At 51.8% G+C, this 249,233-nt stretch overlaps 2 protein-coding genes across 7 annotated transcripts; both read right to left on the bottom strand.

Annotated features, from left to right (window-relative positions):
- Positions 1-14,498: 14,498 nt before the first annotated feature.
- Positions 14,499-92,600, bottom strand: AP1B1 (adaptor related protein complex 1 subunit beta 1). 4 transcript variants are annotated; one of them, XM_084648945.1, is made up of 23 exons: positions 92,527-92,600; positions 70,446-70,508; positions 65,723-65,828; positions 55,354-55,489; positions 53,916-54,161; positions 53,499-53,689; positions 49,713-49,934; positions 46,196-46,316; positions 44,986-45,081; positions 40,847-40,962; positions 37,496-37,661; positions 35,980-36,078; positions 33,131-33,390; positions 32,312-32,513; positions 31,178-31,198; positions 30,474-30,503; positions 30,223-30,363; positions 29,183-29,328; positions 27,111-27,240; positions 26,179-26,263; positions 24,987-25,073; positions 18,250-18,404; positions 14,499-15,352 (listed from the first exon to the last, which is right to left on the bottom strand). In XM_084648945.1, the coding sequence occupies exons 2-23, from the start codon at positions 70,480-70,482 to the stop codon at positions 15,278-15,280; spliced, it is 2,868 nt and encodes a 955-aa protein (XP_084505071.1). In that variant the 5' UTR covers positions 70,483-70,508; positions 92,527-92,600; the 3' UTR covers positions 14,499-15,277. The 4 variants fall into 4 exon arrangements, with proteins under 4 accessions (XP_084505071.1, XP_084505070.1, XP_084505068.1 ...); XM_084648944.1 differs by lacking the exon at positions 92,527-92,600 and adding an exon at positions 70,892-70,913; XM_084648942.1 differs by lacking the exons at positions 31,178-31,198; positions 92,527-92,600.
- A 20,859-nt stretch (positions 92,601-113,459) lies between these two features.
- LOC311531749 (uncharacterized protein) lies at positions 113,460-219,604 on the bottom strand. Of its 3 annotated transcripts, none has more exons than XM_084649419.1 (8): positions 219,334-219,604; positions 158,494-158,692; positions 138,700-138,890; positions 137,805-138,002; positions 129,626-129,790; positions 119,512-119,646; positions 116,729-116,821; positions 113,460-114,158 (listed from the first exon to the last, which is right to left on the bottom strand). In XM_084649419.1, the coding sequence occupies exons 1-8, from the start codon at positions 219,346-219,348 to the stop codon at positions 113,622-113,624; spliced, it is 1,533 nt and encodes a 510-aa protein (XP_084505545.1). In that variant the 5' UTR covers positions 219,349-219,604; the 3' UTR covers positions 113,460-113,621. The 3 variants fall into 3 exon arrangements, with proteins under 3 accessions (XP_084505545.1, XP_084505544.1, XP_084505546.1); XM_084649418.1 differs by lacking the exon at positions 219,334-219,604 and adding an exon at positions 217,527-218,980; XM_084649420.1 differs by lacking the exons at positions 129,626-129,790; positions 219,334-219,604 and adding an exon at positions 217,527-218,982.
- Between the last annotated feature and the right edge of the window lie 29,629 nt (positions 219,605-249,233).

Genomic DNA, 249,233 nt, shown 5'->3' with positions numbered 1-249,233 from the left:
GAGCTGTACCACATCCCAGTTTAGGGTTTTCCCCATTTGAACTTGTATATGGCCGTGAGGTTAAGGGGCCATTGCAGTTGGTGAAGCAGCAATGGGAGGGATTTACACCTTCTCCAGAAACTAACATTCTGGACTTTGTAACCAACCTACAAAACACCCTCCGAACCTCTTTAGCCCTTGCTAGAGAAAACTTACAGGATGCTCAAAAAGAGCAAAAAGCCTGGTATGATAAACATGCCAGAGAGCGTTCCTTCAAAGTAGGAGACCAGGTCATGGTCTTAAGGGTGCTCCAGGCCCATAAAATGGAAGCATCGTGGGAAGGGCCATTCACGGTCCAGGAGCGCCTGGGAGCTGTTAGTTATCTCATAGCATTCCCCACCTCCAACCGAAAGCCTAAGGTGTACCATATTAATTTTCTAAAGCCCTTTTATTCCAGAGAATTAAAGGTTTGTCAGTTTACAGCCCACGGAGGAGATGACGCTGAGTGGCCCGAAGGTGTCTACTACGAAGGGAAATGTGGTGGTGGTGTGGAAGAGGTGAACCTCTCCATGACCCTTGGGCGTATGCAGCGACAGCAGATCCAGGAGCTGTGCACTAGCTACGCGCCAACATTCTCAGCCACCCCAGGACTGACTGAACGGGCATACCACTCCATTGACACAGGTAATGCTCACCCAATTAGGGTCCAACCTTACCGGGTGTCTCCTCAAGCTAAAACTGCTATAGAACGGGAGATCCAGGATATGTTACAGATGGGTGTAATCCGCCCCTCTGAAAGTGCATGGGCATCTCCAGTGGTTCTAGTTCCCAAACCAGATGGGGAAATACGTTTTTGCGTGGACTACCGTAAGCTAAATGCTGTAACTCGCCCAGACAACTATCCAATGCCACGCACAGATGAACTATTAGAGAAACTGGGACGGGCCCAGTTCATCTCTACCTTGGACTTAACCAAGGGGTACTGGCAGGTACCGCTAGATGAATCTGCCAAGAAAGGTCAGCCTTCATCACACATCTCGGGCTGTATGAATTTAATGTACTCCCTTTCGGGCTGCGAAATGCACCCGCCACTTTCCAAAGACTTGTAGATGGTCTCCTAGCGGGATTAGGAGAATATGCAGTCGCCTACCTTGACGATGTGGCCATATTTTCGGATTCCTGGGCAGACCACCTGGAACATCTACAAAAAGTCCTTGAGCGCATAAGGGAGGCAGGACTAACTGTTAAGGCTAAGAAGTGTCAAATAGGCCTAAACAGAGTGACTTACCTTGGACACCAGGTGGGTCAAGGAACTATCAGCCCCCTACAGGCCAAAGTGGATGCTATCTAAAAGTGGCCTGTCCCAAAGTCAAAGAAACAGGTTCAATCCTTCTTAGGCTTGGCCGGTTATTACAGACGATTTGTACCGCACTACAGCCAAATCGCCGCCCCACTGACAGACCTAACCAAAAAGAAACAGCCAAATGCTGTTCAGTGGACCGAAAAGTGTCAGAAGGCCTTTAACAAGCTTAAAGCGACACTCATGTCTGACCCTGTACTAAGGGCCCCACACTTTGACAAACCGTTCCTAGTAACCACAGATGCGTCTGAGCGTGGTGTGGGAGCAGTTTTAATGTAGAAAGGACCTGATCAAGAATTCCACCCTGCAGTGTTTCTCAGCAAAAAAAACTGTCTGAGAGGGAAAGCAACTGGTCAGTCACTGAAAAAGAATGTTACGCCATTGTCTACGCTCTGGAAAAGCTACGCCCATATGTTTGGGGACGGCGTTTCCACCTGCAAACCGACGATGCTGCACTGAAGTGGCTTCACACCGTCAAGGAAACTAACAAAAAACTTCTTCGGTGGAGTTTAGCTCTCCAAGATTTTGATTTTGACATCCAACACATCTCAGGAGCTTCTAACAAAGTGGCTGATGCACTCTCCCATGAAAGTTTCCCAGAATCAACTGGTTAAAATCGTCCTTGAGATGTGGAAAATATTGTTAGTCTTTATGTACTTGGTAGTATATTTAGAGATGCATGTGTCTTATTAACTCTGTTTTTCCTAGAGCTCCAGGAAGAAATCCCAGCCAGTGTTTCACCCTAGCTGAGATTTGGGGGGCGTGTCATAAATATAAAGGGAAGGGTAAACCCCTTTGAAATCCCTCCTGGCCAGGGGAAAGCTTCTCTCACCTGTAAAGGGTTAAGAAGCTAAAGGTAACCTCGCTGGCACCTGACCAAAATGACCAATGAGGAGACAAGATACTTTCAAAAGCTGGGAAGAGGGAGAGAAACAAAGGGTCTGTGTGTCTGTCTATAGTCTGTCTTTGTCGGGGATAGACCAGGAATGGAGTCTTAGAACTTTTAGTAAGTAATCTAGCTAGGTATGTGTTAGATTATGATTTCTTTAAATGGCTGAGAAAAGAATTGTGCTGAATAGAATAACTATTTCTGTCTGTATCTTTTTTGTAACTTAAGGTTTTGCCTACAGGGGTTCTCTATGTTTTTTGAATCTAATTACCCTGTAAGATATCTACCATCCTGATTTTACAGGGGGGATTTCTTCATTTCTATTTACTTCTATTTTTATTAAAAGTCTTCCTGTAAGAAACTGAATGCTTTTTCATTGTTCTCAGATCCAAGGGTTTGGGTCTATGGTCACCTATGCAAATTGGTGAGGCTTTTTATCCAACATTTCCCAGGAAAGGGGGGGTGCAAGTGTTGGGAGGATTGTTCATTGTTCTTAAGATCCAAGGGTCTGGAGTCACCTAGGCAAATTGGTGAGGCTTTTTACCAAACCTTGTCCAGGAAGTGGGGTGCAAGGTTTTGGGAAGTATTTTGGGGGGGGGGGAGGACGCGTCCAAACAGCTCTTCCCCAGTAACCAGTATTAGTTTGGTGGTGGTAGTGGCCAGTCCAAGGACAACGGGTGGAATATTTTGTACCTTGGGGAAGTTTTGACCTAAGCTGGTAAAGATAAGCTTAGGAGGTTTTTCATGCAGGTCCCCACATCTGTACCCTAGAGTTCAGAGTGGGGGAGGAACCTTGACACAGGTAGTTGAAAGCAGCTATCAAATCCCCCCTCATTCTTCTCTTCTGCAGACTAAACAATCCCACTTCCCTCAGCCTGTCCTCATAAGTCACGTGTTCCAGTCCCCTAATCATTTTTGTTGCCCTCCGCTGGATGGTTTCCAATTTTTCCACATCCTTCTTGTAGTGTGGGGCCCAAAACTGGACACAGTACTCCAGATGAGGCCTCACCAATGTCGAATAGAGGGGAACGATCATGTCCCTCGATCTGCTGGCAATGCCCCTACTTATACATCCCAAAATGCCATTGGCCTTCTTGGCAACAAGGGCACACTGTTGACTATATTTAATTAATATTTCATTATTCTCCCCCCCTCCCCCCAATCTGTTATCACCCGGGAATGCAGGTGGCAATTATCACACGGGAATGCAAGTGGCTTTATTCCTGAATAGCAAGTGCTTTCTTACAGCCTGCTCTTGGAGTTAGGACAGGACTCTGAAAGCGAAGAGCTTCCATCAAGAACAGAGAGGGATGTAAATGAAACCCCTTCATTAAAATGCACTTCTCAGGAATAATCAACTGTGCTTGTTTCATGCACAGAGGCTCTCCAAGCAGCACTGCACGAGACTGTTCCATACAAAGGAAGCCCCTGCCCTGGTTGTCTGTCAGACATCAGGTCTGTGTTGTTGCAAAGCTGTATGGCTGGGAACAGCAGCCCGAAGAGAAACGCCTCACCTGCAGAAAGTAAGGAGGCTGGAGAACTAGCTTGTGGTTATTTGGGGGCCTGAGTGAAATGAGTGTACAGGGGGTGCCAGGTTAGCTCCTGCTGGACAGGTGTCCACAGAATGATCGACACTAAAGGCCCAGTTCTGCAAATCCTTCACATGAGGGTCTTGAAGGATCACAGGGCTAGGGGAAAGCAGGCTCCAGCCAACTCCCTTGCTCTTGGGATCAAATGAGGACATTGTCTGCATGTCCCCAATTCCAGACACGGATGCAGCTGCCCCAATGCAAACCCATAGTGCAGTGAGGGGAAGACATGAATGGCAGCAGTGCATCTTAATTGGGTTTCAAGCAGGAAACACACCCACTACTTTCTGCATTGGCTTTGCCTATTTCCATGAGGCGTTTGTACTGATGCAGCTATGAGCAGTAACATGATTAGATCCTCAGTGTAGCCAATGTCTAACTGGGACCTGAGAGCTTTACATTAATCTACTGTGTCTGAGTAAGGCCAATATGATGCTGCATTCTCCTGTCTGCCACCTTGAGAAATCCAAGAAGCAGGATCATCACTGAGCTGGAGAACTTGCCTGAGGAATGCATCCGTCATGCCACGTGCCACTTCCCTCCTCTTGCCACAGGTCTGAGCGGCTCGATCCCAGCCTAAACTGTATGTTTCAGTTCTGCATACAAGGAAGGCGCCATGGCTGGGAGGCCATAAGCTCAATAACAAAAGCCATTCATGTTTGACAACTAGAGGCCTGTGAGTATTCTCAAGAGCAGGAGGGGGGAAGGGATAAATAGGAGGAGAGCCATAGGGTGACAGTAGAGGGAGCTGGATGAAGCTCAGATATCATGAGGATAAGCTTGATATGAAAACCTGGACAGAGAGAGATCAGGCCAGATCTTGAGATGGAGTGTAAATTGGTATCACTCCACTGAAGTCAATGGAGCTCTACTGCTTTTAGCAATGAGAGATCTGGCACAGTGTTTGCAATAACTGAGGAAGAGGGTAGGTTTTACTGCTTATAACCAAGGCCTGTGGACTCCACCATTTCATAACCCGGGAACCTGCCATGAAATCCACCCTTTCCTGCAGAGCTGCGCTCCAGAATCTAAATGTTTATTTCAAAATAACTTTCTAGCCCTTATGATTGCAGAGGAAACATTCTGAAACTGAACAGAGTGGTTTGATGCAGCGACAGCTGTCAGAGGCTGCAGAGAGCCTGAAACAACAGCTCTGCAAGGGATGTGAATGGCTCCATTCAAGTCAATGAGTCATTGACTCAAACAAAATGATGCAAGTTCCAGCATCAAATTTTTAAAAGTATTTTACTGCTGATCATGAGCTTATGAGCTTAGTCCAGTTCCAAACCGTCTCCCACATCTTCCTGGATTTTAAGGGCTCCAGTTGTCCTCCAGCCAATGGCCAAAACCTCCTGGCTTTTCCCTGGCAACATCTCCAATACAGCTCTACCTTTTCAATGCCCAACGGATTTAGGGGCAAATTAATTGTATTTAATATCAACCTGAATGAGAAGAGCCGCTGTCAGGACCATGTCATTCATTTTTATACTTAATTTAACAGGAACTATTCAAAAAATGACCAGAAGCTGCTGCAAATATTTCTTGTCTGTCACACCAGAGTCACAAAATGTAGGTCAGGTTGGCTTCAGAATACATGGTGGGCCCTTGGCTAGAACAGATGTAGCAGAATTCTTCCAGCGCAATACCACCTACCCTCTTATCTAGCACTTTCACCAGGAGATCTCAAAACTCTTTACAATGGAAGTCAGTGTCATTATCTCCCCTTTACAGATGGAGAAACTGAGGCACAGAGACGTGAAGGGACTTGCCCAAGGTGAGTGGCCAAACTGGGACTAGATCCTGGAGCGCGAGGCCCAGTCCAGTTGTTTATTTACTAGATCACACTATTGCCATTAACAAAAACGGACACTGTCCTATGGAATTGTATAGGCTAGTTCAAAACCCAGTAGTGGAAGGCTAGTGGTAAGGTGATCGAGCCAAAGGGAAGTCTTTTTATGGACTTCACGGAGTTTTGGGAATCATGTCCAAATGCTGTGCGTGGTTTTGGTTTTTACAGTCATTTCTATCTATAGGTAGTTTTTTCCATGTTAAATTCTACAGCATTTCTCCATAAGGAGATGCAGACACGTTCAAGAAGGATTGGTAGATTTGCAGAGTACTGGAACAGATGGTGGAAATCTATAGCATATGACAGCAGAAAGTGGAGGAGGAAGCATGCTATAAACGAGTTGGTCAGTGGAGTGTATTTCTGGAATAAAGCATCAGAAAATAAACTGAAGGGGGAAAAAAAAGCTGGGGGGGAGGAATTAAAAGTTTGAATCATAGAATATCGGGGTGGGAAGGAACCTCAGGAGGTCATCTAGTCCAACCCCCTGCTCAAAGCAGGACCAACCACAACTAAATCATCCCAGACAGGACTTTGTCAAGCCTGACCTTGAAAACCTTTAAGGAAGGAGATTCCACCACTTCCCTAGATAACGCATTCCAGTGTTTCACCACCCTCCTAGTGAAAAAGTTTTTCCTAATATCCAACTTAAATCTCCCCCACTGCAACTTGAGACCATTATTCCTTGTCCTGTCATCTGCTACCACTGAGAATAGTCTAGATCCATCCTCTTTGGATCCACCTTTCAGGTAATTAAAAGCAGCTATCAAATCCCCCCTCATTCTTCTCTTCCGTAGACTAAACAATCCCAATTCCCTCAGCCTCTGCTCATAACTCGTGTGTTCCAGTCCCCTAATCATTTTTGTTGCCCTTCGCTGGACTCCCTCCAATTTCTCCACATCCTTCTTGTAGTGTGGGGCCCAAAACTGGACACAGTACTCCAGATGAGGCCTCACCAATGTCTAATAGAAGGGAACGATCACGTCCCTCGATCTGCTGGCAATGCCCCTACTTATACACCCTCCAAAATGCCATTGGCCTTCTTGGCAACAAGGGCACACTGTTGACTCATATCCAGCTTCTCGTCCACTGTCATCCCTAGGTCCTTCTCTGCAGAACTGCTGCCAAGCCATTCGGTCCCTTGTCTGTAGCGGTGCATTGGATTCTTCTGTCCTAAGTGCAGGACTCTGCACTTGTCCTTTTTGAACCTCATCAGATTTCTTTTGGCCCAATCCCTAATTTGTCTAGGTCCCTCTGTATCCTATCCCTACCCTCCAGCATATCTACCACTCCTCCCAGTTTAGTGTCATCTGCGAACTTGCTGAGGGTGCAATCCACACCATCCTCCAGATCATTTGTGAAGATATTGAACAAAACCGGCCCCAGGACCGACCCTTGGGGCACTCCGCTAGATATCGGCTGCCAACTAGACATGGAGCCATTGATCACTACCCGTTGAGCCCGACAATCTAGCCAACTTTCTACCCACCTTGTAGTGCATCCATCCAGCCCATACTACTTTAACTTGCTGACAAGAATACTGTGGGAGACCGTGTCAAAAGCTTTGGACATATACACTGGGTAGAACAGCCCGAGATAGAGTAAAATGTAAGAGGTTTTAGAATATTAACCTTGTTGCTTAGTGGCTTAACCTGATTTCTAACTGCACTGGCAGGCAGATTTCCCCACACCTTTCTCCATAGCGTCTAGTGCCAGCCATTGTCAGAGACAGGATATTGGACCAGATGGGCCATGAATCTGATCCAGTACAGCACTTCCTGCATTCCTAAGGGAAGTTACAGTCAGGTGAACCGTCCTCTGGGTGCGAAAGGAGAGCAGTGCTGCCATCCAGCCCCACAGTGCACCCGGAGATGCAATCACAGCCAGTGGAATTTAATTAGAGTTTTTCATAAGCAGGATGGAAAGCAGCCAGCTGGTGTTTGACAAACAAAATTAGAGATTTCCATCTCACAGTCCAGTTAGCATCCCACACCACCACCACCGGTGAGTCACGCCTTGAAGTAGAGCATGACCGGGGCAGCCTCACCCCCTTCAGGGCACATCGTGAAGCAATCAGCTAACCTGGGGATGCTGACTCTCGAGAATATCTGCAGCAGCCCTGGCTTCTGAGCATCCCCCAAGGGAAGGGGAATTCTCAGAATACGCTTCCTGTGCTCTAGCCACTGCTCCCCCCACAGCATTTTAAAAGGGCACAAATACCATTTTCAATGTAGCCAACTTCAAATCTGGTTTGATCTATTTCTAGTCGCATGCTAAAAAATAAAATCAATTGGGCAGTAACAGAAAGGAGTCTTTTTAACCCCCAAATCCCAAGAGATCTGGGTTCTATTCCTAGCTCTGCCACTGACTCATTGGCTGACCTCCTTTGTGCCTCAGTTTCCCCATCTATGATCTATAAAATTAGAGGGCAATGCAAGCCCTGCTTAGTGAGGAGAGGGGTTTCCAACATATGACTGACATAACTCTGCATCAAGAGGGTGTCTCTCCGCCATGAGCTAAGAAGCCAGCGTCACCAAGACGAACACCTCTTATAAGTTTCAGAGTAACAGCCGTGTTAGTCTGTATTCGTAAAAAGAAAAGGAGTACTTGTGGCCACAAGTACTCCTTTTCTTTTCACCACTTATAAGTTACTTCAATTACTCAGCAGAAGGGATCAACAGACAAGAGCCATAGCACACTGAAACAGAGGACAGTGGTAGGTAGCACTTTGCTTTAGTACTAAAAGCCTTTGATGGGCTTAATGGGGAGGATACTGCTCCTCTTCTGCAACAGATGGAGGGTTAGGATGGCTGTGAATAGAAAGAGAAGGTGTCATCTGGGACTGCTGGGACCTTCATGCCTTTGGATGAAGGGGACAGGGCTTCCAGCACAGAAAAAGTTGCCTGCAGGATAAAAGGCTCAGCAAGAGTGATTTACAAGTCAGCCTAGGGACAAGTCACGCCTCATGCTCCAGGCCAGGATCAATTATTTGTATTCTAGGAGCATCTGGAGGTCCCAGCTGAGATAAGGTGCTGCGTAGACAATCCCTGCCCTGAGGGCTTTATATTCTAAACAGACATGACAAAGGGAAAACCACCACCCCCCTTTTACAGATGAGGAACTGAGGGACAGAGATTCAGGCCCCAGGCCAGCGCCTTACACACCAGACCAATCTTTCCTCTCCAAGCAGCCAACAGCAGCAGGTCACGCTGAAATGTGTGCAGTGCTCCACAGACAGCTGCCACAGCAAGTCCTAAATCACAGAACTCGAAGCACAGAACTGGCTAGTCCCCTCCGCCTCCCTTCCCTCTACAGAGTTGCCTCTTACAGCCTGCCCCCATCCCCCCTGCTTTGATTCAGACATATTTAGGCTCTAATCCGATGGAACACAAGTTAGCTCATGCAGAGACTTGGAACTCTATACGGCCTTTCAGAGTAACAGCCGTGTTAGTCTGTATTTGCAAAAAGAAAAGGAGTACTTGTGGCACCTTAGAGACTAACCAATTTATTTGAGCATAAGCTTTCGTGAGCTACAGCTCACTTCATCGGATGCATACTGTGGAAAATACAGAAGATGTTTTTATACACACAAAGCATGAAAAAATGGGTGTTTATCACTACAAAAGGTTTTCTCTCCCCCCACCCCACTCTCCTGCTGGTACTAGTTTATCTAAAAGTGATCACTCTCCTTACAATGTGTATGATAATCAAGGTGGGCCATTTCCAGCACAAATCCAGGGTTTAACAAGAACGTCCTGGGGGGGGGGGGGTAGGAAAAAACAAGGGGAAATAGGTTACCTTGCATAATAACTTAGCCACTCCCAGCCTCTATTCAAGCCTAAGTTAATTGTATCCAATTTGCAAATGAATTCCAATTCAACAGTCTCTCGCTGGAGTCTGGATTTGAAGTTTTTTTGTTGTAATATCGCAACTTTCATGTCTGTAATCACGTGACCAGAGAGATTGAAGTGTTCTCCGACTGGTTTATGAATGTTATAATTCTTGACATCTGATTTGTGTCCATTTATTCTTTTACGTAGAGACTGTCCAGTTTGACCAATGTACATGGCAGAGGGGCATTGCTGGCACATGATGGCATATATCACATTGGTGGATGTGCAGGTGAACGAGCCTCTGAAAAGCAAAACAGCTCCTGGTTCTCATCCTGCCCATGACACTGGGCCTGCTACAGCGATGGCAGGGAGCACTTGCAGCCACCTTCCTAGTCCCCTCTTCCTCCCCAGCAGCCAGTTACAAGGGCAGGGGCATTTTGAATCCCTCTGGGCACAAACTACCTCACAGCTGATCGGAGCCGGGGGAAGGACGCTCCTGAGCGGTTTTTTTACATACCTGTTGCCTGGATTGAATTATACAGCGATCCAATACCAAGGAGTTATTAGGCTAAGATACAGCTGTCACCGGGATAAATGATCACCGAGTGCTCAGCCACAAGCAGCTGTGCTGGCTTAAATTCAATCTGTTTAGTTAAACCAGTGCAACTTTTTGTGCAGGCCCTTTCTCACAGCCGTCTAGAACGGCTTCTCTCCGCTTCACTAGTACCTGTGCATTTACTGATACTAGCTAAGCTGATATAAACTAGGTATAAGCCATACAAAAACCCCATTACCCTGTTAGTTTAACCGGGCCAACCATGTGTTCAGACTGGGTCTGAGTAAACTAAGCTTGTGCCGATTGGATAGGAGATAGAAGGTCAGCAGGCAAACACCCACAACAAACACCGTGGCATACTTTCTGCCCCCTGACCCCCCCCCCAGTTCTTCCGTCTCCCTGGCAAAAGGGCTAATGCCTCCTTTTAATTTAATTGGTGTTATCAATGGATTACATGGGGTGAAGGCAGCTCGGTCAGACTGGGCATGGGAGGAGCTGTGAAAGCAGCAGGCCAGGGAGAAGGGATTTGTCCAACTCCATTATGGTTAAGAAGAAATAGGCAGTCATTGCACAGATTGGAGAGCAGTGACCTGTGTGACAGACAGTGCCAGGTCCAGCCCAAGTGCAGAGACCAGCAGAATGCATTCATCTTTGCCGCTGGCAAAGGAAGGGACTGATGAGCCATTAAGCCTCAGCGAGTGCAGCAAACAGGTGTTTTGATAGTTTTACCCTGATAGGAGGCAGTAGCAGGTCTAACAGAGCAGAGGACTAGGAAGGGACTTGGTGTGATCACTGCACGTCACTTCACCTCGGTGTCTCTATTCCAGGGTTGGATGTGCTATGTTTGAGAAGGCAGAGAAAGGGAAAGCAGCACTAACCACCTTTGGGAAGCTCTTGTGTTATTAGGATGAAGGGTGCCGTAAGAGCCAGCTATTACAGAAGGCCTGTCCTTCGGCTCTCCACACAGGCTAGGTGATCAGAGGGCCAGGAGCAGGTTGAACTTTCACACTGGGATCTGAGCAGCACACTTTTGAACTCCGCGTACTTCAAATGATTGCTCCAACGCCCACAAAACTAGTGTACTAAATCAAATCCCCTCTTGCCCTGCTTGTGTGGACAAAGGGGAAGCCAAAGTGCTACGACACAGCGGAAGAGACGTGTCCCACGGCCAGCGACAAACTCCTCTGCTTGGCAGATTCCGTACAGAATGAAATCTTCAGCAACAATCTTGTTGTAACATCTGAGACAGAGGCCACTGGCCCATTAACACACAGTCCTGACCTAAGAGTCTACGCCACTCAACCGTTTTACAGCTTCTTGTTCCTTCCAGGGATGTAAACAGAGCTGGCTTCCATAGGAGCAAGGAAGTTCAAGAGACCTCAGCAATACCCAGCTAATAGCTCAGCGAAGCAGCACATTCCTGCTGCACTGCAGGGCTCTCTTACAAGGCATTACAGCCTTGGCTCTTTCTATTCCACAGGGTTCATCGGCAGCTGATGCTCAGTCTACCAATGCCGAGAGTAAATGACTGTTGCAGACCTTTCCTTACCCACTCTTAAAATACACTGGGACAGGAGACTGCTTATCTGTTGGTAGTCCCATATTAAAATATTGAAGGTAAAATCCTGGCCCCACTGAGGTGAATGGGAAAACTCCCAATTGATTTCAATGAGGCATGGATTTTACCCTTAGCATTTACATATTCTACACGCAGCAGTGAGGGATAGGGAGAGAAAGTGGGCAGGACTATGGGAGTCCAGACCTTCTCCCCATTACCTCCAACCCAACCACTTTGGACCACCTGGAGCGATAAAGTCCGTATCTGTATACAAGCTTTTACTCCCCTGAAGACACAGCAGAGACTGGGAAAGGGATTCCACTTCAACTTGAGTTGAGAACAGGAGTAAATGCAGTACATACCTGAGACTAGGACAGGAGGAATGGAACAGCTTTCCCCAGCTTACTCTCTCCTCTACTCCCACTTCTGAGCTCCCTCTTGTGTTCAGAAGGGTGTGTTGCGTCAGCTCCTGCTCTATTCCGTGAAGGGGAGATTATTGCTGTCTATACTCCTCCACAGGCTTTCAAGCAGAAGGAAGCTCAAAGACAGACTGAAAAGCAATAGTAGCAGGTGTCCAAGGCTGCAGTAATGGAAAGGGGGTTGGATTTTCAGGTCAGTGGCTGACACAGAGAGAGAGGGAGGATGGCATGGATACCAATGACCACCTGAGCTGACGGCCATATGGGCGACACCAGTTGTGGCTAGCCCGTGCGGAGCGATGTGATCAGCTAGTCTTCACACGATTCAGATACATAAAACATCCTGTGGTCTCCGCTCTGAGCGGAAAGTGCTGATCAAGTTTTAATAGCTCCTGCTGGCCAACATCTTAGGCTGGCCCAGACGCCACACTGAGGCTACGTCTACACTACTGCAGTAAGTCAACCTAAGTTTCGCTATTCCAGATACATGAACAACATAGCTGGAGTTGATGTAACTTAGGTCGACTTACTGCGGTGTCTACACCACGCTGGGTCAATGGGAGACACTCTCCAGTCGACTTACCTTGCTCTTCTCGTTCGGGGTGGAGTACCGGAGTTGACCGGAGAGTGATCTGGGGTCGATTTGGCGGGTCTTTAGTAGACCCGCTAAATCGACCCCCGGTGCATCGATCCAGCGGTAGTGTAGACATAGCCTGAGGACGCTCAAGCTGCTGGAATCCTTGGCTGCTACTTCGTAACAAACAACCCTTTTGGGGTCCTGCTGGGGGGAAATGCACCTGTATAAAGCTCTTCTGGAAGGGACAGAACCCTGCTCTGATTTCTCAATAGGACAGTTCCTCCCCTGCAGGCTACATGGCTGATCAGCAGCAATAAACTCAGGGGAAAGGGCTGAACTGATGCCAGAGGTGGAAGAAGTGTGTGTGAGTAGCAAGGCAATTTAGCAACCAAGCAATCAGAGACAGCAGAGACCAGCATAGAAGGAGCATCTCTCACTCGGAGCCGTCTATTTCCCTGACCCTGTCCTCTACACAGAGCAGATTGATGGGAAGATGTCACCTTTATTCAATGTTACTTCTTTTAAAACACAAGTAAAACATACTATACACACACACACACACACACACTATATTTACTGTAGGGATCTGAAAACTCGCACCAAACACTTCTATTTAAGGGCGGTCAATTGCTTTTATTATTTCTGGAGGGGGAAAAACATTAGTGTCACTGATTTCCAAAGGCAGTATCCCCTTCCCCTCCCTCCCCACTACAGCAGCAACAAATAGGAAAAGCCTTAAATGCTCAGCAGAGAAACAGCCGGGCCCCAGGTCTGCTGGGATTGCTGTAGCTGATGAGCACAGGAGAGTTACACGAGCCCTAAGGGCACAAAAATGCAGATGCCACCCACTCCCAACCCACCAAAACCTATACTGAGAACAGTGATGGGGAGTGACTTTGTTCGGATGGCTGATCGCATCTGCTGTTGTGGTTAAGGAATCGGAACGGCACACAGACAGGAGGGGAGCCTCACAGAGACAGCAACAGAAGCCTGATGTGTCCCAGGGCGGTTAGCGAACCAGTCATAAAAATGACGAAACTCCTTCCTGGAAAGCTCAATTCAAGAACCAGCATTCCATGGTGATGGGAGGATTATAATGAATATTAGCATATGGTTTGGTACATCCCTTATTAGTCTTCAGAGCCATCTCCTATGGACTCACTGTGGCCCTAATACTAACAGTGTGTATTTTGTCCTTCCTTGTGTTAATTCTGAGCGTGCATTATGTCCCCCAGAAATGGTAACAGCCCTCTTCACAGCAGTTGTGGGTACAGATTGTGACTTCCAGTGGTACCTAGCCCCCTAGGTTTTTTGACTACCCCAACCAGACTGAGGAAATACATGCTGAATGGGGGGTTGCAGTGCAAGAAAAGGGGCTATTCTGTTCCAAGACAGATTACTCCTGTTAAACCCCTACAGCCTAGGAAGCGATCAAGCCCTCTGCTTAAGGGAACCTCAGTGTTTGGGGGTAAACTCAAACTAGCCTTTTAAAGGAGCAGATGAAATCTACCAAGCTCTCACTGTTTCAGGGTATAAGAGCACCAGGTCTGGAACAGCACCATCCCTTATGGAACCTGAGGGCTTGCAGAGGGAAAGGAATGAAGCTTGTATCCGCAGAACAAAGAAAAGCAAGTTCCTTGGTCAGTTAAATTTCAAAGGGGGAAGGAGAGGTCTAAATGAAGATTTGCTGCCTTGAAAAAATACTCAAGGCAACGATTCATCATTAGCAAGCTGCCTTTGAAGCGGTCCACTCTGCAGACACAAAGCTTTTGGCAAGTTACAAAAAACTCGATCTGCGGAGGCAGAGCCCCAAATCATTTCCTACTCCTGTTACACCACCCCCTGCCCCCAAATTCCCACAATCCCCCCCAGGCTGAGAACTTGTGCCAAGCTTCAGCAAAGAGTCTCTTTTTATTGTCCACTCCTAGAAATAAGGGAGGCTCAGAGGCACATTAAGCACAGATCAGCACAAGTGATGCTTCTGGATTTTTCCCAAGCAGGACTGGAAGCAAATCCACCCCAAACAACAAGTCACCATGGAAGGAGGAGGAAGAAGCAGTGCTTCAGCATAGCTATCCCATCAGAAGAGGGGTTATTAGCAATGAATTCTTCACCAGACAATACATGCGTTCAAATGCAAGAGACTCATCACCACTGACTTCCCAGGGCTGGGCTTGGCGATGTAGCACAAGCCATATTTAAGCACCAAAGTGTCAATTCATTTATTTGTCTGGGAAGGTCAGGGGAGATGGATTTGAAGATAGTAATGAGACTCAGTGGGCACTGCCTTCCCACCCAGAGTCTCACGCACGCTCTTAATTTCAGTAAGAGTACAAGGGCAAAAAACAGGGCTCTTAAAGGGGAAACGTCAGCAAAGAGGACACTGCATTACTTCACATGAAAAAATTCTCCACTGATGCATTGAATTGCAACAAGATCCCTCCCCCTGCCCCCCCTCTTCCCACCCCATCCCCAGAGAGCTGAAGATGGAATGCTAGGCACTGCCGCTCACACCATTTTCAGCGTCGGGGGACGCCAGTTTGAAGTTTCCAGAGTATCTTGATCTTGCATTTGTTCCTTCCAAGGTCAAGAAGAAACATGCCCACAGGTTCTGGTCCCCATTTCCTCATCTGGGATGCGGGGGGAGAGAGAGGAGGAGGAGGTGGGTGCCTCAGTTCTTCAGAATGGTTTCATATGCTTGGTAAACATACTGGGATACCTCGGGCGCTCGGCACTTCAGAGACAGCTGCACGGAAAGAGGGAAACACAACTCAATGGCAGCTTACTCAGCACTGCAAGGGAGCCACTCACCTTCGACTCGCCAGCAGTTAGTAACTGGGGCACTGGATCGGAACCTCTAGCAAAAGGTTTTGGGGTGGGTGAAGAGAAGCATGACCTAGTGGAATGGTCATCCAAAGCCTTTGAAGAAAGCCTCGAAAGCTTTCGGTGCTATGGATGTGCAGCAAAGCCAAGCCTCCAATGCCCTGCCACTCAACCGGGCCTTGGGTTCCATGGGCCAGAATTCACCTCCATCCCACACAGACCAGCCATCTCCCCTCGTTGTTGTAAAACTGACTTCAGAGATACCGAGTCATGAGACTAAGGTTAGAGACAAAGTTATTTAGGCTAAAGAAGTTGATTCCCACATTTTTTATCACCACCCGCTTGCTTCCCTTTCCGATCTGGGTCCCGTCCATCCATTCCCTCACCCAGCATCATTCCCCAGGGCAGGTTGAGAGGCAGAGTCCCTTGCAAGCCATATGCATGTGATCTATAGGCACAAAAGCTGTAGGGAGCACAAATGAGCTAGAGACAGTCACTCGTGCATGCACGCACTCTCCCTACCTCTGCCTGTTCGGGGCTTTGAATTGTTGTCTGTTAATACATTATTCACCTGGGCAGGAACCTGAAGTGTTATGTCTCATCTTTAATTGAAACTAATGCCTTGAAGTTACTTACCAGATAAGATTTAAATGTACACAGTTCTCTTTGGTTTGAGCTCAATTAGTCCCTAACACCAGAAATGAACTGGAAAGGAGAAATCCAGAACACGACTGGCAAGGTCCACTTGGGGGCTGGACACACGGTGCAGTCATTAGGGCAAAGTTTTTCAGAAGTCACTAGTGATTTTGGGTACATCCATTTTGGGGTATTTGTCTGGAGACACTGTAAAATGGGCCTGATATTCAGAGGGTGGGTGCTTGGCACTTAAGATGCAGGCCCCTTTAAGGCTACTCAAGTTAAGCATCCAAAATGGCTAGTCACTTTTGAAAGTCTGGGCCAAGCCATGCTTTGCTAGCATTTTCCAGAAGGGTGTGAGGGTGTGTGTGGGGGGCATTTCACGTTCTCAGAGCTGTGGTTCTCGCTTCCCCCAGCCCCCTTCCCAAACTCTCCTTCTGTGGTTGGATCTACCATGCCTCAGCGGCCCCAGGCCATCCCATGCTACTCAGCATGTGCCAGAGGCAGCAACAAGGGAAAGAAACGAAATGAGGCGGACGGGGGAGGGAACAGCAGGGGTGAAATGATGAGGGCAGCGGTATACAGCGAAAAAAGGGGGGGAAAAAACACTCTGCTAACCTCCAAATCCTGCAACATCGGGGCAGGCCAGCGGTGGGCATGCAGCAACAAAACATACAGAGAAATGTGAGCCCAGATGCAAACTGAGAGCTCATCAGAATACAACAGAACAAAAAAACTGCCAGGGGAACCTCTGCAGCCAGTTTCAGCTGGGGCTGGCTGAAAGAACTCAGGAAATCACATTCTGATGACTGAGCACTCATGTCTCAGACAAGGTACATGCAGGGCTAATTGCAATCATCAGCGTTCGGGTTTATTCTTTGCAGCTGCTGTTGTCTGGCTCTCTCTATTGTCCAGGATGCATGCTCAAGGGAATATTTTTTTTTTTTTAAAGGAATCAGTCTGAATTTAAAGGAACACTATGAAAATAAGCATTTTCTTTACTTGTGTTAGGTTTCAGAGTAACAGCCGTGTTAGTCTGTATTCGCAAAAAGAAAAGGAGTACTTGTGGCACCTTAGAGACTAACCAATTTATTTGAGCATAAGCTTTCGTGACCTACATCCGATGAAGTGAGCTGTAGCTCACGAAAGCTTATGCTCAAATAAATAAGTCCTCCTTTTCTTTTTACTTGTGTTACTAACACAGTAAAAATGATTTAGTCTAATCTAATACGTTTCCCCAGCGTTTATCCTGTGTCCCTATAAACTGTCAAACAACTCAGCTGGTGCAGTCAGTGAAGGGTTCCGCTGTATATACTTATAGCCGGAAATCAAAGAGTTAACACAATAAAAAGGGGAACAGAAAACTTCCAAGCCTGCAGCTCACTCCAGTCCTATGGGCCCAAGTAGGAGTCCTGTCTTCCTGAAGACTTTCTCCCACCAGCCAGCTCACAGCCCATTCCAAAGAGGCACCTGTACAAGGGCCAGGGAAAGCTGAGCTCAAGTTAACTCCTTGCTTATCAGGAGGTGGCTCATGAGGAGCTATAGCTCAGTGGTTTGAGCATTGGCCTGCTAAACCCAGGGTTGTGAGTTCAATCCTTGAGGGGGCCATTCAGGGATCTGGGGCAAAAACTGGGGATTGGCCCTGCTTTGAGCAGCGGGTTGGACGAGATGACCTCCTGAGGTCCTTTCCAGCCCTGAGATTCTATGATTCAATGAAGTGCCACTTCAGATCACCCATCTGAACAACGAGACAGACTGGCCAAGGACACCACCCACACTAACACCAGGCTGCTGTGTCTGGGGCTCCCACCACCACAGAGGAACGTTTACTGAAAGAGAAAGTTTGCCCTGATTCAGATTTCCAAGCAGAGGAGGTGGGGGGACAAGCCTGGTGTCTTGAGGGGTACTAGTAGGGCTGCCAACAGTCCCTAATTACAAGGCACATCCCTTATTTCTTCACCTCTGACCAACAAGATGGGGAGTTGCTGAGTGATGCATAAAGTAGTATGAAATAACACAGGCCAGCGGAGGTGAGTCCTGCTTAGTGTTGTTATTAATACTAATAATACTGGGAGGTGGGGCGGGGCAGGAGTGCTAAGAGAACAGTCCCTTATTTTTGAAATACAATGTTGGCAACCCCACTTGCTAGCCTATTTTGGAACAGGAGGGAGGAGCTGGTCTTACAGCGAAACTGGGACTGCCGGGTTGGATTCGTAGCTCTGCCAGGACCCAGATCCCATTGGTCAGTTTGAGAGATTGGTACAGCATGTCTTGGCCCTCTACGTTCCTCTTGGCAACGGTGAAGATGTTGCTGCCTTGAAGCTTGCTGCTAACAGCATCTGTGTGGACAGACAGACAGACACAGCTGAGTGGATATGGACAGGAGCACTGGAAATACTATGTCAACTGGATATCACCATGCAGTGTGCTGCAGGAATCAGCTGTTTCTGGTTAGAAGGCCTGGAACATACACACCTTGCTTAAAAGAGGTTTGAGATCCCAGATCAGTAAGAGTCTGTGTGAAGTTTTTGAATTTAAAGCCAAGTATGTGACAAGCTGTTCCTCTCGTTTACTCGCCAAAACCCAAATTCAGGGTTCTGTTTCTCTTAGCACATGGCACTAAGCTGCAAAAACAGCTGCTCCGCTCCCCCCGGCTTGTAAGCCAGCCTTCTCCCCCCCACATGTTTGTGGCTCATAGGCAAATATACTGTCCAAGCAAATCCACAGCACTACTACATACATAAAAATATCCTCTGTATCATTCACTGCAGACTTATGGTGGAAGAAGCAGAGACTTTAGCAGGGGTCTGTTAAGGAACTGCTGGTGAAGATGAGCTCCCCTTGAAGCCAGCATCCTTATGCCATATACTGACTCTTAAAGGGAGGAGCTGGGCCTAGCTTAGCTGGGCCTCCCACAGACAGGGTCAATTCACTATTTCCTAGCACCCTGACAAGGGCTCCATTTAAACGCCACCTGGGGTTCGTGGCTTTTGTGACAGAGGCATGAGCCCCTAGGCAAATGCAAGGGCAGCTCATTTCAGGTAACTATTACTGAGCAGCAGTAGCATTTGCTCACTTCTGTCCCAAGCTGGATTGCAATAAACAGCTCAGAGGTGAAATAAAACGGTTACTCACTTCCTCCTAACTGCTGTTCTTGGAGATGTGCTGTTCACGTCCAGCCCACATTAGGTGTGCGCACGCTGTGTGCACGAGTGTCGGAAACTTTTCCCTTAGGGGCTCCCGTTGGGCCGGCGGGGCCCCCCGAGTGGCACCACTGCACCGTGCATACATACCCCCGCCGGCCCGACCCCCTTCAGTTCCTTCTTGCCGGCGACTCCGACAGAAGGGAAGGAGGGTGGGTGGTGGAACGGACGTGAACCCCACATCTCGAAGAACAGTTACGAGAAAGTAAGTAACCGTTTTTAATTCTTCCAGTGCTTGTTCACGGCCCCATTCCACATTAGGTGGAACACAAGCTTACCTCTAGAGGAGGGGAGGAGTCACAGAACAACTGCTCGGAGGACCGCTCTGCCAACTGCTGCGTCCTCTCTGGCCTGCTGGTTGACCGTGTAGTGGGTCGTGAAGGTGTGTACCGAGGACCAGGTGGCTGCTCTGCAGATCTCCTGGATCAGGACCTGTGCCAGGAATGCCGTGGAAGTTGCCTGCGCCCTGGTCGGGTGGGCTGTGACTGCCGGGGCCGGAACACCTGCGAGCTCATAGCACGCCCGGATGCAGCTTGTAATCCAAGACGAAGACTGCTGTGCCAACACTGGGAGGCCTTTTAATGTCTCGGCCACAGCCACAAACAGCTGCGCGGATTTGCGAAAAGGCTCGGTGCGCTCACATCCAGGGTGTACAAGCTGCAGTGACTCGTGTCCTTATGGGGTTTTGGGAAGAACACCGGCAGACAAATGTCCTGGCCCAAATGGAATTGGAAGACCACCTTAGGGAGGAACTTGGGGTGCGGCCGGAGCTGCACCTTGTCCTTGTGAATACCGTATACGGTGGCTCAGAGGTGAGGGCCCTCAGTTCGGACACCCTTCTGGCCGAGGTAACAGCAACCAGAAATGCCGCTTTCCAGGAAAGATCCAGGAGGGAACAGGAAGCGAGGGGCTTGAAAGGGGGTCCCATGAGTTTAGAGAGGACCAGGTTAAGATTCCATGGAGGGACTGGTGGGTGGGAGTACGGGAACACCCTCTCCAACCCTTTAAGGAACCGTCCCACCATTGGGTGGCAAAACACCAAGTCCCCCGAGAACCCCGGATGGAAGGCGGAGATGGCCGCCAGGTGCACTCTGAGTGAGGACGGGGCTAGCCCTTGCTGCTTGAGGTGCAGGAGGTACTCCCGGATGGCCTGCACCGGGACCTGGCACGGCCGCACCTGTCGGGGTTCACACCAAGACGAGAACGTTCTTCACTTGGCCACATAGGCCGTCCTGGTAGAGGGCTTTCTACTGCCAAGCAGAATCTGCTGCACGGGAAGGGAGCGCTGGCTCTCCAGGGTGTTCAGCCACAGAGCCTCCACGTAGCCAGGTGCAGTGACTGTAGGTTGGGATGGAGAAGCCGCCCGCCGTCCTGTGTAACGAGGTCCCGGTATAGGAGTAGGACTACTGGGGCCTCCGCCGACAGCTCTAAGAACGACGTGTACCAGTGCTGGCGGGCCCAGGCTGGGGTGATGAGGATCACCGCCGCCCTATCCCTGTGCACCTCAAGTAGGACCTTGTGCACTTAGGGGAGTAGGGGGAAGGCATACATCAAGCCCCCTCTCCACGAGATCGCAAATGCGTCTGGGAGCGAGCCTGGGCTGTGACCCTGGAATGAGCAGAACCACGGGCACTGGGTGTTGGCCCTGATGGCAAACAGGTCTACCCGGGTTTCAGAGTAACAGCCGTGTTAGTCTGTATTCGCAAAAAGAAAAGGAGTACTTGTGGCACCTTAGAGACTAACCAGAGAGTGAATTTGTGTGGGGGGGTGGAGGGTGAGAAAACCTGGATTTGTGCTGGAAATGGCCCACCTGATGATCACTTTAGATAAGCTATTACCAGCAGGACAGTGGGGTGGGAGGAGGTATTGGTTCATATTCTCTCTGTATATATAAAGTCTGCTGCAGTTTCCACGATATGCATCTGATGAAGTGAGCTGTAGCTCACGAAAGCTTATGCTCTAATAAATTGGTTAGTCTCTAAGGTGCCACAAGTACTCCTTTTCTAGGTCTACCCGGGGAAACCCCCACCTGCAGAAGAGCAAAAGCATAACGTCCACCCTGAGCATCCACTCATGCATGCGGTACGACCTGCTGAGGGAGTCCGCCAGCTCGTTTCGTACCCCTGGGCGATAGGACGCCTCTAGGTGAATTGCATGGGCTATGCAAAGCTCCCAGAGGAGGAGAGCCTCGTGACAGAGTGGCGAGGAATGAGCCCCGCCCTGTTTGTTTATATAAAACATGGCAGGAGTGTTGTCTGTCAGAACTGTCACGCTGTGACCACTCAGAGTGGTGTGAAAGGTCTGGCAGGCGAGACGAACCGCCCTGAGCTCCTTCACATTGATATGGAGCAACCGCTCTGCTCCAGACCACAACCCCTGTGTCATGAGGTCCCCCAGGTGAGCCCCCAATCCGTGGTCTGACGTGTCCATCACCAGCATCAGGTCTGGTTGTGGGGTGGCAAAGGGGATGCCTTCACAAACCACAGGCTTGGACTGCCACCACAGCAGGGAGTCCAGCACGTCCCTTGGGGCTGTCACTACCAAGTCCAGGGGGGCCCTGCCTGGGCGGTACACCCGAGCGAGCCACACCTGCAGAGTCCTGAGTCTCAGTCTGGCCTGCCTGACCACGTGCGTGCATGCTGCCATGTGGCCCAGCAGCCACAGGCAGCACCTGGCCATTGTCTTTGGAAACTGGCGCAGGGAGGTGACCGCTTGCTGGATAGCCCAGAATCGGGACACCGGAAGGCTTGCCCTGGCCTGCACCGCATCCAGGACCGCCCCTCTGAATTCCACTCTCTGCGTGGGGACGAGCATGGACTTAGGGACATTGACCAGGAGCCCCAGCTCGTGGAACAACCTCAGGGCCATCTTCACATGGCCCCGCACTTCCGCCTCAGATCGGCCCACCAGGAGCCAGTCGTCAAGGTACAGGTACACCTGGATTCTTTGCCTCCGTAAGAAGGCTGAAACCACCGCCATGCACTTCGTGAACACCCTTGGGGCCACAGCTAGACCGAACGGGAGAACTGCAAAGTGGTAATGTTCTCGGCCCATGGTGAAGCGTAGGAACCGCCAACGTGCTGCGTGGACGGCGATATGAAAGTATGAGTCCTTCATGTCGAGGGCAGCATACCAGTCTCCCGGATCCAGGGAAGGGATGATGGTGCCCAGAGAGACCATGCAGAACTGGGCCTTGACAAGGAAATTGTTGAGCCCGCGCAGGTCTAGGATGGGGCGAAGGCCCCCTTTGGCCTTGGGGATGAGAAAGTACCGGGAGTAGAACCCCTTCCCCCTTAGGCTGTGTGGCACCGCCTCTACCGGCGAGTGGACTTCCTTCTCTAGAGAGAGGGGGTCCCTGAAGAGGGACAGGGAAGGGGGGTGGGAGGGAGGCGAGTACCCGTTCCGCACCATACATAAGACCCAACGGTCTGATGTAATGGTGGACCACACACGGGAGACGGACAGGCGGTTCAGGAAACAAAGGGATGGATCCAGTGACTGGTCTGGTACGCTGTCCTCAAGCGCACCTTTGAAAGCCTGGCTTAGTGCCCGGCTGGGGTTTGTGCTGGCCTTGGTTCTGGCCTGGCACATTGTTGCGCCGTCGCCTCTTATCCCTGCCTCGCCTACAGTAAGGCTCATGCCTACGGCAAGGCTGGTACTGGCATTGAGTGGGATGCTGCAGCTTAAAGGGCTTCCTCTGGGTCGCCGGGGTGTGCATACCCAGCAACTTAAGCGTAGCTCACAAGTCCTTTAGGCTGTGCAGCCTCGCGTCTATCTGGTCCGAGAAGAGTCCGGACCCTTTGAAGGGGAGGTCCTGGAGTGTATTCTGGACCTTGGGCGGCAGGCCTGACTCCTGGAGCCATGCCGAGCGCCTCATGACCATCCCGATTGTCCTAGCCGCTGCGTCTGCCGAATCCAGGGAGGCCTGGAGAGAGGTCTTGGCTACTGCCTTGCCCTTGTCCACCAGGGCCGTGAACTCCTGTTGGGAACCTTGTGGGAGGCTGTCCTTAAACTTCCCCACCGCCACCCTGGATTTGAAATTGTGCCTGTTGAGGATGGCCGGTTCGCAATCCTCAACTGAAGGCCCCCCAAAGAGTACACCTTTCTACCAAAAAGGTCCAGGCGTTTCGCCTCCTTCGCCTCAGGGGCCGGGGCCTGCTGTCCATGGCGCTCCCTTTCGTTCACCGCCGAGACCAGCAGGGAGCATGGACTAGGGTGACAGAACAGGAACTCATAGCCCTTAGATGGGGCAAAGTATTTACGCTCCACATCTTTGGCTGTTGGAGGCCGGGGTCTGCCATATAATCTTATAGTTAGACTGAATGGTCTTAATGAGCAGGAGCGCTATTCTGGATGGACCTTTGGGGCTCAAAATGTCCACCATGGGGTTCTCCTGCTCAACCGTCTCCTCGGCCTGCAACCCCAAGTTTTGGGCGACCCTGCGCAGCAATTCCTGGTGGGCTCGATGGTCTGTCGGCGGAGGAACAGACACCTCTGTACCCACCACCGCCTCATCGGGGGAAGATGAGGAGGTTAGCTGCTGCTCGACCCGCTCTGGTTGGTCCTCCTGCTCCCCTTCTTCTACGGGAGGGGCCTCTGGCTCAGGCCAGGGAGGGAGTCCCTTTCCCTGGGCTCGGTGCCTCTCTCTGGTTTATGCTGGGGGGATGCTGGAGGCCTGGATACTACCGTCTCTGGCACTGTCTGGCATCGATGCGGGGACCGGGAACGCTGCACCGAGTGACTTGCCCTGGATGGGGCCCCTTGGCACTCCCGATAGGCCCAGGGGGTCCAGAAGGGCCAATGGCCTAGTGGCCCCCATTGGGGTTGCCAGCTCCCCTGAGGGTCCCTGCTGTCCGGGGCCCGGTGCAGGGAGCTACAGTGGCGCACGCCCACCTATGGACGTGAACAAGCAATCGAAGCAGGAGCTCTGTATCTTGTTACCGAGTCTCTCGGCCACTCAGTCTCCTCTACCTTGTTTCTTAAAGGTCAGAACATTGTGCTGCACTGGGACAAGCAGCAGGGACAAACGGATTTGGTCTGCATTGGTTTTCCACCCTCTTGATTCCTACGGTCTCAAACCTGACATCTGACCCCAGGCAGAAAACAAGGACTAACAATTCCAGCCAGTCAAGGCAGCCACAGTTGCTTGGAAACAAGGGGAGAAGGAGGTGTGGGAGGAACTGAAATGAGAGGAGACTTGCTCTCTGATTACACAGCAGGAGTTTATCTGATCCAGAACTCTTCGACAGCACTACGGAGCAATTAATGGGCTCTGCTTTGGCAAGGGAAGGCCATTCAGGCACTAATGGGTCGCTAAGAAAGAGAACCTCTGCGGGCAGCAGGGAGGAACTAAGACGGCAGGGACGTGTTTGCCCACAACCTCTCTGCAGGAAGGGGCGGCACTGAAGCATTCAATGAGCACCCTGGTTGGACAGGGCTCCATAGGCGCATTACAAAGCAGCGATCTACTCCACTGACTCTTAATCAAGTCAAGCCACCTCTGCTTGGCAGGACCTGCTGTCACTCCAGAGGAAATCAGAGCCAGAGGGTCGGGGTATTGGTGCTGCCTTTGAAAAGTGTTGCTTTTGGCGCTGCAGAGGTGGATTATTCCAGCCGAGAGGTTTCTACAGCCTGCAGACACTAGGCACAGCCCAAACCAACTCAACACTAAAATGAGTTCGGGCCCCGTTTTGAAAGAGCTGAACTACAGGAACTCACCTGCACTGAGAGGACAATCTTTGATGTGGAACTGGGCTTCATTCTCATTTGGAATGTCCTTCCAGGTGGCCAGGAACATCTGCCGCTCTGGAGGAGGAGACACAAGTAGGTAACCGGCGTGAACCCTGGGGGATTAGCCACCTCACTTGCACATCAACTCTGGACAAACAACTCTGCCCAAGCCCGTTAAAGACGGGCTCCCCTCCTTCCCACAGACACCCACAGGGAGCAGCCTCCAGCAATCTGTGGAAGGAGGTCAGCATCAGTACTTTATTCCCTTAGGACTTGTCTACATGGGGACACTTGGAAAATTAATCCAGATTAACTAACGGTTGGAATTGAAAGTGGTTTAGCTAAACTGCGTTAAACCCCCGTGTGGGCACCCATTCAGAATAAAGTGGCTTTAATTAAACTAAACCAAATGAACTACCAAAGCATAGTCCAGCCCTGTTTAAAGTATTTAATGAGAAGAAAAATAGCAATGGATACAAGAAAAGCATGACTGTATGATCAAGGCTTTGAACAATGGGGGCAGAACTGTACTGGAAAACAGCTAAATTTTGCACTGTTCTACTACAGACTTGCTGCAACATTAAGCCTGGTGATAGTGTCCTGTGTAGACAGGTGTTCGTGTGCACACGTGTATATTTTTCATATGTACGCACGCTAGCAAAAGTCGCATTCTAGAGGACTCCTAGAAGGGTCAGAATCAGATGAAAGTGGGGCTTGGCTCTAGTTATGCTCAGTAACGGTCTCCAGTCCTTTCCCAAGCCCTGCTGTGGAAAGCGGTGGAAGAGAAAAGCCGTGAGGACTAACAGCTTGATAAGGAGCAATTCAGCCCCCACTCCAGGCTTACTAAGGCAGAGGTTAACCCGGCTTTGATGTCTCCCATCCTGTTCATCAGAGCTCAGCCCTGCGGTGCGACATTCCCAGATTCATTCTCATTTCTCTTAAAAGGAGGTCCAAGAGTCATGAACTACAGGGCTAGAAATACCACACTGTAAGGATTCCATCTGAATAGGACACAGCATCATCCAAGGACCAACGGTGGAATTGCATCTATACATGCAACATTTCTGAACTGCCTATGGGAGTTCTTATACTACCTCCCCTCTTCCATTTACTCACTCACCCACACCCTGTCTGGCTATCTCTGCCACCAACTCCAGGATAGAGAATCCCATCAACTCACCCATCTTCCCATCTTCCACAAAGAGGATGTGCAGTGGGTACAAGGTGCTGAAGTAGAACACATCAATGTTGTTCTTCACTGCAACCTGGTACCAAGGGGACAGAGGGTGTTAGCTTTTCTTCCTGATCTAGCCCAGGAAGGCAGTTCACAGGCGAAATCCGACATGACATGTACTGATGTATCTGATGCAAGGCACAGCGTCTAGTGGTGGAATCAGCACAGGGCTGGGAACCAAGAACTCCTGAGTTCCAATCCCAGCCTTTAATCTCCTAGGCAAAGAGTTAAACTGGTCGCAATGTGCTCACAGTGGCTAAGTACTGCCAGCATTATTTAACTGAAGAGCAGAACAGTGATAAAACGAGAACAGCAGCCAGTCCCGAACCTACAATCTTACGCTCCACTGTAATTATCCTCCTCTTAGACCCCATTCCCACTCACTAGCTGGAGCAGAAAGATCAGTTGCATCTCCTTCCTCAAGCCAAGCATGGGTACTGAGCTAGCACGCTGTGAAGCTGGGAGAGTGTATTCAGTGGCATCTCTTGGCCTAGCCATATGCTGAAAAGGGCTCCCTGTTCTGTAAGCAGAGAAACCAGGCCTGCGTCAGAGCTCGACACTGGACCAGAACGAGGTTTCCCTTTTCCCGGAGAAAGAGAGAAGGCATCAAGGAAATATTGCATCTCTCCATGTCCCATCTCAATATTCTGGCATTATCCATTTCACCTCAGCTTCCCTTCCTGCTCCCCCAACTAAACTCCATCTGTAGAGTCCAGCTCCCTCAGAGGACTGGCCAGTCCCTACATGCACAGCTGCTGGTACGAGTTTCAGATTCTCCACTGTGGCTCTCCTTGCCCTTCCCATCCTCACTGTGCCATTTAGACTGGTCCATTAATGACACTTGTGTGCTTTCAGCTGCCTCCTCCATACAGCCTCACCTGGAGGTTGTTGAGAGGATCCATCTTCATGACAGAGCCAACTGTGTTCAGAGGGAGGGAGATCTCCACAGTCTGGTTGGGAGCAAGAGGGGCGTGGATCTGAAGAGGAGCAGCTGGCGCCAGGCCGAAGCTGTGGGGACACCCAAAGAGAGTAGGTGGGTTAGTGGAAAGAGAGAGGGAGCTGCTAGGATTTCTGTTGCTTGTTGTAAGTTTCCTGCCAGGTGGTGGGAGGATGCTAATGGCAGCACGTGTCAAATCTCCTTCCCTGGATGGTGGATACACCAACTTGTAAGTATTTCCACCTTGCTGATCTGGCAGTGTGGCAGATTGGCCTGCGCAATTCCAGCCTGTGATGTGCTCAGGGACACTAAACCACACCGATAGTCTGTCTGCTCCCACTCCGCAACTCCTTCCTTCCTCTCTCTGCCTATGCTGGGCACTCACGTGGCATCACTACCTCTCACACACGCTTCATTCAAATCCTCCTCCCAAACTATGGAGCAGCACGTTCAACAGCCACACACCAGATCATCCACAGTCAAAGCAGAGCATGGCATGTCTGACCATCACAGGTTGTTGATTCAAACCTGTTACATCTCAACCATGGTGGGTATGGGGCATTGGCAAGTATCCAAGCCTGGAGACCCTGCATCTTTATTTCTAAGCAACCTCATGCTGGGTCTCAAATGGCCTGAGAATCTTACGTTTTAGGCCTTTATGATGCTAGTAGGGACAACTCCACAGCCCTCAGCCACCCCTGTGAGCTGGGGCTGGAGTGCCTTTCGCTCCTTTGAACACACAGGGAGCGCTATTCAGCTTAGCAGGAAGACACACGGTTAACAAGGAGGACCCGTTACCAGCAACGGGGGTGGAGGCCTCATTCAATCTCTGTTCTTAACTGAGGATCAGCCTCTTCAGTCAACTTCTTAGAGGCTCAGGTTTACTCATCACCATGGGCACTCAGGGAGAGAAGGATCATCACGGGAGGCTGTTCCTACCTTGATAGGACTACAGGACGCCCTATCTGCCCTGGCTTTATGTGGCCACCCCTGCCCTCTGGCTCCACAGCCACGTCCTTCTACTGCTTGTCCAGCCTGACCTTCTGCTGAGCACCAAGATGCCTCTGAGGGTTAGCTTCCCTCGAGGGTTGGACTCCCCCAGGCTGTAAGGCAAGAGGAGCAGGGATAGCCCTAGAATGACTGAAGGGAAAACTCAGGCTCTGCTTCCCAGAGGTTGGTGGACACGTGGTCACTGGTTTTCCTTCCTGTCTAAAGGAACACTTCGTTCGTAACAAGCTGGGGCGTAGATCTACTCTGCCCTAGCCTACCGTGCTCTAAGTGTCCACATGGACCCTGTTGCAGCACACTAAAAGTCCCATTTTTCGTTTTGATCTGCTCCCACTTCAAAGTGGGGTAGATCAGAGCTCACCACAGACCTACTCCACTTTGAAACGTGAGTACACACCAAAGTGAACAACGGAGCCGTTAGTGCGCAGCAGCAGGCTAGTGCAGGGTAGATTTACACCCCCCACTCGCAGCGAATTATGTGTGTGTCTAGACAGGCCCACAGTAATTTTAGCGCTATCACTGCCCGTTGCCCGTTCCCTACACACATCCACCATTGCCTCCTACCCCAAGAGGACAGGCTGTAAAGTCACAGGTGCTGGTCAGCAGGAGATATGCCGTGTGCAGTGCATACAGGACAGCATCCAGGGCACATACCAGCATCCGACAGCATCCAGGGCACATACCAGCACTTCTCTTGCCAGAGCTTGCCTAAGGTCTTTTCTGAGCCTAGATCTCATGAGCATATGGTTGGTTCAGCAACACCGATCTTCCAGAACTAGCAACAGACCCACCTGCCAGGCCAGGGGCTTATAGGTTATGCCACTGCCAAGTTCAGCCAACTGTGCTCCCAAATGAATGCGCCAACAGGAGCTCTGGAGACAGCTCACCCCTTGCTTCCAACCATATCCCACACTGCCAAAGACAGCATCCCTCCCCAAGCTGAGCAGACCCCTGAGATCACCTGATGCATAGCATGCTGCACTAGCAGCCCAGCAGGTATTTTACCTGTTACGGTTGAACTGGATGGCAAAGTCAGACATGACCTGCAAGGCCTTGTTAGTTAGTAAGAGATCCATGGAGATGGCGCCCACCTGGCGGCTGAATGTGCCAGAAATCTCCAGGCCCTTGGCCTTCATGGCTGGGAGCCAGACCTACATTATGTGAAGACAGAAGATGATGATTTTGACCTTATCTGAAACACAAGGTGAACTGGCTATCATAGAGGAGCCAAACTGGACTTAGGAGTCCAGGTCTCAAGAGCAGGAGCTCCTGACAGCACAGAGTCAGACAGTCTACCTGTAAGTCTAACATTTTACTGCTACAGGTAGGAAGTTAAGGATTTTAAAATCAAGATTCCCTGGCTTTCCTCCAGCTCACAAAGGCAGGGAACATACCAGACATGCACGTGACCTCACTGTGAAGGAACAGGCGCTTTCTAGCCCATGGGGATGCAGGCCCTTTTCGTCACATCTTCCCAGTACACTGACTGGCTCTTGGAAGGAGTCATTAATGTGGGCCGGGGTGTGAATCCCTGCAAGGGACTGCAGGTGAGAACACAGGCAAGCTCACTAGTGCTGCCTCTATGCACAGATAGGCTCAGGTTTCTAGGGACGAAGGTCTCTCTGGGATCAGCCCTCATTCTCTCCTTCACTCTGAGGCCTAACAAGTGGCAGCCCGTCCTCAAAGGGGGACCATCCCACCACCAGCAGTCCTAGGGCGGGGAGGCGCCCTGTTAATAGACTTACCCACCTGGACACAGAGAGGATATCTAAGACACATTAAACGTATGTGTCACCCTTGAAAATCCTCCATGTGTCACTAGGCAGGACACGACGCTCCAAAATTTCACCTGAGGATTTACACTTCACCACCTTCCTGGGGCATCCCCAAATTCTACCAGCTTGGGGCAGCTTAAAGCTTGCCCATGGATCCCCACCCCATGTTGATCTTTAACAGCAGCAGTCCATACGGCCTGGCAATGTTAGAGCCCAGATAGCTAGAGCCAAAGCCTTGGGTGGGAGGTCAGTACAGGCAGGGCCACTCACAGTTTTGGGTGCCACATGGGATCCTGACAGTGTGCCCACGCCACCGGCCAGATCAAAGAGGTCTCCCAAGCCACTGCTGGGGGGCGGCCCGAGGTTTGCAGGCATCACCGTGCTGGGAGCTGTAAAGGTAGTACCACTCATCTGTATGAAGCAAGGAAGCCAGTTACTCTGGGTGGCATGAAAGAAACGAGAGAACAAAAAGGAAGGTGCAAAATGCGACAGACTGGTAAACATAGAAGATGCACACTCACTGCAGGACTGCCTCCTACATCGCTTCTCAGCTGCAAAGAGACAAGAAACAGGAACATCACTGAGAGCAGTGGCAGGTGAATAAAAAGCAGGCCAGATGGGGGATCTCCAGCACACGCAGCCATGACCCATTTTACCAACGGCTCTTTAAAAAGCACTGGACAAAGGGTGGGGTCAGGAACTGTTCCAAGACCGCTTAGCAGGCCCTGTGGCTTCGAGGCACTGGGACACATCTGTTATTTCACTGTGCTTCAGATCTGCTCTTTTTCCCCAGCATCTAACAAGCTAAGCATCATACACATCAACCAAGAGCAGACAAGGACGGAGACAGCCTGAGAGACTGATAGTTCTATAAGTAGCGTCGGTGAACTCCCCATCTCTTCTAAAGTAAGTTCCTCTCTCCTCTGCTGTCTTGGAGGTGGGGTACTGGGGGCCGGCGCAGGTGGGAGCCCAGTGGGAGCCCCAAAGGGTCTAAGATGGTTGGATACAATTTGAGTGGGACAGCACTATATGAAACATGGGTCTGATGGCCTTGCACCAAACTGATGGCATTTCTTCACACCCCACTGTAGGCACGATAGTAGGTTCACAATCTCCAGCTGTTCCTTCTATGCTAGAGTGACAGGGAGCAGGGATGGGTGAGGGGAGGACACGGGAGGTTGGCTAGCTATATTCCAGAGAGCTAGTAAAAAGGGCTGATCCATACCCCTTCAGACTCGTCCCCCATCTCCAAGCAGAAGCAGGCAAGGTGAAGAGAAGAGCCAGCCACATGCACAGAGACACAAGCCAGGAGAGAAGAGAGACAGACAAACAGGGAGACAAGAGAAGGGGAGGGAGGGAAGGAACAGAAATTAGTCCAACTTCATTGCCACTCAGTACGTCCGACTGGCATTAGTATTCAGAGGGCCACAAACACTGGAGTCAACAGGTGCCCAGAGAGCCCCTACCCCAGGACACGAACAGAGGCAGGGAGGTGCCATGTTGGCTGGTGCTTTTTAGCTTTGGAACCAGCATCTTGGACGACACCACAGGTTCCTGCCAGCTTAGAGCACCTACGAGCAGAGCCCTCCTCTGGTGTGTCTACACAGATACCCTACTTTGCTGACACCAGCCCAGGAACCTGAGCAAACAGTTCTGACTTGTTACTTGGGCCACATCTATACCCCTTTCCAGGACCCCTAGCAGACCACCAGTTATTTCTCTGGTTACTGATTTTTTCAGCTCACAAACAGGCTACTACAAACCTTCTGGGACCTTCCTCCCACGTCAGGGTGGGACTACCATGGCACCTGATTGCTAGTGACAGAACCAAGAGGTGAGCAGCCCCTACGCCAGACCAGTAACAGGCCTACAGTTCAGAGGAAACTCTGGAATCCAGCCGCTTTTCATGACAAGGCAGCATTCCATTTTGACATCAGCCTGGCTCTCCAACAACTCCCAAGCATCTCGTGCTGGGTGCCCTGCCAACATACTGACTGCCTAGATCAGCGATTTCCAGCCTTGCTGGGAAAGTGTGCCCGTAATGGGAAGCCAGACCATGCTGTGTCCACTGCTTCCCATTAAGCTGTGTGTGCTCGAAGTCCAAATCCCAGCCTCAAGATGGTAAGAACCTAGGCTAGAGCACATACAACTGGAATGGAAGGTATGCACTACGTGGGCCTGGATTCACCATTAAGGTTATGATGGGAGCCTAGTGCACCATTAGCAGGATGCTCCATAGCGGTCTAGGTTATTAACACAGCCAGACAACAGATGAGCACAGCTGTCAGCGAGGGACATACCTGGATTCACAACCAACGCACTGTCTATTAGAAATCAAGCATGCAGACCCATGACCTACCAAGCTGTCCAAGCCACCTCCAAGAAGATCCACAGCCCCCATCTGCACAGAGGATGTAGCAACAGGAGGTCCGCTCACTGGAGGGCCCAGGTCAAGGTTCAGAAGGTCACCAAGGAGGTCACCCTGAGTTGGGATGACAGCTGGTTGTTCTGAAGGTGGGGCTCCTGATGGGGCTGCATCAGGGCTCTCTGCACTTTCACTCCTGCAGAGGGAGTTAGAGAAGGTGAAACATGTGACACCATAGGGAGATCTGGGTGACCTAACAGACATCGTGCCTCACTGTAGAAGGAATATATTTCATTCCAACGGGCCAGGGCAAGGAATATTGAGAGACATTCTCTCCTAGCCAGAGTCAACCCAAGCCAGAGGGCCAATATTTCAGCATTATTACACCGATCAGAGAGAGACTTGTCTTCCACTCGCAAGTGTACCCTGAACACTGGATCTAAAGGGGGCCACTTACTTCAATCTATGCTGACTTACTACTGCAAGGGGAATCTCTCCCCAGTGGAGAGACATAAGCCATGCACCAGAAGCCAACACCAGACGGCACCTCAAAGATCTTCAGTTCAATGCTGAGATCATCAGTGGCCTCTGCAGACCCTGCAAGGGGCTCATGTACTGCTGAGAACATGGAGGGGTAACTTGGCCCCATGGCAAAGCCCACCATTGGGAGGAGGGGGACTGAGTGTGGCTCAGCACTGCTCAGCCTAATTGAACAAGTGCTGGCAGTTTCCAGGCAGAGCCTGCAGGGGTCAGATACAGTCAGACGGAACAGAAAGAGGGGGCTAGCTGCAGCTAGAGATGGCAGGTACTCACGACCCTGTCCGCGGAGGCAAGCTCTTGTGCACAATGCCTCTGCTCCCCTCCACGAAGGCACTGGGAGGCTTATGATAGACAGAGGCCAGCGTGCCAATGTAACAGATCAGCTCATCCAGCAGGGTCGGCTCAATCAGATCCGTCTCCTCGGAGATGAGGGGCTTCTCTGCCAGCACCACTTCCTTGGCAGCTACAGGATCAGTGGAGAGCAGACGCCAGTAGATGTAGCCACGGTCCCGCAGGTCCGGATTATCAGAGTCCTTTGGGAAATGCAGCAATTAAAACAATTCATGGGCTGGCCGAATCTAGCCGGGGAAGAGGATACAGACTACTACTCGCTGGCCTAGGAAGCAGCATTAATAATGTCCCTCCAGGGCAGAGGCCAACTGCCCCGACATAAATCCTGCTGCAGGCATTTGGTCAGGGAATGGGGGCAGAATAGAAAATACAATCAACTCTGCTGTGCCTGCCAGTTGTACACATGCTGCAGGGTGTAAGCGTTTTGGTGCGTGTTCTTTAGTGGGGAAACACACGGGATAGAGAAAGACAGGCAGTTCTCCTCCCTGTTCTTAAGTCTGGTCGCAAGCAGTTTTGTGGTAAGGCTGCAGCAGAGAGCAAAATGGGCTCAAGAGGAGATCAAAACTGACAATTACTGGAAAGCTTTGAAAGGTTTAATTAGTGACGTATTTAGCACAAATTATAATCTCCAAAGAATTTAATTGCATGTAGAGAGGTTTCTAAGCTATCCCCATCATACATGTAAGACTAGCCATAAAAACCCTGCGTCTGCTTCCATAAAGCCCTTCCAACTAACATGATTAGGGCCCTACCAAATTCACAGCCATGAAGAACACGGCACAGACCGTGAAATCTGGTCTTTTGTGTGCTTTTACCTTGTACTATACAGATTTCATGGGGGAGACCAGCATTTCGCAAATTGGAGGTCCTGACCCAAAAGGGAGTTGCAGGGGGTCACCAGGTTATTTTAGGGGGAGTCACGGTATTGCCACCCTTACTTCTGCACTGCCGTCAGGACTGGCTGGCCAGAGAGCAGAGGCTGTTGGCCGGGCACCCTCCTCTGGAAGCAATGCACTGCCAGTAGCTGCACAGAAGGAAGGGTGGCAATCCCAGACCAGGCCACGCTTCCTTCTGCCCTGCTGCCTGCAGGGCTGGGCGGCCGGAGAGCGGTGGCTGCTGACTGAGGGCCCAGCTCTGCAGGCAGCAGCGCAGAAGGAAGGGTGGCAATCCCAGACCAGGCCACGCTTCCTTCTGCCCTGCTGCCTGCAGGGCTGGGCGGCCGGAGAGCGGCGGCTGCTGACTGAGGGCCCAGCTCTGCAGGCAGCAGTGCAGAAGGCAGGGTGGCAATCCCAGACCAGGCCACGCTTCCTTCTGCCCTGCTGCTGGCGGCGGCTGTGTCTTCTGAGCGGGGCTCCTGGCCAGCAGCCGCTGCTCCCCGGCTCCGAAGGCAGCGCTGCCGCCTGCAGCAGTAAGGGTAGCAGTACCGCACACACCCCCTTACAATAACCTCGTGACCCCCCCAACTCCTTTTTGGGTCCAGACCCCCGCAATTACAACACCATGAAATTTCAGATTCAAATAACTGAAATCGTGAAATTTATGGTTTTTAAAATCATATGACTGTGAAATTGACCAAAATGGACCCTGAATTTGGTAAGGCCCTAAACATGGATCCATGTTTAAACATTTCTACTGCAGTAGCACCTAAAGGCAACAATCAGACTCTATAACATCTAGCACAGTGGGGTCCAAGCACACAGTAAGTGACAGTCTACGCTGGCAAGCATGCGGCGAGGGACTGAGTGAGCGTCCCGCTCTGGGAGTCAGTGCACTTTACTGCTGCCCCTGGATAGTTGCTGAACATTTCATAGCAGTTATCACACCAGTCTTCCCTTTAATTCCACTGATTCCCTGTGAAGGACAAGCCCTGGCTCTGCCTCTCCTGCTGGAAGGAGCACTTCATCCTCTGAAAAATGGAGAGACTCAACGAGGTGAAAAGGCAAATGTGTGCTGCTCACACTAGCTCTCCTCCAGTAATCCTACCATGATTCAGAACAATGCTCTAGTCTGTGTCTCTCAGAAGGTCATTGAGCATGAAGCTCCTATTGGGGCAGTCTGATCAAAGGGTTTACAGCGTCAGAGCCGACATCAATAGGCTCAACTCGGTGAGAAAATAAGGGATTGATGTTTTCTTTGTGGGGGTATAGAACAGAAGAGGGGTCCTCGGAGGGTAAAAACAACAAATACTGAGGTGCGATTATGATTATTATTATTATTATTAATAAGGTGCAATATTAAGATTCATTATGCTAGCACCACCCCATGTAAATTCATTACCACTACCTCACAGCCATGCCCAGTGGTTCTTCAGTACCGTCCAATCATCCACCCCCCTCAAAGGCCAAGGCCTACTGCTGGAGGGATTTTATAGTCCAGACAGCCCTGGGAAGTAGGACTGTAATTGGCAGCCTAGAGATCTCCCACTATATTGGCACCAGGACAAGTTTGATCAAATGTAGCTGTGTGGTAATCACATGGTTGTTCCATTGCTTTCAAGAGTCCAGAGACCGGTCAGCAGACCTGCTCTCTAGAATAATCTGTACTATCATCATCTGGTTCTGGAGCATAGGTAAATGGCTGGGGATTCCCTCTATCTAGTCATCCCACTATTTGCCCCTCTCTATTCTGTAACAGGATAGCCCAGGCTGTTCCCCATTCTGACACAGCAAGCCCCACAATCTCCATAAACGTGGGTCCGAAAGCATTGCTGGCTTTAGCAAACCCCAGAAAGCGAAGTGCCCCTGTCTCATGGTCAAGAGCTTGTTACACACCTGAGTAGCCAGGCTCAGCACCTGCTGCACCAGCTCCTGGGTCTCAGTGGGCTTCTTTAGGAAGAGCTTCACAATGGCAGTCAGCAGCTGCAGCTGGACCTGCACAGTGCAGGCAAGAGAGAGTTAGGAAGCAGGCAGACCATGGGTGGCACCATGGTTTAGCCCATCTAAATGTCAGCCCATTTAGCCCATCTAAATGTCAAGTACGTGCACCCCACCAGCAAATGCAGCTCCCATCGTGCACGGATACAAGCCTGCACCAGTTGAAAATTCTAACGCAGGGTCATCAGCCAACAGACCAACAAGACCGTCATAGGCCAGACAGGCAGCCTCCTTAAACCACTCACTCCTATTTAAACCTGCTAAGGCTCACAATATCAGAGGGTTCAATCACAGGTTATTAGGTTCAATGGGAGAACGACTGGGGTGAAATTCTAGAATCAGCGTATGCAGGAGGTCAAGTTGGATGAGCTGAACTGTCTCTCCCAGCTTTAAAAAAGAAAACCTATGAGTCACACCCACATGAGGATGGTCAATTTCCCTCTTCCCCTTGATCTAAATGTTATGGAATATAAAGTTTATTTGGATATTTTATGTTTCTTTATAAGCTTTTCTCCAGGCCCCTTCCCCCATGTCAGTTCCAGAGCATTTTATAAACATGAACAGGCTTATCCCACCTTTTGAGAGTGTTGTGGTGAAGTATTACCCCCATTTTACAGACGGGAAACTGAGACACGGGGGAACTAAGTGATTTACCCAAGGTCACACAGGAAGTCAGTGGCAGGAATAGAATCCACATCTCCCAGGCCCAGCTCATTGTCTTAATCCCAAAACAATCCTAGGGCTAGGGCAGCCTCACAAGCTCACTCCCTGCCTCCTCTAGGCTAGGGGCAGAACCTAGAGCTACACCCAGTGGTTTTGCCTTGACCTTAGTTTACCACAGCAGAAGTGACTGTGGGCATGTCCTGATCTGAGAACTGACTGAGATCCCATTGCCTGGGGACAAGGTGCAGAAGCAGTGCTCTCAAGAGCATCCCATGGGGTGAAAGTGTTTAGGGAAATGAAAAAGTAATTACACTGCTCAGCTCAACCGCCCAGCACAGCACACAAGCTAAAAATACATCTTTGCTTATTGGGTAAGTCTCCTGTAAATGAGCAGCACAGACATTCACACAGGAACCCTGCACAGAACTCTGGAGGCAGTTTACAAGTTAATGGATAACTGAAACACCGCACAGTCTCAGGTGACACAGGCATAGCTCTGGAGATCAGAGTCCTCAGTTCATCCAGAGAACAGGAACAGCATGAGCGGCAGCAAGGAAAGCTTCCCCCATGCTGGCCCTGCAAACCTCAACTTGGGGGCATAGATCTTTGGGGAAAGGATAGCTCAAGATCCAGGTCCCTTTGTAAAGTTTAAGCAGTGACCTAGAGAGAAGCTCTGTGACCGATGATCAGTACTTCGAGCCATCCTTCCCCCCAGCCCTGTCCATCTGACTTTCCAGCTCCATCCCATCACCTGGGTGCTCTCGTCATGGAAGCCCTCCAGAAAGCTCTCCAGTAGCTCATCTGCGTTGTCAATTCGCTCAGCATATTCTCCCACAATCCAAATCATGGCAGCCCGGGCCTCGGGCTCATCGAGGGAGTCCAGATTCTCACACAGGGTGGCAATCACGCTCTCGTACCTTCACAACAGTGTAGACAGAGTTAAGCAGCTCATGGGGAACCAGACAAATCCAACCATCCCTGGAGGAGTTTCTTTGTGGTGCGTGAACTGGCATGTTGTGCACAATGGTGGTAAGTAGTGAGGTGATGTCATATACCCCCCACCCCCTGAAAGGCTACTCTCAAGTTCAGGGCGGTTTTCCAGTAGAGATGAGATTACGGGAAGTCTGAGCTACAGTGAACGAATGCCCCATAGCATGATCTTATCTTGATAAGAGTTAAGATTGTTCCTTCTAGCATGACTGTAACACACCCTGCAACTACACACAGTGTCTCAGAGCATGCAGTCCGAGTCTTCCCACTAGGTTCAGCGCAACTGAGACTCAGTCAGGTCTATTCCATTGGGTCACGGCCAGCGGGGGCCTAGGGATTTATTTGGGGGTGGGGGAAGAGGAGAGTTACTACAGGCCCTTGCTGCTGGGTTTTAGATCCTTGAAGCTACTGGTGAGTGAATGAAAAAGAAAGGAAGGGAGGTTGGGACCATGGAGAAGGGGATGGTGGAGTGTGAACAGGAGAGGTTGTGAGGAGAGTCAGATATTGCGAAAGCAACATTTTTGCTTTAGATCAACTGAAACCAAAGAATCCAGGAAGCCCTTTGTAGGACTCACGTTAGCCCATCAGAAGGGAGGTTCCCTTAGCTCAGCTCCCCTTGTCTCCCTTTGTTTGACTGTACTCGGAGACGGTACAGTCAAACAAAAGCCAGGAGATTCCAAGGGCTCCAACACATGCATTCTCCTGCAAATGCTTCTCCAGCTCTTGGCTCTTACCGCTGCCTTTGGGGAGTCTCTGCTATGCTCTGTTCAGAGACAGCATCTAGGGACAGATCCTTCATTATTAGCAGCAGTCTGTGCCCATTGCTCTTGCCTTTGACAAAATCAGAAATTGTATAGTGCGAGTCTGCAGCGTGCACAAGGGCTGGCTCTACTTCAGCCATGTCATCGCTTTTTCAGAGAGTATAGGCCTGGATCCTCTAGCCTCTCTATATAATTAAGTCATAAGCAACTCATCCTGATCACCCTCTGCTATCTTCTCCAGCTCAGTGGCAGCTGTGACATTATGTCCCAAATTCTTCACAGAAATATTATGATATGAATATGGCATAACTAAGATATGTTTTGTGCAAGATGGGCTGGAAACCTATCATTAGAAAGGTTATGATTTACTGAATGTGATTAACTGAATGTGATTATCCAATTTGTACGCATGTATCATTTCTGTATCTGGAATTAGAAATATTGACTAAGTAGTAATTACAACCGTGTTTTCACCTGGGAAGTGCCCAGACAGTATGCAAACAGCCTAGATGGATATTAGGAAGGACAATAAGGCTTTGAAGATACTAATCTCCCTCCTTTCTGAGAAGTTTCCTGGGATGCTGCTTTGATACTGCAGGGTCATGTGATCATATCACCTGGTACAGGATATAATCTTAAATTGCTGATATTTTTCCACAGGATGGGAAACAAAGGATTCCTGCCATATGCAAATCCTATTTAAGGCTGGGGAGTGAGTTAATCTGGACTCTTCTCCACTGTCTCCCCGCCCAAGAAGGAAGACTGCTGAAAACACCTGAAGAAACAAAGGAACTAAGCTGGGGGAGGCAGGGGCTGAGCCCAGGCGAGAAAGGGCAGCCTGTGAAAGGAATCCCTGGAGAGTTAAGCTGCACGCGGTGCAGTTTACCGTCAAGAAACTCTGCAACCTGCTTGAAACAACATTTAGGATGAGAAATTATTCTTTGTAGCCAGTATTCCTTAGTCTATTAAGCTTAGCTTGCATGTTTTGTTTTATTTGCTCAGTAATCTGCTTTGATCTGTTTGCTATCCCTTATAATCACTTTAAATTTACCTTTTGTAGTTAAACTTGTTTGTCTATTCCAAAATCCAGTTTGTATAATTCATGACTGGGGGAGGAGGGGCAAAGAGCTGTGCACATCTTCCTCCACATTGAGGGAGGGGGAGAATTTTATGAGCTTATGTTGTATAAATCTCTGTACCATACAATATAATTTTGGGTTTACAATCCAGAGGGGGTGTGCACCAAAGTGTCCCCTGTCCTCCCACACAGAGCTGATTGCAGACTGTGTGTGAGTCTACAGCTGGGCGTGTCCCTACCTGTGTGTGTGCTGGAAGGGGGCTTCCGAGCCGGTCACAGCAGCACAGAATAAGGGTAACCCAGGCTGGTGGGACAGGCGGGCTCAGTGGGACCCCAGCACATCAGGTGGCACCCCAAACGGGGGGGAGGGGGAGTGTCCAACCCATCACAGCAGCCTTTAGCTGACAATTACTGCCAGAGATGTCATTATTTCCTGTTTGTGACAGTCCCCTCCCTGCTATGCCGAGATACAAGAAGGAAGAGGACTTCAGCACATTACAATGCAACAAGGAGCCTAGCTCTCCCTCCTGCCAAGGGCCCTTCACTAAAGACGCTGCTCATTCGAGAATCCCGTCTCATTCAGCCCTACTGTTCTCTCCATCTATGGATGTTGTCACATACTAGCATACTAGAGAAGCTGAGTCATGAGGAGAGAGGTTAGAGCCAGTTGAATATGCTAATGCATGGATCCAAAAAAATCACTTTAAACTTCTTGCCTGGTTATCTGATCTCTCTTCTGGGGCTTCATCCCATCTTTGGATCTTGAGGCTCAGAGCCGTGGCTGGCCTTCCTGTACCCCAACTTTATTCTCACAAAAGACACCACCCCTGTTTCATGTACAGTCCAGCTCAGACCAGGGATTCAGGCACAAAGACTGTCAGCCTCACAGATAACTGACAGCCTTCCATGTCTTAGTGTGTTGCAAATCCCAGACTTCATGCGGCCTCCCTCACGTCACTGGGAATAACTGTATGGCTGGCACACAAGGGGTTTGCATTGGCTCCAATTTCACAAAGGACTTAAGCACATGCTTAAGTCACATGGAAGTCAATGGAACTTAAGCATCCGCTTAGCTGCTTTCCTAAATAGGGTCTTAAAAAAGGGGGCGGGTGCAGAAAGATTTCCCCAGAACATGACCTCCCTTCAATCAAGCCCTTGAAAGGCTTGCTAGACTGAGCAGCAAAGCAAGCTAGCAAGCCTGGCCCAGTGAGCAGTTGCTCAGGCTCACTGGAGCAGCACGCAGAGGAGCGGTCAGCAGGTGGTGCTCACGTACTTGTTCGGGTACTTGCGGAAGATGTCCTTGATAACCACAATGGCTTCTTGCACCACATAGTTGACTTTGGTCTGGATTAGGTCGAGCAGCGTGCTGACGCAGCGCTCCGCTGATTGCTGTTCAGAGAAGAGAGGGACATGGTCAATCAGCAGCAGCGGAGAACAGAGAGAACTGACAGCCCCACCAGGGAGTCCCACTGCATTTGGTGCATCCCTGGAGATGGAGTGAGAGTGGTACCAGCAGCAAGGCAGAATTTCTGGGCACTGAAAGCAGAGGCACCTGTATCCCCTCCAACAGCTCCTGTACACACTAGAGGGATGCACACCTCAGCTTGTTTCCACGGAGCTCTTCACACATACCAGGAGCTCCTTGTTGCCTCCAGCCACTCTACAAGCTCCCTGGAGGTCACCCCCCCATCCCCCTCTCTCGCAAAAACTCCCTGCAACTCCCCCCACCATGCTCCCGACAGCCAGGGGCTCTTATGCTCCCCATTTCCTCCTCCTTCCCCAAGAGAAGCTGTGTGCTCTCTTAATTACCCTTTTCCCCCATACCATTGCCCCCCATTCACTCCCTCGGCAGGGATTCTGTGTGCCCCCATTTCTCCCCTACACTCATACCAGGGGTCAGCACTGTTCCTCCCATGCCAGAGTCTCCGCTCCCCGCATTTCTCCTCACTTCCAAGTTTCCACTTTTCCCCTCCCACACGGTCCTCATTTCTCCCTCCCCAATTCTCCACTCCAGGTCTCTGCTTCCCTCCCCATACTTCTGTGACACTCAGTACTCCCATATTCACCAGAATGATATAATTATGAGGCAACTGTGATATAATTGTGATGTATCTTATACAAAATATGTCATGTGAGGCATCAGTGGAAAAAGTTATGGTTTGCTCAATAGGATTATCCCATTTGTATGCACATATCATTTTTGTATCTGGAGTAATGAATACTATGCATCTGTATTTCAAAGGTGCTTGCTCCTGGATAACTCCCACAAGTTACTTTACATCTAGTTTAACCAGCACATTGTAAACAGACTATTCAAGGTAACGGCCTATCAACAAAAACAATGGGCCATGCAAAAATGCTGGAATTAAGGGTGTTGGGAGTACTACCACACCCCTTGGCTTGAAGTGGTTTCCATTATATAAAGGGTTTACAGTTTGGTTCAATAGCTCTCAGCACCCTCACTATAAGAAAAGGAGGACTTGTGGCACCTTGGAGACTAACCAATTTGAGCATTAGTCTCTAAGGTGCCACAAGTCCTCCTTCTCTTTTTGCGAATACAGACTAACACGGCTGTTACTCTGAAACCACCCTCACTATAAACACCATGGCCCCTTTGATCAACAAACAACTATAAAAATTGTTCCAGCACCCCCTGAGGGGATCGGGAAAGCTTATCCTCATCTGATGGGTGTTCCTGTGGACACTTCAATGAGTATAGGAGTAATGGCTGCTATGACTAATCGAAGCATACAAGGGCACGTGACTAAATCATGTGATATTGGACTCCATCTTGTGTCTGTACTTTTCCATTAACTGTGCTGGGGATTTTGCTTGGAACAAAGAAGGTCCCTCCACATGGAAGAAGCTATAAAAGGGGGAAGTGACACCACCACTGGGACTTACTCCCTCTACAACTCAACACCTGGAAACACCTTAGAAACAAAAACTGAACTGGGGAAGGTGGTCCCAGGCGGAAAAGTAGGAATCCCAGCCTGTGTATGAAAGATCTGTAAACTGCCTGTGCCATCAGGGTAAGACACTGCTTGATTCAAATACTGTCTAGTGTATAGAACTTAGATTGTGATTTTGTTTATTTCTTAGGTAACCAACTTTGATCTGTATGCTATTACTTATAATCACTTAAAATCTTTCTGTAGTTAATAAATCTGTTTTATACTTTTTACCTAAAATAGTGTGTTGTTTGAAGTGCAAAAGAAAATCTGCTCACTAACAGGAGCTGGTGCATTGTCCTCTCCACACTGAGGGAGGGAGGGGGGACTGGGTAATAAACTTACTCTGGTCAGGGCAAGATGGTACAGCTCTGGGGTCATAGGCTGGAGGCTGAAGCCTCTCTATTGTTGAGTGACTGGCAAAGGCATTAATGTAACTGCAGCTGGGTGTATCCCTGCCTGTGTAAATGCTTGTGTGAGTGTCCGAGTGGGAGAGGTCTGCAACTTGTCATAGTATCACAGTGAATAAGGGAGCCCAGTCTGGTGTGACAGAAGACTCAGCGCTACCCAAGTTCCAGGTTGCACTCCAGGGAAGTCTGTCAACTTCCCAGACTCCCTTGCCACTATTTTCTTGCAGATCCTTGCTCCCCATGCCCCCATCATTAAGTCCATACCCACCCCTCTAAGTCCCTGTTCTGTTAAAAATCCAAAATTTCAAGGAGCATTCTAGGGAAATTGATCAGATACAGGGTTCCAAAGTTATCACACGACAGATACATGCCTACAAGTTAAGTGTAGGGCCTTGCTTTGCTACGGCAGTGACTCCAGCCACATTAGGTAGAGCACTACGCTAATGACACAAACAAGCAGAGCGTGTCCCGAGACTCAAACTCAGTTTAACAGTTGCCCTATCTATGGGGAAAGAACCCACTTGGGTTCTAGCCCACGAAAGCTTATGCCCAAATAAATGTGTTCATCTTTAAGGTGCCACAAGGACTCCTCGTTTTTGCTGATACAGACTAATGCGGCTGCCCCTCTGAAACCTATGGGGAAAGAGAATATTAATCTTTTCTTCATCTCACTTTTAATACAAAATTTAAGCCTGAGCCACATGACATGTTGCCTATATGTGGCACTTCTTAATAAATGATGTAAACTGTTCATTTCTCACATTTCTGTGCCAGCAGAGGCTTCCTGTCCTGACTACCACAATGGCCATGGAAGACTCTAAAGCCTGCCAGATGTCTATGTTAAAGGCAAAGGCTGGGAGTCTATAATTTTATTAACATTGTTCATCTGAGATCACTGAGAGAAGAGTCAACCACAAGGGGAAAAAGTTCAACAGCCAAGCCAAATACTGCACATGGTAAGAAGCCCAGTTCAGAAGAGGATCTCGCAGCTGCAGAATGATTGGATTTGTGTAACAAGAGCTCCAGCCTGGGCTAACTAGGTTCTCACTCAGATTCACACACTCACGGTGGATTTGAGTGAAGGAAGGCCAAGCTAGCTCCAGTTATGCCTTGTTTAACAGTTTATTTCCAACATGGCTGGGTTGCTATCGCCAAGCTATTTCTCTAATTTGCTTTAGAGTATTTGGCATTAATACACATAATTTAACATCTGTCAAATCAAATTCATCCTGAATTTGTCTATAAATAGGTGGCTTGGAGACAACACAAAGCCATGGGGAAGCATCCGGAATTTCAGGAAGGTTCAATAGTCCTTTCCTCCAAATTACTCCTGAGTGGGAACAAAGCCTTCGACACACCCAAGCGAAGGCTTAACTTAATCCCAAGTCTCCTACAGTCTCTCAACAAGTCAAACTGTTAATCACTTGCTTCACTGACGAAGCTTATCAATACGTATTTCCCTGTCCAGTCTGTCACAAGCAATAGCCATCTTAGCTCTGGGTCAAAAGGCCCAAGGATGCAGCAGTACCAGAGCACAAGCCTTAACAATTGAGACCACTGCATGGATGGATTAAATAAATTCCATGCCCCTCTCTAGAGCTAGTGATGGAAATATACCTCCTGGAACAACTGCAGCCCCACCTCTCTCGAGCTCGCAAAAACAAAAAGATTCTTTTAGATCTTGTTCCTCGAGGCTGTAAGTGCTTAGCACTTTGAGCAGAGGAGAGAAGAAGAGAGGACGTATGGAATCAAGCATGGGACGATTAATTCAATCCAAATGTGAAGTTACACCTTTTTGCACCCTACTTCTGAATCTAGCCTCCTGCAGTTAGGACACAATTAAACACAGCACATGAGGAACAGCTGATGCACGAGGGCACATCTAGAGGAACTATGTATGAAGATCACCCTTCCCCTCTCCCCCAGATGGTGTAGCTTTGGTTTGTTACACAGCTCAGGCTTGAATTTCTTTAAGCTAACCCCAGCCCCAGCTTTCCCCACAAGAGAGAGGCTTCTCCTTGTCATGCTGGCCAATACATCCTGCCACTCACCTCAACCTTGATGGCACAGCGGCCGATGGCTCGGACTGCCTTCCTCACAAAGTCCACATCCACTTCTGTTGCATACTCCTTCAGCTCAGCAAGCACCTGCCAGGGAGGGCAGAAAGGTGAACCCTGTCCCACCAGGGAGGAGTCACTGGAGCAGATGCCCCTGCCCTTTGACAGTAGGGGGCCAGGATCCCTCAAAAGGGATGTGACAATGGGCTGCTAAACAGCCAGAGGCTCAGGCTGACAAAACATTCTTGACAGCATCGTGGTCTGCTGGCTTCATGGAGGCACAGTTTACCAATGTTCTGAAGAGCTACACACCCTTAGTATCTCATTAGCCACAATATTCATAGGCTGAGGCTAAGTAAAACCTTCGCAGAATGCTAACCAGATATGGCTGCTTGACAAGGCTCTCCCTTGGTATTTAATGCTGGCTGAAAGCAAGGAAGCTTGCAGTGCTACGCTTAGGTAATGAGGAGGCACTGAGGTAAGGAAGCACATGCTCCTGAGGTGTGCGTGTGCATAGGCAGGGCACAGGCGTGAAGCAGAAATTTCCAGCTCTCCCACTGTAATAGTGAAGGTACAGTGCTGATGCTGGTATGGGAGGGGATGCGAGAGCGAAAGGGGATCAGGATCCTGGATCCTTCTAGAACTTGCTTAGCTCTCTCAGCAGGCATCAGTCTGCAGAGAATGCTGAAGGGCAGCAATGCTAGAGAACTCAGCCCCCGCCCCTGAAACTGGGGCTGGAAAAAACGGACTTTTACCAGGCGGACAGTCCAGCCTTCCTTGGGACGAAGACAGGGTTCTGCCCTTAGTCCAGGCCACTTTAAATATCGCCAGCCCTGGGGTTTCTATCACTGCCCTTGGGAGAAGAGTCCCCAGTCTAAGGCCAAGAGCCAAAGGCTGAACTCAGAAGGGGAGTTGTTCCATAGGCTTCAGTGGGCTTTGGTTCAGACCCTAACAGAGCTCTCCATTATGAAATTCCCATTCCCACTAGTAACATTGTCAACTCCTTGGTTTAGTTTCACACAATCATCACCCCCTTCCCCCATTTCACCAGCCAGAATAGGTTTTCTAGTCACAGTTTACACCTTTCAGGAACTTGCAGATAGTTACATCAGGCCGAAGGGTGACAGTGGGGAACAACCTTCCCACAGCCTGCTCCATCCAGCAGGCACAAAGTGGGCTGGATCACCTGGGGAGGAGGGCTGACCTGAGCAATGTTGGCCTGGGAAGCCAGACGGATCATGATGTCCAGTTTCTCCAGTTTTACGTAGATGGGGTCATTGTACTTCACAAAAAACACTTTCATCTCATGCTTCAGGATTTCAGGCCTGGAGGGGGAGACAGGCAGTGTTAAACGGTACTCTAACTCTTTACATTTTATCATGTGAACCAGCAAAGAGCCATTTTAAAATCCAGTGCTGATCCCCCCAGCCCCATGTGCTGAGGATGTCCAACATGCACCCGTGTCAACACAACTGCTTCCCAAACCTCAGAGCCTCGTGGCAAGGTTGGGAGTGACTCGATGGTTTTAGCCGCATGCTGCTCCTCTTCACCATTCCCTCAACTTTCCAAGTCTGAAGGAGCACACCCAGCTTGGATGGGAACATGGGATTTGCTAGATCAGGTCATTCATCTTTCAGGTCCAATATCCTGCTTCTGGCAGTGGCAGTACCTGAATCTTTTGAGATCAGTGATCCCCCCAATTCTCCCTTCTAATGCAGCTACCTGCATTGTACAATGCTGTACATGTGGGAGGGAGGCAGAAAGAGAGAAATATGCCCTGACCCCTGCAATCATCTGATATCCTGAAACATAAAACTGATTCCCTTGTGAGTTAGCTAGAATCGTTGGTTACATGCTGTAGCTGGTGCGTAGAGAGGGCTGAAGAACTTACCAAGACCTTGTGATAGAGGATCTTAACCACAGATGGCAGCACAATAAAGCTTCCTGAAAGCCTTGAGTAGCACAGTGCCCACCACAAGGAGAGTCCGATCTAGCTGGCCACTAGGCTCCATCTCAATATCAGTGCTCAAGAACAGTACTGAGCAGGGCTGGGAAGAGTATTGCAATTGGGGGGAAAAACAGCTACAAGTTTGGAGATAATTTATACAGTCCTCCTCTCCTTCCCCAACACACACTTTTCTTGAGGACAACAGGGTTATTTCTGCAGCAGCAACTGCTTCTGGGGTTTGCACAAGGCAACATGGAAGGGCTGAGGATAGAAAACTCTTGGGGACTTGTATGGCCACCATTACCATAGCATCTGAGCTCAATCAATCTTTAGGCCTTGTCTACATTAGAGTTTTGTAGACAAAAGTTAAGCCAACATACAGCAACCGCTTTAATTAAACCGCTGTTGCATGTCCACATTATACTCCTTGTGTTGGCAGAGCACATCCACACTAGCAGCTCTTGCATTGACAGAGCAGTGCACTGTGGGTAGCTGTCCCACTAACTAGCTGCACAGTGCTTTGGGAAGGGTTTGCAATGCCTCATGGAGTAGGTACAGCATCACATGATGCAGATTTCTGAACCCATCATTCCATGGACATCCTACTAGATTGCCTTGCCAGCTGCTTTTCAACGGACGTGTGTGGTGGGGAAGTGTGTGTGACAGGAAGCGTGTGTGTATGTGGGGGGAGAGAGAGTACATGTGTGTTGTGGGAGTGTGAGTGTGTCAGCATGCTGTCTCTAAGTTCAGACAGCAGCGGGAACCAACCAATCCTGAGGCAGGGGGAGGGGGACACCCACCCTCACTTCAGCCCCCGCCTCCTTCCCTGGCTCAACACAGCTCTACAGTCTCTCTCTTATCCCTGAGCTGCAGCAGCCTCCTCTGCCTGCCGCTGTGTTCCTAGTGCTGGGGAGAGGAGGATGGTTCTGAGATTCCCTCCCAGTTCTCCTACATCCTCCTCAGCCCACAGACCAAGGTAGCAAAGGCTCTCTGGCCTGGACTGTTTTGCTGCTGGAAGCTGCATGCTCAGCATATGGGCTCTCCATGCTGAGGAATGTCAAAGCTTCCTGGACCTTTGAAAGGGGAGGGGTGCATGCCTGCAGGGCAGCAGAGTTCAGAACAGTGAGCAGGACAGTCACGGTGGGCATTGTGGGATACTGGGGGAGACCAGTTACTGCGACATAACGAACAGCAGCATCTACATTGATGCTTTCTCGCTTTAACTTTGCTGCAAAAAGCTCTATGCCTCTTACGGACGTGGTTTTATTTTGTTGGCACCGCCCCCCGGCAGCTCCCATTGCCCTGGAACGGGGAACCGCAGCCAAAGGGAGCTTCAGGGGATGTACCCACAAGGAAGGGCAGCACACAGAGCCCTCTGCCCCGCCGTCCCCCAGGGGCCGCAGGGACGTGGTGCCGGCTGCTTCTGGGAGTGGCGCAGGGTCAGGACAGGCAGGGAGCCTGCCTTGGCAGCAGTGTGCGCCGCTGTCACCCCGGAGCGGCTCCAGGTAAGCAGCACTGGGCCAGAGTCCGAAGCCCTTCTGCACCCCAACTCCCTACCCTGAGCTCCCTGCTCACTCCGCACCCCTGCCCTGAGCCCCCTCCCACACCCAACCCCCTGCCCTGCATGCAATTTCCCCATCCAGATGTGGCCCTCGGGCCAAAAAGTTTGCGCTCCCCTGCACTAGACCATCAGTCCTCTCCAAACTGAGAATGGGACTGGCTTTTAGATTAACAACCTATTAGCTGACCCACCTTTCTCAGTTCTATTTGCTCTCCACTTCCAGAAGAAGCTTCTAATTTCAACATGCAATAATGGCTAGGAAAGAAATGTAAACATCTGATCTGGACTCTCCCTTAACCACTGGTGGACAGAACTCACCATCTAGTTATGGTTTACAGTGGCTGGTTAGTCTTGTAGAACTTGTAAGGAAGACCTGTAGCCTGTAATGCCCCATTGGACATAGGCAGATTTTAGAAGTTGCATGAAGCAGGAAAGGGCGCTTTCAGATATTCCTTTCTTTGAAAAGGAACAGCTACGTTTTAAAGAGCGACACAAAAATGATTTTTCCCTAAGTCATTAGACATTTGATAACTGAAAAAGAATTTGACAGTTGTATCATGTACAGCATAAAGCATGAGAAGGCAACCAACAGTACACACTTCACTGGGAGAGTGACGCTTGTATCTAAAGATATATCTACACTGCAATCACAGGGTGTCAGAGCTGGTTCAGACCTAGCTTTGATCTGGCTAGTTCAGATACCACCGCAGTGAAGCCATGACAGCCTGTGCTTTAGTGGCTTCCCTGCTCCAGGCCCTGAAATAGCTCAGTCAGAGCTTGGCTCTGCCCCGTGAGCTGCAATGGCATCCTGTGATGGCAGCGTAGACAAACCCTTAGTTTCTAGCCCATTTCATTTCTTGATTCAGAGCGTCTCTGGGATTCCAAAACTGCCGAGGAAAGAGGCAGGATTCTACTGGGATTTAAAGCAAGCCCATGCCAGCGATTGTCAGCCCTGACGGCTCTGAAAGCTCAAGCAGTACATCTGTAACTGAACGATCACAACAGGGGCTGGGCCACATATATTGTGTTCTGCTGTGTAGCTTACAAAGTAATTTATATTCAGGGCATTCGATTCCTGGGTAGTTAAGGCCCCACTGCTGAGGTCTGAGCAGGGAGAAGGGTTTGCCTGAGGCCAGCCAGGCCTGGCATAGAGGAGGAGCCGACTATGCCTCCCTACCCTGCTCCCTGCAGCATTAGACGGCTGCATCTCACCTCTTCTGCACAATGAGGTTGATGTTGCGGAGAGCCACATACTGCAGCTCAGGCTCCGCTGAGAGCAGCGTGACCAGAGGAGGAGCCAACTTCTTCAGCAGGGTGCCATAATAATCCAGGTCCTTTGACAGCATCTCCATGAACTTCATCAGCACTTTCACTGCTGACAGGACCACAGCAGAGTTGGCATGGGACAGCCGGGGCGTCACCCGTTCACAGATGCTGGGAGGGGTGCGGGGAGAAGGGAGAACAAGAAAGGCAAATACAAAGCCACTGGATAGAAAAGAGTTTTAACCCTTAAGACAAAACTTTGCAAGTACCACCAAGGTTACAAGCCTGTGCCAGTATTTGGTTCACATTAGGGACTACTTTCAACCATTTCTTTCATGCTTTGCTGCCCTGAAAGTAATCTGGGCTCACAGTACTGCTGGAGGGGCAAACCCAACAATGGATCAGAGATAGGGTCCCAAACTTGAGCCCTCACTGCCAGTGCTGGTGAACTAACTCAGCCAGCAAAGAAAAGTATCTCATGCCACTTCTGAGCCATCGCCTCGAGGTGACCTAGAAGCCAAAACACACTCAGGAAGAAGCAGAGTCTAGGTCTCCTTGACAGAACAGAACAGCATAACAGTGGATTCTCAGATAAAGAACAGGAAGAGATATGCCCCAGGGAACTAGTGATACTTACTCCTTGCACTGGCCAGGGTATAAAAACCAGGGTTCTGCAGGGAGACCTGGCACTGGAGCGATGTGGTCTATATGGTCTACTCATTTAAAGAAGCGTGTAGGTCCCATATAGCTCAAGAAACTAAGAACATAAGAATGGCCAGACTGGGTCAGACCAAAGGTCCATCCAGTACAGTATCCTGTCTGCCGACAGTGGCCAGTGCCAGGTGCCCCAGAGGGAGTGAACTTAACAGGTAATGATCTAGTGATCTCTCTCCTGCCATCCATCTCCACCCTCTGACAGACAGAGGCTAGGGACACCATTCCTTACCCATCCTGGCTAATAGCCATTAATGGACTTAACCTCCCTGAATTTATCCAGTTCTCTTATAAACTCTGTTATAGTCCTAGCCTTCACAACCTCCTCAGGCAAGGAGTTCCACAGGTTGACTGTGCGCTGAGTAAAGAAGAACTTCCTTTTATTTGTTTTAAACCTGCTACCCATTAATTTCATTTGGTGGCCCCCAGTTCTTATATTATGGGAACAAGTAAATAACTTTTCCTTATTCACTTTCTCCACACCACTCATGATTTTATAGACCTCTATCATATCCCCTCTTTTCCAAGCTGAAAAGTCCTAGCCTCTTTAATCTCTCCTCATATGGGATCAGTTCCAAACCCCTCATCATTTTAGTTGCCCTTTTCTGAACCTTTTCTAATGCCAGTGTATCTTTTTTGAGATGAGGGGACCACATCTGTACGGAGTATTCAAGATGTGGGCATACCATGGATTTATAGAAGGGCAATAAGATATTCTCTGTCTTATTCTCTATCCCTTTTTTTAATGATTCCTAACATCCAGTTTGCTTTTTTGACTGCCGTTGCACACTGCGTGGATGTCTTCAGAGAACTATCCATGATGACTCCAAGATCTTTCTCCTGATTACTTGTAGCTAAATTAGCCCCCATCATATTGTACGTGTAAGTGGGGTTATTTTTTCCCCAACATGCATTACTTTACATTTATCCACATTAAATTTCATTTGCCATTTTGTTGCCCAATCACTTAGTTTTGTGATATCTTCTTGCAGTTCCTCACAGTCTGTTTTGGTCTTAACTATTTTGAGCAGTTTAATATCGTCTACAAACTTTACCACCTCACTGTTTACCCCTTTCTCCAGATCATTTATGAATAAGTTGAATAGGACTGGTCCTAGGACTAACCCTTGGGGAACACCACTAGTTACCCCTCTCCATTCTGAAAATTGACCATTTATTCCTACCCTTTGTTCCCTGTCTTTTAACCAGTTCTCAATCCATGAAAGGATCTTCCCTCTTATTCCGTGACAACTTAATTTACGTAAGAGCCTTTGGTGAGGGACCTTGTCAAAGGCTTTCTGGAAATCTAAGTACACTATGTCCACTGGATCCCCCTTGTCCACATGTTTGTTGACCCCCTCAAAGAACTCTAAGAGATTAGTAAGACATGATCTCCCTTTTCAGAAACCATGTTGACTTTTGTGCAACAATTTATGTTCTTCTATGTGTCTGACAATTTTATTCTTTACTATTGTTTCAACTAATTTGCCTGGTACTGACACGTTAGACTTACTGGTCTGTAATTGCCAGGATCCCCTCTAGAGCCTTTCTTAAATATTGGCATTAGCTATCATTACATTAGCTATCTTCCAGTCACTGGGTACAGTAGCTGATTTAAAGGACAGGTTACAAACCAACCATAGTTAATAGTTCCGCAATTTCACATTTGAGTTCTTTCAGAGCTCTTGGGTGAATGCCATCTGGTCCCGGTGACTTGTTACTGTTAAGTTCCTCAATTAATTCCAAAACCACCTCTCGTGACACTTCAATCTGTGACAATTCCTCAGGATTTGTCACCTACAACATTTTGTTATTCCCTTTTGAGTTTTTGGCTACCTGTTCTTCAAACTCCTTTTTGGCTTTTCTTATTACATTTTTACATTTGAATTTGGCAGTGTTTATACTCCTTTCTATTTACCTCACTAGGATCTGACTTCCACTTTTTAAAAAATACCTTTTTATTTCTCACTGCTTCTTCTACATGGTTGTAGAGCCACGGTGGCTCTTTTTTAGTTCTTTTACTGTGTTTTTAAATTTGGGGTATACATTTAAGTTAAGCCTCTATTATGGTGTCTTTGAAAGTGACCATGCAGCTTGCAGGGATTTTACTCTAGTCACTAAAAAGAAAAGGAGTACTTGTGGCACCTTAGAGACTAACAAATTTATTTGAGCATAAGCTTTTGTGAGCTACAGCTCACTTCATCGGATGCATTCAGTGGAAAATACAGTGGGGAGATTTATATACATAGAGAACATGAAACAATGGGTGTTACCATACACACTGTAACCAGAGTGATCATTTAAAGTGAGCTATTACCAGCAGGAGAGCGGGGTGGGGGTGGGGGACACCTTTTGTAGTGATAATCTAGGTGGACCATTTCCAGCAGTTGACAAGAACATTTGAGGAACCGGGGGGGGGTGGGGGGGATAAACATGGGGAAATAGTTTTACTTTGTGTAATGATCCATCCACTCCCAGTCTCTATTCAAGCCTAAGTTAATTGTATCCAGTTTGCAAATTAATTCCAATTCAGCAGTCTCTCGCTGGAGTCTGTTTTTGAAGTTTTTTTGAAGAATTGCCACTTTTAGGTCTGTAATTAAGTGACCAGAGAGATTGAAGTGTTCTCCGACTGGTTTTTGAATGTTATAATTCTTGACATCTGATTTGTGTCCATTTATTCTTTTAAGCAGAGACTGTCCAGTTTGGCCAATGTACATGGCAGAGGGGCATATTCTTTTACGTAGAGACTCTAGTCACTGTACCTTTTAAATTTCTGTTTAACCTCCTCATTTTTGCATCGTTCCCCTTTCTGAAATTAAATGCCCCAGTGTTGGGCTGTGTGGCGTTCTTCCCACCACAGGGATGTTAAATATGCTAAGTCATTAGCCAATCAGCCTGATTTCTGGATCCCTAATGTCCAGATGCCCCAGCAACTCAACAGCAGGATCCACAGACCTTCCACCCGGTCCCACCTCCGGGCCTCCCAACAGCGGGATCCATAGCTTCCCCCGACCTCCTCACCTCTGTGCCTCCCGGTCATCCTTGGGCATGTAGTTAGCCAGACAGTCCAGGATAAAGATCTGGCCCCACTCAGTGCACTCATTCAGGGCCGTCAGCAGCTTGTTAATAGATTGAGGGTTCAGGTCCAGCAGGTTACTGCTTGGGTGAGACTCTGCTATTTCCGAAAGGGCTGCTACTGCATTAGCCACCACCTGAGAGAGGACAGGCAGGCCATTAACATCCATTTTGCATGTCTAACACCTTCCCATTCATAGTCACATACATGCAAGGAGGCAGTATTGCCCGGGAGATAGCGGATGGGGACCTGGGTGTCAGGAAATCTAGGTTCTATTTCTGGCTCTATCTAGGTTCTATTTCTGGAGAAGAAGAGAGGAAGACAGCATAGAGCAGTGAATGAAAGCCGAAAAGATCAATCACCATAGGGTTGGAATCCGAGATGAGGTCCTTCAGCGTGTCCAGGAAACCTTGGTCCTCCACAAGCTGAGCATTGATGTCATGAAGCTTTGCAACACAGACTGCGGCTGTCTTGCGCACATAGGGGTCCTCATCCTTCAGACACTTCCTCAGGGGCTCACAGAGATACTCCGTTATCTTATCCACCCGGATGCAGCCCATTGTCCGCACAGCCAGAGCCCGGATCAGAGGGTTGGGATCCTCACAGTCCTACAGGGTTAAAAAGGGAAGTTAGATTCCAGTCACTTCTTTGGGCCACAATTTTCAGGCTTGGGGGGCTGACACTCTTAGTACATATTTAGGAACCAAATGAAAGTGATCTGAATTCCAGTGGTGCCATGCATTGAGTGTTAAGATCAAGTCACCCTTAGGTGCTTCAATATGGATTTAGGACTTCAGGAACATGAGTTTGACAGCCTGGGCCACATTGCAGATATTAACCCCTTAATGCTAGCTGTCTGGATGTTGACATTTCTCATTTAGATACCTATTAGGTGTCACTTGAATGCCAACTCTGCCAAGTGCTTACATCCCTTCTGCAAAAGCCATCCAGTGTAACCCTTTTCTTCACCTGTAAGTCACCCCTACACAAAGGGTATTCGGCTTCCAGCATGAACTAGAACTAGCAAATCCAAAACCATTTAAAATTCTGCTTTGGCAGCATCTTTGCTCCCAACACATTCTCATTCTGCAGCTGCAGACTCCTACAGCAAGAACATGAAGACCTTCTCAGCTGCAGCCATCCTTACTGGTGAACTCTGCTGATGGTCCAGGACAGACATTAGCCATGGGAGGCTCGTGGAGGGGACAGAACTTCCTCCATTTAGGAGAGGATAACAGAAGTACAACTGCCATGGAAGTATTTCTTCTGAGCTAAAATAAAGGCCAAGTTTAGTTTCTTCATCCAGTGCTCAAGCCCCAGGGAATCACAGCTGATTTACCCAAGACCAGAGGGGTAAGGCTGAGAAACCCAACCTGCGCCCACTTCTTTGGAGCTGGTTAAGTGGCAATTTAGTCTGCAGGCTTTCCATGCCCCATACTGGTTTCCCATCAAATGCAGTGTGTAGGAATGATGTGAGGGGAACACTCAATGAACATGGAGACTGAACTCCCACTCATAGGGAGATCCTGCCAGGTCAGGATTAAGTTCTTAGGTGGAGTAGTGAAAAGGGAAGCCCAGGACTGAAGGAATACGGTGCACAAGTAAGGGTGGACTGGGCGATGGGTGTCCCGTTTCCTCCTCCCCTAGAAGAGCAATACTAAGCTCATTGAGGAGGAGGAGTGGAAGTTCAGTCAGGGTCTTTGCTAAATGATTTAGGTTCTGGATACACATGGCAAACCAAGCTTGAGCCCTCCACAACACGGGTATACATTGCCACCGTAAGCAGCACTCCCATCTCACCTTTACGAAGGTGTTGACAGCCATAATGGCCATGTCTGGCTGGCTCTTGGCATAATTCATCAGGTACAGGTAGACCAGCTTCTTCAGCTCTAGGTTATCGGTCTGCATACAGTTCACCACATCTGGGAAGAGTGCACTGAAACACAGAGTGTCAGCATAAACTATCCCACTGCGACTCAGACAAGGGAAGGCGAGAGTTAGCTGAGGCATGTTCAACTTTTATTTCTATAATCAGAGGCATGCATGTACCCAGTCACATATCACCTTCTCTGGCCTTCCCAGCTGCCACAGTATTTCCAAAACCTTTTCTGTACCTAAGTGTGAGACTCCATTGATTTCTCTGAAGGAGCTATTCCAACATCTGGATTTCTTCATGGATCTCCACAAACATAAGTTCAACAAAGCAGTCCCTAACGGATAAAGTGTGGGGTCATCTTCCGCACTCCAGAATGCTCTACCCTGGAATTTTGGTTGCAAAGTTGGTTTTCCAATTACTTGAAAGCTGATCCAGTCTTAATAGACCTTCACTAAATTAAAAAGAAAAGGAGTACCTGTGGCACCTTAGAGACTAACCAATTTATTTGAGCATGAGCTTTCGTGAGCTACAGCTCACCTCATCGGATGCATAAAGTGGAAAGTGTAGAAGATCTTTTTATACACACAAAGCATGAAAAAATACCTCCCCCGCCCCACTCACCTGCTGGTAATAGCTTATCTAAAGTGACCACTCTCCTTACAATGTGTATGATAATCAAGGTGGGCCATTTCCAGCACAAATCCAGGGTTTAACAAGAACGTCTGGGGGGTAGGAAAAAACAAGGGGAAATAGGTTACCAGCAGGAGAGTGGGGTGGGGAGAGGTATTTTTTCATGCTCTGTGTATATAAAAAGATCTTCTACACTTTCCACTTTATGCATCCGATGAAGTGAGCTGTAGCTCACGAAAGCTTATGCTGAAATAAATTGGTTAGTCTCTAAGGTGCCACAAGTACTCCTTTTCTTTTTGCGAATACAGACTAACACGGCTGTTACTCTGAACACTAAATTAAAGAAACCTACATCAATTTTACGTAAGATAGCCAAGGAAACTCGTTATTAGTGGCTTTTGGAATCTCCCTCAGATCATCTTCAGACAGCTACACAGCTCTGTAGCACATACAGAAGAGAGTAGATATCAAATACATACTTTGTCCTCTATTTAAAGCCAAACTCCTTGTTCGACCTCTGTGCTTTCTCTACTAGGCTCCAGGCTAACTGCTTAGCAGCTATTCCCTTTAGAGACTTGTTCATTGGCAGTCTCCCTTTTTAAAGTATTTGTTGTTTCATTCTGGGACTTTGTCCTCACTTTTATATTCAGTAGCCATTTCCCCTTCTTTTACCCCCCTTCCCCTAAAAATTTGTTTGATGTTCTGAAATAAAAGAAATCCAGAAAACCATTTATCAGTAACTCCAGCAATTAGAATAAGTCTACACTATGAAACTGACCAGGTTAAATCTGCGTTGTGGACTATGGCCTGGTCTACAGTAAACAGTTATTTTGGAATTAGCAGAGTTAATTCAAAATAAAACGGATTCTGTCCACACGACCAAACTGTTTTTTTCAATGTAAAGGGCTCTTTAATCCGATTTTTGTACTCCACCTCGGCAAGTGGAGTAGTGCTAAAATCAAGATCGCAGTTTCGGGTTAAAGGTACTGGGGACGCAATTCGACATTATTGGTCTCCGGGAGCTATCCCAGAATGCTCCCTTGTGACCGCTCTGGACAACACTCAACTCCGATGCACTAGCCAGGTAGGCAGTAAAAGCCCCGGGAATTTAAATTTCCTGTTTGGTCACCATCAGCACAGTCCACCATCACAGGTGACCGTGCAGAGTCCACCATCGCAGGCGACCACGCAGTCCCGGATTTGCAGACTAGCTCCAGCATGGTCCGAACGGGAGGTACTGGATCTCATCGCACGCTGGGGAGATGAATCTGTTATGGCAGAACTATGTTCCAAAAAAAGAAACGCGAATACGTACGCTAAAGTCTCCAGGGCCATGATGGAAAGAGCCTACTCCAGGGACACAGAATGGTGTTGTACAAAAATCAAGGAGCTCAGGCAAGCGTACCAAAAAGCCAGGGAGGCGAACGGGCGCTCTGGGTTACAGCCCCATACATGCCGCTTCTACCATGAGCTGCATGCAATTATGGGGGGTGACGCCACTACTACCCCACCACTGTCCGTGGACACCTGCAAGGGGGGAGTTGCACGGAGCGAGGAGGATGAGTTATTGGAGGACACGGAGGAGGAGGAGGACGACGATGACAGTGCACAGGCGGCAAGTGGGGAATCTGTTTTCCCCCCTAGCCAGGAACTATTCTTAACGCTGGAGCCAACAGCCTCCCCCACTCCCAAGGCGGGCTCCCGGACCATGAGCCTGGAGAAGGCACTTCTGGTGAGTGAGAGCCTGATCGGAGCCACACAGTGGGGAGTGGGGGAAAACCCAGCCACGCTGGGCTGTTAGTGTTTAGTTTAAAGAGCTCCATCCCTGTTCAGAGCCTCATCACAGCCATGTGGTGGGTGCGGGGGCAGGGGGTGTTGTATGAAGCGATCATCCCAGAGAGCCTGCATGCCCTCCTTTTATATGGCAAATCCACCAGGCTTTGCTTGCTATGGGAAATGGGGCTTGGCAGTTTGAAATCATTGAAATGAATGCGGAAGAAGCAGAACCCCGCATGCCCCTAGGGCTTAGCATGGCTGCCTGCAAGCTGAATTCTGTTGCCCGGCCGCGTGTGGTGGCTTACTCACACCAAAGTGGCAGGCACTTCAGTATAAGAGGCAAGATGCGACCTTGTACAGAAAGAACATGTGCTGCGTACTGTGAATTGCCTGTTTCACTGAGAAAGAGTGTCCCCTTTGCTCTCTAAAATGTATCTTTTAAAATACGACCCTCCCTCTTTCTCCTCCCACAGGTGCAGATGTTTCAACGCGGCCCCATCTACTCCTTCCCAGAGGCTGGTCCAGATTAGAAGGCGGAAAAAATGAACTCGGGACGACATGTTCCTCGAGCTCATGAAGTCCTCGCGCACTGATAGGGCCCAGCTGAATGCATGGAGACAAACAATTGCGGAGTCCCGTAAAGCGTTACATGAACACGAAGAGAGGAGGGACGCGTGCGATGAGAGCAGGCAGGATGCTGTGGTCAAGCTCATGGGGGAGCAAACTGACATGCTCCACTGTATGGTGGATCTAATGCGGGAAAGGCAGCAAGACCACAGACCACCACTGCAGCCCCTGTATGACCGCCCTCCCTCCTCCCCAAGTTCCCTAGCCTCCTCACCCAGGTGCCCAAGAACACGGGCGGGGAGGTTACGGGGACCCTCACACTCAACCCCAGAGGGCTGCACAAGCAGCAGAAATCTGGAATATCCGAAATTTTGATTTGGTTTCTGGACTTGTTCTTCCCTCCTCCTCCATTTCCCTAACCCAATACCCCCGCTCCTCCCGATCTACCTTCTGATTTCTCTCAATGTGTTGTGCAACAAATAATAAAGAATGGTTTTAAGCAATTGTGACTTTAGTTCCTTTCATACATACATATAGAGAGTGGGTAACTTCAAGAGAAAAACTGTCACACCGTACCCTGGCCAGTCATGAAACCAGCTTTCAAAGCTTCTCTGAGGCGCAGCACGCCCTGCTGCGCTCTTCTAATAGCCCTGTTGTCTGGCTGTGTGAAATTGGTTGCCAAGTGAGTTGTTTCAACCTCCCACCCCGCCGTAAACGTCTCCCCCTTACTCTCACAGATATTGTGGAGCACACAACAAGCAGCAATTATAATTGGAATATTGGTTATGCTGAGATATAACCTAGTCAGTAAACTGCGCCAGTGTGCTTTCAAATGTCCAAAAGCGCATTCTACCACCATTCTGCACTTGCTCAGCCTATAGTTGAACTGCTCCTTACTACTGTCCAGGGGGCCTGTGTATGGCTTCATGAGCCATGGCATTAAGGGGTAGGCTGGGTCCCCAAGGATAACTATAGGCATTTCAACATCCCCAACAGTAATTTTCTGGTCTGGGAAGTAAGTCCCTTCCTGCAGCTGTTCAAACAGACCAGAGTTCCGGAAGATGCGATCATGCGCCTTTCCCGGCCATCCCACGTTGAGGTCGGTGAAACATCCCTTGTGATCCACCAGTGCTTGCAGCACCACTGAAAAGTACCCCTTTCAGTTTATGTGCTGGCCGCCCCGCTGTTCCGGGGCCAAGATAGGGATATGCGTTCCGTCTATTGCCCCGCTGCAGTTAGGGAACCCCAGCGCATTAAAACCATTCACAATGATCTGCACATTTCCCAAAGTCACTACCCTTGATAGCAGCTGGTCAATGACTGCATTGGCTACTTGCATCACAGCAGCCCCCACAGTAGATTTGCCCACTCCAAACTGATTCCTGACTGACTGGGCGTTGCAAGTTTCCACAGAGCTATGGCCACTTACTTCTCAACTGTGAGAGCTGCTCTCGTTTTGGTGTCTTTGCGCTTCAGGCCAGGGGACAGCAAGTCAAAGTTCCATGAAAGTGGCCCTACGTATACAAGAGTTTCGCAGCCACTGGAAATCATCCCATACCTGCAACACTATGCTGTCCCACCAGTCTGTGCTTGTTTCCCAGGCCCAGAATCGGCGTTCCACAGCATGAACCTGGCCCAATGCCACCATGATCTCCCAATCGCCACATGCCGTGCTTCTAGGAACGTCTGTGTCCATGTCCTCATCAGTATAGTAATCGCGCTGTCGTCGCTTCCTCGCCCGGTTTTGCAGGTACTGCACACACTGCTGGATAATGTGTGAGGTATTTACAATGGTCAAAACTGCAGCAGAGATCTGAGCGGGCTCCTTGCTTGCCACGCTATGGCGCCTGCATGGGTAATCCTGGAAAATGGACGCGAAACGTAGAAGAGCAGAGTGGCAGCGGAAGAGGTGCTGTTCAGTTCACGATAGCCGAAAAAAGGCAGGAAATGGTTGTCTTCTGTGGCTTTCACGGCGGCGGGAGCCCAGGACAGACAACATGGAGAAGCTCGGTAGCGCGGCAAGAGCAGGAGAGCAGAGCTGGCAGCAGAAGCTGTGCTGCTCAGTTCACGATGACCGAGCAGAGTTGGCAGTGGAAGCAGTCAATGAGGAAGAGAAAGAGTAGATACTTATAGGAATTACATAGAAAGACGAGAGGAAATGCGAGGTGGATTCATATTATCAGGAGAGAAGCAGTGCACCGTACTGCACCATCTGCTGAAAGCAGCATGGCGTCTGCATGCCAAAAAGGCACGAAACGATTGTCTGCCGTAGCTTTCATGGAGGGAGGAGCGACTGACGACACACACCCAGGAACACCCGCGAGAATGTTTCTGCCCCATCATGCACTGGGAGCTTAACCCACAATTCCACTGGGCGGCAGGGACTGTGGGATAGCTACCCACAGTGCACCGCTCTGACATTCAATGCTAGCCTCAGTACTGAGGACACACACCGCCGAATTCACGCGCTTTAGTGGGGACACACAAGACCCAATGTATAAAATCACTTCCAAAAATTCAAATAGAATAATTTTGAAATAATTTTGTACTGTAGACATAACCATGGTTCTTTTAAAAACTGTATGCGACTCCGGGTAAGTGCGGAGACTTGCTTTTCCTCCACCTGCAGCCATGTTGAGCAACCATGCTTCAACACAGCCAATTTCATAGTGAAGAGTAAATTCTTTTAAGAGCTAAACTCTATGAGCTGAACAAAGTACCTGCACCACAAGTAATCATCCAATGGCTGTTCAGACATGACAGGACGCTCAGTCAAAAAGATTGTATAGTCACAGCTTTCCACAGTGTTGAAGGGAAACTTCATTGCATCAAAGACAGAACAGAAAAAGCGAGACAGCAGACACTTCCCTTTACACAGTACCCTTCTTATCAGGAACACAGTTTCACAAGGACAGCACTGAATTCCAGAGCTGTAACAGTTTCCTAGCAGAGTGCAGCCAGAAAAGAAGTCTATTTTTCTAAATCACAGGGCTGATCCTAGTGAATGAGTTAAAATATTCTAGAGCTGCAGTATGCAAGGTAAGTTGTATGGAGTAATAGCCCTGTGTAAGAGCCCATTGACAGCATCAGAGCTGGAAGAATGGACACAAACTCAGCTTTTGCTATTGCTGCAGCAGAGCCCAGATCCACTTGATTGTTAGTGAGTCTTCCCTTGCAACGATGTTACATCTAAAAAAGCTTGTTAGGCCACCAAGTCTATAGCAGAATGAGGCTAGAACAATTCAGGATTGAATCTGGGCAGAGTTTAGAAAAAAAAAAGACTCAGACACCTAACTCTCTCAAAAACCTGTCTACTTGGCCAGTTCTCTCATTGTTTTAAGCTAACATGCATACCCCAGCAAATCCATTGAATGCATTGTCCTGGGGATGGGGGTTCCATGCCCACCACTCCCAAGAGGAGGAGACGGGTGGTGGTGGCCGGGGACTCCCTCCTAAGGGAGACGTCTATCTGCCGACCAGACCGGGAGACTCGAGAAGTGTGCTGCTTGCCTGGAGTTAGAATCCAGGATGTAATGGACTGTTTGCTGAGACTGATCAAGACCTCGGACCTCTACCCCTTCCTCCTTCTCCACGTGGGCACCAATGATACTGCCAAGAATGACCTTGAGTGTATCACTGCAGACTATGTGGCTCTGGGAAGAAGGATAAAGGAGTTTGAGGCACAAGTCATGTTCTCGTCCATACTCCCTGTTGACGGTCCCTACCTGGGCCTTTTCCTTCAAATTGTGGAGGTGAAGGCGTGGTTACATAGGTGGTGTTGGAGAGAGCGCTTTGGATTTTTCGACCATGAGAGGTTGTTCCGGGAAGAAGGATTGCTAGGAATAGATGTAAGAGCATCTTCAAAGTGGATAGAAAGCTGGCTAGATTGTTGGGCTCAATGGGTAGTGATCAATGGCTCCACGTCTAGTTGGCAGCTGCTATCAAGCAGAGTGCTCCAGGGGTCGGTCCTGGGGCTGGTTTTGTTCAACATCTTTATTAATGATCTGGATGATGGGGTTAATTGCACCCTCAGTAAGTTCGCTGATGACACTAAGCTGGGGGGAGAGGTAGATAAGCTAGAGGGTAGGGATAGGGTCCAGAGTGACCTAGACACATTGGAGGATTGGGACAAAAGAAATCTGATGAGATTCAAGAAGTACAAGTGCAGAGTTCTGCACTTAGGAAGGAAGAATCCCATGCACCGCTACAAGCTGGGAATCGACTGGCTAAGCAGCAGTTCTTCAGAAAAGGACCTGGGGATTACAGTGGACAAGAAGCTGAATATGAGTCAGCAGTGTGCCCTTGTTGCCAAGAAGGCCAATGGCACATTGGGCTGTATTAGCAGCATTGCCAGCAGATCGAGGGAAGTGATTATTTCCCTCTATTCGGCACTGGTGAGGCCACATCTGGAGTACTACGTCCAGTTTTGGTCCCCCCCACTACTGAAGGGATGTGGACAAATTGGAAAGAGTCCGGCAGAGGGCAACGAAAATGATTAGGGGGCTGGGGCACATGACTTATGAGGAGAGGCTGAGGGAACTGGGCTTGTTTAGTCTGCAGAAGAGAAGAGTGAGGGGGGATTTGATAGCAGCCTTCAGTTACCTGAAGGGGGGTTCCAAAGAGGCTGGAGCTCGGCTGTTCCCAGTGGTGGCAGATGACAAAACAAGCAGCAAAATGGTCTCAAGTTGCAGTGGGGGAGGTCTAGGTTGGATATTAGGAAACACTATTTCACTAGGAGGGTGGTGAAGCACTGCAATGGGTTACCTAGGGAGGTGGTGGCATCTTCATCCTTAGAGATTTTTAAGGCCCGGCTTGACAAAGCCCTGGCTGGGATGGTTTATTTGGGGTTGGTCCTGTTTTGAGCGGGGGATGGACTAGATGACCTCCTGAGGTCTCTTCCAACCCTATGCTTCTATGATTCTAATAACAATACGATGCAATATGCGGGGGTGGGTGCAGGGGTGAAAGTAAGTTAGAGGACTTATCGGTACGCAGGAGTCCTGAGCAGAGGGCGTGGCCGTAACCGGAAGCAGCAGGGCCTTAAATCCCTGGGCCCTTTAAATCTTGATTTAAAGGGCCAGGGCTCCAGTTGCAGTAGTGGTGGCTAGGAGCCCGGGGCCCTTCAAATCACCCCCGAGCTGCCAGCTGCAGAGGAGGCTGGGAGCCGTGGGGCTCGGGGGCAATTTAAAGGGCCCAGGCTCCAGCTGCCGCTACCACAGTGGAGCCCCGGCGCCACTACTCCAGGGCTTTAAATTGCCGTCTGGGAAAGCTGGGCCTGGTATGTCGCACCAGCCCTTACTGGTACGCCGTACCAGGGCATACCGGCTTACGTTCACCTCTGGGTGGGTGTTACATCAAGGATCAGTCAAGGGGGAACACATACATATGGAATATAGCAGTGATTAATTATCTGCCAGACAGTAAATATTTACTGTGTTTAAAGCCTCTCTTAAATCGCGGTCATGCTGTCCATTGATGGGAATGGACCCTGAAGCTACCATTGTCCTGATACTTCCCAGCCATTTGATGAGGCGCAACAGAGCTGTTAGAAAGCAGAACCCTTCACGAGCATGGGAAAAGGATCTTCAAAGTGCTCAAACATTAAATATTTTTCTTCAGTTGACTTAATCTCTATTAACACTTGACGAAGTTCCAGAATCTATGACTTTGAGGCTCCCAGCCTTCCCCTGAACTCAAATGGATTCTGCTTGAAACCCTACTCTGCATGTGTGTGTCAAGGTTGCTTCCCTTCTGAGGGATCAGTCATTACTTATCTCATACCTCACAGAAACTTCACTCTGGTTAGATGTACGGATCAGACTCTGGCTACAGACACCTGCTCCCTATGCGCCTCACCTTACTTCACACAGACACATCCTTTGCCCCCCTTTCTGTATTTTGTGCCTTCTATCATTGTGCTCCCCCATGCCAGGAACCCTCCATCCTATCCGTACATCCTGCTCCTCCAGATCCACCCTCCTCACTCTCCTAGACTGTCCTCCTGGGTCTTGCACTGACCTATCTTGTTTTACTTTGGGAGCTCTTCATGGCACAGAACAGGTCTATGGGAAGTGCCATGTAAACTAATGGTGCTTGGAGCCCTGACCTGTGTCCTGACCCTTGGGTTCTAGTCACAGCTCTGCTACTGACTCAGTGTGCAAGACTAGACAAGTCACTTAAACATTCTGTGCCTGTTTCCCACATCTGTAAAATGGGAACAGAATTTTAGCCACCTTCGTAAAGCACAGATTTAATAATGAAGGCTGTTAGGCAGTTGTACAGTTACTAGCTAAACCTAGAAGTTGATCTCTCTCAATCTTGAATGCATCCTTTTTAAAAGGTGCATATGGATGTGCGAGAGACTAGGGTCACCACTCTGAATAGAGGAAGGGGCAGAAGCACCATTTGGGGTAAGCACCATAGGGAGGCAGGCCATATTTCTTTAACACAACTACCTGATGGGGTAAAAGGGAGAGGAAAACGGAAGAGCTCAGCTTAATATTTTATTCTTGGATCATCATAACAAGATCTATGAAACAAAGATATCTGTCCTCTGCCAAAAGAGGCTTGTTTGCTTCCCCCCCCCCCCCCCAACAGGTGGAATTTAAGAAAGCAGCAATAATTTCTATAAACTTATCTGGAAACCAGCCCAGTCCTCCGTTAGCTAGACTACTACTAAAAACAAGTTTCAGAATAGCAGCCGTGTTAGTCTGTATCTGCAAAGAGAAAAGGAGGACTTGTGGCACCTTAGAGACTAACATTTATTTGAGCATAAGCTTTCGTGAGCTACAGCTCAGAATGCATCCGATGAAGTGAGCTGTAGCTCACGAAAGCTCATGCTCAAATAAATTGGTTAGTCTCTAAGGTGCCACAAGTCCTCCTTTTCTCTTTACTAAAAAGAAGTCAAGCTTGCCGGCTGATAGGCTACTTGACCTGAATATAACATTCATCTTTCAGAGCAGAGGCTGCAGTGACAGGCAAACTCTCACCCAGCTCTCACACAAGACAAAAGGGTAGCTGACATACAGACCAACCCACAGAGCCAAAAGGAGCCTTCTGTCATGGAAATGGAGGCAGATCTCAAGAAGCCATAGGCTCCATTATGCAACATTTGGTCTCGATCCAAGGAGCTTTGTTGTTGGGACCTGTAGTTTACATGGGCTGCTATAATCTACTAGTTTAACACGCATTAGGTGCAGCTCTCTGGTTCTGGGCACACTGCCAGTGCATCCCTGCAGCTGGGTATAGTTTGGGCACTCCCAATCCTACAGCAATAGATGGCATCCCAAAAGCATCTCCACCCTGTGCATGGCAGCGCACCTGACATCTTTGCCAACGGTCATGGATGCGATCACCTTCTTCACTGCCTCTTTCTTCTTCTCCTTCTTGTCGCTGTTCAACTCTGCCTTCAACTCAAAGATCTCCCCTGGAGAAGAGGGCGAAAGAAATTCAGGAGTTAACATTCCCTGCCCTGGACAGATTGGGGCAAGCAGCAGGTTTTGGTAGAAAGGTACAGTCAGCTACTTAGATGAATGCTCCATTTCAATTACCCACAGGAATTAAAAGCAATTGCTTGCCTGTTTCTATTAAATGAAGGCAAATAGCTCTCTTCGACCCAGGCTGGCAAGGGAGCCCAGTCAGTAGAGTAACATCTCAAGATGCCACATTAGGTAATGGTCTTAGCCAGGAACACATCCATAGCCAAGCTACTCTCTCCCATCAGGTACTCTACACCGCCTGGGCCAACAAGAGTTTACAATAACTTGGCAGAAAGCAGACGGGCCCACTGGAGTGGGAACACAATGCACTAACCAGCTCATGGGATGAGAGTTTAAGGTTTGGGCTCGATAGCTGCCCAGTCTGGGACTGCCTCAGAATCTGTGCGCTCAGAGAGAGCACAGCTTGCATTTGCCAGTTCCCTATTGGCTAGCTCAGAATCAATGTCAATGGGATCCAAAAGGAGAGGCACCTAGCTGGAAGCAAAATCAACACAAAGGAGGAAGGAGTAGAGGGGGGAATATAACAAGATCCTGTTGCAGTTGAAGCGAGACAAATTCAGACTGGAAACAAGGTACACATTTTTAACAGAGAGGGTAATCAACCTGTTGGGAACACTGGGGCATGGCCACTAGGTAACTCGAGGGGATGGAAGACCACAAGTGTCGATGAAGCCCCCTCACACTAGGCCCCGGTGTCCTTGCCCCCCCCCCCCCCGCCTGGAGGCACTCGCAGCAGCTCTGCGTGCTAGGCCCAAGTGTCCTTGGCCCCCCCGCCTGGAGGCACACACAGCAGTTATGCTGAGAATCTGCAACAGTATGTTGCAGAGTCAGACTGCCTGAAACTAAGCAAGGCCAAACAGGGGAGATATGGAAGAACAATGCTGAATAAAGCAGCTTTATGTATAGTTTAACAAATGATACAGAGAATCAGGGAACTAGCTGGGAACTGGATTGGCTGGCTATATGGATACTTGGAGCAGCTTGCTATTGGATAAGTATGCTGGGAAAAAGGATGTATAAAAGCCTGTGTAACTTCCTGCTCTGTTGTGCAGGATTTGAGATTTTATTCTCCCTGTACCTTTTTGCAGCTGCAAATAAACTTTTCTGCTTCTCCACCCCGTTGTGATTATTGGGTGTAGCACACCGGGTAACGAACCACTCAAGCTGTTGTTCAGCCTCTCGGCACTGGGTGCCGGCAACAGCTTTTGGCGTCCCTGGGTGGGCTCGAGGCTGCAATTTAGCCTTGCCCGGACCCCTCCTGGAGGTCGAGGATTGCGGCGAGAACCGACGCCCAGCGCGCACCGGTGAGTTCATCGGGGGCCTCGGAGGAGACGCAATTTGATCGACCCCAGAGGGCACAACGGTGCAACGCACTCATATAGTGGAGAAGCTGTTGTGGACAGCGGTGAAGAACCGGTCCCTTAGACGTGAGGGAGGAGCAGCTACAGGACGGCGGTGAAGAACCGGTCCCTTGGATATCCGGATTATATGCTCTGTTGGAACCTGGGGACGCCCAGAGTTACCCTGTAGGTATGGGACAGGGACAGAGCTCAGAGGTTAGGGCACGGTGTACGCCCCTAGAGTGCATTCTAGCAAACTGGAAGGTATTTGGTGCGGATCCGATGACTAAGAGCCAATTAAAACGATTCTGTACAGTTGACTGGCCTCAATATCAACTAGAGGACCAGGAGTGGTGGCCACCAGGAGGGTCATGGGTGCCGGCAACAAACCCTTGGAACAATTTACCAAAGGTTGTGGTGGATTCTCTATCACTGTCAATTTTTAAATCAAGTTTAGACTTTTGTTTTTAAAGATCTGCTAAACCAGGAATTATTGTGGCGCTGTTCTCTGGCCTGCATTATACAGGAGGTGAGACTAGATTATCACAATGATCCTTTCTGGCCCTCCAATCTATGAATCAGGCCTGGCACTTCTTCTACAAAGAGAGGATCTGCAAGGGGGAACTTGGCAATAGCCAATGGGTAGCTCTTCACTGACCTTCCCCTTCAGCTCACTGAAATACACAACACACAGTAACTCTTTGATCGGTGTTGTTTTGTGTATCCAGAAATGGGAACTGCCAGCACTTTCAGAAGGGAATTGAAAAGGTGTTGAAATTTCACTGTGGCTTCTACAAATCTGTGTGTTTCTTTAGCACCAACTATCTAGGGATCTCAAAGCACATTAGGGAATTAAGCATCAACATCTTTGTGCAAGAGATATTATCCCAGTTATTCAGAAATGGAAACAGAGGTGAGCAGATAAAAATCTAACTGCACGATGGCTACAAACCAGGCAAGGCATGAAAAATCCATTCACCAGTCGAAAGAATCTATGAACAGATGAGGGCTGGTAGGGGAAAGCACTATGCCATCAATTATTGCAGAATTCAAGTTCTCATTATAATAAAAACATTTCTAGGGATCATGTTAAGAACACCTTCTGAACCTGACCTGTCACAGCACTGGCTGCCCGAGTCTGTCTGGCAGACAGCACTGTGGTGTGTATCCCAGAATCTCTCATATCCCAGCAACTATAGGAGGCTGGACTTTCTAACAAGGTGTTATCCCTGAGTGTCAATGCCCATCCAACCTATCCTCAGCTGAATTAGGTCATAGAATCGTAGAATATCAGGGTTGGAAGGGACCTCAAGAGGTCATCTAGTCCAACCCCCTGCTCAAAGCAGGCCTAATCCCCAATTTTTGCCCCAGATCCCTAAATGGCCCCCTCAAGGATTGAACTCACAACCCTGGGTTTAGCAGGCCAATGCTCAAACCACTGAGCTATCCCTCCCCCACAATTACTACTTGTCTGGTAAATTCTGCAAAGCTTGAACCCACTCTTCCTGAGTCAGCCCTAAGTCATAATTATGGCTAAGGCTTTTCTCCAGTAGCAGAAACACCCCCCACATGATCAGAGCACGCCAGTCCTACACAGACACCAAGCGTATTCTGAGAACACAGTCCCCAGACTAAGGCAGGAGATGGTTGCCAATGGTTTGCTGGGTGCCAGCTCACACTCTCCTCCACAGTTTTGAAGGAGTGGAGTTTCCAAGGCAACATGCTCGGTTCTTACATGGATAAGTGCAGTGGTCTGGCTAAGGTTGCTAGACCATTCATTTCTGATTAGCTGTCCATCTCTCATAGAGCCACACACTGGTACTAGCTGACAGGTGGCAAAAGTAGCAAGGATACAAGTCTATATTTTCCCACGCATCCAACCCAGCCTGACAGCACCATGTGCTCTTGGTCCTGTGGTATCTCTGCCAGCTCATTCTTCAGCAAAGAGTGACACGTTTTGCCAAACTCTATAGGATGGAAAGTGGGGACAGGGATTGGATTAGGCGTGTGGAAGAGGGCTCCAGTGGGGTGTGATCTAGAAAATTCATTGTGGCCCCACAGTCCATTGACTCAAAATTCAGAGTCAGAGGACACGGACACACCATTGTCCCCACACCTCCACCGTCACCAAACGGTGCAGTCATATGCACTAGATACGAACATATGCACAGCAACAGAAAGAATATGCTGTTGTCACAGCAATGATGTGACAGGGTAGAGGGCTGTTTTGTTGCCATCAATGTTTTGCTGGGATCACAGCTAACCTCCCAAGCCCTCTTTTTAACTCAACCTTCCCCCCTTTCACTGACAAGGGGTAACTACAGCCTCTGGTGGAGGGGACTGAACAGCAAGACACTATGACTCCACTCATTTACATTATTTCCTTGGTTTGGCAGATACTTAAATTTAGCACCCCGAGAGCCACCTGCACTGCTGCTTCAGTGGTTAGCGAAGGTTTCAGGCCTATTGGGATTTTCCGCCAAACCATTTTAACAAGTGCATTAAAGAAACAGGCCACCTGCAAGGGCCAGTCTGACAGCTGCACTGATGGGTGTCACTAAGCTGCAAAAGCTGATAAAACAGTTAAAAGGCTTGTCTTGGTTCACTGCCAGGCCAATGAGTCTGAGTGACAAACTGTTTTTGCCACCCAGCAGCCTGGGAGCTAGAATATTATCTGGAATCCATCAGGGGTTTGGAAGCCTGAATGATGGGTAATTTTGTCTGCAACTAATGAGCAAGTTACCAACCCCACCTGCATGCACAGTGCTCCTTCGCCTGTTCACAAAATGGAGATCCTGCAGCTCTCGCTCAAAGGATGGGAGAGAACTGCACATATGCTAGTCATCTAGCTTAGCACACTGCATGCAAGCAGGAACAGAGTTATTAAAAGCTTTTAACCATTAACTAGTTTCTTTCCCCCATTTCATACTACACAGTTCCTGTTACTAAAAATTCCTTCTGTGTCAATCTTCAGCTGTCTTTAGGATGGCAAAGAATGCTAAAGTGGGGTGTGGGCAATTGCTAATTATCAGGATTTTGGAGGTTCCCCAATTTGGGCACAGAGTCAGACCCACCCCTCATTGTGGAAGTGATCAGGACTTGTGCTAACAAGCCCATGCAGAGGCATCCTCCTCGGGAACAGCTGAGAGGGCAAGGAGAGATGTTCAGAAGCATGGGTAAAGCAGCCCGCGCATTCACCGTTACCTTTCTTTGTGGTGGTGAAGTACTTGGAGTCTGTCATTTTGGTCCCTGGTTTGTAGTGCGTCTCTGAGGAGAGAGAGAGAGAGAGAGACACATACACACAAAATGCTGACACTTGGATAACCCCCTTCCTTTTCTGCTGAACCAGCAACAGCAGAGGAAGCACTGGGAGGGAAAAAACAAGGGGAAAGAAACTCTGCTCTCCCTCAGGAAAAGCAATGAGGACTTGCACACGCAGGGACAGGGAGACACACACACGGCAGGGTGCCTAGGTACTCCTAACCCCCAGAGGAGGGTCAGTGAGGTAGGTCGCAGTGTATTCCCCCCACCAGCCAAAAGGGCAGTGAAGGAAAGCTAATGTGTCATTATCCCAGCTGGCTCATTTTGGTGGCTCTCCAGCTGGACTGGATGGTAATCACTGCTGCCTCCCTGGTTCAAATCCAATGTACCTCAATAGTGACCAAGCCTCAATACCAGCTTGCAGTTCTGCAGTGACTGGGCAGTGGTGATGGGGAGATGTCCACCACACAGTCCATCCCAACTGGTATTAACTGGCTCTTATCAAAAGCCTCAGAGGTCTGGACTGAAGAGATTCAACTCCCCCTCTCATCTCTAACATGATGATCCCCTCCCCCCAGTTGAGCGTGCGGGCACATCAGCGGGGCATTGTGGAGGGAAGTTTGTACTGCCTTTGCTTTGTTTATTCTGTGAACAAATAAGCATTTCTGCATCCAGTGCTGCCATGTCAGCACTTTTCATGAACAAAACACAACCTGGGGCTCTTAGACAAACTGCTGCATTGCAAAGCTTTATGGGGCACATTAGCCAAACCAGTCTCGGAGCAGAACGTGAAGGGGGGGGAGCAACAGTTTTGCTGGGGACTAACCAAAAGTAGCTTGAGTAGAGCAATACTAACTTCATTCCAGGAAGAAAGTTTTATTCCAGTGAAGACGCACACTGAGCCCTTCTCCTACCCCACATAGGAAGTGGTTCTCAGAAGAGAGGAGGAACAAGGCAAAACTGATGATGAAACTAGTCCCAAGAAACTAGTCCCTCTAGGGTAAATGTAAGGGAATAATTGCAGCTCAGAACATAGTGCAAGTCTTCACCTCCATACTCTATGTATTCACAAGACATGGTCCTTTTCCATGTCACCAACACTAGGCACCAATTCTCAAGCGCTGTTCCTTTAAGTTCAAACATATAGTACTTGTTTGAACCAAGTGCTTTAGTCCATATTATATAATCCCTAGCAGCTGAGGTAAGCTTTACAGTCTGGCACTCCGCAGGAGTCCAATATCTATGCAGTGGATGGCCTTTTTAGAAGGTTGGTTGGGAAGTTCCAGATTTGTGTCTTTTTCTGAGGTATTTTACTAACCCTTCAATTGAGAGTTAACCATGTACCCTCTGATCCCACTGAGGGTTACCAAAAGAAACTACAGCATTTGCTCAAGAAACTCCCGGAAAAAGCACAAGATCAAATCCGCACAGACACACCCCGAGCAGGGGTATTCTATCTGCTACCCAAGATCCATAAACCTGGAAATCCTGGACGCCCCATCATCTCAGGCAGTGGCACCCTGACAGCAGGATTGTCTGGCTATGTAGACTCCCTCCTCAGGCCCTACGCTACCAGCACTCCCAGCTATCTTCGAGACACCACTGACTTCCTGAGGAAATTACAATCTATCGGTGATCTTCCTGAAAACACCATCCTGGCCACTGTGGATGTAGAAGCCCTCTACACCAACATTCCACACAAAGATGGACTACAAACCGTCAAGAACACTATCCCCGATAATGTCACGGCAAACCTGGTGGCTGAACTTTGTGACTTTGTCCTCACCCATAACTACTTCACATTTGGGGACAATGTATACCTTCAAATCAGCGACACTGCTATGGGTACCCGCATGGCCCCACAGCATGCCAACATTTTTATGGCTGACTTAGAACGCTTCCTTAGCTCTCTTCCCCTAATGCCCCTACTCTACCTTGTGCTACATTGATGACATCATCTGGACCCATGGAAAAGAAGCCCTTGAGTAATTCAACCATGATTTCAACAATTTCCATCCCATCAACCTCAGGCTGGACCAGTCCACACAAGAGATCTACTTCCTGGACACAACAGTGCTAATAAGCGACGGTCACGTAAACACCACCCTACACTGGAAGCCTACTGACCACTGTGCCTGCCTACATACCTCCAGCTTTCATCCAGATCACACTACACGATCCATTGTCCACAGCCAAGCTCTACGATACAATCACATTTGCTCCAACCCCTCAGACAGAGACAAACACCTACAAGATCTCTATCAAGTGTTCTTAAGACTGCAATACCCACCTGCTGAAGTGAAGAAACAGACTGACAGAGCCAGAAGAGTACCGAGAAGTCACCTACTACAGGACAGGCCCAACAAAGACAATAACAAGAACGCCACTAGCCATCACCTTCAGCCCCCAACTAAAACCTCTCCAACACATCATCAAGGATCTACAACGTATCCTGAAGGATGACCCATCACTCTCACAGATCTTGGGAGACAGGCCAGTCCTTGCTTACAGACAGCCTCCCAACCTGAAGCAAATACTCACCAGCAACCATACACCACACAACAGAACCACTAACCCAGGAACCTATCCTTGCAACAAAGCCCGTTGCCAACTCTGTCCACATATCTATTCAGGGACACCATCATAGGGCCTAATAACATCAGCCACACTATCAGAGGCTCGTTCACCTGCACATCTACCAATGTGATCTATGCCATCATGTGCCAGCAATGCCCCTCTGCCATGTACATTGGCCAAACTGGACAGTCTCAACGTAAAAGAATAAATGGACACAAATCAGATGTCAAGAATTATAACATTCAAAAACCAGTCGGAGAACACTTCAAGCTCTTTGGTCACTCGACTATAGACCTAAAAGTTGCAATTCTTCAACAAAAAACTTCAAAAACAGACTCCAACGAGAGACTGCTGAATTGGAATTAATTTGCAAACTGGATACAATTAACTTAGGCTTGAATAAAGACTGGGAGTGGATGGGTCATTACACAAAGTATAACTATTTCCTCATGTTTATTCCCCCGCTCCCCCCCATTCCTCACACGTTCTTGTCAACTGCTGGAAATGGCCCACCTTGATCATCACTACAAAAGGGTTTTGGTTTTTTTTCTCCTCTCCTGCTGGTAATAGCTCACCTTACCTGATCACTCTCGTTACAGTGTGTATGGTAACACCCATTGTTTCATGTTCGCTGTGTATATAAATCTCCCCACTGTATTTTCCACTGCATGCATCTGATGAAGTGAGCTGTAGCTCACAAAAGCTTATGCTCAAATAAATTTCAGAGTAGCAGCCATGTTAGTCTGTATCTACAAAAAGAAAAGGAGTACTTGTGGCACCTTAGAGACTAACAAGATTAAGAATGAGCTCTTTGTTAGTCTCGAAGGTGCCACAAGTCCTCCTTATCTTTTTGCGGATACAGACTAACACGGCTGCTACTCTGAAACCATGTAACATGGACATTCAGGAGTCCCTCAATATACTAGATAAGCAGAACTTCAGAAGGCACTGTCAAATTAGGTTGGTTACACACACACACACCCCCAAAAAAAAAGTTTTTATTAATACATTTTCCCCCAGGATTTTCCTTTTTCAAATTTAAACATGACTTCTAAGTGTAACTTCTATTCCTGGGGGAATTCTGCACCAAAAAATTTAAAAAATTCTGCACGCATTTTAAAATTCTGCAATATTTATGCATATTTTATCAAAACACCACAATATAATCACACTGGTCTCATAAGAATGGTAGTATTGGGTCAGACCAAAGGTTCATCTAGCCCAGTATCCTGTCTTCCAACAGCAGCCAATGCCAAGTGCCCTAGAGGGAATGAACAGAACAGGGAATCATCAAGTGATCCATCCCGTCGCCCATTCCCAGAAAGGTCAGTAGCGAACAGTTCATGGAGCACATTTTGATGTCTAAATTTTTGGACTGAAAAAATTTCCTCAGTTCTAATCACTAAAGCACCATAAGCATTTATAAGGCCATACTGTCCTTTACACCACTCTGGCAATGTAAAGGAGCCTTGATTTATGCCTCTACCAGCTGCTATAGGCACCCGAACCGACCTGCCTGCACTACCAGGAAGGGGCACATGACTGCTCTTGCGGCTTCCCTTTGCTTTCCTGCCAGAAGTCATTTTTCTGCAGGGAAGCAAAGAAATCTGTGGGGGGCATGAATTCTGCGCACGCGCAATGACACAAAATTCCCCAAGTAGTAAACTTCAGTGTTGGAAACCCAAGCATCACCAACAGGGAAGAACTGACCGGGTTAGTTTCACTGTCCAAGCTAAGAGGGGAACAAGGAAGAAACAAAGCCAGATGTGACGTATTAGGGGCCTGTTTCTTTTTAAACACAATAAGGGGCTTTACAATAAGAAAGAATCAGGCTCTACATCCCCCCCTCCCCCTGCCCACTTTTAAGAGGCTAATAATCTCTTGAATTTAGACAGCAGCATCCATCTGGAAAAGTGTAAAGAGCTTTACAGACATTAATGAATTAAGGCCCATCCTCCCTGTGAAGTAGGTAAGAAATCACCTGTTTTATAAGTGAGGGGAAAAAAAGGCACACAGCAGGGAAGTGGCAGTGCAAAGTAGCAAAACTGGGAAGAGAACCTAGGTGTCCCAACACACAGTCTTGTATTTCAGCCACAAAAACAACACAGGAAGAGGGTTTTTTTATTATTGTTGTTAGTTATGTCTTTTTAAACTAGTAGGGGGCAAAGCTGTTACAAAGAATATTCAGAGAAGGCTGCCACAATGTAATCCTAATTCATTTGCTTGTACCTGGATGGTGAAGCTCACATGGCCGGCTGCTCAATCCCTTAGACATCCGTACACTGCAGTTAGACAGCCACGGCTGACAAGTGCCAGCTGACTCAGGCTCAAGGGGCTTGAGCTAAGGGGCTATTCACCTGTGGTGCAGATGTTCAGGCTAGGCTCTAGGACTCTGAGGTGGGAAGGTCCCAGAGCTCAGGCTGCAGCCCAAGCACGAACACCTAGCCCCAGTTAAATAGCCCCTTATCTGAAGTTTTAGGAGCCCGAGTCAGCTGGCACAGGCCAGCCATGGGTGTCTAACTGCAGCACAGACATACCTGAATACACCACACAAAGCTATTACTCTGTCTCTTGAAGGGTAAGACTGGACATTTACCTTTCCAGATGTCCTTGCTTTTATGAGTTTAAAGGAAGGAAAAGATTATTTGTACTCCAACTTCTCTTGGATTTAATCAGTGTCTTCTTCTGCAGAAAGAAAAGGAGTACTTGTGGCACCTTAGAGACTAACATGAAGTGAGTTGTAGCTCACGAAAGCTTATGCTCAAATAAATTGGTGCGTCTCTAAGGTGTCAAAGTCCTCCTTTTCTTTTTGCAGATACAGACTAACCCAGCTGCTACTCTGAGACCTGTTCTTCAGCAGAGTTACTCAGTAACTGAGGACAGAATGTCAACCTCACCAATGAATTGCACTTAGCTTCCAGATTATGCTGCAGCATCTTATTGCAGATACCCTATTCTTTGCAGTATGACAATAGGGAGGATTTGCTGCAATGCCTCTGTCAGCATAAGACTACACTGCTCTTATCACACGAGAGCTATATAGTCTTACATTATCATCCTTGCTTCAAAATAAGCTGCAGAGCAACATAACTGCCTTCTCGAGAACTTTTTGTCCCTTCCTGTGAAACAGCTGGTACAATCCCATGTTGGAGACGAGATGGACCACTGATCTGACCCTGTAAGAAACACAGGAAGTGCCAGACACTCCATTAAAGAGCCATAGGCATAGGGACTGTGTGTAATACAAGGGATCAGACACACAAAAGGAGGAGGAATTTTGCCACAACTATGGCTAAGTGGTCCAGGTCAGAGGAATCATGCACTAACAGCCAGTATACCGAAACAGAACAGAGTCGCCAAGAATGATTCCTAGTGTCTCGGGCAAGAACTATTTGGCTAGTAGAGGGGTGGCCAACCTGACCCTGAAGAGGAGCGAGAATTTACCAATGTACATTACCAAAGAGCCACAGTAATATGTCAGCAGCCCCACATCAGCTTCTCCCACCCGCCCCGCTTCCAGTGCCTCCTGCCCACAGGCAGCCCTGCCAATCAGCACCTCCCCCTCCCTCCCCACACCTGCTGATCAGCTGTTTCGAGGAGTGTAGGAGGCTGGGGCAGGGAGGAACGAGGGCATGGCAGGTTCAGGGGAGGGGGCAGAAAGGGGTGGGGTGGGGGCAGGGCCTGTGGCAAAGCACCCCCCGGCACATGGGAAAGTTGGCGCCTGTAGCTTCAGCCCCAGAATCGGTGCCTATACAAGGAGCCGCATAGTAACTTCTGACGAGCCGCATGTGGCTCTGGAGCCAAAGGTTGGCCACCCCTGGGCTAGTACCTGGGGCTGTCATGTCACTAACTAAAGCAGCTAGCTCCCTCCTGCTTCCTGGTCTCCCAGCTCTCAGATATTGCAGTGCATGCTTTCATATCCAACCTTTAATCTGATCTCAAATGGAGAGCAAACCACCATTTTAAGATCCATTGCATCCTTATGGACCCCTTGAACTCCAAGGTGCCAACACTGGGATTTTATCAATAGTTTATTCAATAAGGTTCAAGTGTGAAGAGGAGTTAGCTGGATGGGGGAGTCTCAAACCATATCTCCTAATGTTTTCTTTTTCACTTGAACCTTGGCAGAGGCAAAGAGGGGCAGAAATACTGAAAGGGAAGGAGAGTGCAAGATCCTGAAACAGGCCGTTTTCAGAGCAAGCATGAACAGATTGGAATCAGATGCTGTGATCTTGCTTTTGGCTTCCCAGCTGCAGGCTGGAGAATAGATTGGTTTTACTGCAGCGTGGGATACCAGACCCCTTCCACAGACTCCAAACTCCGTAAGTAGTGGATAGAAATATAAAGCCATTAGCTCAGCATCTGGCAGCGGCTGGGAAAACAAACGGGATGCGGGTCCATATCAAAGGATTTTGTGGCTGTACCTCCAGTCCTGTAAACTCTATCATGGGAAGAGGGGAGGGACCCTGGTAACAAGGCATTCGGTGGAACAATCAGGAAAGATGTTTATATAACCCTAATGAAAGTAAACTCCACAAGACTCTCACTGGGCATGGCCCAAAACTAGGAGCAGGCAATGAGTGTGGGGAAATTTCTTAGTGCAGACGGCAGTGTGTAGAATGTGTTCGCCAAGGCAGTGGAGAAGATTCACTATGTTAACTGAAAAAAGAACAGGAGTACTTGTGGCACCTTAGAGACTAACCAATTTATTTGAGCATAAGCTCTCGTGAGCTACAGCTCACTTCATCAGATGCATGGAATAGGATGTTATATAGAAATCCTATATATAGAAATATGTTATATAGGATGTTTTCATCAGTAGATCTCAAAGTGTTTTACAATCTAATGTATTTATCCTCACACACCCCTGTGAGATAGGGAAGTATCATCTCCATTCTACAAAACTGAGGCACATAGAGGCTAACGGATTTGCCCAAGATCACACAGGAAGTCTGGGTGGAGCAGGGAATTGAACCTGGGTCTTCAAAGCCCTAGTGCTCTAACTGCTGGCCATTCTTCCTAAGATTGCTGTGTTCCCCCATCACTCCTACCCAGATTGAGGAAACCAGCAAGCCAAGGGAGAGATTTTTTTGGTAAAGGAATTCCAATCTACCAAAACCACTGAAGAAGCCTTGGCAATTGGCAGATGTCTTTAGAAAATTCAGGTGTTGATCAAATATTGAGTGAGCGAGCGCGCGCGAGAGCGCGAGCTGAGGAAACAGATAGCATTGATACCAGAATCCTGACCATTCTATGTGTGCAACCTCTTTTGCTTGGCTTTGTTCTATCTACATATCATGACCCATTCTTCCTCCTCTTCTGCCACTTCCAAAAGAGGAAGTCACGTCGGGTCTATTCTGATTTTGGCCATTTCTCCGGACGCATGCTCTGGGTTCTGCAGTTACACTTCTTTTCTTAGACCCACTACACACAGGGCCTTCAGATGGCAACAAAGTGACCCCGAACCCTAAAGCAACTAATTTTTGTGGACCTACAGTCTTTTCTTTCCCAGAAACCTTTAGAAGGTTTTAAGACTCTCAACTCAGCGAGGGAAAAGTGTTTGAAGCGAAGAAGCCAAGCATCAAAACTGACAGCACAACTTTGACCTAAGAATCGGTACAGACTATTTGAACTCGCTAAAATATGAAGTCAGGAATCCCGGGAGTCAATGCACCACACCAAGTTTAACGATGCAGGTAAGCCAGTCCCGAGAAGCCAGAGGTTCCTTCTACCCATTACTGGCTGCCCAGATGCAAATTACAAGTCCTTTCCTATGACAGCAATTGATAAGTCCAGCGCCCTGTTAAAACAGTTTCTTTAATAAACAGGCTGTAATGTCACAAGCTGCAAGAACTCCTGCTGAACCAGATCCCCAGTGGTGGCAACAGCCGCAGTAGGTAACTCAATGCTCTGTTAAATGCTCTGGGACACCCAGAGTATGAGCAATGCTAAACAGAAGCCACAAGTGGGGGGTGGGAACCACGTGATGGTTGCAGCACAAACCACAAGCTCTGGTTTCACTCTATACACTCTGCTGAATAAATGGCTCTAACCTAAATAGCTAGTCCTTTAACAGAGCTTATGGTGGACCATGTCGAGATTTTAATGATTATAGTGCTGACCTTCCAGAGAAGGAGTGGAAAGGAGTTGGAGAAAAGTGAGCATCTGAGGACAATCAAGACGGTGTTTAGTCTCCATCCAAATACAATTATCAGACTGCTTGTAAAGAGGCTTTCCTAGCACACTAGACACAGCAAAAAATTGAAAGTGGAATCCTGGTTCTGCCACTGACCTGCGGCAAGTCACATTAAAGTTCTGTGCCTCAGTTTCCCTTGCAATCCTTTGACTTATCTACATAGACCATAAACATTTTGGGGAAGGAACTGTCTAGTACTATGTGCGTGCGACATCCAAGCTGCTACCACAATACAGATAATATGGCCTACTAGGCCTCACTGACATCTGTGCCTTTAAAGACAAGTTAAAGGGCAGGCACCAAAGGAAAAGCCAACACCCCACAAATATGTAGCGTCTATCTAAGTGTATCTAAAGCACTGCAGTACCAATCAGCCAGAGGCCAAGCCAGGCAAACCCTCAGATCAAGGAACAGCTGCACTAGATCCTGCAGTTATGGAAGTCTTTGGATGGGAGGGAAATAAATTACACTCGCTTGGCCACATCTGACAAGCATCTGACAAGCCATCTGAATCCTAGAAGGTAACCAGGGTAAGAACCCAGCTTCAGCAGAAAGCAAGCTTCTAGTACTCAAATTCCACTAGCAGACAGTGGGATTGTGCCAATTTTCTGCCATCACTAATTCTTTAGTACTGTTATCTGTCACAGAGTAAACACACAGGGTATTTAATCTTCCAAACTAGTGCTCTGCTGTTGGATCCAATCGGCAATTTTCCAGCTCATGTCTCCGCTGCTGGACTGAAGGCAGTCACTGAGTGCAATGTTCCAGTGGCACGTGGAGAAGACCACAACAGCACTCAGAAAGCTGACAATAAGCCAAATTTATGCCTGGAGAAGCTCAGCTGAGGTCAATGGGTCTATACAAGGGACAAGTCCAACTCTGTTTTCCACACGATCATGAGAAGTCTCATTCCTTGCCCAGACACTAATTTTTCCATTGAGTGGTGGAGGTAGAGATGACAAAGTCCTTTCAGTAAGTATCAAGCTCCCCAAATCAACCACCTACTATACCCCCACCTCCGGGAAGCTGTTGAGAAGTAGGTGGCCTGACCCTTCAGAAAAGCAGCACTGGGAGTGGGGAAAGAAGTCCTTGACCTCCTGAGCTCTGCTAAGAGCAACTCTCAGCAGTAGCCTCTTCTCCCACCACCTGGAGACACCTGCAGCGAGGTGAGAACGTGTGTGAAGGTAGGTTTCAGAGTAGCAGCCGTGTTAGTCTGTATTTGCAAAAAGAAAAAGGAGTACTTGTGGCACCTTAGAGACTAACCAATTTATTTGAGCATAAGCTTTCGTGAGCTACAGCTCACTTCATCGGATGCATAAAGTGGACTGTATGAAGTGAGCTGTAACTCACGAAAGCTTATGCTCAAATAAATTGGTTAGTCTCTAAGGTGCCACAAGTACTCCTTTTCTTTTTGTGTGAAGGTAGTATGCTAATACAGCAAGAGAAAGGAGGCAAGGGCAGCTGCCAGCTCCAGGGAAAGAGCTTGAGTCCCTCTGGTCTTAGAATGGTCCATTCTGGCCTTAGAATCTCTGACTCTCAGAGCGGCTGGAAACAGCTGATCACTTATTACTCTCTGAAAGGAAAGCAAATAGCTCTCAAGTATCTCGTTCCTCAGGGATAAAGAGCACAGACTTACATTTGCTGCATAACATATGTGCCTCTAAATGAGCAACATGTGGAGGACTTAATAAATGCTCTCACCCACGATAAGCATGAAGCTTACCCAGACAAGAGTCATCAATTTTCTGCAGAACCTAAGCTTCCTTCTTTAAAAAAATTCTAGCCCATGTGGTCATAAAGAAAGCCTTCAAAACGTCAACTACAGTCACGAATTCAACACTGTCCTTAGGTCTGCCAAACATACAATACCAGTGTCCTCGAGGCTGCTCAGAGCTTTGCCCAGCTGCAGCAAAGTACCTAGACTCTGGTCAGTTTTCACTTGGGCTACCTGGGAACCCTAGAGAGAGCAAGGAAACTGACTAGGCCTCAGCTGGAGTATTGTGTCCAGTTCTGGGCACCACATTTCAGGAAAGATGTGGACAAATTGGACAAAGTCCAGAGAAGAGCAACAAAAATGATTAAAGGTCTAATTAATTGGGTTTGTTTAGTCTGGAAAAGAGAAGACTGAGAGGGGACATGGTAACAGTTATCAAGTACATAAAAGGCCATTGCAAGGAGGAGGGAGAAAAATTATTGGTCTTCATCTGAGGACAGGACAAGACGCAATGAGCTTAAATTGCAGCAAGGGAAGTTAAGGTTGGACATTAGGAAAAACTTCCTGTCAGGGTGGTTAAGCACTAAAATAAATTGCCAAGGGAGGTTGTGGAATCTCCATCCTTGGAGACTTTTAAGAGCAGGTTAGACAAACACATAAGAACGGCCATTCTGGGTCAGACCAAAGGTCCATCTAGCCCAATATCTTGTCTTTCAACAGTGGCCAATGCCAGGTGCCCCACAGGGAAAGAACAGAACAGGTAATCATCAAGTGATCCATTCCCAGCTTCTGGCAAACAGGGGTTAGGGACACCATCCCTGCCCATCCTGGCTAATAGCCATTGATGGACCTACCTTCCATGAATTTATCTAGTTCCTTTTTGAACCCTGTTATAGCCTTGGCCTTCACAACCTCCTCTGGCAAAGAGTTCCAGGTTGATTATGTGTTATGTGAAAAAAAGACTTCATTTGTTTTAAACCTGCTGCCTACTAATTTCATTTGGTGACCCCTAGATCATGAGTTATGAGTAGTAAATAACACTTCCTTATTTACTTTCTCCACACCACTCATGATTTTATAGACCTCAATCATATCCCCCTCCCCCCTTTTCCAACCTGAAAAGTCCCAGTCTTATTAATCTCGCCTCATACAGAAGCCATTCCATACCCCTAATAATTTTTGTTGCCCTTTTCTGAAACTTTTCCAATTCCAGTAAATCTTTTTTGAGATGGGGCAACCACATCTGCACACAGTATTCAAGATATGGGCGTACAATGGATTTATATAGAGGCAGTATGATATTTTCTGTCTTATTATCTATCCCTTTCTTAATGATTCCCAACATTCTGTTCCCTTTTTTGACTGCAGCCGTGCATTGAGTGGATGTTTTCAGAGAACTATCCACGACTTCAAGATCTCTTTCTTGAGTGGTAACAGCTAATTTAGACCCCATCATTTTATATGTATAGTTGGGATTATGTTTTCCAATGTGCATTACTTTGCATTTATCAACATTGAATTTCATCCGCCGTTTTGTTGCCCAGTCACCCAGTTTTGAGAGATCCTTTTTTAGCTCTTCAATGTCTGCCTGGGATTTAACTACCTTGAGTAGTTTTGTATCATCTGCAAATTTTGCCACCTCACTGTTTACGCCTTTTTCCAGATAGTTTATGAATATATTGAATAGGACTGGGCCCAGTACAGACATCTGTCAGGGATGGTCTAGATCAGTGGTTCTTAACCTTTACTGCAGCTTGCACCCCTTTGGTTTTCAAAATATGTTCTCGAACCCCTTATCAAAAATAATATTGAGGTAGGTCAGTTCTTTAAACCTAGATATTTTTTGTTTATAAATTTTTTAACAATTACTGTAATATACAATGTTAGTAAACACATAGGTTTGATGAAACAAAGTAGTTGTGCTTACATGCCTGTGCTTAATGTGTGTTTTCCATGATTTACCTTCTAAAAAAATCTGGCATGTCTTGCACCCCCAGAAAGGGTGTCTCGCACCCCCAGGTGGGGCGTGCACCTCAGGTTAAGAACCACTGGTCTAGATGATACTTAGTCCTGCCATGAGTGCAGAGGACTGGACTAGATGACCTCTCGAGGTCCCTTCCAGTCCTACGATTCTATGAAAAATAAAGTCAATTCCACCCTGTGGCTGCTTGTGAAAGCAAGGAGCAGGAGCAGCAATGGCATCTCAAAAATAGATGGGGTAGGGAGAACAAAGCCTAGTAAAGCCCCCGTCCCTCTGGAGTGCCCAAGAAGCCAGAGATGCTAATTTTCTTTTCCAGCTGCCAGCCCAGATTGGGGTGACACTATCAATTTTTCAGATACCTGCTAATCGCAGACCACCACAAGAGACCACTCCTGTAATGAGAGTCAAGGGACAGGACAGGCACCTTCCCCAACAGCTGGGGGCAAAGAGACGGCAGGCTTCTACTTTGGGAATTTCCCTGAACAGTGGAGTTTCCACATTTTCCTTATCAGTCTTGGGCTCACAGACTAAGTTCTTTGGCTACTAACATTTTGAAACCTTTTAAGCGGTTGTGTGTGTGGAGATGTATGAGAGTGGGTGGAACAGAGATTGTTGGATGCATTTAGAAAAGAAGCGGGAAACAAAAAATGGAGGAAAAATACAGGAGGAGAGGTAAAGAGCAGACTGCAGGAGGAAGAAGGAAATGGACACTGAAGACAACCCAGAAGAGAGACACAAGTATCTGTTCTAGGAAAAGAAAAACTAAGAAAAAGTGGAGGGAAGCCAGGAATGAGAAGAGGGATCCAGAGCTGTAATATGTTATGTTTTTAAACCAGAAAGTTGTTGCACTGCACCCCATATTCTTCATTGTGATACTATTATGCTATGATTATGACATAGTTAGGATGTATTTTATGCAAGATAAGTCATGTGAGATGTCCTTGGAAAGGTTATGATTTGCTGAATATGATTATCCTATTTATATGCACGTATCATTTTTGTATCTGAAGTAATGAATATTGACTATGTACCTGTATTTCAAAATGTAGTTACACCTAGGTAACACCCACTAGACAAGATGCTTTCTGTCTAGATAGCTGGGTGGGGAAGGGCCTATTCAGGGAAATGAGCCATTAGGAACAAGCAATAGGCCTTAGGAGAAGCTTATCTCCTACCTGGAAGGCTTCCTGAGAAGGCTACAGACAGCCTCCGAGTAATGGCTGCTATAACTCTACAAAGACATGTAATGTGACCACAAGTCTCTAGATTCCATCCTGGGATGCCAGTGTTTTTCCACAGACCAGTCTGGGAACCAAGCTTTGAAACAAAGGGTTCCCGCCATATGCAAAAGCTATACAAGGCAGGGAGTAATACCATCTGGTGTTCTTCGCTCCCCACACAAAAAGACTCCTGGAAACACCTGAGGAAGGAAGACTGAACTGGGGGATGTGCTGGACCCAGGCTAAAGGGATTTTTAGCCTGTGAGTGGAACACCTGGCGATTCCAAGCTGTAAGCAACTGCAACTTGCCTTTTAAGAATCTGCAGCCTGCTTGTATTACCTCTTTGGGTATGAATAGCAAATTCTCACCCTATCTATTTAGTATAGTAAGCTTAGTTTGCATTTTTTATTTGCTTTGATTTGTTTGCTATCACTTCTACTCACTTAAAATCTCTCTTTTGTAGTTAATAAACTTGCTTTAGCTTTATCTAAATTAGTGTGTGGGAATCATAACCCAGGGGCAAAAGGCTGTTGCATATTCCACATTGAGGGAGGGGGGCGAATTTTATGCTGTTCAGTTCCCTATGCAGCAGAAGAGGGTATATAACTTTGGGTTTATACTCCAGAGGGGGTGTGCACCTGAGGAACTGGGAGTAGCTTTCCCATGCAGGGACTGGTCACAGAGCCTGCTTTTGACTGCAGCTGGTGGAAGTGCAGGCTGGAGGGCTCTGCAGCTTGTCACAGCGGTACAGTGTGAGTGGGAGCCCAGGCTGGTGGGACAGGAGGCTCAGGGGTACCTCAGTTCTAGGCGGCACCCTGGGAATACCTGGTCACACTGACAAATTACAGTTACATTCAATGCACAACTCCCAAGTTCAAGGGAGTGAGGAGACATGGCAGGACAGGTTTCATACTATTCGTATTACTCCTCTAAAAAGTGTCTAAAAATCAGTTAAATCCTTCAAGTCCTGGACACAGGAGCACGTAATGCTGCTTGGAAAAGAGAGCAGCACTGCAGTGATTTCAGGGCGCACTGCCCCATTAAGTATTGTAACCTGTTTGCATTAGGCACAGGGTCACAGCGATGATGAACAACCTAGCTGGTTACAACGTTACGAGAGCGAACCTCACTGTGTTTATTAATATTTTAGTAATTCTTAAGAGTTTAGTTTTGAAATATACTTAGGGAATGTGACTCCCAGCGAGCTTGGAATGCAAGTTTATTGGCTTACCATAACAGTGTATTGAAATCTGGCAGTACTGGGCCATGCTTTGGAACTGATCTCATGAGAGACTACATGCCTTGACATGGAAGGGGAGAGAAGCAAATGCATGGGGATATACCGTTTCCTCTGACAACTAGGAATCTGGGTGCTGGGCACCAATTATCAGTGTCTAAAGCAAAGGGGAATGCTGAGCATGAGCCTGTAGGAAAGCAGGATAGGGAGATGCACAGCAATGAGGGCCTCATTTAACAAATTCAATAACGAGTCCAAAATGAAGGAAGCTGACAGTACAGGGTCATTACAAGGAAAGGTGAGACAAGCATCACCTCTCTCCTCCCCTTCAGTCTGCACACAAGGGGCTGTGAGCCAGGACCAGCAGCGCTGCTTCATGAGCACAAAGGATGATTACGTAGTGAACCCCTTTGCCTTGTGGAAAACGTACAAAGCTTAAGAGCCATAATTACAGAATACAAAGCCAGAGTCTAAGAAAATCCACACACTAATTAAAAGTTGAGAAGGAATCTCAAAGCCTTCACAGCTTCAGTTTTAACTCAAGGGACCCCCAAAACACTAATCAATATCAATCCAGCAAAAAAGCTAGATCTTGGACTACAGGAAAAAAGTCAACTGTTTTAGGAGGGACGAAAGAGTTCGTGGACATGTGTACACTACACCATATTTCTATTATACTATCCCAAGAAATCCCAGATCCTTCCCAGGACAGGCAAAGAGTAGCTATGCAAAAGCTTTTAGGGGAGATCAGGGCAGCTAAGCAGAGAAACAGAAGGGCTGGGGGGAGGGGGGGCGAGAGGAGATTATCTTATGGTTAGAGAGAGTCACAGTGCACAGCCAGCAGCCTCACCCACACACATGGGAATGGAAGAGAGAGGATACACCAGATAACCCAAACTAGGCCTAGCACATTGTATTAGAGCAACGGTTCCCAAACTTGTTCCGCAACAACCACTGGGAACCACTGTATTAGAGAACAGCATGCACCCTCAGCAGAGCTACATCTAACCCATCAGCCAGCTAGAGAACTTAACGCTCCACATCACCTTCAGCAACCAGCAAAAAGTCAAAGCCATTGGGCACAAGCTCTAAAATAACTACAACATCTCTGTATAGAAGGGCTGGCATAATTCCAGGCAGGGCTTGAAGACTATCATAAGCCTGTCTTTCACATGAGCTGTGAACCTGAAGTCCTGATCACCTGTGGCCATTTCAGATCCTATGGCACTTTCCACAAAGCCAGCTTGTTCATCCCGTTATTTTGGTCAAATTTCAATTTTAGGTAGTTGGCTTCTGCCTTTCTGGTGTTCCTCTGTACTTCAGTTGGATACAGAATTTTCCTCTTCCTATCCCATGCTGCTGTGTAGTGCTGAAGGGTACTGTTGCATGGCCGTCCACCACAGACATGGCTGCATTTCCATGGCAGTAGAAGCAATTCCTCTGTATGTACAGTCTGATCTGAGACGTGCTGTGCCTCTGTAGCTTCCAGCAAAGTTAATGGAGGTTGCTGGAGCTCAACACCTTTCAGAATTGGGCTTATTGTTTGTAAAGCACTTTAAGGTAAGAGGCACTGTAAGATATTATAATGAAGTAAAACAAAATTAAAAAACCCTTTCATATCAGGGCTTAACTATGGACCTGACTGAGAACAGTGGAGCACTCCTTAACTTCACTAGTTCTAGAACTGAACAGACTGTTTCACGTAGGATGCTGAAGAGACTTTCAGCATAAGGAAATGCCCATAACTGTGGCTGCATATTGTTTCGCTACTACTGCTACAACATCTAAGAGGACTGCAATGGCAAGAGAAAAGCCATTTTTTAAAAGAAATAAGAGGGGGTTGTAAAACCACAGAAAGTAGCAAGTGCAGCAGCTGAAAGTATTGTTAACTCAGGGCATGTCTACACTACACACTTAAGTCAATCAGTGTTAGGTCAACCTACAGCCAACCGCAGTAATTACTTTGCCTCCCTGCTCACAGCTGGGAGCAAGGGGCAGCCACCTGGACTTCCTGGGCAGCAGCCAGGCTCCAGCTGCCCAGCTCTCTTGTCAATTTCATGGCTCCAGTATGGAGGCTGAAATTGACGAGACAGCCAATAGGGAAAGTAAGTACAGTAAAACCACAGAGTTACGAACCCAGAATGGAGGCTGTTCGTAACTCTGAACAAAATATTATGGTTGGTCTTTCAAAAGTTTACAACTGAACAGTGACTTAATACTGCTTTGTAACTTTACTACGCAGAAGAAAAATGCTGCCTTCCCTTAATTTTTTTTAGTAGGTTACGTTTAACAGTACTGTAGTTGATTGTTCCCCCCATCTCTGCTGCTGCCCGATTGCATACTTACAGTTCCAAATGAGGTGTGTGGATGACCAGTCATTTTATAATTCTGGGGTTCTACTGTAATGCAGTGTCTGCACAGACACTGTGTCACCCTAACTAAACCAGCGAGAGCTATGCCCCTCGTGGAGGTGGAGTTATTATGTCGGTGCAGTACTGCACTTACACTGGCGGGACAAAGCTGTAGTGTGTACCCTGACATAATCAGGTTGACATAAGCTGCCTTTAGGTTGACCTACTGTTTAGTGTAGACCAGGCCTCAGTTTCAAAAACTAACTAAATTTTGCGTTGGCAGTGTTCCTTTAGTGTTGGCTCTGAAATATTTAGGATACAGAATTTCTTGGATTGACTAGGTTTTGACCAATAGATTTTATTAATAAAGAACACAATATCCCTTGCACCTAATGCTTGGATCTGTCAATAAAGGCACATTTGATTCCATGTTAAACGGACAGGACACCCACACTGAAAAACAAAAATCCTTTTTCATAGCCAACTTCTTGAATATACCATTTGAAAACAAAAGGAAAACAGATTAGCTATAAGAAATGGAGGGGGGAAATGGAGTGGAAATTCTAGCGCAATGAGGCAATAAGCCATGAAAACAACATAAATGTGTACATGGATATAAATTAATTTATGGACTATAATATCCACCAGCAATTGCATAAATGAAGCCAGAAATACTTGCCCAAATGCTTCGCTATATCCAGATCTAGGGGATTGCCTAGAAATTCCATAACTCTGAACCCAGATCCCTAAGCTCTAATGATGTGCTGAGATCGCTCATGCTCTCTTAGGGCGTGGCTACACTAGCCGCTTTTATACACTCACACTCTTTCACCAGTGAGGAAACCTTGAGTGAGTATAGTTAGTACATGGAAGGCTTCTGGCACTTTTAATCACTGTGGTCTGGAACTGCTCTGATCAAGGTTAGATGATACAGTGGTCAAAACACCAGCCAGTCTACACTAGAGCTAACATTGCTCCCACCAGAGGGGCTGCACTGGTAGAAGCAACTGGAAGAATTTTAAAGAGTAAATGTAGAGACAGCCTCAGAGGGAGATAGACACTCACAGCACCCTTTGTTAGTGCCATCACTAGAACACTCATCTTCAACCTCTGGATAACAGACAGACTTTTCAGCCTAGCTGAAAACCCACATCACAACAGAATGTTTTGGTCACACTAAAGGCAGCATTTCCAATAGTTTATGCAACCTCCTTTTTAACTACAAAGCCATACTCCAGATGGACAGTTGACAGCCAGCAACACACAAAGCTCGTACTCACTGGGGATGGATAGATAGGCTTGGAAGGATTAGATTATTAGTAAGTGCTGACTTCACCCTGTACACACTCACAAACCAACATCAAAATATTTCTATCAATAAACTTACATATAGGAAAAGAAAGAAAAATACTGCCTGAGAACTCAGTCTCAAACCAGTGATTTAGACTTTTAAATTAGGCTTCTTGCAAATGAAAAGTAAAAACAGGTATGATTTGTTGATTTTAGAATATTTACAATGTCCACAATGTGCTTTAACTGTTTACGAACTTCAACTTTTTGAATCTTAACATGTCATTAAATAATTGCCTGACCCCCTGCCATAATTTCCCACAACTGTGAGAATTTAAATGCTTAAAAATAAACACTGCTATAATCTGTTGAAATGATAAATAAAAAAAATCAAATTCTGCCAATCCTACTGACAGAAATGAGCAGATGCACACATCAGCACCTCCAAAACAAGATGTTTTATATGTTGAGAAGATGAGAAGAAGGAAGAACACCAGTTTCCTTAAATTTCACCCATATAGGATTACTTTTCCCTGAGAAAATTAAGCATGGGAATAAGGTTTGGAAGAGAATGGCTCCTGCAGTATTAACTGTGGAGTTACGGTTATCTACTGCACAATGACAACGACGGTTCCACAAAGCCTGAAGTCTAGGTCTATAACCCGGAGTCAAGAAGGGGGGAAAAAATCCACATTATATATAAAATAATTCAATATGTAACTTACTGCTGAGTCAAGTTGCATCTGTTTTATTTTGGATTGAAAAATAAAGTTCATATTGCACAAAATATTGTCCTACTCTAACTGCTTGAGGCTGCACTGTAATACTTTGGTGTTGATGGGACAAAGAGCATGAGGCCTCTTCAAGAGCCACTTTGTAATACACTTACCCACACTACTCCAGAGCATATTCAACCACTTACAACAATTAATCCAATTTAAAATTAAGGTATTTGGAAGGCACTGCCTTCCAACGTTATTATGTTTTTAGTTTAGATAGTTACAATTGGGTTAAAAATGCTGGCATCTGATAGATCACTAACCTCCACGTTGAGTGGAAAAAGATTTAAATTGACTGTCAGTCTACACTGACAAGTTATATCAGCAAAGCTACATTGTGTGTAAAGCTACAGGAGTGTGAAAAAACCCACAGCCGACCACCAAAGCTATACCAATCAGTGTAGACAAAGCTATGAAGAGGTTCCATTGACGATGCCAGCTTCATTCAGGGGGGTGTGTGTGTGTGTGTTCCTATACCTACAGAAAAACCCCTTTGGTTAGTACGGCCGTGTCTACACTACAGGGCTATGCCAGCATTGTCTCCACGATGTGGACATACCCATAGCCACTCCAACACAGCAACCAGTCAGAAAAAATGCATTCCCACAGCACCTGCTCCTAGCCTAACTAAGCGCCGTGCGGAATGGAAGCATGAATATTAATGCCAACATAAAATGAACAATTCATGTCATAGGCTTCATTCAATGGTGGAGAAGTGACACACCTCTGTTGCTGCAATAGAGACTCAGCTCCTATGCAGGAAGCAAAGGTGTCAGCTGATTCTAAACACCCACATAAAGCTGGATCCTTACAAAAACCTCAAGGATTTGTTCGTTATCAGAGGAAAAGAGTCAGTACAAAAGGAGTGTCTGAACGCTAAGAGTAGACCCAAGTGTCCATCCAGGCCTTTTTACTGTGCCCATATCAGAGCACCTATGCAAATGTGAATTTAAATAATTTTGTGAAAATACCAAGTGCCGACTTATTTACTTAAAAGATTAGCTTCTGCATCTTCAAAATGTCACTTTCTACAAAATGGAAGCCTCAAGATATTTAGGAGATCAGTTTGCAAAAATCAACTTCTAGCTTGAAGTTTCACATGCAAGTGCCATGTCAATTTGGGCTTGTGGAGAGAAGAGGTGGAAGTAACAGAACAAGACTGTCCCACTGCTTACACACACACAAGAGCAGAATGGGAGGTGGCACATGCATTCTACAGTGTAAGTGAAGAGAGGCCATTTATTACATGGAAATATCCCTACCCTTTTGAAGGATTTCCTTCACAGGCCACAGATGTGTATTAAATATGCAGCAGGCCTTGATTACTTGTCAGTGAGAAACTGCTTTGTGTTTCTTATTTAAGGGAAAAGACAAGTCTTAAACAGAAGCTACTTTGCTGGTTAACTGAACCATATTTATAAACAAGGCACCTAAACCCAACTCACCCCTCTGGCAAGATCCCCTGTGGTCAGTTTTCCCAGGGCAGGGACCATTCACAAACAACATAGGACACCAGAAAAAAAATCAACAGGTGTTTAAAACCACAGATGAGAGCCCTGGCTCCAGTGCCTCTTTGGGGCTGGGGACCCCAGCCGACAAGCCCGCCGGACATGGGAACCCTGGATCCCAGTCACCTAGCCCAGCAGGAGCAGGCGTGAGCCCGCACAGAGCTCCTGGGCTCAGCAGGGCTCTCCTAAAGCAAATCCACCTGGGCCAGGACAGTGGGTAGGAGCAGGGCGGGGCGGCTGTGAGGCCCAGGACGGTTGCAGCACTCAGGCTGGGGGGCTGAGGGGGCAGAGCAGGGCAGGGGCCAGGCCCAAGGCGGTGGCAGCGCTGGGGGGAGAGGGACTGGGGCAGGAGGGGGAGGCACAGAGCCAAGGAGCAGAGCAGGGCAATGCGGGTGCCAGGCCGGGAGGGGGGGCCACAGCGCTGGGGGAAGTGGGGGTCGCAGGGCTGAGGGGGTCACAGCGCTGGGGGGAACCCAGCAGGCCAGCGGGGGGGTCAATACAGAAGCCAAGCCGGGGGGGGTGTCACAGCGCTCAGCAGGAGACCCAGCGTGGGGGGCAGTACGGAAGCCAGGCTCGGGGGGGCCACAGCGCTGGGAAGGGGGGCAGGGGACGAAGCAGGCCGGTGGGGGGGGGCCGTACGGAAGCCGGGCCGGGGGGGGTCACAGCGCTGGGGGGGAGCGGGGGACGCAGCAGGCCGGCGGGGGGGGGGCAGTACGGAAGCCGGGCCGGGGGGGGGGGTCACAGCGCTGGGGGGGGAGCGGGGGACGCAGCAGGCCGGCGGGGGGGGCAGTACGGAAGCCGGGCCGGGGGGGGGTCACAGCGCTGGGGGGGGAGCGGGGGACGCAGCAGGCCGGCGGGGGGGGGGCAGTACGGAAGCCGGGCCGGGGGGGGTCACAGCGCTGGGGGGGGAGCGGGGGACGCAGCAGGCCGGCGGGGGGGGGCAGTACGGAAGCCGGGCCGGGGGGGGTCACAGCGCTGGGGGGGGAGCGGGGGACGCAGCAGGCCGGCGGGGGGGGCAGTACGGAAGCCGGGCCGGGGGGGGTCACAGCGCTGGGGGGGGAGCGGGGGACGCAGCAGGCCGGCGGGGGGGGGCAGTACGGAAGCCGGGCCGGGGGGACCCACAGGGCAATGGCGGGCCGGGGGGCTCTGGGACCCCAGCTCGCTCCCTACCAGTCGCGGGTCTGCTCTCGGGCTCCCTGTGCGCGGCCCGGGCCTCGGTCTCTGCAGCTGCCGCCGGCCCAGCGGAAGTGAGCTGGGGGGGGAGCGCTTCCGGGGCGCGGGGGCGGGGCCGCGGGAGGGGGCCGCGGGGGGGTTGGGGCGGGGGAGAGGCGCAGCAGGAGGGGGCCAGAGGAATCGGAGGCGATCGGGGTTGGCGGGGCCCTCAGGAGCTTCCAGTCCCCCCCCGGCAGGACCAACCCCCACTACGTCATCCCAGCCAGGGCTTGTCAAGCCTCAAACACCTCCGGGGGAGCAGGTTCCACCCCCCAGGGACCCCCTGCCAGGGCTTCTCCCCCCCCCGATACCCAGCCTCAGCCCCCCCCGTACCCAGCCTCAGCCCCCCCCCCGATACCCAGCCTCACCCCCCCCCGTACCCAGCCTCAGCCCCCCCCCCCCGATACCCAGCCTCACCCCCCCCCCGCAACCTGAGCCCCTTGCTCCTCCTTCCTTCGTCACCCACCACTGAGAACAGCCCAGATCCACCCTCTCTGGAACCCCTCGCAGGTAGTTGAAAGCAGCTATCAAATCCCCCCTCATTCTTCTCTTCTGCAGGCTAAACAATCCCAGCTCCCTCAGCCTCTCCTCATAACTCATGTGTTCCAGTCCCCTAATCATTTTTGTTGCCCTTCGCTGGACTCTCTCCAATTTATCCACATCCTTCTTGTAGTGTGGGGCCCAAAACTGGACACAGTACTCCAGATGAGGCCTCACCAATATCGAATAGAGGGGAACTATCACATCCCTCGATCTGCTGGCAATGCCCCTACTTATACATCCCAAAATGCCATTGGCCTTCTTGGCAACAAGGGCACACTGCTGACTCATATCCAGCTTCTCGTCCACTGTCACCCCTAGGTCCTTTTCCACAGAACTGCTGCCTAGCCATTCGGTCCCTAGTCTGTAGCGGTGCATTGGGTTCTTCCGTCCTAAGTGCAGGACCCTGCACTTATCCTTATTGAACCTCATCAGATTTCTTTTGGCCCAATCCTCCAATTTGTCTAGGTCCCTCTGTATCCTATCTCTGCCCTCCAGCGTATCTACCACTCCTCCCAGTTTAGTGTCATCTGTAAACTTGCTGAGGGTGCAATCCACGCCATCCTCCAGATCATTAATAAAGATGCTGAACAAAACCAGCCCCAGAACCAACCTCTGGGGCACTCCACTTGATACTGGCTGCCAACTAGACATCAAACTGTTGATCACTATCCATTGAGCCCAATGATCTAGCCAGCTTTCTATCCACCTTATAGTCTATTCATCCAATCCATACTTCTTTAACTTGCTGGCAAGAGTACTGTGGGAAAAACTTAAAGGTTAAAGTTTAAAGGTTAAAAACTTTCCTAAGGTACAAATTCTGCCTTGTACTTGAACAGTATGCTGCCACCACCAAGTGATTTAGACAACCAGGGAAAGGACCACTTGGGAGTCCTATTCCCCCAAAATATTCTCCCAAGCCCTACACCCCCTTTCCTGGGGAAGGCTTGAGAATAATATCCTCACCAATTGGTACAGGTGAACACAGACCCAAACCCTTGGATCTTAAGAACAATGAAAAATCAATCAGATTCTTAAAAGAAGAATTTTATTTAAAGAAAAGGTAAAAGAATCACCTCTGTAAAATCAGGATTGTAAATACTTTACAGGGTAATCAGATTCAAAACACAGAGGCTTCCCCTCTAGGCAAAACTTTAAAGTTACAAAAAACTGGGATAAACCTCCCTCTAGCAAAGGGAAAATTCACAAGTTGAAAACAAAAGGTAATCTAATGCGCCTTGCCTTATTTACTTACTCTTTGTGTAATATCAGAGACTTGTACAGGATGGTTTATAGGAGAAGGAGTTTTTGACCTGATGCTTCTCTGCTTTCCCCAGAGAACACCCCAACAAAGCCTTCCCCCCCGCCCCAAGATTTGAAAGTATCTTCTTTCCCCATTGGTCTTTTTGGTCAGGTGCCAACCAGGTTATTTGAGCTTCTTAACCCCTTACAGGTAAGGAGGAATTCTAGGCTGCCCTTAGCTGTATGAAGAAAAGGAGTGCTTGTGGCTGGGGTGTCCCCAGCCCTACAGTGATTTGCCAGATGCTGGGTGCCTGAAGTGATGTACCTGCTCTGCTCGGGAGTGGTGCATAACTGCTCTTGCAGCTTCCCTTTGCTTCCCTGTCAGGAAGTCATTTTTCTGCAGGAATCAAAGAAATCTGTGGGGGACCTGAATTTTGTGCACGCCCAGTGGCACAGAATTCCCCCAAGAGTATTCTGTGAAGGGCTGGTCAACACTAACGAGGTAAGTTGATCTAAGTTAGGCCAGTTCAGTTACCTAACGAGTTAGCATGTCTACACCAGACCCGCTAAATTGACACCGCTGCATTGATCACAGTGGTGCCGATTTAGTCCATAGTGTAGACATGTCCAATTTCTAAATCTAGTTTATGGTCACTAAGGGCATGGCTACACTTACAGGTGTAGAGCGCTTTGAGTTAAACCATCCCTCTGAGACTGCAGCAGGGAAAGCGCTGCCGTGTGTTCACACTCTCAGCTGCAAGCGCACTGGCGTGGCCACATTTGCGGCACTTGCAGTGACATTGGGAGCAGTGCATTATGGGCAGCTATCCCACAGAGCACCTCTTCCCATTCTGGTGCTGTGGCTTGTGGGAAAGGGGTGGGAGGGTCCAGGGCATTCTGGGTCCTGTCCCAATGCCCCGTGATGCATTGCTTCGCATCCCAGCAATCCCTGTGCTTCCATCCACATTTGGCGCCATCTTTCAATGTTTTTTGTACTGCGCGCTCTGTCTTCCCTTTCAGTCTGCCAGAATGGAGCCCGAACTGCTGAGGAGTATGCTGATGGGTCTCACCAACACGTCACGAATGGCAGTCGAGTTACTCCTTAAGCTACAAACTGACAGTGAGGAGTCCGATGATGATGTCGACTCGCATAACGCAAACAACACGAGATTGCTTGTGGCATTCATGGACATGCTCACCACAGTGGAACGCCATTGGAAACAAGCATTGAGTGGTGGGATCACATCGTTATGCAAGTCTGGGATGACGAGCAGTGGCTGCAGGACTTTCGCATGAGGAAAGCCACTTTCATGGGACTGTGTGCTGAGCTCGCCCCCACCCTATGGCACAAGGACATGAGATTGAGAGCTGCCCTGCCGGTGGAGAAGCAGGTGGCTACTGCAATCTGGAAGCTGGCAACTCCAGACAGCTACCAATTGGTCACTAACCAGTTTGGAGTGGGAAAGTCAACTGTTGGAATCGTGTTGATGCAAGTTTGCAGGGCCATTAATCGCATCCTGCTCAGAAGAACCGTGACTCAGGGTAACGTGCATGACATTGTGTCTGGCTTTGCACAAATGGGTTTCCCTAACTGTGGAGGGGCGAGAGATGGGATGCATATTCCAATTCTGGCACCAGACCACCTAGCCTCTGAGTACATAAATCAGAAGGGGTATTTCTCTGTGGTTCTCCAAGCACTTGTGGATCACCATGGGCATTTCATGGACATTAACGCAGGCTGGTCCGGAAATGTGCATGATGCACGCATCTTTCGGAACACAGGCCTGTTCAGGAAGCTGCAAGCCGGGACTTTCTTCCCAGGCCAGAAGATCACCATAGGGGAAGTCGAAATGCCCATTGTGATCCTTGGAGATTCTGCTTACCCTTTAATGCTGTGGATCACGGAACCCTACACAGGGAGCCTTGACAGCAGCAAGGAGCCGTTCAACAACAGGTTGAGTCGGTGCAGAATGACTGTTGAGTGTGCTTTTGTCTGTTTAAAGGGCCGCTGGCGCTGTTTGTATGGGAAGCTGGACCTGGCTGATGACAACATCCCCACGGTTATAGCCGCATGATGTACCCTCCATAATATTTGTGAAGGGAAGGGTGAAAGCTTCACTCAGGCATGGACCACAGAGGTTCAACACCAGCATGGACTACAGAGGTTCAACACCCGGAGGTTGAATTTGATCAGCCAGAGAGCAGGGCTATTAGAGGGGCCCAGCGCAGGGCTGCAAGGATTAGGGATGCCTTGAGGGAGCAATTTGAGGCTGAAAGCCACCAGTAATGTTTGGTGCCCTGCACGGGAGTGAAGTGCAGTGGTTCCAATGCTAGTAGACATCTGTGTTTGCTACGTATGATGCACTGACTTGCAGTGCCTGTTGCTTTCCTGGGTTATGGTATCTTTTACTTAATGCAATAAAAATGTTTTTAAAGCCAAAAAATTCATTTATTGAAAAGAAACACAACTGCTGGGGAAACAGAAAGGGCATGACACATCTGTACTGTGTGGGAGGAGGGAAGAGGGGAGGGTGGGGAACGGGACAATCATAGATTTGCGTATGTCCTGTTATCATATTCAGCCTTCCTGTCTGAAGTGCCGCACAATGAGTGCTGCACTTCAGGCTGGCTAAAAGGCATGGTGATGGGGGTTGAGTGCAGTGGGTCAGGGTCATAGTTTGCAGGGCTGGGTGGTGAAGCTACAGGTGTTGGAGGCAGCTGGTGGCGATAGGAAACTCGATGTTGGGGGAAGTGGATTGGCGGTGACATGGGGACACAAGGGAAAGAGTTTTGGGACAAGGGCTGCCTGGGGGGGTGGGGGTGGATCTGCTCTGTCTACAGTGCTATGAGTGCCTGTATCAAGTCCGCTTGGTGCTCCATGATGCTTAGCAGCCGCTCCGTGCTTTGGTGCCGGCGATCCGCATTCTGCTGGTGGAGCTTCCTTTCCCTCTCCCGGCAGTCCTGTACTTTTTGATTTTCAGTTCTTTGGTTATTCGCGGCCGCTTCCTGATTCTTTGCAGTCTTCCGACTGTTGATAAAAAGGACAGCTGGGATCTCAAAGTTGCATCTGTAAAGCCAAAGTGCAACACTTAACAGAGGCAGCATTGTTCACACCAGACAGAGCAAATATTCGGCCGTACTTAAAGACAAGTACAGTGCCCATCCCAAAGTGAGTGCACATAACCCACAGGAGCCCCAGAATGGTGAGTAAGGACAGGGGCAAGGGGGACTGATTGTTTCAGGGCCGTACTGTCCTCTGGGGTTCTGTGCCTTGCGGAGAGCCAACAGCTGCTGGGGTCCCCTATACTGAACACTGTCCCCACATTTTCCAAAGGATGAGTTTGTCCTGGAAGATATCTCGCTGCTGAGGGTGACCTGGGAAGCAAGAGAGGGTCTTCTACTACAATGCAGCTTCCGCCCTGGCCCATACGCAGCTTTGCTGTGTGCAGCAACGGTTCCCCTGCCCCTCACGGCACAGCGGTGCGGACATGTTAACCTTACTGGGACAAGGAGCACAGTTGCTCTGCCAAGGAACCTGCGCAAGCGGATTGCCCAGCTGCTGCATGAGACCTTTGAAGAGATCACTGAGGCCAATTACCATGATGAGAGAGAGCACATCAATGCCCTATTCCGCATCTAGGCATGCACACAGTCCTAACCCTTCTTTCTGCAACCCTCCTCGCCCCAGGAGCCCGCACTGAACAATTACCTTCCCAAAATTAAAGCTACTTACTGGGCACCTCCTCTGGTGCTTGTTCTTCCCCAAGCACCATCCACTGCAACTGGCTACCTTCCTCCTGGCTTGAAAATAGCTCCTGGCTGCATGCATCTAGGGATGCCTGGCTGTCCTCTGGCTCTGGGCTCTCCTCCTCCTCAGCACCCTCGCTCCCGCTTTCCTCCTCCTGGCCTGTTGAACTCTGTGCTGCTACGGCCTCTGAAGTGTCTGTGGTGGTCTTCGGAGTGGAGGTGGGGTCGCCCCCAAGTATTGTGTCCAGCTCTTTGTAGAAACGGCAGGTCGCAGGGGCAGCACCGGAGTGGCTGTTTGCCTCGCAGGCTTTGCGGTAGGCATCCCGCAGCTCCTTCACTTTAACCCTGCACTGCACTGCGTCCCGATCATGGCCCCTTTATATCATGTCCCTTGATATCTGCCCAAAGGTATCATAATTCCTACAGCTGGAGTGCAGCTGGGACTGGACAGCTTCTTCCCCCCAGACACTGATGAGGCCAGCACGTCGCCATTGCTCCATACTGGGGATCGCCTGGCGCGTGGAGACATGGTCACCTGGACAGATGCACTGAGAGCACTCTACGCCTGGCTGAGCAAACAGGAAGGGGAATTTCAAAATTACCAGAGAATTTAAAGGGCGGGTCTGACGGTTGGTCACCTGAGGTCAGGATAGTAGAGCTCGAAGTGATGACCAGAGTGGCTAGAACGGCATTGTGGGACACTTCTGGAGGCCGATCAGAGCGCATTAACAGACCAGGGCGTCCACACTGGCACCGTGGAGCTCCAGCCGGGGAGCTCCGAGCGTTATGCTTCTCGTCGAGGTGGATCACCAGGAGCGGTCCAGCTGTGGAGTGCAAGCGCTCTGCGTGCCTTGCCAGTGTGGACGTGTCAGGAGTTAGGGCTCCCGGGGCTGCCTTAATGCGCTCTAACTCTCAAGTGTAGCCAAGGCCTTAGTCTGTATTTGGTCAGAGAATGCATATTACAGGGTGCGAGGGTCTGTTAAGGCAAAGGGTTTGGTGGGAGTCTGTTGGTGTGAAGTTCATGGGGGTCTTTGGTCTGAAGTTATATAGGAGTGGGCTCTGCTTCTGTCTGGATTTAGTTTTTGATCCTCTGACATACTGCAGTGGGGGGATTGTTGGCTGCTTTGGTTGGAGTTGCACCAGGTTTGATATTCTTTTCTAGTTTCTGCAGATGGTGGGAGAATATCCCAGTTCTGCTTTGCAGCCATTGGTGGAGGAACTTCTGGGTCCACAGAGTATTTCTTTGCAGAACTATAGGTGGAGGGTTTCTTTTGTGGTTTCATTTCAAACAGTGTGGATAGCAGTTAAGCTACAGATTTGCTTGGAAGAGGCCCAGGTATGTACAATATCGTATGTGTTCAGTTTCTCTGCTTCTTAAATGAATGTTAATTTCTTTCAGACCTTGTCTTAGACATCCATGATTGTGATCTTCTCCAGTTTGACCTATTGAGACCATATCTAGTGTGTTTCTAGTGGGAGAAAATTCCTTTGGAGATACTCTTGTGTGGGTCCCAGTCTGACCAGGTAATATAGCCATAGAGTTTAAGGTCAGAAGGGACCACCAGATCATCCAGTCTGACCAGTCTATCACAAGCCAACATCACCACCCAGCACCCACACACCAAACCCAGCAACCAAATTATACCAGAGTATTACAGCCCACAGGAGACTAGACTAGTATGTGCCACAGGGAGACAATAGGAGAGACCGAGGTGTATGAGTGCCCGAGGATCCTGCAGTGGCAGAGAAATGATTAAGTGAGATACACCCAGATAATCCTGGCAAGTGACCCCACATTGCAGCAGAATGCAAACATTTCCTGACTCCATATATGGTCAGTTAGACCTTGAACATGTGGGCAAGAACCAGCCCACCAAGCACCTGAAAGAGAGAATGCTCAGTGCCACCACACAGCCCTCCCGCACCCTATGCTGTGTCCTATTTCCAACGGTGGCTGGCCCTGATACTTCGGAGGACGGAGACAAAAAACCCCCTCAAAAACCAAACTGCCTGTGTGTGGGGGAAACGCTGAAGAATGAGCTTTTAGGAACATGAGACGTAAACCAGAAGTGAGCTCCAAGACTACTGAGTCCTGCTCCCCCACCATCACAAGCAACCCTGCCACACAATCCTACTCATAAATTTGTCCGTCTCTCTCTCAAAACTAATTGTTTGCTCCCACAATTCCTATTGGTAGGCTGTTCCAGACCTTCCTCTGATGATTAGAAACCTTCTCACTTTCAGCCTCAATTTATTCAAGGCCAGTTTATCCCTGTCTGTTCTTATGCCAACATTGTCCTTTAGCTCCAGTAGCTCTTTCCCCTCCTGGTGTTTACCCCCCAGTGTATTAATAGAGAGCAATCAGATCCCCTCACAGCCTTCACTTTGCTAAACAAACCAAAATCTTCCTGTCTCCTCTCATAAAACAGGCCCTCCATACCCCTGCTCACCTAGTAGTTCTTCTGTGGCCCTGTTCCCATTTGAATTCATCTTTCTTGAACATGGGTGATGGCACGGCGTAGGTTCAGATATCCTGGTGACGGATGCTGTGTAAGGGCTTGTCTACGCTGGCACTTTACAACTCTTGCAACTTTCTCGCTCAGGGGTGGGAATAAACACCCCCCTGAGAGCAGCAAGTTTCAGCGCTGTAAAGCACCGGTGTAGACAGGGTACCAGCGCTGGCAGCTGCCCTTCATGGAGGTGGCTTTTTGGAGAGCTCTCTCCCAGCACTCTGCCGCGACGACACAAGCCACTGCCGCAGCAGTGCTTTAATGCTGCCAGTGTAGACTAGCCCTAAGAATCTAAACCGATTGATCTCTGAGCTGACTCCAGGGGGAGGGGGAGGAGCAGGAGAGAGGAGTGAGGACTATCAGTAGGAGAAAAGGTATGGAACATGAGGGCATTCAGACACTGAGAGGAGCAGGTGGGTGCTGGCTCATGGGTGGAGGTGGGCATAGAGGCATGCGGACACATGGCATATGCCACAGTGTAAAAAATATTACTTTTTGAGCCAGATTTGCCTTCTAATGTATTACGATTGTGACGCTGGCAGACCAGGTGTCTCCCACGTCTCAAGTGAACACTGACAGATACATAGCTGAAATCAGTCTGGCTCACCTGTGCGTTAGTATTGTTAAAATAGGTATTAGGATGATAAAAATGTGCTTAGTGTTTAGAATCATAGAATATCCAGGTTGGAAGGGACCTCGGAGGTCATCTAGTCCAACCCCCTGCTCAAAGCAGGACCAACCCCAACTAAATCATCCCAGCCAGGGCTTTGTCAAGCCGGGCCTTAAAAACCTCTCAGGATGGAGATTCCACCACCTCCCTAGGTAACCCATTCCAGTGCTTCACCACCCTCCTGATATCCAACCTAGACCTCCCCCTCTGCAACTTGAGACCATTGCTTCTTGGTCTGTCACCTGCCACCACTGAGAAAAGCCGAGCTCCATCCTCTTTGGAACCCCCCTTCTGGTAGTTGAAGGCTGCTATCAAATCTCCCCTCACTCTTCTCTTCTGTAGACTAAATCATCCCAGTTCCCTCAGCCTCTCCTCATAAGTCATGTGCCCCAGCCCCCTAATCATTTTTGTTTACTCTCCACTGGACTCTCTCCAATTTGTCCCCATCCCTTCTGTAGACTTTGTTGAATGTTTGTAAACTGCTGCATGCATTAATCTCCCTTTTAACATCTGTAACCCATATTGTAAGGTAATATTTAAACATTTGTATTGCAGTATAAGCCTCCATGACTGTGTAAATCACCAGGCAGGAGAGAGACATTAACCAGTGTGAAATACTGGTCTCCAATAGAATGTGTTACACTCTGGCCAACAAGAAAGGCCCATTGACACTAGGTGAACTACTGTGGAACATTAAAGAAGACAAAGGACTTTGATTGCTCTCCCCCACCTCCTCCCCATGAAGATGAGTCATGCAATTGAATTCCTTCCATCAGCTGAGTTTGCAGCTCAGAGTGCAAGGGTGGGGAAGGGAATAAAACCCCCCTAACAAGAAGGATCTGTATCTCTATGCTGCTTGGAATCTGAAGGGCAAGGTTTTCTAGCAATGAGCAAGATGTTCCCAGCTGCTTAGCCTGGATTAGCCCTTAATGACATATAGAGCTTGCTTATTATCGAAGCTTCTGTTACCTTTTGAACCTTAAGATTGTAACTCATTTGTAAGTGTGTGTGTATGTATATCTAATCTAATCTATCTATCTATACCTGCTTTAACCTTGTAAATAACTCACTTATTTCCTTTTTCCTATTAATAAATCTTTCAATAGTTTATTACAGGATTGGCTACAAGCATGGTCTTTGATGTGAGATCTAAGGTGCACTTGACCTGGGGTAAGGGACTGGTCCTTTGGACTGGAAGTAACTTGAATATTACTGTGATTCCTGCTGTGAGGGACCATCTCTCACAATGGTTGGCTTGCCTAGGTGACAAGATAGATGGGAGCACCCCAGGCTGTGACTCCATGGCCCTGTCTACACTGGCAGGTTTCTGCGCAGTAAAGCAGCGTTCTGCGCTGTAACTCCCCAGGGGTCACGCGGCCAAGTCACTGAGTGCGCAGAAACTGCACAGTTGTAGCACTGTAAAGACACCAACCTGACGAGAGACATGCAGCCTTCTGCGCCGGGGGTACAGACACCCTAGTCGATGACAGCCCTGCGATTGGCCTCCGGGAGGTGCCCCACAATGCCTGTTCTTGCCTCTCTGGTCATCAGTTTGAACTCCACTGCCGTGCCCTCAGGTGACCAACCATGAGCCCCACCCAGTAAATTCCTTTTGAAATTTGAAAGTCCCCATCCCGTTGGCTCGGTGGTGAGTGCAGTGGTCGCAACGCATCTTTCCAGATGGCCAGGCCCGCTACACCCACCAGGCGATCCCCCGCTTGGAGCACTGCTGAGCTGCTGGACCTAGTTGCAGTTGCAGCTAGCAAGAGATGTTCAGAGTAACAAGAAGGGTTTCTTCAGGTATGTTAGCAACAAGAAGAAAGTCAAGGAAAGTGTGGGCCCCTTACTGAATGAGGGAGGCAACCTAGTGACAGAGGATGTGGGAAAAGCTAATGTACTCAATGCTTTTTTTGCCTCTGTCTTCACGAACAAGGTCAGCTCCCAGACTACTGCACTGGGCAGCACAGCATGGAGAGGAGGTGACCAGCCCTCTGTGGAGAAAGAAGTGGTTCGGGAATATTTAGAAAAGCTGGACATGCACAAGTCCATGGGGCCGGATGCGCTGCATCCGAGAGCGCTAAATGAGTTGGCGGATGTGATTCCAGAGCCATTGGCCATTATCTTTGAAAATTCATGGCGATCGGGGGAAGTCCCAGACGACTGGAAAAAGGCTAATGTAGGGCCCATCTTTAAAAAAGGGAAGAAGGAGGATCCTGGGAACTACAGGCCAGTCAGCCTCACCTCAGTCCCTGGAAAAATCATGGAGCAGGTCCTCAAGGAATCAATTCTGAAGCACTTCGAGGAGAGGAAAGTGATCAGGAACAGTCAGCATGGATTCAACAAGGGCAAATCATGCCTGACTAATCTAATTGCCTTCTATGACGAGATAACTGGCTCTGTGGATGAGGGGAAAGCAGTGGATGTGTTATTCCTTGACTTTAGCAAAGCTTTTGACATGGTCTCCCACAGTATTCTTGCCAGCAAGTTAAAGAAGTATGGGCTGAATGAATGGACTATAAGGTGGATAGAAAGTTGGCTAGATTGTCGGGCTCAACGGGTAGTGATCAATGGCTCCATGTCTAGTTGGCAGCCGGTATCAAGAGGAGTGCCCCAAGGGTCAGTCCTGGGGCCGGTTTTGTTCAAAATCATAGAATCATAGAATATCAGGGTTGGAAGGGACCTCAGGAGGTCATCTAGTCCAACCCCCTGCTCAAAAGCAGGACCCATACCCAATTAAATCATCCCAGCCAGGGCTTTGTCAAGCCTGACCTTAAAAACTTCTAAGGAAAGAGATTCCACCACCTCCCTAGGCAACGCATTCCAGTGTTTCACCACCCTCCTAGTGAAAAAGTTTTTCCTAATATCCAAACTAAACCTCCCCCACTGCAACTTGAGACCATTACTCCTTGTCCTGTCCTCTTCCACCACTGAGAATAGTCTAGAACCATCCTCTCTGGAACCACCTCTCAGGTAGTTGAAAGCAGCTATCAAATCCCCCCTCATTCTTCTCTTCTGCAGACTAAACAATCCCAGTTCCCTCAGCCTCTCCTCATAACTCATGTGTTCCAGACCCCTAATCATTTTTGTTGCCCTTCGCTGGACTCTCTCCAATTTATCCACATCCTTCTTGTAGTGTGGGGCCCAAAACTGGACACAGTACTCCAGATGAGGCCTCACCAATGTCGAATAGAGGGGGACGATCACGTCCCTCGATCTGCTCGCTATGCCCCTACTTATACATCCCAAAATGCCATTGGCCTTCTTGGCAACAAGGGCACACTGCTGGCTCATATCCAGCTTCTCGTCCACTGTCACCCCTAGGTCCTTTTCCGCAGAACTGCTGCCTAGCCATTCGGTCCCTAGTCTGTAGCTGTGCACTAGGTTCTTCCGTCCTAAGTGCAGGACCCTGCACTTATCCTTATTGAACCTCATCAGATTTCTTTTGGCCCAATCCTCCAATTTGTCTAGGTCCCTCTGAATCCTATCCCTGCCCTCCAGCGTATCTACCACTCCTCCCATTTAGTATCATCCTTAAAATCATCATTAAAATCTAATATCATCATTAAAACCTTCATAAATGATCTGGAGGATGGTGTGGATTGCACCCTCAGCAAGTTTGCAGATGACACTAAACTGGGAGGAGAGGTAGAGATGCTGGAGGGTAGGGATAGGATACAGAGGGCCCTAGACAAATTAGAGGATTGGGCCAAAAGAAATCTGATGAGGTTCAACAAGGACAAGTGCAGAGTCCTGCACTTAGGATGGAAGAATCCTATGCACCGCTACAGACTAGGGACCTAGTGGCACGGCAGCAGTTCTGCAGAAAAGGATCTAGGGGTTACATTGGACGAGAAGCTGGAGATGAGTCAACAGTATGCCCTTGTTGCCAAGAAGGCCAATGGCATTTTGGGATGTATAAGTAAGGGCATTGCCAGCAGATTGAGGGACGTGACTGTTCCCCTCTATTCGACATTGGTGAGGCCTCCTCTGGAGTACTGTGTCCAGTTTTGGGCCCCACACTACAAGAAGGATGTGGAAAAATTGGAAAACGTCCAATGGAGGACAACAAAAATGATTAGGAGACTGGAAAACATGACTTATGAGGAGAGGCTGAGGGAAGTGGGATTGTTTAGTCTGCGGAAGAGAAAAATGGTCTCAAGTTGCAGTGGGGGAGGTTTAGTTTGGATATTAGGAAAAACTTTTTCACTAGGAGGATGGTGAAACACTGGAATACATTACCCTAGGGAGGTGGTGGAATCTCCTTCCTTAGAAGTTTTTAAGGTCAGGCTTGACAAAGCCCTGGCTGGGATGATTTAGTTGGGGATTGGTCCTGCTTTGAGCAGGGGGTTGGACTAGATGACCTCCTGAGGTCCCTTCCAACCCTGATATTCTATGATTCTATGACCTCATTGGTATTTGGGGAGAGGAGCTATCCAGTCCCAGCTGCGCTCCAGCCGTAGGAATTATGACACCTACGGACAGATTTCATGATTCATGACAGAAAGGGGCCATGAGCAGGACACACTGCAGTGCAGGGTCAAAGTGAAGGAGGTGTGGAACACCTACCACAAGGCGCAGGAGGCAAACCGCCAGTCCGGTGCTGCACCCACGAGCTGCCGGTTCTACAAAGAGCTGGACGTGATACTCGGTGGTGACCCGACCTCCACTGCGAAGGCCCCTATGGATACTTTGTTGGCTAACGTGCCAGTTGAGAGTGGACCGAGCCAAGAGGAGGAAATCTTGGACAAGGATGTGGAGGGGGACCCAGAGGTAGAGGATGACTCGGAAGCCAGAGATGCATGCAGCCAGGAGCTCTTCTCTACCCCGGAGGAAGCTAGCCAGTCACAGCAGTTGGATCTTGGCAAAGCACAAACAGGAGAGGAGCCCCCTAGTAAGTGGATTTGATTTTGGGAATCGCTGAAGTGAGTTGTTGGGGGTAGGAGGGCAGAAGGGTTGCAGAAAGCAGGTTTGTCTCCCACTGCATGCCTAGTCTGAGAGGTAGAATAGGCTGTTGATTGACTCCCTCACTTCACGGGAATCTCCCTCAGAGATCTCCAGGAAACTCTCGTGCAGATACTGGGCAATCCAGGTTCTTCGGCGGAGCTGCTTTGATTCTTTCCCCATTAATGGTAACTTTCCCACGCCACTGTGCCGTCACGGGGTGGGACCATTGCTGCACACAGGCAAGCCGCATAGGGGTCAGGGTGGAAGCCGCAGGCTTGGAGAAGACCTTTCCTTGATTCCCTGCTCACCCTCAGCAGCGAAATATCTTCCATAATGATCACCTCCTGTGGAAAGTGTGGGGACAAGAATGATTTTCAGGCCCCCCTACTGTGCCGGCTCTCCCCAAGAGCCACGTGCCCAGTGTACAGCAGGGTCCAGGAAGAGTGATTTACCCTACCCTGTGGCTACTCACCATTTTGGGGGTCTTGTGGCTCATGTGTGCTTGCCTGGGGTCAGCCAGTTAGTGTCAGGTTTGTGAGTACTGGCTGTATTTTCATAGAATCACAGAATAGCAGGGTTGGAAGGGACCTCAGGAGGTCATCTAGTCCAACCCCTGCTCAAAGCAGGACCAATCCCCAATTTTTGCCCCAGATCCCTAAATGGCCCCCTCAAGGATTCTTGAACTCACAACCCTGGATTTAGCAGGCCAATGCTCAAACCACTGAGCTATCCCACCCCGCAAAGCACTGAATCAGTGTTTTCTGTATTGCAAACAATGCTGCTTCTGTAAAATGTTGCATTTAAACTTCACAGATATGACCTTGGGAGCCCAGCCTCCCTCTTTGTTATTGGCGGCTGAACGCCTGCGCAGACTTAGAAAGTGACCAAGAAGACCTAAGGAGGACTTTCTGCATAATGTCATGATGCACTCTGCCACCGAGAAACAGGAATTGAAGGAGTGGTGGGACAGCGAGAAGAGGGACCGAAAGGAGAATGTGGCACACCAGAACGAAGCCACGGAGTGTCTCTTAAAGGTTATGGAGCGCCAAGCAGACATGCTCCAGGTGATATTAGCTCTTCAAACCGAGCAGCTCTGCACCCACCCTCCCCTGCAGCCGCTGCCACAAAACTCTTTCCCATATGCCCCCCAGATACCACCAACACACTCTTATCAACCTCCTGGCTCCAGTCTGTACCTGCAGCATTCCACTCCTGCCCCGTCACAGTCCAGCTCTGCGGACTCCCACTACCCACTGCACTCAACACCCATCCCTCTACAGTTTAGTCCTGCTGAAGTACAGTATCCGCTGCACTGTACTCTAAAGGAGAAGGCTGGATATGATCCCTGGATATACACAAATCTGTAGCCATCCTGGGACTCCTCCTCCCCCTGGGACCTTCCCTTTCCATCCCCCTCCCTCCTGATGTTTTTTTTTTTGTTTGACTCTCTCCTCTGGTTGTTGTCTTTTAATAAAATAATGATGTTGCTTTGAAAGCAATCTTTATTCCATTAATTGAAGCAAAAAGAGCACTGCAAGGCAACACCCAATTATATTAAACCCCCCTTATTGCATCATGTGCACCAGTCACCTCCTAGCATTATAAACACTGCAATCCTGAGCATAGCAACAAATATTAGTGGCTTTCAGCTTCAAATTACTGCCTCAAGGCATCCCTGATCCTTATGGCCCTGCGCTAATAGCCCTGGTCTCTGGTTGTTCAAACTTATCCTCCAGGTGCTGAGTGTCTGTGGTCCAGCCCTGAGGGAAGTGTACAGCATGCAGCTATAACCATAAGAATATTGTCATTGGCCAGGTCCAGCTTCCTATATAGGCATCGCCAGCGGGCCTTTAAATGGCCAAAAGCACACTCAATAGTCATTCTGCACTTGCTCAGCCTGTTGTTGAATTACTCCTTGCAGCTGTCAAGTTGCCCCATCTATGGCTTCATAAGCCACGGCATTAAGGGGTAGGTGGGGTCTCCCAGGATCACAATGGGCATTTCGACTTCCCCTACGGTGATCTTCTGGTCTGGGAATAAAGTCCTGGCTTGCAGCTTCCTGAACAGGCTAGTGTTCTGAAAGATGCGTACATCATGCACCTTTCCGGGCCAGCCTGCGTTAATGTCAGTGAAACGCCCACAGTGATCCACAAGCGCCTGGAGAACCATTGAGAAATACGCCTTGTGATTAATGTACTTGGTGGCTAGGTGGTCTGGTGCCAGAATTGGAATATGCGTCCCATCTATTGCCCCTCTGCAGTTAGGGAAGCCCATTTGTGCCTAGCCATCCATAATGTCATGCATGTTGCCAAGAGTCATGGTTTTTCGGAACAGGATGCGATTAATGGCCCAGAACACTTCCATCAACATGAGTCCAATGGTCGACTTTTCCACTTCGAACTGGTTAGTGACAGATTGGTAGCAGTCTGGAGTAGCCAGCTTGCACAATGCAATCGCCACGCACTTCTCCAGTGACAGGGCAGCTCTCATTCTCATGTTCTTGCACTGCAGAGATGGGGCAAGCACATCACACAGTCCCATGAATGTGGCTTTCCTCATGCGAAAGTTCTGCAGCCACTGCTCATCATCCCAGACGTGCATCATGATGTGATCCCACCACTCAGTGCTTGTTTCCCAAGCCCAAAAGCAGCGTTCCACTGTGGTCAGCACCTCCATGAGTGCCACAAGCAATCTCCTGTTGTAGCTACTACGTGTGGCGAGATCAATGTCACACTCCTCTTGCCTTTGTAGTTTCAGGAGTAACTCCACTGCCACTTGTGACGTGTTAGTCAGAGCGAGTAGGGTATTGGTCAACAGTTCGGTGTCCATTCCTGCAGACTGCAGAGGCAGACTGTGCAGTACACAAACCATTGAAAGATGGCACCGAATGCAGATGGAAGCACAGGGATTGCTGGATGCATTGGGACAGGACCCAGGATGCCCCACGACCCCTTCTGTTTTCCCATAGCAGTCTGCCCTGGGGCTGGTTCTCACACTCTGGGGTAACTGCAGGATAACTTGATACTGATATTTTACAGTCCCAAATGGCACCAGGGTTGTGGCTATTACAGCAGAACACTAACATTTCTTTAAGGGAGGCAAAAGGAGGCCTTTCATTTGGGTGACTGGACCCTTTATTAACTAATCCACTGCTAGGTAACGATCCCCACCTCTTTCAGCTGTGATCATAGGGGGGGCGGCACAGTCCTCTTGGGAGAGGACGGGGATTGCAATGGGTAGGGCAGCACCAGAATAGCCAGCTTGTGTATCCATTTCCAGCTGGGCCTGAAGCTCTTGCTGCTCCTACAGTTGCTGGAGAATAAGACTGGGAGATTTGATATAGTGTGATGGAAGGAAGCGTTGCTGATGCAGCTTCAAGTGTAATTTTGTTAGTGTGTCTCCCCCCCTTTAAATGTTTTGCTGACCTTGTTGCCCTCTGATAAGGCTGTCAAGGGCCTCAGAAAGACAGTTGTGACTGTTAGAAGGTCTTTCAGAGCCTGTTGTTTTCCTCCATTTTTACAGTGCTAGCCAGAGAGCCAGGACTCTTAAAACAACACACTGACAAATACGAGGGAGACTTGGGAGCAGGCATTAGGGGATTGCAGATCTTGAGGATACATAGGAAAAGTCAGCCTAGATAGGCAACAGTAGGTTGTCTCCTTATTATCCTTATCATCCTGACTGTTTTATGATTGATAATAGTTACAACAGCAATGGGTCCACGCTGCAAAATTCACATCCAGGGGCAGATTTCAACCATCTCAAAATTGAGAGATGTTCAGAGCGAGCCAGTTAGAGAAGAGCTGTTGTTGGATTCCAATGCCAACACCTTCCTGCTCCCTTAAACCTCAGGAGTGTTTTGATCCAGGCTTTAGGTTTGGGTTTCCCTCTAAATAGTTTATGCTTCTTCCCGAAAGGAGCCCCAGGCACTTTGTTATAGACTGAGCTGGTAGCGCTACCGACAGGTAAGGGTTCCCAATGCTTTCCACGATAAGATCCTCTTTTCAGTCGTTTTCAACTTGACCAAACTTCAACCATTCAGGCTGAAGTTTCCATGCTGGGTGTCTACCTGGAGCTAATTTTTTTCCTCGTTTTTATTTAACGTTTCAGCTAAAACAGTTCAGCCATTTCTGAGAAGAAGGCTAAGCCCATGTTAAAAAAAAATTCTTACATATGTGTTGTTGAGAGGCTGACACGCCTCCAAGCTGCTTCCCTTGGAATTCCAGCTGTCATCTGGCGTGGAGCATGCATCTCTAACTCGAGTGGTGCTCAAGGATATAGCAGAGACTAAAATCATGTTGCAATGTAAGTGAGAAACTAAAGCATTATCGTCATTAGAATAACATGACTGAGGCCAGGTCTGCACTACAGCCCTACATTGGTTCAACTACATCGCTCAAGGGTGTAAAAAACACCCCTGAGTGACATAGTTACATTGACCTAATCACCCCCGCCCCGTCGTGTAGACAGTGCTATGTCAATGGGAGAACTTCTCCATCCACAGCTCCCGCCTCTCAGGGAGGTGGATTAACTATGCTGCCAGGAAAAGCTCTCCCACCGGCATAGTAGTGTCTTCACCTGAGTGCTACTGGGGTGCAGTACGTGAAGACAAGCCCTTGTGGGCAGTCCCAGCAGAGAGCTCAAGGCCAGTGTGGCCTTTCGCTGCTAAAGGTTGATCTCTCAAGCTCAGGGCTGAGACTCATTGGCAGGGCAGTGTCTGGGAAGTTTCCCTCCTGCTGACAGTGAAGTATCCGACCTATGGATAAACAGGAGAACTTAAATTTCCAGAATTGTCTCTCCAGCCCTTCACCAGCAGGAAGTGCACAGGAAATCAGAAGAATATTTGACAGCACTTGCCATCCAGAATCACACCTCAACTTGGCCTAAGCACACAGCTCTTTCTAGGACCAAGTGTATGCCTGGTGTAAATCTATTAACTCCAACTTTACCCCAGGGAGGAATCAGTCCCATGTGCATCATTCCTACTGCATCCCCAGGTAGCCTGTGCACTTCCTGAAATATATCGCAAAACAGCAAACCTAGGGGGTAGAATTGACAGAGGCAACTGCCATGTATTCAGATGTACCCTGATTGCCACCTCCATCCCTGCAGGGATCAGTTATGGAGATATGGGCCCTTGCTCAGGGAATCAAGACCCATCAAATGCTGTAGCACTTTGTGACTCCAGACCTCAGTGTTGAGCTATCATAGATACTCGTGCCCTTCTGACTGGGCAGATCAGCAAAGCAGGCACCTCCAGTGATGCTGTATCTCAAGGATCTGTGCTGGCTCCTCTGCTAGTTAACATCTACATTAGCAATTTACGTGACATAATTTTGTAGAAATTCATTTATGTTGACAACATCAATCTTGCAGTACAGGGCAAAGATCTTACCACAAGTGATGACACCCTGGCCATCGACCTCAACATAATACTTTTAATACTGGACGCTCCACCTCAACACTTCCAAAATCTCGGTACTAGCCTTTCAACAAACAACAAAACCACAAAGGAACCACTCAGTGTCATGTTTTGAGGTCAATGGGTCAGAAATGAGCCCTGTCGAAAGTACTTGGGTGTCACCTTGACCAGAAGCTTGGCTCCTAAAGCTTGTTTGGAAACAATATGTGAAAAGGTAAACAGCAAGGACTAGCCTCATCCGAAAACTTGCAGGCACAACATGCAGTGTTGGTGCACACACGCTTCGAACAGCGCCTCTGGCACTGGGTATCCTCAACCGCAGAATATTGTGCATGGGCAACTCACATACCAAGTCTTTGGACGTGCAGCTTAATGCTGCAATAAAAATTATAACTGGAACATTAAAATCAATGGTTGCCCACTCTAACACAGACACCCACACCCAAAATCCAGAGTACAATTGTGAATACAATCAAACCATGGCCAACTTGAACTTACCAATACATGAGGAGCTCCTGAACCTTCCAATGATACACCTGAACTTTTGCAAGCCTTTTGGCAATCAGGGTAAACTCTTTCAGCATCCCCATTCAATCCTAGGGCCACTGGAAAGCGTTTTCAGAGAATGCTGATGCCCCAAACACACACCTGCTGGCCGATCCCACAAAAAAACTTTCAGGCTTCAACCTACCCCAGAAACAATGGTCCACATTGAATTATTTCAGAAAATTGCATGGCAGATGCTGTCATCTCTTACACCTCTAGAAGATGAGAGATGATGCACAATGTGACTGTGGATGCCAGTCACAAACTATGAACCTTATTGTAAATCAGTGCCCGTTTCAATCATTTGCTGGCCAATCTCAGATTTACACCAAGCCACTTCTGAAGCTGTTTACTAATCTGGATTTGGTTCTGTGAACACTACTAATTACCGCCTTTACCATACGAAAGAAGAAGGGCTCAGTTCCAATCCTACGGTTGCTGGAAGCTCAGAGATAAATAGAGATGCTCAGAAAGATTCATCAGTCCACTCTTCTCCCCACCAAGGCACCTCTGTGCTGAACTGTCTTTCACATACCTCCTCTACCAGCAGATATTGAGATGTCAGTTGCTCTGCTGGGCTGTTCAGGGTGCAGTGGTGGGAAGAGCCAGGTCCTAGGTGCAACTGCTCTGAGATATTTCTACCTGTCTAAGCAACCACCACCACGGCTCCCCTGGGCAGGGAGTGGATGGCAGGTTCACGGATCCTCAGCACTATTTCTTGTAACTCCTCAGGTCTAGCTTAGCATTTGAAACAAGCACATGGGGACACTCGGGTAGGGACTCCCATGACAGAGTCTTGCTCCTCAGATTGCTGGAGCAATGAGAAGGCAGGGGACTGGCAGCATGTGTGTTAACAGTGTTGCTATAAACATGTGACACTGAGGGGACAGATTTCTGTACTGCCTCTGAACACACCTGCCATTTTCTGGCCCAAATATGGGAATGGTGCAGAACATTTGGAACATAAGAACAGCCATACTGAGTCAGACCAAAGGTTCATATAGCCCAGTCTCCTGTATGTCGCAGTGGCCAGTGCCCAGTGCTTCAGAGGGAATGAAGAGAACACGGAATCATCAAGTGATCCATCCCCTGTCGCCCATTCCATGGAATGACATGATCAATTTATTTTGTGTAATTAACAGGCAATTCAGGGGTTAAATCTATTCTGTTGGAGAAAAGTCAACGGGGCCCAGTAGTGTGTGTAACTCTTTTCTGTCCAGTACTCACCAGACATACACCAGGGAAAGAATTTCATACTTAAATATATGGATAAATGTATAACTTAAGGGCAGTTTAATAACTGACAGCACCATGTATATCTATCAATTTAAAGCACTGGGTACAAAACAGGGAACTGGCAAGTTTGTTTGGCTACTGGCTTAGGAAGAGAGAGGTTTGTCAGGGCTTGTGTGTGTAAGTTCCCCACGTGGGATCAGACTGTCCGCTGCTGTTTGGCTTTGGTTTCTCTTGCCAGCGCATGCTGTGCCAGCCGCTTCTCTCCACCCAGTGAAGGCAGCAGTCCCATGGCTCCCTGGACGTGAGCTGGTGGGGAGCCAGCTTCCTGGTTCGCTATGGTGGGTTTCGTGTCCAGGTGCAACTCCACAATCTCCAGCTTTTCCAGGCTGTTGCTCCCAGTTCCAGGTAAGCTTTCTGGCGGGTCAATGAAGGAGATGACATCCCCAGTGCTAATGTCTAATGGCCTGGGCGTCGCAGTGTTCTGGGGGCCCACCAGACTGTGGGGCAGGGTGAACCGGTCACTGCCGGTGCTGTTTGTGGAGGCCAGGGCAGCGTTGGCCAGAAGAGTGTGCATGGAGGAGGTCACAGCTGGCTCCCTGGTTTCCAGGGCAGCGTCTGCTGGAGGTGTGGATTTGCTGTTTGTCACCTGACTCTCTTTCTGGGCAAACTCCTTCCGCAGGGCTGCCACCTGCATCTGCAGCAGTTCCCGGTGCTGCCACTCCATCTGCTCAACCTGAGTGCAAAGCAAACACTTTCAAATTAGGAGGCAAAGCCCACCACTCCCATAGGATACTGCAGTCCCTGCTGGAGTTGGCAGGAGCCATCACTGGCAGATTACATCATGATAAGGATCTTTTAGCAATATAATCCCTTTCATCCTGATAGAGGCCAAAGAGCTTTACAAACTATTTATAGGAGTGGTCCCCAAATTGTGGGGGGTGCCCCTTTAGGGGGTGTAGAGGAACAACCGGGGGGCATGGCAGGGCCAAAGCCAGCCCCTATGGGGGGATGGGGAAGGAACCATTCAGCCCCGCTCTGTCCCCAGCTCTGCTCCAGCCCTGGCCACAGCCGCAGCCCCAGTTCCACTCCCTGGCCACCGGCTCCTGGCCATGGCTCAGCCACCAGCCTCTGCTCCCAGCCACGGCTCAGCCGCTGGCCCAGCCGCAACTCCACTCCCAGCCCAGGTGTGTGTGTGGGGCCGGGGCGTGGTCCCATTCCATTACTGGCAAGAGGGGGCGCAAGAGGAAAAGTTTGGGCGCCACTGGTTTATAAGAATCAATTCATCCATCACAGATATGCAGCCCCCTCTGGTGTGGAACAGGACAGCTGTTTAACAGCCATAGCAATGCTGCACAAAAGCAGAACTGAAAGCCTCATCCAATTGAAACAGAAAGGGGAACATAGGGAGGTACTTTAGATTGTAATCACCCGAGTTGGAATTTGAGCAAGATTCTGCTTTAGGCATCTAACTCCTGCTGAAATCACCAAAATATCTTTTAGGATCTGGACCTGGGTTAACATTTCTACTATATGAAAAATGTTATGGGGCCTTCGGCAGCACACCGCTGGGGCCCCAGGTTTAGTAGTGACTCAAAGAGAAGAGCATCACCTGCTGAGTCACTGCCATCTCTTCCTATAGCATCTACATTTTCCTTAAACCTCTTCCAAGTACTGACCCCTCCAGCCTTAGCTTGGCATGTGACATCTCAGCCCTGGCCTCAGGTGTCAGGACTGGGGCATAGGCAGTCTGACCTAGTGGTTAGAGCAGGAGTAGGGGCCAGGCCAGGTCAGATAGGAGGAGGTCAGCGTCTGAGGCAAGCCAGAGGGTAAAACCAGCAGTCACATGTCAGGAAGCAGGCTGGGTCAGGTGAGCAGGTATCTCAGAGGAAGCAGTCCTCAGCAGGGAGAACCCAGTTGTGTGGACAACTTCTGGTTTCTGTGCTTGGGTTGAAATAGAAGCTGGGGACCAGTCAGGACCACCAGTGTTCCACCAATCAGATTCCAGGACTGGGGTTCTCTCTCAGAGTTCAGCTGCTATTCCCGCAGCTGTTAGCAGGTTACTGGGTGGCAGGTCAGGACTGCCTAGCCCCTAAGGGCATGTCTCCATGGCAATTAGACTGGCCCAGGGCTGACCCAGGTAAGCTGACTCAGGCTCATGGGGCTCCGGCTAGAGCCTGGGCTCTGGGATCCTCCCCACTCGCAGGGTCAGAGGCCAAACGTCTACACCACAGTTAAACAGTCCCTTAGCGCGAGCTGGAGTCATGTGACCAGGGCCAGCCGCAGGTGTCTAACTGCAGTGTAGACACATCGTAAGAGCCCTGTGGATTCAAGTCCCTGACTTCCGGTGCTGCAAAGCAAAGATGCAGCAGGCACCTTTCCCAGAAAGTTTGGCTTTGCCAAGCAGACATAGACCCTGAGACCTTTTAAAGGTCTAATGCGTTAGGAACAAATGGCAGAAAGCGAATTTTCAAGCTGTGAGTATAGGGAGGAAGAGGAGAATCCCAACCAACCCCTTGAAAAATATATATTGTGGCACCACAGTTGACCTGGAAAGAGTCACACGCTGGCACAGCAGGGTGGTCACATGGTCATGGCTCCTTCTCTCCAGCCAATTCTAATGCATGTCCAGGCTCTTCACTGCACGGCAGAACCTGGAGGGCCCTAAAAGCAGCTGCAAATGAGAAAGGGGAGCTAGCCCTGCTGCTTGTGGTCACGGTTGGTGCTACATATGGGTGGAAAAGGAAAATCTTCAGAGCCTGGAGCTGCAAAAGAGAGGACGGTCCAAAAGTACAGGGGAAGAGGAGGATGAGGTGGACTGGCAGCAGATGCTGGGGAAGAGGAGGAGGATTGCTCATGGGGTTCAGTGGGAGTTAAGTACACTCCAGGAGGTGCTCAGTACCTAAATTACTAACATGAGTGCTCTGGGTTTTACACTAAATAGCTTTTAATCACTAATGCTGCTTGTTTCCTTAGTGGGACAGCAAAACCAGGCTGGGCAGTTTCACTTCCTGATTCAGATGCCCTGGCCCCATGATGCTGAGTTCTCTGACTACAATGGTGCTGCGCTGGTTTTAAATCTGGCACAGTGTTTATATTGTTTAACAGACAAACAATGCATGAAATTCTGTCTGTTCATGTTGTTTTGTGAAAGCATTTACACCCTACAACTGGCATGTTGGGCTCAAAACTACTTGGCACTGCCCCTTTATCAGCACGCCCCAGGGTTTACCCATGAAGCCAGAGTCAAATGGTAACAGCATAAGGTGATCATTCAAGCAGCGAAGGAGAAGGAGGGAGACCTACCATCTTGCTGACTTTCTTCTCCAGGTCATCTGAGGTTTGGTACCGTTTCAGCTCCTCTGCCATGCGGACGTTAGCTTGGACAATGCTGGCAATCTGAAAGAAAGAAAGAAAGAAAGAACCCGCATGGAGGCAGCATGAAAGAGGCACCCTTGAAAGTAAACAGGAGCTAGGGTCATATCTGGCCGTGGCCAGTTCCTTCAGGACAAAACACAAGCAAAGCGGGTCAAACCCAATGCAGCAGGCAGCTTGCTGGACACAGAACTCTTTGTTCCCAATAGCACAAGGCACTATAGCAACCGCTACTCTCCCCCACAATCCCATTGCAGCACCATCCTGCTCTGGACTGTGCGCTAAGCACAGCTCCTGCTTTTCATGGAGCCCTAGGGGTTACCTAGACATCAGCGGAGCATAGGTCAGGTGGCTACAGTTACCCTCACCGTTCATGTCTGGGGACCTGGGTGCAGTCTTGACTCTGGTAAATGGATTTGAAGACCACCGCTTTGTCCCCACATCCCAAAACGCCACATCGTTTGATGGTGTTTGCTAGTCCATGTTCAGGAGAAACCCAGAATTGCAACAGCAGGGAGGGCTGCTGGTCAGGCCTGAGAGACAGTGGCAGAGTGACTGGAAAGAAAAAAAGCCTGAATAAAGTCTACCCTCTCTCTGCCTGGGCTGTAGCCACTGCTAACACCCCACCATCTCCATAAGGGTTATATATGCACCCAGCAAAAATAGTGGGTGAAATCCCAGCGGGACACAACTCCCGCTGATGTCAGCAGGGTCAGGAGTTCACTAGTACGTTTCCAAAGCCTCTAAGCCAGACGCAAATCAGCACTGAGGCTAAAAGAACAGGAGGAGGTGTGGCACCTTAGAGACTAACAGATGTATTAGGGCATAAGCTGTCATGGGCTACAGCTCACTTCATCGGCTGCCTAGAATGGAACACACAGTAAGAAGATATAGATATACATACAGAGAAGGTGGAAGTTGCCATACAAACTGTGAGAGGCTAATTAGTTAAGATGAGCTATTATCAGCAGGAGAAAAAAACTTTTGTAGTGATAATCACGATGGCCCATTTCGACAGTTGACAGGAAGGTGTGAGGATACCTAACATGGGGAAATAGATTCAATATGTGTGACGACATATTGAATGTGAGGCTAAGGCGGTCTCTCTTCATGTCGATAGCAGCAGACTGGGATGGATTACCCCAAGGGCTCTGAGTGCTTTAGCCAGGTGGGAGCTGACTCTGACTCCCAATGCCATTTGGATTCTGATAGTGTCTGGAACTCCCATGTGTCTGCCCCCAAAGTTTCACTGCTGTGGGGACACTAGTTTGTGGGTGACCTGATATTGGGGGAGAAACAGGACACATCTGTGATCCTGCATGCTAGGCCTGATGCAGTCTCCTCTCTCCCTGCAAGCTCAGGAAGGAGCAAGCTGCCTCTGCTTCACATCCCACCTACCATGGGCTAAGCAGGGAGGCTTTTGGGGAGATAGAGGGAGGTAGAAAGTGACCAGGAGGACGATACAAGAGGAAAGGGGATGTACACAAGTAACTCCTTTAAATCTTCCATCTTCTTTCACATTCAGGTGAGATCCTTTCACATTTGGGTCTGAAATGTTACTGGGCAAGAATGAAAGCATGCATTGAAATCAGTGGCATGGACAGGGCTTCTGTTCATCAGGGGTTATTAATTTCAGTTTTCGATTTTTGAGTTCTATGAAGATCTCTAAAAATTAGGAGGGTTCAGACTTTCTCTTTGCCTACACTGTCATGAGTAATGTATACACTGCAATGAGTAATCACTTTGTAACGTTTCCTACTACACTTTACAGTAGTAATGTTTCAACAGCATACCTTAAAGCACACTCAGGAACCTTCAGTGCACACAAGCAGGGTCTATGTGGACTAATTAATGCATAACACATTAATGCCCTTCAGAAATCACAACCTCAGAGAGCACGTTATTACTCCATGTAGACAAGTCCTTAGATACAAGTAACCATTTCCAGTGTTTTTCTGGTGGTTTATTGGATAAATGCCAATTTCAGTTTGCTGGTATTGGGGGTATTTTGTTGGTCTTTAGCAGTTAAAACCAAAAGTCAGAAGCCTGAGATATGGAAGAGGGTGAAGGACGAGCCACATTGCTTCCAGGTGCCCTTTTCTAGAGTAGTCTGGAGAACTCATGCACTGTGACTGCAGGACTCAGCAAGGCAGACTGGATGTTAAATTAACTGGATGTATTCTCCAGCAGCCTTGCTTTCTGCCCCCTTCCTCTACAAGGTTTCCAAAGCTGAGTTCCCCTCTCCTCTCCCCACCCCATGGCAGGAAATCAAAACCATTTGGGCTGAAGGACAAGCAGTCCCCAGTTACTGTTCTCTCAGCCTTGCTGGGCTGCAGATTTCCAAACCTGATGGGATGTCAGAGGCAGCCTCGCACGTCCAGAGTGGTGCGGTGGGAGCATATAGATTGCCATTCCATAGACCAGCCTGCATGGACCACCCAGAATGTTGCCCCCAGCTCACCCAAGCAGAAAGACCTGAAAAGATTGTCCTGGAGTCAGGTCTCCTCCATGAAAGCTCTGCCAAGCTGCTTCTCTCCCAAGTGCAGTTGTTGCTTCCCCAGAGAGATTTCACACCTGAAGAACTGCTGCCACAGCCCTTCAGGGTGCCTGTCATGGAGACCCTTCGCCCTGTATAAACTCTCAGGAGGCCCATCCAGCTGTGCTGCAGACCCTGGTGCATGCTCCGTGAGGCCACACTCCCACTCTGTACCTACCTGTTCCTTTAGCTGCAGGATCTCTGCCCGAAGCTTCTGTTCCATCTCCTTCTTCTCCTCCAGCAGCTGCTGGTTCTGCTGGTGTAGCTCAATCAGCTGTTTCTCCAGCAAGTTCTGATCCAGCCCCTCACAGGGCTGTGGGGAGAAGGAGAGGGAGAAAGAGGACCCTTAAGTGTAGCAGTGAAAGGAGAGGGCAGGGGAACATGCAGTAGAGAATCCTGCTCTAGCACCAGATCCTCAAGTCTGACTTCCTGCTCCTGAAGTGGCATTCAGGGCCCACACTGATTGCTTTGGGTCCTGTCTATGGCAGGTGCCAAGTAAGCAGGCAGCTTGACTGGGTCTGGGAGAAAACAGAAAGGTGGGACTGGGCTAGTGTGGCCAAGCTAAGTTTTAGCAGAAATGTGAATTGGTCATTAACCCCAAGTGCTGCTACTGTGAAGGGATGAGAAAGGAGAAAATCAGAGGGCAACAAAGGGTCATGAAGGGGAGGCAAAACTCTGCTGTTGTGTCGTCTCAAAACCACTGTTGCACCACCAGACTAACGTGCAGTGGTCCCAAGCCAGGTCTAAGGCTTGCAAGCATCATGTGTAATACATTTAGACAATTGTATAAGGCACCTTCTCCCCACCTGGCCTTCAGCAGCAGACATAGGGGTGCTGCAGGGAAACAGAGCGCCCTCTAGTCAAGTCAAAGCCCTTTAATCTCAACATTTTGTCCTCCTTTTATTCTTAGCAAGTCTTGGCAAAACTCACACCCTCCCCGATCAGGGATTTATGTCCAGGCCAAGAAGGAAGCCATTTGAGTGGAATTATCTAAGCACTGAGAAGCAATCAGCATGAACTCCTGGCTGCTGAAACACTCCTTCTGACCCTCCGAAGAAAACCTTCCACAGAAATTTGGTACAGATGGATATTACACGTTTAAAATCCTTCCTTAACATTTCTTCTGGCCACAGTGTCCAGAGCACACCAATGGCCTTGACTGACAGAGGAGGAAGATGGGGAAAGGAAAAACCATCTACTATAGGTCAAAAAGGCTCCTCCCCCAGCCTTGCGGGAGGGACCACTGGATCTGGGATACAAATGAATTTGGGGGACAACTCAAGAATAACAGGGTCTGGAGTGAAGGTCACAGGTTCAGAACTAGGGATCCAGAGAGGGACACTGAGCAGAGAACCCCGGACAGCGCTCACTGCTCCTTGCAGCTGTCTAAGGAGCCAGCAGACACCGCCCATAGGAACTCTGCCTGGGTGCGTGAGACCAGGGAGGAACACAGTCGCAGAGCACCTACCTGTCCAGTATCCTCCTCCTAGTATTGCAGATGGCTACACCTCCCACACTGCAACTTGAGACCATTACTCCATTACTCCTTGTTCTGTCATCTGCTACCACTGAGAACTGTCTCCAGCAAACAGCAGAGAGGCTAACAGAGGGAGTTTGACTGGGGTCTGTCAGAGAGGAGCTACGCTAAGTGCTGCATTGGAGGGCTGTTTGGGAGCTGGGGGGGGGGTGAGTATCTGAGTGTCTGTTGCGGGGACAGTTTGTCAGTTTGACCATGAGCTTGATTGTTTGAAAAGTGTGAACTGGGAGTGCTTTGTTCCAGGTGGGCCTTGAGTGGGCCTGATTGTTATAAAAAGGCAGCCAGTTGCGAATCCGTGGAGCAGCGGAGAGGCTAACAGAGGGAGTTCGCCTGGGGAGAGCCCACTGAGGCTTTCATCTTACCAGCTTCTCTGAGTAGTAACTGCAACAGCTGAGGAAGCTCTTAGAAGGAAGGTAATATGGATGGTGAGCGATCAGCTGTTGTGACCTGCACTGGATGTGCCATGTTTGTCTTTCTTTCACAGGACAGAAGCGACTTTGTCTGTACAAAGTGCACTTTGTCTGTACAAAGTGGTCTCTGCATTGGAAGAGAAAGTTCAATGCCTGGAGAAACAAGTATCAACCCTGCGATGCATAAGAGAAACTGAAGATTTCCTGGACAGATGTCAGGATATGTTTTTGCGGGCACAACATTCTGCAGAATCAGAGCAGGCTGCGCAGTGGGGACAGAAGGACTGTGAAGAAAATCGGCAGCATGTGACCTCCAGAAGAAGAAAGGGGAGCATCCTTGTACCAGCAATGCAGATACAGGTGAGCAACTGTTTTCATGTTCTCTCCACAGGTACTAATGCGAAGAGTGGACTAGATGATACATCTGAGGGAAGGTAATAGAAGGAGACTCCACCGATTGGAAGGCATGAGATGCACTGTCCCTGGGATGGGGTTCCATGACCACCACTCCAAGAAATGTGCTGCTTGCCAGGAGCTAGTATTCACGATGTGACGGACAGACTACCGAGACTCATCAAGCCCTCAGATCGCTACCCCTTCCTGCTTCTCCACGTGGGCACCAATGATACTGCCAAGAATGACCTTGAGTGGATCACTGTGGACTACGTGGCTCTGGGAAGAAGGATAAAGGAGTTTGAGGCACAAGTGGTGTTCTCATCCATCCTCCCTGTGGAAGGAAAAGGCCCAGGTAGAGACCGTCGAATCGTGGAAGTCAACGAATGGCTACGCAGGTGGTGTCAGAGAGAAGGCTTTGGATTCTTTGACCATGGGATGGTGTTCCAAGAAGGAGGAGTGCTAGGCAGAGATGGGCTCCACCTAACGAAGAGAGGGAAGAGCATCTTCGCAAGCAGGCTGGCTAACCTAGTGAGGAGGGCTTTAAACTAGGTACACCGGGGGAAGGAGACCAAAGCCCTGAAGTAAGTGGGGAAATGGGATACCAGGAGGAAGCACAAGCAGGAGAGCGTAAGAAGGGAGGACTCCTGCCTCATACTGAGAAAGTGGGATGATCAGCAAGTTATCTTAAGAGCCTATACACCAGTGGTCCCCAAACTTTCTGTGGCCAAGAGCACACTGATGCCTTCAGAAGAGTGTGGCGGGCGGCAACGTTTCTCGGCGGCATTTTGGTGGCGACGCTTCTCCGGTGGCCGCACTCCTCGAGGCATTTAGGTGGCGGCTTCTCCGCTGGAATCGCTCATCGGTGGCATGTTCTCTGGCGGATTCACTCCTCTCCTCTTCATTCCTTGGCACCAGCGGGGGCACATAAATTTCCTGGCAGGTGCCATGGCGCCCGCAGGCATCGCGTTGGGGACCACTGCTATACACAAATGCAAGAAGCCTGGGAAAAAAGCAGGGAGAACTGGAAGTCCTGGCACAGTCAAGGAATTATGATGTGATTGGAACAACAGAGACTTGGTGGGATAACTCACATGACTGGAGTACTGTCATGGATGGATATAAACTGTTCAGGAAGGACAGGTAGGGCAGAAAAGGTGGGGGACTTGCACTGTATGTAAGGGAGCAGTATGACTGCTCAGAGCTCCGCTATGAAACTGCAGAAAAACCTGAGAGTCTCTGGATTAAGTTTAGAAGCGTGAGCAACAAGGGTGATGTTGTGGTGGGAGTCTGCTACAGACCACCAGACCAGGGGGATGAGGTGGACGAGGCTTTCTTCAGACAACTTACAGAAGTTACTAGATGACAGGCCCTGGTTCTCATGGGGGACTAGACTGTTTTCAGTAGTAGCAGATGACAGAACAAGGAGTAATGGTCTCAAGCTGCAGTGGGGGAGGTTTAGGTTGGATATTAGGAAAAACTTTTTCACTAAGAGGGGAGTGAAGCACTGGAATGAGTTACCTAGGGAGGTGGTAGAATCTCCTCCCTTAGAGGTTTTTAAGATCAGGCTTGACAAAGCCCTGGCTGGGATGATTTAGTTGGGGATTGGTCCTGCTTTGAGCAGGGGGTTGGACTAGATGACCTCCTGAGGTCCCTTCCAACCCTGATATTCTATGATTCTAGTTCCACCCTCTTTGGAACCCCCTTTCAGGTAGTTGAAAGCAGCTATCAAATCCCCCCTCATTCTTCTCTTCTGCAGACTAAATAATCCCAGTTCCCTCAGCCTCTCCTCATAAGTCATGTGCTCCAGCCCCCTAATCATTTTTGTTGCCCTCCGCTGGATGCTTTCCAATTTTTCCACATCCTTGTAGTGTGGGGCCCAAAACTGGACACAGTACTCCAGAGGAGGCCTCACCAATGCCGAATAGAGGGGACTGATCACATCCCTCGATCTGCTGGCAATGCCCCTACTTATACAGCCCAAAATGCTGTTAGCCTTCTTGGCAACAAGGGCACACTGTTGACTCATATCCAGCTTCTCGTCCAATGTAACCCCTAGGTCCTTTTCTGCAGAACTGCTGCTCTAGCCACTCGGTCCCTAATCTGTAGCGGTGCATGGGATTCGTCCGTCCTAAGTGCAGGACTCTGCACTTGTCCTTGTTGAACCTCATCAGATTTTTTTTGGCCCAATCCTCTAATTTGCCTAGGGCCCTCTGTATCCTATCCCTATCCTCCAGCGTATCTACCTCTCCTCCCAGTTTAGTGTCATCTGCAGACTTGCTGAGGATACAATCCACGCCAACCTCCAGATCATTAATGAAGATTTTGAACAAAACCAGTCCCAGGACCGACCCTTGGGGCACTCTGCTTGATACCAACTGCCAACTAGACATGGAGCCATTGATCACTACCCATTGAGCCCGATGATCTAGCCAGCTTTCTATCCACCTTATAGTCCATTCGTTGAGCCCATACTTTAACTGGCTGGCAAGAATACTGTGGGAGACTGTATCAAAAGCTTTGCTAAAGTCAAGAAATAACACATCCACTGCTTTCCCCTCATGCACAGAGCCAGTTATCTCATCATAGAAGGCAATTAGGTTAGTCAGGCATGACCTTCCCTTGGTGAATCCATGCTGACTGTTCCTGATCACTTTCCTCTCCTCGAAGTGCTTCAGAATTGATTCCTTGAGGACCTGCTCCATGATTTTTCCAGGGACTGAGGTGAGACTGACTGGCCTGTAGTTCCCCAAATCCTCCTTCTTCTCTTTTTTAAAGATGGGCACTACATTAGCCTTTTTCCAGTCATCCAGGATCTCCCCCGATCGCCATGAGTTTTCAAAGATAATGGCCAATGGCTCTGCAATCACATCCGCCAACTCCTTTAGCACTCTCGGATGCAGCGCATCCGGCTCCATGGACTTGTGCTCGTCCAGCTTTTCTAAATTGACCTGAACCACTTCTTTCTCCACAGAGGGCTGGTCACCTCCTCCCCATGCTGTGCTGCCCAGTGCAGTAGTCTGGGAGCTGACCTTGTTCGTGAAGACAGAGGCAAAAAAAGCATTGAGTACATTAGCTTTTCCCACATCCTCTGTCACTAGGTTGCCTCTCTCATTCAGTAAGGGGCCCACACTTTCCTTGACTTTCTCCTTGTTGCTAACATACCTGAAGAAACCCTTCTTGTTACTCTTAACATCTCTTGCTAGCTGCACCTCCAAGTATGATTTGGCCTTCCTGATTTCACTCAGGAAAAAAGAGCTGTAACCTTGGGAGTTTACTACAAGCCTGGAGTGGCCAGTATTAATTGTAAGAATCTTTGCGGGCCCCCACCTTCCGCACTCGGAGTGCCAGAGAGGGGAATCAGCCTTGACAGGGGTGAACCGTGCCAGGTACATGCCCATTCTCATGACTTCATGAAGGAGCTGCCAACCGATATCCCCAGGGGGCTGTGGGACTAGGATGGAATAGAGGCTGACCCACTAGGATTCCTCACCCTCTACAGATGGTAGATCGTCCTGCCACTTGGTATCAGGGCGGGACACAAGGATGAGGAAGTGAAACACGTGGAGTACAAGCGTGTAAAGTTGGTCCAGTGGCACGGTTCAGAAGCGAACCGGCTGCAGGGCACGCAGCCAGCTTGGGTTATAGAAGGGAGAGGACTGGGGGTGGGGACTCACAGGACAGGGGCCTAATGAAAATATCCGGAGGGCCGGGGGTGAGGGGTGGGAGGGGAGCACCCTCTCGCAGGACCCACTCAAGGAAAACCCAAGAGGTGAGCGACAAGGCATTCCCCACGTCCTCGTGTACGTGCAGTGGGGTCTGAAGGGTGGAGAGCCTCATGCACCAACCAAGCAGTCGGGGATCCACCCAGTCCCCGCATCATAGTCCAGGAGATCTCAGATTCCGGTGGTTTCTGCCAGGACCAGCCTCCGTCGCACAGAGGGGGACTATGCCACCTGCACACGTAGGTTGGGATTGTGTAGCAGGGGCTCCGTGAGAAGGTCCGCCCCCTCGGTGGCCACAACAGACCTGGTTGCCAAGAACAGCTTACAGGTCCGGAGTAGGTCCTGGTAGAAGGTCGGCGGCTTGGAGAAGTCTCGCAGAAGACCCCTCGAGTGGAGAAAAAAGAGCTGCCAGTTGTATCGGAGCCCTCGAAGGCGGCAGAGGAAGGCGTGCACCAACGTGCTCCTCGCCGGAGTACCTGCACCATAAAGGAGTCTCTGCAGGGCCTGGAGGCAGAAGACATGGACCTGGATGCGGAGGCAGATCAGGCCCTGTCCTCCCTCTTCCAAGGGAAGACTCAGAACCCTGCAGAGACCCAGTGCAGCCCCGGTCAGAAGAACTCCAGAGTTACCCTCTTCAGCCAGGCCAGGATCCCTGGGCCGGGTTCAGGGTGTTGAGCCGGTGCCAGAGCATGGACAGGACTAGTTGGTTCAGCACCAATGCCCTCCCCCGCAGGGAGAGGCACCAGAGGAGTCCTGTCCATCTCCACAGCCACTCACCCACCCTGGCCACCAAATCCTACAGTTCTCTGGCAGAGAAGGATGCATGGCGGAAAGGTAAATGCCGAGATAGAGCAGTGACCTGCGCTTCAACGAATGGCTTGAAGTGCAGGTGGGAAGGAGCTCATCTGCCACCCTGCCCCGACCATCAGGCCAGAGCTCTTGACCTAGTTGACCCGGGTGGAGGAGACCACCCAGTAGATCGCCTGGCAGACCTCCACCTGCATCAGGTTGCCCGGGTCCTGGATCACAGGAAGCACATCATTGGCATATGCTGACAGGACCAGCCGCAACTCTGGCTCTCAAAGCACCAACCCCATCAACCTCCAGAGGAGGAGACAGAGGAAGGGCTTGATTGCCAGACTATACAGCTGGCCTGACTACAGACACCCCTGACGTAACCCTCAGCCGAAGCTGACCGGCTTGGTCAGGGTCCAGTTGAGCTTGACCAAGCACTCCGCAGAGGCATACAGCACCTGGAGAAAACCCACGAATTGGGGCCCGAAGACAAATGCCCGCAGAGTGCACAGAAGATACCCATGGTCCATCCTGTTGAACACCTTCTCCTGGTCCAGGGACAGGAGGGTGAATGACAGACCATCCCTATACATGAGCTCCAAGAGGTCCCGGAACAAGTACAAATTATCGAAGACGGTGTGGCCTGGGATGGCGTAGGTCTGGTCAGGATGGACCACATCCACAAGCATGGACCCCTGCCGCAGCGAGATGGCCTTCACTACGACTTTGTAGTCTGTGCTGAAAAACGAGATGGGACACCAGTTCCAAAGGTCGCGGTGGTCCCCTTCTTGGGTAGGAAGGTGAGCACAGCTCACCTGCACGACAGAGGGAGGACCACACTCCCCAAGGACTCGGCCCAGACGGTGACAAGGTCTGGGCCGAGGACATCCCAGAACACATGGTAGAACTCCATGGTCAGCCCGTCCAGGCCCGGAGATTTATTGGTGGGCATGAGACAGAGGGCTTCCAAGAACTCGGCCAGAGTGAGAGATAGCTCCAGCCGGTCCCAGTCGCCACGTTGACCATTGGAAGTTTGTTCCAGAGCACAGTACAAGTGTTGGTGTTGGTCAGATCCTGGGAGAAGAGGTTAGCGTAGAAGGCCCTGGCCCTTCCACGCATCTCCTCGGGTCTGTGAGTGGGGGTACCATCCTCTGCCAAAAGGCAGGTGACCTGCTTTTTAATCTCCCTCTTTTTCTCTAGGACGTAGAAGAAGCGGGAGCTGCGATCCATCTCCTGAAGGAGATGGATGTGTGATCGAACCAACGCGCTGTGGGCCCAACGGTTCTCCAGGGCCCAGGGCTCTTCCCGCTTCTCCCGGCACGCTTCACAGAGGGAGTGATGGTCGATGAACTCCCTTAGGATGCCTGTGGTGGCCTGGCTGCTCTTGAGCCCAGAGCAAGCCCGGTCCTCAAGGGTGGTATTAAAATCCCCGCCCAGGACCAGGCACTCACGAGGATCCAAGGTGTTGAGGAAGGCAGATGCCTGCCAATAGAAACGCACCTGCTCCGGGCCTGGGTTTGGGGCGTAGACGTTGACCAAGTTCAACGTCAGCCCCTCCATACAGACCCAGAGGTGCAGCAGGCAACCAGGCATGACCTCAGCGACCTTCAGCACTTCGGGCCGTAGGTCAGGGGAGAAAAGGGTGGCCAACCCAGGAAATGAGTGCTGAGGGGCTAAAGTACACCTCATCCCCCAACTCCAGCCACCAACTAGCCTCGGTGGCTGGAGCGGTGTGGGTCTCCTACAAGAAAATCACAGAGTATCCTCCCTCCCAAAGAAAGGAGAGCACCTGGCACCTGTGGAGACCCACCCCACAGCCCCGGGTGTTTAAGGTGGCAAAGATGGTTGGTTTCATAGTGAGGGCTGGGGAGGATCCTTGCAGGCAGGGGTGTCAGCAGGCCTCGCAACAATCCGTGACTGACCCCAAAAGCCAGCAGGGAGTCACAGAAGTTGCGGGCCCGCTGGTAGGCCATGATGTCTTGCCTCTCGGTCCCCCTCCCCTCCTCCAAAATGGCCTTCATGGTCCAGAGGACGAGGTGGAAGTCCCCACAGCCCTGGAGAGCGAGCTGCACCTTACCCTTGAAACCACGGGTTTCCACCAGGAAGCGGAGCGGCTCATCCCACAGTGCAGCGAGGGACGGGGTCACGGACCTGCGATCGTACTCTGGCTGGGCCCCTGTGATGACCCCGCGGCCCACAGAGATGGGCAAACAGGGGGCAGACCCCCGGCACGGAACCTGTAGCGGTGGGGCCATGCAACCCATCCCCATCCCCGGCAAGGGAGAGAGTGGTGGAGGGAAGAGAGCAGCCCCTAAAGGGTCGGGGAAGGGAGACACAAAAACCACCCCCTGAGGGTCGTCCGAAGAAAGGGGAAATGAGACAACACTGGGGTGGCAGCAGTATGGGAGGTAGAGGGGAAGAAGGCGGGCAACGTGTCAGAGGCAGGCGCGGGGCTGGGACCAGCAATGGGATCAGGAGCTGGGGCAGAAGCGGGGTAAGGATCCCCAGCAGCTAAGCTACAGGGGTGCGGCACCTGTCGATTGGAGTCAGGGGCTGAGGGGATGGGAAAGGGGCCCTCAACGATGCCAGGCCCGGGCACTGCAATGAGCTCAGCACCCACAACCAGGGCGTTGGGCATGATGGCATCAGCGGTAGGGCCCCCAACTGGGAGGGGAGGCAACTGCTCCGCCTCAGAGTGGGGGCACCCAAGGGCTCGGACCCCATCCACTCGGCACCGCCCATCACCACCAGGTGTATAAATTATGGGACTCTTTGAGTTGAGAATCTAACCATAGTTGGAAAATTTCTTATCAAGCAGCAGTCAAGCCCTGCCCCAAGGGCCAGAGCCCCTAGACTGCTGATTGCCCTGCCTTGCCCAGAGGGCTCAGGCCCCGAGACTCCTGCTTATTGCTAGGCCCTGCCCAAGGGGACAGGGCTACAGACTGGTACTTTGCTAGTTCCCCAGCTAATTAACTTAGACCACTGTGACATAGTGAGAAAGAGGGGCCTCCCGCTGAGCCTGAGGGGGGAGATGAGCACCAATGCATTACACAGCCACAGCAATAAACACAGTCCTATGCATGCTTGCCTCACCCTTTGACTAAAACTACTGCCCTGTATTTCCAAGCTCCCCATGTACAAGGCATGAAATGTGCATCCAGGCAGGCTCTGACTGCGTAGCAGTGGCACTTATATGGCACTGTGACTTCGTATCTGAGCACTAAACAATCCTTACCTCACAACCCTGCTCAGATCCATTTTTACAGATAGGGAATCAAGGCAGAGAGACTACGTGACTTTCCCTAGGTCACACATGGTGTCTGTGGTGGAGCAGAGACTTGAATCCAGGTCTCCCAAGGCCCAGCCTAGAACCCTAACCACTGGGCCATCCTTCCTCTGACTGTCTTGCTACAATTCCAGCTCCCTTCTTACCTGCCCTGCCACAGAATTGTCTCCTTCTTCAAAGATGATGTTGCCACTGTCTCCATCAGGGTCCATCAGCACCAGGGTCTGATGGGTGGGAAGGGATGAGGAGGAGGTGCTGAGCCTCGCCATCTCCTCTACTCCCAGCACGATCCTGCTGTTGAAACTGCTGTCCTTTGAAAAGAGAAGACAGAGTGAGACGCTGCCCTGGGAGTGTGTTAGGGACAGAATATGCACTCTGGGGACTCAGCACAAGGTGTACTGGCTTAAAGAGGATGTTCAAGAAGGAGGCTGATAAACTGGAGAGGGTTCCAAGAAGAGCTACAAGAATGATTAAAGGATTAGAAAACCTTCCTAATAGAGATAGATGCAAAGATCTCCATCTATTTAGTTTAATAAGGAGAAAGTTAAGGGGTGACTTGATCATAGTCTATAAGTACCTACATGGGGAACAAATATTTAATAACGGGCTCTTACTGAGAAAGGTCAAATGTGATCCAGTGGCTAGAAGTTGAAGCTAGACAAATTCAGATTGGAAATAAGGTGTAACTGTTTAACAGTGAGACTAATTAACCACTGGAACAATTTACCAATGATCATGGTGGATTCTCCATCACTGACCATTTTAAAATCAAGATTAGATGTTTTTCTAAACAATCTGCTTGAGGAATTATGTTGGGAGGTTCTGTGGCCTGTGTGATACAGAAGGTCAGACTAGATGATCACAATAGTCCCTTCTAGCTTGGAATCTATGAAAAAATTATGCACTCCAGGGAGATAGATAAATTGCTCCCTCTCATCCTTGCAGCCAGCAGGAACTCGACATTGCTCATATGCACAAAGATAGCTCTAAAGTTGGTTTTGTCTTGTGTTCTGAAGGCTCCGATAATCATGCCCATTCTGATCTCAGCTGGCAGCGAGTTCCAGATACATGGCCCACCCTCCTGCATTAACTGATCTTGCTCTTGAGACTGACAGTCCCTGCTGTTTCAGCAGCTGTTGTGGGAAGCCAAGATCTCACAAGGTGAGGTGAGTTCCCAGGTAACTCAGGCCAGTCCCATGACAGGCTTTGAAGGGGTCGACCAAGATCTTGAATGTAATCGGGAGCCAGTGCAGAGCAGGGAGCAGCATCCCACTGAGCTCTCTGAGGCCTGTGCTGCTGTATTCTGGAACAACTGCAGCTTTTTAAAAGTTGTCCCCTCCATACCTAGGGATAGAGAATTCCAGTAATCAAACTGGGGACTGGGAGCCTCACCGTCGCTATGTCTGAACCTGATGGGAGAGGGGAATGATTATCTTGCCACCCATAGCTGGAAGAGAGTTTTAATTATCTGTGTCTGTTTGGGTATCCAGGTGGCCACTGACTGTCTAGACAAGCAGAAGGCAGTTGGCCTCAAGGGAGGGTGGTGATAGAAACATGGCAAGTTCTCTGAAATCCTTCCTCTTCCCACCAGCAGCATCTTGGTCTTTCAGGATTCAGTTTGAGACACTTCAGCTAGGTTTGGCTTTGTGTCTGATGGGAAGGTCATGTAGAAGCTGGGTGTTGCCTAGGTGTGGCTGGCACCTCAGTCCATGCCGTTGTAAGATGTACAGAAGTTAAAATATGCCTTGAAAATATGCTGTTGACAACTTTTTGTCTGCCCTTTTAACCATCAGGTGGCAATCACTCTGTTTCCTTTTGGATCTAAAGGCAATGACAGTCAATAGGCCCATCCCAATAGGTGAGACATCTTGTCTGGGGACATGGGCAGCGGATATAGTAGACCAGGAGAGGCTAAGCCTCCCCAAACAACCAGGCCATGGCCCCACCCACACTGCTCCTCTTCCTGCCCTCACTCAACCTCTCCCTCAAAGCCAGCAGGGGTTAGGGACTTGGGGTGGCTGGGGCGGTGGGCTGGGGCTCAGGCTGGCCGGGGCGGAGACGGGTGGGCTTGGGCTGGCTGGGGAGGGCTGGCCACTGGCCTGGGACTCAGAGCGGCTAGGGTGGGCCAGCCAAGGCAGCTGGGATGGGTTGGCCAGTGTCCTGGGACTTGAGGTGGCTGGGGCAGGCAGGCCAGTGCTTGGGCCGACTGGTGGACTGGTGCTTGGGGTGGAAGGGGCAGGGCGGCTGGTGGCCTGGGGCAGCCAGTGGGCTGGGACTCAGGCCAGCCAGTGGACCAGGACTTGGGGCTCCGGTGGAGGAGAGGGGCAGGTAGGGGCAGGGCCTCGGGTGGAAGTGACGGGTCTGGGGGCTAGCCTCCCCAAATTGGGGAGGGGAGAGGGGTTCATGTACCACCCATGTCTGGCCCTGGGGAGCATTAATTAAGCTATAGCAATTCCCAAAAAGGGAAAGCACTGCTGCTTGATAAGAAATTTTTCAACTATGGTTAGGTTCTCAAATCAAAGACTCCCATAATTTATTTATGGAGGAGATTCTTTTCTCTCAGTCTAGCTAAGGAGAGCCCCTGCCAGGTGACAAACAAGAGTAACTGAGCTCTTTTCCTACGCAGAGTGCCCTAAGGCTATTGTCTCCTATATGTTAATTAAGAATCACAGGAGAGAAAAACAAAATGTAGGTTTTAAACCAGTTAGAAATAGCTTGGCTGGTGACCCAAAAACCTGAAAATTCCATAGGTCAAACTTCCTGATTTATATATATATACACATAGATATTGACCCCAACTTATAAATTTGCACATTTGTTTGCCTATGAACCAGGTATACATCTCTCTATGTGTAAGGGGACTGTTGGCCCCTTACTAAAACTCTGTGGAGCTTTTGGTTGCTAGCTCCTGGTACCAAAAGAAAGGGGCAGGGTCGACTGGAAATCAGGACCCTAGGGATTGACAGTCCCAGGGGCAATGGAGAGAGGCCAATGCTCCAGGTCAGCCTGATTGACAGGGCAGGCAGGCTAACGAGGGAGTCAGGAGGCCAGGGGGTCCCATCCTCTGTGTGTGCTGGAACTGGGGCCAGAGTGGGGCCGAGATAAGGGAGCAGGGGCCTGAGCTGAGCTGGGGAGCAGAGCCATGCCAGCCAGAGAGAACCAGAGAAGCAGCCCAGGGAGCAGGTCAGTGCTGGGACCAGAGCTGCAGCAACCAGAGCCAGAGGGGCCAGAGAAGCAGCCCAGGGGGCTGGAGGCAGAGCAGCATCAGTGCTGGGGCTGGAACCAGGTGTGGTGAGCAGCTGGGAAGAGCGAGGGGGACCCTGGGCAGTGGGCCCAGCGCAGGGAGACACCCCAACCAAGAGGTCCTGCAGGCCAGACTTGGAGGGGGATCATAACCCCAAAGTGGAGGCCTACACTGGGAAGAAGGATCCTGCCACCTTGAGCCTGAGGGTGTGTGGCCACCACCAGAGCAAGTGTCCAACTCAGAGCATCCCTGCAGCACAGCCAGGGCCTGGGAGGGAGGCCTGGGACTTGTGAGAAACAGACTGTGAATTGCCCAGACATTCCAGAGACGCTGGTTGTGACGTCCCCGTGCCAAAGAGTGGGGTTACATGTTTTTCTTTAACTTTTCCCATTGTTTCCTTATTTTTTAAATTGGTTGCTGTTTCATAAATTGTATTTGCTTGAATTTTATGCAATGATCAGTGGGTCAGGGAAGCATCCAGAGCGGAAAGACCACCCTGGAATGGGGACACCCTAACCCCTGTCCTAAGTGACCACGACAATGTTGGGGGTCAAGCCCCAAAGGGAATCCTGGGCCCAGCCTTGTCAGGGTTACAAGGGCTCTGCCACACAGAAGAGTGGAAGGGGAGCCCTCAAGGTCAGGAAGGCCTCTGGGTAAAGGAAGTGGGAGCGAGGACTTGGATCCTTTTGCTAGCCCATTCCACCAGGGTAGTGTATAAGCCAGAAAAATTCCCCACAATAGTGGGATCTGTCCCCTACTTACATATGTAAATAATCTCTCTTGTTCCTAATGTATATGACAAGCTTTGAAAGGCATGAAATGAAGAGTATTAGATATAACCAGAGAATGTACAGATCATGTCCATGAGATTTAGAAGACTCTAAGATATTTTGTTTTCCTGGTAAATGATTGCACCCTAGCAGTCATAAGAATTATTGAAAGACATATTCACTTAACTAGGGTAAAACTTTGGAATATTAAAATAAATTGCTTAAAAGGGGGGGATATCAAATCAATACTTGGGGAAAATTATGAAATACAATCCATGAAATGAGCAAACCTTGGACTAAATGAAGCATCAAAGAAATTTCTTATACACTCTCGCTCTCTACTGGATATCAACAGAAGCAGCAGAGAAAGAAACTCAAAGCTGAAAGCTGAGAGCAATATGGCAAATGGCCAATGGAAATCAGAGGGCTGCCCATTCCACCACGCCCTGAAATCAGGATATAGAAAACTGAGGTCACCATGTGGGACCCCAAAGTTGGCTGAACCCACAAAGAAGCTGCAGGATCCCCAATGCGACGGACACCTGGACCAGCTGCGTGGAAAGGACTCTCCCCCATACTAGGGTTAGGAGAATAAGAAGTGGTGAGATTTCATTTCAACGACTGTATTTCCCCTTCTGTTCTGTAACATAAATAATTGTAGGTTATCTTGTTTAAGTCTACACTCTCTAGCGAGACACCATAAGTTTTATTTTAACTATCTGCATTCCCTCATTTATAAGTCCAAACAAATTGGCCTAAGAGAGATTTGAACCATAACTTCAAGCAATTGCTTTCGATAGTCTAAATTTGTTTCTTTTGGACCAATGTGCTCCCATAGCACGGACTGTACTCTTAAAAGTGTCTTAACGACAAGCATATCATTACCCTTTGGAGAAATACTAGCAGGGTGATAAATGTGTTAGGTACAAAAAAATGTTCATAAGTACCTGTAAGAAGAAATCTTGGTGATTTGCATGTTCCTTGGTGCACCTGCTGAGCCTCAACCCTAGGGTTTGACACCTGCTGGCGAGACTGTATTGGTGTCCGTGCAGTAGGTACCTACAGCACCGCTGTGTCTACACTTGGTTGGTAAACAGCTGATTGTATATTGGGGTTCTGGGTGAAATAATAACTTGTTGATTAGTTAAAAGTAACCAAGTGTCCTGATTTGAGAAATACTGTTTAAGTTAAAAGCTGGCCTGAAAAGAACCTAGCATTAAATTAGAAAGCTAACACTCCTTAGCGTCAGTGAAAAGAGGCTATCCTATTAGATTTCATTTAACAATAGGTATAACACTTATGCAGTAGGCAAATCTAGGTTGTTAAATTTCAGCTTTAAAATCTAAGTGGCACCTCGGCAAATTTCCAAAAATGACCCCCTTTCACATAGACACTGTTTCACAATCTCCCCCAGTGGTTCCATACAGATATGGACCAGGTTGGGGAAAAGGTTGGATTCCTTCTGGGACACCACAGTCCAGGGCTCTAGAGTTGGAGGAGCAGGTGTCCAGCAAAACTCTCCGGGTGCAGCTTGAGAATGATTGAAGCCACCGCAGCATGAATCCACAACTCCCTGCCATGTGTTTGAGGATGGACAGAAGGACTCCATTGTCAGCTGTATCAAACACTTGAGAGAGGCCCAGCAAAGGCAATATGGGTGTACTGTCCCATCCATGGTCAAGAGACGTTACTAAGGCTGAAGTCTGAATGGTTCAGGATATTGGCAGTGTCTAGATGCAGGTGGAGATGACCTGTGGTGTGTTTTTCAGTTAGCTTGCTCAGGAATGGGAGGGGAGTTCACAGAGTTGGAAGAGACCTCAGGAGGTCATCTAGTCCAACCCCTGCTCAAAGCAGAACCAATCCCCAATTTTTGACCCAGATCCCTAAATGGCCCCCTCAAGGACTGAACTCACAACCCTGGGTTTAGCAGGCCAATGCTCAAACCACTGAGCTATTCCTCCCCCAGAGTACCAGGCTATCGTTGGAGAAGTTGGTTTTGCTGTGTGCTGGTTTCTCAAGTGTTGCTGACTTATGGGCCACTTTGGGGTGCATGGTAGATTTCCCTCCTCAAGGGACGTGTTGACAGTCTCCTTTGTAGGGATCACGATACTCTTGGATCTTTCATTAGCCAAGCAGGGCCTAGGTCAGAGTTGGCGGCTCAGTTTCCGGCAGTGCTTCTAGGACTTCCTGACTCTGATATCTTGTACTAGTCCCAGGGGACAACTGTCTATGTTACAACCACTGCCACCTCATTTGGCAGAATTGCCTATTGTTCAGGTGTGACCCAGGACTGGAACAGCAAGGGTACTGCAGGTGAGGATCGAGGTGCCCTGGCAGAACTTTGGGGAGTAGTCTTGCATACCTATTATCTGCATTATATCTGGGTTTAGCTAGAGCCTTTAGTCCTCTCAATTTCTTGGGTACTAAAGCTCCGCAAATTCATCCACATTAACAGGCACACCACTTTTTAGGCCACACTGTAACCAGTCTCCCATATACAAAGGCTCCCCGGGGTGCCTCTGGGGCATTCAGTATCTGTGTTCCTGCACTCTTCACCAAGTGTCCCACACACTTGAGCTGCAGAAGCTACCCCCCTGCTGGCGTAAGTGAAGCCAGTCTCAAATCCTCAGATGCTTCGCACAGCCTTGGCAATGCATCGCCCTAACAGGAAGTAAAGCACTGTCAGCTCCTTCCAGCACTGTCAGCTCCTTCTCTGTGGGACTGAGTCCGCTCATGGTGTAATTCATTGCCACACCACCAGAGAAAGAACGGTTTGACATCACAATGCCCTGTCTGCCAAGGGAACTCGGGGACTTAAGCTCCCTGCAGCGGTGCAGAGAGGTTATAAACCAGGTGTATGAGCCACATACTCATAGATATTACGGTCAGAAGGGACCATTATGATCATCTAGTCTGACCTCCTGCACAATGCAGGCCACAGAATCTCACCCACGCACCCCTGCAATAAACCTCTCACCTATGTCTGAGCTACTGAAGTCCTCAAATCATGATTTAAAGACTTCAAGGTGCAGAGAATTCTCCAACAAGTGACCCGTGCCCCACGCTGCAGAGGAAGGCGAAAAAACCCAGGGTCTCTTCCAGTCTTCCCTGGAGGAAAATTCCTTTCAGTCCCCAAATATGGCGATCAGCTGAACCCTGAGCATGTGGGCAAGATTCACCAGCCAGATACCCAGGAAAGAATTCTCAGTAGTAACTCAGATCCCACCGCATCTAACATCCTATCACAGGCCATTGGCCCTATTTACCATGAATAGTTAAAGATCAATTAATTGCCAAAATCATGTTATCCCATCATACCATCTCCTCCATAAACTTATCAAGTTTAATCTTGAAGCCAGATATGTCTTTTGCCCCCACTGCTTCCCTTGGAAGGCTGTTCCAGAACTTCACTCCTCTGATGGTTAGAAACCTTCGTCTAATTTCAAGTCTAAAGTTCCTGATGGCCAGTTTATACCCATTTGTTCTTGTGTCCACATTGGTACTGAGCTTAAATAATTCCTCTCCCTCTCTGGTATTTATCCCTCTGATATATTTATAGAGAGCAATCATATCTCCCCTCAGCCATCTTTTGGTTAGGCTAAACAAGGCAGTACCTGCATTACAGATTATACTGGCTCCCCAATGAGCTTCAGATCCAGTTCCAGGCCCTCGTCCTCATTTACCAAGCCCTTGAAAGGGTCGGACCCAGCTAAACAAGGGACCACCTCTCCCCTCACACTACTTCAAGGACATTGCAATCATCACAAACCATATAGGCTGGGGCTCGCTGCCATCCCTGTGAAGAGGATTTCCCTGCCGCAGGGAATCAGGCTCAGTTCACATCCCTCCTGCAACAGACCTGTGTGTGCACGTTGCCTTTCCTCAGTAAAGGCAGCAGCATTCGGGCCGCGGAGCAGAGCCAGCTGTCCTGCCAGGACAACGCTGAAGCAGAACTGCTTGTATTTGGTGCCTAGACCCCAGGGTCACCAGAGCCACAAAGTTTGAGGAGACACACACGTACTAGACACAGGCAGTGGGAGACACTGTTTGCCTCTGCACCCGGATGGTAGAAAGTTCCGTGCTCAGCAGCGTGGCTGGGGGAGGAGAAATGGCACGGAACACACATAAGGAGATCGGCATGAAAGCCATCTACCGTCCCCCACCCCAGCCTTGTTTTCACCAGAAGGTGTAGCAGGACTGTGTTCCCAGGCTTGATCAAGACTCAGTGCCTTGTGCATGGTCTGTTATTGCCCCATGCCTGGCCTGTGACCATTCGCTCTGAGAGAGTCCCCACTGCGTAACAAAATGTACCTTGGCAGGGTTGCCCGAGAGGCTTTCTGTCCCCTTGTCGGTGGTGAAGACAGGAGATCCTGATGCCAGGACGGTCTGGGCCAGCACCGAGCCTATGGCCATCACATCAATGCTGGCTCCGGTGGACACATGGAGGCTACCATAGGCCTTGGGGTGGGCTTCGGTGCTGTGCTGGTAATACTGGCGGCTATTGACATCCTGCATGGAGGCAGAGGCCGTGACAAACATTCATCGAGGTGAAAGCTGCCTATGCCTCCTGCAGCCACCTGTCAGGGGGAGACGGGGGGAGCTGGGGTGGCTGTCACAGCTGCACTAGCTCAACAGTAGGAGAGTTAAAAATCACACAAGACCCAGTGAAGTCAGGCTTATTAGTTCATTTAGTCCAGTAGCTGTGAAGCTGTGATGACCAGCCGGGGGTCTTCAAGAGGCTTGAACCTGAGACCTGCAGTTAAACCATCTTTGATAGCTTTCACTGTTAACAGCCCTTAGCAGCAGCAGATAATGTTACAGTGTAGACAGGGCTTGTTTTCCAGGGAGGTTTGCACACCTATAGCTACTGAGGGGTTTGGATTCTCACTGAGGCTGCTGCCTGCACAGCAATCCCTGCATTCTACCCACACAGATCGCTCTGAGAATATGCTTCTGGCGGGGGTTTCACGTCAGCGCTGTGCAGGGGGGAGCAAGGGCCACCAGCCCCTTTCCTTGAGGAGGAAACAGAGACACAGCAAGGGGAAGGGACTTACACAGGCCAGCTGGGGAGTCAGTGGCAGAGCTGGGAAAGAGCCCAGTCTAGTGCCCTATCCACTGAACAATCCCCCTGCAGACCCCCACGCCTCTGTTCCACCCCCAGAGCTCTCCCTGGATCCCTCATGCCACCTCACACACCAGTGCTCACCTGCGTGACCTGGATCTGGAAGGTGGTGTGGGGGTTCCGGAAGTGGGTCTTGAAGTGCTTCACCGCCTCGTCCCGCCGGTTGAAGCCGTTGCGGCAGCGGTAACAGTGCCAGTGTGCCCCTTTGAACTTCTTCTCCCCTTTGATCGTGCCCACAATCTCGCAGTGACTGCAGCACCGCAGGATCTTCAGTCCTGGCAACGGCAAAGCCCCAGTGAGGATCGAAGGGTTTTCAACAGGCTCTGCTACAAGCACGTCCCACCAGGCAGGTGCTCAGGGCCTGGAGATGGTGGAAAGGCTCCTCTTGCCTTCAGGCCTACATGCTGCATGTCAGGGAGGTTATCACTGAGCAGGGCTGAAGTTGTCACTTCCCGGAGTGGGGAGGGAGAGGGAGACATCCCGCACTGGGGAAAGCATCTGCACATTTTCCATCGCAGCTAACACCAGCTCAGCATGGGGAGCCCTGCTATCAATGGGCGGGTGGCAGCACGGGGAGCCCTGCTATCTATGGGCTGGTGGCAGCACGGGGAGCCCTGCTATCTATGGGCTGGTGGCAGCACGGGGAGCCCAGCTATCAATGGGTTGGTGGCAGCACGGGGAGCCCTGCTATCAATGGGCCGATGGCAGCACGGGGAGCCCTGCTATAAAAGGGCTGGTGGCAGCTGTTAGGATACAGATATTCAGGCCTGTCTGTAAAGGCCTATACTCTAAGAATTTAGGTGTATTCTTATCATTTGGCTAGTTATAGAGGTACAAAAGAGAATCAAAATCACTGACTGCCGGTGTAAGGGCCTTCTCTTACTGTGACAGTCTGAGGCCCTGTTCTTAGGCTAAGGCCTTTGGCTAAGCAACAGAGGCAGCCATAAGCTGGGAAGCAAACGGTCACATCCTCACATTCCAAACTAGTCACATTGAAATCAGGTGCTATTGGGCTGTTAGCCCTGGTCTACACTAGGACTTTAGGTCGAATTTAGCAGCGTTAAATCGATTTAAACCTGCACCCGTCCACACAGTGAAGCCCTTTATTTCGACTTAAAGGGCTCTTAAAATCGATTTCCTTACTCCACCCCTGACAAGTGGATTAGCGCTTAAATCGACATTCCCAGCTCGAATTTGGGGTACTGTGGACACAATTCGATGGTATTGGCCTCCGGGAGCTATCCCAGACTGCTCCATTATGACCGCTCTGGACAGCACTCTCAACTCAGATGCACTGGCCAGGTAGACAGGAAAAGAACCGCGAACTTTTGAATCTCATTTCCTGTTTGGCCAGCGTGGCAAGCTGCAGGTGACCATGCAGAGCTCATCAGCACAGGTGACCATGATGGAGTCCCAGAATCGCAAAAGAGCTCCAGCATGGACCGAACGGGAGGTACGGGATCTGATCACTGTTTGGGGAGAGGAATCCGTGCTATCAGAACTCCGTTCCAGTTTTCGAAATGCCAAAACCTTTGTGAAAATCTCCCAGGGCATGAAGGACAGAGGCCATAACAGGGACCCAAAGCAGTGCCGCGTGAAACTGAAGGAGCTGAGGCAAGCCTACCAGAAAACCAGAGAGGCGAACAGCCGCTCTGGGTCAGAGCCCCAAACATGCCGCTTCTATGATGAGCTGCATGCCATTTTAGGGGGTTCAGCCACCACTACCCCAGCCGTGTTGTTTGACTCCTTCAATGGAGATGGAGGCAATACGGAAGCAGGTTTTGGGGACGAAGAAGATGATGATGAGGAGGAGGTTGTAGATAGCTCACAGCAAGCAAGCGGAGAAACCGGTTTTCCCGACAGCCAGGAACTGTTTCTCACCCTAGACCTGGAGCCAGTACCCCCCGAACCCACCCAAGGCTGCCTCCTGGACCCAGCAGGCGGAGAAGGGACCTCTGGTGAGTGTACCTTTTAAAATGCTATACATGGTTTAAAAGCAAGCATGTGAAAGGATTACTTTGCCCTGGCATTTGCGGTTCTCCTAGATGTAGTCCTAAAGCCTTTGCAAAAGGTTTCTGGGGAGGGCAGCCTTATTTCGTCCTTCATGGTAGGACACTTTTATCACTCCAGGCCAGTAACACATACTCGGGAATCACTGTAGAACAAAGCATTGCAGTGTATGTTTGCTGGCATTCAACCAAAATCCGTTCTTTCTCTCTCTGTGTTATCCTCAGGAGAGTGAGATATAATTCATGGTCACCTGGTTGAAATAGGGTGCTTTTCTTCAGGGACACATTCCTGCTGTGCTGTTTGCCTGTGGCTGAACAGAAATGTTCCCCGCTGTTAGCCACGGGGAGAGGGGAGGGTTGAGGGGGTAGTCACGCGGTGGGAGGAGGCAAAATGCGACCTTGTAACGAAAGCACATGTGCTATGTATGTAATGTTAACAGCAAGGTTTACCCTGAAAGAGTGTAGCGACTGTTTTATAAAATGTGTCTTTTTAAATACCGCTGTCCCTTTTTTTTTCTCCACCAGCTGGATGTGTTTCAATGATCACAGGATCTTCTCCTTCCCAGAGGCTAGTGAAGCTTAGAAAGAAAAAAAAACGCACTCGAGATGAAATGTTCTCCGAGCTAATGCTGTCCTCTCACACTGACAGAGCACAGACGAATGCGTGGAGGCAAATAATGTCAGAGTGCAGGAAAGCACAAAATGACCGGGAGGAGAGGTGGAGGGCTGAAGAGAGTAAGTTGTGGGCTGAAGACAGGGCTGAAGCTCAAATGTGGCGGCAGCGTGATGAGAGAAGGCAGGATTCAATGCTGAGGCTGCTGCAGGACCAAACCAGAATGCTCCAGTGTATGGTTGAGCTGCAGCAAAGGCAGCTGGAGCACAGACTGCCACTGCTGCCCCTCTGTAACCAACCGCCCTCCTCCCCAAGTTCCATAGCCTCCACACCCAGACGCCCAAGAACGCGGTGGGGGGGCCTCCGGCCAACCAGCGACTCCACAACAGAGGATTGCCCAAAAAAAAGAAGGCTGTCATTCAATAAATTTTAAAGTTGTAAACTTTTAAAGTGCTGTGCTTAAAGTGCTGTGTGGCATTTTCCTTCCCTCCTCCACCACCCCTCCTGGGATACCTTGGTAGTCATCCCCCTATTTGTGTGATGAATGAATAACGAATGCATGACTGTGAAGCAGCAATGACTTTATTGCCTCTGCAAGCGGTGATTAAAGGGAGGAGGGGAGGGTGGTTAGCTTACAGGGAAGTAGAGTGAACCAAGGGGCGGGGGGTTTCATCAAGGAGAAACAAACAGAACTTTAGAACAGTAGCCTGGCCAGTCATGAAACTGGTTTTCAAAGCTTCTCTGATGCGTACCGCGCCCTCCTGAGCTCTTCTAACCGCCCTGGTGTCTGGCTGCGCGTAACCAGCAGCCAGGCGATTTGCCTCAATCTCCCACCCCGCCATAAACGTCTCCCCCTTACTCTCACAGATATTGTGGAGCACACAGCAAGCAGTAATAACAGTGGGAATATTGGTTTCGCTGAGGTCTAAGCGAGTCAGTAAACTGCGCCAGCGCGCCTTTAAACGTCCAAATGCACATTCTACCACCATTCTGCACTTGCTCAGCTTGTAGTTGAACAGCTCCTGACCACTGTCCAGGCTGCCTGTGTACGGCTTCATGAGCCATGGCATTAAGGGGTAGGCTGGGTCCCCAAGGATACATATAGGCATTTCAACATCCCCAACAATTATTTTCTGGTCTGGGAAGAAAGTCCCTTCCTGCAGCTTTTGAAACAGACCAGAGTTCCTGAAGATGCGAGCGTCATGCACCTTTCCCGGCCATCCCACGTTGATGTTGGTGAAACGTCCCTTGTGATCCACCAGAGCTTGCAGCACTATCGAAAAGTACCCCTTGCGGTTTATGTACTCGCCGGCTTGGTGCTCTGGTGTCAAGATAGGGATATGGGTTCCGTCTATAGCCCCACCACAGTTAGGGAATCCCATTGCAGCAAAGCCATCCACTATGACCTGCACATTTCCCAGGGTCACTACCCTTGATATCAGCAGATCTTTGATTGCGTGAGCTACTTGCATCACAGCAGCCCCCACAGTAGATTTGCCCACTCCAAATTGATTCCCAACTGACCGGTAGCTGTCTGGCGTTGCAAGCTTCCACAGGGCTATCGCCACTCGCTTCTCAACTGTGAGGGCTGCTCTCATCCTGGTATTCATGCGCTTCAGGGCAGGGGAAAGCAAGTCACAAAGTTCCATGAAAGTGCCCTTACGCATGCGAAAGTTTCGCAGCCACTGGGAATCGTCCCAGACCTGCAACACTATGCGGTCCCACCAGTCTGTGCTTGTTTCCCGAGCCCAGAATCGGCGTTCCACAGCATGAACCTGCCCCATTAGCACCATGATGCATGCATTGGCAGGGCCCATGCTTTCAGAGAAATCTGTGTCCATGTCCTGATCACTCACGGGACCGCGCTGACGTCGCCTCCTCGCCCGGTATCGCGTTGCCATGTTCTGGTGCTGCATATACTGCTGGATAATGCGTGTGGTGGTTGATGTGCTCCTAATTGCCAAAATGAGCTCAGCGGCCTCCATGCTTGCCTTGGTATGGCGTCCGCACAGAAAGAAGGCGCGGAACGATTGTCTGCCGTTGCTCTGACGGAGGGAGGGGCGACTGACGACACGGCTTACAGGGTTGGCTTCAGGGAGCTAAAATCAACAAAGGGTGTGCCTGTACATCAAGGAGTATTTCAGGCAGGACTGCACGGAGGGTTCCAATAAGAAATGGTGCACCAAAGTTATCGTTGTTATTGGAACAAGGAGGTTAGCCTGGCCTCTGATTGATACATGGCTAGATTAACCTCGCTGCGCCTTCTCTGTGACTGACTGCAGTGTGATCTAGACAGGGGAGGAGGAAAATGAGTCCAAAACAAATCTGGTCTATGTCTTGTTCTGACCCACTCCATTGATCCTTTACATCTTTGGCTGGCAGCAGACAAAAAAGGCGCGAAATGATTGTCTGCCCTTGCTTTCACGGGGGGAGGGAGGGTGGGAACGGGGTCCTGACGATATGTACCCAGAACCACCCGCGACAATGTTTTAGCCCCATCAGGCATTGGGATATCAACCCAGAATTCCAATGGGCAGCGGAGACTGCGGGAACTGTGGGATAGCTACCCACAGTGCAACGCTCCAGAAGTCGATGCTTGCCTCGGTACTGTGGAAGCGCTCCGCCGAGTTAATGCACTTAATGCACTTAGAGCATTTTCTGTGGGGACACACACACTCGAATATATAAAACCGATTTCAAAAAAACCGACTTCTATAAATTCGACCTAATTTCGTAGTGTAGACATACCCTTAGGAATACAATCCTGTCCTGATAGTGCCTATCACCTCCAGAGAAAGGGAAGTGCCTAGAAAATGTAAAAGGAAACTTAGTTTGATAGCATCCTGTCTGGCAAGAACTCACTTATCAATAGCTGGGATGTGAAATCCTCACTTCTGTATTGTTTTGTCATTATAGTTCCCACTTTGCTATTGTTTGTCTGTATAATCTCTGTCTGGTTCTGTGATTGTTTCTGTCTGCTGTATAATTAATTTTGCTGGGTGAAAACTAATTAAGGTGGTGGGATATAATTGGGTACATAATCATGTTACAATATGTTAGGATTGGTTCGTTAAATTTCAGGAACATGATTGGTTAAGGTATAGCAACGCAGAAGTCAAGTTTTACTATATAGTCTGCAGTCAATCAGGAAATAGGGGGGTGGGGGTGGGCATGGGCATGGGCATGCGGGTGGGGGAAATGGGAACAGGGAACAGGGGTAAGGAAATTGGAATCATGTTTTGCTAAAAGGGGAAATGGGAACAGGGAATGGGGCTGGAGAAACTGGAATCATGTTTGGCTAAGGGTAGGAATGGGAACAGGGACACAGGGCTAAGGCTCTGTGGTGTCAGAGCTGGGAAGGAGGATATTAATGAAGGAAACCGGAATCATGCTTGCTGGAAGTTCACCCCAATAAACATCTAATTGTTTGCACCTTTGGACTTCGGGTATTGTTGCTCTCTGTTCATGCGAGAAGGACCAGGGAAGTGAGAGGGTGAAGGAATAAGCCCCTAACAGCAGCACGGGGAGCCCAGCTATCAATGGGCGGGCGGCAGCACGGGGAGCCCTGCTATCAATGGGCTGGTGGCAGCACGGGGAGCCCAGCTATCAATGGGCTGGCGGCAGCACAGGGAGCCCAGCTATCAATGGGCTGGTGGCAGCACGGGGAGCCCAGCTATCAATGGGCTGGTGGAAGCACGGGGAGCCCAGCTATCAATGGGCTGGTGGAAGCATGGGGAGCCGTGCTATCAATGGTCTGTTGGCAGCTCGGGGAGCCCAGCTATCAATGGGCGGGCGGCAGCACGGGGAGCCCTGCTATCAATGGGCTGGTGGCAGCACGGGGAGCCCGGCTATCAATGGGCTGGTGGAAGCACGGGGAGCCCTGCTATCAATGGGCTGGTGGCAGCATGGGGAGCCCAGCTATCAATGGGCCGATGGCAGCACGGGGAGCCCTGCTATCAATGGTCTGTTGGCAGCTCGGGGAGCCCTGCTATCAATGGGAGGGCGGCGGCACGGGGAGCCCTGCTATCAATGGGCTGGTGGCAGCACGGGGAGCCCAGCTATCAATGGGCTGGTGGCAGCTCGGGGAGCCCAGCTATCAATGGGCGGGCGGCAGCACGGGGAGCCCTGCTATCAATGGGCTGGTGGAAGCATGGGGAGCCCAGCTATCAATGGGAGGGCGGCGGCACGGGGAGCCCGGCTATCAATGGGCTGGTGGCAGCACGGGGAGCCCTGCTATCAATGGGCTGATGGCAGCACGGGGAGCCCTGCTATCAATGGGAGGGCGGCGGCACGGGGAGCCCAGCTATCAATGGGAGGGCGGCGGCACGGGGAGCCCGGCTATCAATGGGCTGGTGGCAGCACGGGGAGCCCTGCTATCAATGGGAGGGCGGCACGGGGAGCCCAGCTATCAATGGGAGGGCGGCGGCACGGGGAGCCCGGCTATCAATGGGCTGATGGCAGCACGGGGAGCCCAGCTATCAATGGGAGGGCGGCGGCACGGGGTGGTGGTAGCCACCCATGTATTTTAACACTGTCACATAATCCTTCTTGCAGCAGGTCTAATCAATCTGGTGTTTTGGAGGCATGTCTACACTGGGGTGACCAGACGTCCCGATATTAGGTGCTTTGTCTTATATACACAACTATAACCTCTCCCCCCCACAGCCCGAAACAAAACTATTCTGATTTTTCATACTTGCTGTCTGGTCACCTACTCTACACTTGGGCTCCTAATTGTGGTCACACTATCGGTGCTGCTCAACCGGCATGAGCAATGGTAGGAAATGCTGAGACCATGTGCTTAGCATAGACAGGGCCAGGCAGTGAATGTAGGGCTCCAAGAGATCCCCGGCCTCTGCAACACAGAAAGAAGGCTCTGCCTTTATCATTTGCCAGGTGGGCCCCTCTTTATAGCAAAACCACCCCACACACTTCCTCAGATCTATTAGTCATAAGAATGCTCACGCCTGAGAAGCTACACAATGAGCCAATTTTCAGGCTCTGAAGCTAAACTCTGACATGCTTGGCAACTGCAGGGCTAAGCCTGACCAGTAATATCGCTCTTGCAGATGTTTGTATTTGATTATGTTTAGTTTCTGCTCTGCATAGAATATAGCCTTCTATCTGCTATTATTTATAATTATTCTGTGCCCTGCCTACACAGCACTTTAGTCTGTGTGGAACCTCTCTTTAACATGCCATGATACAGACTCCATTTGTATTTCAGCACTAGTCACTTTAACACACGGTGTGGGCTGGGCCTTGTTCTGTCTGCTGGAGCCCGAAATCCAGATGTTTTTGTGTGAAGCAGTAGTGTAGCAGTGTGGGGAACTGAGAGGAGGACTGACTGTATCACACCAGGAGTTCTGAAGCACAGATCTGTGACTGGGCATCCTCCAGGGTTGCAAAAACAAACAAGCAAGCAAAACCCCTGAAATCCAGAATTACAATATAAAGAACAAGAAAAGTTCTGAAACACAAGAGAGCAAGTGAGAAAGTTTGATGTGCGACATCCAAACCTGGAATCCTGGGATTCTGCAATCCAAGAGAGCAGAGAGAAAAAAACATTTGGTGAGTATGAAAAGAAGCTCAGAAGAAGATCAGTATGCAAAATATAAGCCAGGAATCCTGGGAATTTGTAACCCATAGAGAGCCATGTAAGAAGACCTGAGGCCCCTGAGCTCCAGGGGAAAGAGTGCTCCTGAATTCCCAACCCCCCATCCCTCTGGGCACTACTGCAATAGTGCTAATAAGGAGCTCTGAGAGCCTGAACCCCAACATGGAACAAGTGCTCTGGATAGCAGGAGACTGCTGAAGGCAGGAAAGATGCTAAACCTGGCACCCTCAATCCCTGTTGGTGGTTGGGGTGAGAGAGAGCAGCATGAGACATCGCAGGGGCCCTGGGGAGGTGAGGGAGACTTCTGGGTGAGCAGCCCGTTACCCCAAACCCTGGGAAAGGAAGCTGCGCATGTGAACCCACAGGGTAGGGAGACCAGGGGCACTCCAGGAAGGGACTCCAAACATCACAGACATTCCAGCAACATTAAAAATAACACCAGTATTTTCTATTAAAAGCTCTCCCTACCCCTGCCCTTGGCCCCCCTTTGCCCCAATGCAGCTGTGAGCTACCAGCCACCGGCTTGCTCACATGCAAGATGTGCTACGTAATTGCTGCATTGATTGGAATGAGCTCACTGGCTGACAGCAGGTGATGGAAAGCTGCTGACGGCTTCTGGCAGAGCCACCAGTGCTGCAGTGGTTCTGGGACTGCAGCAGGGCACTAGCTGCCTCAAACCAGGCATGAGTTTCTTTGGGGGTGGGATGGAGAAGCAGCAAACTCCTTGGGCCTTTGGAGCAGATGCCCAAGTGGAACCAGACCCCATAAGGTAAGGATGCCTGAGGTGGCTTTAAACCAAACCAACAGCCAATAGAATTCCTGGAAACCCGGAGCACCACCCCCTCCTACGAGGGCTCCTTTTCAGAGCCATCAAAGCCAGCCAAGCTGCCAGATTTATGGCCTCAATTTCGCTGTGGAAGAGAAAGTGCACTCCCAATGCAACACCAGCCCCATGCCAAGTCCAGGCTGCCTCCACAGAAAGAACGGAGCTGGCTCCCAGCTGTGAGGGCTTTGACAAGGAGTCAGCTCAATGTTTCACAGGCTCTTTCATACCCAGCCCATTTCTGTGGTCTTTCCTCTTCAGCTCCCAGCTAGGAGTTCAGTTTCTATATCAAGGTAATCACCGTCTGGGGAGCCAGCTGGGGCATCTCTACAGTCAGAGTCTCTTTGCACCAGGCGATGGGCACAGGGTCCAGGGTGGTGTCAGCAGGAAGATCTCCTGTCATTTGATCTGAGAAGCAGCAACCCTCTCTCTGGATCCCATCGCGGTCACTCCAAGAGCCAGCTGGGGCAGAGTGGGAGTCACTGGGATGAGGAGCAACCATGCCATCCAGGATATTAGAGCCAGATTTTCAGAAGGCCTCAGCTCCCATTTGCTCTCAGTGGGAGGGGGGAGTGAATTTCCCACTATTGAACATGAGGAAGGTAATTCTCCATTGTTCTATGGGAATAGGGAAAGATTTTGCCGCTGTTCATCATGGGCTGGGGGGAAGGGGCTCCAGGGGGCTGAGCTGAAAATCTGACCCTTCCTTTAGGTGCTAAAATGGGAACAGAGTTCTCTGGGTAATCTGGCCATTGGCTGTGGTCTCCGCAGGGTTCCTAGTCCCTGCCAGCCTGGGGCTGGGATCTCCACTCTCTCACTGATTTTAGAATCGTGTCACTCCCTTGACTTTTATGGAGCAATTTCTGATTCACACATGCCCTTAACAGTGCATCAGGGCCCGGAATTCTAAGCAAGATGCACTGGACCAGGAACACAGCTGCTGCTTCGGCGGATCAGAGCCCTGCCTGGACTGCTGCTCGCAGGGAGGTAGGAGTCAGCTTGCAGGAGTCAGCTTGTGCCCTGAAGCAAAAGTAAACTTAGAACATAGGCTGGGCCAGAAATGGGAGACCCCTTTGGGAGGGAAAAACAACAGACCCCAGAGAGAAGCAGTAGGATCCTCAGCACCATCTGATGAGGGTGTAATGAGGGACCCTCCCTCAGCCGTAGAGAATAGACCTGCCCAGCAGCACAATGTCCAACGGCAGCTGAAGCAATTATCTGCTGTGGCAGTTCCTGAGCAGCTAGTGGGAATCATGCCATTTATAGGCAGCTTGACAACAGATGGGGACAAAGCCCTTTCCACAGTTCCCATCATCCTCCAGCTTCTACTCAGAGATCACCACAGTGATCTGAACAGATAGAAACTGATGAGTGTGATCTAGTGGCTAGAGCAGAGGACTGGGAGCCAGGACTCCTGGTTTGTATTCCTAGCTCTGCCACTGGTGGGCAGCATTACCTCAGCCAGAGCAACTCAGCTCCCTCTACCTCTTTCTCTGTCAGTGAACAGGTGGCCGTGGTATATACAGCTCACTCCTGCCTGCACCTCTGCTCCACTCCTCTTGCACCCCACTTCCTTCCGCACAAGCCTCCCTCTCAACCTGTCCCTTATACCGTTCTCCTGCTCTCCTCATCTTACCCAGACAGAAGAGAGGTGGGAGTGGATCTTGGAGGAGGGAAGAGTTGGTGTGAGCTGAGCATCCCTGAGGGAGGAACCCCAGGAGCAGCCAATCCTGCAAGGAAGGTTTGAGCTTCTCGCTATGATAATAGTTTGGTGATTTCTTTGTTCATAAAGCCAAGACCCAGGAAGGGGTGAATTTGGACTCTGCAGAGAGTGTGGGCTGTGTTGGCAGAGCAGACGGAGATGCTTCACAGTACTGTCCTCCTCCACATGGTTAGAACTGTCCTCGGTCAGCAGTTACTCTGGACCACGTGTTCTGTACATTGTTGCTTTATGGCAATGAAGCAGTTGCAGAGGACCTTGACCAAAGGAGCTGTTTATCCAAGACTCCTGGTGTCACACTCACTCCAGTAAAGATGAATTAAATCATCTCCCTCTCTCTCTTTTTGTGTGTGTGTCAAGAGAGAAGGACAAATATGCTAAAAATAAACAGTGATCCGCTTTCCCAAAGCTCCCGAATCAGCAGCTGATCAATCACAAGAGCATCACCTACGAAGGACACTTTCCAAGGGGTTGGTTTCTCTGTAATGGATGCCTGCAAAGTCATGTCAGGCCCAATATGTATCTCATTAACAGCCCAAGCTCTCCACCCTAGTTACACAGCTAAACACAGCCTACAATGGCCAGCATGCTACCCTTTGAGGGAAATCACTGCATTCCTAGGGCCACAGGGCTGTGACATAGACCTTTCAAAGGACTCCAACACTGCACTCCAGTTATTCCCTCTGCTGCAGGAGCCCCTCTGAGTCACTGCTCTTGGTCACAAGCTAGGACAGCCTTCAGGCTGCTCTAGTCTGTGCTGGGGGCCAGCGAAGGACAGGGAAGAGGCAAAGATAGCAGGAAGCCCTCAGCTCTATAGCAGGAATGAATTGGGCTTCTGGTGACCTAAACTCTTGGCTTTCCAGGGAGAATGGCACAAAAAAGTCCCAGTTAAATAGCAAAATATATACTCTCTAAACCATCCTCAGCTGGCTGTTCTGTAGCATGAGCAATTAGCAAGTACTGTATACAGGGCAGTGGAGGATTGGTACAGAGATGAGGGTGGTACAAAGGTGGTATTGGTACTCACTCGGGATGGCCTGGGTTACTTACTCTTGGATTCACTCCCCAGGAGCGGATCAGCCATCTCAAATTCATGCTGATGATACCTTCCTATTCCACTTCACCATCATGTATTCCCTATGTGTTGGTACTCGTGTGTTAAAAAATATATACTTAGCATCCCAGCATTGAAATGTAGCAGCTGTTTAAGTAGATGATGCTCTAGATCAGGGGTTCTCACCCCCTTCTGACAACAAAAAATACTTCACGACTCCAGGAGGGGGTCTGAAGCCTGAGCCCGCCCAAGCTCCACTACCCTGGGTGGGGCAGTCAAAGCCCGAGCCCCACCGCTCCGAGCAGGGGGGCCAAAGCTGAAGCTCAAGGGCTTGAGCCCCAGGCCAGGGACCTGCAACTTGAGTCCTGCCACCCAGGGCTGAAGCCCTCGGGCTTTGGCTTTGGCCCTGAGTAGTGGGGCTTGGGCTTCATCCCTGGGCCCCAGCAAGTCTAAGCCAGCCCTGGTGACCCAATTCAAAGGGGGTCCCGACCCACAGTTTGAGAACCACTGGTCTAGAAGAGTGAAATTCACCTCTGTTCCAATGCTTCACACAACCACTATGAGCCACTTCCGACTCACGTCTGTGGGCTTATGTAGGACTTCTGTGGTGCATGGAGGCTGTGTGGCCCCTCTGCACAGAGGTGAATTTCACCTGAGGTGAAACAATGACGATGTTTCTAAAGCAGCTTTCAGGGTGCTGTACAGCCAAATGGACACATGCAATAAAAACCCCAATAGTATCACCTTGTGATCTATAAGCAATTGAAGAAGGTACTAGAGAAAGGAAAGGCTCTACATGAGTGCCAACAGTAGGAATAATAAAAACCACAAGAACTGCCAGATTGGATCAGACCCAAGGTCCATTTAGTCTCATATCCAACCTCCAACTATGGGCAGCACCAGATGCTTCAAATCATCTTTGGTAAAGAAATGTTCTGCCAGTATATCCAGCTGAAACTGCAGTGTGGAGTCTGGGTGAGCAGAATGTAATGATGCACACAGGAAGTTGGCCAGGTTAACCTATATTAGGTGGCATGACCCCACAGATTTCTTCTCTGCTGTGTCCTTCCTGATGTGAGCGGTGTGCCTGTGTGAGTGGGGGCGGGTAGGGTGGGGGTTGCCTTGCTTGCTTAAACCTGCTGCTCTTTAAACAGCAAATCTATTTATAAAAGCTAATCAAAGGGTCATGTGACTGGCTAGCAACTGCTTTGTAATGGGATTAGGGAGTGGCCACAGAGCCATGTTGACAAAATCTTTCCTTACAAAATAGTGGGCCACGTACAGTACAACACAATAATTCGATCCAGTGGAAGCAAAAAAGAATCTGCACCTGATCTCATGCATGCAGGTTTACGTTAGGAGTCCCTCAGTCAAAGATGGTGGGGCAGATTCTGGTCTCCAGTACTGCTGGCACCAAGCCACTAGAAAACTGGTGTTATCGGCTACCTGGGAACTCCCCTTTAGTGAGGTGACTCTCTGGGAGGCCAGTGCAGCGACACTACACCCATCCCCAGAGTGCAGGGCTGTAGCCAAATGAAATGGGGCATGATTGCAGCGCCTCTGTGTTTCAAGCTATTTTCAACTGCCTTGGGGCCATATGTAGCCAGGTGTAAAATCAAGCAGTCATCAAACGGCTCTAAATAATGCTGGGGACTGAAGCAGTCTCCAGCCAGCTGCAGAACCTAGGGGCCCACAGGTGGCAAACATTTGTCCCTCCCCTCTGTGTGCTCAGAATGCGGATCCAATGGAGTCAAACCAGTCTAAAGCATTGTCCTTTTTTGCTGAAAAAAGGCAGCTTCCTTCACATTTACAGCAGAAGAGCAGGAACAAAAACAACATCCTGGCTGATCAGTGTTAACGGCCAGCAGACCTCACATGAAGCACCACCTCTGTCCCCAGCCAAGCCTATGGCCATGTCTACACTACAAAGTTAAATCAACTTCATGTAAGTTGACATTGAACCTCCGATTTAAGCAAGTCGATCTTGCATGTCCACACTATGTTCATTGGCTCAGGGCGGCGCTTACCTCAAGCAGCTCCCAGAAGCAGCAACATGCCCCTTCTCCAGCACCTACGCTGAGGTACACCCAGGCAGCTCTGCATGCTGCCCCATCTGCAGACACCGCCCCTGCAGCTCCCATTGGCTGCGGTTCCTGGCCAATGGGAGCTGCAGGGGCAGCGTGCAGAGCAGAGGGTCCTGGCTGCCTCAACGCATAGGAACCAGATGGGGGGGGGGGACATGCAGCTGCTTCCAGGAGATGCGTGGCGCGGCTCCTGACCCTGCTCCCCAGCTGGAGCAGGGCAAGCCCCAATCCCTGCTCCCCAGCAGGAGCTCGAGGGCCAGATTAAAATGGCTGGCGGGCTGGATCCAGCCTGTGGGCCGATGTTTGCCCACCCCTGCTATAGCACAATAAGCATGGACCCTACTCAGCTGTACACTGTTGTTGTGAGCATTACAAACACCTTGCGCCTTATCCTGCGGGTATTTAAACAGCCAATACAGGAGCCGCTGCACAGAACAATGTAATGCCATGCAAACAGCTCTGCTGGAAGACATAGAGCTGAGCAATTCACAGTTGCTGGCAACAGTCACGCATCACCTTGACACGGTGGAGCACTGCTTCTGGGCCTGGAAAACCAGCACTGACTGATGGGACAGCATAGTTATGCAGCTATGGGATGATGAGCGGTGACTGCAGAACTTTCGAATGTGCAAGGCCACTTTCCAGGAACTGTGCAAAGAGCTTTCCCCAGCCCTGAAGCACAGAAATACTAAAATGAGAGCTGCTCTGACAGTGGAGAAGCTAGTGGCGATAGCTCTGTGGAAGCTTGCAATGCCAGACTGCTACCAGTCAGTGGGGCATCAATTTGGAGAGGAAAGAGAAAAGGAGTACTAGTGGCACCTTAGAGACTAACTAATTTATTTGAGCATAAGCTCACGAAAGCTCATGCTCAAATAAATTGTTAGTCTCTAAGGTGCCACAAGTACTCCTTTTCTTTTTGCGAATACAGACTAACACAGTTGCTACTCTGAAATTTGGAGTGGGTAAATCTACCGTAGGATCTGTTGTGATCCAAGTTTGCAGGGCCATCAACAGACTTTTGCTAAGAAGGGTATTGACACTGAGCAACATGCAGGGCATAGTGGATGGTTTTTCTGTAATGGACGACAGAACGCATATCCCTATCTTGGAACCAGACCACCTTGCCAAAGAGTACATAAACCGAAAGGGGTACTTCTCAACAGCGTTGCAAGCACTGGTGGATCACAGGGTCCGTTTCACCGACATCAACTTGGGATGGTCGGGAAAGATGCATGACATATGTATCTTCAGAAACACCGATCTGTTCAGAAAGCTGCAAGCAGGGACTTTCTTTTCAGACTGCAAAATAACCATTGATGATGTTGAAATGCCAATAGTGATCCAGCCTACCCCTTGCTCCTATGGCTCATGAAACCATATACAGGCAGACCGGACAGCAGTATGGACTGGTTTCCCCCATAGGCTGAGCAAGTGCAGAATGATGGTGGAATGTGTCTTTGGACGTTTAAAAGGTCGCTGGCATTGTTTGCTTACTAGGTTAGACCTCAGTGAAAGCAATATCCCCTTTGTTATTGCTGCCTGCTGTGTGCTCCATAATATCTGTGAAACAAAGGGAGAAAAGTTTTCGCCACGGTGGGGGGTTGAGGCAGATCGCCTGGCAGCCAATTTTGAGCAACCAGACACCAGCGCAATAAGAAGAGCACATTGAGGGGCTCTGCATCTCCGTGAGGCTTTGAAAACCAGTTTCAACACTTACCTGTGTTGTTCCTTATCAAACTCTCCCCTCCATTGCATTTTCTCCCCCGTAAACTCCACCTCCACCAACCACCATGTGTTGAATGAATAAAGAGTCTTTTCTCCTCAACCCATTAAGTTTTATTATGCTGATAAACACACAGACACAGCAAAGAAAAGTAAGATAACCTGGGGCAAAAGGGCTGATAATGCTGTGGGGGGACAAACAAGGAAAGCTTGCTTACAATCAGTCAAAGGTGGGGGAATGGGCACCTTCTGGTCCTTGTACCCTCTTCTGGTGTTGAGTGCAGGGATACCGAACTTCCCCCCGCCGCCTCATAGGACATTTGGGGAGGAGGATGGGGAACTGGGCAAGGATGGCAGCAGGCTCAGCAGAGGCTGCAGAGGAACTCTAGCATCCAGCTGCCATTCTTGAACCTCAACCAGACGCCTCAACATGTCTGACTGCTCCTTCATAATCTGCAGCATCTCTCCCTGTGTGGCCCCCTCTTGTTCCCTGCATGCTCTCCTGTCCTCCCTGTCCATGTCCAGGTTCTCAGACACTGCAATCCTCCATGCTCTGAGCTCCGTCTTGTCACTCTCGGAGGCACGCATTAACTCATTGAGCATGTCCTCCTGACCCTTCTTTTTTTACCTTCTAATCTGCGAAAGTCTGTCCTGGTGTGGAGGATGAGCTGACGGACAAGTTTTCAGCTGCAAGGAATGCAAAGCACAAGGGGAGCATTGACAGTGCATACATTGTTTCTGGTGCAAGGTTAATTTTTTTAATTAAAAAAACCAGCCCTCAATGCACTTCACTGCAAGCCACAATGTAATCACAACTGCTGGCTATTGCAAGAGTCGGTTTGCTGCTCCAGCCATGGTGAGTAAGGCCACAAGGTGTGGGCAAGAGGTCTTGTACTGCTGCTTTTGGGAAGACATCCTTGGGATCCCAGGTTGGAACTTGAGAAAAGCCCCCTTTGCCGCAGCAACTTGGATGGTGCTTGAGGACAATCACCAGTGTAAAGCTCCCAAATAGTTTGTTTTTTGCAAAAGCAGCACCGGGTAGGCGGGAAAGGAGACAAACAGGAAGCCGTCATCCCCCTCTTTTTTCAATGCTGCTTGCAATACATGGTGATCCCTTCCAATCACAATCATGGCACGTTTTGGAAAGTGTGGTTGTGTGACCAAGATTTCTCCAAACAGGGGGCAGATAACTTGTTGCATTGTTTGCAGTTTAAGGGCTAGCATTGAAAACTTCCATTTCCCCAAGGTGACCTTATGCGATATCACTCTCCTGAAGGTAACAGAGGTGGCAAGGGAGCAGATGCTGCAGGTGTCTGGGTACAGACCTGGTCCTTATGCTGCAATGCTGTGTGCTCACAATGATGCCAGCAGAGTTAATACTGGAGTGGCACAGGAAAGTGTCCTACCATGGATTGCAGAGAACCTCCATTAAAGCTTCCTAAAGATCTCCCTGGAGGATTCACGGGCCAGCCCTGTGCATATAAACAGTCTTTTTCGGAGAGCACCCTCTGCATAGCTGGAGTGGCCACCAATACCCACTACACCTACTTGTTTGTTCAGATTCAACATTAAAAATGATAGCATATAACCCAGACAGTTTGATTGGAAATGTGGACCCATGAGAGGTGCCTTCCCCGGCATCACGCTCTGCTACCAACTGGTTCTGTGAAAGGATGGGCTCCAGGGTTCAGAAAAGTTCTTGACTGTTGGGGAGAATTGATCTTCCGCTTGCCAATCTCACATTCTCCTCTTCCTCCTCTTCCTCGTCAACAATGTCCTCCTTGTTGTTGCTGGAGGTCGCCCGGGGCTCCTGGGAGCTATCCACGGAGTGTTTTGGGGCAGTGGTGGGGTCGCCGCCGAGAATCACATGCGGCCCTCGTAGAAGTGGCATGTCTGTGGGGCAGAACCAGAACGACTGTTCACCTCCCTTGTCTTCTCGTACGCTTGCCAAAGCACCTTTATTTTCACGTGGCGCTGCTGCATGTCCCTGCTGTCGCCTTTCTCCCCCATGCCCCGCGCAATCTTGGCCTAGAAGTCAGCATTTCTTCTGCTGGATCAGAGCTCTGCCTGCACAGACTCTTCTCCCCATACAGCAATAAGATCCATCACCTCCAGTGTACTCCACGCTGGACCAGGTTTGTGGCCTTGAGTCTCCATGATCAGCTGTGCTGGCAAACTCTCCATGTTGATCAAACAGAAAATGAAAATGCAAAAGTTCCCCAGGCTTTAACAGAGGAGCGTCTGTTTCCTGTGTACCTGGCTGACATGCAGCGGCGTTGAACGTGTTCTCCAGAGCGGTCACAACAGAGTACTGTGGGACACCTCCTGAAGGCCAATTCATTCGAATTGCACAGCACAGTGTCTACACTATCCCCATGTTCACCCGTGGATGTCAAATCAAGCGCTACGCCTCTCGCGGAGGTGGAGTGCAGAAGTCGACATTACAGACCACTTAGGTTGGCGGAAGGGACTCGGTAGTGTAGATACAGACATTCTTAGATCAACTTAACGCGCTTATGTCGCTACTTAACGCAACTTAACACGCTAAGTTTGTAGTGCAGACCAGGCCTATAAGATGCTGCTCTTTTCTGCTTGAGCCCATTCCTTGGAGATGGAAGATATGCAGCCTTTCACAGACCTGACCACACATCTATGCACATAAGTGCATTCAGTATTTGAACCCAACTTTTACACACCTTTCACTTGCATGTGACTTTCGCTATGGGCAGCTTGCTTAAAGGGACTCTCAAATCTGTCTCCGTAGTTTTTAATACACACACGTGCGCACACACTTTCCATTGTTTGTAAAACCTCCTGAGAAACTGTAAAATCAAAGGTTTTCCTCAGTCCTTTTTCCATTTAGCAAACATCATCCTCTCATTTTAGTTCCAAAGCTGAGACCTGAATCTGGAGCGTATTTCCCTTCAGGTTGGAGCATTTTTAAGGGAGTCTGCATCTAAGCAGGTTCCGCTCAGGCCATTGATGCATGGCTACTCCTAGGGGAAAACTAGGTGGTGCAGGTAATGCTTTGCTGAGTCAGTAGGTGGCGCTCTTCCCCCTGCAGGAACACTGTCCCACCTTGGTGTTTGGAAGAGCAAGGCTGCTGGAAGGCAACAGAGCTATTTACTGACTCCCCCAGTCCATCTCCCTGACAGTGCAGGTGAGAGGTACAGCCACACCCCCGTTAGTGGTCAGTAAAAATCCCCAGGCACCTTTTGCAAGGTCCAGGGCGTGAGCCCAGGTGTCCTGACCAGATTCTAACCTAGATAATTATATTCTGCCTCTCTAAAATTCACCCTGCAGTTTCAAATGAATCCGGGGCTCTCCTTCACTTCCAGTCCCAAGCTGTTGCATACTGTGCACTTTGACAAATGAGTGCCGGCTGTGGCAGTGGTTTCTATGACACAGGCACCTGTCCACTGACCTACTAGCTAATTTCTCATGGGCCACTGAACAGGCATCAGATGGTACCAACCTTTCAGTCTCTGCTGCCCCCAAGGGTGAAAGTAACTCTGGATACTTATGGGTAAGGGGCAGGGGCTGGCTCCAGCCCCTGGAAGAGGTGGGGGCTTGGGCGGAAGGGATGGGGCTGGGTGTCAGCATCCCCCAGCCAGCCCTTCCAGGCCACCTGGCCTGCACCGCCCGGGGCTCCAGTGGCGATTTAAAGGGCCCAGGGCAGCGGCTCCCTTCGCACCCCCCGACCCGTTGGCGGCCGAGGGGGGGGCAAAAGGGGCAGGGAAGTTAAAGCGCTGCAGGGCCCTTTGCTGCAGCAGCTGTAACGTTGCTGCTCCCCCCCCCCATCAGAGGCCCTCCCAGCAGGGCCACTGACGGGGCGTGGGGCACAGCAACGTTACAGTGCTGCCACGCAAAGGGCCCTGCAGCGCTTTAACGTGGGCTGCGCATGGGCCGGTGCGGGTTCTTACCAGTACACGGTCCTGGCCCTTACCGGCCCACTTTCACCCCAGCCTGCCCCGAACGTGGGCTGCATCCAAACTGGCAACCTAAGTTTTATATCTCATTATCATTAGCCACTACCTGAGTGTATGCATCCGCTGCTGGGGAATCAGCCTGTTCCCCACCATACGCAGAGCTATGGGAAGTCTAGGGATATCTGTTGTGAGTTAAGGATCACTGTGGGCAATTCTGTGGGCAATTTCTGCAGAGAGTACAGGAGCATCTGGAGAAGTTCCAAACCAACCAGGCCAGCTGTCCAACCATTTCAAAGTGGCATCTTACCTGCAAAGTCAAGCCCCTTGTCCACGTGTTTGACCCGGTAGTGAGCCTGGAGAATGAACGGGTCCTGATAAGCCTCCGAAATGCTGCAGAATGGACAGTGGGTGTGCCTCCCTTTGACATTGGCAGTGCACTGGTCATCTTGGCACAGGACTGGGCTGTAGCTGTGTTCTGTTCCTTTGATACGTACGGAAGGATGAGCCTGGAAAGACAAGAAGACATGGCATCATTACAATAACACTGCGCCGGCAGAGTGAAATTAAGAACCATCCTGGGGGGCATGGAGAGAGAGACTTCACAACTACTATGGCTCCAGATTCTCCTAGCAGAATCACATAGGCGCATTGGCAGCACAAGGACGCATACCATCCCAGACTCAGTCTCAGCCAGCGGGAGGTGCTGAAGGGATGCTGTAGGAGCACTGAATGTGGGAGAATAGTTCCAGCTTGACCCAGCAGGAGGTGCTGTGGGAGCTCCCAGCTAAACCAGTCCTGGCCTTGTCCTAGGTCTACTATTAAACAGAAGCAATGAGTTCAGCAGTCCTGTTTGTGCAGGAGAGGTAGAGTGCAGTGCGAGAGCACCTCCCCTTTGAAACAGAAGCAATCCAGAAACCAAAATGGCAAGCCAAGCCCTGGCATGGTTTATTAAGAGGTTAATAAATCTTTGAGGTCACCTCCTGTCGAGAGCGATCCAGACACTAATGCTATTAAAAGAGATACAGTGTTGCATCCCTAATGAGAGGCAGGAGACGGAAGAGGGCCCTAGAATCATTAGACTGCAAGATATTGGAGACTGCAGCTGAGGAAAATGCTGCATGAGGCTCTTTGTTTCATTTCATAACTTCCGCCCCCCCCCCAACACACACACACCTTGGCAGAAAACTCTCTTGCTGCAAATCTGTTTTTCCCTGAGTCTAGGATTGCAGTGAAAAAAAACCCCTCAGCCAGCATCTTCCAGGGAAGGCATGAGGCAGAGTTAGAGCGAAACTGCAGTGCTGCAATGCCTGTCCCCTCCTCTGGATACCCAGAGAGGCTGCTCAGAGCTGTGTGCCCACAAATCCAGGGCATTACTCCTAGGCAGCTCCGCACAGGCCAGATGCTCCCTGCCCCAGCACAATCAGCCCTAAAGGAACACTCAGTCACAGTAGGCTTGCTGTGTGGAGGGCCAGGCCCTTGGTCCCTCTGAAATAATGGGTCAAATAAGCAACTTAGAGAATTTAAAGCTAGTACATCCCCCCTCTACATCTCAAAGTTGCACCTTATTGGTCCAGGATATCCTTGGCATGGGGAATCCTGAGGATCCTGCCCCTTTACTTCTCCAAATCTCAAAGGGTTCCTGTAGCATGGCACCCCTCTCTCCTGCCAGACAGCACTGAATACAGTTCCTTGGCACCGTTTTGGCAACAGCTAGAGGATATGGGGACACATTGCATCAACAGATGCCTCCACAGCATGTCACCAGCCCAGTCTGCAAGAGACAGGTTCCAGGGTTTAGCAACAAAATGCTGGTGGGGAGGGAATCCTTTCCCCTTTAAAGCTGGAGCGAGAACAGGGACAGCTCAAGTTGTAGAGTCCCATGTGAAATGTATCAGTTTGTTTGTATGAGAGAACCAATACACTGTTGTAACAAGACTTTGGCCTTCTATAGTACCGTCCATCCAAGAGTCCCAAAGAGCTTTAGAAACATCAATGAATTGTGCTTCCCAGCACTCAATGTTGTTATTGGCAGATGGGAAAACCAAGCAGAGAGAGGTGAAGCAACTTGCTCAAGGTCACATGGCAAGTCAGTGGCGGAGCCGAGAACAGAAGCCAGGAGTCCTGACTTCCAACGCATTGCTCTAGCAAGTGGACAATAATCCTCTCCAATCTATACCATCTTTAACAGCTGTGCAACAGTCTGTATCCTGTGACAGAGTCAGGCCAGATGGCTATAGGAGAGTAATTTTTTTTTTGAAGCAAAAAAGGTGGGTTTTTTTATTTGCATAACACACTTACAAAACAAAACAACAGCATATCCAATGTGTAACACAGCAACCAATCACAATTGTTTTCTCATTAGCTTCAGGGGAGGGAAGTGTTCGAGCTTGCCTGAGCCCAGAGCGGGATCTTCCTTGACTCTCGTGGTCTTCCACCCTTCCGAGTTACCTGGTGGTCCAGAGCGAGGGGGCTTCATCGACTCTCAAGGTCTGCCACCCCCTTGAGATACTTGGCGTCACGCCCGAGTGTCACCAACAATTCCCTCCTCTGAAAGCACCCAACAAAAGGGGCAGGCTGTAGGGTGGACAACCCGGGGGGAGGGGCACGTGCACCCACGTGTGAAAGGACCCCTCTAAGGTGGTGGTGTCTGCAGCAGCAATGGCTGGGGCTGGGGTCCCTTACTCTTTCCTCCAATCAAAGGGTCAAAACAAAGGGAGCGGGACAGGGACACCGAGCAGAGAGCCTCGGACAGCGCCCACCGCTCCTCAAAAGCATCAAGGGAGTTGGTGGATGTCGCCCAGAGGAACTCCGCCCGGATACGTGAACGGACCGAGGATCGGAAAATGGCCCCACAGTCACAGGAAACTCCGTCGGCCAACCTCCTCTCTCTGGTTTTATAGATTGGCCGTTTTAGCCAGGGCCAGCAGGAGGTTAACTAGGAGATCCCGCAACTTTGTGAGGCCAGGGATGGGGAGTGCATAAATAAAAAGGTGAGGGGAAAAATGCAACCAAAAACGTAATAAAAGATTTGTGAGGAGCCGGAACAGGGGCTGCAGCCTGGCGCACTCCAAATATACGTGCACCAGTGTTTCCCTCACACCGCAAAAGGGACAAGTGTCTGGGATGGGGTTGAACCGTGCCAAGTACGTGCCCATGCACACAGCTCCGTGAAGGAGCCGCCAACTGATGTCCAAAGGGGGCAGAAGGTCTCGCCACTTTGTGTCAAGGCGGGACACGAGGGTGAGGGCATGAAGGGTGTGGAGCACGAGCGTGTATAGATGTTTCCTTGGCGCGGTTTGGAAGCATACCGGCTGCAGTTCATGCAGCCGGCTCGCCATAAAGGGGTGAGGGGGTCGATTGTGTCTACGGGGCAGGGGTCCAATTAAAAGGTCCGGAGGGCCTGGGGTAGAGGGTGGGCGGGGCATGCCCTCGAGCAGGATCCGATCGAGGTAAGCTCTAGCAGCGGGCGGCAAAGCAGCCTTCACCTCCTGAAATACACGCCGGGGGGTACGAGGTCTGGAGAGCCCCTTGCGCCGAGCGAGCATCAGGGATCCAGCCAGTCTCCCCAGTCGTAGTCCAGGAGGTCTCCGACTCTCGTGACTTCTGCCAGGATCAAGCTCTGGCACACCAAGCGGGACTCCGCCACCTGCACACGGAGCTGGGGGTTGTGTAGCAGGGGCTCCACGAGGAGATCTGCCCCCTCGGTGGCCGCCATGGACCTGGTCGTTAAAAACTGTTTCCAAGTCTGGAGGAGGTCCTGGTAGAAGACCGGCAGCCCGGAGAGGTCTCACGGAAGACCTCCCGGATAGAGATAAAAGAGCTGCCGTTCATATCGGAGCCCTCGGATGCGGCGCAGGATGGCGTGTACCAGTATGCTCCACGCCGAACTGCCTGCACTATAAAGGAGCCTCTGCAGGGCCTGGAGGTGGAAGACACAGACCTGAGTGCGCAGACACTTCAGGCCCTGTCCTCCTGCCTTCAGGGGTAGATGAAGAACCCCTACAGGGGCCCAGTGCATTCTTGACCAAAAGAACCCCAGAATCGATGTCCAGAGGTTGGTCAGGAAACCCAGGGCTGGAACCAGGGTGTTGAGCCGGTACCAGAGCATGGACAGGACTAGTTGATTAAGCACCAGTGCTCTCCCACGAAGGGAGAGACATCGGAGTAGTCCCGTCCATTTCCAGAGCCGCTCTATCACCCCACCCTCTAAATTTTCCCAGTTCTCCAGCGGAGAGGGATGCGTGGCAGAAAGGTAAACGCCAAGGTAGAGCAGCGGACCCGCGCTCCACCGGATGGTCTGAAGCGCGGGTGGGAGGGAGGGAGCTTGTCACCAGTCTCCTACCGCCAGGCCAGAGCTCTTGACCCAGTTGACCCAGGCAGAGGAGGCTGCCGAATAGATGGCCTGGCAAGCCTCCACCCGTGCCAAGTCGCCCGAGTCCTGGACCATGAGGAGCACGTCATCAGCATACGCCGACAGGACCAGCCGCAGCTCCGGCTCCCACAGCACCAACCCTGTCAACCTCCTGCGGAGGAGGCAGAGAAAGGGCTCAATCGCCAGAGCGTACAGCTGGCCCGAGAGGGGGCACCCCTGCCGTACTCCTCGCCTGAAGCTGACCGGTTCGGTCAGGGTCCAGTTGAGCTTAACCAGACACTCTGCGGAGGTGTACAGCACCCGGAGAAAACCCACAAACTGAGGTCCAAAGCCAAATGCTCGCAGAGTGTTCAGGAGGTACCCGTGGTCCACCCTATCGAACGCCTTCTCCTGATCTAGGGACAGGAGGGCGAACGACAGACCATCTCTACACCCGAGTTCCAAAAGGTCCCGAACCAGAAATAGGTCATCAAAGATACTGCGGTCTGGGATGGTGTAGGTCTGGTCTGGGTGGATCACGTCTGCCAGCACAGACCCTAGCCGCAGCAAGATTGCTTTCGCTACGATTTTATAGTCCGTGCTGAGGAGCGAGACGGGACGCCAACTTCGTAAATCGCAGATGTCCCCTTTCTTCGGCAGTAAGGCGAGCACAGCTCGCCTGCACGAAAGAGGGAGGACCCCACTCTGCAGAGACTCGGCCCAGACGGTGACTAGCTCTGGGCCGAGGACATCCCAAAACTCGCGGTAGAACTCCACGGTCAGCCTGTCCATGCCTGGAGACTTATTAGTGGGCATACGACCGAGGGCTTCCGAGAACTTGGTCAGAGTGAGAGGCAGCTCTAGCCGGTCTCAGTCGCTCGCGCTGACCATAGGGAGCTCCTCCCAGAGCACTCTGCAAGTGCCAGGGTCGGTCGGATCTGGGGAGAAAAGACTTGCGTAGAAGGCTCAGACCCTCCCGCACATCTCCACCAGTTCCGTGAGGGGGATGCCATCTTCTGCCAGGAGGAAGGTGATGTGTTTCTTGGCCCCCCTCATTTTCTCCCGGGCATAGAAGAAGCGGGAGCCGCGATCCATCTCCCGAAGGAGGCGGATGCGGGATCGAACAAAGGAGCCCCAGGCCCGATGGTCCTCGAGGGCCCGGAGCTCCTCCCGCTTCTCCCAGCACGCTCCGCAGAGGAGCAGGTCCTTGGGGCTGGCAGCCAGACGCCTCTCCAGCTCTAAGACCTCCCGTTCCAACTGCTCTATCGCCGCATTTCTCCGTCGGCTGGTGCCCCGGGTGTAGTCGCGGCAGAAAAGCCTGGCGCACACCTTCCCCAGGTCCCACCATCGCCGTGCTGAGGGAAAGGCGCGCCGCTGCCCTCGCCAGGCCAGCCAGAATTCCCGGAAGGACGTCACAAAGCCTTCATCCTCCAACAGGCTGTTGTTAAAATGCCAGTAGGCCGGCCCCGGCCTCTCCGCACAGAGGGAGGCTGTTACAGTGGCTAGATGATGGTCAGAAAATGGGGCCAGCCAAATGCTGGAGGAGTGGGTTTGTGAGAGATGGAAGCGTGATAAATAAATTCGGTCCAACCGGGAGTGGCTCCACCGATGGGCTTCCACCCGGACAAAGGTGAACGTGGAAGTGTCATCTGGATGGTGGTCATGCCAGATGTCCACTAGGGAGTGATGTTTAACTATCTCCCGGAGGGTGTCTGCGGTGGCTGGGCTCTGCTCAGTCCCCGAGCGGTCTCGCTCCTCGAGGGTGGTATTAAAGTCCCCTCCCAGGACCAGGCATTCGTGAGAATCTAAGGTGCTGAGGAAAGCGGACACCCGCTGGTAGAATTGCAGCTGCTCCGGGCCCAATGTCAGGGCATAGACGTTAACGAGGTTAACCATGAGCCCCTCCATACGGACCCGGAGATGCAGCAGGCGACCCGGCACGGCCTCGGCAACCCCTAGCACCTCAGGCCATAGGTCGGGGGAGAACAGGGTCGCCACTCCAGTCTGTCGAACCGTGGCATGGCTAAAGTAGACCCTGTCCCCCACTCCAGCCGTCAACTGTCTTCGGCTGTCGGGTCCGTATGGGTCTCCTGCAGGAAAACCACAGAGTACCCTCCCTCCCGAAGAAAGGAGAGCACCTGGGACCTGCGGAGAGCCATTCTACAACCCCGGGTGTTCAACGTTGCGATGGGGAGAGGTGTCATGGGGAGGGTCGGGGGGTCCTCACTGGCAGGGACCCTCGCATCTCCCAGCGGGCCGCGCAGCAGTCCGTGACCCATCCCATAGGTGAGTAATTGGTCACGGAAGACGCAGACCCGCCAGTAGGCCGCAGCATCCTGCTTCCCCGTCCCTTTACCTTCCCCCATGAGGGCCCTTGTGGCCCAGAGGATTTGAGAACAGTCCCCCCATCGCTGGAGAGCAAGTTGTACCTTGTTGCTGGAGCCACAGACATCCTCTAAAAACTTCCGCAGCTCTCCTCGCAGCTCATGGGGGGTGGGCTTATGGTTTCCCGGTTGTTCATGGCGGGGCCCTTAGTGCAGCCCCGTGGTCCACTAAAATGGACAAGCAGGGTGCGGACCCCCGACGGGGTGCCTGATGGGCTGGAGCTTCTAGGCCCGCCTCAAGCTCTGGGGCGATAGGGGGCAGTGGAGGGAAAATAGCAGCTCCTAATGGGTCGGGACAGGAGAACACAAAGGCCTACCTGGGGGTCATCAGTTGGGAAAGGGAAGGAGACAGCCCCGGGGGCAGCAATGACATTGCAGGAGGTAAATTGGATAGGGGTAGGAGCAGGGGCAGGGGCAGAGGAGAGGTTCTGGGTTTCAGGAGGCAAGCAGCTGGATGGTGGCGCCTCCCGATCAGGCTCAAGGGTTAAAGGGGTGGGGAGGGGGCTCTCAGCGATACCGGGCGCGCGCTCTGTGGTGGATTTAGCGGCCACAGCATCAGGAGGTGGATTATCTTCTGTAGGGCCCCCGCCCGGGAAGGAAGTCGATTGCTCTGCACCAACGGTGGGTGCCCCTGGCGACTCGTGCCCCGGCCGCGTGGTGCCGGCTGTCACCTGAGCAGGCTCGGTGGTCGTCAGCGGGGTACCATCAGCAGCTGGGTTGGTGGAGGAGTCCAGGAGCTTCTCGGAGGTGGGAGCGGAAGCAGCAGTTAAGGGGAGGGAGCATGGGGAAAAGAAGGGTGGAGTGAGGTCGCCCAGATCGAGATTTGCTGGCAAAAGGTCGTCCTCCCCCTGGGCGATCGGGGTCAGATCTAAGGCCTCGATCTCCTCGAATATGGAGGAGAGGATACTTTCTGTCGCCCCAGGGTTCTCCCCGCTGGCACCCACCACGATGGTTGCCTCGGGGTTCACAGGGGCTTCAGGTAGCGTCAGGACAGAATGGGCTTCCTCGAGGGTCTCGGAGGGGAGACACTACCCTCCAGTGCTGCCACGTCTTTCCCGGCTAACAAAGGTGGATGGGACGCACTTGTGGGCAAAGCGGAAGGTTCGGCATCGGTGCCCCCCTTCCTGGTCTTCCGGGGGGCCTCCGCCTCGGGTAGATGAGGCTGAGCTCAAGCCTTCCGCTTGCCTCGCTTCCCCGGACTAGGGCCCAGCCCTCCATGGCATCATCTGGGGGCTGGTTAGCAGGGGTCATGTCAGGGGGTAAAGGCGATGGCTCAGAGACTTGGGCGGGGGGGGAACGGTAGGGCAGCATAAGGGAAGGAGGATTCTCCCTGGGGCAGGCTGTCTCCCATGCCTGGTGCTATCTCTGCCACACTCTCCTCCATAGGCCCCGCCAGATTGTCAGCAGCGAGGACGGGGCTCTCCCGCTCGTCTGGGCATTGTAGGGGAGGTGCCCCTTGGGCCTGAGCGGAAGTAGCGGTGGTCCGAAGAGGGGGGGGCGGGTTCGGGTACCGGGCGGCCAGGGGCATCGGCAATGATGGGGCCAATGTCCTGCCGGGTCTCGGGGATCCCAGGTGCCCCTCCTTGCCGGGCTAAGGGGCAGTCCCTCCAGACATGCCCCGACACCCGGCAGAGGTAGCACCGGGCTTCCCCCGTGGAAAACTATACCTGGTAACAGGTTCCCTGGTGGGGGACTAGGAAGGACCCTTCGAGCACCTCTCTGTCACACGCCGCCGACGGCAGTAAAAGTTGCACTTGCCAGCGGAAGGAAAAAATGTGACAGAGGGTGGGGTCCTTGCAGCCCAACGGGAGAGGGCTGATAACAGAAACAGGTTTCCCCAGAGTGGAAAGGGCGGATAGCAGGGCAGCACTGGGGAGAAAAGGAGGGACAGAGGTCAGGACCAGGCGGACACCCAGGTCCTCTAGCGGCTCTAGGGGGCCAAACACCCCCCCCCCCCACCGCCAGGCCCCTCTCCACCGCTTCCTGGGCGGCAGCCTCCGATGCTAAGAAGAAAACGACCTTCACGTGCATTCTGGAGGCCGCCACAATGGCCGAGGGCCCCACCACCCTCGCCAACGCCCGCATGTAGGTCTCCACGTGGGGCGAGGCGGGCACCAGGAGGCAACGGATGCCATGCTTCCTTGTCATGGTGGGAAAGGGGCCCCGACCGCTATTGATGGTGCCGGAGGCGGTGGGCGGGAGAGATGACGAGGCGGCAGGCGGGGGGGCTGCCGCCACCCGGGCACGCGTCCTGGGGGCTGAGGGAGGGACATCCGCAGAGCTGGTGGAGGGGGCGGGGGGGAGAATGCTGTAGTCCATGGCGGGGCTGCAGCAGCGGGGGTGGCCCCTGCCATGGAGGGCCTGGTGGTTTTAGCGGGGCCCTTCCCCTTCTTCTTGCCCTACCCTTTCCCGCCGGCTGGGGGGGGCTTCCCTAGAGTCTTGGGAGGCGATAAGCATGGCAGCGATGGTCGTCACCCCAGTGCCCTCCATTGCCGATACCCCAGCGGTGGCGGTGGCAGGTGATTAACAGGAGTTGGGGTCAGGTAGAAATGGACAAGCTGTGGGGTGGACAATTCGGGCGGGGGGGGCACCTGAACCACCGTACGCTTGTCCAGAGAGTCCTGTTTGGTTGGCTGGTGCTTCTGACCCATGCAGTGGAATCAGGGCGAGCAGCTGAGTCCAGAGGCAGATGTTGGACAGCCAGCAAAGATGGTGGAGTGGGGGGGTGAAGATCGTAGTATGGGGGTTGGGAGGACACAGATGGATCGGGGGGCACCTCCGTGCCACACCCCCTGTGTCCCTACAAACACAGTTAAGACACAGTCAAGGCCTCCCCCCACGCGAGAGCACAGTTCGAAAGTTACTCAGTCTTAGGCCCCCTCCACGGCGATTTGTAGATTCCCCAGGTGGTGTTCCTCCGGTGGACAGCTTTTTCTCTGTCTGTTCGGGGCTTTCTTTTTTGTATTCCAGAAATGCCAGAGCAAGTGATAAGAATCCTCTCGACTGGAGACAGGTCCGCAGACAAACAGCAAGCGGCTGGGCCTGAGGGCTGGGTCCTTGCACTCCTCCCCTCAGGGGAAGTGGGCCGGCAGGCCCCCGCTCTCTCGGGGGGGTTTCAGCTGGAGCAGCAGCAGCGTCCGAGGGCAGGCGGGGCAGGGGGCTAACAGCCGGCCGGCAGCCGACCAGCACTCTAGCAAACAGCAGAGAAAGAAAAAACAACAACAAAAAGAAAAGAAAGGAGGGAGAGCATCTGGCCCGGTCGCGGGGGAAGCCGAAAGCAGGGGCAAAAAGCAAGGAAAGCCCAGGCCAGAGGGCAGCAGCAGGAGAGCAGGCTAAGTAGGTCCCTCTTCCCTGGGTAAGGTAACAGGGAAGGTTTTTTGTTTTTTTTTTGAAACAGAAAAAAAAGTTTATTGGTAACACTTACAGAATTACTAAAGGAAACAAAACAACTATGCAACAAAACAACGCAAACAGAAGGTATAACACAGCAGCTTTCAGGAGGGAGAAGTGTTCAGGCCAGCCTGGGCCCAGAGCTGGGGGGCTTCCTCGACACTCGTGGTCTTCCACCCTCCTGAGTTACCTGGTGGCCTAGAGCGGGGGGGCTTCCTCGACACTCGTGGTCTTCCACCCCCTTGAGTTACCTAGTGCCGCGCCCAGTGTCACCGATCCTCCCTCTCCTGAGAGTGCCCAGTAAGATGGGCACGGCTGCGGGGTGGGCGGTTTAGGGGTGGGGGGGGTAGACACCCATGTATTATAGGACCCCCTCCTAGATGACAGGAATGATGGTATCCACAGCGGCAACGGCTGGGGCTGGCGTCTCTCGCTTTTCCCCTCAATCAAAGGGTCAGACGGAGGGAACCGGACGGGGTCACCGAGCAGAGAACCCCGGACAGCGCCCACCGCTCCTCGAAAGCGTCAAGGGAGTCGGTGGACGCCGCCCAGAGGAACTCCGCCCGGATACGTGAATGTACTGAGGATCGGAAAAAGGCCCCACAATCGCAGGACGTTTCATGGGCCAACCTCCTCTCTCTGGTTTTATAAATGGCTGTTTTAGCCAAGGCTAGGAGGAGGTTGACCAGAAGATCCCGCGACTTTGTGGGGCCACGGATGGGAAGTGTATAGATAAAAAGGTGAGGGGAGAAATGAAGCCAGAAGCGTAATAGAATATTTGTGAGGAGCCGGAAAAGGGGCTGCAATCTGGCACACTCTAAATATACGTGCGCCAAGGTTTCCCTCACATTACAAAAAGGACAAGTGTCCGGGATGGGGGTAAACCGTGTCAAAAACACGCCCGTGCTCACAGCTCCGTGAAGGAGCCGCCAACTGATGTCCCCGACGGGCCTCGGGACCAAGGTGGAATACAGGCTGGCCCACCGAGGTTGCTCACCCTCCAAAGGTGGCAGGAGGTCCCGCCTCTTTGGATCGGGGCGGGACACCAGGGTGTGGGCGTGAAGGGTGTGAAGCGTAAGTGTATATAAATATTTCCATGGTGCAACTGAAAACTAACCGGCTGCAGTTCGTGCAGCCGGCTTGCAGTGAAAGGGTGAGGGGTTTGTTGGGATCTACGGGGTAGGGGCCCGATGGAAAGGTCCGGCGGGCCTGGGGTAAAGGATGGGCGGGGTGCGCCCTCGCACAAGGCTTGGCTAACATAAGCCCGAGCAGCGGGGGTCAAGGCGGCCTTCACCTCCTGAAGTACGCGCCGGGGGATACGGGGGCTGGAGAGCCCCAAGCGCCAAGCGAGCGTCAGGGGATCCAGCCAGTCTCTCCGGTCGTAGTCCAGGAGGTCTCCGACCCTTGTGACTTCCGCCAGGACCAACCTCTGGCGCACCGAGCGGGACTCCGCCACCTGCACACGGAGCTGGGGGTTGTGTAGCAGGGGCTCCGTGAGGAGATCTGCTCCCACGGTGGCCGCCACGGACCTGGTTGTTAGAAACAGTTTCCAGGTCCGGAGGAGGTCCTGGTAGAAGACCGGCAGCCCAGAGAGGTCTCGCGGAAAACCCCTCGGAGAAAGATAAAAGAGCTGCCGGTCGTATCGAAGCCCTTGGAAGCGGCGCAGGAAGGCGTGCGCCAGTATGCTCCATGCCGGACTACCTGCACTATAAAAGAGCCTCTGCAGGGCCTGGAGGCGGAAAACGCGGACCTGAGTGTACAGACACTTCAGGCCCTGCCCTCTTTCCTTCAGGGGTAGATGAAGAACTCCAACAGGGGCCCAGTGCATTCCTGACCAGAAGAACTCTAGAATCAATCTCCGGAGGTGGGTCAGGAAACCCGGGGCTGGGGCCAGGGTGTTGAGCCGGTATCAGAGCGTGGACAGGACTAGTTGGTTAAGCACTAGTGCTCTCCCTCGGAGGGAGAGACATCGGAGTAGCCTCGTCCATTTCCGGATCCGCTCTATCACCCCGCCCTCTAAATTTTGCCAGTTCTCCGGCAGGGAAGGATGCGTGGCGGAAAGGTAAACGCCGAGATAGAGCAGTGGACCCGCACTCCACCAGATGGTCTGAAGTGCGGGTGGGAGGGAGCCTACCTGCCACCAGTCCCCCACCGCCAAGCCAGAGCTCTTGACCCAGTTGACTCGGGCGGAGGAGACTGCCGAATAGATAGCCTGGCATGCATCCACTCGCGCCAAGTCGCCCGGGTCCTGGACCACGAGGAGTATGTCATCGGCGTACGCCGACAGGACCAGCCGCAGCTCCGGCTCCCACAGCACCAACCTTGTCATCCTCCTGCGGAGGAGACAGAGGAAAGGCTCGATCGCCAGAGCGTACAACTGGCCCGAGAGGGTGCACCCCTGCCGCACTCCTCGCCCGAAGCTGACCGGTTCAGTCAGGGTCCAGTTGAGCCTAACCAAACACTCCACGGAGGCATACAGCACCCGGAGAAAACTCACAAACTGAGGTCCGAATCCAAACGCCAGCAGAGTGCTCAGGAGGTACCCATGGTCTACTCTATCGAACGCCTTCTCCTGATCAAGAGACAGGAGGGCGAACGACAGACCATCTCTCCGCCCGAGTTCCAAAAGGTCTCGGACTAGAAAGAGGTTGTCAAAAATGCTGCGACCCGGGACAGTATAGGTCTGGTCTGGGTGGATCACGTCCGCCATCACGGACCCTAGCCACAGCGAGATTGCTTTCGCTATGATTTTGTAATCCGTGCTAAGGAGTGAGACGGGACGCCAGTTTCGTAGGTCGCGGAGGTCCCCCTTCTTCGGCAGCAAAGCGAGCACCGCTCGCCTGCACGACAGAGGGAGGACCCCACTCTGCAAGGACTCAGCCCAGACCGTGACTAGGTCTGGGCCGAGAATGTCCCAGAACGCGCGGTAAAACTCCACGGTCAGCCCGTCCATGCCCGGAGATTTATTGGTGGGCATGCGATGGAGGGCTTCCGAGAACTCGGCCAGGGTGAGAGGCAGCTCTAGTTGGTCTCGGTCGCCCACGCTGACCGTGGGGAGTTCCTCCCAGAGCACCCCACAAGCGCCAGGATCGGTCGGGTCCGGGGAGAAAAGGCTTGTGTAGAAGTCACGGGCCCTCCCACACATCTCCTCCGGATCCGTGAGGGGGGTGCCGTCTTCCGCAAGAAGGCAGGTGACGTGTTTCTTGGCCCCCCTCGTTTTCTCCAGGGCATAGAAGAAGCGGGAGCCGCAGTCCATCTCCCGAAGGAGGCGGATGCGGGACCGAACGAAGGCACCTCGGGCCCAGTGGTTCTCAAGGGCCCGGAGCTCCTCCCGCTTCTCCCGGCACGCTCCGCAGAGGGACGGGTCCTCGGGATCGGCGGCCAGGCGCCTCTCCATCTCTAAGACCTCCCGTTCCAACTGCTCGATCGCCGCATTTCGCCGTCGGCTGGTGCCCTGAGTGTAGTCACGGCAGAAGAGCTTGGCGTGCACCTTCCCGAGATCCCACCATCGCCGCACCGAGGGAAAGGCACGCCACTGCTCTCGCCAGGCCAGCCAAAACTCCCGGAAGGACATCACAAAGCTCTCGTCCTCCAACAGGCTGTTATTAAAGTGCCTATAGGCCGGCCCCAGTCTCTGCACGGAGGGAGACCGTTACGGTGACTAAACGATGATCGGAGAATGGGGCCGGCCGAATGGCGGAGGAGTGGGCCTGTGAAAGATGGAAACGGGATAAGTAAATACGGTCCAACCGAGAGTGGTGTGACCGATGGGCCTCCACCCAGACAAAGGTGAACGTGGAGGTGTCATCTGGGTGATGGTCACGCCAGACGTCCACTAGGGAGTGATGGTCAACTATCCCTTGGAGAATATTCGCAGCGGCCGGACTCGGTTCGGCCCCTGAGCGGTCCCGTTCCTCGAGGGTGGTGTTAAAGTCCCCTCCCAGGACCAGGCACTCGTGCGAATCCAGGGTGCCGAGAAAGTCGGACACCCGCTGATAAAATTGTGGCAGCCTGGAGCTCATTTGCGGGGCATAGATGTTAACAAGATTAACCACGAGCCCCTCCATACGGACTCGAAGGTGCAGCAGGTGGCCCGGCACGGCCTCATTGACCCCTAGCACCTCAGGCCGTAGGTTGGGGGAGAACAGGGTCGCCACTCCAGCTTGCCAGGTCGCAAAGTGGCTAAAGTATATCCCGTCCCCCCACTCCAGCCGCCACCTGTCCTCGGCGGCCGGGTCCATATGGGTCTCCTGCAGGAAAACTACAGAGTACCTCCCTTCCCGAAGGTAAGAGAGCACCTGGGACCTGCGGAGAGCCATCCTACAGCCCCTGGTATTCAGGGTCGCAATAATAAGAGGCATCATGCGGAGGGCTGGGGGGGTGGGGGCCTCGTGTTGGCGGGGGTGTTCAGGGCCCCCGGCGGGTTGCACAGCAACCCGTGACCCATCCCGTGGGTGAGTAGATCGCGTTGGAAGCTGCGGGCTCGCTCGTAGGCCGCAGCACCGCGCCTTCCTTGCCCCCTGCCCTCCTTTATAAGGGCCCTTGTGGCCTGGAGAATTTGATCAAAGTCCCCCCACAGCTGAAGAGCCAGCTGTGCCCTATTACGGGCGCCACGGGTGTGCTCTAGGAACTTCCGTAGTGCATGCCGCAGCTCATGGGGGGGTGGGGTTACAATTCCCGAGGTGTTCCCTGATGGGACTCTTAATACAGCCTCGTGGTCCGCTAAGGCGGGTAGACAGGGTGCAGACCACTGACGGGGTGTCTGACAGGCTGGGGTTATTAAATTCATTTCACGCCTTGGGGTGGAGGGGGATGGCAGGGGAAAAATTGCCACTCCTAATGGGTCGCGGCTAGAAAGTGCAAAGACTGCTCCCTGGGGGGAATCTGCGAAAGGCGGAAAGGAAATAACCCCAGGGGCGGCATTGCATTAGCATTGCAGGAGGAGGGGAATTGGGTAGGGACAGGGGTGGGGGCAAGGGCAGGGGTAAGGCTCTGGGGTTCAGGAGGCAAGCAGCTAAAGTAAAGTGCCTCCTGAGCAGAGTCAAGGGTTAAGGGGTAAGGGAGGGGGCTCCCAATAATGCTAGGCGCTGGCTCCATGGTGGTCTTAGCGGTCATGGCATCAGGTGGTGGATCACCTTCTGCAGGGTGCTCACCCGGGAAGGCAATTAGGGGGAGGGAGCATGGGGAAAGGGAGGCTGGGGTAAGGCTGCCCAGCTCGAGGCCAGCCGGCAGCAGATCATCCCCTCCCTGGGTGATCGGGGTCAGATCTAGGGCCTCAATCTCCGCATACACGGGGTAGAGGCCAGCTCCTGCCACCCCGGGGGCCTCTCCTCTAGGGCCCGCCTCAACGGTCGCCTCGGGGTCCGCGGGGGGTTCGGGTGGTATCCAGGCAGAAGGGGCGTCCTCAGAAGTCTCGGAGGGGAGGGTCTCCCGTGGAGGGGGGATTCTGCCCTCCAATGCCAGTCCGTCTTCCCCTCCCGACACCAGCGGATGGATCTCGCTCGTGGCCGTGGCAGGAGGCTCGATAGCAATGCCTCCTTTCCTGGTCTTCCGGGGGGCTTCCGCGTCGGATGGATGCAGCGGAGCTCAAGCCTTCCGCTTGCCTTGCTTCCCCTGGACTAGGGTCCAGCCCTCCATAGCGTCATCTGGGGGCTGGTTAGCAGGGGTCGTGTCGGGGGGCGGAGGCGCTGGTTTAGGGGTTCGGGGAGGTAGCGGTGAGGCAACATGAGGGGCGGGGGTTTCTCCTTGGGGAAGGCCCTCTCCTATACCCGGTAATATCCTTGCCACACCCTCCTCCATGGGCTCTGTTGGATTGGTACTAGCAAGGGTGGAACTCCCTTGCTCGCCCGGGCGTTGTAGGGAAGGTATTTCTTGGGCCCGGACGGGAGCAGCGATGGGTCGAGTAGGAGGAGGGTTGATTTCAGGTGCTGGGCAGCCAGGGGCGTCGGCAGCGACGGGGCTGATGTCCTGCCGGGTCTCGGGGGTTTCGGGTGCCCCTCCCCCCCGGGCCAAAGGGCAGTCTCTGCGGACATGCCGGTAGAGTAAAAGACCCGATAGCGGGCTCCCTGGTAGGGGACTAGAAAAGACCCCTCGAGCGCCTCTTCGTCACGCGCCCCTGCCGGTGGTAGAAGCTGCACTTGCCGGCGGAACGAAAAAATGTGATGGAGGGTGGGGTCCTTGCAGCCCAACGGGAGAGGGCTGATGACAGAGACAAGTTTCCCCAGAGTGGAAAGAGTGGGTAAGAGGGCAGCATTGGGTAAGAAGGGAGGAACGGAGGTAAGGACGAGGCGAATGCCCAGGTCTTCTAACGGTTCTAGGGGGACAAACACCCCCCCCCCACCGTCAGGCCCCTCTCCACCGCCTCCTGGGCAGCATCCTCCGAGGCTAAGAAAAAAACGACCTTCCCATACATCTTGGAGGCCGCCACAATAGCCGTGGGTCCTACCACCTTCGCCAACGCCTGCACGTATGTCTCCACGTGGGGCGAGGCGGGCACCAGGAGGCAACGGACGCCATGCTTCCTGGTCAAGGCGGGGAAAGGGCCCCGGCCGCTGGTGATGGTGGCGGAGGTGTGGGGGGGGCGAGATGACGAGGCAGCAGGCAGGGGGGAGCCTGCTGCCGCCCGGGCATACGTCCTGGGCGCCGGGGGAGGGACAATCGCAGAGCTGGTGGAGGGAAACGCAGGGAGGGGTGCCACGGTTGATGACGAGGCCACAGCGGTGGGGGCAGCCCCTGCCATGGAGGGCTCAGTGGTTTTAGCGGGGCCCTTTCCTTTCCACCTGCCCTGGCCCTTCCGGTGAACGGGGGGGGGTTTTCCTAGAATCTGGGGGGGCGGTGGGTGCAGCAGCAGCAGCAATCACCCTGGTGCCTCCTGCTACCGGTGCCCCAGCAGGGGGGGTGGCAAGTATCTTGACAATAGTGGTGGGGGGGGACCTTGGGGGTCGGGCAGGGGTGGTGGTGGGGGAGGGACAACTAATTTTGTTGAAGCGGTCTTGCCCCTCTCGTTCCCTGCCATTGTGAGCAGGGAGAGACAGGGAGACACCGGAAGGAGGAGGGGGGAGGGGAGAAGCGGAGTAGCCCCTCCTTCCGCTAGGCTGCGGGCGGGGAGGGGGGGAATGCCGAGGGGATTAGACTGGGGGAGGGGGGAAGAAACAAAATCGGGGTCCGGTAATAGGGGCAAGTTGTGGGATAAGCAATCCGGGGGGGTGGTTGCAGACCCACACACGTTTGTCCAAAGAGTCTCGGTTGGTCGGCTGCTATGTCCGGTCCGGAAGGCAAAGTTCAAAGCGAACAGCTGGATCCGAAGGGAGATGGCAGGTTGCCAGCAGAGACTGACGGCGGGGGGGCCGTGACAGTTGTAATAACGATGGGGGGGTAGGGGCACCGATGGATCGGGGGTGGGGGTCTCCACGCCACACCCCCTGTGCCGCCACAAACGCAAGTAACCACAATCAAACTCCCCCCCACGAGAGTATAATTCAGAAAATTACTCAGTCTTACGGCCCCCTTCATGATGATTTATAGCTCTCCTGGATTATTTCTTCTGTCTGCTGAAATCTTCTTCTCCGGCTGTGTTGGCTGTGTTCCAAGGCTTCCGGCATGCTAAGAATGTTGTAAAGTCCGAGCTGCTAGCAAAACGGCTGGGTCTGGGGGTTTCCACTCCCCCCTCCGGACAGCAAAATCGGCAATCTTCCCCCCCCTCCTCCGGGGGCTCAGCTGAGGCAAATAGCTGCACCCGAAAGCAGGCGTGGGGGGGGGGCGGGTGCTGGCGGCAAGCTGAGGACCAACAGCGCGTAAACGGAAAAAAGAACAGAAATCAAAAGAAAACAAAAAAAAGCGTCTGGCCCAGTCGTGGGGGGGACTAAGGCAGGTGCAAAAAGTAAGAAAAATCCGGGCCAGGGGGCTTTAGGAAAGAATAGAAAGCAGATAGCTGAGGAGCAAGCAAAGGACGTTCCGTTTCCCAACAGGGAATGTTCCAGAACAATCAGGAACCTTCTGGAGACAATTAAGAAGCTGCTAGAATCAATTAAGGCAGGCTAATCTGGGTTTTAAACCTGGGTTTTAAAAAGGAGCTCACTTCAGTTTGTGGTGTGCGTGTGTGGAGCTGGGAGCAAGAGGCGCTACGAGCTGAGAGTGAGAACGCGGACTGTTGGAGGACTGAGGAGTACAAGCATTATCAGACACCAGGAGGAAGGTCCTATGGTGAGGATAAAGAAGGGGTTGGGAGGAGGCCATGGAGAAGTAGCCCAGGGAGTTGTAACTATCGCACAGCTGTTCCAGAAGGCACTCTAGACAGCTGCATTCCACAGGGCCCTGGGCTGGAACCCGGAATAGGGGGCGGGCCCGGGTTCCCCCCAAATCCTCCCAACTCCTGGTCAGACACAGGAGGAGTTGACCTGGACTGTGGGTTCAGAAAAATGGCCAAGCTGAGGGCTGCCGTGAAGCTTCAAGGCGAGCAAATCCGCCAATAAGCGCAAGACCCACCAAGGTAGAGCAGGAGCTTGGTCACAATCCCTATGTTCACTCTTTTTATAAAACTATAATGGATTCTATACAAAGTATGTCTTGTGAGGTATCATTTGAAAACTCATAATTTGTGTTATAATTCTTGATGTCTGATTTGTGTCTATTTATTCTTTTACGTAGAGACTGTCCAGTTTGGCCAATGTACATGGCAGAGGGGCACTGCTGGCACATGATGGCATATGTCACATTGGTAGATGTGCAGGTGAACGAGCCTCTGATCGTGTGGCTGATGTGATTAGGCCCTATGATGGTGTCCCCTGAATAGATATGTGGACACAGTTGGCAACGGGCTTTGTTGCAAGGATAGGTCAGATCAGACACCAAGAATTATAACATTCAAAAACTAGTCGGAGAACACTTCAATCTCTCTGGTCACTTGATTACAGACCTAAAAGTGGCAATTCTTCAGCAAAAAAACTTCAAAAACAGACTCCAACGAGAGACTACTGAATTGGAATTAATTTACAAACTGGACACCATTAACTTAGGCTTGAATAAAGACTGGGAGTGGATGTGTCATTACACAAAGTAAAACTATTTCCCCATGTTTATTCCCCCACCCCCATTGTTCCTCACACGTTCTTGTCAACTGCTGGAAATGGGCCATCTTGATTATCACTACAAAAGGTTTTTTTTTCTCTCTGCTGCTGGTAATAGCTCACCTTACCTGATCACTCTCGTTACAGTGTGTATGGTAACACCCATTGTTTCATGTTCTCTGTGTATATAAAATCTCCCCACTGTATTTTCCACTGCATGCACCCAATGAAGTGAGCTGTAGCTCACGAAAGCTTATGCTCAAATAAATGTGTTAGTTTCTAAGGTGCCACAAGTACTCCTTTTCTTTTTGTGGATACAGACTAACACAGCTGCTACTCTGAAACTTACCATGTAGTGTAATTCATGAGTGGCTGGCGATAGCATTCGTACAGTATAACTGGAGTGATTGACGTTCTGGAGGCTGTGTCAACAGACCAACGTGGTGGCTCTCACAGCGAAGCAGTGTAAAAGGCATCCCGGGTTGGGGAATTGAGGGGACACAGCTGTCCATCAGTCCAGATTGTACCCTAGGGGATGTCACAAGCAGATCTGTGGCCAAATTCTTTGCTGAAAGTGGCTTCAGTGGAGATAAGACCAGGAAAGAATTCCACCTCTTGATTCCACCTCAATTCCATCACACTGGCAATTCAGAATCCACCTGTTTCTAAATGTGGATACATGCAGTATTAACCCCATCAACCCTGAATTCTTTGCTATGGGATGTAAAATGCTCCATATATGTGGGGCTCTTCATAGTTAAGATTTGTTTCAGGCAACACCCAAATATAGAAAAGCATTACAGGTGGTTATGTCACACCCCCTCTCACTGCTGCTAAGGAAAGAGAGTAATGAGAGAGTTGGAGTGCACCAACCATTCTTTGGAGGGAGTATATTCCCTACTCATCTCTCCCCTCCCTCCACCTCCCCAGGTTCAAGTCCCGGGATTAGAAAATACCATGCCGTTACTGGTAGAGAAATGGTTTGCTCAGTGCAGCCCCAAATGCTCTGTCTGTGGAACTATCGATCAAGCCCAGATATGATCACAGCAGATTTGTATTGCTTGTGGACTCAAGCAAGCAGCAATTTCTGCTCTGCTCTTGAGGGAAGACCCAAGTACTGGCCAGTAGTATGACAGTGTGCATTCATTCCTGAATTAGACATTTATGGCTATGTAAATTAGTTGCAGCCCTGGTACATTGCCAAAGAGGCCCCCACTGTCACAGAGGTTGAGTATCCTGCGTTACAATAACTGCACTAGTATTTATTATTAAAGCATCATCATATTGCTTAGAGACCATTTTTCAGCCATTAGTTTTCAGCAAGTCACGAACCCAAAACCAGTTGTGCCAGAACAAAAAGACAGTCCCTGCCTCACAGAGCTTACAATCTAAGTACAAGACAAGAAACAACTGATGGGTACAGACTGACAGATGGGGGAGAGCCACAAAGCTCAAAACACTTTACAAAAGAGGTAACTATCATGACACTGTTACATTTGGAAGCACAGAGGGGCAAACTGACTTCGTGAAGGCCACACTGAATCAAGAGCAGAGCAGGATACAGAATCTAGGTCTCCTGTCTCCCAGCCTAATACACCATCCACTGAAGAAGGGGTTAAAAAAATCACAAATATGCAGTGATGTTCTGGTCCCTACTAACATAAATCCACAGCTGCAAATGTGCTGAGGGGGAGCGGCTCTCCAGTGGCTTAGAACAGTGGTCTGTTCTCCATCTGATGGACAAATCCAAGGAATACCAGCTGTACCACGCTTTCCCTTTCCCCTTACCATCATGTCCCTGGTAAAGGATCATGTGTGGAAAATATATTGATTGAGCCTGGAACTAAGAGACAGTCAATGGAGAAGTACTGCAACCTAGTACGCTGGGACTGGAGCTACTGAGCGTGGCTGCAGTGCTAGTGAAAGGGTTTGATTGGCCAGCAGGAGAGGGTGGGCCTGATTCAGAGGCATGCAGAAGTCAATGTGGCTGCTCATACCTCTCAGGATCAAGGCATATCCACAGAATAAATAGGTCGGGCATTGTAAGCTTCCTTTGTACTGCTTCTCACCAAGGTGACTCTCCTTCCTCTGAAGATCTGTGTCAGGATGCATCTGATCTCTACAGACCATACATTTCCCTATCATGGTTTGCTAGTCCCTGAAGGAGAAGCATCACTCTGTGCCTCGGTGGTTTTTATAGCCCGGATCTAGGATGCTGTACAAATATAACACATGCCATTTAAACATGATTGGCCCAAATAGGTTGCACAGTCGTGTACTCTGGTCAAACCAAATCAACAATATTTTAGGCCTCATATTTAGGCACAGAGCCCTCTGCCCCCCTCCCCCAGGGGCTCCAGGGACTTGATGCCGGCTGCTTCCAGCAGCAGTGTGGGCCCCACGCCGCCATGGGGGTGACAATCCTGCGGGCCGAGTCCAAAGCCCTGACAGGCCAGATCCAGCCCTCGGGCCGTAGTTTGTCCACCCACCCCGGTCTAGCAAAAGAGTCAAGGCTGCTTCAGGGTGGCTGCTTAGCAATCAACAGCCTGAGAGGTGTGCACTCTACCAAGTACGAAACCTCCCACTGGAATGGGAAACACTCAGCAGTGTATTTGCAAAGATCATGCTAGGTTCATCGGGGCATATCTCCTTTAATCAATTCCCTGCCATTGCAAGGGCATTGGGCACTGGTACGCCTCGGACCTTCCTGTTCTCTGCTTAGAATCATAGAATATCAGGGTTGGAAGGGACCTCAGGAGGTCATCTAGTCCAAACCCCTGCTCAAAGCAGGACCAATCCTCAACTAAATCATCCCAGACAGGGCTTTGTCAAGCCTGACCTTAAAAATATCTAAGGAAGGAGATTCCACCACCTCCCTAGGCAACGCATTCCAGTGTTTCACCACCCTCCTAGTGAAAAAGTTTTTCCTAATATCCAACCTAAACCTCCCCCACTGCAACTTGAGACCATTATTCCTTGTCCTGTACTCTTCTACCACTGAGAATAGTCTAGAACCATCCTCTTTGGAATCCCCTTTCAGGTAGTTGAAAGCAGCTATCAAATCCCACCTCATTCTTCTCTTCTGCAGACTAAACAATCCCAGTTCCCTCAGCCTCTCCTCATAAGTCATGTGTTCCAGTCCCCTAATCATTTTCGTTGCCCGCCGCTGGACTCTTTCCAATTTTTCCACATCCTTCTTGTAGTGTGGGGCCCAAAACTGGACACAGTACTCCAGATGAGGCCTCACCAATGTCGAATAGAGGGGAACGATCACGTCCCTCGATCTGCTCGCTATGCCCCTACTTATACATCCCAAAATGCCATTGGCCTTCTTGGCAACAAGGGCACACTGTTGATTCATACCAGCTTCTTGTCCACTGTAACCCCTAGGTCCTTTTCTCAGAACTGCTGCCGAGCCATTCGGTCCTTAGTCTATAGCGGTGCATGGGATTCTTCCGTCCTAAGTGCAGGACTCTGCACTTGTCCTTGTTGAACCTCATCAGATTTCTTTTGGCCCAATCCTCTAATTTGTCTAGGGCCCTCTGTATCCTATCCCTACCCTCCAGCGTATCTACCTCTCCTCCCAGTTTAGTGTCATCTGCAAACTTGCTGAGGGTGCAATCCACACCATCCTCCAGATCATTTATGAAGATGTTGAACAAAACCGGCCCCAGGACCGACCCTTGGTGCACTCCACTTGATACCGGCTGCCAACTAGACATGGAGCCATTGATCGCTACCCGTTGAGCCCGACAATCTAGCCAACTTTCTATCCACCTTATAGTCCATTCATTCAGCCCATACTTCTTTAACTTGCTGGCAAGAATACTGTGGGAGACCGTGTCAAAAGCTTTGCTAAAGTCAAGGAACAACACGTCCACCGCTTTCCCCTCATCCACAGAGCCAGTTATCTCGTCATAGAAGGCAATTAGATTAGTCAGGCATGACTTGCCCTTGGTGAATCCATGCTGACTGTTCCTGATCACTTTCCTCTCCTCTAAGTGCTTCAGAATTGATTTCTTGAGGACCTGCTCCATGATTTTTCCAGGGACTGAGGTGAGGCTGACTGGCCTGTAGTTCCCAGGATCCTCCTTCTTCCCTTTTTTAAAGATGGGCATTACATTAGCCTTTTTGCAGTCATCCAGGACCACCCCCGGTTCGCCATGAGTTTTCAAAGATAATGGCCAATGGCTCTGCAATCACATCCGCCAACTCCTTTAGCACTCTCGGATGCAGCGCATCCGGCCCCATGGACTTGTGCTCGTCCAGATTTTCTAAATAGTCCCGCACCACTTCTTTCTCCACAGAGGGCTGGTCACCTCCTCCCCATGCTGTGCTGCCCAGTGCAGTAGTCTGGGAGCTGACCTTGTTCGTGAAGACAGAGGCAAAAAAAGCATTGAGTACATTAGCTTTTTCCACATCCTCTGTCACTAGGTTGCCTCCATCATTCAGTAAGGGGCCCACACCTTCCTTAACTTTCTTCTTGTTGCTAACATACCTGAAGAAACCCTTCTTGTTATTCTTAACATCTCTTGCTAGCTGCAACTCCAGGTGTGATTTGGCCTTCCTGATTTCACTCCTGCATGCCCGAGCAATATTTTTATACTCTTCCCTGGTCATTTGTCCAATCTTCCACTTCTTGTAAGCTTCTTTTTTGTGTTTAAGATCAGCAAGGATTTCACTGCTAAGCCAAGCTGGTCGCCTGACATATTTACTATTCTTTCTACACATCGGGATGGTTTGTCCCTGTAACCTCAATAAGGATTCTTTAAAATACAGCCAGCTCTCCTGGACTCCTTTCCCCCTCATGCTTGTGGCACACAATAGTTTAGTCTCCTGACGGCTGTGATACTTTGGTCTAATTCTGGTTGTTGGGTTTTGTGTGCAGGTGCTGGGGGGTGTTGGTGTCCTGTGATGTGCAGGAGGTCAAATGAGATGATCTGATGGTCCCTTCTGGACTTAAACTGACTCTGTCTCTGTAACACAAAGAACAGCTGATGCTGAATGCGCTTAGTCCCAAACTCCAGGCAGCTTTGAAAATGGAGACTGCTCTCATCCTTTGAGGAATTTGTGGTAGCTAAAAGTACAACAGGGCTGGCAAGGAACCTACCAAGAAATCTTATCAATTGCCAATGGCACCTTCAAGGCCTTTGGAAAGCATAGTCAATAAGGCCAGTCCAGGGAGGAGGAGGCTGTGCAACAGGAAGTCCTGGGTTCAGGAATGCAACCTGGATGCCAGCAGCACCCACTCACAAAGCCTCATCGCAGTGTGGGCCTTTTTATCATCTCCTGCAGAATGGTTAAAAATACCGGTGTGGGATGCAGCAGGCACTGACCCTCTCCCTGCCTTCCACAGGCTCAGTCAGAAAGATGCTGGAACTATCCCAGCCGCACAGCCTGGGCTCAGTAATAACAGCACAGTCCACAGGATGACCTCAAAACATCGTACAAACATGAATGAATCCTTACCGCATCACTGTCAGGTTGGTAAGTAAGAACCCCATTTTGCAGATGGGGAAATTGAGGCACAGAGCGGCAAAGCTGGGAATAAAAGCCAGTTATTCTAATGGTCCACTGCCTTCCGCAGAGCTGATCAATGCTGCAGGTTTCTCACAGAGCAAAATAAAAACAGTTTTCTACTACAGATGGTTAAGTGTTTGCTGGGGCTTATAAAGAACCCTGGCACATACCCGATCAAGAAGAGTTTATAAACTCAATTGGCTGAACAAGTGCAAAGAGGTTAAAAGCATTATAAAATAAAATAATAATAATAGTCTAGCTTTGATATAGGTATGATATAGGTATATCCATCAGTCGATCTCAAAGCACTTGACAAAGAGGTGAAGTGACTTGTCCAAAGCCACTGGCACAGCCAGGAATAGAACTCCAGTCTTTGAGTCCCCGACCCAAGCCCTAACCACTAGGCAACTCTGACTTCACCTTACTACAGTAAGAAATTCAAAGTTCCTGCTTCTGATCTCACTGGAATGGAGTTATTCCTGATTCATCCCAACTTGAATGAGAGGAGAATCAAGCTCTAAGTCTATATTGGCCAGTGTTTCATCAAAGTACATGTATTGTTTACAGCTAATCTGTAACTACAGCAAAATAACAGCCTCGCTATCCGAAGACACAGTAACAATCTACAATATGTTTTCACATCTAGGTTTTTCAATACTTGCTTTGAAAGAAAAATTCATTGACTTAAAGCTTCACTTAGACATTATTAAGTTGCAAAGGCAACTCAGTTACTTCTATAAACCTTATTAGAATATTACAGGTATAAAACTACCATGTCTGAAAAGCAGGAAATTCTGCACCACATTCTCCCCTGGCGCTGGCACTGGATTTATGCTAGCCCAGAATCTGGCCTGATAAGACAAGGCTAAGTGTATGAAAAAAAATAAATGTTTGAAAAATCTGGAAATTCAGAGTTAAGATTCCACAAACACCCTTAGCTCTGTCCCTTCCCCATGCCCTAGAACACCCTACTCTGACTCCCAAAGACACTTAGGCCAGATTCTCTAAAATCTTTTGGTGCCTAACTCCAGGAGTCAGGCAGCTAAATGCCTTTCTGGATCTGGGCTTTCTACCACCACATTGTACCTTTCCATACATTCCCATCGTGAAACACATATCCCCTAAGTATACAAACGACATTCATTATAAAGGGCCCATCCACCCAGCCACAGATGCTCCTCGAATACACTGTCCCAGAATAAGCCCAGACACAGTGTCTCAAGTCCTACCCCCCAAGTACAGATCAAAGACCTTCCCTCTCACCTCACCTTCCCACTAGACTCAAAAGACTGCAATATTTTCACATTTTACCATCTACCCACAACCCCCAAACACCTACCACTTTGTACCATTCCATCATCCTCTCTAAGGAGAGTACAAACAGTGCTATTATACTCATCCGATTCTCCTTCCCGTTGGGGGTCTGAGAAACAACTACCCTCATACAGCCACTATGGCCTCTGTGACTGTACACATCTCTACCTAACATCTCCACAGGGTACCAATCAACTACCACAGACTCACACGTTTCAAGGCCAGAAGAGACCATCATGATCTTTAGTCTGACCTCCTGAATAACACCGACCAGAGAACCTCACCTAGTAATTTCTGCATAAAGCCCATAACGCCTGTTTGAGCGATAACATAGCTTTTAAAAAGTCATCCAGACTTGACTGAAAGACATCAAGTGATGGAGAATCCACAACATCCCTATGTAAGTTGTTCCAGTGATTAACTACTCTCAGTGTTAAACACTTGCACTTTATCTAATATCTAATGCTAGCTGCACACAACACAGCACTGTACCTTATTCTCCAAAACAGGTTCTTGACCTTGCCTGTTCCACACAAAGACGAGTTCATGAGAATTTAAACAGTAGCTGATATACTTAGCACATCTGACTATCTATGCCAGAAGGCTGCAAGGTCTGGTAAGGAATGGGGAGGAGTTAAGGTGGTTTGTGAAAGCATAATCTAAATTTCCAGGCTTCTAAACAGCTTGGTGCTCTTTTCTTCCCCACAAATGTAATCTTGATTTAAAATTTGTTGTCTTTCGAGTGCTTGTTCCTTTTGAGAGCAATAGCATTCTAATAAGGTCCTCAGGAGAAGTAATTGAGACATCTTTACCACCTTAACTGTGTCTTAATGAAGCTTTTTGTCTGGGAATAATTCCTGCCAAGATTTAAAGACGCTCCTGTTTTCACTGCAGGGGAAGAGGAAAAGACTCAGAAATAACCCACTGGTTTTAAATCTACAGTCTCCAAAGAAAGGATAGGAATAACCAGACCAAATACTTCCTCTCATCAAACTTCCCCTGAACACAAGGAAGGAGGAAAAAAGATACTAAGGATCAAAGCCTAATAATGGTGTATTGGTGTATTCTGACCCTCACCACAGAGAGATATCATGGCAAGGGTGCTCAAAGTGCAGCCATAGAAATGAAAGAAAATATGCCAGTCACAATGCCACAGTAAAGTTATGCTAAGCAGGAAGATATGGGGCAGGAGAAAGGGGAGCTAGTCCCCATTGTTAAAGTACAGGGCTGAAATAACTGTTACAGTCATTTTTATGGGACACCAATCACCTTAGTGTTGCAGCAAAGCGAAGTCTGGAATGAGCCTTAAAATGCAGTTCTGCTAGGAAAAGTTACTATATAAAAATAGCCCCTTCTCGATCAACAGATCTACTTTCTGTATCAGTCACATTTGCTGACCATAGTGACTAAAGCTTGTACTTATTTTTACTGCTCTTATTCCTGCAGACCCAGCACAGATAGCTGAGAGGGAGCTGGAGTCTATTCCTTCTTGGACATCATCAACAGAACTGTTTATTAAGTTCCAATCAGTGACACTTGTGCAAACCCAGTGATGGCCATGGAGGTTGCACAGGTGCAAACTGAGGGCAAAATTCTTCCTGCAGAATTATTATTGCTGGTGATTATACATGAGAAGGAAAGAGCCCAGCAGGAGTTTGCAGAGCTGACATTTTAAAATGAGAGGCCTGATTCTGCTCTCACATTGGCTTCAGTCCAGTCATTCCTGACTTACACTGGTGTAAGAACAGAATTTGGCCTGATATTTTTCTACATGTGAACTAAGCAAATCTGATCTGTTTTTTTCTGAATGAAAGAAACCATGCATGTGACCTGGAGATTTTGCAATATTCTCTTGAACCTATGGACAACAAACACATGCTGCAGCATGTTGTGATTTAAACTGGAAGCCTGGACTTCAGCTAATAGTCTTCAGGAACTTTCAGCAAGTAAAGAACTTTAGAATCATTTATATCTGCCTGGTATTGTTCCTGAAAAAGAATGGAAAGCAACAAGCTAATTAGATTTGCCAGTCCTGTCAACACTGATGAGAGCCACTGCTTACATAGATGCCCAAGGGGAAGAAGAGAAGAACAGAAGATAAAGAAACATGAGACTTGACTATTCATGCTTCCTTCCTGGATTTTGTTTCCTTTTCCTCTCTTGTGTGTCTGTCTTTCACCTCAGATTAACTGCTGTAAGGATGCTAAATGGTTTGAATGAGGAAAGGCTACTCTGCTAAAATGGTAATATACTTGTGTTGTCAATTTCCTTTATCAAAGACTAGGCTTTCACATCCAAACAAGCAGCATTCAGAGAACATCGTGAATAAGGCTAAGATTTTGTCACGGATATCTTTAGTAAAAGTCACGGACAGGTCACAGGCAATAAAGAAAAATTCATGGAAGCCCCTGACCTGTCCGTGACTTTTACTAAAAATATCCATGACAAAATGAGGAGTTCAATGGCAGGGTCCCCCCGCTGCCTGCAGCAGCCAGGAGCTGCATGGGGCCCCACCACCTGCAGCGGCTGGGAGCTTGGAGCTGCGGGGGACCCCTGCTATCTGTGGCAGCCCTGAGCTGTGGGGGACCCACTGCAGTCAGGAGCTGCAGTGGCCGGGAGCTGCGGGGTCCTCCCACCACTCCACGTGGCCGCAGGGGGACCCCGCAGCTCACGGCCGTTGGGGCTGAAGTCCTGGAGGTCGCTAAAAGTCATGGATTCCATAACCTTATCCATAAACCATTCTATGAGCCAAACTTTAGGCCTTATCTATATTAAAACTTGCACTTTACCTAAAATTGTTTCTTAAATCAATTTAAACTTGTGCTAACCACTACGCTGCTCTTAAATTGATTTAAACCTGGCTTGTATCAACTTAGCTTAATTCTTACCCGGTTTGAATTGATTTAAGAAAGTGTAGGGGATTACACTGGTTTAACTAAATCGATTTTAAAATACCTCTTTAGTTAAGCCTGTACAACTTAGATAAAAGCCTGTTATCATCTTGGTGGCCCAAATGTCTGATCTGCGCACAGATTTTATACTGACGTAACCATTTCTGTTAGAGGTGTGTGGGTTTGTTTTTTTAACTGAAATAGTTATACATTCCCCTAGTGTGGATATAGTTATAACAGTATAGGGTCTTATGTTACTCTGTAGCTTATTCGCCTTCCCATGTGGGAATGAGTTATACCAGTATACGCACCTTAGTGCAGATGTCATAGCATCCACTGGTGGGGTGGGGTGGGGGTGAGTACTGTTTTAACTATACCTGTATAACATGGTAAAACTTATTTTTTGTGTGTAGACAAGACCTTAAATACAGTCCATGGAGTTCCTGAATATCATAGAATCATAAAATCATAGAATATCAGGGTTGGAAGGGACCTCAGGAGGTCATCTAGTCCAACCCCCTGCTCAAAGCAGGACCAAACCCCAACTACATCATCCCAGCCAGGGCTTTGTCAAGCCTGATCTTAAAAACCTCTAAGGAAGGAGATTCCACCACCTCCCTAGGGAACCCATTCCAGTGCTTCACCACCCTCCTAGTGAAAAAGTTTTTCCTAATATCCAACCTAAACCACCCCCACTGCAACTTGAGACCATTACTCCTCGTTCTGTCATCTGCTACCACTGAGAACAGTCTAGAGCCATCCTCTTTGGAACCCCCTTTTAGATAGTTGAAAGCAGCTATCAAATCCCCCCTCATTCTTCTCTTCTGCGGACTAAAGAATCCCAGTCCCCTCAGCCTCTCCTCATAACTCATGTGTTCCAGCCCCCTAATCATTTTTGTTGCCCTCCGCTGGACTCTCCAAATTTTCCACATCCTTCTTGTAGTGTGGAGCCCCAAACTGAACACAATACAGATGCCCCCCAACTTACGCAATCATTCCGTTCCGGAAAGCCTTCGTAATTCGAATTTTGTGTAAGTCAGAAACATACACCGTACGTTAGGCAAAAATTTCCGCAACTTGAAAATCCTATTTCTGTCTTATGGAACTTTTTCTGTAAGTGTGAATTTGCGTAAATCGGGTCTTGTGTAACCCAGGGAGCATCTGTACTCCAGATGAGGCCTCACCACTGCCAAATAGAGGGGAACGATCACATCCCTCGATCTGCTGGCAATGCTCCTACTTATACAGCTCAAAATGCCGTTAGCCTTCTTGGTAACAAGGGCACACAGTTGACTCATATCCAGCTTCTCGTCCACTGTAACCCCTACATCCTTTTCTGCAGAGCTGCTGCCCTAGCCACTCGGTCCCTAGTCTGTAGCAGTGCATGGGATTCTTCCGTCCTAAGTGCAGGACTCTGCACTTGTCCTCGTTGAACCTTATCAGATTTCTTTTGGCTCAGTCCTCTAAATTGTCTAGGTCCCTCTGTATCCTATCCCTACTCTCCAGCATATCTACCACTCCTCCCAGTTTAGTGTCATCTGCAAACTTGCTGAGGATACAATCCACGCCATCCTCCACACATTAATGAAGACACTGAACAAAACCGGCCCCAGGACCGACCCTTGGGGCACTCCGCTTGATACCGGTTGCCAACTAGACATGGAGCCATTGATCACTACCCTTTGAGCCCGACAATCTAGCCAGCTTTCTATCCACCTTATAGTCCATTCATCCAACCCATACTTCATTAACTTGCTGGCAAGAATACTGTGGGAGACCGTATCAAAAGCTTTGCTAAAGTCAAGGAATAACACGTCCACTGCTTTCCCCTCATGCACAGAGCCAGTTATCTCGTCATAGAAGGCAATTAGGTTAGTCAGGCATGACTTGCCCTTGGTGAATCCATGCTGACTGTTCCTGATCACTTTCCTCTCCTCGAAGTGCTTCAGAATTGATTCCTTGAGGACCTGCTCCATGATTTTTCCAGGGTCAGAGGTGAGGCTGACTGGCCTGTGGCTCCCCGGATCCGCCTTCTTCCCTTTTTTAAAGTTGGGCATTACATTAGCCTTTTTGCAGTCATCCAGGACCTGCCCCGATCACCATGAGTTTTCAAAGATAATGGCCAATGGCTCTGCAATCACACCAGCCAACTCCTTTAGCACTCTCGGATGCAGCGCATCTAGCCCCATGGACTTGTGCTCATCCAGCTTTTCTAAATAGTCCTGAAACACTTCTTTCTCCACAGAGGGCTGGTCACCTCCTCCCCATGCTGTGCTGCCCAGTGCAGTAGTCTGGGAGCTGACCTTGTTCATGAAGACAGAGGCAAAAAAAGCATTGAGTACATTAGCTTTTTCCACATTCTCTGTCACTAGGTTGCCTCCCCCATTCAGTAAGGGGCTCACACTTTCCTTGATCTTCTTCTTGTTGCTAACATACCTGAAGAAACCCTTCTTGTTACTCTTAACATCCCTTGCTAGCTGCAACTCCAAGTGTGATTTGGCCTTCCTGATTTCACTCCTGCATATATATATATATATATACATAGCCCACTGCTTCATCTTTAAACAGGACACTTTCCTGAAAAAGCATCATCAACTTCTACAGAGTCTACATTTAAAAAAATAGAAGTGTGTGGCCCTTATGGTAGTGAAGAAAATCTTCCAAACTTGAACTGACTGTAATCAATACAGTGCTGTCCTGCTGAGTCAGCAGACAGTTAGCTTCAGTGCCTTTGCAGTTGCTCAACTTTGCCAAGCTGCAGCAGAGTGTAAAGAAGGAAAAGAGGTAACCCAACTCGCTGTAAGAGATACATAAAAGTATTTGGCAAATGTATTGTTTGATTAATTTCACAATATTCATAGAATAACTTATTTGACATTTTTTTCTGCAGTACTTGACTAACTGGTCAAATATTAAGCACATATTTTGTTCAACTAACACTAATGTAATTTTTCAAATAATATATTCTATAAATAGAAAAGGAGTACTTGTGGCACCTTAGAGACTAACAAATTTATCTGAGCATAAGCTTTCGTGAGCTACAGCTCACGAAAGCTTATGCTCAAATAAATTGGTTGTGAATACAGACTAACACGGCTGCTGCTCTGAAACATATTTTATAAATGTTTTCCAGTGATTTGGCCAGCCCTTGTAACAAGTTACATTTTTCAAATGCATTAACTAGAAAGGGTATTGACAATATGCAAGGCACTGTGTGCTCTGCAACAAGCTGAGCCTAAATTTTGCAGCTAGGATCCTGTATTTGTAGCAGTTTCATCTGAATTTAAAATTTGAAGTTTTAAATAAATGAGTTATGACAATGAATAATCCAGTCAATACACTGGTACCCACATTTTCAGTTTCTGATGAGCTGCAGAAGTTTGTACTGACAATGCATGACTACATCATTGTGATGCTCTGTATCTCGGGGGAATACACAGCACCCCCATGTTCATCCTTGTAAAATGATTGTGTGGTATCCATTGCAAAGTTTGTCATGTTGGGTGTCTTCGGAAGGCTCATGATGCACTGATCATTGTTGTTATACTGATGTTATAGGTTATAATTTCATGTATATAGTTATGAGGCTGAAAATGTATCCTCATGGCTTAAAATAAGCCTAGGCAAAAACTCTCCAAGAGCAGAGGGGCAGTTCACACCTCATCAGGGCAGGTATGGGACGAACCCAGCCCAGCCTCACAGGAACAAAGGACGCTGGCCTGGGTAGCAACAATAGGATCTGTTGGACTCTCTGGTGAGTCACCCCCCTTCCTTTGGCCAGTTTGGGATTGCGATCAGGTAATGCTCACCTGACTCTGAAAGGGGGAGGACGCAAAGCCAAGGGGAAAGAAAGAACATGATAAAAGGGAGAGATGTTCGCCATGCTCTTCCTCTCTCTTCCACCTACATCTACAGACACCACACCAAGCGACTGAAGCGCTGATCAAAGGGGAGAGCCTGGCTGAAGGGCAACCAGCCAGTCTGTGGTGAGAGACATCTAAGTTTGTTAGGATGTTGAAAGTGTTAAGATCAGCATAGAATGCATTTTGGTTTTATTTCATTTGACCAAATCTGACTTATTATGCTTTGACATATAATCACTTAAAATTTATCTTTATAGTTAATAAATCTGTTTGTTTATTCTACCTGAAGCAGTGTATTTGGTTTGAAGCGTGTCAGAGACGCCCATTGGGATAACAAGGTTAGTGCATATCAATTTATTTGTTAAATTGACAAACTCATAAGCTTGCAGCATTCAGTGGGCATAACTGGACACTGCAAGATGGAGGTTCCTAGGGTTGTGTCTGGGACCGGAGATATTGGCTAGTGTCATTCAGTTGCACAATCTAAGGAGCAGCTTACATGTCAGAGACTATGTGTGAACAGCCCAGAAGTGGGGGTTCTCACAGCAAAGCAGAGTAAGGCTGGCTCCCAGAGTCAAGGAGTGGAGTGATCCACTAACATCAGAGGGGAATGTCACAATCATAGAGCTGGCAGAGGTGAGGATGGAGTACTTTTATGAGACTGTTGGGAATTCTAATACCTGGGGAGACTGGAAGGCAGCTTGGGACTGTAGGATAAGCACATTAGCTGATGTTTCTGCAAAAATATTAGCAGTGAAATAGTTAACAATTTTGCCGTTTATGTTGCTATTGTTATATTTCAGAATCAATACCACAGTGAGATGAATGGGGGTAGCTCACATCTGTCAAAACTCTCAGAATCATAAAATCATAAAAGATTAGGGTTGGAAGAGACCACAGGAGGTCATCTAGTCCAACCCCCTGCTCAAAACAGGACCAACACTAAATCATCCCAGCAAGGGCTTTGTCAAGCCGGGCCTTAAAAACCTCTGAGGATGGAGATTCCACCACGTCCCTAGGTAACCCATTCCAGCGCTGCACCACCCTCCTAGTGAAATAGTGTTTCCTAACATCCAACCTAAACTTCCCCCAATGCACCTTGAGACTATTGCTCCTTGTTCTGTCATCTGCCACCACTGAGAACAGTCTAGATCCATCTTCTTTGGAACCCCCCCTTCAGGTACAGTAACTCCTCGCTTAACATTGTAGTTATGTTCCTGAAAAATACGACTTTAAGTGAAATGATGTTAAGCTAATCCAGTTTCCCCATAAGAATTAATGTAAATGGGGGCGTTAGGTTCCAGGGAAACTTTTTTCACCAGACAAAAAAAGTTATTTTACATATATTGTGACAGAGTCGCGCCAGATGGCTATAGGAGAGTAATAGAAGGTAGATATATTAGCCCCAGACTAAATACCTGGGTAAGGTAACAGGGAATGTTCCAGAACAATCAGGAACCTTCTGGAGACAATTAAGACAGGCTGATTAGAACACCTGCAGCCAATCAAGAAGCTGCTAGAATCAATTAAGGCAGGCTAATCAGGGCACCTGGGTTTTAAAAAGGAGCTCACTTCAGTTTGTGGTGTGCGTGTGAGGAGCTGGGAGCAAGAGGCGCTAGGAGCTGAGAGTGAGAACGCGGACTGTTGGAGGACTGAGGAGTACAAGCATTATCAGACACCAGGAGGAAGGTCCTGTGGTGAGGATAAAGAAGGGGTTGGGAGGAGGCCATGGGGAAGTAGCCCAGGGAGTTGTAGCTGTCACACAGCTGTTCCAGGAGGCACTCTAGACAGCTGCGATCCACAGGGCCCTGGGCTGGAACCCGGAGTAGAGGGCGGGCCCGGGTTCCCCCCAAATCCTCCCAACTCCTGGTCAGACACAGGAAGAGTCGATCTGGACTGTGAATTCAGAAAAACGGCCAAGCTGAGGGCTGCCGTGAAGCTCCAAGGCGAGCAAATCGGCCAATAAGCACAAGACCCACCAAGGTAGAGCAGGAACTTTGTCACAACTGGTGTGAGAAGTGGGATCTGGTGTCCACAGCGCGAAGGAAGAAGGAGGGTGTTTGAAAGGGAAAAAAAAAAAAAGGGAAGAGGGTCTATTTTTATTTTTTCTCACCACAATGGAGGAGGTAGTGCGGGCACTGATACAAGCCACGGCTGCCCAGCTGGAGGCTACCCGTGTCCAGGCAGCCGCCCAACAGGAGGCAGTGCGGCTGCAGCAAGAGACTAACCGCCTGCTGATGGACCAGGCCGCTCAAGACCGGGCTATGTTGTGGGAACTGGTAAACCAGATAAAGGCCCTTACAGAGCTGAACCGCGGCCATGATGGGAAGCAGATCATGCGGGCCAGCAGTTGGCTGCAGAAAATGACGTGGAGGATGATGTAGAGGCATACCTCCTGGCCTTTGAGAGGACAGCCCTGCAGGAGGCTTGGCCCCGAGAACAGCGGTCTGGCATCCTCGCTCCATTCCCGTGTGGGGAGGCCCAGAAGGCCTACTATGATTTGCCTGAAGAGGCTGCGGCAGACTACCCCCAGCTGAAAGCAGAGATCCTGGCCAGATCTGGGGTAACGACCGCAGTGCGGGTCCAGCGATATCATGAGTGGAGGTACCAGGAAAACAAAACCTTGCGGTCCCAATTATATGACCTCATCCATCTCACACGAAAGTGGTTACAAACTGAGTCCCAGAGTCCAGAGGAGATACTAGAGGTTCTGGTCATCGACCGGTACATGAGAGGACTACAGCCAGACCTTCACACCTGGGTAAGCCAGAATGAACCCTCCCCCTACGACGGGGTTGTCGCGCTGGTAGAAAGGTGAAGGACGGCAAGGGAGCTGACCCGACCAGTTAAGGAAGAAGCACCTCAGGTTAAGCTAGCAGCACCAAGCCCTAGAGCTCGGGTGACTGGGCCACCAGGAGAGCCCAGGTGGAAAAAGAGAGGGGCTGAAGGCCCACCAGAAGCCACAAAGAGTCGGAGCACTGAGGGGGAAGAGGATCGTGTTGTTAGACTACCCAAACCAAGAGACCGGGGAAGGTCTAGGGCTCCATACAGATGTTACACCTGTGGGGAGTGGGGACACATAGCTGCACAGTGTCCCAATGCCGAGGAGCCTATGCAGTGTAACCTGGGGAACTGGGCAGACCCATGCTCCCTAATCCACCTTGTGGGGGGTCTCACTAACCCCACATATGTACACTAGACCAGTGAAGCTAAATGGGGTAGAGACCACAGCACTGATTGATTCGGGGAGTGCTATCACGCTTGTCTCGGGGAAGCTCATGAAGCGTAGTCAGCTGCTGTAGGCTAAGCGTACGGGGACACATGCGTCCATGGGACAGTTGGTTATTACCCCACCATCCCAGTAAAAATCGAGATTCAGGGGAACACTACTGAGGTAGCAGCAGGTGTAGTCCCTAAACTCCCATACCCAGTGCTCATAGGGAGGTACTTCCCAGGGTTTGGAGACTTACTCCCGGTAGGGGAATTGGAGAAAGGGGGAAGCACTGAAAGTAGTGAGGCATCCACAGTAGACTGTCAACCCCAACCTTCTCTGAAATATCCCCAGATTTGTTCTCCACTCCCAAACAGCGTAGAAAGACGAAAAGGGAAAGAAGGGCAGCTAAGGCCTTGGGAACCCAAATACTGGCCCAAAGCCAGAGGGTCGCTCTCATAGGTAGGCGGACCTGAGCAGCTGAAAAGGAGGCCACCCAGGAGGGAGAAGCACCTGAGTCTGACCCACACCCTAACGCCTCTGAACCAGTAGAGGCAACAGAGACTGGCCCCCTAGATCTCAGGCAGATTAGCCCCGGGAGAGGAAATTTTGGACAGGACCAGGCTGAAGACCCAAGGTACGACAACATTAGGAAGGAGGTGACTGAAATAGATGGGGTCCCCGTGGAAGGGAAAACCCAGGGTCCAGGACCCTACTTCATAACGAAGAAGAACCTCTAATACCAGGTTGCATCAGTACAGGGGCAGAAGGTACAGCAGATCCTAGTACCTCAAAAACACCAGAATGCTGTATTAAGTCTGGCCCATAGTCATCTTTTTGGGGGGCATTTGGGGGTAGAGAAGACCCTGGCATGGGTCCTGCGACAATTCTTCTGGCCTGGAGTATATGAAGAATTGCGGAGGTACTGTGCGTCCTGCCCGGAGTGTCAGCTGCACAGTCCCCGCCCCCACTTGAGGGCACCTTTAATACCCCTTCCCATCATAGAGGTTCCCTTCGAGCGAATAGCCATGGATCTAGTGGGACCCCTGCAGAAGACAGCCCGGGGCCACCAATATATACTTGTCGTTCTGGATTATGCTATTCGCTACCCAGAAGCCATCTCCCTGCGGAACACGGCCTCTAAAATGATAGCTAAAGAGTTGGTGGGGATCTTTGCCCGAGTGGGGCTACCAAAGGAGATATTAACACACCAAGGTACCCCATTTATGTCGAAGCTAATGAAGGACCTCTGTACGCTGCTCCATATACATACCCTGAGAACTTCAGTCTACCATCCGCAGACCGATGGGCTGGTAGAAAGGTTTAACCAAACCCTCAAGGCAATGATAAGGAAAGTGGTAAGTCGAGACGGGAAGGATTGGGACACCCTACTACCCTGCCTTATATTTGCAATCGGGGAGGTACCTCAGACCTCAACTGAGTTTCCCCCTTTGAATTATTATACGGACGCCACCACCGTGGCATACTAGATATCGCAAAAGAAATCTGGGAAGAGGAACCCAATGAGGGGAGAAATATAATTGACTAAGTGTTGCAGATGTGAGAATGGATAGCCTGGGTCACTCCTACTGTACGGGAACATTTGGAAAAGGGGCAGGAGGCCCAGTGAACCCATTACAATTGCCAGATAAAAGTCCGACAGTTCCAGCCAGGAGATCGGGTGATGGTGTTGGTACCCACGGCAGAAAGCAAGCTTTTGGCCCAATGGCAGGGGCCCTATGAGGTGGTTGAACCCATAGGGGAAGTAACCTACAAGGTGTGGCAGCCAGGACGCCGGAAACAAGAACAAATTTATCACATTAACCTCTTAAAGCCTTGGCACCAACGAGAAGCGTGTGTAGTGGCCCAAGAGACCCCGATCCAGGGAAATAATATGCAGGAGCAGATCAGGATATCCACTGATCTGACACCAAACCAGAAGAAGGAGGTAACTGAGAGGATCAACTAATACCAGGATGTGTTTTCAACCAAACCAGGCCAGACCACCGAAGCATATCACCACATTATCACAGACCCTGGAGCAAAGGTAACTCTAAGTCTCTATCGGGTCCCAGCAGCAAAAAGGGAGGAGATCAAGGCAGAGGTAAAAAGGATGTTGGAGCTGGGAGTCATCGAAGAGTCCCACAGTCAGTGGTCAAGCCCGATTGTGTTGGTGCCCAAACCTGATGGCACCACTAGGTTTTGTAATGACTTTCGCCAGCTGAATGAGATATCCATATTCGATGCATACCCCATACCCTGTATCGATGAGTTAGTTGACTTCCTGGGCAATGCCTGATTTGTGACCACCCTTGATTTAACAAAGGGATACTGGCAGATTCCCCTTGCCAAAGATGCGAAAGAAAAGACGGCATTCTCTACACCAGAGGGTCTGTTTCAATATACTGTTCTTCCTTTTGGACTGCATGGGGCACCTGCCACCTTCCAGCATCTTATGGACAAGCTCCTACGGCCCCATACCAGTTATGCAGCAGCATACCTGGATGATGTGATTATTCACGCCCCCAACTGGGAAACCCACTTAGGAAAGGTGGAAGCGGTTCTGGACACGCTAAGACAGGCTGGTCTCACAGCCAACCCAGCCAAGTGTGCTATAGGGCTAGCCGAAGCTAAATACCTTGGCTACATTGTAGGAAGGGGCATGGTCAAGGCCCAACTAAACAAACTAGAGGCTATCCAAAATTGTCCCCGGCTGAATCGGAAAAAGCAAGTCCGGGCATTCCTGGGTGCGATGGGGTACTACCGACGATTTATTCCCCATTTTGCTACCAGAGCAAGTCCCCTGACAGACCTGATAAAAGTCCGGGGTCCAGACATGGTGAAGTGGGCAGATGCTGCAGAGAAAGCATTCATGGATCTACAGACAGCCCTCTGCAGTAACCCCGTGCTTATAGCCCCAGACTTCAACAAAGAATTCATTTTACAAACAGATGCATCTGAAGTAGGATTGGGAGCTGTCCTATCGCAGATGGTCAGAGATGAAGAACAACCAATCCGCTACCTCAGCAGGAAACTCCTCCCGAGAGAGCAGAAGTATGCCGTGGTTGAAAGAGAGTGCCTAGCTGTGAAATGGGCCATGGAAACACTATGTTATTACCTTCTGGGATGACAGTTTACCCTTGTGACCAACCATGCACCCCTCCAGTGGATGCAGCGAAATAAAGAGAAGAACGCAAGGGTGACCAGATGGTTCCTCTCCCTACAACCTTTCCAATTCACCATACAACACCGGGCTGGAAGCCACCATGGCAATGCAGATGGCTTATCACAAGTACACTGCCTGACGTCCCAAGTTGCCCAACCCTGTAGTGTTGAGCAGAGAGGGGGATATGTGACAGAGTTGGGCCAGATGGCTACAGGAGAGTAATAGAAGGCAGATATATTAGCCCCAGGTTAAGTAGGTCCCTTTCCTCTGGGTGAGGTAACAGGGAACGTTTTTTTTTTTTTTTTTTTTTTTTTTTGAAACAGAAAGGAAATTTATTTGCAACAGTTACAAAGAATACAAAAGGATAAAATAAAAAAAACTTAGCAACAAAACAACGCAATCAAAAGGTATAACACAACAGCTTTCAGGAGGGAGAGGTGTTCAGGTTAGCCCAGGCCCAGAGCGGGGGGGCTTCCTCGACACTCGTGGTCTTCCACCCTCCTGAGTTACCTGGTGGCCTAGAGCGGGGGGGCTTCCTCGACACTCGTGGTCTTCCACCCTCTCGAGTTACCTAGTGCCGCGCCCAGGGTCACCGACCCTCCCTCTCCTGAGAGTGCCCGACAAGATGGGCACGGCTGCGGGGTGGGTGGTTGGGAGGGAGGGGGGTACACCCATGTATTATAGGACCCCTCCTAGAAGACAGTAATGATGGTATTCACAGCAACTAACGGCTGTGACTGGCGGCTCTCGCTCTTTCCCTCAATCAGAGGGTCAGACGGAGGGAACCGGACGGGGTCACCGAGCAGAGAACCCCGGACAGCGCCCACCGCTCCTCGAAGGTGTCAAGGGAGTCGGTGGACGCTGCCCAGAGGAACTCCGCCCGGATACGTGAATGTACTGAGAGTCGGAAAACGGCCTCACAATCGCAGGACGCCTCATGAGCCAACCTCCGCTCTCTGGTCTTATAAATGGCTGTTTTAGCCAAGGCTAGGAGGAGGCTAACCAGGAGATCCCGCGACTTGGTGGGGCCACGGATGGGGAGTGTATAGATAAAGAGGTGGGGAGAAAAATGAAGCCAAAAGCGCAAAAGAATATTTGTGAGGAGCCGAAAAAGAGGCTGCAATCTGGCACACTCTAAATAGACGTGCGCCAGGGTTTCCCTCACGTTGCAAAAAGGGCAAGTCTCCGGAAGGGAGGTAAAACGTGTCAAAAACACGCCCGTGCTCACAGCCCCGTGAAGGAGCCGCCAACTGATGTCCCCGACGGGCCTCGGGACCAAGGTGGAGTACAGGCTGGCCCACCGAGGTTGCTCACCCTCCAAAGGTGGTAAGAGATCTCGCCACTTTGTATCGGGGCGGGACACCAGGGTGCGGGCATGAAGGGTATGGAGCGTGAGTGTATATAGATATTTCCGTGATGCAACTTGAAAACCGACCGGTTGCAGTTCATGCAGCTGGCTCGCAGTGAAAGGATGAGGGGTGTGTTGGGATCGACAGAGTAGGGGCCCGATGGAAAGGTCCGGCGGGCCTGGGGTAAGGGTTGGGCGGGGCGCGCCCTCGCACAAGGCTCGGCTAACATAAGCCCGAGCGGCGGGGGTCAGGGTGGCCTCCACCTCCTGAAGCACGCGCCGGGGGGTGCGAAGGCTGGAGAGCCCCATGCGTCGAGCGAGCGTCAGGGGATCCAGCCAGTCCCCCCGGTCGTAGTCCAGGAGGTCCCCGACCCTCGTAACTCCCGCCAGGACCAACCTCTGGCGCACCGTGCGGGACTCCGCCGCCTGCACACAAAGTTGGGGGTTGTGTAGCAGGGGCTCCGTGAGGAGATCTGCCCCCACGATGGCCGCCACGGACCTGGTCGTTGAAAACAGTTTCCAGGCCCGGAGGAGGTCCTGGTAGAAATCCGGCAGCCCGGAGAGGTCTCGCGGAAAACCTCTCGGACAAAGATAAAAGAGCTGTCGGTCATAGCGGAGCCCATGGAAGCGGCGTAAAAAGGCATGCGCCAATATGCTCCACGGCGAACTACCTGCACTATAAAGGAGCCTCTGCAGGGCCTGGAGGCGGAAAACGCGGACCTGAGTGTACAGACACTTCAGGCCCTGCCCTCCTTCCTTCAGGGGCAAGTGGAGAACTCCAACAGGGGCCCAGTGCAATCCTGACCAAAAGAACTCCAGAATCAATCTCCGGAGGTGGGACAGGAAACCCGGGGCCGGGGCTAGGGTGTTGAGCCGGTACCAGAGCGTGGACAGGACTAGTTGGTTAAGCACCAGTGCTCTCCCCCGAAGGGAGAGACATCGGAGTAGCCTCGTCCATTTCCTGATCCGCTCAATCACGCCGCCTTCCAAATTTTGCCAGTTCTCCGGCGGAGAAGGGTGCGTGGCAGAAAGGTAAACGCCGAGATAGAGCAGAGGGCCGGCACTCCACCGGATGGTCTGAAGCGCGGGCGGGAGGGGGCTTACCTGCCGCCAGCCCCCCACCGCCAAGCCAGAGCTCTTGACCCAGTTGACTCGGGCGGAGGAGGCTGCCGAAAAGATGGCTTGGCATGCCTCCACTCGCGCCAAGTCGCCCGGGTCCTGGACCACGAGGAGGACGTCATCGGCGTACGCCGACAGGACCAGTCGCAGCTCCGGCTCCCGCAGCACCAACCCCGTCAACCTCCTGCGGAGGAGACAGAGGAAAGGCTCGATCGCCAGAGCGTACAGCTGGCCTGAGAGGGGACACCCCTGCCGCACCCCTCGCCCGAAGCTGACCGGTTCGGTCAGGGTCCAGTTGAGCCTAACCAGACACTCCGCGGAGGCGTACAGCACCCGGAGAAAACTCACAAACTGAGGTCCGAATCCAAACGCTCGCAGGGTGCTCAGGAGGTACCCATGATCTACCCTATCGAACGCCTTCTCTTGATCGAGAGACAGGAGGGCGAACGACAGACCGTCTCTCCGCCCGAGTTCCAAAAGGTCTCGGACTAAAAAGAGGTTGTCAAAAATGCTGCGACCCGGGACAGTATAGGTCTGGTCTGGGTGAATCACATCCGCCATCACGGACCCTAGCCGCAGCGAGATTGCTTTCGCTACGATTTTGTAATCCGTGCTAAGGAGTGAGAGGGGACGCCAGTTTCGTAAATCGCGGAGGTCCCCCTTCTTCGGCAGCAAGGCGAGCACCGCTCGTCTGCACGAGAGAGGGAGGGCCCCGCTCTGCAAGGACTCAGCCCAGACAGTGACTAGGTCTGGGCCAAGGATGTCCCAGAACGCGCAGTAAAACTCCACGGTCAGCCCGTCCATGCCCGGAGATTTATTGGTGGGCATGCGACGGAGGGCGTCCGAGAACTCGGCCAGGGTGAGAGGCAGCTCTAGCCGGTCTCGGTCGCCCACGCTGACCGTGGGGAGTTCCTCCCAGAGCACCCCGCAAGCGCCAGGATCGGTCGGATCCGGGGAGAAAAGATTTGCGTAGAAGTCACGGGCCCTCCCACACATCTCCTCCGGATCCGTGAGGGGGGTGCCGTCTTCCGCTAGAAGGCAGGTGACGTGTTTTTTGGCCCCCCTCGTTTTCTCCAGGGCGTAGAAGAAGCGGGAGCCGCGATCCATCTCCTGAAGGAGGCGGATGCGGGACCGGACAAAGGCACCTCGGGCCCGGTGGTCCTCGAGGGCTCGAAGTTCCTCCCGCTTCTCCCGGCACGCTCCGCAGAGGGACGGGTCCCCGGGGCTGGCGGCCAGGCGCCTCTCTAGCTCTAAGACCTCCCGTTCCAACTGCTCTATCGCCGCATTTCTCCGTCGGCTGGTGCCCCGAGTGTAGTTGCGGCAGAAGAGCTTGGCGCGCACCTTCCCTAAATCCCACCAGCGCCGCACCGAGGGAAAGGCACGCCACTGCTCCCGCCAGGCCAGCCAAAACTCCCGGAAGGACATCACAAAGCTCTCGTCCTCCAACAGGCTGTTGTTAAAATGCCAGTAAGCCGGCCCCGGTCCCTCTGCACGGAGGGAGACCGTGACGGCAACCAAATGATGGTCGGAAAAAGGGGCCGGCCGAATGGTGGAGGAGTGGGCCTGTGAAAGATGGAGACGGGATAGATAAATACGGTCTAACCGAGAGCGGTGCGACCGACGGGCCTCCACCCGAACGAAGGTAAACGTGGAAGTATCATCTGGGTGATGGTCACGCCAGACGTCCACTAGGGAGTGATAGTCGACTATGTCTCGAAGAATGGTCGCGGCGGCCGGGCTCGGCTCGGCCCCCGAGCGGTCCCGTTCCTCGAGGGTGGTGTTAAAGTCCCCTCCCAGGATCAGGCACTCGTGTGAATCCAGGGTGTCGAGAAATTCGGACACCTGCTGGTAAAATTGCGGCCGCTGTGAGCTCACTTGCGGGGCATAGATATTAACAAAATTGACCACGAGCCCCTCCAAACGAACTCGGAGGTGCAACAAGTGGCCCGGCACGGCCTCAGTGACTCCGAGCACCTCGGGCCGCAGGGTGGGGGAGAACAGGGTCGCCACTCCAGCTTGCCAAGCCGTGCAGTGGCTAAAGTATACCCCGTCCCCCCATTCCAGCCGCCACCTATCCTCGGCGGTTGGGTCCGTGTGGGTCTCCTGCAGGAAAACCACAGAGTACCTCCCCTCCCGAAGGTAGGAGAGCACCTGGGACCTGCGGAGAGCCATCCTACAGCCCCTGGTGTTCAGGGTTACAATGGTGAGAGGTGTCATGCGGAGGGCTGGGGGGGTGGGGAGTTCCCAGGGGTGGGGGTACTCATGGCCCCCGGCGGGTCACGTAGCAACCCGTGTCCCATCCCGTGAGTAAGTAACTCTTTCCGGAAGCTGCGGGCCCGCTCGTAGGCCGCGGCACCGCCCTTCCCTTGCCCTCTACCCTCCCTCATAAGGGCTCTCGCGGCCCGAAGGAGTCGATCAAAGTCCCCCCATTGCTGGAGAGCCAGCTGTGCCCTATCGCGGGCACCACGGCATCGTTTCAAGAACTCCCGTAATGCATGCTGCAGCTCATGGGGGGGTAGGGTTACAACTCCCAGAGCAGTCCCTGGTGGGGCTTTTGATGCAGCTTCGTGGTCCGCTAAGGCGGGTAGGCAGGGTGCGGACCGCCGACGGGGTGTCTGACAGGCTGGGGTTACTAACTCCATCTCGTGCCTTGGGGCGGACGGAGATGGCAGGGGGAAAGGTGCAACTCCTGGGGAGTCGCAACTAGAAAACATAAAGACTGCTCCCTGGGGGGAATCTGCAAAAGGCGGAAAAGAAATAACCCCAGGGGCGGCGGTAGCCTTGCAGGAGGAGGGAGACTGAACCGGAATAGGGGTGGGGGCAGGGGCAGAGGTAAGGCCCTGGGCTTCAGGAGGCGCACAGCGAAAAGAAGGCGCCTCCCGAGCAGGGTCGGGGGTGAAGGGGCAAGGGAGGGGGCTCCGAGGAATGCTAGGTACTGGCTCCGGGGTGGTCGTGGCAGCCATGGCCCCAGGCGGTAAACCACTTTCCGTGGGGTGCTCACCCGGAAAGGCAGTCAGGGGGAAAGGGCATGGGGAGAGGGGGCCTGGGGTGAGATTGCCCAAATCGAGGCCGGCCGGCAGTAAATCATCCCCTCCCTGGGTGACCGGGGTCAAATCCAGGGCTTCAATCTCTGCGTACACAGAGGAGAGGCCGACTCCCACCACCCCAGGGGCCTCTCCGCTAGGGCCCGCCTCGGCGGTCACATCGGGGTTCGTTGGGAGTTCAGGTGGTATCTGGGTAGAAGGGGCTTCCCCCGGGGCTTCGGAGGGGAGGGTCCCCCGCGGAGGGGGGATTCCACCCTCCAATGCTGGTCTATCTTCACCTCCCGACACCAGCGAATGGATCTCACTCGTGGTCGAGGCGGGAGGCTCAGGGTCGGTACCTCCCTTCCTGGTCTTCCGGGGGGCTTCCGCGTCAGATGAATGCAGCGGAGCTCGAGCCCTCCGCTTGCCTCGCTTCCCCTGGACTACAGTCCAGCCCTCCATGGCGTCGTCCGGGGGTGGAGTAGCAGGGGACGGAGCGGGGCGCGGAGGCAGAGGTTCAGGGGTTTGGGGGGGTAGCGGTAAGGCAGCATTAGGGGCGGGGGGTTCTCCTTGGGGCGAGCCCTCTCCTGCACCCGGTAAAAGCTGTGCCACACCCCCCTCCATAGGCTCTGCCGAGGTGGTTACGGCAAGAGTGGGACCCCCGTGGTCGCCCGGGCGTTGTTGGAGGGGTGCCTCTTGGGCCCGGACGGGGGCAGCGGTGGATCGGGTGGGAGGGGGGGTGGTGTCGGGTGCCGGGTGGCCAGGGGTGTCGGCAACAACAGGGCCGATATCCCGCCGGGTCTCGGGGGTCTCAGGTGCCCCTCTCCCCCGGGCCAAAGGGCAGTCCCTGCGGACATGCCCTGCCGAGCGGCAGAGGTAGCACCGGGCCTCTCCGGTGGAATAAAAGACCCTATAGCGGGCTCCCTGGTAGGGAACTAGGAAGGACCCCTCGAGCGCCTCTCCGTCACGCACCCCCGCCGGCAGTAAAATCTGCACTTGCCGGCGGAACGATAGAACGTGACGGAGGGCGGGGTCCTTGCAGCCTAACGGGAGAGGGCTAATAACAGAAACAAGCTTCCCCAGGGCAGAAAGAGCAGGTAACAGGGCAACATTAGGTAAAAAGGGAGGAACGGAGGTGAGGACGAAGCGAACGCCCAGATCTTCTAGCGGTTCCAGGGGGAGAAACACCCCCCCCACCACTAGGCCCTTCTCCACCGCCTCCTGGGCGGCAGTCTCCGAGGCCAGAAAGAGAACGACCTTCCCATACATCTTGGAGGCCGCCACAATGGCCATGGGTCCTACCACTTTCGCCAACGCCTGCACGTATGCCTCCACGTGGGGCGAGGCGGGTACTAGGAGGCAACGAACACCGTGCTTCCTGGTCAGGGCGGGAAAAGGGCCCCGACTACTAGTAATGGCAGCGGAGGCAGTGGGAGGGCGAGATGAGGAGGCGGCAGGTGAGGGGGGGCCTGTCGCCACCCGGGCATACGTCCTGGGGGCCGGGGGAGGGATGGTCGCAGAGCTGGTGGAGGGAACAGCTGGGAGGGGTGCCGCAATCGATGACGAGGCCACTGTGGTGGGGGCGGCCTCTGCCACGGAGGGTCCAGCGGCATTAGCGGGGCCCTTCCCTTTTGGCCCGCTTCGATTTTTCCGTCTAACTGGGGGGGGGTTTCTAGAATCTAGTGGGGCAGGAACCAGAGCAGCAGTAGTAATCGCCCCGGTGCCTCCCACTGCCGATGCCCCAGCGGTGGCGGTGGCAGGGGTTCTAACAATGGAGGCGGTGGGGAAATCTTGAGGGGTGGGCAGGAGGGTAGATGGGGAAGGGGCAACCAATTTCGGTGGAGGGGCCTTGCGTCCCTCCTTCTCTGCCATTGTAAGCAGGGAGAGACAGGGAAACACTGGGAGGGGGGGGGGCAAGAATCGGGGTCCGGTAGTAGGGGTAGGCTATGGGGTAAACAATCCGGGGGGGGGGGGTGGGGGAAGGACAGCCCACCACAAGTGTCCAAAGAGTCTCGCTTGGTTGGTTGTTATGCCTGGTCCAAAAGGCAAAGTCCAAAGCAAACAGCTGGATCCGAAGGCAGATGGCAGATTGCCAGCAGGGACGAAGCAGCGGGGGCCGTGATAGTTGTAATAGTGGTGGGGGGGGTTGGGGGCACCGATGGATCTGGGGGTAGCTCCCTGCTACACCCCTGTGCCGCCGCAGGCGCAGCTGAAATGCAGTCAACTCCCCCCCCCGAGGGTAGAAATTCAAAAGAAATCCCTCAGTCTTACGGCCTCTCTCCACGATGATTCATAGCTGCCCGGGAGTACTCCGGCCTCTGGCGTCTGCTACAGCTGTTGGCTCTGTCCCAAGGCTCTCGGAAAAAGTCCAGGCAAAAAGCAAAACAGCTGGGTCTGGGGGGGTCCACTCCCCTCTCCGGACAGCAGGTTGGCAGTCCTCCCCCCCTCCTCCGGGGGTTTCAAGTAAGCAAGAAGCAAAGTCCAAAAGCAGGCATCGGGGGGGGGGGGGGTGCTGGCGACCGGCCAGCACACTGACGCAGCTCAAAAAAACGGGAAAAAACAAAACCAAAAAAACAAAGCGTCCGGCCCAAACGCGGGGGGGGGAAACTAAGCAAAAGGAAAAGTGTGAAAAATCCGGGCCGGGGGGCTTTAGGAAAGAAAGGAAAGCAAATAGCTCAGGAGCGAGTGAAGAACGATTCCGGCTCCTTAACAGGGAACGTTTTTTTTTTTTTTTTTTTTTTTTTTTTTTTTTTTTTTTTTTTTTTTGAAACAGAAAGGAAATTTATTTGTAACAATTACAAAGAATACAAAGGGATAAAAAAAAACTTAGCAACAAAACAACGCAATCAAAAGGTATAACACAACAGCTTTCAGGAGGGAGAGGTGTTCAGGTTAGCCCAGGCCCAGAGCGGGGGGGCTTCCTCGACACTCGTGGTCTTCCACCCTCCTGAGTTACCTGGTGGCCTAGAGCGGGGGGGCTTCCTCGACACTCGTGGTCTTCCACCCTCTCGAGTTACCTAGTGCCGCGCCCAGGGTCACCGACCCTCCCTCTCCTGAGAGTGCCCGACAAGATGGGCACGGCTGCGGGGTGGGTGGTTGGGAGGGAGGGGGGTACACCCATGTATTATAGGACCCCTCCTAGAAGACAGTAATGATGGTATTCACAGCAACTAACGGCTGTGACTGGCGGCTCTCGCTCTTTCCCTCAATCAGAGGGTCAGACGGAGGGAACCGGACGGGGTCACCGAGCAGAGAACCCCGGACAGCGCCCACCGCTCCTCGAAGGTGTCAAGGGAGTCGGTGGACGCTGCCCAGAGGAACTCCGCCCGGATACGTGAATGTACTGAGAGTCGGAAAACGGCCTCACAATCGCAGGACGCCTCATGAGCCAACCTCCGCTCTCTGGTCTTATAAATGGCTGTTTTAGCCAAGGCTAGGAGGAGGCTAACCAGGAGATCCCGCGACTTGGTGGGGCCACGGATGGGGAGTGTATAGATAAAGAGGTGGGGAGAAAAATGAAGCCAAAAGCGCAAAAGAATATTTGTGAGGAGCCGAAAAAGAGGCTGCAATCTGGCACACTCTAAATAGACGTGCGCCAGGGTTTCCCTCACGTTGCAAAAAGGGCAAGTCTCCGGAAGGGAGGTAAAACGTGTCAAAAACACGCCCGTGCTCACAGCCCCGTGAAGGAGCCGCCAACTGATGTCCCCGACGGGCCTCGGGACCAAGGTGGAGTACAGGCTGGCCCACCGAGGTTGCTCACCCTCCAAAGGTGGTAAGAGATCTCGCCACTTTGTATCGGGGCGGGACACCAGGGTGCGGGCATGAAGGGTATGGAGCGTGAGTGTATATAGATATTTCCGTGATGCAACTTGAAAACCGACCGGTTGCAGTTCATGCAGCCGGCTCGCAGTGAAAGGATGAGGGGTGTGTTGGGATCGACAGAGTAGGGGCCCGATGGAAAGGTCCGGCGGGCCTGGGGTAAGGGATGGGCGGGGCGCGCCCTCGCACAAGGCTCGGCTAACATAAGCCCGAGCGGCGGGGGTCAGAGCGGCCTCCACCTCCTGAAGCACGCGCCGGGGGGTGCGAAGGCTGGAGAGCCCCATGCGTCGAGCGAGCGTCAGGGGATCCAGCCAGTCCCCCCGGTCGTAGTCCAGGAGGTCCCCGACCCTTGTAACTCCCGCCAGGACCAACCTCTGGCGCACCGTGCGGGACTCCGCCGCCTGCACACAAAGTTGGGGGTTGTGTAGCAGGGGCTCCGTGAGGAGATCTGCCCCCACGATGGCCGCCACGGACCTGGTCGTTGAAAACAGTTTCCAGGCCCGGAGGAGGTCCTGGTAGAAATCCGGCAGCCCGGAGAGGTCTCGCGGAAAACCTCTCGGACAAAGATAAAAGAGCTGTCGGTCATAGCGGAGCCCATGGAAGCGGCGTAAAAAGGCATGCGCCAATATGCTCCACGGCGAACTACCTGCACTATAAAGGAGCCTCTGCAGGGCCTGGAGGCGGAAAACGCGGACCTGAGTGTACAGACACTTCAGGCCCTGCCCTCCTTCCTTCAGGGGCAAGTGGAGAACCCCGACAGGGGCCCAGTGCAATCCTGACCAAAAGAACTCCAGAATCAATCTCCGGAGGTGGGACAGGAAACCCGGGGCCGGGGCTAGGGTGTTGAGCCGGTACCAGAGCGTGGACAGGACTAGTTGGTTAAGCACCAGTGCTCTCCCCCGAAGGGAGAGACATCGGAGTAGCCTCGTCCATTTCCTGATCCGCTCAATCACGCCGCCTTCCAAATTTTGCCAGTTCTCCGGCGGAGAAGGGTGCGTGGCAGAAAGGTAAACGCCGAGATAGAGCAGAGGGCCGGCACTCCACCGGATGGTCTGAAGCGCGGGTGGGAGGGGGCTTACCTGCCGCCAGCCCCCCACCGCCAAGCCAGAGCTCTTGACCCAGTTGACTCGGGCGGAGGAGGCTGCCGAAAAGATGGCTTGGCATGCCTCCACTCGCGCCAAGTCGCCCGGGTCCTGGACCACGAGGAGGACGTCATCGGCGTACGCCGACAGGACCAGCCGCAGCTCCGGCTCCCGCAGCACCAACCCCGTCAACCTCCTGCGGAGGAGACAGAGGAAAGGCTCGATCGCCAGAGCGTACAGCTGGCCTGAGAGGGGACACCCCTGCCGCACCCCTCGCCCGAAGCTGACCGGTTCGGTCAGGGTCCAGTTGAGCCTAACCAGACACTCCGCGGAGGCGTACAGCACCCGGAGAAAACTCACAAACTGAGGTCCGAATCCAAACGCTCGCAGGGTGCTCAGGAGGTACCCATGATCTACCCTATCGAACGCCTTCTCCTGATCGAGAGACAGGAGGGCGAACGACAGACCGTCTCTCCGCGCGAGTTCCAAAAGGTCTCGGACTAAAAAGAGGTTGTCAAAAATGCTGCGACCCGGGACAGTATAGGTCTGGTCTGGGTGAATCACGTCCGCCATCACGGACCCTAGCCGCAGCGAGATTGCTTTCGCTACGATTTTATAATCCGTGCTAAGGAGTGAGAGGGGACGCCAGTTTCGTAAGTCGCGGAGGTCCCCCTTCTTCGGCAGCAAGGCGAGCACCGCTCGTCTGCACGAGAGAGGGAGGACCCCGCCCTGCAAGGACTCAGCCCAGACAGTGACTAGGTCTGGGCCAAGGATGTCCCAGAACGCGCGGTAAAACTCCACGGTCAGCCCGTCCATGCCCGGAGATTTATTGGTGGGCATGCGACGGAGGGCTTCCGAGAACTCGGCCAGGGTGAGAGGCAGCTCTAGCCGGTCTCGGTCGCCCACGCTGACCGTGGGGAGTTCCTCCCAGAGCACCCCGCAAGCGCCAGGATCGGTCGGATCCGGGGAGAAAAGGTTTGCGTAGAAGTCACGGGCCCTCCCACACATCTCCTCCGGATCCGTGAGGGGGGTGCCGTCTTCCGCTAGAAGGCAGGTGACGTGTTTTTTGGCCCCCCTCGTTTTCTCCAGGGCGTAGAAGAAGCGGGAGCCGCGATCCATCTCCTGAAGGAGGCGGATGCGGGACCGGACAAAGGCACCTCGGGCCCGGTGGTCCTCGAGGGCTCGAAGTTCCTCCCGCTTCTCCCGGCACGCTCCGCAGAGGGACGGGTCCCCGGGGCTGGCGGCCAGGCGCCTCTCCAGCTCTAAGACCTCCCGTTCCAACTGCTCTATCGCCGCATTTCTCCGTCGGCTGGTGCCCCGAGTGTAGTTGCGGCAGAAGAGCTTGGCGCGCACCTTCCCTAAATCCCACCATCGCCGCACCGAGGGAAAGGCACGCCACTGCTCCCGCCAGGCCAGCCAAAACTCCCGGAAGGACATCACAAAGCTCTCGTCCTCCAACAGGCTGTTATTAAAGTGCCAGTAAGCCGGCCCCGGTCCCTCTGCACGGAGGGAGACCGTGACGGCAACCAAATGATGGTCGGAAAAAGGGGCCGGCCGAATGGTGGAGGAGTGGGCCTGTGAGAGATGGAGACGGGATAGATAAATACGGTCTAACCGAGAGCGGTGCGACCGACGGGCCTCCACCCGAACGAAGGTAAACGTGGAAGTATCATCTGGGTGATGGTCACGCCAGACGTCCACTAGGGAGTGATAGTCGACTATGTCTCGAAGAATGGTCGCGGCGGCCGGGCTCGGCTCGGCCCCCGAGCGGTCCCGTTCCTCGAGGGTGGTGTTAAAGTCCCCTCCCAGGATCAGGCACTCGTGTGAATCCAGGGTGTCGAGAAATTCGGACACCTGCTGGTAAAATTGCGGCCGCTGTGAGCTCACTTGCGGGGCATAGATATTAACAAAATTGACCACAAGCCCCTCCAAACGAACTCGGAGGTGCAACAAGTGGCCCGGCACGGCCTCAGTGACTCCGAGCACCTCGGGCCGCAGGGTGGGGGAGAACAGGGTCGCCACTCCAGCTTGCCAAGCCGTGCAGTGGCTAAAGTATACCCCGTCCCCCCATTCCAGCCGCCACCTATCCTCGGCGGTTGGGTCCGTGTGGGTCTCCTGCAGGAAAACCACAGAGTACCTCCCCTCCCGAAGGTAGGAGAGCACCTGGGACCTGCGGAGAGCCATCCTACAGCCCCTGGTGTTCAGGGTTACAATGATGAGAGGTGTCATGCGGAGGGCTGGGGGGGTGGGGAGTTCTCAGGGGTGGGGGTACTCATGGCCCCCGGCGGGTCGCGTAGCAACCCGTGTCCCATCCCGTGAGTAAGTAACTCTTTCCGGAAGCTGCGGGCCCGCTCGTAGGCCGCGGCACCGCCCTTCCCTTGCCCTCTACCCTCCCTCATAAGGGCTCTCGCGGCCCGAAGGAGTCGATCAAAGTCCCCCCATTGCTGGAGAGCCAGCTGTGCCCTATCGCGGGCACCACGGCATTGTTTCAAGAACTCCCGTAATGCATGCTGCAGCTCATGGGGGGGTAGGGTTACAACTCCCAGAGCAGTCCCTGGTGGGGCTTTTGATGCAGCTTCGTGGTCCGCTAAGGCGGGTAGGCAGGGTGCGGACCGCCGACGGGGTGTCTGACAGGCTGGGGTTATTAACTCCATCTCGTGCCTTGGGGCGGACGGGGATGGCAGGGGGAAAGGTGCAACTCCTGGGGAGTCGCAACTAGAAAACATAAAGACTGCTCCCTGGGGGGAATCTGCAAAAGGCGGAAAAGAAATAACCCCAGGGGCGGCGGTAGCCTTGCAGGAGGAGGGAGACTGAACCGGAATAGGGGTGGGGGCAGGGGCAGAGGTAAGGCCCTGGGCTTCAGGAGGCGCACAGCGAAAAGAAGGCGCCTCCCGAGCAGGGTCGGGGGTGAAGGGGCAAGGGAGGGGGCTCCGAGGAATGCTAGGTACTGGCTCCGGGGTGGTCGTGGCAGCCATGGCCCCAGGCGGTAAACCACTTTCCGTGGGGTGCTCACCCGGAAAGGCAGTCAGGGGGAAAGGGCATGGGGAGAGGGGGCCTGGGGTGAGATTGCCCAAATCGAGGCCGGCCGGCAGTAAATCATCCCCTCCCTGGGTGACCGGGGTCAAATCCAGGGCTTCAATCTCTGCGTACACAGAGGAGAGGCCAACTCCCACCACCCCAGGGGCCTCTCCGCTAGGGCCCGCCTCGGCGGTCACGTCGGGGTTCGTTGGGAGTTCAGGTGGTATCTGGTTAGAAGGGGCTTCCCCCGGGGCTTCGGAGGGGAGGGTCCCCCGCGGAGGGGGGATTCCACCCTCCAATGCTGGTCTATCTTCACCTCCCGACACCAGCGAATGGATCTCACTCGTGGCCGAGGCGGGAGGCTCAGGGTCGGTACCTCCCTTCCTGGTCTTCCGGGGGGCTTCCGCGTCAGATGAATGCAGCGGAGCTCGAGCCCTCCGCTTGCCTCGCTTCCCCTGGACTACAGTCCAGCCCTCCATGGCGTCGTCCGGGGGTTGAGTAGCAGGGGACGGAGCGGGGCGCGGAGGCAGAGGTTCAGGGGTTTGGGGGGGTAGCGGTAAGGCAGCATTAGGGGCGGGGGGTTCTCCTTGGGGCGAGCCCTCTCCTGCACCCGGTAAAAGCTTTGCCACACCCCCCTCCATAGGCTCTGCCGAGGTGGTTACGGCAAGAGTGGGACTCCCGTGGTCGCCCGGGCGTTGTTGGAGGGGTGCCTCTTGGGCCCGGACGGGGGCAGCGGTGGATCGGGTGGGAGGGGGGGTGGTGTCGGGTGCCGGATGGCCAGGGGTGTCGGCAACAACAGGGCCGATATCCCGCCGGGTCTCGGGGGTCTCAGGTGCCCCTCTCCCCCGGGCCAAAGGGCAGTCCCTGCGGACATGCCCTGCCGAGCGGCAGAGGTAGCACCGGGCCTCTCCGGTGGAATAAAAGACCCTATAGCGGGCTCCCTGGTAGGGAACTAGGAAGGACCCCTCGAGCGCCTCTCCGTCACGCACCCCCGCCGGCAGTAAAATCTGCACTTGCCGGCGGAACGATAGGACGTGACGGAGGGCGGGGTCCTTGCAGCCTAACGGGAGAGGGCTAATAACAGAAACAAGCTTCCCCAGGGCAGAAAGAGCAGGTAACAGGGCAACATTAGGTAAAAAGGGAGGAACGGAGGTGAGGACGAAGCGAACGCCCAGATCTTCTAGCGGTTCTAGGGGGAGAAACACCCCCCCCACCACTAGGCCCTTCTCCACCGCCTCCTGGGCGGCAGTCTCCGAGGCCAGAAAGAGAACGACCTTCCCATACATCTTGGAGGCCGCCACAATGGCCATGGGTCCTACCACTTTCGCCAACGCCTGCACGTATGCCTCCACGTGGGGCGAGGCGGGTACTAGGAGGCAACGGACACCGTGCTTCCTGGTCAGGGCGGGAAAAGGGCCCCGACTACTAGTAATGGCAGCGGAGGCAGTGGGAGGGCGAGATGAGGAGGCGGCAGGTGAGGGGGGGCCTGTCGCCACCCGGGCATACGTCCTGGGGGCCGGGGGAGGGATGGTCGCAGAGCTGGTGGAGGGAACAGCTGGGGGGGGTGCCGCGATCGATGACGAGGCCACTGTGGTGGGGGCGGCCTCTGCCACGGAGGGTCCAGCGGCATTAGCAGGGCCCTTCCCTTTTGGCCCGCTTCGATTTTTCCGTCTAACTGGGGGGGGGTTCCTAGAATCTAGTGGGGCAGGAACCAGAGCAGCAGTAGTAATCGCCCCGGTGCCTCCCACTGCCGATGCCCCAGCGGGGGCGGTGGCAGGGGTTCTAACAATGGAGGCGGTGGGGAAATCTTGAGGGGTGGGCAGGAGGGTAGATGGGGAAGGGGCAACCAATTTCGGTGGAGGGGCCTTGCGTCCCTCCTTCTCTGCCATTGTAAGCAGGGAGAGACAGGGAAACACTGGGAGGGGGGGGGGCAAGAATCGGGGTCCGGTAGTAGGGGTAGGCTATGGGGTAAACAATCCGGGGGGGGGGGGTGGGGGAAGGACAGCCCACCACAAGTGTCCAAAGAGTCTCGCTTGGTTGGTTGTTATGCCTGGTCCAAAAGGCAAAGTCCAAAGCAAACAGCTGGATCCGAAGGCAGATGGCAGATTGCCAGCAGGGACGAAGCAGCGGGGGCCGTGATAGTTGTAATAGTGGTGGGGGGGGTTGGGGGCACCGATGGATCTGGGGGTAGCTCCCTGCTACACCCCTGTGCCGCCGCAGGCGCAGCTGAAATGCAGTCAACTCCCCCCCCCGAGGGTAGAAATTCAAAAGAAATCCCTCAGTCTTACGGCCTCTCTCCACGATGATTCATAGCTGCCCGGGAGTACTCCGGCCTCTGGCGTCTGCTACAGCTGTTGGCTCTGTCCCAAGGCTCTCGGAAAAAGTCCAGGCAAAAAGCAAAACAGCTGGGTCTGGGGGGGTCCACTCCCCTCTCCGGACAGCAGGTTGGCAGTCCTCCCCCCCTCCTCCGGGGGTTTCAAGTAAGCAAGAAGCAAAGTCCAAAAGCAGGCATCGGGGGGGGGGGGGGTGCTGGCGACCGGCCAGCACACTGACGCAGCTCAAAAAAACGGGAAAAAACAAAACCAAAAAAACAAAGCGTCCGGCCCAAACGCGGGGGGGGGAAACTAAGCAAAAGGAAAAGTGTGAAAAATCCGGGCCGGGGGGCTTTAGGAAAGAAAGGAAAGCAAATAGCTCAGGAGCGAGTGAAGAACGATTCCGGCTCCTTAACAGGGAACGTTCCAGAACAATCAGGAACCTTCTGGAGACAATTAAGACTGATTCGAACACCTGCAGCCAATCAAGAAGCTGCTAGAATCAATTAAGGCAGGCTAATCAGGGCACCTGGGTTTTAAAAAGGAGCTCACTTCAGTCTGTGGTGTGCGTATGAGGAGCTGGGAACAAGAGGCGCTAGGAGCTGAGAGTGACAACGCGGACTGTTGGAGGACTGAGGAGTACAAGCATTATCAGACACCAGGAGGAAGGTCCTGTGGTGAGGATAAAGAAGGGGTTGGGAGGAGGCCATGGGGAAGTAGCCCAGGGAGTTGTAGCTGTCGCACAGCTGTTCCAGGAGGCACTCTAGACAGCTGCGATCCACAGGGCCCTGGGCTGGAACCTGGAGTAGAGGGCGGGCCCGGGTTCCCCCCAAATCCTCCCAACTCCTGGTCAGACACAGGAGGAGTCGACCTGCACTGTGAATTCAGAAAAACGGCCAAGCTGAGGGCTGCCGTGAAGCTCCAAGGCGAGCAAATCCGCCAATAAGCGCAAGACCCACCAAGGTAGAGCAGGAACTTTGTCACTATATACACACACACACAGAGGATAAGTTTTAAACAATTTAATACTGTACACAGCAATGATGATTGTGAAGCTTGGTTGAGGTGGTGAAGTCAGAGGGTGGAAGAGGAAGAGTGCCTTACTGCTAAATGATGAACTAGCATTCGGCTGAGTCCTCAAGGGTTAACACATTGTTTATGTAGCCTCACACTCTACAAGACAGCAGGAATGGAGGGAGGGGAGAGAGCCTAGCAGAGAGACACACACCCTGTGTCTGGGGGGGGAAGAGAAGGGGGGGTGCATTGCCCCTTTAAGTATGCTAACCGCACTCTAAGCACACTGCCTTTAAAAAAACCAGGAAGTTGAGACAGCAGCTGTGGCCAGCAAGCTCCCTCCGTCCTGAGCTCTGTCCTGTCCCCACCCTGCTCTATATAGAGAATGGGTAAGCGGGGGAAGGGGGACACCCTGAGATTAGCCCCCCTCTTCCTCCCTCCCCTGCAGAGCAGGCAGGAGGCTCTCGGGAGCAGCTCCAGGGCAGAGAGCAGCAGCACACGGCAGTGGGGGGAGGGACAGCTGAACTGCTGGGAATTGGTAGCGGCTGCTGCACAGGGAACTTAGGGGAGCGGGGAGCTGATGGGGGGCTGCCAGCCCACCCTGGTTCCAAGCCTCCACCAGCTCACTGCAACGGGCTGCTCTTCCTGCAAGCAGTGGAGAAAGCAAGTGGCTGCCAAACAACCTTATAAGGGAGCATTGCAGTACTTTAAAAGAGCATGTTCCCTAATTGATCAGCAACGTAACAATGTTAACCAGGACGACTTTAAGTGAGAAGTTACTGTAGTTGAAGGCTGCTATCAAATCCCTGGTCACTCTTCTGTTCTGCAGACTAAATAACCCCAGTTCCCTCAGCCTCTCCTCATAAGTCATGTGCTCCAGCCCCCTAATCATTTTTGTTGCCCTCCACTGGACTCTTTCCAATTTGTCCACGTCCCTTCTGTAAGGACCCCAAACTGGACACAATACTCCAGCTGAGGCCTCACCAGTGCCGAAAAGAGGGGAATAATCACTTCCCTCAATCTGCTGGCAATGCTCCTACTAATGCTCTTGTTTCAGGCTCTCTGTAGACTCAACACTGCATCACCAATTCCACTCACTCATATTTTGAAGGTTATCCTTGCAAACATGAGAGCTGGAAACACATATATTCAATGAAAGCTGAGATTCTGGGGCAAAGGAGTGAATTTGAAACAAATTCTGCTGTTGTGGAATCATAGGCCCTTGACAATACGTTACAATTAAACACAATGCACAATCGTTCTATTCCTTGCAACTGAAAGGGTTGAATGGGGTGAGAGCAGCACAGGTATCTGTCATTTTCAAGCCCTATTCTTATAAAGGTTACCAACAAAAGGGGGGAAATGGGGTACGTGCCTCATTTTTTGCTTCAAGATGTTTAAAGAAAGCTTGAAAGGAGTTTCTGTACACGCTTCTTGTGCTGCTTATTTTTTAGAAAATACAAATACCTTATACCTTAAAAATATCAGGAATGTCAAGTTTCATGATCCTTCATTTTGTCTGAATAAAAGTCCCTTCCTCTTCCCCTTCCTTGCATATCTTTGGTATCTATGTTGTCATAAATCTGCTAGTCCTCCACTTACCCATAAAGTTCCCTGACAAGGCCTGAATTTCTAAGGTAAAAACAAGCCACGGGAAAAATACTTTTTTTTCTGGGGTGAAAAAAATCTTTCATGTCTTCTTTAACCAAGGGGGGGGCAAATATTTTCTTCCTTTACAAATCCCCTTTACTGTGAGCTGTGGCCACAAGAGACTGCATCTCAAAGCACACGTTGCCACAAGTGGTCTGTCATCAGGAGACAGGCACTATACAAAACCTGAGATAGACTGATGCTCCCTCTCAATCTGGGCAGCCTCTTCAGAACATAACATAAGAACATAAGACTGGCCATACTGGGTCAGACCAAAAGTCCACCCAGCCCAGTATCCTGCCTACCAACAGTGGCCAATGCCAGGTGCCCCAGAGGGAGTGAACCTAACAGGTAATGATCAAGTGAGCTCTCTCCTGCCATCCATCTCCACCCTCTGATAACCAGAGGCTAGGGACACCATTTCTTACCCATCCTGGCTAATAGCCATTAATGGACTTAACCTCCATGAATTTATGCTTATGCTCAAATAAATTGGTTAGTCTCTAAGGTGCCACAAGTACTCCTTTTCTTTTTGCGAATACACACTAACACAGCTGCTACTCTGAAACATGAATTCATCCAGTTCTCTTTTAAACCCTGTTATAGTCCTAGACTTCACAACCTCCTCCGGCAAGGAGTTCCACAGGTTGACTGTGCGCTGAGTGAAGAACTTCCTTTTATTTGTTTTAAACCTGCTGCCCATTAATTTCATTTGGTGGTTCCCAGTTCTTATATTATGGGAACAAGTAAATAACGTTTCCTTATTCACTTTCTCCACAGCACTCATGATTTTATAGACCTCTATCACATCCCCCCTTAGACTCCTCTTTTCCAAGCTGAAAAGTCCTGGCCTCTTTAATCCCTCCTCATATGGGACCTGTTCCAAACACCTCATCATTTTACTTGCCCTTTTCTGAACCTTTTCTAATGCCAGTATATCTTTTTGGAGACGAAGGGACCACATCTGTATGGAGTATTCAAGATGTGGGCATACCATGGATTAATAGAAGGGCAATAAGATATTCTTCATCTTACACTCTATTCCTTTTTTAATGATTCCTAACATCCCGTTTGCTTTTTTGACTGCCGCTGCACACTGCGTGGACATCTTTAGAGAACTATCCATGATGACTCCAAGATCTTTCTCCTGATTAGTTGTAGCTAAATTAGCCCCCATCATACTGTATTTTTTCCAATGTGCATTACTTTACATTTCTCCACGTTAAATTTCATTTGCCATTTTGTTGCCCAATTGCTTAGTTTTGTGAGATCTTTTTGAAGTTCTTCACAGTCTGTTTTGGTCTTAACTATCTTGAGCAGTTTAGTATCATCTGTGAATTTTGCCACCTTGCTGTTTACCCCTTTCTCCAGATCATTTATGAATAGGTTTAATAGGATTGGTTCTAGGACTGACCCTTGGGGAACACCACTAGTTACCCCTCTCCATTCTGAAAACTGACCATTTATTCCTACCCTTTGTTCCCTGTCTTTTAACCAGTTCTCAATCCATGAAAGGATCTTCCCTCTTATCCCATGACAACTTAATTTACGTAAGAGCCTTTGGTGAGGGACCTTGTCAAAGGCTTTCTGGAAATCTAAGTACACCATGTCCACTGGATCCCCCTTGTCCACATGTTTGTTGACCCCCCCAACAAAATCTAAGAGATTAGTAAGACATGATCTCCCTTTACAGAAACCATGTTGGCTTTTGCGCAACAATTTATGTTCTTCTATGTGTCTGACAATTTTATTCTTTACTATTGTTTCAACTAATTTGCCCGGTACTGACGTTAGACTTACCGGTCTGTAATTGCCAGGATCACCTCTAGAGCCCTTCTTAAATATTGGCATTACATTAGCTATCTTCCAGTCATTGGGTACAGTAGCTGATTTAAAGGACAGGTTACAAACCAACCATAGTTAATAGTTCCGCAATTTCACATTTGATTTCTTTCAGAGCTCTTGGGTGAATGCCATCTGGTCCCGGTGACTTGTTACTGTTAAGTTTCTCAATTAATTCCAAAACCTCCTCTTGTGTCATAATAAGAGCACTGTATACTGGGATCAGTTGTCTTCATCTCCATATTAGAGATAACAAGCAACCACAATTTGTTTCACTTCATGCACGTTTGTGGTGGCTCTTGGAAAATTGTGGGCACCATTTTTTCTAGTGGAGGGTATGCACATACACCCCTCTGTGTGCATTATCGCATCTCCAGCAAGGCTATTAAAAGACACACACAAAATGAGAACTACTATTGAATAAATGCAAGGAAATAAGCTTCAGCTACTAAATTAATACTACAAACATTTCTAAGAAGCTCTGGTGCTGCTGTAGAGTCCCTTTGGCCTGATTACAGCTTAAATTGTTTTGCCAGATCCTCAGGTTGTGACTAAGCGGTAGCTGTTTTGCATGCATGCTATTTTCTGTATGCTGCAGTTCATCTGTTGCTTGATTTTCTTTTTGCCATCAGTGGCATTTTGAATATCTCCCTCATTGAAGAACACTCCCATGAAGCCCACATTTTATGTACCCTCTCAAATTTGCATTCGGCACTCAGATACTGTAGTGAGGAGGGCTGCTCAACTACCAGAGAGGCAGGTTCCATTTCCCAGTTTCTCATTAGGTCCTTAGGCCTTCGCAACATTAGCCTTCCTAAGCAAAGCACGTGAATCTAAAGAGTGATTCTAAGGTTACTCCATGCATGAGACTGTGTGTGTGTGCATGTGAGAAAGAGAAACCAGAGGATTGACCATGATTAAGTGACTCAAAGGCTCTTTAGGTGCAGGCATTATTGGATAGGTTGTTGGGGGTGGAAACAGGACTCTGGGGCTGGGCTCCAGAGCTGGGAGCTCCCTCTGCCTTTGGGTCCGCCAGTGCCTCACAGTACAGAGAGGTTACAAAACACCGAACTGCAGGTATTTCTTGCCCCCCCCAGACAGGCCAGCGAGCAGGAGCCCCACGTAGGATGGCTTTGCGGGAGCCCCAGGGGTTCTCGGTAGAGCCGGGCGGCAAGAGCTCCGCTGGTTGCAGACACACAAGCTGTGGCGGGAGACCCGTGCCCCACCCCGCAGGGGGCTCGCTGGGATTTCCCGCGCGGACCCCCGGGCTCCAGGGAGCAGGCGGCGGGGCCAGGCCACAGAGAGCAGGGCAGGAAGTAACGCGCTGAACCGGCGGCCCGGGGACCCTCCCAGCCTGGAGCCGGCTCCGGGGCCCCATCGCGGGGGTTTGAGAACAGGCGAGTCTGGGCGACTCGACGCCGCCGCAGCGAGGGGCGGGCCCCGCCGGCCTCTCGGGCCCCGCCCTGCCCAGGGCCGCGCCGCGCCGATCAGGGCGGGGCCTGCCAGGCTGCCGGGGCCGCAGGGGCCCGGGGCCCGGGGCGGGCAGCCAAGGCCCCGGCCGCACGAGGCCGGAGGAGGGGCGCGACGTCCCAGCATGCACTGCGTGGAAGGGGTCGGCAAGAGCGGGAAGGGTGCCCCATCATGCAGCGGGGCAGGAGGCCTGATGTCCCGGCATGCACTGTGGCAGGCTTCCCATCATGCATTGGGCGGCAGGGGTCGGGGGCCCGCCTGTCCCGGAGCCTGTCTCCCGAGCCCCCGTACTCACGATGAAGGAGGCCATGTCCGGGCCGGCCGCGGCGCCGGGCGGCTACTCACGGAAACCACAGCCCAGGGCCGGACGGTACCGGCCTCCGAGCACGCTCGGGCAGCTTCGGCAACGCTCGGGCCCTTCCGCCTCCCCGTGGTCGGGAAGTTCCGGGGAAGCTCGGGCCCTTCCGCCTCGGGGCATTGGCCGGGCTCCGGAGCGTTCGGGAAGTTCCGGCTCCGCTCGGGGCAGTCCGGCTGCTACGACTGGGACCCGCTCAGGGGGCCTGCCGGGGGCAGGGGGCCGGCCGGGCTGGTCGGGGCCTGTCCGTGCGGGGCCGGGACCACCTGGCAGCCCCCCACAACTAACCCAACCCCCCGCCCAGCCCCCCGGACTCAGCCAGAGCCCAGCCCCCCCACAGCTAACCCAACCCCACACCCAGCCCCCCAAACTCAGCCAGACCCCAGCCCCCCACAGCTAACCCAACCCCCCGCCCAGCCCCCCGGACTCAGCCAGAGCCCAGCCCCCCACAACCAACCCAACCCCACACCCAGACCCCCAAACTCAGCCAGAGCCCAGCCCCCCACAACCAACCCAACCCCCCGCCCAGCCCCCCAAACTCAGCCAGACCCCAGCCCCCCCCACAACTAACCCAACCCCACGCCCAGCCCCCCGGACTCAGCCAGAGCCCCAGCCCCCCCCACAACTAACCCAACCCCACACCCAGCCCCCCAAACTCAGCCAGACCCCAGCCCCCCCACAACTAACCCAACCCCCCGCCCAGCCCCCCGGACTCAGCCAGAGCCCAGCCCCCCCACAACTAACCCAACCCCCCGCCCAGCCCCCCGGACTCAGCCAGAGCCCCAGCCCCCCCCACAACCAACCCAACCCCACGCCCAGCCCCCCGAACTCAGCCAGAGCCCAGCCCCCCCACAGCTAACCCAACCCCACGCCCAGCCCCCCGGACTCAGCCAGAGCCCAGCCCCCCCACAGCTAACCCAACCCCACGCCCAGCCCCCCGGACTCAGCCAGAGCCCAGCCCCCCCACAGCTAACCCAACCCCACGCCCAGCCCCCCGGACTCAGCCAGAGCCCAGCCCCCCCACAGCTAACCCAACCCCCCGCCCAGCCCCCCGGACTCAGCCAGAGCCCAGCCCCCCCACAACTAACCCAACCCCCCGCCCAGCCCCCCGAACTCAGCCAGAGCCCCAGCCCCCCACAACTAACCCAACCCCACGCCCAGCCCCCCAAACTCAGCCAGCCCCCCACAACTAACCCAACCCCACGCCCAGCCCCCCAAACTCAGCCAGAGCCCCAGCCCCCCCCAACTAACCCAACCCCACGCCCAGCCCCCCAAACTCAGCCAGAGCCCCAGCCCCCCCCACAACCAACCCAACCCCACGCCCAGCCCCCCAAACTCAGCCAGAGCCCAGCCCCCCACAACTAACCCAACCCCCCGCCCAGCCCCCCGGACTCAGCCAGAGCCCCAGCCCCCCACAACCAACCCAACCCCACACCCAGCCCCCCGGACTCAGCCAGAGCCCAGCCCCCCCACAGCTAACCCAACCCCACACCCAGCCCCCCAAACTCAGCCAGACCCCAGCCCCCCCCACAACTAACCCAACCCCACGCCCAGCCCCCCGGACTCAGCCAGAGCCCCAGCCCCCCACAACTAACCCAACCCCACACCCAGCCCCCCGGACTCAGCCAGAGCCCCAGCCCCCCACAACTAACCCAACCCCACGCCCAGCCCCCCGGACTCAGCCAGAGCCCCAGCCCCCCACAACCAACCCAACCCCACGCCCAGCCCCCCGGACTCAGCCAGAGCCCAGCCCCCCCACAGCTAACCCAACCCCACACCCAGCCCCCCAAACTCAGCCAGACCCCAGCCCCCCCCACAACTAACCCAACCCCACGCCCAGCCCCCCGGACTCAGCCAGAGCCCAGCCCCCCCACAACTAACCCAACCCCCCGCCCAGCCCCCCGGACTCAGCCAGAGCCCCAGCCCCCCACAACTAACCCAACCCCACACCCAGCCCCCCAAACTCAGCCAGACCCCAGCCCCCCCCACAACTAACCCAACCCCACGCCCAGCCCCCCGGACTCAGCCAGAGCCCAGCCCCCCCACAACTAACCCAACCCCCCGCCCAGCCCCCCGGACTCAGCCAGAGCCCCAGCCCCCCCCACAACCAACCCAACCCCACGCCCAGCCCCCCGAACTCAGCCAGAGCCCCAGCCCCCCACAACTAACCCAACCCCACGCCCAGCCCCCCAAACTCAGCCAGCCCCCCACAACTAACCCAACCCCACGCCCAGCCCCCCGGACTCAGCCAGAGCCCAGCCCCCCACAACTAACCCAACCCCCCGCCCAGCCCCCCGGACTCAGCCAGAGCCCAGCCCCCCACAACTAACCCAACCCCCCGCCCAGCCCCCCGGACTCAGCCAGAGCCCCAGCCCCCCACAACCAACCCAACCCCCCGCCCAGCCCCCCAAACTCAGCCAGACCCCAGCCCCCCCCACAACCAACCCAACCCCACGCCCAGCCCCCCGAACTCAGCCAGAGCCCAGCCCCCCCACAGCTAACCCAACCCCACGCCCAGCCCCCCGGACTCAGCCAGAGCCCAGCCCCCCCACAGCTAACCCAACCCCACGCCCAGCCCCCCGGACTCAGCCAGAGCCCAGCCCCCCCACAGCTAACCCAACCCCACGCCCAGCCCCCCGGACTCAGCCAGAGCCCAGCCCCCCCACAGCTAACCCAACCCCCCGCCCAGCCCCCCGGACTCAGCCAGAGCCCAGCCCCCCCACAACTAACCCAACCCCCCGCCCAGCCCCCCGGACTCAGCCAGAGCCCCAGCCCCCCCCACAACCAACCCAACCCCACGCCCAGCCCCCCGAACTCAGCCAGAGCCCCAGCCCCCCACAACTAACCCAACCCCACGCCCAGCCCCCCAAACTCAGCCAGCCCCCCACAACTAACCCAACCCCACGCCCAGCCCCCCAAACTCAGCCAGAGCCCCAGCCCCCCCCAACTAACCCAACCCCACGCCCAGCCCCCCAAACTCAGCCAGAGCCCCAGCCCCCCCCACAACCAACCCAACCCCACGCCCAGCCCCCCAAACTCAGCCAGAGCCCAGCCCCCCACAACTAACCCAACCCCCCGCCCAGCCCCCCGGACTCAGCCAGAGCCCCAGCCCCCCACAACCAACCCAACCCCACACCCAGCCCCCCGGACTCAGCCAGAGCCCAGCCCCCCCACAGCTAACCCAACCCCACACCCAGCCCCCCAAACTCAGCCAGACCCCAGCCCCCCCCACAACTAACCCAACCCCACGCCCAGCCCCCCGGACTCAGCCAGAGCCCCAGCCCCCCACAACTAACCCAACCCCACACCCAGCCCCCCGGACTCAGCCAGAGCCCCAGCCCCCCACAACTAACCCAACCCCACGCCCAGCCCCCCGGACTCAGCCAGAGCCCCAGCCCCCCACAACCAACCCAACCCCACGCCCAGCCCCCCGGACTCAGCCAGAGCCCAGCCCCCCCACAGCTAACCCAACCCCACACCCAGCCCCCCAAACTCAGCCAGACCCCAGCCCCCCGCACAACTAACCCAACCCCACGCCCAGCCCCCCGGACTCAGCCAGAGCCCAGCCCCCCCACAACTAACCCAACCCCCCGCCCAGCCCCCCGGACTCAGCCAGAGCCCCAGCCCCCCACAACTAACCCAACCCCACACCCAGCCCCCCAAACTCAGCCAGACCCCAGCCCCCCCCACAACTAACCCAACCCCACGCCCAGCCCCCCGGACTCAGCCAGAGCCCAGCCCCCCCACAACTAACCCAACCCCCCGCCCAGCCCCCCGGACTCAGCCAGAGCCCCAGCCCCCCCCACAACCAACCCAACCCCACGCCCAGCCCCCCGAACTCAGCCAGAGCCCCAGCCCCCCACAACTAACCCAACCCCACGCCCAGCCCCCCAAACTCAGCCAGCCCCCCACAACTAACCCAACCCCACGCCCAGCCCCCCGGACTCAGCCAGAGCCCAGCCCCCCCACAACTAACCCAACCCCACACCCAGCCCCCCAAACTCAGCCAGACCCCAGCCCCCCCACAACTAACCCAACCCCACGCCCAGCCCCCCGGACTCAGCCAGAGCCCAGCCCCCCCACAACTAACCCAACCCCCCGCCCAGCCCCCCGGACTCAGCCAGAGCCCCAGCCCCCCCCCACAACCAACCCAACCCCACGCCCAGCCCCCCGAACTCAGCCAGAGCCCCAGCCCCCCACAACTAACCCAACCCCACGCCCAGCCCCCCAAACTCAGCCAGACCCCAGCCCCCCCCACAACTAACCCAACCCCCCGCCCAGCCCCCCAAACTCAGCCAGACCCCAGCCCCCCCACAACTAACCCAACCCCACGCCCAGCCCCCCGGACTCAGCCAGAGCCCAGCCCCCCCACAACTAACCCAACCCCCCGCCCAGCCCCCCGGACTCAGCCAGAGCCCCAGCCCCCCCACAACCAACCCAACCCCACGCCCAGCCCCCCGAACTCAGCCAGAGCCCCAGCCCCCCACAACTAACCCAACCCCACGCCCAGCCCCCCAAACTCAGCCAGCCCCCCACAACTAACCCAACCCCACGCCCAGCCCCCCAAACTCAGCCAGACCCCAGCCCCCCCCACAACTAACCCAACCCCACGCCCAGCCCCCCAAACTCAGCCAGAGCCCCAGCCCCCCCAACTAACCCAACCCCACGCCCAGCCCCCCAAACTCAGCCAGAGCCCCAGCCCCCCCCACAACCAACCCAACCCCACGCCCAGCCCCCCAAACTCAGCCAGAGCCCAGCCCCCCACAACTAACCCAACCCCCCGCCCAGCCCCCCGGACTCAGCCAGAGCCCCAGCCCCCCACAACCAACCCAACCCCACACCCAGCCCCCCGGACTCAGCCAGAGCCCAGCCCCCCCACAGCTAACCCAACCCCACACCCAGCCCCCCAAACTCAGCCAGACCCCAGCCCCCCCCACAACTAACCCAACCCCACGCCCAGCCCCCCGGACTCAGCCAGAGCCCCAGCCCCCCACAACTAACCCAACCCCACACCCAGCCCCCCGGACTCAGCCAGAGCCCCAGCCCCCCACAACTAACCCAACCCCACGCCCAGCCCCCCGAACTCAGCCAGAGCCCCAGCCCCCCCACAGCTAACCCAACCCCATGCCCAGCCCCCCGAACTCAGCCAGAGCCCCAGCCCCCCACAACTAACCCAACCCCATGCCCAGCCCCCCGAACTCAGCCAGCCCCCAGCCCCCCCAACTAACCCAACCCCACGCCCAGCCCCCCGAACTCAGCCAGACCCCAGCCCCCCCCACAACTAACCCAACCCCACGCCCAGCCCCCCAAACTCAGCCAGAGCCCCAGCCCCCCCCAACTAACCCAACCCCACGCCCAGCCCCCCGAACTCAGCCAGAGCCCCAGCCCCCCCACAGCTAACCCAACCCCATGCCCAGCCCCCCGAACTCAGCCAGAGCCCCAGCCCCCCACAACTAACCCAACCCCATGCCCAGCCCCCCGAACTCAGCCAGCCCCCAGCGCCCCACAACTAACCCAACCCCATGCCCAGCCCCCCAAACTCAGCCAGACCCCAGCCCCCCCCACAACTAACCCAACCCCATGCCCAGCCCCCCAAACTCAGCCAGACCCCAGCCCCCCCCACAGCTAACCCAACCCCCCGCCCAGCCCCCCGGACTCAGCCAGAGCCCCAGCCCCCCACAACTAACCCAACCCCCCGCCCAGCCCCCCGGACTCAGCCAGAGCCCAGCCCCCCCACAACTAACCCAACCCCCCGCCCAGCCCCCCGGACTCAGCCAGAGCCCCAGCCCCCCACAACTAACCCAACCCCCCGCCCAGCCCCCCGGACTCAGCCAGAGCCCAGCCCCCCACAACTAACCCAACCCCACACCCAGCCCCCCAAACTCAGCCAGACCCCAGCCCCCCCCACAACTAACCCAACCCCCCGCCCAGCCCCCCGGACTCAGCCAGAGCCCAGCCCCCCCACAACTAACCCAACCCCCCGCCCAGCCCCCCGGACTCAGCCAGAGCCCCAGCCCCCCACAACCAACCCAACCCCACACCCAGCCCCCCAAACTCAGCCAGACCCCAGCCCCCCCCACAACTAACCCAACCCCACGCCCAGCCCCCCGGACTCAGCCAGAGCCCAGCCCCCCCACAACTAACCCAACCCCCCGCCCAGCCCCCCGGACTCAGCCAGAGCCCCAGCCCCCCCCACAACCAACCCAACCCCACGCCCAGCCCCCCGAACTCAGCCAGAGCCCCAGCCCCCCACAACTAACCCAACCCCACGCCCAGCCCCCCAAACTCAGCCAGCCCCCCACAACTAACCCAACCCCACGCCCAGCCCCCCAAACTCAGCCAGAGCCCCAGCCCCCCCCAACTAACCCAACCCCACGCCCAGCCCCCCAAACTCAGCCAGAGCCCCAGCCCCCCCCACAACCAACCCAACCCCACGCCCAGCCCCCCAAACTCAGCCAGAGCCCAGCCCCCCACAACTAACCCAACCCCCCGCCCAGCCCCCCGGACTCAGCCAGAGCCCCAGCCCCCCACAACCAACCCAACCCCACACCCAGCCCCCCGGACTCAGCCAGAGCCCAGCCCCCCCACAGCTAACCCAACCCCACACCCAGCCCCCCAAACTCAGCCAGACCCCAGCCCCCCCCACAACTAACCCAACCCCACGCCCAGCCCCCCGGACTCAGCCAGAGCCCCAGCCCCCCACAACTAACCCAACCCCACACCCAGCCCCCCGGACTCAGCCAGAGCCCCAGCCCCCCACAACTAACCCAACCCCACGCCCAGCCCCCCGGACTCAGCCAGAGCCCCAGCCCCCCACAACCAACCCAACCCCACGCCCAGCCCCCCGGACTCAGCCAGAGCCCAGCCCCCCCACAGCTAACCCAACCCCACACCCAGCCCCCCAAACTCAGCCAGAGCCCCAGCCCCCCCCACAACCAACCCAACCCCACGCCCAGCCCCCCGCACTCAGCCAGAGCCCCAGCCCCCCACAACCAACCCAACCCCACGCCCAGCCCCCCAAACTCAGCCAGACCCCAGCCCCCCCCACAACTAACCCAACCCCACACCCAGCCCCCCAAACTCAGCCAGCCCCCAGCCCCCCCACAACTAACCCAACCCCACACCCAGCCCCCCAAACTCAGCCAGAGCCCCAGCCCCCCCCACAACCAACCCAACCCCACGCCCAGCCCCCCGAACTCAGCCAGAGCCCCAGCCCCCCACAACTAACCCAACCCCACGCCCAGCCCCCCGGACTCAGCCAGACCCCAGACCCCCCCCCCAACTAACCCAACCCCACGCCCAGCCCCCCGGACTCAGCCAGACCCCAGCCCCCCCCCAACTAACCCAACCCCACGCCCAGCCCCCCGGACTCAGCCAGACCCCAGCCCCCCCCACAACTAACCCAACCCCACACCCAGCCCCCCGAACTCAGGCAGAGCCCCAGCCCCCCCCACAACCAACCCAACCCCACGCCCAGCCCCCCGAACTCAGCCAGACCCCAGACCCCCCCACAACTAACCCAACCCCACGCCCAGCCCCCCAAACTCAGCCAGAGCCCAGCCCCCCACAACTAACCCGAGCCCAGCCCCCCACAACTAACCCAACCCCACGCCCAGCCCCCCGAACTCAGCCAGAGCCCCAGCCCCCCCCAACTAACCCAACCCCACGCCCAGCCCCCCAAACTCAGCCAGACCCCAGACCCCCCCACAACTAACCCAACCCCACGCCCAGCCCCCCAAACTCAGCCAGAGCCCCAGCCCCCCCAACTAACCCAACCCCACGCCCAGCCCCCCGAACTCAGCCAGACCCCAGACCCCCCCACAACTAACCCAACCCCACGCCCAGCCCCCCAAACTCAGCCAGACCCCAGCCCCCCCACAACTAACCCAACCCCACGCCCAGCTCCCCGGACTCAGCCAGAGCCCAGCCCCCCCACAACTAACCCAACCCCCCGCCCAGCCCCCCGGACTCAGCCAGAGCCCCAGCCCCCCCCACAACCAACCCAACCCCACGCCCAGCCCCCCGAACTCAGCCAGAGCCCCAGCCCCCCACAACTAACCCAACCCCACGCCCAGCCCCCCAAACTCAGCCAGACCCCAGCCCCCCCCACAACTAACCCAACCCCCCGCCCAGCCCCCCAAACTCAGCCAGACCCCAGCCCCCCACAACTAACCCAACCCCACGCCCAGCCCCCCGGACTCAGCCAGAGCCCAGCCCCCCCACAACTAACCCAACCCCCCGCCCAGCCCCCCGGACTCAGCCAGAGCCCCAGCCCCCCCCACAACCAACCCAACCCCACGCCCAGCCCCCCGAACTCAGCCAGAGCCCCAGCCCCCCACAACTAACCCAACCCCACGCCCAGCCCCCCAAACTCAGCCAGCCCCCCACAACTAACCCAACCCCACGCCCAGCCCCCCAAACTCAGCCAGACCCCAGCCCCCCCCACAACTAACCCAACCCCCCGCCCAGCCCCCCGGACTCAGCCAGAGCCCCAGCCCCCCCCACAACCAACCCAACCCCACGCCCAGCCCCCCGAACTCAGCCAGAGCCCCAGCCCCCCACAACTAACCCAACCCCACGCCCAGCCCCCCAAACTCAGCCAGCCCCCCACAACTAACCCAACCCCACGCCCAGCCCCCCAAACTCAGCCAGAGCCCCAGCCCCCCCAACTAACCCAACCCCACGCCCAGCCCCCCAAACTCAGCCAGAGCCCCAGCCCCCCCCACAACCAACCCAACCCCACGCCCAGCCCCCCAAACTCAGCCAGAGCCCAGCCCCCCACAACTAACCCAACCCCCCGCCCAGCCCCCCGGACTCAGCCAGAGCCCCAGCCCCCCACAACCAACCCAACCCCACACCCAGCCCCCCGGACTCAGCCAGAGCCCAGCCCCCCCACAGCTAACCCAACCCCACACCCAGCCCCCCAAACTCAGCCAGACCCCAGCCCCCCCCACAACTAACCCAACCCCACGCCCAGCCCCCCGGACTCAGCCAGAGCCCCAGCCCCCCACAACTAACCCAACCCCACACCCAGCCCCCCGGACTCAGCCAGAGCCCCAGCCCCCCACAACTAACCCAACCCCACGCCCAGCCCCCCGAACTCAGCCAGAGCCCCAGCCCCCCCACAGCTAACCCAACCCCATGCCCAGCCCCCCGAACTCAGCCAGAGCCCCAGCCCCCCACAACTAACCCAACCCCATGCCCAGCCCCCCGAACTCAGCCAGCCCCCAGCCCCCCCAACTAACCCAACCCCACGCCCAGCCCCCCGAACTCAGCCAGACCCCAGCCCCCCCCACAACTAACCCAACCCCACGCCCAGCCCCCCAAACTCAGCCAGAGCCCCAGCCCCCCCCAACTAACCCAACCCCACGCCCAGCCCCCCGAACTCAGCCAGAGCCCCAGCCCCCCCACAGCTAACCCAACCCCATGCCCAGCCCCCCGAACTCAGCCAGAGCCCCAGCCCCCCACAACTAACCCAACCCCATGCCCAGCCCCCCGAACTCAGCCAGCCCCCAGCGCCCCACAACTAACCCAACCCCATGCCCAGCCCCCCAAACTCAGCCAGACCCCAGCCCCCCCCACAACTAACCCAACCCCATGCCCAGCCCCCCAAACTCAGCCAGACCCCAGCCCCCCCCACAGCTAACCCAACCCCCCGCCCAGCCCCCCGGACTCAGCCAGAGCCCCAGCCCCCCACAACTAACCCAACCCCCCGCCCAGCCCCCCGGACTCAGCCAGAGCCCAGCCCCCCCACAACTAACCCAACCCCCCGCCCAGCCCCCCGGACTCAGCCAGAGCCCCAGCCCCCCACAACTAACCCAACCCCCCGCCCAGCCCCCCGGACTCAGCCAGAGCCCAGCCCCCCACAACTAACCCAACCCCACACCCAGCCCCCCAAACTCAGCCAGACCCCAGCCCCCCCCACAACTAACCCAACCCCCCGCCCAGCCCCCCGGACTCAGCCAGAGCCCAGCCCCCCCACAACTAACCCAACCCCCCGCCCAGCCCCCCGGACTCAGCCAGAGCCCCAGCCCCCCACAACCAACCCAACCCCACACCCAGCCCCCCAAACTCAGCCAGACCCCAGCCCCCCCCACAACTAACCCAACCCCACGCCCAGCCCCCCGGACTCAGCCAGAGCCCAGCCCCCCCACAACTAACCCAACCCCCCGCCCAGCCCCCCGGACTCAGCCAGAGCCCCAGCCCCCCCCACAACCAACCCAACCCCACGCCCAGCCCCCCGAACTCAGCCAGAGCCCCAGCCCCCCACAACTAACCCAACCCCACGCCCAGCCCCCCAAACTCAGCCAGCCCCCCACAACTAACCCAACCCCACGCCCAGCCCCCCAAACTCAGCCAGAGCCCCAGCCCCCCCCAACTAACCCAACCCCACGCCCAGCCCCCCAAACTCAGCCAGAGCCCCAGCCCCCCCCACAACCAACCCAACCCCACGCCCAGCCCCCCAAACTCAGCCAGAGCCCAGCCCCCCACAACTAACCCAACCCCCCGCCCAGCCCCCCGGACTCAGCCAGAGCCCCAGCCCCCCACAACCAACCCAACCCCACACCCAGCCCCCCGGACTCAGCCAGAGCCCAGCCCCCCCACAGCTAACCCAACCCCACACCCAGCCCCCCAAACTCAGCCAGACCCCAGCCCCCCCCACAACTAACCCAACCCCACGCCCAGCCCCCCGGACTCAGCCAGAGCCCCAGCCCCCCACAACTAACCCAACCCCACACCCAGCCCCCCGGACTCAGCCAGAGCCCCAGCCCCCCACAACTAACCCAACCCCACGCCCAGCCCCCCGGACTCAGCCAGAGCCCCAGCCCCCCACAACCAACCCAACCCCACGCCCAGCCCCCCGGACTCAGCCAGAGCCCAGCCCCCCCACAGCTAACCCAACCCCACACCCAGCCCCCCAAACTCAGCCAGAGCCCCAGCCCCCCCCACAACCAACCCAACCCCACGCCCAGCCCCCCGCACTCAGCCAGAGCCCCAGCCCCCCACAACCAACCCAACCCCACGCCCAGCCCCCCAAACTCAGCCAGACCCCAGCCCCCCCCACAGCTAACCCAACCCCACACCCAGCCCCCCAAACTCAGCCAGCCCCCAGCCCCCCCACAACTAACCCAACCCCACACCCAGCCCCCCAAACTCAGCCAGAGCCCCAGCCCCCCCCACAACCAACCCAACCCCACGCCCAGCCCCCCGAACTCAGCCAGAGCCCCAGCCCCCCACAACTAACCCAACCCCACGCCCAGCCCCCCGGACTCAGCCAGACCCCAGACCCCCCCCCCAACTAACCCAACCCCACGCCCAGCCCCCCGGACTCAGCCAGACCCCAGCCCCCCCCCAACTAACCCAACCCCACGCCCAGCCCCCCGGACTCAGCCAGACCCCAGCCCCCCCCACAACTAACCCAACCCCACACCCAGCCCCCCGAACTCAGGCAGAGCCCCAGCCCCCCCCACAACCAACCCAACCCCACGCCCAGCCCCCCGAACTCAGCCAGACCCCAGACCCCCCCACAACTAACCCAACCCCACGCCCAGCCCCCCAAACTCAGCCAGAGCCCAGCCCCCCACAACTAACCCGAGCCCAGCCCCCCACAACTAACCCAACCCCACGCCCAGCCCCCCGAACTCAGCCAGAGCCCCAGCCCCCCCCAACTAACCCAACCCCACGCCCAGCCCCCCAAACTCAGCCAGACCCCAGACCCCCCCACAACTAACCCAACCCCACGCCCAGCCCCCCAAACTCAGCCAGAGCCCCAGCCCCCCCAACTAACCCAACCCCACGCCCAGCCCCCCGAACTCAGCCAGACCCCAGACCCCCCCACAACTAACCCAACCCCACGCCCAGCCCCCCAAACTCAGCCAGAGCCCCAGCCCCCCCCCAACTAACCCAACCCCATGCCCAGCCCCCCGAACTCAGCCAGAGCCCCAGCCCCCCCACAGCTAACCCAACCCCATGCCCAGCCCCCCGAACTCAGCCAGAGCCCCAGCCCCCCCCAACTAACCCAACCCCATGCCCAGCCCCCCAAACTCAGCCAGCCCCCAGCCCCCCACAACTAACCCAACCCCATGCCCAGCCCCCCGAACTCAGCCAGCCCCCAGCCCCCCACAACTAACCCAACCCCATGCCCAGCCCCCCGAACTCAGCCAGACCCCAGCCCCCCCCACAACTAACCCAACCCCACGCCCAGCCCCCCAAACTCAGCCAGAGTCCCAGCCCCCCCACAGCTAACCCAACCCCATGCCCAGCCCCCCGAACTCAGCCAGAGCCCCAGCCCCCCCCAACTAACCCAACCCCATGCCCAGCCCCCCGAACTCAGCCAGCCCCCAGCCCCCCACAACTAACCCAACCCCATGCCCAGCCCCCCGAACTCAGCCAGACCCCAGCCCCCCCCACAACTAACCCAACCCCACGCCCAGCCCCCCAAACTCAGCCAGAGTCCCAGCCCCCCCACAGCTAACCCAACCCCATGCCCAGCCCCCCGAACTCAGCCAGAGCCCCAGCCCCCCCCAACTAACCCAACCCCATGCCCAGCCCCCCGAATTCAGCCAGCCCCCAGCCCCCCCCAACTAACCCAACCCCATGCCCAGCCCCCCGAACTCAGCCAGCCCCCAGCCCCCCACAACTAACCCAACCCCATGCCCAGCCCCCCGAACTCAGCCAGACCCCAGCCCCCCCCACAACTAACCCAACCCCACACCCAGCCCCCCAAACTCAGCCAGAGCCCCAGCCCCCCCACAGCTAACCCAACCCCCTGAACTCAGCCAGAGCCCCAGCCCCCCACAGCTAACCCAACCCCACGCCCAGCCCCCCGAACTCAGCCAGAGCCCCAGCCCCCCCACAGCTAACCCAACCCCATGCCCAGCCCCCCGAACTCAGCCAGAGCCCCAGCCCTCCAAAGCCACAGCTCCCCCATCATTAAGGCTCGTTTTAGTCATGGCCAGATATTTTTAGTAAGTCATGGACAGGTTAGTGGCAGTAAACAAACATTCACAGCCTGTGACCTGTCCATGACTTGTACTATATACCCCTGACTAAAACAGGGGCTTTGGGTGCTCGGGGGGCAGTCCGGGGACGCTGCAGGTGCTGGGGGGGGAGGCAGATGGTGGGGGGCAGTCCGGGGACGCTGCAGGTGCTGTGGGGGAGGCGGATGGTGGGGGGCAGTCCGGGGACGCTGCAGGTGCTGGGGGAGGCAGATGGTGAGGGGCAGTCCGGGGACGCTGCAGGTGCTGGGAGGGGGAGGCGGATGGTGAGGGGCAGTCCGGGGATGCTGCAGGTGCTGGGGGGGAGGCGTATGGTGAGGGCAGCCTGGGACCTCCACTGATGCTAGCAGGGGGATTGGCAGGGGCTGCTAGGCTCCCTACCCGGCTCTGCGTGTCCCTGCAGCTCCTAGCCCTCATAGGAGGGAAGGCCAGGGGGCTCCCTGGAGTCCCCACACTGCCCCCGCCATGAGCTGCGGGGGTAGTGCACGGAGCTCCCTGGTCCCTCTATGTAGGAGCTGCAGGGACATGCCGGCCACTTTGCTGCCCCGCACCCCAACCCCCTGCCCCAGACCTGAGCCCCCTCCCGCACCCAAACTGCCCAAGCAGTGTCCGGTGCTGCTGGCCCAGGGACTGCCCCGATCTGCTCGGGCAGCCCTGGAGCCAGTGGCACTGGCTGCTGTAGAAGTCACAGAGGTCACGGAATCCATGCAGCTTTACCTATAAATGGTGCCGGTAACGCTGATGGAGAATGCGGCAACGTAGGCCATTTGGACTGAACTGATTAAGCTTTATACAGCAGTTGGACAAAATATTTGTGCCTGGCTGTATAAGGCTTAATCAGTTCAGTCCAAACAACCTAGGTTACTGCATTCTTCACCAATATTTCCCACACAATTTAGGGCACCCCACCTTTACCCTAAATTGTGTGGATTACACCAGACCGAATCCCAGAACCCCACACTCCCAGCCCCCCCCCCCCCCCCCCAGCCTCAGCTCCGTCCCGCCAACCCCAGAACTCCAACTCTCCCACACCTAACCACAGGCCTCAGCTGCCAGCCCACAATCCCATCCATTCAGCTGCAGAGCATGGGAGCTGGAGATACTCTACTACAGCCTGGCCTGGCAGCCTTGCTGCAGGCTGTGGAGAATTCATGCCCAATTGTCATCTTTGCCTTGACTGATGAGATAGTGCAGGGCTGAGTTGTTTTCTTTGAGTTAAAATTTAAATAAAACTTTAAAAAAAGCTGATCCGTGATTTGGGGATGGGGGTTAAAAATGTTAATAAAAAATGCAAAGTCATGCCTCTTGCAGTAGAATAGAAACATTCAAATAATGCAGCTGCTGGGCTCTGCTGTCTTTCATGAACAGCTTTGAGAATTTATAGGTGTATAGAAGCCACAGGAGGGCTCCCCTACTGAATTAAAAAACAGAATTTCAAGTTAAAAAAATAAACCATGCAATAAAAGCACTTCAGCCGTCAAACCTAGTTCTTAACAGGAATTTCATAAAGGAAAAAATCTTGTGTAGATCAGCCTTACATCTGAGAAAGCAAAACACGGTTTAAAAAATGATGATGCATTTGCCCATGTTTCAGAGGTGGGGCATGTATTAATGATCTTTTTTATTATTATTACCCTTTTTGAACCCAACAGCTAGCCAAAAATTCAGGGCCAGTAGATTTCTCCTCCTAACTGGAACAATCGGTGGTAGGTATTTACTGAATGCAGCTTTGCACACTTACAAAGAATGTACACAGTCCTGTGTCCCTGAACACAGAATGAACTGACTAGCAGGAAACAGCACCAAAGCCACTCTGTGCAGCCTGCACCCCAGACCCCAAAACTACTCCTCAGGCTTCTTCCGGGGCATACGCCGTGCTGTCAGCTGCTCCTCCAGGCTGGCTGTGTCGCTCTCTGGTTTTCACCCAGCCCCCCCCAGTGCCCCTCTGTCCAGCTAGACCAAAACTCCTGGGTGGGTTCACAGACCCCTTTTATTCAATGAAGGGTGTGTTTACAGTCTCTGAAGTTTGTGATCTGTGCAGTCACAAATCCCTCTCAGCATAACAGGATCAACACAGAATGGATTGTACTATCATCAAGTGCTGCACATGCCAAAACTGAGTAAATGCTTGACTGTGTAATATACAGTATTTCCTCCTTCCTTGTCTCATCCCCTCCCTGCTGTCTGGGGCCAACATTTGCCAGCTCTTAGCTATCTGTCTGTGGACTGCTCAGTCTGATTCTGGGTGCTGAGGGGGGAGGGGGAATGAAGAAGGGGGGATTTTGAAAGGAGTCGAGTACTCAACTCCCTTTCCTTTGAAAATCCCAGTCCAAGATAAGTGCACAGGAGAGAAAAAGGAGCAGAGGCTAGGAAATCTCCCTGCTCCTGTACTCTCCATGTCTCTCCATGTACTCAAGATTCACAGGGAGCATCAAACATAGGTGGCTACAGAATACAGTTCCCAAATCCCAACCCCTGCGGTGGGAGGGAGGATTCCCCCCAGGAGTAAATTTCTGCAGGTAGCAACCAGAGGAGATTATGCCAGGGCTGCCCTGCTCAGGGCTCTGTGCGCAGCCTGAGCACCATAACAGAGGATAGGGCAGCCAGCTTCATCTTCAGTCTGGAGATGTGGCCTGCATATTGCAAGACCAGCAGCCAAGTGTTCCAGCTGGATTCACGTGGCAAGAGCACACTGCACTGTGGGAACTGTAGTCTCCATCTCTGTGACATCTGCAGGCAGCTGAGAGCCTGAAGGCTCCATCCCTTATTGTAATAAAAGGCTACCACTTTCTGCATTACTGATCTCAAACCACTGCAGATTCCACCAGCCCTCAGGCAGTGGTTGGGACTGTTGCTGTAGAATACTGTGGCATTGTACAGGGTGAGCTGTACTTTGACATTCTCTGCCTCACAGGCACTAAAATATCATTGTCTCCTCATCAGCCCTTCCTTGGGAAGGTGAACAGAGCTAACTTCAGGTTCCAAGTCACAGACACCAAGCACATCCATGGAAAAGGCTGCCCATTTAGTTGCATTGTCAGTATCATGGAGTTGTTGGGCCCATTGTAGGTAACAGGTATATTCAATACTATTAAAATATAGCCCCACATAAACCCCTAATAATAATGCCTAGCTCTTATATAGCACTTCATATTAGCAGATCTCAAAGCAGGTCAGTAGCATTAGCCCTGAAACAGGCACAGGGGGAGGGAGTTACTTGCCCAAGGCTATGAGCAGACCAGTGGTAGAGACCGAATTTAAACCCAGGTTTCCCAAGTCCTAGTCCAATATTTTAGCTTCTAGGCCACAAATGGATTTTCTTAACCTCATGCATACCATAGGAAAGCTGGATGTCCTTTTCTTGTGTTCACTGAGTCCTTAGAATCAGAGAACTGTAGGGCTGGAAGGGACCGCAAGAAGTCATCAAGTGCAGCCCCTGCACGGAGGCAGGACCAAATCAACCTAGACCATCCCTGGCAGGTGTTTGTCCAGCCTGTTTTTAAACCTCCAATAGTGGGAATTCCACAACTTCTCTTGGAAGCCTCTTCCCTTAACTACACTTATAGTTAGAAAGTTTTTCTTAATATATCGGAGAGCCAGCTGGACACAGTTCATTCTGCCTGGAATGTCATTCATTACACCCTGCTGTACCTATTCCCAAATCAGACATTAATGGACTCAGAGAAATTAACAACCAGTACATTTAGCACAAATAAAATACTCAGTCACACAGTGTGCTGTACACCGACAGCCTTCACTTATGCTAAGGGTCATCAAGTTACACATCTGGGCTGGGTTTGGCTGGCAGATTTACATAGTGCCCATTGCCACCAATGAGGGTTAAATGTAGTTATGCTGGTTTGGGGTCTTGCTCAAAACTAGGAAGTTTGCCAAAGTCAATTGCTTTGGGTAAAATATGGATTGACTTCAATCCTCCTCCTCCATTCAAGCTTTGAGGCAGATCAGACCTGAGCCTTTTAAAGGGAAAGTTCCATTCATGTTTTGTAAGTTTCTGCACTTCTGGGTTTCTGCAGCACATAAAGGGTCCAATTCCTCAAAGTGTGGTGAGCTCCCCCAGAGGCAGATGGAAGTTGGGTGTACTCAGATCTCAGGTGGTGAAGGTTGATCACTACTTCCTGTTTGCCCCAAACCAGGAAGTGTTTGCAAGAGAGACAGAATTTCCAGTCCAATTTCCAGGCTGAAGAGGTTCTTCAAAGCATCCAAACCTTTTAAGGCTAACTGTTCCCTAATAATCTGCTACACCATTTGTTTACCAATCACACCTGGCTATTAGGGTAAGTCATGTGTAAAAAAGCCAAAAAAGGCTGAGAACTTAAAAACTGGATGGTAACAAACCACCAATCTTCATGATGATTCCACCTGGCGATATTCTAAACAAGAGGAGCTCTCAGCCATGCTTGTAGCTGTTTCCATCAGTTCATGCTGACTTTACAGACATTCTAAGCCTCAGCTTAGACAATGCACCCTCAGTGTGACAATGCTGGAATCTTATGTAGCTTGACAGACCTGTCGTGCTAGGTCTGTCAAGCTCCATAACAAATGGCAAACAAATGACAGGCCTCGCACCAAAGCTTACAATCAAAAAGAGCTTTCCATCATACCCTGACACAGGTCAGAGCTCTGGCCCAAACACTGAACTAACCCTTTACCCACCCACCATCACACGTCCCCCAGGCACATTGCGCTGTTATCCACATTTCCCCAGTGCCCTGCTGGAAGCTGGCTGCCTCCCTGAGAGCTCAAGACACATCTGACATAGGTGGTCTTCTGAGGTTTCATATCTCAATGCTCCTCTCACCTCAGAGCTTTCCAGGACTTTGCTGAGTTTAGCTTATGTTGGGCTATTTCTTACGACTTTCTGTTTTAGAAGCAGATATCCACACAGGATCCAAGGGGCCCTGTAAAAAGGCACCATCCTCAGATGCCCCAGGAACCTCAGAGACTCTGTCTGTTGAATGGCAGCTTTGTGCGATTTATTCACACTCCTATCACCAACACCAGCACCATCCCACTCAGCAATATGCTAGACTGTGCTTCTCTACCATTATTCCCACTGGGCCAGCATGTTAACAGAGGTCTCCCCTCCTTGAGATCTCCACACCTAAATACTCCCTCTCTCCCCCCTGGTAACCCCATCCTCTGTCCTTCTCATGCCTTACTGCTGATGGACTAATTGGCTCATCCAGCCTGATAAGCCAATTAATTAGCTTGCACATCCCAATCAGCCTTCTCCAGGTGAGTTAATTGATGCCTAAGTGATCAGAGTCCTGGCTCACCTGCTAGCTCCCAGCACTCTGTCACAGGTCTGAAACCAGACCCTGGATCTGAACCCCACATCCCAGCTGCCTTTCCCAGTTCCATAGCTCTCTGGTGGGATGCTCCAACGGCCCAGCTCTGAGCATGTCAATGCCTAAGGATTTAAAATCCCCACGCAAACTGAAACTAACCCAGTTATTGACATGTTTGGATGCAGCCTAGAACGGGGGAGGGTCAAGCTGTGAATTTGGCTGAGCCCAAAGCCAGAGCTGAGGGATTAACTGGGAGCTACTTTCTCTCAATTTCTGTACAGGAGGGGGGCTGGGACATATCTCTGCATCACACGCTTTAGTAGGAGCAAGCAGAGCTTTCCTGGTGCTGCCCAGATGTGGCATCCTGGGCTTTAAAATGTGCATGACAAGTCAACTTACAGTGAGGGACATAAGAGCAATGAGGTGGGAGGAAGGGATCATTTTTCCTGGTTCTTTTGCTCTAACCTCAGGTTCCCGAGTCAGCATTTCTGAGGATGGTAGGCGATAGCCAAGCAGCCAGATAACACAAGGCTTACATGGGCATGAAAGTCCATTTGAATCTAAAAAATGGAGGTACCTGGTAATTGTAGGGTGGGGGGACACTCAGGAGAAACCAAGACAGTTTGTTTTAAACCATAACAGTAAAAAATGAAATAAAATCATTTTTAAAGCAAATGAAACCAAATATAAATCCTTGGAATAGCAGACAGACCCATAGGGACCTTGCAGTAACATCTCCCTCCATGACCTTGAGTCACTGTGGGGGTGGGTTGTGGGGGGAGGGGCTCTCAGGCATGACTGAGTGAGGCAGGAGGCAGACAGCCAATACAGTGTAGCAGCTTTAGGCTTACTGAGTATTGACTCCACGTGCTGGGGAGGGGGGAGGAGAAATGCTACAAAAATTGTCTTTGCTATTCAAAGTCAGGGACACTCCTCTGGGTCTCTAGGGCCTCCTGGAGCCAGCAAGACAGAGGCAGAGCCAGGCACAGAAATTTGAAACACTCCAGTTCTTTTTTTAAAATGCCCAAGACCCTGAATTTATTTATTTATCATTTTCGTATTTGCTGAGCCAAACAATAGGGGCCTTAGTGACCAAGTGGAGCTCTTGGAGCCTACCGCTGAATTTGGTTAGCAGACACTCCTCCACAGCCAGTATCATGGCTCAGTGTTCTCATCACATCACCTGTCAGTACCCTGCACAGTCTAGGGAAGCTAATGATCCTCCTACAAAACAAATTCCACAAGCTCCTACTTGAAGAATCCCAGTATCACCGCTATCACCCTAAAAATATGTTTCCATGCCATTGGGCCTGTACTTCGAGCCTTACAACTCAACAGTGAGGGTTTATCGACAGCCAAATGACATTTAATCAGATTAAGCCCCTGAATCAAACTCTGGAGAAGTTTCCAGGAAAGGCTCCATTATTAAACCCTTAGAATCATAGAATCATAGAATATCAGGGTTGGAAGGGACCCCAGAAGGTCATCTAGTCCAACCCCCTGCTCAAAGCAGGACCAATTCCCAGTTAAATCATCCCAGCCAGGGCTTTGTCAAGCCTGACCTTAAAAACCTCTAAGGAAGGAGATTCTACCACCTCCCTAGGTAACGCATTCCAGTGTTTCACCACCCTCTTAGTGAAAAAGTTTTTCCTAATATCCAATCTAAACCTCCCCCACTGCAACTTGAGACCATTACTCCTCGTTCTGTCATCTGCTACCATTGAGAACAGTCTAGAGCCATCCTCTTTGGAACCCCCTTTCAGGTAGTTGAAAGCAGCTATCAAATCCCCCCTCATTCTTCTCTTCTGCAGGCTAAACAAACCCAGCTCCCTCAGCCTCTCCTCATAACTCATGTGTTCCAGTCCCCTAATCATTTTTGTTGCCCTTCGCTGGACTCTCTCCAATTTATCCACATCCTTCTTGAAGTGTGGGGCCCAAAACTGGACACAGTACTCCAGATGAGGCCTCACCAATGTCGAATAGAGGGGAACGATCACGTCCCTCGATCTGCTCGCTATGCCCCTACTTATACATCCCAAAATGCCATTGGCCTTCTTGGCAACAAGGGCACACTGCTGACTCATATCCAGCTTCTTGTCCACTGTCACCCCTAGGTCCTTTTCCGCAGAACTGCTGCCTAGCCATTCGGTCCCTAGTCTGTAGCTGTGCATTGGGTTCTTCCGTCCTAAGTGCAGGACCCTGCACTTATCCTTATTGAACCTCATCAGATTTCTTTTGGCCCAATCCTCCAATTTGTCTAGGTCTTTCTGTATCCTATCCCTCCCCTCCAGCGTATCTACCACTCCTCCCAGTTTAGTATCATCCGCAAATTTTCTGAGAGTGCAATCCACACCATCCTCCAGATCATTTATGAAGATATTGAACAAAACCGGCCCCAGGACCGACCCTTGGGGTACTCCACTTGATACCGGCTGCCAACTAGATATGGAGCCATTGATCAATACCCGTTGAGCCCGACAATCCAGCCAGCTTTCTACCCACCTTGTAGTGCATTCATCCAGCCCATACTTCCTTAACTTGCTGACAAGAATACTGTGGGAGACCGTGTCAAAAGCTTTGCTAAAGTCAAGAAACAATACATCCACTGCTTTCCCTTCATCCACAGAACCAGTAATCTCATCATAAAAGGCGATTACATTAGTTTTGATAGGGCAGGTAAGAGAACTCAGCATTAGGTGGATAAAGTATAAGGTGGATAAAAAGCTACAACTAAAACTATAAGATGGATAAAAAGGAGGATAAACTACAAGGTGGATAGAAAGCTGGCTACATCTTCGTGCTCAACGGGTAGTGATCAATGGCTCCAAGTCTAGTTGGCAGCCGGTATCAAGTGGAGTGCCCCAAGGGTCAGTCGTGGGGCCAGTTTTGTTCAATATCTTCATTAATGATCTGGAGGATGGTGTGGATTGCACCCTCAGAAAGTTTGCAGATGACACTAAACTGGGAGGAGTGGTAGATACGCTAGCGGGTAGGGATAGGATACAGAGGGACCTAGACAAATTAGAGGACTGGGCCAAAAGAAATCTGATGAGGTTCAACAAGGACAAGTGCAGAGTCCTGCACTTAGGACAGAAGAATCCCATGCACCGCTACAGACTAGAGACTGAATGGCTCGGCAGCAGTTCTGCAGAAAAGGACCTAGGGGTTACAGTGGACGAGAAGCTGGATATAAGTCAGCAGTGTGCCCTTGTTGCCAAGAAGGCTAACGGCATTTTGGGCTGTATAAGCAGGAGCATTGCCAGCAGATAAAGGGAGGTGATCATTCCCCTCTATTCGGCACTGGTGAGGCCACATCTGGAGTACTGTGTCCAGTTTTGGGCCGCACACTACAAGAAGGATGTGGAAAAATTGGAGAGAGTCCAGCAGAGAGCAACAAAAATTATTAGGGGGCTGGAGCACATGATTTATAAGGGGAGGCTGAGGGAACTGGGATTATTTAGTCTGCAGAAGAGAAGAATGGGGTGTGGGGGGGATTTGATAGCTGCTTTCAACTACCTGAAGGGGGGTTCCAAAGAGGATGGCTCTAGGCTGTTCTCAGTGGTAGCAGATGACAGAACAAGGAGCAATGGTCTCAAGTTGCAGTGGGGGAGGTTTAGGTTGGATATTAGGAAAATCTTTTTCACTAGGAGGGTGGTGAAGCACTGGAATGGGTTCCCTAGGGAGGTGGTGGAATCTCCTTCCTTAGAGGTTTTTAAAATCAGGCTTGACAAAGCCCTGTCTGGGATGATTTAGTTGGGGTTTGGTCCTGCTTTGAGCAGGGGGTTGGACTAGATGACCTCCTGAGGTCCCTTCCAGCCCTGATATTCTATGATTCTATGATTAGTGTACTGATCACTTGAAATATTTGAAGTCCCCAAGTTGTATCCTGAGACGACAGTTGTGACTAAATATTGCTACCATCTGACAACTGTTTTCTGGCTCTGTGCCATGAGTCTAATCCCCACTCAGTCCATACCAAAAACAACACCATCACAACTGAATTAATTGAGCTTCTTGCTCACGGTCTCTACAGGCTGGCCAAGGACAGAATCGAGATTGGTCCAAGAGGGGATTCCCTGCAGGGCAAGTTTGGGGCCCTGTCGCAAAGGTGCTGCCCAGCATACCCCCTCATGGCCAGAAGTGTTATTGTGGCACTTCTGCCCCATTTGCCCAGGATCTTCTCTGACCTACTCTGGTCATCACAGTGCCTTGACCCTCTAGCCCGGCCTCTTTTCAGAGTCCCATGCTTCTGAGGCCTCAGAGTCCACTTAAAGTCTGATATAAAATAGCAACACAACCAAGTCTTCAGCCCAGTCAGGCTCTGGTGGTGGCCCCTTCCTTGCAGGCCCGCCCCAGTTGCTATAAAGTGTCCTAATGCCAGCCCCATCCATTGGTATCCATCTCACTGCCCAAGACCTCACGCAGTCTGAAGTGCCTGGTCAGTACCCATACTGAGCCAGGCTCCTTGCCACCCTAAAGCAGCTCATGGCCTGGCCAGGGCAGCCTCCAGTTTCTGGGTTTCCCCCTTTTGAACTCCCTTCTCAAGCTTCCCAGACAAGCCAGGTGTAGCAGGGCATGGTGCATTAGCCTCAAGCCACTGGTTAACCCCTTCCAGACCCAGGTGGGGTTTGTACACCCCATCAGAGGCCCATTGCCTATCCTTGTGACACTGAGCCACTATATGCATGGGAAAAGTAACAGTGAATATTGTGTGGTACCTAGCCCCTCCCACAGTTTGATGTGGGGGTGTATGGGGATAGAGTGCAGACCTCACCTCTTCCATGGCTTCCCCTGGATCACACCACACAGACCCCCCACCACACCCAATCCAGACCAACCCCCAGCTCCATTTTCTGCACTGTGCTGGGTCTGGTCCCTTTCTTCTGGAATAAGATGAACCAGGGCTGCTCGTTGTACTTTCCCTCTGGGGCTTGCCCTGATGAGATTGATGGAGTCTCCACCTACTGGAAATTCACGTACACCTGGTAATAATGTTTCTGGATCTGATCCCGCCACTGTCCCCGTCACAGCTCATCCCACTCAGTAACTAGAGCTGAGGCAGCAGAAATCCCAGGGCTGCCTCACATAAATTACAGCAGCGATCACAGGCTTTCCTCTCCTCTCCTACCCCACCAGGGCTCCATGGGAGGCCAGCAGAGCTGGCCATCCCCAGATGACTTCCCCCTTGCAGCCCCAGTTCCTGAGATCTGGCAGTGCTTCCTCCCAAGAGCAGGTGGAGGTCTGGTCAATGGATCTGACAGCAGCTCTGCATCTCTCTCTTTGGGTCCCTATCTCAGGCTCTCTGTCAAGGTCACACCATTCACTTGGCAGGACACAGTAGCCCAGCTTCCTAGCCTCACAATGGCTGAGGCAGCCAAATAACAGGGAATGCAGCCTCTCAACGTGCTGTGTGTTTCAGCACCATCACTTGCAAACTGGAGCAGAAAAGCTCTGGAGGATATGCTGTTAGGTGCTATCCCGGAGCCCGATTCTCCCCCCACAGGACACCAGTAACTGCCATTGCCTTCTCTCTTGCTGTGGGGAGAGGGCGGGCGGGGAGATGAACTAGAGAGTATCCAAAAGGTATTTTCCAGCTGTAATTTCTGTGGGCCTGATCCTGCACTGCTTATTCATGCAAAATGTCCATTGCGGTCAGTTAGAGCTTGGCAAGAGTAAGGACTACAGGATCAGGCCCTGCAGTTTGTGATCTCAGGGACCATCCTCTTCCCTTTGACGAAGCCCCTTGCCATGCTGTTCTAGGCCTGCAGTCATCATGGCTGGGCATTCAGGCCTAGATCCACAGAGGGACTTTGGCATTGCAATCCCTAGCTTTTAGGCGTCCTGCTGCCCCATGGAATTGCAGCTCCAAGATGGGCACCCCAGCTCCGCATTGAGGGGTGGGGGAATAAAACAAAAATCCTCCTCTGGCCACCCACCCTGTCTTGTGTGTGTGATACTCCTGCTCAGGGCACATCTCCCGGCTCAATCAGGCCCCACAGGCAAGCTAGGCAGGGGAACGCCTGGTTTGGAAATGCACCAGGGCTCAGGTGTGAGCTGAGGGGCCAAGCTGCTCGAAAGTGGCAGAAACGTAGGCACCTGCAGAGCAAGCCAGTGGCTGACTGGGGATTTTGAGGGTCTCACTGGCACCCAGTGTTGGAATTGGGATCTAGCCCTTGGCAACTGAGCCTCAGCCACACGCACGCAGGGAGCGAACCTCTCCCAGGGGCTGCTTAGAGCTCACCTCTCATCCTAACAGAGCTAATTCCATTTGGAAAGATCATCTGGAGAGGGAATCAAATTGTTCCCTCCTAATGCCTTGCAAATAAAATAATCTGCTGGGCTATTTCCCAGCGCCACCCCCACTCTCAGCCTGGCCAAAGACTAGTGTACTTCCAGAAAGAATGCCCTTCATGCACCCCATGCTCCAGAGGCGGAGCCGGGCTGGGCCATCTCTCCTCTGAGTTCACTCACTCCCACTGCCCAAGTGGGACTGGATCAGACAAGACAAACTTTCTCTCTCCTTCCACCCCTCCAGGGCTACCCCAGCGGCCCCCTCTGCCCTCCATGTTTCCAGAAAAATCTCTGGCCCTGCAGCAAAGCATTCAGAGCTTCTTGCAAAGGCTGCGGAGACCCCTGGCCAAACAGAGCTGGTGAGACTCGTGTCCTGGGGCTAACCTCAGCTGAAGAGTGTTTTGCCTTTCACACAAGGGTCTCAAAGCATTTTACAGATGAGGAAATTGAAGCACAATAAGACTGAGCTACAGTCACACAGTGAGCCAGAGTGTGAAATAAAACCCAGCAGTTCTGACTGCTCTAACTGTTAGACCACACTCCCACCCAGAAATAGAACCCAGGAGTCCTGACCCCCAGGCTATCGCTCTAAGCCCTGGCTGACATGTTTCCCCAGTGTATTTCTTCTGTAAAACTAGGTTTCAATTTAATTTGAAACTGTTACAGGTGAAGGAGGTGCCATTTGCCCCTTACAACCTTCCGGCTACACCCCCACTCCCTCACCCTGATGTCACATTGAGCCCTCGTCTCAGGTCTCCTGATGGCTACAGCCTGGCTGCCAAGGTACTTTGCTTTATTACAGCCACAGCATCCTCCAGCAGCTCCCAGTGATCGTGGCCGGGGTCAGGACACTCCTCAGCAGCTTCTCTCTGAGGCCTGACTCTCAGATGTGCTGAGCAAGTGCAGCGCCCGTCGGCTTCTGTTGGGGTTGTGGGTGCTCAGCACTTCTGCAGACCAAGCAGGGAAGGCCTCGGAGCCATGTCTAACCAGGCTGTTTCTGTGGCTTTAAGAAAACTGCGAGCTCATGTTCAGCTGGCCTGTGTTAAAACAGAAGCATCCCTGGGCTCTGGGGAGTGCAGAAGATGCTTTCAGTGCATTACAGTGAGAGGGCCAGCACTTCCTACCTTAACGCTACCGGCGAATGGGCACCCTGAGACTCTTGCAGTGACCGGGAGGTTTGGTGGGCATTCATGTCTTTTCAAGTCTAAGCTGACCAATGATGAAAGGCGGGGAGGAGAGAGGCTGGGGAAGTTGGCTCAGCTTATTGTAAAGGGTGTGGGATCCACCACATTCTCCCCATGAGATCTGGGTCTGTCACATTGGGAGATTCCTAGGGCAGACCAGTGTCACCATCTTCTGCCACAGGGGATCTGAGCTTAAGCCTCAACTCCACAAGGCCCAGGGGTTGGGAGCCTGGTGGGGGCAGGGAAAATGCCACCTTATTCTCAAGCCAACCACTTTTTGAGATAATGCTCAGAGAGACATGGACCGGCGGGGGAGGAGGGGTGCGCTGCTTTGACAAGGAGAGGGGCAATCAGGGCAGGGGCTACCAGAACATGGCCTCCAACAACATCGGCAAAAAGATACCAGGAGATTGAGGAGCTGCTTGGTTTGTTTCACTGCAGAGCATTGGCAGAGGTGTGTGGGTGTAGGGAGTGGAGGTTAGGGAAGAGGATGGCTGCTAGGTCCTGCTTGCACAGTGCATCGAAACCCTGGAGCCTCATGATGCTCTGAATGCATATGAGCAACGTTCATCAACTTCAACAGCAGCAGGCCTCAATGCTGAGTTGGCATAACCAGGCCTCTAGCTAGCAGGGACTTGTCCATCTGTTTCGCTTCTGACAGTCAGCCTCACCTCAGTCCCTGGAAAAATCATGGAGCAGGTCCTCAAGAAATCAATTCTGAAGCACTTAGAGGAGAGGAAAGTGATCAGGAACAGTCAGCATGGATTCACCAAGGGCAAGTCATGCCTGACTAATCTAATTGCCTTCTATGATGAGATAACTGGCTCTGTGGATGAAGGGAAAGCAGTGGACATGTTGTTCCTTGAATTTAGCAAAGCTTTTGACATGGTCTCCCACAGTATTCTTGCCAGCAAATTAAAGAAGTATGGGCTGGATGAATGGACTATAAGGTGGATAGAAAGCTGGCTAGATTGTCGGGCTCAACAGATAGTGATCAATGGCTCCATGTCTAGTTGGCAGCCGGTATCAAGTGGAGTGCCCCAGGGGTCGGTCCTGGAGCCGGTTTTTTCAATATCTTCATAAATGATCAGGAGGATGGTGTGGATTGCACCCTCAGCAAATTTGCAGATGACACTAAACTGGGAGGAGTGGTAGATATGCTGGAGGGTAGGGGTAGGATACAGAGGGACCTAGACAAATTGGAGGATTGGGCCAAAAGAAATCTGATGAGGTTCAACAAGGACAAAGTGCAGAGTCCTGCACTTAGGAAGGAAGAATCCCAGGCACCGCTACATGCTGGGGACCAACTGGCTAAGCAGCAGTTCTGCAAAAAAAAGGACCTTGGGATTACAGTGGACGAGAAGCTGGATATGAGTCAGCCATGTGCCCTTGTTGCCAAGAAGGCTAACGGCATAATGGGCTGTATTAGTAGGAGCATTGCCAGCAGATCGAGGCAAGTGATTATTCCCCTCTATTCGGCACTGGTGAGGCCACACCTGGAGTTTTGCGTCCAGTTTTGGTCCCCCCACTACAGAAGGGATGTGGACAAATTGGAGAGAGTCCAGCAGAGGGCAGCAAAAAGGATTAGGGGGCTGGAGCACATGATTTATGAGGAGAGGATGAGAGAACTGGGGTTATTTAGTCTGCAGAAGAGAAGAGTGAGGGGGGATTTGATAGCAGTCTTCATCTACCTGAAGGGGGGGGGGGTCCAAAGAGGATGGAGCTTGGCTGTTCTCAGTGGTAGCAGATGACAGAACAAGGAGGAATGGTCTCAAGTTGCAGTGGGTGAGGTCTAGGTTGGATATTAGGAAACACTATTTCACTAGGAGGGTGGTGAAGCACAAGAGTGGGTTACCTAGGGAGGTGGTGATGTCTTCGTCCTTAGAGATTTTTAAGGCCTGGCTTGACAAAGCCCTGTCTAGGATGATTTAGTTGGTGTTGGTCCTGCTTTGAGCAGGGGGTTGGACTAGATGACCTCCTGAGGGCTCTTCCAACCCTATGTGTCTATGATTCTAAAGCCAAGCTACCTTTGAATCATAGAATATCATAGAATCATAGAATATCAGGGTTGGAAGGGACCTCAGGAGGTCATCTAGTCCAACCCCCTGCTCAAAGCAGGACCGATCCCCGACTAAATCATCCCAGTCAGGGCTTTGTCAAGCCTAATCTTAAAAACTTCTAGGTAAGGAGATTCCACCACCTCCCTAGGGAACCCATTCCAGTGTTTCACCACTCTCATAGTGAAAAAGTTTTTCCTAATATCCAACCTAAATCTCCCCCACTGCAACTTGAGACCATTACTCCTTCTTCTGTCATCTGCTACCACTGAGAACAGCCTAGAGCCATCCTCTTTGGAACCCCCTTCAGGTAGTTGAAAGCATCTGTCAAATCCCACCTCATTCTTCTCTTCTGAAGACTAAACATCCCCAGTTCCCTCAGCCTCTCCTCATAAGTCATGTGTTCCAGTCCCCTAATCATTTTTGTTGCCCTCTGCTGGACTCTTTCCAATTTTTCCACATCCTTCTTGTAGTGTGGGGCCCAAAACTGGACACAGTACTCCAGATGAGGCCTCACCAGTGCCGAATAGAGGGGAATAATCACTTGCCTCGATCTGCTGGCAATGCTCCTACTAATACAGCCCATTATGCCGTTAGCCTTCTTGGCAACAAGGGCACATGGCTGACTCATATCCAGCTTCTCGTCCACTGTAATCCCAAGGTCCTTTTTTTTGCAGAACTGCTGCTTAGCCAGTTGGTCCCCAGCATGTAGCGGTGCCTGGGATTCTTCCTTCCTAAGTGCAGGACTCTGCACTTGTTCTTGTTGAACCTCATTAGATTTCTTTTGGCCCAATCCTCCAATTTGTTTAGGTCACTCTGGACCCTATCCTTACCCTCCAGCGTATCTACCTCTCCCCCCAGCTTAGTGTCATCTGCAAACTTGCTGAGGGTGCAATTAATCCCATCATCCAGATCATTAATAAAGATGTTGAACAAAACCGGTCCCAGAACCGACCTCTGGAGCACTCTGCTTGATACCAGCTGCCAAATAGACATCAAACCATTGATCACTACCCATTGAGCCCGATGATCTAGCCAGCTTTCTATCCACCTTATAGTCCATTCATCCAATCCATACTTCTGTAACTTGCTGGCAAGAATACTGTGGGAGACAGTATCAAAAGCTTTGCTAAAGTCAAGATATATCACATCCACCATTTTCCCCGCATTCACAGAGCCAGGTATCTCATCATAGAAGGCAATCAGGTTGGTCAGGCATGACTTGCCCTTGGTGAATCCATGCTGACTGTTCCTGATCACCTCCCTCTCCTCCAATTGCTTCAAAATGGATTCCTTGAGGACCTTTGCTGTGGTGCAAGCTCAAGGAGGCAAGTGAGCCCTGCTGGCTCATTGCACATAGTTAACCTGTAAAAACCCTTGTCACATGTTGTTTGCAAAGCACTTCACTAAAGTATGGATAATTCTTATTTCACAGATGAGGAAAATGAGGCACAGGAAGAGGGAGTGACACAAGTAAGATCAAAGTGTAAGTTAATGGCAGAAGCAGGAATAGAAGCCAGGTCCCCTGACTCCCAGGCCATTATGTGGCCTCCTTGCTCTGTTAAGAGCCAGCTGTGGCCAGAAAAGGGACAATCAACCCCCAGTGAAGTTACTGTCTTCTAGCCTGTCACTTGGAAGCAGTCCTTTTGATGATGGCATGTCTACCTGGACTGCTGCAGCAGTTCAGCATCAAATGGTGATGTGAGCGGGGGTCACTCCTGCTCTGAGCTGCTGGTTGCTGGGGGAAAAGATGCTTGACTCTTGGGGAGAAGAGGAAGAAAACCAGGTTGCCCACGAGAGCAGCAAGATCCCTTCATGCTGTGATTTCCTCAGCTCTCACCAATGAAGCAGGTTCTAGCCAGGTGAGTAGTTTGAGAGGAGACCTCTTGGAATCCTGGCTGTGAGGGAAGTTGTACTTTGGGATTTGGTGCTCTTCTTTCTGTATCAGTAATAAACCAGTGTCCCAGGCAGGTGAGAGAGAAAACCAAGCACCTGCCCATT

Source organism: Lepidochelys olivacea (assembly GCF_965140295.1).
Source record: "Lepidochelys olivacea isolate rLepOli2 genome assembly, chromosome: 15".
NCBI lineage: Eukaryota > Metazoa > Chordata > Testudines > Cheloniidae > Lepidochelys > Lepidochelys olivacea.
The sequence above is the reverse complement of the archived record's forward strand: the minus strand, read 5'-3'. Positions and strand labels throughout refer to the sequence as shown.

What these genes read in the sequence shown, in the direction of transcription:
- AP1B1 (XM_084648945.1), bottom strand. Translation starts at nt 70,482, where the DNA reads ATGACAGACTCCAAGTACTTCACCACCACAAAGAAAG. An exon ending in ATGTAGGAGGCAGTCCTGCA is followed by an intron (nt 30,364 to 30,473) that starts GTGAGTGTGCAT and finishes TGCTTCATACAG; the next exon opens with ATGAGTGGTACTACCTTTAC. An exon ending in ATCCAGTTCAACCGTAACAG is followed by an intron (nt 27,241 to 29,182) that starts GTAAAATACCTG and finishes GTGTCCCCACAG; the next exon opens with CTTCGGCCTGGCGCCAGCTG.
- LOC311531749 (XM_084649418.1), bottom strand. Translation starts at nt 217,577, where the DNA reads ATGCCAATATTTAAGAAGGGCTCTAGAGGTGATCCTGGCAATTACAGA. An exon ending in ACAATTCTGTGGCAGGGCAG is followed by an intron (nt 119,647 to 129,625) that starts GTAAGAAGGGAG and finishes TTCTCCCCACAG; the next exon opens with CCCTGTGAGGGGCTGGATCA. An exon ending in AGAAGAAAGTCAGCAAGATG is followed by an intron (nt 114,159 to 116,728) that starts GTAGGTCTCCCT and finishes CTTTGCACTCAG; the next exon opens with GTTGAGCAGATGGAGTGGCA.